At 42.7% G+C, this 288358-nt stretch overlaps 1 protein-coding gene across 1 annotated transcript; it reads left to right on the forward strand.

Moving 5' to 3' along the window:
- Positions 1–17213: 17213 nt before the first annotated feature.
- Positions 17214–146352, forward strand: FNDC1 (fibronectin type III domain containing 1). The gene is made up of 20 exons (XM_030556675.1): positions 17214–17421; positions 65797–66003; positions 71139–71237; positions 73866–73983; positions 77038–77225; positions 77439–77546; positions 81061–81249; positions 83073–86348; positions 88952–89070; positions 91566–91677; positions 95862–96227; positions 106117–106182; positions 109901–110056; positions 115562–115792; positions 119605–119713; positions 134425–134504; positions 137001–137030; positions 139952–140113; positions 142889–143011; positions 144446–146352. Exons 1-20 carry the CDS (start codon positions 17325–17327, stop codon positions 144559–144561), a joined length of 5952 nt encoding a protein of 1983 aa, XP_030412535.1. The 5' UTR covers positions 17214–17324; the 3' UTR covers positions 144562–146352.
- Positions 146353–288358: the final 142006 nt, after the last annotated feature.

Genomic DNA, 288358 nt, shown 5'->3' on the forward strand with positions numbered 1-288358 from the left:
TTTAATAAAAACATACTCTGTAAGATAATCAATCTATATTATCTGCTCCACCTGGTTGTTGCTGCTGGAATTAATACACAGTGGCAATTGTAACATTTGCAGACTACAAATCATGGTCAGGAATCATCAACATTTTCGTGCAAGGTGACAAGTTAACAAAGCATGGCTGAGTGCTGTATAGAAAGACACATTACTGGTGCTCATTGTCAAAATGGTGCCTCAAAGCCTCCCTGATTTGAATAATCTCCAGTTGTGCCCTTCTAATAGCCCTGCCTCTGTGCTTCACCCTGAGGAAAACTTTTCAACATTAGCCTACAAATATTATGGAGTGTACAGCAGGCTTTTATGATTTATCTCTAACCTGCCCAAAGTAATCTGGTGTTGTTTCTTTCCATAGCACAGAGCAGGTTAGGCACCTCTGATTCCTGTTCAGATTGGGTGCTCATGACCATCTGTGATGTGTTCATAACACTGACCACAACAGTAGAGAGCAGTGGAGGATCCATGCTTTCAGGCAGAGATGGCATTGAAAACTGGCACAAAATGCAGTTGGAGACTCATGCAATGATGAGACAGAAAAAACTGCATCATGGGACGTTGAGCCCACACCCATGATGCACTGCAATCCATTCTGCCTTCCCACAACTCCTAGCTGCAGAAGGTGATGAGTAGCACAGTGCAATAGCCACCTACAGTGCACTGCTCTTACTGCTGGAGCACCAAACTGTGGACATACTCCACCAACAGGAGCGTTGAGTGAACATGCACAAGCAATGTAATCATAGTGTTTTCTGATCGTTGGTGTAACTTGCATTAACAAAACTCTGTAGCATAGACAGGGCCTTAGAGGCACTGACAGGTGGTGTTTAGTTTTCCCAGATAATGGGGGGTGAGGGGTGAGGGGGGAAAGCTCAAGCTGGTTATGTTTTATATTGTTAAGAGGAACCCCTTCATGTTGAACCTGGCCCTTGTTGCTGCTGATCATACCTGGCAGAATGATCACACAAGTAAAAGTTTAACAGTCCCGTCTGGGGTGCTACTTGTTTTAGTCTTTCATTCTCTCTTGATTTTCTGGGAATACAAAGTAGGTGTAAGAAAGAGAAGCTATAGCCTAAAACTACCTTTTCCATCTCCATTGTGGTGTGCACATTGTCGCGTTGCACTCCATATGATTTTATGAAAATATGCTTATGAGTGTGAATATAATGTAACTGGAATATGCTTCATGCTAAAGGTCTCTTGTAAGGTATCATTACAAAGCTTATAATCTACTGAGTGTGGTCATCCTATTTGTATGAATGTATCATTCTTGTATCTGAAACTAGAAATATGAAATACAACTCTAACGTCCTATTGTAATTGTACAAAGTGTGGGCCATTATGCTGGTTTGGAATCTTGATGGCTCTCAACCAGGACAATTGAGTGTAGATGGTTCTGTTTACTTGTAATCCTTTCTGTGAGTCAGTCTGGGAAGAATGAAGGCTTGGGGTCTCAAAGGACAAGTGATCATGTCACCTGGTACTGGAATCCATCTTAAACCTGGGGCTTTTCTATTAAGAAGGAGAAATGGGGACCCAAAAAGACAAAGGATTCCTGCCTTGTGCCAAAGCTATATAAAGGGGTGGAACAGAACAAAGGGGGCGGCAGTCATGAGGAATCCCATAGCTACTACCTGAGCTGGAACAAGAACTGTACCAGGGGAAGGGATTGGGCCCAGACTAGAGAGGAGTCTAGTCTGTGAAAGCAGCATATTGGAACATCTCTGAGGGTGAGGTTTACCTGCATTTAGTTTCCTACTGTATTAGGCTTAGACTTGTGTGTTTTTGTTTTATTTTTCCTGGAAATTTACTTTGTTCTGTCCATTACTTGGAACCACTTAAATCCTACTTTTTATGCTTAATAAAATCACTTTTTGCTTATTATTGAAAGCAGAGTAAGTAATTAATTCCTGGGGGAGCAAACAGCTGTGCATATCTCTCTATCAGTATTATAGAGGGTGAACAATTTATGAGTTTACCCTGTATAAGCTTTATACAGAGTAAAACGGATTTATGTGCTGTTTGGATCCCATTGGTAACTTGGTATCTGGGTGCTAGAGACAGAAAAACTTCTTAAGCTGTTTTCAATTAAGTCTGCAGCTTTCAGGGGACAACGTTCAGACTGGGGTCTGTGTTTGCAGCAGGCTAGTGTGTCTGGCTCAGAAAGGCAGGGTTCTGAAGTCCCAAGCTGGCAGGGAAAATGGGCTCAAAGGTAGTGTCAGCACATCAGGTGACAGTCCCAAGGGAGTCTCTGTGACCCAACCTGTCACACATGACCAAATTGATACCTCTATGAGAACAGGTGAGTGGTACAACAGAAATGGATCTGACTATGCATCAAAATATTGCAGGCTTAGTTCCTGCCTGGCTTATAGCTCTGATCTTGGTAGCCTGCCTTTTGAACTCACCTTTATATATTTAAATCAAAGCTTGAGAAGCAAAGCCCAACACTTTGTGGTCTTGAACCAGTTCCTAATAAGCAGCTTGATTCATCTTTGTCTTAGTTCTAAATATGTTTTTTAATTCTCTTTTTGAAAACTCTTTCTTTCCTCTCCTACCATTACTGCCCCTTTGCCAAGTAGCAGGAGATATTGCAGGATTGTAGGTCAGTTTTTTTCCTGAAGTAGAAGTTTGTGGTGTGCAGTTAGTTTCTGAGTTCAATCCTTTTATTTACCAATGACCAGATCTGTAACAGAGGTAGTCACAAACAACATGCAGGCAATCATTCTTTCAAGAATCTCACCCCACACACCAGTGTCTGATTTCCAGGGAGCAACTCTACACCCAGTATTGTCTTTTGTTATCTTAAAAGAGAGAGCAAACTCTCCTGGCATTTGCAACAGCTACCTTGAAAGAAACGGCATCACAAAACTAATGACTATACAGCATTTCTTCAAGACTGCAAAGTGCTTACACTCTTAGAAAAATAACTTTAAAGGCTATGTGTAGCAGCACCATCTGCTGACTCCTGCCATAGCTATACTAACATTGACACATATCTATGTATCATAGATGGCTTTCTGCCTCCCTCCCATCCCAAATTTCAGTTCTGCTGTGGTTGACTTGAGGCAGAAACAATGTGACAGAGGTGAGAAGTGACATTTCAGATCTTATTGTCAGTGATAAGCAGGCCCTTTATGATGATGTCTGGGTAAACCTAGTGGCTGGAGTTTGCATGTCATTGACTTTGCTCTGCTTCAATTTAGAGAAGCCCTGAGTTATGCTGAGTTCTAATGACTCCCTAAGGCCACCACTTCAGCAGGGAGCTGTTGAATGCAGCAGGCTCCAGCCATGTTCCTCCTACCCCATTGACACATTGTCTGTGGTGTGAGGTGGAAGAAAGTGGAATAGATCCAGCTATGCTAGCTTTGGGCCGTTCCATGGTTCCCTCATCCCAGAGATAACCCCACCTGCTCAGTTAGGGCTGCTGTAATCAGAGGCACAAATGGAGCACAGGATCTGGTCCTTTATATGGGAATGAATGGCCTAATATTCTCTGGTGAAAAAGGAAAAAGAAAATCTTAGGTACTATATATATTATCCCTATTTTACTATAAAGTTACACTTTTATGTTACAATCATCTCTATTTGAATTAGCATGTGGTTCATTAATAAAGACAGGTCCTGTATTTGATATCACAGCTGCTCAGAAAAGACACCCTATAAATCAAATAAGGATTAACTTTGGAGCAATCTGTAAACTTATATTACTATTGGCAGTTAGCAAAAGATAATAGCAAAAAATGAGGCAAATCTGCCAAGTTAACCCACTTGCTCAGGAAGTCATCAGGACAGGTCTGCCAGGCAGAGTTCCTTCCAGGCAGCGGAGAATGAATTAAGCCTTGTCTTAGCTGTTAATAATGCCAAATTTATGATGGGGAAAATTGTGTTTAACTTGAAAATCTGAAGAGAATTTGCATCAAAATAATCTTTGAGCTTTCCTAGAAAAGGATCTATTATTCTTTATTTCTATAACCTAGGTGCCAAGTATGTGAAGTATGACAAAATATGCAATTATATCTTTTATTTTCTGTTACTGCACCTAGTTCCCTTCAGGTTGTTCACTTCTTCCCGTGCTCAGAATAGTTCTTGCCAGCACTTTTTGTGGTGGTACTAGTAGTTTATTATGCTAGTGCTCAAAAGGCTCAGTTTGGATTGGGCTCCATTGTGCTGTATGCTGTACAAACACTGAAAAGAGAGTCTCTGCCCCGAAGGGTTTACAATCTAAAGACACAGACAGATTAAAGGTATGGGGATGCCACATACAAGCAAATGAGATTGTTGATGAATTGGCACAGCTTTGGTAGTTACGTACATTGTAGGCTGTTTTTGTTTTTTAAACTAGAGCTAGAGGAAGGAAGCAGGAAAAGGAAAGAATTGGAAGAGGAATACTCAGCTTGTCACCTGTCTAGCCATGATCAGCAGGCTGGGTTTGGTAGGCTTCATGGCAAAGGTGAATCTTAAGGAGGGTAAGGTAGTGGCTGTTATCAGGTATTTTTTCCTGTGCATAAAAGCAGTATGGAGATGTTTACAAGAGAAGCTGACTGGCAAAGTAAAGGCTGGGAAAGGTGGTGAGATAAAGGTGTTGGGGGGAGGTCAACATCATGATAGATCACTCACTAGATCTGCTGTACAGGGTGGGATAAGAAACCTGTATTTGTTGGATTGATGAAAATGAGGCCAGTGGAGGGACTCAAGGAGAAAGTCGATGTGTCAGAGCAACTAGTCAAATAGATGATTTTTGTACAAGTGTTCTGAATAGACTTGAGGGGAGCAAGGTAACAGTGATCCAGGCCAGAAAAGAGAAGGAAATTATTTTTGGACAAGAGTTTGGGCTATGTGGACAGAGAGGAAATGTTGGATTTTTGTCCCTGGTGATAGAGAAAGTAGGGAGAGGGGAGGTCTTGAGAGAGTGGGATATCAAGAGCAATTTGATCTCTGTCTTCTTCTTGAGCTCTTTGTTCTAGGCCATAAATGGAGAGTCCCATCACCTTTGACTGCACAGCAAAAATCAAATGCTTCAGGTGATTCCTTGGACAATGACTGGGAAATTGTTTCTGCTTTGGGCAGCTGTGACTCTCATTGGATTTGGATGAACCCTGGCAGAATTGGTCAGAGCTTTCAGAGGCATTGTCACATAGGCACTTTTCACTTTTCTGTGCTGTTGCTGGCAGCAGTGCTGCCTTCAGAGATGGGTGGCTGGAGAGGGGTGGTTGCTGGCTGGACACCCAGCTCTGAAGGCAGAGCCGCTGCCAGCTGCAGCGCAGAAGTGAAAGTGGCATGGTATGGTGTTGCCACCCTTACTTCTGTGCCCCTGGCGGAGGTGGGCCAGTCATGGCCCCAGGAGTGGCCCATGCAGGGGTAGAGAAGTCCCATCCCTCCACAGCCTGGTTAGGACTAGCAGCTGAAACCCAGTGCACAGTAGGAGCCCTCAGCCAGGGTGCCCCCAGCCCTGCTCCTCCCCAACACTTGGGGTCAAAGCGGCCTTGCGCTGGTTGTATGTGTGCCTCCCTCCCCAACCACAGCACCCTTGGCAGTCGCCCACATGTAAGGCCAGCCCTGCCTGCCCCAAAGTGATGACCCCTGCATGATACCCTCACTTCTGCGCTGCTGCTGGCGTTGGTTCTTCCTTCAGAGTTGGGTGCCCAGCCAGGATCACTGCTCTCCAGCTGCCCAGCTCTGAAGGCAGCACAGAAGTAAGGTTGGCAATACCGCAACCCCCTTAAAATAGCCAGATTTCATGAGGGAAACCAGATTTCATGGTCCATGACACTTTTTTCACTGCCGTAAATTTGGAAGGGCCCTGCTTATGGTAGTTTTGGGGGTTGACAGTTCATGTCAAGGCATTCTCAGTGGAGGGTCCACAGCTCTGGAGCTGTTATCTTTCAGTGGTCCACCAGAGCCCAAGTTTGGCACATTTTAAGGCACATTTTACAATGTATGTTTGATTAAGCTTTTGATTGACATATGGATCAGTTTAATAGCTGGGGTTAGGTTTCATGACATTGTGTCATAGTACAGGGGATTTGGGTCATAAAAAATTGTAAGGTAAAGGCTTATATTCTGCTATTTGATCAATGGCTATTTTTAATGATAGAAGGCACCCCACATTTTGAAACTTATGGCTGCTGGAATACCAGAGCTGCCCAGAGGATTCAGGGGACCTGGGGTCTTCGGCAGCGGGGGGCTCTGCTGCAGAATTGCCGCCGAAGACCCAGCACTTTGGCGGCAGGTCTCAGGGTGGAAGGACCCCCCGCCGCGGGTCTTCAGGGTACTTCAGCGGTGGGTCCTGGAGCAGAAGGAACTCCCTGCCCTCAATTTGCTGCGGAAGACCTGGAGAGGAAGAAGCTCCGGGGGCCCTGGCCCTGCGAGAGTTTTCCGGGGCCCCCAGAGCGAGTGAAGGAGCCCACTCCAGGGGCCACAAAAAACTCTCATGGGGGCCCCTGCGGGGCCTGGGGCAAATTGCCCCACTTGCCCTCCCCCAGGTGGCCCTGTGGAATACTGTATCCAGTTCTGGTGCCCACAATTCAAGAAAGTCATTGATAAATTGGAGAGGAGGGTTCAGAGAAGACCCAAGAGAATGACTTGGAATAGAAAACACATCTTATAGTGACAGACTCAAAGAGCTCAATTTATTTAGCTTAACAAAGAGAAGATTAAGGGGTGATTTTATTACAGTCTATAAATATCTACCTGGGGAACAAATATTTAATAATGGGCTCTACAATCTAGCAGAGAAAGGCATAATACAATCCAATGGCTGGAAATTGAAGCTAGACAAATTCAGACCGGGAATAAGGTGTATTTTTTTAATGGTGAGAGTAATTAACCATTGGAACAATTCACCAAGGGTTGTGGTGGATTCTCCGTCACTGGCAATTTTTAAATAAATATTAAATTCACTCAGCTCTAATACTAACATGTTCTGACTTCTTGTGTCAAGTCCCTTAAGGGGCACTAGTTAGGTTTAAAATTTTAATGTATATTCTTACTTTGTTACTAACTTTTGAATACAACCATTGAAACAACTGTAGAAAAATCTAGATTGCTTTCTATCACTTTGCAGTTAACCAAAGCTTGGAACAGATCATTTAACTTTTGAAAACATGCTAGTAGGGCAAGCCCCCATGAATTTATACTGCACCTTCCTGGGGCTCTAGGGCTGTTACCCTACTACAAATAACAGACTAGAAACTGACTTTAAACAGGAGCGAAACTAAGGTGCCACAAGTACACCTGTTCTTTTTGTGGATACAGACTAACACGGCTGCTACTCTGAAACCTGACAGTTTCAAGTTACTTTCACAGTATTGCCAACCTCAAATGTTCAAAAATCATGAATCAGGCTCACCAAAAATCACGAGATTGGCTTTAAAATCATGAGATTATGTAAAAATAATAGATTCGGTGTTTTTTATTTGCCTTCTGCTTTTTGAACCTTGGGGGTGCACTGGGGTCACATTTTGAAGCTTTCTCCACAGCCACAAGGGCTAGAAACTTATTTTTTATTTAAGAATGAAGACTGAAATCATCACATATCCACTTGACTCCAGGAGCTGGGGCTTTAAGGAAAATAATAATAATTATCGTGAGACTCATGACAAAATCATGGGAGTTGGCAACACTACTCTCACTTAGTTACTTTCCAGAAGGCTCTTAAACACAACACTGCAGTGACTGAGTTGCAGTTTTCAGAGGAGACTATTTAAAACCAAACACCAAAAAAAAAATAAATTAAAATTAAAATAAAAAAATCTACATTTAAAAGTTGAGATAAAATTTGAGACTACTGAGGTATGTCAGGGTCTCTGCAGGCAGGAAAGGAAAATAAAGAGGCACAGGAGCTCTGGGCAGTTCTTCCTCTTGAAAGAAAGTTGGAGGATCAAATCTTCTAGTCCTTAATCAAGTAAAACTTCTATTGCCGTTAGTGCCGCCGCTAATAGATATTAACATCACAGTGAACCTGAGCTCAGTAACTATACACTTCATACTTAAATATCTGAGCCATCTTTATGCAGGGCTACACATCTTGTACACATTGGCTCAGGAACTACATTTTCTGGCATATTCTGAACAGTGCTGAATACATAGATGGTGAATAATACAAGTCATGACAATAATAGTCAACCTCATGGACTCTGTGGATGCAATTTCTGTTCTTTGTTCTGGAATTGGCCTGTGACCCTAAGAAGTTGAGGCATAAACACATCTGATACTTGTATGACACTTCCTCATTCCTTCCTTTTCTCGAACACAGATCAAAAATGACAAAACAAAATAGTTTTCAGTTAAAATCTAGAATTGTGCAGCAGGCATTATTCTACAACCCAGCCTGGGGCAGAATCTGCCACCCCTCAGGAGTTAAATGATCTTCTTTCATCTGATTCTCATTTTCACACTTGCTTTCATCATCCTTCCTGACCTCTCTGTTGCTTTTCATGCTGTCAAACATGACATCCTTCCCAATCACCTGGGACCAACTGCTGGAGTCTCAGAGAACTGGCCGCCTTGGTTTTGCTCCAATCTATGAGCCCCTCTTTTTTGCAACATGCACCAGAGATATAAGCTGGTCTAGTGGATAGGGTGCGAGACCTGGGTTCTACTCCTCCCGTGGACTTCCTGTATGGCCTTAGAGACAGAGTTTCAAAGCCTTTTAGGCACCCAAAGATGCAGCTAGACCTCTAGTGGGGTTAACAAAGCATCTAATCTACTAGGTGCCAATACTTTGAAAATCTGATCCTTAGCCTCTATGCCTCAGAGTTCCATCAGTACAATGGAGATAACAGCACTGCTCTACCTCACTGAGGGGCTGTGAGGAGAAATAGGTTAGACATTGGGAGGCATTCATACAATATGGTGATGGGGCCACATAAGTACCACAGTTAGAGGAGGAACTTCTCTATACCACTTGTCAGGATTCCTCCCCACTCTGAACTCTGGGGTACAGATGTGGGGACCCGCATGAAAGATCCCCTAAGCTTATATTCTACCAGCTTAGGTTAAAAACTTCCCCAAGGCACAAATTTCTTTCCTTGTCCTTGGACGGGATTGTCGCCACCACTAAGTGATTTACACAAATTTCAGGAAAGGGTCACTTGGAGTCCCTATTCCCCCAAAATATCCCCCCAAACCTCTTCACCCCCTTTCCTAGGGAGGCTTGAAAATAATATACCAAGCAATTGCCTTTAATGTAAGTACAAACCAGATCCTTTATCTTTAGGACACTAAAATCAATCAGGTTCTTAAAGGAAGAACTTTATTATAAAGAAAAAAATAAAAGAATCACACCTGCAAAATCAGGATGGAAGGTAACTTTATGGGGTAATAAAAAGATTTAAAACACAGAGGACTCCCCTCTTGACTCAGCTTCACAGTTACAAAAAAACAGGAATAAAACTACCTCTTAGCATAGGGAAAATTCACAAGTTAAAACAAAAGATAATCTAACACATTTCCTTGCCATTACTTACAATTTTTGTAACCTTAGATGGATGATTTCATGTATGTTTTCAGGAGGTGTTTTACCTGCCCGGTCTCTCTCTCTCCATCCAGAGAGGGAACAAACAAAGAGAGTACAAAGAAAACCTCCCCCACCCATGATTGAAAGTATCTTCTTTCCTTATTGGTCCTTTTGGTCAGGTACCAACCAGGTTATTTGAGCTTCTTAACCCCTTACAGGTAAAGATTCAGTATAGCTGCCCAGGAGGGATTTTATGCTACCCTCATCTGTATGTTTATGACACCACTGCTATCCCTTCCCTGGGTTTTGGCCCATTTTTCACCTATCCCCCTCAAATCTCCTTCTTGTTCTGAGGGCTTGGCAGTATTTCTTCTGAGTCCCCTGCATTCTCTCTTCAACATCCCCCACATTCCACAGAGGGATTCCATCTAATGACTTCCATATCCGTAATTTAATTAACAGCCCTTTCTTATCTTAATCACCCTGCCTCTGTTCGTAAACAAAATACTGACTCCCTATCCCAGGGGCACAAGCTGGGAACAGCATCTCTTCTCTGGAGAACTCACCATTCCACACTAATCTTGTGCAGTTAAGAGCTCTGCCTGGGAACACACCTCCTGTATGAAATTTGGGGGGAGGGGTAGGAGCCCCTTCTGTCCCCCTTAAATGGCACCCCCATCTCCTTGCTGGGCTTCTCTCTATAATAGGGCCCACTTCTCCCTGGCCTTTAAAGGAGCAGAGTGCCCTGTTACACTGTTGGTATCTTTCTTGCTGTTGTCTTCTGCTCAAATGACACACTCTCTGGAAATCAAACATGAAGAACCTTACATCCGAAATAGAATGGGCTATTTCATAAGAATGGCTATAGTGGGTCAGACCAATGGTCCATCTAGATCAGTATCCTCTCTTCTGACACTGGCCAGTGTCAGATGCTTCAATGGGAATAAACAGAACAGGCAACCATCAAGTGATCCATCACTTCTTGTCCAGTCCCAGCTTCTGGCATTTGGAAGTGTAGGGACACTCGTAGCATAGAATTGTGTCCTTGACTTTCTTGGCTTATAGACATTGATGCATGAACTTATTGAATTCTTTTTTGAACCAGTCATATTTTTGGCCTTCACAATATCTCCTGGCAATGAGTTCCAGAGGTTGGGTGTGGATTGTGTGAAGAAATACTTCCTTTTTTTGTTTTAAACCTGCTGCCTTTTAATTTCATTGGGTGACCCTTGATTATTGTGTTATGTGAAAGAGTAAATAACACTTCCTTATTCACTTTCTCCACATTATTCATGATTTTACAGACTTCTATCATATTCCCCATAAGTCATCTCTTTCCCAAGCTGAACAGTCCCAGTCTTTATAACCTGTTGTCATATGGAAGCTGTTCCATACCCTTAATCATTTTTGTTGCCATTCTCTGTACTTTTTCCATTTCTAATATATCTGTTTTGAGATGGGGTGACCAGAACTGCATGCAGAATTAAAGGTATAAGCATACCATGGATTAAATATAGTAGCAGTTTGATATTTACACTCTTATTATCTATCCCTTTCCTAATGGTTTCTAACCATCTGTTGGCTTTTGTGACTGCTGCTGCACGTTGAGGATGTTTTCAGGGAACTATTCACAATGATTTCAAGATCTCTTTCTTGAGTGGTAACAGCAAATTTAGACCCCATCATATTGTATGTATAGTTGAGATTATGTTTTCCAACATGCATTACTTTGCAGTTATCAAGATTATTTTTTATCTGCCATTGTGTTGCCTACTCACCCAGTTCTGTGAGATCCCTTTGTTACTCTTCACAGACTGCTTTGGACTTAACTATATTGAGTAATTTTGTATAGTTTTCATACTTTCCCCTCTCATTGTTCACTTCCTTTTCCAGATAATTTATGAATATGCTAAGTCACACAGGCCCCAGTACAGATTCCCGAGGGACCCGTGGGATAGTTATTCTGCTGACATCAAGAATATAAGGGATTAATTGATTTCAGTGAAGCTGTGTCATTTTACACCATCTGAGGATCTACCCCAATGTGTTTTTAGAAATCAAGGAGACATAACCTTTAAAATGTTGCAATATTCTGATCTAGACATTATAGTAGGATTTTGCAACATGTGCTTATTATTTATCTGTCCTCATGTGTGGGGAATTATTTCCATAGACAAAAGAAAGAGTATTAGCAAACCCCAAATGTATATTTTAGGTTGGGCTACATCTTAAACCCAGATATTACACTAATTTGAAATGTATTGTTATATAATTATGGAAAATACCTTGGCAATACAACCTTCCCCCCCAACTGGCATGGGCAAGGTAAAAAAGAAAAACAAATTTCACATTACCATAGAAACAAGTCCATACACATTCAGACATGGCATCCAGGTTGATTTATTGCATATCCACACTCTCTACAGAATTCTTTTTGTCTTTTCAAAAATATTTGCCAAGGCTATGCAGCTTGTAAAGGCGATTAGACTAAACGGTGTTATTAGGGACACATTACTCCATTCCTACTCACTGCAAACCTCTGCCTAGACTGACTACAATTTTCATTGGGTAGGGAATAAAGAAATATTGGAAGAAAAAATAAAACCTTTACATTTTGTAAACTCCACTTGGATTCACTCTTTCTGACATAAACAGATGCCACTCTTTTTCCAATTGGAACGGTGTGTTGTGATGTTTGTCCTTTTGAAAGCTCGTATTTTAAGAGCAGACATGGGGCCTGATTCAGCTGAGAAGCCTCAGCTCCCATGCAATTTAATTACACATTGAAGTCAATTGAAATTAGAATACTTAGGGCCTAATGGTATTTAGGTGACTAAATGGCTTTAAAAATCTGGCCCTTAATGCCTTGCAAGAGACATTCAGCACCTTGCAGGATCAGGCCCGAGGCTATCCAAAGCCTACTCCCATATGTCTTCCAAAACCAACTCAAATGTCACATTTATACATTCCTAACAGAGGAGGGCTAAAGCCACACACTTAAGACAGGCTTTGGATTTCTACCAAGTACTAAGTGTCCTCAGCTCCTGCTGAGCTACACTCATTTAAATGAATTAAAACCCTGGACCCAAATATTGAGATCTATAAATTGGTTTGGGTTTGATCTCTGATAGGGCAGTCTACAGCTTAAGAGCAGTATTACCTCTTGGTCAGTCCTCCCTATCACCTGGCATGGGTCTTTACGAGTTTGGGGTAGTCTGATACGCAAAGCCTGAAAGAATATGAGGAGAGAGGAAAGAGGTCCCAGGAAAAAGTAATATTTAGAAGAGATCCTGTTACAGTATCTTTAAGGGCCTGGAGCCTTGCAGAGAGGGTGGGGCAAGGCTCCCCTCTCACCCAGTCAATTAGGTATGACCTGGGAGAAGAAGCCATCTGATTTGGGCTCATAGGTTTTCTGTTACAGGGATAAAAACAGCAGTGTGGATGTTCCCACTTGGACTGGAGCCTGGCCTCTGAAACTCAATGAGCTGGGATCTGAAAGCACAAGCTCCAGCCCCAGTGGGAATGTCCACACTGCTATTTTTAGCCCCATAGTGTGAGACCTGCAAGCCCGAGTTAGTTGACCTGAACTCTGGGCAGGAGTGCAAGTATGGCGGTACCCTCTGGTACCCCATACCCGCAAGAAATATCTAGCTGGTACAAGGTACCAGAAAGACACGGGGCTTTCAGACAGCCACACACTGGCAGATCTGCCCCACCATAGCGGCATAGCCCCACCTGAGGACACGGTGGGGGGACAGGGCTACACTCTGCTTCTTTCCCTGCTGCCACAGAAGGGAAAGGAGCAGAACGCAGCTAGGGCATTTGATGGGAAGGAAGTGGCTTCCCCAGCAGCACCTGCGAATAAACACATGAACGGCAAGAGGGAGAGTCTCCACCCATTCCCACAAGGGAGATGTGAGTCACACTGGCTCAAGTGTAATCTCCTTGAGGACAGATTCAGTGCCCAAGGAAGCCAATTCACTGCCTGCTCTTATCAAGGAAATTCAGGCAGAGCTGAGCTTTACTGTGGCTGAAACTGAGGCACAGCAGAGGCATGCTGTGTATCACCTTCCATCCAAGAGTGGGGAAACTGAGGCAGTTAATGAGTACGGCCAAATGTATGACACCTATCTGACTGCCCAAGGTAGGAGTAAAGCAGATGCTTGGGAGAATGCTGAGAATGCCTGTAAGCCTGTCACTTGAAAGATGAGCTTTCGTGGGTGAATACCACGAAAGCTCATGCTCCAAAATGTCTGCTAGCCTATAAGGTGCCACAGAACTCTTTGCTGCTTTTACAGATCCAGACTAACACGGCTACCCCCTGATACTTGAAAGATGTTGCACATGGAGAGACTGGGAGAGAGAGAGGGCAATGGGACAGCTCAACCCAGAGCCTTAACAACATTGCTTTAAAATGTTAGAGATGCATATAGTCAGTGAAGAAACATGTTGATTTTATGACTCTGAGATTTCAAATTCTGAGTCAGAAATGCGGCTTCTCACAGTTTTTCTGTGTTGGTCAAACATCTAGAATGTAAGTTCCATGCCATTTCACAATCTGTGGGTCTGCAAAACACTCTAGTGTAAAATAAATGTTATGATAATTATATACAGAAGTAAATCACCAATAAATTAAGTACCTTAAATATTAGAAGAATAATCAAATTACTAGTCATCATCCCAATAATTCATGGGTACACACTAGGGATCCTATCCACTGATGCAGGTCCTGGCAGAAGGCTCCTAACAGCAGAAAATCTAGCTGGGAAGGGGACAGTTGGAAGCGTTGTGACGCAGGTGGTGGGAGGGTTGTAGCAGGGGAGCAGTGCCTCAGTAGCTGGCAGTGGTTACCAGAGAAGAATGACCAATCTGACTAGCAAATGTTAAGAATGAATAGGATTCAGTGGACAGCACAATATATATGCTAACAAACTTAATCAAAGGCACAAACACAAAGGAGGCGCTACTAGTGTGTGAAGGAAAAGTGGGGTGCTTGTCCTTCCTATCCTTCTTTCATTAAAGAAGTTTTCAATTTGGGGTGCTGTTGGATCCTCAATAACATCAGGAACTACATGTGGCACCAAGGGCCCAAAGCATAATTTTACCACTGCATCTGTTTAACAGATTCAGTGGTAAAATTTTAGACAGGTAAGGGGGGTGTCGGAGAGGTGGGGAGAGTATGGGGGCCCTGGGCTGGGGGCAGGGCGGGGAGGAGTCACATGGAGGGTCATGGCAGGGGAGGTCATGTGTCCCCACTTGTGTCCCTCCTCCCATGAGTGCAGAACCAGCAAGAAATGATTTCTACTTGCACCACTGGCTCTGAGACTTGATGCCATGGGGCTTTTTTTGTTTATGGACAACTGAAGAGGTAGGAAATTATTACTCTGTATTTTTTCTAAGTGCTGAGAGTATGCTCAGCAATGTAAAGAACAAGTAGCAGATAAGAGTTTCCAGTCTCAGGGCTCTTCAATGAGATCTTTGCTATTGACTTCAATGGAAGTAGGCCTGGTTCCTAAGAGTGTGAGGTCACCATAAAGATGAATTGTTTGCATAAATAGAAAACATAGAAGGGAACTTTTAATGAGCAATCCTGCTTTTCTAAAATCATTCTCTGAAGTCTCTCAGGAAGAATTTATGGAGAAACTTAAGAAACTCAGGTGAAGTAAATTGTGAAGACCAAAGGTTATTCCCGCCAGACTGTGATGGAAATGAAGTGTGAAGCCCAGTTCTGCAAACCCTTACTCAGACAGGTAGCCTAATTAAACCCACTAGGATTTCTCACATGTATAATTATTGCTGATGTGCACCAGGGTGTGCAGGTTTAAGTTCTCCAATAGCACAGAAACAGTTAAATATTTGCAACGTGCTCTCTTAACCTGGGACTATTACTGAGGACTGCTATATAGCTAACACTCAGTTTATTTCCCACAAAAGGAAAATTAATAGGTGCCACCAGACTCCTCATTGTTTTTGTGGATACAGACTAACATGGCTACTCCTCTGATACTAACTACAGCCCAGTGAGTGTCATCTTCATTTGGGGCCCACTGATGGTCCAATAACCAAAGCCAGAGAAGTGCAACGCCTAGGTAAATCTAGACAAACAATACAGCTAATAAAGTTAGACTGGTAGGGCCAGATTGAGCCATAAGGCTCAGACCTGAGGAAGGGGCAGGGTGTAGTGTAGCTGTGCCACTGCAGCAGGAGTCTTGGGAAGGAAATGTGATGACACCGTTCCTCTGATACTCCCCTTTGTTCCTGAGGGGAAGTAAGTTACAACACACTATACAGGGATGTTTCCCTCCATATCCCTGACCAGCCTGCTAGGGGCAGAGCTTTGGCTCTTACCCATTCCCCACCTACTTCCTTGGAGAGGGAGGAACATGCTGAAACACTGGGGTACACTGAATACCAGGCCCAAGTCCAAGCGCCAGGAGACTGGAGAAGGCTTTGCTCCCTCTGTATCCCTCAACAGCTGTGTAAGACAGAGAGACAGATTAGCCTAATGATTTGGAAGAGAAAGTTGACATTGGGTTGGTGGCGATGGCTGAGGATGACATCTATTTTGGCTGATGAAAAGGGTGGAAGACTCAGAACCCTCATGTCGATGTGGGGATGGAATGTCACAGTATAACACAATATAGATAACATAATACCCATTGGCAACACTACAAACCTCCTACTGTGTAGGTACTGAGCTCTGAATCTGCAGTATCCCTTGACAAAAAAGAGATAGGAGTCATTATGGAAAACTCCCACGATTCCTGTTCACTGTGCAGCAGGAATTAAAGCAAACATGAATCTGACTCACAGGTGCCCTAAAGAGATAGACAATAATACAGATCCTGACCCTGCAAAGACATAAGCACTGCTCAACTTTAGGTACCTCCAGGGACTATCATTGGGACTATTCCTACAGTGTAAAATTTAGCATAGGTAAAGCTTCACAGAATCGATGCCACGGAAAGGATTATAAAGCCATTAAACTGGTTCTGCCCTCTTCAAGGTAACTGTACAATTGTAGTTACTTCATCTGAAAGGAGATCTGTAAAAACAATTAAGGAATATTAATTTTAGAATTTTTTTTGACTGGCCTAAATTCGGTAGAGCAGTCTGCTTTTTAAACTGCCTTTTCATTGTTATTGCTTGTGACAAGGGGCAACCAGTCAGTCACATCATCCAGAGAGGGGGAAGTCACAGATCTGCGGGGGAGGCAGGAATTCTCTGGAGGGTTCAGAAGACCTGGAGACCTTCAGCAAGGCCTGGTGTGCGGAGTTCGGAGGGCGCTAGGGAGATGTCTCCGCGATGAGAAGAGAGATGGAGCCTGTGCGTCTGGACACCGAATAGATTTAACTAATGACAATGCAACCCTCAGGAAAAATAGCAAGGAGGAGGGGAAATAAATTCCTTGGTGTGGAAGTGACTGAACATTGAAGCCACAACGCAGAGGACAGACAATGTTTTGGGCGGAGAGAAGATTCCTCTTCCTTCCCCCTTTGCCAATAACTCAAGGAGCGGTGGGGAAAAAAATCAAAGCAGGTTGCAGGCTCCTTCCCGCCCCCAGCCTCCTGTTGCAATGTCCCTTAACGCCAGGAGGAGGAGACAGAGAGGGGAGGCGCTGGGAAGCGGAGCGGCTCCAGCGGCTCCGTTCGACATGAAGGGAAGTGGCAAGGCTCGAAGGCAGCGGCAGCGGGGCTGAGCAGTGCCATTAGGCTGGGCGGGGAGCTGCGGTGCAGCCGGCTGGCTTCGCGCGGGATTGTTCCAGCGCCTCTTCCGCTCCACGAGACCCCATCGCACGCGCCCCGCCGGGACTGACTCCGGCTCCATGGCTGCTGCCGCCCGGACTCCGCTGCGGCTGCCCTGGGCAGCGCTTTTGCTCCTCGCTGCTGCGCTGCTGCACTCCGGCTCCCCAGCGGCCCCAGGTACCGTCTCCCTCCCCGGCCCCGGGCGCTGTGCGGCTGATCTGGGGGCAGGGAGTGCGCCGTTGCCTTGCGCTTCTTCCCCCGCGGGCAGCCTTCTGGGCAGGCAGGGCGAAGAGGAGGCTCTGGGCTGCACGGAGCACAGGTGTGTTATAGAAGTGGATGGCACCGGTGAAATTAACACAGCCGGGCCCCCAGCCACTACCCCAGGGCGAGGGAGATCAGGCGCTGTCCCGATCAGTGGGGACAGTCTGGATGGAGCAGGTCGGAGGGGTGTGAGGTGGAGACCTACGCGGCAAAATCCCTCACTCCAAAAAAAAAAAAAAAAACTTAACAAAACCCACTTTAAATCGGGGGGGGGGGGGAGGGAGGACCCTACAGCTCACTTGTGCCTTGGAAACCGGGAAAATGTACTCCCCACGCAGGTACGTGGGAGGTCAGCTCTTCATTCGCCTCCTCCTCTTCGCCATGCCAGTGGGAATCCCGCACGCTTTCTGTGATCAAAATTTGCCGGAATGTGTAAACGGTTGATTGCCTCCGCTCCCGACGTTCTCACCCTCCGAAGCCTGTGTGTGTTAGGGATGGCTTCGGTTTGCAGGAGGGGAAGTCGTGGCAGCAGTAAGTGTCTGTACTAGTTGTTTCCAGCTAAGTGGAGGCAGTTTGCAGGCACTCTCGCCCGGGGGCACATATTTGACAACGATATTTAGTGTGTTGATTGTGCCCTGGAGATAATTAAAATGACAAGGTATTAGAAAAAAGTCAGAAAACCCTACTTACTTGGGGATTTGTTTTTTCCGGGATCACTATATTAATTGCAAGATCAAGAACTTGGTTGTGGTTTTAAAAAAAATGCACCTTGGAAGTGAGCAAGGAGTGTCTGTTACAGGTTTACATTTACAAAGGCCTTAAATCATATGTCCGACATTATAAATGTGGCAAGGATATGAACCTTTCTAATGTATTTCAGTCTACTATTGCTCAGAAGCAACTTTGATCTTTTTTGATTCTGTGAAAGGACATTTGTTTTGACTGCAGAAGCTCCCTGTCTTTATGACTAAAACACCTGTAGCTCTCTCTTATTTTCTCCCTTCCACTGTCCTTTCTACGTTCTTCTGGAATCACGTTTATTTGCTGTGGTGGAGTGAGCTCTGTCACATTTCACAGTGCTACCCACCCCGCTTCCCAGTCGCCTTACACACTATAAATCACTCCAGATATGTGGAATGTTTTAGCTGGATCGTTCTCTGGAGCTTCAAACTATGGCTTATCTCCACTACATTAACACAGAATTTACAGCTGAAACGATGGCCAGATCAGAGGGGGCCAAACTAGCACAAATCTATTTGGGGAAATAAATCAAATTAGCTGAAAAATGTTTTATCTCCATGTCCCATGGAAGCTGTCATGGGACTGATGATTTGTTTAATCTGTTCCTTGGAAAACATTTACTGTCTCCAGTAGCAGAACCCATCATTAGGTTTTGAAGATAACATGATGGAGCTGCATTCAGCTGGTGGCAGAGACAGCCAAGGCAATTAAGTGATCTAGCTGAAAGGACATTCATGATCAAAATTAATACTCTGTTAGAACTCTTTCCCTCCTATTGCACTTAATGTCAATGCCTGGTAGTTTTTATTACTGTAGTTATTGGATGCTAACTTATCCATCATACTTTGCAGTGATTTTAAGAGTACTCTTACCTGTCCCAAAGGGAGTTGGGTTTCCTCACATCCCATTCTTGAACATAGAGCTTGATTTTTCTCTCACTTTCATCAGTATAAAGAGGTAAAAGCTCAGCTGAAGGCCATGTGGTCTGGCTGAGCTGTGCTCGGGGCAGGACTGGGAGACTGGGGTGGCAAAGGTGGCTTTGTGCCATGTTTGCAGCTCCTAGGTCCAGGGAGAGCTAGGGTGGGTTTAGCCTACTTTACAGCAGTTTCAGAACCGCTCTAAGTTGTGTGCAGCTGCCTGTGGCACCAATGGACTGTTCTGAGCCTGAGATCACTGGAGTGAAGCAATGCTTGTGCTATTCTCCAGTTCCTCAGCCCCACAGGGACCTTTGCCCTAGCCCCCATCTCAGCTCCATGCTACGCAGAGATTCTCCCTATTCAGGGGAAATCCTCAGTAGGCCAGCAGTTCTTTGGCACCTTCAGAACAGGGCCCAGGAGTCTGACCTAATACTGTAATCATGCTCTAATTTGGGGGTAAGTAAAAATCAGGCACCTGCAGCCTACTCCTGCAGTCTCTGCTCAGACAGGAGTATTTGCCTGAATAAGGACTGCTAGATTGGGCCTCTGTTTGGTAAACAGAATTATTTTCATTACATGTGATCCTTTCACAAATGTTGTACAGAGCGAAAGCGCTGTGATTCTCTGAACGCTGCAGGTGAAACCATCATGCTTTTCTTTTCCTTAGATGTCAGGATCCACTTACTTGCTGCACTTCAGCTTGTCCCCATTGCCCTGAATCTGTCATTACTTTGTTCCCCTTTTGCACCTGTGTCTGCCAGAGGGCTCTGTTTCTAATTAGACAGGTCATAGCCAGTGCACAGACCATGACATCATTTAATATTTGTTTCATATGTGACTTCTTATAACGGCACATCTGACACTTAAATCTACTTCTTAGAGCTCAATAGCACATTAGGTGTCTTAGTTATTAATTTCTCCTGTATGAACAGCTTAGATATTTGATCTGACTTCATATCAGGAAACTCAGTCCTGCACTGCATGAGGGAATGAACTGTTGTTCTTTTTCTCTGGTAGCCTTCAGAGGGCACTAACAGCAATACAGCAGCATGACACATCTTGTCAACCTTCGCATTGTACAGTTAGCTATGGTAGCTACTGTGCTTTCCCTCCCCACGAAGGAACATATAGAGTTTTTACAACAATGGAAAACAGTAGCAATGATGAGTAGCTGCTAGATGGGAGATTTAGGGCTTCCCAGTGTAATTTGAGCTAAGTTTTATTAATTTTGGACTATGATTGCTTGCTTTATTCACAAGGGAGATCTTTTTTTAGCTTCTGTGTCCTAAATAAATAGTAATTTTTGGAGAGAAGTATTAACTCTGGAGGTGCGAGGAATTAAACACTGACTATACCAACACAATTTTGAAGATGAGTTCATTTATTTTTCTCTGCTTATTAGAGTCCCAACGTTGTTGCTTGCCCCTATGTTCATAATCCAAATTTTGGCTATATCCTAGACACTTCTGCAGTTTCTGAAGAGCATTTTGACTTCACTTGCACAGGTTAAGAGATGATGGACTAGTCCTCCAAGGAAGTGAGATGTAGATGTTAAGCCCTTACTTTATGGAGAATCCACTTTAATTCTTTTATACTAAACTAATTTTGAAAACTGTAATAACAAACATGTATTTGGTGTACAGTAGTTAAATATTCAATGGCACTGGCTCAAAACCCATTTCTCTATCCAGTGATGACAATCCCAAGTGTGCAAAAATCATGACTCAGGTCCCCAAAATTATATGATTGGCTTAGAAATATGATTTTTAAAATAACAAATGTTGGATTCTTTTTCTTTACCTTCTGATTTTTGAGCCTTAGTGTTCATGTTTTCATGTTCTCAAGGTAGTCTATAGATTTACTTTTTTAAAATAATTGAAATCTGGGATTTTCCTGCAATCACTTGACTCCAGGAACCAGGGCTTTAAGAAAAACATAAAATATAGAGAGATTTGCAATAGAATCACAGGATTGGAAACCCTGTAGATCAGAATAATTCCTCCTACAATATTATATTTTGTATTTCACTTCTCATTTCTTTGACCCCAATTCAGCAAGTTACTTAAGCATGTATCAGAGGGGTAGCCGTGTTAGTCTGGATCTGTAAAAGCAGCAGAGAGTCCTGTGGCAGCTTATAGACTAATAGACGTTTTGGAGCATGAACTTTCGTGGGTGAATACCCACTTTATCGGATGCATGTAGTGGAAATTTCCAGGGGCAAATATATATATGCGAGCAAGAAGCAGGCTAGAGATAATGAGGTTAGTTCAATCAGGGAGGAGGAGGCCCTGTTCTAGCAGTTGAGGTGTGAAAACCAAGGGAGGAGAAACTGGTTTTGTAGTTAGCAAGCCATTCACAGTCTTTGTTTAATCCTGAGCTGATGGTGTCAAATCTGCAGATGAACTGAAGCTCAGCAGTTTCTCTTTGAAGTCTGGTCCTGAAGTTTTTTTGCTGCAGGATGGCCACCTTAAGATCTGCTATTGTGTGGCCAGAGAGGTTGAAGTGTTCTCATACAGGTTTTTGTATATTGCCATTCCTAATATCTGATTTGTCTCCATTTATCCTTTTCCGTAGAGACTGTCCAGTTTGGCCGATGTACATAGCAGAGATGCATTGCTGGCATATGATGGCGTATATTACATTAGTGGACGTGCGAATGAACCAGTGATGGTGTGGCTGATATGGTTAGGTCCTGTGATGGTGTCGCTGGTGTAGATATGTGGGCAGAGTTGGCATCGAGGTTTGTTGCATGGATTGATTCCTGAGTTAGAGTTACTATGGTGCAGTGTGCAGTTACTGGTGAGAATATGCTTCAGGTTGGCAGGTTGTCTGTGGGCAAGGACTGGCCTGCCACCCAAGGCCTGTGAAAGTAGATCTACAACCCATCCTGGACAATGATCCCTCCCTGATTGAACTAACCTCGTTATCTCTAGCCTGCTTCTTGCTTGCATATATATACCTGCCCGAGGAAATTTCCACTATATGCATCCGATGAAGTGGGTATTCACCAAAATGTCTGTTAGTCTATAAGGTGCCACAGGACTCTTTGCTGCTTTTGCTTAAGCATCTGAGCTCTGAGCGGTCCCATTGAAGTCAATGAGACTACTCAGTTTCTTAAAGTTAGCCATATGATCAAGTCCCTTGCTGAACTGGGATCTTTATTGCTAGAAAATCTGCAGGAAGTCACAATCTCTGATTTTAGGAGAGCACTCACTAATACTGTTCATCACACACTTGAAGCCATGAAACTCTGTTTGGGACATCATAACTTTCTTGCTGTGGGAATAATGATGATGTCAGGTATAGAGGATTATGATATCAAGTGAAGATTAAGTAGCAGAAGCAGATAAACTCTTCACAAATAAAAATTGTGGCCAATATTTTCAAATTTAGGGGCCTAAATTAGGCCCCAAAATTCATATTTATGCACCTAAGTAAAAGTGGCCTGATTTTCAGTAGCCAAATGAATCAAGGTGAGCTATATGTTCTCACCAATCTTGGAAATTAGGCCACTGCTATTTATGTGGTTCAGCATGGATTTAGATGCCTACATTTTAAAATGTTGGCCTATACTTGAAGGAAAATGGCCCGGATCCTAAATATCTTTGAGGAGTTAGATCAATATCCCTAAGTAATAGTGAATTCCTGGGAAAAAACCCAAAACAAAAATATATGGCGCACAAGATGATATAAACAGATTGGTTTTCTTTTAAAAAAAATCATTTAATTATTACAGAGCCAAGAATTAAATTTTAACTATGTTGTAAGAAAATCAATCTAACCTTCTCCCGACACTAATCAGTAGGGAAAAAGAGCCCAGAGGAACTTCCATATAAAACCAAGTATATATTAGAATGTAGTTTGGAGAAGTCCTTTATTTTAAATCACTCCTTTTCTGCTTGAAACTTGATCATCAAAGCCCAGCTCTTCATAAAACAAGGTTTATTACCCTTTCAGGACTCTGGAGCTTGTTCATATTTTGTCATTCCATACAGCTGTTTTACCATTACTCAGTCTTAATGTCTTTTGGTCATCCCACAGTAATCCTTATTCCTATAGTCCAACAGCCCTTTTTGGATCTTGTGTTCTTCTGGAATTAAACAGACTGTTTTTTCAAAGGTTTCTTGGAGGGTGTAAGTGGGCACAGACTCACCGCTGTGGCGCTTCCTGCTGGTCATCTTGGGGAATTAGCTCTTTTCCAGCCTCCTGAGTGCCCTCTGCAGTGTCTGCTTGTAGCTGGCCCCGTGTCCCTCTTAGATCCTGGTGCTCCTTTGCCCTGGGGCTGCCCTCTGGCAATACCCCACCAGTCTCTATGGGTCTCCCCTCTCTGGGAAATCCCCAACCCTCTATCCTCACCTTGCCTCAGTCGTGGGCTACTGCTAGTCATCATCTAGCCTCCGTTCACTGGGGCAGAGTGCAGTGTAAAAGCCACTCATGATAGGCAAGGGTTTTTTTTTGGACCTGCTGCCTCTGCCTATCCGTTGACTGCCCGCTGCAGCCCAAGTACCTAATTGGCCTTCTACTAGGCACACAGAGGATATCCTTCTTGGGGAGAGAACCCCAGTTAATAGGAAGAAAAAGGGAATAGTAATGGGGGATTTGATTTTTAGAAATGTAGATAGCTGGGTTTGTGATGACCAGGAGAACCACATGGTGAACTACCTACTGGGTGTGACATCCAGATAGATTTATGTGCAGTGCAGGGGAGGAACTGGTGGTAGTAGTATATGAAGATACCAGTGACATAGGGAAAGGTAGGAGAGAGGTCCTGGAGGCCAAGTTTAGGCTGTTAGGTAAGAGATTAAAGTCCAGGACCTCCATGGTTGCATTCTCTGAAATGCTTCCAATTCCATGCACAGGCAGGGCCGGTGCAACCACTAGGCGAACTAGGCAGCTGCCTAGGGCGCCAAGTGGTTGGGGGCGTCAAAAAGCATGCTCAGGGGAGATGGTGGAGTGGAGATGAGCTGGGGCAGGGGGGCGCGGGGAGGGCTACCCACAAGCAAGTAACAGGGGGCGTGCAGGGGAACTGCTCCCCGCCCCAGCTCATCTCCGCTCCACCTTCTCCCCGGAGCATGCCTCCCCTGCTCTAATTCTCCTTCCCTCCCAGGCTTGTCATGCCAAACAGCTGATTGGCGCTGCAAGCCTGGGAGGCAGGAGAAGTGGAGTGGCGCTGGCGTGCTCAGGGGAGAAGGCAGAGCGGAAGCGAGCTGGGGCAGGCAGCTGCTGCAGGGGGGGTGCCGCAGGGTGGAGGGGGGGCAGGGAGCTGCCACAGGGCTGGGAGCTGCCGCAGGGGGGGCTCCTCGGGTGGAGGCGGGGTGGGGCGGGGAGCTGCTGTGGGGGGGCACTGCAGGGCTGGGAGTTGCCACCGAGGGGGCTCCCCGGCCCTTCCCCTGGCCCCCGCCGCTGCTCTGCCCCAACCCTGCCTCTTCCTGCCCCTGCTTCACCCCAGCCCTGCCCCGCCCCCACTCCCCCGAAGAGTGCAACCAGGCCCGACCCTGCGCTCACCGCATGGTAAGTGGAGCAAACCTGCCCCAGCCTGGTCTGCTCCCCTGGCTCCCAGCCGCGCCACTGGTGAGTGCTGGGGGGCGGTTTACCCCCCAAGCCTAGAAGCCAGGGGAGCAGAGCAGGCTGGGGGCCCAGGCCTCCACGCAGGGAAGCGGGGCTGGCCTGCGGGAAGTGGAGTGACCCGGCCCCAGCCCCAGCCCCAGCCTGCTCTGCTCCCCTGCCTCCCAGGCTTGGGGGGAGGGGGAACTTCCCCCCCGCACTCACTGGTGGCGCGGCTGGGAGCCAGGAAGGCAGAGCAGGCTGGACCCGGGTCACTCCACTTCCCGTAGGAAGTGGCCAGCCCCCCTCCCCTCCTCTCTCTTCCCCTCTCATCCCCCATGGAGGCCTGGGACCAGCGTTCCCCTCTGGTGGAGGCCTGGGGCGGGGCCCCACAAAGCTCCCCTGAGGGGGGGAGCTGTGTAGGGCACCAAAATAGCTAGGGACGGCCCTGGCTCCCTGGGCCGGAGGTGGGGGCGCAAGGTGGAAGTTTTCCCTAGGGAGCAAAATGTCCTTGCACTGGCCCTGCGCGCAGGGCCACTTAGACAAGCAGAACTGCAGGATCTCAATGCATGGATGAGACAGTGGTATAGGGAGGAGGATTTTAGATTTATGGAACTGGGGAACTTTTGGGGAAAGGGCTAGCCTATACGGAAGAATGGGCTCAACTTAAACCAAAACAGAACCATATTGCTGGCATGTAAAATTAAAAAGTTTGTAGAGTATTTTTTAAACTAAGGGCAGTGGGAAAGCAGACAAGTATAGAGGAACACATGGTTTATGGAATTAATTCATTAAGGAAGGAACTCTATATCCTAGTACGGAGAGTAAGAAAGAAGTTGTCTAAGTACAGGTAGGAGGACTTAGTGGAGAACGGTCAAATGTAAGAGAGTCCCATTTAAATATTACATGTAAAGGCAAGCAAATGAATATTGATGAAATTGTGTACAAGTGCTTGTATACAAGTGCTAGAAGTCTAAAGACTAACATAGGTGAAGCAGAGTGCTGGCTTAAAGAGGCTATTGATATAATAGGCATTGCAGAAGCTTGGTGGAATGATGATAATCAATGGGTCACAGGAATATCAGGGTACAAAATATATATGAATGACAGAGTAGATTGTGCTGGTGGGGGAGTGGCACTATGGGGGAAAGAAAGCGTAGAGTCAAATCAAGTAAACATCCCAAATGAATCAATGGACCATAGAATCTCCATGGATAGAAATTCCATGTTTGAACAGCAAGAGTATAGTAGTAGCAATATCCTGCGGACCACCTGATCAGGATGGTGATAGTGATTGTGAAATTCTCAGAGATTAGAGAGAGGTTTCAAAGGCAGAAAACACAATACTAATGGGGGATTTCAACTATTCCCATACTGACAAGGTACATGTCCCCTCAGAACAGGATGCAGAGATAAAATTTCTAGACAGCATTAATGACTGCTTCTTGGAGCAGCTAGTCCTGGAACCCACAAGGGTTGATTTAGTCCTAAGCGGCACACAGGATCTGGTCCAAGAGGTGAATATAGCAGAACTGCTCAGTAATAGCAACCATAATGTAATTAACATCTTTGTGGAGGAAAAATGCCAAAGAAACCCATTACAGCAGCATTTAACTTTAAAATGGAGGACAACACAAAAATGAGGAAGCTAGTTCAATGGAAATTAAAAGGAACAGTCACAAGGTTGAAATGCTTGCAAACTGCATGGAAACTATTTAAAAACACCATAACAGAGGTTCAAACTAAATATATACCCCAATTCAAAAAACAACAAAGAAGAGCCACCGTGGCTAAACAGCAGAGAAAAAGAGGCAGTTAGAGGCAAAAATTCTGTAAGAAATGGAAGTCAATTCTTAATGAGGAAAATAGAAAGGAGCATAAACTCTGGCAAGTCAAGTGTAAAAGTATAATTAGGCATGCCAAGAAACACTTTGAAGAGCAACTAGTTAAAGGTGCAAAACCAGCAATTTTTTAAAAGTACAACCACAGCAGGAAACCTGCCAAACAGTAAATGTGGGTCACTGGACAACCAAGCTGCTAAAGGAGCACTCAGGGAAGACAAGGCCCTTGCAGAGAAGCTAAATTAATTCTTTGTAGTGGTCTTCACTGCAGAGGATGTGGGGGAGATCCCCACACCCAACCCATTCTTTTTAGGTGACAACTCTGAGGAACTGTCCCAGAGTGAGATGTTAATAGAGAAGATTTTGAAACAAATTGATAAATTAAATAGTAATAAGTCACCAGGACCAGATGGTATTTACCCCAGAGTTCTGAAGGAACTCAAATATGAAATTGCAGAACTACTAAATGGGGTATGTAAACTATCGATTAAATCAGCCTCTGTACCAGATGACTGGAGGATAGCTAACACTTATGTTTTAAAAAAGGCTCCAGAGGAAATCCTGGCAATTATAGGCTGGTAAGCCTAACTTTAATTCCAGGCAAATTGGTTGAAACCATAGCAAATAGCAGAATTATCAGAAACATAGCTAAATGCAATATGTTGGGGAAGAGTCAACATGGCTTTTGTAAAGGAAAATCATGCCTCACCAATCTATTGGGATTCTTTGAGGGTTACAAAGCATGTGGACAAAGGTGATCCAGTGGATATAGTGTACTTGGACTTTCAGTAAGCCTTTGACAAGGTCCCTCACCAAAGTCTCTTAAGCAAAGTAAGCAGTTATGGGATAAGAGGGAAAGTCTTTTCATGGATCAGTAACTGATTAAAAGATTGGAAACAAAGTGTAAGAATAAATGGTCAGTTTTCACTGGGAGAGAGGTAAACAGCGGGGTCCTCCAAGGATCTGTACTGGGACCTGTGCTGTTCAACATACTCGTAAATTATCTGGAAAAAGGGGTGAACAGTTAGGTGTCAAAATTTGTAGAAGATACGAAAGTACTGAAGATAAGTCCAAAGCTGACTGTGAAGCATTACAAAGGGGTCTCACAAAACTGGGTCATTGGGCAAGCAAATGCCAGATGAAATTAATGTTGATAAGTGTGAAGTAATGCACATTGGAAAACATAATCCCGGCTATACATATAGAATGATGGGGTCTAAATTAGCTGTTAGCATTCAAGAAAGAGATCTTGGAGTCATTGTGAATAGTTTCCTGAAAACATTTGCTCAATGTGCAGCAGCAGTCAAAAAAAGTTAACAATGTTAAGAACCAATAGGAAAGGATAGATAATAAGACCATAAATATCAAACTGCTACTATATAAATTCCTAGTATGTCCACACCTTGAATATTGCATGCAGTTCTGGTCACCCATCTTAAAAATACATATTAGAATTTGAAATGGTACAGAGAAGAGAAACAAAAACGATTATAAGTTTGGAATAGCTTCTACACACGGAGAGATTAAAAAATTGAGACTGTTCAGTTTAGAAAATAGATGACTAAAGGTGGATGTGTTAGAAGTCTATACAACCAGGAATTGTGTGGAGAAAGTGAATCGGAAGTATTATTTACCCCTTCTGTGATGCTACACCCCATGTTCTTCATAAAAATATTATTATATGAATATGGCATAACTAAGATGTTTCGTGAAAGATGGGTCATATACGGTATCATTGGATAGGTTATGTTTTACTGAATATGATTATCCTATTTGTATACTTGTATCATTTCTGTATCTGAAGTTAGAAATATTGACTATGTAACAGTTACATGTGGTTACACTGCCCACCAGACAGTATACAATCAGCCTGGATGAGCCAGGAGGAAAGACAATGGGTCTTTGAAGATGTTGATCGCTCCTCTTCCTGGAGTTCCTTCCTGTGGATGTTCCAAAAAAACCTCTTGTCTCATGGTTGCTTTAACACTGCAAGGTCATGTGATAATGTCACTTGGTATGGAGTACCACCTTGGACACTGCTGGTATTTTTCCATTGGAAACAAAGGATTCCCCCTTTATGTAAATCCTATTTAAGGCTGGAAAGTGAGTCAACCAGGGCTCTTCTCCACAGCCTCTCCACCCAAAAAGGAAGACTGCTGAAAACACCTGAAGAAACTAAAAATAACTAAGCTGGAGAAAGGCAAGGGCTGAGCCTAGCCTGAGACAGGGGTCTAGCCTGTGAAGAGAAATAACTAGAACTCTGAACTGCAGAAAGACTGCAACCTGCCTAAAACAACATTTAGGATGAGAAATTACTATTTGTAATCTGTTTCTTTAGTGTATTAACTTTAGTTTGCGTGTTTTGTTTTATTTGCTCAGTTATCTGCTTTGTTCTGTTTGCTATCTCTTATAATCACTTAAAATATACCTTTTGTAGTTAATAAACTTATTTTTTGTTTATTTCAAAACCCAGTTTGTGCAATTCATATATTTTTTGGGGGGAGAGGGGAGAGCTGTGCATATGTCTCTCCACATTGAGTTAGGTGGCAGTTTTTATGACCTTGTGCTGTACAGATCTCTATATACAGCGCAAAACAATATTATTTTGGGTTTACACTCCAAAGGAGTTGTGCATGTGAGTTGTGGGTAAAACCCTGAGCTGAATCCTCCTACACAGAGCTGATTTCAGTCTGGGTCTGCAGCTGGGTGTGGCCTTACCTGCATGTGTGCTAGAGAAGGCTTGAGGGCCTGGCACAGCAAAGGCAGGGTGAGAAAGCCCAAGCTGGTGGACCAGGTGGGTTCAATGGGACCCCAGTATAACAGACACACCGGACGGGGTGGAAGGGCAACCCATCACACCTTCACTAGCAGAAGAACTAGGGGTCACCCAATTAAATTAATAGGCAGCAGGTTTAAAACAGCTATATCGAAGTACTTCTTCACACATTTCATAGTCAGCCTGTGGAACTTGTTGCCAAGGGATGTTGGGAAGATCAGAACTATTAACTGGGTTCAAAAAAGAATTGTAGATGTTAATTGAGGGTCGGTCCATCAATGACTATTGGCCAAGATGGTCAGTGACACAGCCCATGCCCCAGGTGTCCTACACCTCAACTGGCAGAAGCTGGGAGTGGACGACGGGGGATGGATCACTCAAAATTGCCCTATTGTGTTCATTCCCTCTGTTCTGTTCATTGGCCTGTTCTGTTCATTTCCTTGGCAACTGTTAGAAGACAGGACATAGGGCTAGATGGACCACTGGTCTCACTCAGTGTGGTCGTTCTATGTTCCCTTGAATCATATATGGAAGCAATGCCAACTTCAGATGCATATCTGTGGGTTTTTTTACTCGTGAATTCTTTGCAGACAGCACATAAGACTAGGCACTGAGAAGCTGTGGGAATGAAAAGCAGAGAGCTTGCAGGACTAACTGAAGCCACTCAGCTCTTTGCAAGATCAGAGCCATTGTGTCTTTCATGATCAGCATTAAACTCTCTTTGCTATGACCCTTCCTGTTGGGTTTTTGATTTTCTCTTCTCTCGGTTTCATCATGTTTGACCTCTCTAAAGTTACTGCATGAATACAGTAAGTGCTAATGTCTGTGACAAGAAATAACCCTGTGTCTGGTTTCATTTGACTGAGACTTTAACATAGTTTTAAATGTGCTTTGTTTTTTTTAATGTACATATTTGACTAGTATCAAGAGCCCACTTGTGGTTAAGGCACTGGACTAGGACTCAGAAGATCTGCTTCAATCTCTGGCTTGATTACAAACTTCTGGAGTGATGTTGGGCAAACCATCTAATCAATCTTTCTGTGTTTCAGCTCCCCAATTTTTAACATGGGATAAGTAACATTTCCCTCCACACTGGAGTGCGGTGAGGATGAATGCAGTGATGTATGTGAGTCAGTAAGCTAGTACAATGACAAGCACCCTAGAAAAGCCTGCAGTGAATTTACGTGCATCTGACGAAGTGGGTATTCACCCACGAAAGCTCATGCTCCAAAACATCTGTTAGTCTATAAGGTGCCACAGGACTCTTTGCTGCTTTTACAGAGCCAGACTAACACGGCTACCCCTCTGATAAGTGAATTTACTGAGCTACTTACTGTGGGTTTGACCCAAAGTCCATGGGACTCTTTCCATTTGGCTTCCCTGGTTTTTGGATGAGGCCCTGCTTTTGAGGAGGTCAACCATAGCAGTATTTTAAGAACGCCTTTCTCAGTGGCAAAATGAATGTGAGGAATGTTCAAGGATTCCCATCAGAAATATGCAATTAGTGTATGTTGATTTAAAACTTGGTGCATTAAACTGTTAAATAGCTTGCATATTGTAACCATAAACAATAAGCTCCTGTCTAATTATCTAATTCCACTTTATATTTGGCATTTTAACATCCTGATCATTTATCCTGTTATGAACTTCCTCCACCTTCTTTTCATAAAATGCCCCTAAAAGGCAATTCAGCGAAATAGAGTGAGAAATAAAAAACTCAGTTCCCTTTATGGAATTGGATGTTGCACTTACATTAATTCCAAAATAGTCAGTGATAGAATTGGGCTTTAAAGGGATGCTACCAAGTCATTTAGGGTCACAATGTAGATATTGGGCTAGATCAGTGGTTCTCAGCCTATTTACTATTTTGGGTTGCACATCACAGTTGCCAACTTTCACATGGTAAGTGAGCATCCGGACTTCCACAATAAGCCAAAAATCAAGCTAATCCCATGTCAAAACAAGGCCAAAACAAGCCAATCCCTAAGAACGCCAACATTCTATGTGACTAGATTGCCCTGGCGTGCAGTCTGGGACTGTGGTGGGCTCACTGTGCACCCCTGACTCTCTCCCCCGACTTGCCCCTGCTTGCCTGGAGCTAATAAAAAAAAAAAGCAACAAGCTATAACACGCAACAAGCTACAAGCCAAAAACTTGCCAACAAGCAGCTCATAAGCCAGTTAAGTCAAAACCAAACCCAATTTCTGCATTTTTTTCATGGGTTTGGCATGTCTGCTGCATATACATCTCTCTGTGTGTTATGTGGGCTGCATCCACACAATATATGTACTACCTGTATGGCTTTCACATGGTGCATGGGCCGCAGCTGTTTGCTGGTGGGGCCACAAATGGCCCGTGGATTGAGAATCCCTGGGCTAGATCCACAAAGGACACTTAGATGCTTTTGCATTGCAACACCTAACGTTAGGTGTCCTGTTGCTTGCCGGAATTGGCAGCCCTGAGTTAGGTGCTCAACCTCCCTATAGGAGTGCATGGGGAGAGTTAGTGGCGTAAGAATGGAGATCTACACAAGCCAGTGTGTTGGAGCAGGGGGCTGCCTAAGCTAGCCAGTAGGAAATGTTGAACAGAATGGTGTGATCTGAGCCCCAGCACTCAGAGGGAGTTAGATACCTCCCTTCACTTTGGATTCACAGCAATGAAGCCTCTCGTGGAGTTAAGTGCCTAAGCCAAGTTAGCCCTTTCTCAGGAAAAATAGAGATGATCGTGCCCTCCCTCCCATGCCCTCTAGCCCAGTGGTTAGAGCCCTCACTCAGGAAAGAGGTTTAAATACCCACTCTGCCTGACATGGAGTAAGGACTTGAAACCAGGTCTCCTAGCTCCCATACTAATGCCCTAACCACTGGGTTATAGGTTGCTGGGGAATGAGAGCAGGGACTGGAAGCTGGGTCTCCCTTATATGGTTGCCAGGTGTCTGGTTTTTGACTGGAATGTCTGGTCAAAAGGGACCCTGCAGCTCCGGTCAGCACCAACTAGGCTGTTAAAAGTCAGGTTAGTGGTGCAACGGGGCTAAGGCAGGCTCCCTGCCTGCTGTGGCTCCGCAGCTCCCAGAAACAGCAGCATGTCTCCCCACCGGCTCCTACATATGGGGCAGCCAGGGGGTTCTGCATGCTGCCCCAGCCCCAAGCGCTGGCTTTGCAGCTCCCGTTGGCCAGGAACTGTGACCAATAGCAGCTGCAGGGGCAGTGAGCAGAGCTGCCTGGTTGCATCTCCATGTAGGAGCCAGAGGGGAGACATGCGGCTGCTTCTGGGAGCTGCCTGAGGTAAGCACCACCCAGAGCCTGCACCCTTGACCCCCTTCCATGCCCCGACCTCCTTCTATGCCTTAACCCCCTGCCCCAGCCCTGATCCCCATTTCACCCTCCGAACCCTTCGGTCCCAGCCTAGAGCACCCTCCTGCACCCCAAGCTCCTCAGAATATAAAAATCCTACATATGCTAGAGCCTGCATCCCCAGCTGGAGCCCTCACCCTGCTCCCAGACCCCAACCCCTGCTCCAGCCCTGGTCCCCCTCCTGCCCTCTGAACCCCTCAGCCCCAGCCCAGAGCTGCCTCCTACACCCCAAACCCTTAATCCCTGGCCCCACACCAGAGCCCGCATCCCCAGTTGGAGCCCGCATAACCGGCGCACCCCAACCCCGTGCTCCAGCCCGGAGCCCCCTCTTGCACCCTAAACTCCCCATTTCTGGCCCCACCCTGGAGTCTGCACCCTCCCTCCCCCCGCAGCCAGAGCCCTCAGCCCCTCCTGCCCCCCAGCCCCCTGAGCCAGCCTAATGAAAATGAGTGAGTGAGTGAGGGTGGGGAGAGCGAGCGACAGGGAAGGAGGGGATGGAGTGAGGGGGTGCAGGGCCTTGGGGAAGGGGCGGGGCAGGATGCAGGGCAAGGGTGTTTGGTTTTGTGCATGTAGAAAGTTGGCAACATTGAGCAGATGTGTTTTGTGCAGATCCTGTTCTCATAGGTAGTCTCTGAAAATGCTTGCTGAATTGGGATAGGTGAGGGAATGCCTAGGTTGTGAATCCTATCATAAAATCATACAGTCGTAGGACTGAAAGGGACCTTGAGAGGTCATCTAGTCCAGTTCCCTGCACTTATGGCAGGACTAAGTATTATGTAGATCATTCCTGATGGGTGTTTGTCTAACCTGCTCTTAAAAATCTCCAGTGATGGAGATTATACAACCTCCCTAGGCAATTAATTCCAGTGCTTAACCACCCTGACAATTAGGAAGATTTTCTTAATGTCCAACTTAAGCCTCCCTTGCTGCAATATAAGCCCACTGCTTCTTGTCCTGTCCGAGAACAATTTTTCTCCCTCCTTCTTGTAACAACCTTTTATGTACTTGAAAACTATTATCTTGTCCCCTCTCAGTCTTCTCTTTTCCAGACTAAACAAACACAATTTTTATCAGGACTCAGTCAAGAGTCAGGCATCAAGCAACTCAGCAGTGTGAGGACTTAGGTGTTTGCATGCATGCCCGCTAGTACAAATTTAGGTGGCTTGGGGACTTTGCTGGTGAAAATTTCAGTGCCTAGGGAATTTAAGCATCTACAGGGTTATGCTGCAGCTGAGTGAGGTTTTAAGGATCTAAGCTTTAGACTTTGGCACTTAAGGTGACAGTTAGGCATCTAAATCCTCTTGTGTTTTTAAAAAAGTGAGTTTTACTTAACCTAATAATTTTAATTTCTACTTTTTCTTTTTTTCAAATATACTTAAATTCACTAAGCTGTTTGTCATAATCCACAGTTTTCTCATATTTGAAACGTTCCAAAACAAAGTTATATGGTTGAAAGATCACAGAACATAACAAGGCCTTCTATCTTTGTGACGTCATAATACACATTTGTTCCTGCTTGGTGCAAAGCTGTCAGCTCACTTGCATTGGAGGAGAAGAATGGGCTTGGAGTTTATGTACTAAGCTGCACCTCAGGAAATGTGAGGTCCTGTCCTGACTCTTCCATTGACTATACCTAGGTCAAGTCACGAAGGTCATGATTTGGCAAACATTGAAATCAGTGGGGACTACTCATGGTAGCAAATTTAAGTATATATACAGCCTCAACAGATTAAGCCTGCAAACTCCCATGCCTTAATTTCTGTACCTGTCATACAGAAATAGTAAATTTTCTCTGCCATGCTGAGGTGTTGTGAGGATAAATTAATGGTAGTGAGTAGTTCCAGATGCAATGATGACAGAGATCATAGTTACATAGATAGATCTGGAGGGTGTCAATATATAAGTAACTCACCCCTCCCGCTTTCCATTCACTCCAATCCAGTGTGAATTTCAAAGCCTAATTTGGACCATTTAAGTGTAAACATCATTAAGCACAAGTCATTTATGTTTACTATTTATTTAACTTATTTATTTTATGATCGATATAATTGATGATTTATTTATTTATTACATTGCAGTAGCCCAAAGGAGCATCAGCCAGTTTACAGCTGGGTGCTGTACATACATATAACACCCTCCACCCCCCTTTGAGGTAACTAAATGCAAAACACTAAATTAATGCACCTTGGAGACTGCACAGCTAAAATAGCAGAAAGTTAGGAAAGGTAAAATTTATGGTTCAAACAGCAATATTAATATGGTTGCATTGCACAGATAGAGGATTTTTATATTTTTTTCTGGTTAAATATGTAGCTTACTATATCACTGCTTACGTTGTAAAATGTTCAGCATAAAATATATAGGATACGCTGTTGTCAGAACCTCAACTTTTGCATTTTCTGACATTTTGTGATTTTTTTTAAACTATGCAATCTTACTGCTAAATTAGCTGAGGCCCTGATTCTGCAAAGACTTAAGAAAGTGCTTATCTTGAAGTCAGTGAGACCACTCACAATGCATAAAGTATGGAAGTCTTTGCAGGATTGGGGTGATAGGTTTGTTGGTTTTACATTTAATTTGATCCATTTGAGTAATTTGAAACAATAGTAATTCATCTCTACTGCCACTAGATGTCTCAAATAATACATCATCCTATGGCTCTAGAACTCCAGTCAAACCAGCTGTTCTAACAGGAGTTGTTACCCAAATATCAAACATCAAAGAAGTGGCATGGCCCAACAAGCGCTACTCCTAGAGTTCCAAATGTCTCCCTAAATGTAATAGCACTGGGGCATCAAGGCAGCTCATAGTCTCATAGACTCATAGACTTTAAGGTCATAAGGGACCATTTTGATCATCTAGTCTGACCTCCTGCACAATGCAGGCCACAGAATCTCACCCATCCACTTCTATAACAGACCCCTAACCTATGTCTGAGTTATTGAAGTCCTCAAATTGTGATTTGAAGACCTCAAGCTGCAGAGAATCGTCCAGCAAGTGACCCGTGCCCCATGCTGCAGAGGAAGGCGAAAAACCTCCAGGGCCTCTGCCAGTCTGCCCTGGAGGAAAATGCCTTCCCAACCCCAAATATGGTGATTAGTTAAACCCTGAGCATATGGCCAAGACTCACCAGCCGGCACCCAGGAAAGACTTCTCTGTAGTAACTCAGATCCCACCCCATCTAACATCCCATCACAGACCACTGTACATACTTACCTGCTGATAATCAAAGATCAATTGCCAAATTAATTGCCAGAATTAGGCTATCCCATCATACCATCCCCTCCATAAACTTATCAAGCTTAGTCTTAAAGCCAGATATGTCTTTTGCCCTCACTACTCCCCTTGGAAGGCTGTTCCAGAACTTCACTCTTCTAATGGTTAGAAACCTTCGTCTAATTTCAAGTCTAAACTTCCTAGTGTCCAGTTTATATCCATTTGTTCTTGTGTCTACATTAGTACTAAGCTTAAATAATTCCTCTCCCTCCCTAATATTTGTCCCTCTGATATATTTATAAAGAGCAATCATATCCCCCCTCAACCTTCTTTTGGTTAGGCTAAACAAGCCAAGCTCTTTGAGTCTCCTTTCATAAGACAGGTTTTCCATTCCTCGGATCATCCTGTTGAAACAGATAAAAGGAGCACATATAATAAAAGTAAAATGATCAGGGATTGTCAAGGTATACTTAATTCTGCCTCAAGTGAGGGGATGGATAAGATCAGAAGTTCTCAAACTGTGGTCCATGGACCACCAGTGGTCCGCAACCTCCATTCAGGTGGTCTGTGTATAGTTCCCTCTAAGGTGCGTGCTTGGGCAGCTGCACACGAGAGAATGAAGGGCCACCCATTTAATTAGTGGTGCCGCACAGGCATGGCTCCGCTAAGTAGGTGCCTGGACCCTGCAGAAGACAAACATGTAAGGTGAGGTGGTGGCCTTGCAGGTAATAGGGGGTAGGTGGGAGGGGGCAGTGGGGTGAGAAGAGGGGGTGGGGGGAATTTGGGACGTGCAGGGCTGCCGCGGCCAGAGAAAGAGGCGACTTTTCCCAGCTCCAAGATTGCAGCTCCTTCCCAGCCCCAGCTCGGGGGCTGCTGTGATGTGAGAGGGAGGAAGAGACCCCACTCATTCTCAGCCTCAGCTCTGTGTTTGCTGCGGTGGGGGAGAGAGCCCCACTCCTTTCCAGCCCCAGCTCAGGGGCTGCTGCGGTAAGGGAGAAAGGGTGTGTCCATCGCATTAGAAAGGTAAGACTACTGATACTAAAATCTGAGTTGTGTGCTTTTATTTGTAGAACCAAAAAAGTTAATTTTATAAAGTTTTTTTAGTTAGCGCTTTACATAAAAGTTTACAATAGTTAGCTAATGGTACAAATAACATTTGGAAAGATCATTATGTGGTCCACCGAGACCCTCAACAATTTTCAAGTGGTCCATGAAAAAAAACGTTTGAGAACCACTGGATTAGATGATGTCTTGAGGTCCCTTCCAGACCTGAATTTCTATGATTTCACTGAACTGCATATTATTTTACTTTTGTTTTGAAACACATTTCATGAGCAGGCCTGGGAACCCATAATTGATGGGAATCTAATATGGACAGAAATGGATTTCTGATCACTTATTTTAAAAAGTTCAGTGAAAAGGGATGTTTAGTTATTTAAACATTTTCTGACAGAGCTGGAAAACTAAACATGCCAGAAGCAGAAAGAGCATAAATGGGGGTGATGGTGGTGGTGGGGAAATCCAGTTTTTAACATTCTTTTATTTCAGTAATCTAACCATTTTTAACAGTTTAAACTAACCATGTGAGTGGATGGCAGCAAAATCTGTGTAGGCATGTGAGATGAATGGAAGGGGGAATAGCTGTCTCATCCTTTCCATTCCCAATCCTGTGGTGGTAGGTGTTCCAGATCAATAGGAGGCAGACCCAGGGTGGGGTCATGTGAAGAAAGGGAAACTCAGCAAATGAAGCAAATCCAGAAGCAGTAGTAACCTGCTTGGTTTCACCCTCCATGTCATGGATCCCTCTGCCTCAAGGGAGGGAGGGAGCAGAGGGGCAGGGCAGGCAGCAGTGCAGAAGCAAGAGCCTTTGCATGGATGCCCATTGCCTCTGTTAGGTCTGCATGGATCTTAGAGTATCCTTGTTTTCTGAGAGTGGAACCCAGGGCTTCTTCCACAGAGTGCAGACCCCCATCCCCACTGGAACGACAACTCCAGGGATACTCCATAAAATGAAACTTATGGGGGGTGGAAACTGAGCAGTGCTAACCCTCTCAGAAGAGAATGGGGCTCTCTATTTTTATCCTGCAATGTCCATGTGACATAGGGGCCCGAGTCCCCCTACCCCCTCACCCCTGAATTGTGAGGGATCCTAGAGACTGTGGTCGCTAGGCCATTCTACCCCACTCGTGAGGGGGGATTGTATGGACTTTGGCCGCTAGGCTGTGCTATCCTGCTCGTGAAGGGGGGTGATAGAAACTCTGGCTGATAGGCCCTGCTACCCTGCTTGTGAAGGGGGGTGATATGAACTCTGGCCGGTAGGCCGCGCTACCTGCTCGTGATGGGGGATTGTAAGGACTCCGGACACTAGGCTGTGCTACCCTGCTTGTGGGGGGGGGATTGTATAGACTTTGGCTGCTAGGCCGCACTACCCCGCTTGTGAAAGGGGATTGTGTGGACTCAAGCAGCTAGGCCGCGCTACCCCGCCAAACAGTGGTGATAGTAGGGAAGAAGGCCAAGAGGCTGTAACCACCCGCCCACAGAGGGGCGGATGCAAGGACTGGAGAGTGGTGAGGTGACGACATCGCATCCTACCCCTGCCACAAAGGGGTGCTGCGGTGCCAGGCCCATCACAGTCCATTTACTTTTTAACACATCAAAAACAGCTGAATTATTTTTGATTAAAGAAAAAGCATGACTAATTTTTATATCTTGATAGCTTTAGAAAAGCCATCTCAGTTTTGAGTTGTCACAGGACTTCCTGACATATTGTCAGTTGCTTTGCAATAGGATGAATTGAGATTAACTTGGAGCATGCTTGTCCCCTTCTGTGGAAAATCCTGTGAAAACTGAGAAGACCCTAGAGCAGAGCTTGGAATGGTGCCGAAGGGACTAATGCAACTTTTGGGCTAGCTCTTCTCCCTCCATGAGGTTTACCGCTGGTGTACTTATTGAGAGCAATCATATCCATTCTCAGCCTGTTTTGGTTGGCTAAACAAGACAAGTTCCTTTAGAGTCCTCTTGGAATATAGGCACTCTACTAACCTGAGCTGAATTTGAACTGGTGACCTAAAGGTCTGTTTAAATTGTGAACTCTCTGAGTCAGGGACTGTCTGTTATTGTGTTTATACAATGGCTAGCACAATATTGTCCCCAGTCTTACGTGGGGCCTATAGGAGCTATCATAATACAAATAACCATAGAATCGTAGGACTGGAAGGGACCTCAAGAGGCCATCTAGTCCAGTCCCCTGCACTCATGGCAGGACTAATTATTATCTAGCTCATCCCTGACAGGTGTTTGTCTAGGCTGCTCTTAAAAATCTCCAACCTGCTCTTAAAAATCTCCAGTCATATAAATCCATATATCCCATTACTAGTCCCCTGAGCCATTAGTTCCCCGGAAAGAGCGATTTAGTTTTCATTTCTTGTTTTGAGGTTGGCTTTTTCTGTTTGCAATTCCTGGCGTTTTATCCTGTGTTCTCTTTGTGCCTGTGACTGATCCAACTCTGGTCAGAATGCTTGGTCAGCAATACTACCGCTCCTTTGTACTTGGAAAATTAAACCAAAATGCACTTTCCTTTCTGTCTGCCGGAAAACTTGTGAATCCTCAGCTGGATAATTGGTTGAGATTTCCTTTCTGTTTGGTGGCAGAACAAGAATAGATATTAATTGTAAAATATACTGGGATTTGTCTCCCTTTCCAATTTTTTCCTTTCTTGCCCCTTTTCATTTGAAGTCATCTGTCCCAATGTCACACGTAGCTTGTTCCATCTTAGGTATATTGCAAGCTTCTTAGATCTTTATTTATCCATAAATGTCTGTGGTGATCTGTAAGAAAAGAATAACAATTTGTATCAGTGAGCCCTAAAAGCAAACATTAAGTCTATATTCTGCCACACACTCACTCATGCTGATTAGCACCCCTAGGAGCGTGATCATTGAAACGGATGGCTCTGTTTACAGAGTAAGGAACAACATAGCATGAATAAGAGTGGCAGAACCTGGCCCTGAATAACTGTGTTTTCTCTTATCCAGTTAATTGCACACAGCTGTCTGGGAAATCCTCAAATGAGTTAAGCAGCTTTATTATTGACCTGACCTGAATAATTTATAGTTTTTTCTCTACATGATGATGGCTGCTGATATGGGTTACTAATTGAAATGCTTCACTGTTCAGAGAGGGCCCGGTTTGCCATTGCTGTGCACCTTGTGTAGCAAAGGAAGTGCAAAATGCTGCCATTGTGATTTGGTACCCACTTTACACCAATGTACATGACTGGCCATGCACTCATTCACACAAATGCAGGGCAACAGAAAATCAGGCTGAGTGAATGGTCATTTCAAAATGCACCCAGCTGTATGTCCAAATAACTGCGACCTAAAGATCAATGTTTCTTAACTGCACAGTGAGCATGAACAAATGTGAATGCTGCAGCCTGTGAGGCACAGAGGTCCTATCTGAACTATGGCATTGAAGGCTGATAGGCAAAACAGACATGTAAAGGCAATCATGCAACACAGAGCAGCCTGTGTGTTTGGAAAGTGCCTAGCACATGGGGCCACTAACTCAAACTTGGTTATTATACATATAAAAAAATCACACTAACAGGCAATGTCTGTTCTGCCTCCCTGATCAGTGTGGACAGTAATTGGTTTTCTGAGGCCCATGGTAGGCAAATCATACTGTAGATTACTTCACTGGATACAGTGGTCACTATTAGAAAGTCATAATTTGCCATCATTTAGCACGGAGGCACACTAGTATTTTCCTGTTCCTAAAATAGAAAAGAACTGATATCTGTTGGCAAATGTTAACTGATTAATGGTTAGTGTCAAAGACTGTGGAAGACTAGTATCAGTGACCTGCACGTGGGTGGTCTGGCCTGGTGGTTAGCATGGTATTCAGGAACCAAAAGCCAAATCCAGAGTTAGGAGCTAGATATCTGAGCTAAAAGTTAGAGCCAGGCTCAGACAGGAAATGGGAACTGAAGCCAAGGGTCAGCACTCTGTCAGAAGTCAAAAAGCTGTAGCCTAGGTTTGGAGCAGTCAGAAACCAGGGTGACAGGGTTCAGGGACTGGAACAAAGCTGGGGCCAGGAACAGGGCGGGATTGAAGTCAGGAACCGGGAACAAGGCTGGGAGTTGGGTAGCGGATGACACGGTCTGTAGCAGAAGCAAGCCAGGATCCACCTTGTTGCACAGACAACTTCTTGTGTCTCTTTCTGGCTCAAATACTGTACTCAGCCCAGTCAGGTCCCTGTGGGTGGTACCTTTAGGGCTCCTAATTCTCCAGTCACTAGTAGAGCCATTGGGTGAAACTGTGGATGTGGCAGTGGCCCATGGGCCTTTGTTCAGGACCTGCAAATCTCACAGCTCCAGCCTTGGATTCAAAGATAATGGGCCAGACTCTTATTAGGCTCCCACTCTGACAGTGTAAAGGAGCCTTAAAATGGATGGAAGTGTAATTTCCTTCCACTATTAAACCTCTTTACATAGACAAAGTGGTCTAAATTGTAAATTAGAATCTGCCCTCTAGTCTCTACCACAGTTCCTTAACACACACATGGAATCATGTTTTCTTCACATTAGTCATAAAAACAAATTTGTGTTACAACATGGATGCCCCTAGCCACAACAGACAACTGTCCTAGCACATAATTCACTTGTGATGTGGACAGGACCTTCAGTGCAGCACGAGACACTCTCAACATTTCAGCTAAAGCTTGCATCCTCCTTCCTTCCTGTGATTTCTTCTGACCTTCACAAAGATCTTGTTCATATTGAGGTTTTTTTTTAAATCACCCCCCGACCCCATACAACTTGCTGGTCAGTGTGTGTTATGTGTCCCCCCGCCCCCATGTCCAATCCACAGATGATGAGAGTTTGTTACAGAGCTTGGATTATTAGCTCACAGTATATTAGTCTATGCCTTCAGTTCTAGAGATCCCTGGATCCATTCCCAGGTATATCAGCCCAGATGATGGCTATGCATTAGTGATCTCTGGATTAGTTCTCCAGTGCATTAGCCTAGATGATGGCTTAGCATTAGTGCTAGTACAGCTCTTTAAGTTACAATAATCTTAGAAGTTACTTGTACAAATAATAAGCATAAATGCATAGAAAGAGGTGTGGGTTTTTTAAAGTTGACAGTAACCTTTTATGTCACAGTACAACTGTCTGACCCTGAGTTGATCAGATTCTAGACAGGTTGGATAACCCACAGATATGTTGATGTAGAAATCTAGTATTTCACCCTCATGTCTCATGCCTAGATAAAGTGGCATTTTTAGACTATAAAGACTTGGGTAGCTACTCAAAGTGTAACTTTTGACGGAGATGAGCTTAGCAAAGTCATGATTCAGATAACTGCAGAGGCATGTGCTTGTGCACATGCAGTATGTCCACTTCACTTTTAATGAAGAAATGGCTTGGAACCTCACTGCCGAGTATTTCTTTTTTATGGGTGAGAAAATTATTTAGGAATATTGTCCATTACTGACCTGCATCAGGATCTGACTGAGTGTGGAGTTACTGGGACCAGTGATGATAGTGGTCTGAATATTTCCTTGAGTTTGGTTTTATATGATGTCTTTAAGAAGTTCTATTATTAACTTTTTGGAACCTTAAAACTTTCAGTAAATGGCTTTCCTTCCCACAGAACTAATATATACAACGGATAACTTGGAATAAAGCAATTTAAAAGAAGGATGGTTCTATCACAGGAATTGAATTATGAACAGTAATAGCATTACAGCTATAAAGGACAATAACATGCAATGCTTTCAGTTTGCATTTTATAGAAACAGAGAAATGGATTTTGTCTTTGTTATTTTAAGATGTACTTTTTGATATTCCAGTGACTAAGCTTCATCTTTGACAGCTGCTGATAGAGAAGGAAAAATAATACTTAGCTGACATATCCAGTATTTTTGTTCTTAGCAAGTGTGGACTTTTGGGACATCACAATCTTTTTGGATCTATGAGAGGTCCCCAGCATGAAAGGAAAACAGAGATAGTTGATTTTCTTTCTTGAGTTCATGATGAAGATTGAATTCATGCTTTCTGACTTTATGGGTCTTAGAAGTTTTTGGCAGTTTCTGTGGAAAGTTAAACGTGCATTTGAAGTACAGAAGAAATGGAAAGACATAAACATGTGAATCTTTGTTGGATTAAAAAAATCTTTGCTACGTTACAGGATAAAGTAGTCACTTTTGCCTATTTTTGGACTCCAAACTCTCAGATCCAAACATGTGAAAGTTCAGGGACATTAACTTTGGGAGTATTCCTAGCTGTATAGTTGGCTGACAAACCCCCAGGCCACAACATCTCTAATAGTGAGGGAGTGTGGATCCAGACCTATGCTTAACTTCAAAAGTTTCTCACATTCCTTCAACTGTTACTTTTATTTTCTTAACCTGTTATTACCCTGCTTTCTAACGTGTTAGCTTACTAACTAGCTTTTTAACTAGTTGCTAACTAGTTAGCAAGACAGAACAGCTGTAAACCATTCACAGGAATTTGGTGGTTGCTAAAGTCCTACACCTGAGTTCTTCATTAGAGCCCTGACAGAGGGACAACAGGAATGTACAAAAAGTTACTCCCCTGACCTAAAACCAGCATCCAGAGGAGTGAACTCTTGTTTTACCCTGTGAAACTGTGCTACAAGAAATCAAGAGGCCAAGAGTTTGGCAAGATTTGAAAAAGGCCTAACCATTTCTGTGGCTATAAAAATAGGCATATAAATCATCATACTTTAGGGCAGCAGTTTTCAACCTGTGGTCCATGGACTCCTGGGGGCTATCAGTATGGCTACACTTGAAATTTCAAAGCGCTGCCTCGGCAGCACTGTGGAAGCGCTGCCGCGGCAGCGCTTTGAAGTGTGAGTGTGGTCAGAGCGCCAGCGCTGGGAGAGAGCTCTCCCAGCGCTGCACATAAACCACATCCCTTACGGGTGTAGCTTGCAACGCTGGGAGCCGTGCTCCCAGCGCTGCAGCACTGATTACACTGAGGCTTTACAGCGCTGTATCTTGTAGCGTTCAGTGGGGTGTTTTTTCACACCCCTGAGCGCGAAAGTTGCAGCTCTGTAAAGTGCCAGTATAGCCATGGCCTATGACTAAGATTTCCAAGTGGGTCCACACCTCCATTTGAAAAGTTTTAGGATCTGCAAATGAAAAAAGGTTGAAAACCCCTGCTTTAGAGCATAATCTAACCACTAATTGTCAAGGGTTAGAAAGAAACTTGGTACAAGTAGAGATCTGTGCTGAGTACCATAAACTTCCAGAAACCCACTCAGCATGTCCCATCAGATTAATCATATATAAAGTTTTGAACATACAGGGCCTCCTTCTCTACTCAGTGCACAGTTTTACATTCTTAATGCTTTGTTGATTTTAATGGAGTTATAACAGTGTGAAATGAGTGTAATGGAGTAGATAATTAGGCCCCTGTATTGCAATCCAGAAGTTCAGCATAAAGATAGTGTTTCTGTTTAGTTAGCCTTATAAAGAGCCCTACAATCTTAATAGGTGTATTATTATTTATTAATTATTTGTATTACTTTAATACCTAGAAGCCCTAGTCATGGATTAGCGGCTCATTACCAGGCCTAGATGCTGGACAAACAGAACAGAAAGTCAGTCCCTTCTCCAAAAAGCGTATAAGCTAAGTAAAACAAAAGAGGCAATAAATGGATGCAGACAGATCATAACACTGGGAGGAATGTGATAGGCTACTATCCCTATACAGTGTGGCCTAAATTCTGCTCTGACTTACAGCCCACAAAGCCCAGCTTGAGCAGCCATGGTTAGAGGAACTACTGGCAGCATGACTTCTGTACAAGCTGTCTTGACAAGAGGTGGGGGGAGGGCAAGGTGGTGGAGTAGTCAGCTGGCAATCTGGAAGCAAGTTTCCTGTATTTTGAACTAGATTGCCAATGGAGGATTTCTCAAGATCTGTCCTGAGGGAGGGGTATCCATGGATTTAGGGGGCTACACTCCCAGCCGTTTCTATGGTGGGGAGAGGTTAAAGTTAGGTAAACTCTTCCCTCCCCCCCTCCTGTGATTGAAGAACGCATAGGTAACTCAGAGAGTTGACAGTAGGGAAGTCTCTAATACCATGGGTGGGAATAATTTGTGTGGGGAAAAGTGTGGGGAGGGGGCTGAATTTTCAACTGTACCAGATTTTTAGAAAAGGGGTGTGTGTGAGAGAGAGAGAGAGAGAGAGAGAGACACTATATGGGAACTTCTCCCTTAGTGACAGGATCACAAAGGACAACATACAGGGGATGGATTACTTGATGATTACCTGTTCTGTTCATCCCCTCTGGGGCACCTGGCGCTGGCTACTATCAGAAGACAGGATACTGGGCTAGATGGACCCAGTATGGCCCTTCTTATGGTCATTAAAAATGAGGTCAATCTGTACATCTTTTTCTTCATATTTTAAGAGTGAGGTCATGAGTTTTCAACAGAAAGGAACAGTAATAGCAGAAGGTGTCATGTTCTTGGCCTTGAAAGCATATTTTCTGTCATGATGTATCTTTTCATGTGCTTCTGCACCTACAGTACCTAGCCTTCTTTCCCATAGAAATAGTTTGGTAAACTTTAGCACCAATATATCAGCTGTCTGCACATGCTTTGATATATTTTACCAGGGGATAAAAAGCATCACGTGGCACATTTTCTACTGAGTGTTTTTATGTATTCTTTTGCTTCTCATTGTATTGGACAAAACTGCCATTTGTTATACTTCATAGTACTGTTGTCATCATTTCTTCCACAGCCAGGAGAATGTGTGGGATCCAGGGATAGCTTTCAGTAGCCTTACACCTCTAACATTCTTATTTTTCTATATTGTTCTGCTTGTGTTCTTAGAAGTAACAGTTTTGGGGCAAGGAACCTGTTATTTGTTCAGCTAAACTCTCCTGTTGTACTGGTATAGTGCTGTGAATGCTGATTTACACATGTATGAATAATAATAGTGCTTTTCAAACAAATTCATCTTTTCCCCCCCATTATTTATATGATTCATCACACAGGCAAGGGCTACCGAAGAGCATAGGGTACTGTTAAGTTTGTGTACAACAGAGACAGATAAAAAAAAAATTATGAGAGGCAGTAGAGCTTGCTTTTGAAAATGATGTCCTTAATCAATTGAGCTACAGTTCTTGTAGGTTGATGACTTAAAGATGGGAGGATTTTCTCTTATAATGGCATGGTTTCGGGTACTACTTAAATTTAAACTGTCAGAAACATGTGCCTTTACCCATTTTTCTACTGACAACTAGTGGGAAGGCTGTGACTATGAAAAGAACAATTCTGAGATGCTAAGACTAAATTCATGGCCTCAGTCTCTGCTTTACATGCGTTACCTCAAATGTGCTGCTTAGGTTTTTAAAGTTGTTGTGAGTTGACATTTGCACTCTCTATATACTTGAACATCCACTGAAGCCAAGGAATGTGCAATTATTGCCCACTAAGAGGGGTCTGAAAGTCATGTGGGACACACCAAACAAAAACAGCCGGTAGACCTGTGGAACAGTACAACCTGGTCTATGAGGAATCATTGAAAAAGTGTAGGTACATCTGTCACATCCTGAGTTGCAATGCAGATCAGTGAGAAGTTGTGTCACCACCTGCCCCATAATCCTGTGTGCCTCACAATGCTTTTCTGTTATAGTTCCCAGCCTGGGCCATTCACCAACATCCTACCACCATGCCGGTCACCCCGAGTGTCTGTTTATAGCTATTGCCCTGGGCCAGCAGCTCTGATCTCAGCAGCCTGTCAGCAACACTCTAGTCACACGCTAGCTTCCACCAGCCTGGGTTACGACTTGCAGGGTGACCCCAACGTACTCCTAACTTTTCCCAAAAACATGTTCTGCACTGTCCAGCCTTCTCATGGGCAATTCTGATATTAACTACTTTAACTGGAGTTACAAAACAGTTCAGTTTAAACACAGCAGTGGATTAGTTTATATTAAAAATAAAACAAGTTTATGTAACTACAAAGAGAGAGGTTTTAAGTCAGTACAAGTATAAGGTATTAAAGTCAGAAATGGTTAAAGAGAAATAAAGATAATTTTTTTCCTAATAGCTAAAACTTAACAAACTAGACTTAGTTCAAGGTAAAATCCTTACCAATGTTCCCAGCAACATGACTGACCAAATTCTCAGGTCAGGATCTCCACCCAAAGTCAAAGAGATGGTTTCTTTGTTTTCTTAGGTGACAGAGAGAAGAATTGGGGTGTTTTTGCCCCTCACTTTTATAGTCCAGTCACCCTTTGAATGCATTTTCCTTAGATAAAGTTCATTCCAGCTGGGAGAAAGGAGACCTGGAGTCTGGTGATGAAAGAAGTCCCATGCTGTTGTTTGCTAAAATGCTGATCTATCTGTTCCTGCCCAACTTCTTTGCAAATAATGCCCTCTTGACAGGTGATTGCTCCTCAACTTTGACACCTAGCTAGCGGCATCTCCTTGTCCTATGTTTTTGAGAAACTGGTTTACTCTGTCACCAGACTTGTCTGATAAATGCATTTTTATCATAATTTCACCTTATTTTCATAACTTGTAATATGCATTTCATGCCTGCATTACACAAGAATATTAATTATCAGTGGTAGTTTTTTAATGATGTCTCACAAGGCATATTTTGCACAAAGATTATTACAATAATGTGTAGGATGTGAATACAGGGGTGCTTAGAGTCACAACATCACAGTGATTGAGGATAAACGGTCTCTCATTATTGAGGATGTGGGCACATGAAGCAATGGTCATTTTCCAGTCAGACTCAGTGACCTCATCTAATTCATAGATCTGCAGGGCCGTCCAGAGTGGGGGCAAGTGGGGCAATTTGTCCCAGGCCCTGGGCCTCACAGGGGCCCCCATGAGAGTTTTTCGGGGCCCCTGTAATGGGGTCCTTCACTCGCTCCGGGGACCCCAGAAAGCTCTCGCGGGGACCAGGCCCCAAGAGCTTCTTCCGCTCCGGGTCTTCAGCGGCAATTCAGCAGCAGAGGGTCCTTCCACTCTGGGACCCACCGCCGAAGTGCCCCGAAGACCCACGGCGGGGGATCCTTCTGCCCCGGGACCCACCGCCGAAGTGCCAGATCTTTGGTGGCAATTTGGCCGCGGGGGGTTCCCAGGCCCCCTGAATCCTCTGGGTGATCCTGTTGATCTGATCAAATTATTCATGTCCATCATTATAACAGTGTAGCAGGAAAACATTTTTTTTCACCCTCTTTCTTGATATTAAGTGTTTTCTTTGATAATTAATGAACTCCTCTATTTGTTCACTTGTTTGTAACATTCTTTGAGCATCCTGATGCAAAGCACACTGAAGTCAATAGAAAGACTCCCATTGTCATCAGTGTGTTTTGAACTGGGCCGTAAATGCCTTAGAGCAGAGAAACCCTTCCCCATGTTTAAACCTCCAGGAAAGTTTAATCAGAAAACAATGATTGGGAGAATAGGTCTGTCTACAATTTAATCTTTCTCAGGTGTTGCAGATTTGACATGTATCTGTTTCCAGAACCAGTTTAAAAGCTTTGGGCCTAATTCTGCTTCTGCATCTGCACTATTCACCCTGAATTCTTCATTAGGTTCCTGGGGTATAATTAAAGGAAGAATTTGGCCTTTTGTATTCTGTGAATGAAGAGTCCTTACATTTTCAGTAATGTCCTTAGTATTTCCAATTACTATGGTTGAGCTGTGTCACAGAAAATCCCCTTAATAGTGTACCAGAAATAATACTCCTTTCATCCAGAAATGTCATCTTAAACAATTATAGCTGAAGAAGCCTGCTTTAGGAATAAGCAACAAAGTTGTGGTTGAAATAGTCAACAAGTTCTGACTGCGAGCAGGTGGGGAAGGGGAGTCTAGGAGAAGAAAAGGGCTGCAGGAAGAAAGAGTGTTCTCTAGTGATTAAAGGGGCCATCTGGAAGTAAAGACTCTTGGATTCTATTTCTGGCTCTGCCACTGATTCACTTGGGCAAGTATTGTACAACCTTGGGCATGTCACTGTTAATCTTTCTATGCCTTGGTTAACGTATGAAAAAATGGGTACCCACTTATCTCTTGGGGGTATTATGAAGCTCCTTTTGAACTTAAATCCCATTGAATGGGATTTGGGTGCCTAACTCTCTCTGTTCCTTTGAAAATCCCAACCTAAGTAATTAATTTTATAAAAGGGACGAAGGACACTATAGAAGTGCAAAGATTTTCTTTTGTGTCTTTGGAAGAGAGATATGGAGGGAAGGGATCTAACAGACAGGGAGGAGGGGACAAGAAAAGAGATGCTGAGAGAAGGCTAAGTAGGTGTCAACGGGATCAGTCAAAGAGGAAAGGAACCTAGATCAAGAGAGCCCTGGGGACCAGATGAGCTGAGAAAAGACAGTGAGAGGTCTCTGGGACAGAAGTGACAGAATCCTAGGGCCATGGCAGTAGAAATGAGAGAATTGCCCTGAAGTAAAACAGCCGGAAGCAAAAGAACATTAATTAGAGAGCCAATTGTAGGGGATGCATCTAGGCAAGGAAAGGTTTTGGTGAGGGCTTGTGCACAGATTTAAAAGTACATTTGCAATAATATTATTTTAAGTAGTTGGGCTTTTTTAATTATTTTCAAACTTTGGTCTTGCAAAATGTTCATATTTTTCCAATTATTGTTTAGCACAGGGGTAGGTAACCTATGGAACACGTGCCGAAGGCAGCACGCAAGCTGATTTTCAGTGGCACTTACACTGCCCGGGTCCTGGCCACTGGTCCGGGGGGCTCTGCATTTTAATTTAATTTTAAATGAAGGTTCTTAAACATTTTAAAGACTGTATTTACTTTACATGCAACAATAATTTAGTTATATATTACAAACTTATAGAAAGAGACCTTTTAAAAATGTTAAAATGTATTACTGGCATGCGAAACCTTAAATCTGAGTGAATAAATGAAGACGCAGCATGCTGCTTCTGAAAGGTTGCTGACCCCTGGTTTAGCACTTCAGTTTGAGAGTGGAGAATAATTAAAGTATGCATGTCACACACAATACATTCTTCACTACATTTTACTCCATTGTCTCTAGCTAAAGTATATTTCTGTGTGGAAAAGTTAAAGTTATAAAGAACTTTCCTAATTTTTATACTATCGGCTCATCTTTCTCTCTGTTGGAAAACAGTCAGCAGGCTATGGATTGTATCTGATTTCATATTTCATTCTAAGTTAAACTGTTGGTAAATCAAATGGCCTACTATAGCTCCTGGAGACTTGAAACAGTGGCTTGATGTAAACCGTATGTTTTAGAGCTGGGGTAATGTAACCAGAAAAAAGTACAGCAGAGAACCACAGTGGAGTGAACAATCTAGTTTACAGACCTGACGGCCCACCTGGTAAGTTTAGCTGGAATAAAGGGGTGGCTTTTTGCATTCTAATTGGACTTGAAGGGGTAATGCCAGTGATTATGCCTTGCTGTCGTCTTATCTCACACCAGAATGTATGTGGGTTTCAAAGTAAGCCATATGTACCGTGCAGATGGCTGTATTATGTGGTTAGGCTCTAGAGACCAGCTCCATAGCCCACTGAAGAAAATGGAGGGACTTCCAGTGGACTTTGGATGAGACTCTAAATGAAAGACTGAAAATTGATGTTGCAATAGACACTGTGAGTGCTTTCAAGATAAACTGAATGCAGAAGATAACTTAGCCCTCAACTGGTGAACATTAATTAAAAATACATACATGAGCAATTCTGTAAAAATACAGCAAAAAAGTGTTTTTGACTGTTAGCACTGCATATTCTGTAAGTCCAGGACACTTAGCAGACTTCTTCTCAGAAGATAACAGAGTGTAACAATGAAAGATGAGAAGCCAAGCTTCCCTTTTTTCTACCTATAAAGATGCATTTCCCTAATTTAGAAGGTGAATGAATTAAGGCTGATGGCTTTGCCTTTATGGATGCAGGACCATTTAATGGAACCACGACAAGTATTTTTTCTCACTTGATTCATGTATCCAACAAAGCGCAAGCGGCCAAGTGCTTTGTGCTTCTATCACACATGCACTCCTTGACAATCATTTCATTTATATCTCATTGTCAAACTAATCCCATGTGCAACATACAGTACTTTTTTTTTCATTCGATTCATGTCTTTTGCAGCTGCTGTGCTTTATAGAACACTGCAGTATGCCCCATTACTGTGAGCATCAATCAGTCACTGTTACTGTGTGCTTAGGAATGGAGTTGTCTCAGGCTGTGTATTTGTTATTATCCTGATGGTGGTATTGATGTATTCTACTCAAAGATAGTGGTCCAGATGTCTGTACCAATTAAATTAATCAATTTAATTAATTAAAGCCTACCTTCTTGTAGCAACAACAGATAAGACAAACTCATACGACCCACAAAGCAATAGCTTTAAAAGGGAAACGTTCTAATGAAGACTTACTAGAACAGTAGGCTGTGTAACATAATGTACAAAATAGACATTGTCCATCTCCGCTATGTATTTGAATCCATATGAGTGTACTTATTTATGTTGGCATCTGGTGCAGTGCTCATATCAGCCAGCAGTATTATTTTGTTGATGATGAGAAAAATGTTTAGTGGTTTCTTTTTTTATGCTTCGTCTTGTTGTGTCCTCAAATTGCTTCCCACCACATCTGTTCACATGCAATTGCCTGATCTCTGCGCTCCATTGGGTCACTGGAAGAACATTTGCACTCAAGCAGCTGGCATCAGGAGATGCTTCATATTTTGAGGTGCTCTGCTGTAGCCACAAGTATTGGGGCCATTGATGTATCCCCCTTGATCATCATGTTGCTAGACCAGCCAATTCCAACGCAGAGCCTGATAAGGCAACATCACGTAGTCCAGGGCTGGTCTGCACCCGATGTTAAGTGCTCAATTGGTGGGATCCGGAGAAGAACCCTTCACATGGTGGTCCCTGTCAGCCTTAAAGGTTGTGCATCCTACTAAACACCATGTACAACTGCTTTTTTATGTTTAAAACTTTTGAATGTACAAACATACTAGCAGAATTAGTGAGGGTTTTTTTGGGAAAGAGGGGGCATACTGGGGGAGAGGTAAGTACAACATAGCTCAACTGAGCAGCACAACGTAGGATTTTTGTTTGTAGTCAAATTCAGTTTTATGGATATGGCTGACAAGCTGCGAGCAGAACAGTCCCCATTTTAGGTGATGAAAAGGGCATGTGATATTTACAATTTAAAATACATCCAGATGCATTTCTATCAAGTAATATTTTGAGCATATGTGGTATGTTCACGGCAAATGGAGAAGTTAGATTAAAACCATACAATACTCTTCTGGAAGGTTGCAACATGGCATAGTTCTTAAAATTCTGAACCATAACAGACAAGAACCCTAAAAAGAGAGGGAAAGCAGAATGTTTTGTAAGGCAGAGTGGCACAACTCACCCCATCTTTCTCTAGGCTGGCTCTTTGCAGACTAAGTGCTGCTAGATCCATATCACTTTCTTCCCTACAATGCCCCCTAGCTTGCAAGCAGAACCAGGAGAACCCCCGAGAATTTAAAGTGATAGCTTATAATTTTAACAGTTTTCAAAACACCACAGTATGTAGCAATTTTCCTCTGAGAATCTCAAACTACTACATAAGTGTTAATAAATTAGTAAAGCCTCACAATTCCTCTGAGATAGATAAGTATTATTGTAGCCATTTTACAGATGTGTAATAATAGTGTCTCTCCCAACTTTCCAAGTGGTCAAAGTGGAGCAGGCACCATTCTGGTTTGGCCTATCCGGCCCTCCATAGATGGAGACAGAGCCAAATTTGACTAGCATTGTGACCTAGCACACAAGGGCTCAGTGCCACTCAGGTTTGGCTCATCTGCTCCTCCGTAGATTGACATGGAGGGACAGTCGGGCCAAACTTGAGTGGCGCTATGCCTCATGCACCAGTTTGCAGCACCACACAGTTTGGGGGTCCTCTCAAACAGGGAACCTGTGCCAAACTGCCCTTGACCCTGAAGCCCCATGTCCTGGTTGAAGGCAGATGTTCCCACAAAACCTCGGACTGTTGGGAAGTATATAACAGCTACAATACAGTTAAGGACCAAATCCTCTTTCCCCTTTTGCAGATCCCCCAAGGCCTAAAATGCAACAGAATACGTGAATGATTTGCCCCAAATCCCACTAAGGTCGGGTGCTAAGATACTCCAGTGACAATTCTGTGGTAGGTCCAGAATGAGAATGCAGCACCCATGACTTGGAGGCCCCTTGCTGTAAACTACACATGTTCCCTCCCATTCACATAATTGTTCACACATTCCAATAAATTCAATGTGTGTTCTATAAAGTTTGAGGACATTTAGATAAACACACTCACTGTATTTATTTAAAAATTCAATCAGCTCTGGGACCAGTGGTCATGACAGATAAATACATCACTGTGGTCAGGTACCAGTGCATTCCCTGGAGACACCAGTTTGCTTCCACGCTTGTTAGATCACACACTGTGTGACTGCATAGGGCTGGATTCTGCCTCCCTGACTCACACCAAGTAGTACCTTACTCCTCAAGTAGCTCCACTGATTTCATGAGTAAAGGTTGTTTTTTTTTTACACTGTTCCTCTTGTTTAGTTTTTCTCTCTCTCTCATTCATGTACACTTTATACTTCATCTTAAATGTTTTATAAGTATTATATGAGAGTATAAAACTCTAAGGTAAAGTAAGGTTGTAGGTATAGATAATTTTTTTGAGTGTGTACTATTTTTCAAGAATGGTAGAGTTTAAAACACAAACAATAGAAATGGAGGAAGTTCAGGGTTGAATTAGCACTCGGATAGCCAACACAGCTTTAACTCTGCCCCAGGAAAGCAGTGGTGACTCTGTTATGTTCTCAGATTGCACTACAAAGAAAAGTCTGATGCTATTTTTACAGTTCTGCTTAAGGATATGTGTATGCAGTTGGCTGATTGGTGAAGTAAGCAAAGTTGCTTAAGAAAGTGATGGGGAAATTGCTAACTTGATTTATGAACCAACTGTCCAATTCTTTTACAAGAACATCTGGACTGGGAGATTACTTGGAATTGTTTCTGTTGGTAAATACTAATATAACAAAATTATCCATGTTTGTAATTTAGAAAATGTTGGAAGAGGAGGAAAGGCACCATAATCCATTTCCACTGGTCTCTTGATTTATGACTTAGCTAGATTTCTTATGTATTTTAAACTGGATTTAATAATGTAAGCCACTTTAGTACAGTATGCTATTTTAGTAATTTACTAACTTAACTGATTCTGAAATGAGGGAGAATCACCTATTAAACATTTAACTCAGGAAAAAGGAGCAGAACACAGGACTGCTTTGAATTTGAATGTGGCTCTCCCTCTGTGCAGAGCGCCACAATGAGTAAAGCTGGTATTTTAGGAATGGGCATGGAAAGGCACTCTGAGATGGAGTGCATGTGGAAGTAAATTCGTTACAGCTACTCTTCAGGGAGACCTATTCCCAGTGTAGCATTATAGCCCCTTGACTTGCACTTACGGGGAAGTGAAGATTGTCTTCCCTGCTGCTTCTCTGGTGCCACGCATGAGTCCTGCAGAGTGAAGTGGCACTCACTCTGGGCTCCCCACAAGCCTTATAGTGCTCTTCAGCCCCCGACTGCCTCTGTCTCCTGTGACACCTGTGAGGCTCACTGTGTGTGGTGGGGGCAACAAATACCATCACCTGTAAGCTTCAAGAGGCTCATCAGAGTTTCTAACCCCCCTCTTGAAAACCTCACAAGTCTTGTGTGGCCTTGCCATGAGCTCTAGGAGGTTCATGCCCCTTTTATAAGCCTTAGGAGGCTCTAGGGAGACCTCTGGAATCTATCCCACAAGCCATTGGAGGCAATGCTTAGCAGCTTGCCAGCCTCCTACTCTCTGAGCCTTAAGAGGTTCATCAGCTTTAGCAAGCCCCTCACCCCTAATAAGCCCAAACTGGCTCATTGTTCTGAGCATAAATGTATTTTATAATGATTGCTCAGTGCTCTGGATGGACACCTTTACAACTGAGACTAAAGGAAATATTAGCTTCCACTCCCAACCTTTGTAGAGTGTGACAGTACAAAGCATCTGAGGGAGAGCTCACCTTTGGCAGATGAGGATTCAGGCCTCGATCCTGCAAGCTGATCCATGTGGAGTTGGACTGTTGCACCCATTGCAGGATGAAGTTTGTCGTTGTCATGCACTGAGACAGCTCTTTTCATGTTTTTCTGAGAGTACACTTGACATTAGATAGCTACGGGAGATACCCAAAGGGAGAAAGAACAACATTAATAGAAAAAGGCAACAAACACAAAATGGAATAGCAATCTAGATGTTTAGGGCTCAAGCCAAACCCCATTGAAATCAGTGGGAGTCTTTCCATTGACTTAAGTGGACTTTGGGTCTGGCCCTGAGGGTGGGGTTGGAATGTTATTAACCTATCAACAATTCACTCTGTTGTTCCTAAGTAATAATACATGCATTGAGCATATTTCTTCCTTGAGTTTGAAAATGTCCCTGTGCTACTGTACTAAGCACTCACAGGGCTCTTAAAAGAGAGTTTTGCACCATTTTTGAACATGTCTGCAAAGCCTGTCATTTTAACAAATGTATTCTGGATGCCAGGTAACCTCCTCTAAAGATTTATAATGAATGGTTTCACATAAAACAGACATCACTGTTGGCTACTGGTACACTGCCGAAAATTCTTGGCCTGGGCCCGGTGAATTATGGCACACTTTCCATTGTGTTATGCAGACAACTAAAGAATTACATTCTCTATTTGCTACAGACAAGCAGAAGTGCAGACAAACTACTTCTTTAGACATGCTTGCACACAACAGACAAAGGCTTTATAGGGAACGTCCCTCAAACTTCTTAATGATGGATCATGTCCCAAGAGAGGCACTGATACAGAAGCCATATAAATCCATCGGAAAACTTCCATTGGCTTTAAGTGCAAGAGCTGTCCCAGAATCCATGTAAGCAAGTCTTAGAACATTGCTCTTTGAATGGCAAGGAGAAGCTACCTACCTGTTTGGTCAAGTACCAGATCTTGCTCTCTTTGAAGTCAAATTGAATTTTGCCATTGATTTCAATGGGAGCAGGATTAAAGCTTTCTTTGTTATGGCCAGATTCTCATGCCTTTACTCATGTTCAGTAGTACCTTACACCATGAGCAGTCCCACTGATTGCAGTAAGCTAGTTCCTAACTTAAGTAAGGCTTCAGGCTCTTGCCCTTATTTGTGGGTGTAAATAGCACATCTTAGGCCTGGTATTCATTTCCTTTGCATCAGTCAATGGCACAAAACTTGTGGGAGTGAGAGAAGAATCGGGTCCAGTGAAGGCTTAGTCCAGGTACAGTACTGTCAGTAGGGCAATCATAAAAATAAGCTACCAAAGTTAGTGGTCTGTCTGTCTCTGCAGGAATATGTCTTCAGTGCTGCTGCAGCAGCAGAACAAAGGGGATAAAAATAAACAGTGGTGAGGATAAATCTCAGAGGACCACATCACCATTGTTTGAACTGGCACACCTTTTGCAGGAGATGCCTCTGCTCTTGCAACTATGCCCCTGATCCAGCTCTCACTGAAGTCAATGGAAATGCTTCCATTAACTCAATAGGACTTGGATCGTGCAGGCCTTCTGAAAACAACTTTTCTTGGTATTTTATTTCCCGTATGCTGATGTGGCACCGGGCTCATTACAAAGGCTGAGGATGACAGAGCGAGTGCGCACCAGGAGAGTTGTGGTCTAATCGGATCCATTTCCGTGGTCTGGTGGGTCGTTAAGGTGCTGTTTTCTTTTCATTTCTTGGAATAGTGGTAGCCTCCATCCCCCTTTTCTCTGGAATAGCAGATTGATGGCAAACTTTGAGTTGTAAAGATTAATGAAAAGTTTTTATGTGCTTGACTTGGCTGGTCTACTTTCTCCTCTTTCAAATATACTCTGCTTCATAATCTGTACTTTTCACGTTGAATGCAACTTTAAAATGGCATATCAGAATTATACCAGTACTTAAAACAGATGTATGAAATGAATTGCCTCTTGAGAACAGTAGAGAACCAAGTGAAAAATAATAAACACTGCAAGACACATGCTAATGATGAGTTGCCATACTGTATTTGTTATTAACATTTATTATTTAGGATACTAAATACTTAATAGAAAACACTGGGATACTTTCCCCCACCATTACTAGAGACAGCGATAGAGAGCTGCTGTCAGAACACAGGAGTGGGGCATCAGTGGCTTCAGGCGTTTTAATCCTGGTTACGACTTTGAGGTTGAAATCCTGGCCCTATTGATGTCAATGAGAGTTTTACCATTGACTTCAGTGGAGCCAGCATCTCTCCCTGACTCTTTGTGACTGTGGGTAAGTTACTTAACCTCTTTAACCCTGTTCCCCAAGACATAAAATGGGATTATCTACAGGGTTGTTGTAAAGACTGATTGGTTAATGTTGTAACGGACTCTCCAAATGCTAAGTGTTTTAAAGTAAAAGTTTTCAATGGTGAGAGGAGGCCAAGCCAGTAGGTATTAAGATTGTGGATACTTTTAAAAGGGTTTTATCTTGCAATTGGAATTATCTTTAAAACTATCCATAGAAGAATGAGAGAGAAAACTTGGTGGGACTCTTCTTTCATTTACTGATTCATTTTGCTGGGTTAGAACTACTGCATTTCTGATCCTTCTGGTAGTTCAGAAGATCTAATCCACTTTAAGCCTTGCTCTAGAGGGCCGGCCTTGCATCCACCTCCTTTCCAGCAGAAGCAGGTCAGTCATGCCACTCTTTACAAGTTTGGGGGAGGAACTTTTGCAGTGTGGAAACACAATTCCCTACCCTGGCACTGAGTCCTGTGAGCCTCTGCAGCATAGGTAACAAGAGACTGGGATCAGCAGAGAAATCAGGTCTCGTGAATAGTAGTGCAGAACATTGCCACCTATCAAGTGAGCTGACCCAGGTACTTTTTTTTTTTTTAAGTAAATTCACATAAGGAGTGTTTTTTGTTTGTACAGTACTGCGGAGCACACCCATGACTCCACTATTATAGAGGTAGAGTTCATATTTAAGAGAGGTTGGACTCCAGCTAGCACTTGTTGCATTAGTATCCGATTCAACAGAAATATCTTGACTGTTTTGAGATCCCCTCATGCCCTGTGCCCTGTCATGGTAGTTGCAATTGGTTGGAATGCCCTTATTCCCTTGTCTCTAGTGGTGAACTTAGTTGGGCAGGTTGCAGAACATTCTTGGTGGGATTCTCCTCAGCTCTGGATTTTGATCCTTCTTGCAGGCTGCCAATGCATGAATTTGGCAGCTTTTGAGTTGTGGTATAAGCTGCACTTGTGCTGTCTAGTTATTAAACTAGAGGGCAATTGATTGCAGTTAGGAAGCAGAGGAGTGGCTGGTTAAACCAAAAGGAGATTTACTGTGGGAGGGTGGTGAGTGAATCAAGCGGTTTGGTATTAATACCCATATTATTTGGTCTTTCATATTAGTTATTTTAACTTTTGCACAAGTGCCCTGATCCCATGTGATGAGCAGATAATCAATCAATCAACTGATCTTATTTGATAGCTGAAACTTTCTATTTTAATGAACAAATCATCCATTATCTGTACAATATAGACTGCAATGTATTTGTTTTATTTTGCAAGCATAAAAATAACCTCGATAATATTTCAGTTGTCAGCTGATGTTTACAGTCCTTTTTGATGAGTGTTTTCAATCAGTGTGTTGTTATGTGCTCATTATTACTAAATGACAGCAATTGATCTCTACTGGTTTTGTTACTTTGCCCTTCCGCACATGGCAGTGTACTTAGATGCACTGATTTAAAACATGTATAGAAGGAGAGATATTCCAAGAGCTCTCTATCTGTTTCATGTGGATTGCATTCAATTATAGGAATATTTGCCAGAGAACTCTTGCTAACTACCTGAAACTTTTGCAGCAGAATATCCAATTTTCCAGCTCCACAATAATACCACATGGAATGAAAACACAGAAACGTTCTTGCTGACTAAGGAAGGGAAAGGCAAACACTGAATAGTAATTATCTCCTGTTGTGGTGCTAAATTGACAACTCCTGATATTTTTGTGGTATCTGACTATGATGGCTTGTTAATTTAATAGAATGTTTTGATTTGTAGGTTTCCCCCCACCCCCCACACAGCTAGAGTCAGTGCTTCTTTCTGTAGCTGATCATTTTACTTTACTAGAAAACTGATGAGCTTCGCTAAAGAATTTGTGTGATTTGGCAAATAAGACATGCCTCCTTGTGTGGCCATTGGAAGACGTTGTAGGCTGCCTTAGACCTTGTGCTCTGGAGGAAGCTCATTAAATAAAGCTTTATCCCAGACAAAAACTCTGGAAAAATCAATAGGCATTTTGACTGTGAATGGATAAGAGCAGGGCCTAAGTCAGGCCTGAATTCTTGGGGCCAAGATACAGCTTCCTGTACAGGCAGATAATGTGGGGTTTTCTTCTAAAAGAGCGTGTGAGGGAAATAATCTGTAGTGCTACTTGTGACTTAACTTTAATAAATACTTACATTTTTTTAATGGGCAGCTTCTCAGAAGATATCACATTTCTGGATGCGTGCAGCTACTTCGGCTTTGCCACATTAGTAGTGCCCAACTACATGTCCAGAAAATGGTAGCAGTATTTAAAAGGCACAAAGGAAAGGAAAAAGGGGAGAGAGAGACTCAATCCCTCGCTCTACCAAGCAGCTCACCTAGGGTAGCCACTAGCACCAAAATTTTGAAAAAAAAAAAAATTATTGGGCATGAGAGGGGGTTCATAATTATGACTCCTTCTGATTTAGGACCTGATCCAAGCAGACTGAAGTCAATGAGTCTTTGATTGCTTTGTTGAAGGCCTGTTTCAAAGCCCAGTGGGAACCATGCAGCTGAAACCCGTCTAAAATGTAAGATTAGATTTCTGTGGAAGAGTAGTGAACACGGAAACATCTCAGGTGGAATAAAAACGGCGGGCTCTGCAGTTTTCACATTGCTCTGACATGTTTTGTCTTTGGCAGTTCCAGTGTCATAGGGGGAAGTCATCTGGGAGAAGGAGACTGATAGCAGAAAGCATTGGCAACACCCCTCCACTCCAGGGCCCCACTGAGGTCAGCAATGCCCCAAAAGTGTGTAGTGTCATGGTTCATTTCAGGCCAGCCAGGGTGGTGGGGCGCATTGATTCAGCACATGGAATACCTAGCTGTGACTTAAAGCTCCTGCCCTTCCTTATGGAGAATCCAGTCCTGAGAAGGGAGGTGTTGTTTGCATCTCTTTGCATCACCTTTACTGAATCTGGCTTCTAATGTGTATTTCAGCGATCACCAGGCTGTCTTTTATTAGCTTCTCTTATTAATCTGCTCTCAGGAGCAGAGTGGATTTTTGCAAGCCCCAATTTGTAATGGATGAAACTCAAAATGCTCCATTTTGTTAGGTGTACAAAAAATTATTCCAGCTTTGTTTTGTCTTTTTCCATCCTTCATTTCCTGCCCTGCTCCTGTTCTTCTCTTTGCTTTTTCCCATCTCCACCACTTCTTTCACCCTTCCTCTGAACCAGATTCTCCACCTGCTTTCCCATTTTCATCTCACCGTAGTGTAAACATTTTCTGGTAAACTTCCTCTTCCTCTGTTTCAGTCTGTCACCTTCCCTCTGCCAAACAGAGAATTTTTTCCTTCCCTGGCCCACCCTCCTCTCTTCAGAACCCAAATTCTGCTGAGCTCTAAAGATGCTTTTGTGGAATGCTGCCTACACCAGTATTCCACAAAAATCTAACCTGTGGTCTCATTAGCAGCTCCAGCAGTCACTGTTGTGCTAGGCTGGCTTTCAGATCTTGCTAGCTCCAGGGTTTCGTTGGCATCAGGGGCACACAGTGTATTTTGGGGTCAGGAAGTTCTTGGAATGTGTTCTCTTTGAAATCTGTAACTGAATCAATAGCTGTGGTGGGATGGCTTGTTGGTTTTGGAGGCTTGAGTGATTTTTAAAATATTGAGTTCCTCGTCTCTCCTATCCCCAGATACAACTGAATAGCTGAGCTGAATTCAGGATCTCGCTCAAATAGTGAGCTGTGCAATGACTTTGGTCCTGGAGAGTTACAGAGCCCCACAAGACTCCAGCTTTAATCCTGTCATAGGGAGTTTAGCTTCTCGTGACCAGGACTCATGTGCAGTTCAGTCCTGAGGCGTTCTGGCCCTTGGAGCTGCAAAGCCAACTAGCCTAGGAGAATCCAGCCTGCTCTCTATAAATAAGCAGGTTTAGCAGGATTGGTGCTCAGGATTCCTAGCCTTGAGTGCAGATACAAAAGCCAGCTGGGCTGGCATCTACAATTATCTGAACCCCTGTCTGTTCAAAAATGTTCGGTGTCCTTGACACCTTCAGATAATTGGGGTTGAACTGTGGCAACAAGAAATAGGTTATTAGTAAAATGGGGCAGACAGGCCGAAATCCCTGGAACTAGCATGAGGAATATCTTTTAAAGCTTGCAATGTCCTATTTTTAAAATCTCAATGAATGTCCTTCATTTAACATTAGAGCAGATACACTTCTTTTTGCCTAAAGCAACATTTGTTTTAAATAGAATACTTTCCATATGGCTTTCTGGCTGGCTTGGTTTCTTTTATACCCTTTGTCCCCTGGAACTCCTTATAGTAATTCCAGTTGGAAAGCTATGACACTAACTGGTGAAGAAAAAAATGATCCACTGTAGATTCCCTTCCTGCCACACTCAGCCAACAAGCTTCTCAAAGGTTTAATTACATTATTTAGCTAGTGTAAGCTCTTCTTAGTTGATTCAGTGAAGAAAAGCTTCAGCAATAATGTACATTTATTACAAAATAAAGGGGAAGAGGAGATTCAGGACTTGAATTTGCTAGATTTATAGTTCTGTATGACAGGACTATAAATTAGCACTGGATAGTATATGCAGTCTGTAAATAATTTACCTTTGAAAATGGGTTATATGGTAAAACCTGTATTAAGTGACAAAGGAACAAGAAAAAGTGGTTGCTTGAGCAGGTAGCCTTTTAATGAGAGTGACTGAAAATGTTATTTGAAAAGTGAAAGGGAATCCCATAAATTAAATACTTATTTAATATAAAATTTGTTATTTTTTTATGTAACACTTAGGACCAGATCCACTGCTATGCTCTGACCCATTTGCATTGTGCCAGCTTCTCAAAGCAGCTGTAAAGCTGGCTTAATTTGCTGGTTAATCTGGGTTTATATCTGCTTTGTGTTGAATGACTGGTGTAAAGAAGCCAGAATGTAGAGATGAATCTGGCCACACAAGTAAAAATATTTTAAAACTTTAACTTTATAAAATAATTGAACTATAAATACTTAAGAAAAACAGATTAAAAATGTCATCTGTACATATATGGCTGAACCATTGAACAGTTGGTCAGTTATATAATAGTTACGTCAAATCAAAAGGCGTTTCATCATAAAAACTAAAAGCAATACACAGAACTCTGCAAAGTGCACAGTGCCTTGTGCCCTGAAGCCGTGTCCGTCATCTAGCATGTGCTTTAGGAGCACTGAAATCCAAACCTTTTCAGGTGGTCTGCTAGGAGAGCTCTGTGACCAGGTCTAGGCAGTCTCTGGTCGCACTGGAAAAGTGATCCCTTGCAAGTGATAATTTAACTTTGGGAAATGATTGAGATACCTTAGGTGGTTGCTTAGGCCAGATGATTGCTTAATAAAGATTCCCAGAGGGAATGAACAGAACAGGTAATCATCAAGTGATCCATTCCTTGTCGCCCATTCCGAGCTTCTAGCAAACAGGTTGGGGATGCCATCCCTGCCCATCTTGGCTAATAGCCATTGATGGATCTGTCCTCCATGAATTTATCTAGTTCTTTTTTTTGAACTCTGTTATAATCTTGGCCTTCACAATATTCTCTGGCAAAGAATTCCACAGGCTGGCTGTGTGTTGTGCGAAAAAATACTTCCTTTTGTTTATTTTAAACCTGCTGCCTATTAATTTCATTTGGTGATCCCTAGTTCTTGTGTTATGAGAAGGAATAAATAACACTTCCTTATTTACTTTCTCCACACTCTGTCATGATTTTATAGACCTCTATCATATCCTCCGTTAGTTGTCTCTTTTCCAAGCTGAAAAGTCTGAGTCTTATTAATTTCTCTTCATACGGAAATCGTTCCATCCCCCTAACCATTTTTGTTGCCCTTTTCTGAACCTTTTCCAATTCCAATATATCTTTTTCGAGATAGGACGACTACATCTGCGTGCAGTATTCAAGATGTGGGTGTACCATGGATTTATATAGAGGCAATATGATGTTTTCTGTCTTATTATCTATCCCTTTCTTAATAATTCCCAACATTCTGTTCACTTTTTTGACTGCCACTGCACGTTGAGTGGATGTTTTCAAAGAACTATTCACAGTGACTCCAAGATCTCTTTCCTGAGTGGTAACAGCTAATTTAAACCCCATCGTTTTATATGTATAGTTGGGATTATGTTTTCCAATGTGTATTACTTTGCATTTATCAACACTGAATTTCATCTGCCATTTTGTTGCCCAGTCACCCAGTTTTGAGAGATCCTTTTGTAGCTCTTCTCAGTCTGCTTAGGACTTAACCATGTTGAGTAGTTTTGTATCAACTGCAAATTTTACCACCTCTCTGTTTAAAACTTTTTCCAGATCATTTATTAATATGTTGAATAGGACTGGTCCCAGTACAGACCCCTGGGGGACACTACTATTTATCTCTCTCCATTCTGAAAACTGACCATTTATTCCTAACCTTTGTTTCCTATCTTTTAACCAGTTACCAATCCATGAGAGAATCTTCCCTTTTATCCCATGACAGCTTATTTTGCTTAAGAGTCTTTGGTGAGGGACCTTGTCAAAGGCTTTCTGAAAATCTAAGTACACTATATCCACTGGATCCTCCTTGTCCACATGCTTGTTGACCCCCTCAAAGAATTCTAGTAGATTGGTGAGGCACGATTTCCCTTTACAAAAACCATGTTGACTCTTTCCCAACAAATTATGCTAATCTATGTGTCTGACAATTTTGTTCTTTACTATAGTTTCAACCAGTTTGTCAGGTACTGAAGTCAGGCTTACTAGCCTGTAATTGCTGGGATCACCTCTGAAGCCCTTTTAAAAAATTGGTGTCATATTACCTATCCTCCATTCATTTGGTACAGAAGCTGATTTAAATGATAGGTTACAGACTACAGTTAGTAATCATTCATAGTTGACCCTTGGATATGTGAATAGCAACTCTGAGGCCCTGATTCAGGAAAGCATTTAAGCATGTTACTTAACTTTAAGCAGTATTTAAGTCCTATTAGTTCCAATTTGACTTAGGTACATGCTTAAAGTTAAGTATGTGCTTACATGCATCCCTGCATAGGGATATTTTCTTGAAGTGGTGCCAAAAGTAGGCATGCTTAGTCCCTCCAGCTGGGGACATTTGGATCCAGATAGACAAATTCTCTTTGCTGTTGCCTCAACCCTGAGCTCAGTGAAGTTTTGCAGGTGTAATTGAAAGGAAAGTTGTGCCTATGGCCTAGAGTGAAAGCAAAATTAAGGAGAAAACTTGCTTTATCTGCAGGGTGTCTGTTACATACTCTCTAGTCTTTAATGATTGATTGATATTTTTCAAATTTAGTTTTTGCATTGCAGTAGCATCAAGGAGTCCCAGTCAGCATCTGAATCAGAACTGGAGCCTCATGGTGCTGGTGCAATCGCATCAGCTAAAGTTTTACACATCTTTCTTCTTTCGGTATTTTTTTTACCTTGCAACTTTCTAACTTTTAGCAAAATGCCGAAAGCCACAGGAGCGTGATGACCCAGAGCCCAGAAAAGACAGTCTAATCCTCTTCTGAAACTTTATGTAGGCAGTGGCATTTCCTTTAGAATAACTTGATCTCACAGAGGAAATGTGCCATCTAATGAGTGTACCTGCTCTCTGAATGGTGCTAGCAGGGATTAAAATAAAGGGAAATGGGAGGGAACACAGATCCATCTTCTCTCCCTGGTTTGGGTAAGCAGCACTCCTTCCTGGCTGGTGCAGTGAGAGAAACAGTAGGGGGAGCTATCTACTTTTACCATTGCGTACTTGTTAGCATGATACCATGTATATTTAAATTGGGAACTGGCACAAAAAAAGAAGGTAATGCCATTGGAATGAGTGACTTAGTTGCTCAAGCAGTAGTCATATAAATATGGTTTCTTAAGAGAAAAGTTTCTGACTTATTAGAAATATCAACTACAAATGATTTTTATAAAGTACCAGTTGTGGTGTTAGCTGCATGAGTGATCATATAAAGTAAGTTTGTAATTTTGAACTTTAGAAGTCAAGAGTTAAGGCACATGTAAGAAAGCACGGTTAAGAAGCTGTAGGTGACCAGAGTTACAACTGATTGTACTGGAGAGCAGAAACTGCTTTCAGTGCACATAGTTTTCTATAGGAAAGTTATAAATAGTGTCATATTTCTGTACTATATTTTATATTGACCTGTAATATTTGCCAGAAAATAATGTACTTATGTGCCTGAAGCCATAGGGGGGTGGAAGGGGAAGGGAAAAGATGAAACAAGATTTGTCAGACATCCAAGATTTTTGGCAGGAATACTTGCAATATGATATATTTTCATTTTGGATGTCTTACACCATTTTGTCTGAAGTGTCTGGGAAAAATGTATTGTGTTGTACTCCACTCTTGGAGAACATGTTTCTATTGGGGTTGGATTTATCACAAAATTAAAAAGAGCTATAAACAGATTTTGATGTTATTTTATCGCTAAACAGACAACAGACAACAACTACTGCCATATACTACAAACAGACAACAACTACTGCCATATACAACAAATGCATAATAGTAATATGGTGTTTTTGTGTGTTTTCTTGCTTGTTTTTTGAAGAGAAGGAAGTGCCAAACAAACCTTTGAGAGTGCGTGTCCGATCTCCAGGCAACAAGTTATCTGTCCGATGGAAGCTACCCCAGGCCTCAGGCCTCAGGAATCCACGCAGACCTCACGGCTACCTCTTGGGCTATGGGGAAAGCAGCCGGAAGATGAGTTATGTTCCTCTGCAAAAACGTGAACGAAGCCAGGAAGCTAAGAAACTAGGTGAGCTGAATTTCCGTGCTATGGGTCTAGCTTAGTTGGGGCAAGGCTAGCCTGGGGCATCAGCTCATCAGTTTGGTTTCTGTTCCTTTTGTTGCATATACAGTACTGTAGTGTGCTGTTCTGTTCAGATGTACCTTACAGTGATACTCAAGGAGATCAATCTATTTAGTTTAACAAGAGAAGGTTAAGGGGCGACTTGATCACAGTCTATAAATACTTACAAGGTGATAATGGGCTCTGCAATCTAACAGGCAAAGGTATAATGAGATCCAGTGACTGGAAGATGAAGCTAGACAAATACAGACTGGAAATGTGTATATTTTTAACAGTGCTCAAGGATCAGAGGCCATACCTTCGTAGTTTAAATGACAATGCCAAACATGCTGATGCACACTGTTAGGGATGGACGCTGCACAATGTGGAATGTGCACATGTAAGCACAAGGTAAAAGATGATGGCCAGGACAGAAAATGCAGCAGAACCCGATACTGCATTAAAGAGAGCAGTTCATGCAGGTAGTCATCAAGTTATTCCTGCCTAGTAAAAGTAAGGCCAAAGAAGAGAGTGCATAGTTAAGTCTCTCTTTTGCATTCTGAGGACCACTTAAACCCATACTTCCTCATTCTCTGCTTACACCCCTATACTCATCAGAGGAATTGGGTGGGTGCTCAGTGGGGATGAGACATGTTTTCCCCCCATTGTAGGTGACTATGCCAAGTGCCTAATGTTGCTGGGCTCATATATGGCCTCCACTTCTGGCAGCACTAGAGCACAACAACCTTGTGCTTCCTGCTGCACTTTGCTCAAGCACTTGAAGGCTCGAGACCATTTGAATCAATGAAGTACGAGCAGGCTGTTAATTTCAGAGCTACTGTATTTAATATAACAACAAATGAATTATTAAGACATGCTAGGGGTGACAAGGTGTCTGGTTTTTGATTGGAATACCTGGTTGAAAAGGGACCCTGGTGGCTCCGGTAAGCATCCCCGACCGGGCCGTTAAAAGTCTGGTTGGCAGTGCTGCAAGGCTAAGGCAGGCTAGTCCCTACCTGTCCTGGTACTGCGCTGCGCCCCAGATGTGGCCAGCAGGTCTGGCTCCTACGCGGGAGGACCACGGGGCTCCGTGCGCTGTCCCTGCCCCCAGCATCAGCTCTGCACTCCCCTTGGCTGGGAACCTGCCAATGGGAGCTGGGGGCGATGCCTGCGGGTGAGAGCAGAGAGTGGAGCCTCCTGCTCCCCCCATGCCTAGGCACTGGACCTGCTGGCTGCTTCTGGGGTGCATGCAACATGGTGTGCCAGGACAGGCAGGCAGCCTGCCTTAGCCCCACTGTGCTGCTGACCAGGAGCATCACAAGGTAAGCCCATGCCCCAACCCCGAGCCCCAACCCCCTGTCGTAGCCCTGAGCCCCCCCAAACCTGGAGCCCCCTCTCACACCCCAAACCCCCTATACCTGACCCCACTCCAGGGCCCACACCCCAGCCCAGAACCCTCACCTCCTCCTGCACCCCAACCCCCAGCCCCAGCCAGAAACCCCTCCCACACCCTGAACCCTCCATTCCCAGCTCCACCCCAGAGCCCTCAATCCCTTCTGCACCCCAGCCCCACCCCAGAGCCAGCACCCCCAGCCCAAACCCTCACCTCCTTTCACACCCCAACCCCCTGCCTCAACCCACAGTCCCCTCCCACACTCCAAATCCCTTGGCCTCACCCCCGCAGCCTGGAGCCCCCTCCCACGCCCCAAACCCCTCATCCTCGGCCCCACTCCAGAGCCCACACCCCCAGTTGGAGCCCTCACCCCTTCCTGCACCCCAACTCTCTGCCTCAGCCCAGTGAGAGTGAGTGATGGTGTGGGAAAGCGAGCCACCTAGGAAGAGGGAATGTAGTGAGTGGTGGGCGGGGCCTTGGGGAAGGTGCAGGTTGGTAGGCAGGGCCTCGGGGAAGGGGTGGTGCTAGGGTGTTCTGTTTTGTGCAGTTAGAAAGTTGGCAACTCTAAGACACACTTATTGACTTCCAACATGGGGCAAGTGATCCACATCGTAGCACAGAACTGCTTAAACATCAAGGGATGAGTTTTAGGTCCAGATTCAGCAAGATTCTTAAGAATGTGTCTAACTTTAACCCTGTGAGTAACCCCACTGAAGTCAGACTTAAAGTTAGGCATGACCTCAAGTACCTTGCTGAATCAAGACATTAATTAGTAGGTAATATTTATCATGGAAGGCAAGATCCTTCTTACTATACTGAGTCAACAAGGGAATGGAGCAGGGCTGACTGTGTGGAAGTTTCCTGAGTCATCCTGCTGGCATAGGCCAAATAATTCAGAGAGGTAAGGAGTACACTCCACAGCAAACTTTACTGCTTACTGCATCAGAGGACTCAAAGTTGCTAACACTAAACTAAACTGGCTCTTTATGAAGAGAACTATTTGCAGGGCCATTGCGATTCTAGCTAGCATTCTAGCCATGTGCACACACAGTGACTTCCTTATGCTTCCTCCAAACTCTTCCCTCCTGCACCTGTGCTCCTCCCTCCAAGTTCTGTGCAAGTCCCTCCTGAAGCCCAGCAAGCTGGTTTGGAATCCTGTGGAGCTGCTGCTGGGATGAGATGTGTGTGGGAGGAGCTCCCTGTGCTCTCTATCTCTATCACACATCAATATAACTAAGGGTAAATATCATCCTGCATTGTTCAGGGGCAATATCAACTGAAGTCGTTGGGATTTTTTTCATTAACTCAGTGAGCACTGGATCAGGCAGTAAATAATGATGAAAAATGCTATGCAGTGTTTTAAATTGCAGCATTTGTCTTTCACTGCCTTTATTCTACAAGACAGCTGCCATTGAGAGAGAGAATGAGCAAATAATATTTTTAAAGTAATTGGAAATTTTTCAGGAGAAAGTAAAAAACAAACAAATTTCAGATTGTGGGATTTATGCTACACTGTTTCATGTTATAGATAGTGTACTTGCCTCTAAAATGCCGTCATTGTGCATATGAAAACCTCTAGATGTAAATGCTAGCGATTTCCAAGTTACCTCTGTCATAAACAGATAGCTAAGGGTTAATGTCTCTTTCACCTGAAACACCTGACCAGAGAACCAATCAGGAAACCGGATTTTTTCAACTTTGGGTGGAGGGAATTGTGTGTCTGAGTCTTTGTTTTCAGTCTGCCTGCCTGCTTTCTCTGAGCTTTGGAGAAGTAGTTCTATTTTCTAGTCTTCTGTTTCTAAGTGTAAGGACAAAGAGATCAGATAGTAAGTTCTATGGTTTCTTTTCTTTGGTATTTGCATGAATATAAGTGCTGGAGTGCTTTGATTTGTATTCTTTTTGAATAAGGCTGTTTATTCAATATTCTTTTAAGAAATTGCCCGGTATTGTGTCATCTGAATACAGAGAGACTATTTGTATTTTTTCTTTCTTTTTGGTGTTTTTCCATGTCTCGGCGGTGGGCCGCCTCTTCTTCTTCTTGCTTCCTTCTGTGGGCCAACTCATCTTCTGCTTGTTTCCTTCGGTAGGCTACCTCTTCTTCTTCTAGTTTTCTTTTGTGTGCTGCCTCTTGGGCTGCCTGTTCTCTTTGGAAGGCTGCCAGTTTGATGCTTTCTTCCTTTTCTTTTATCTCCATCTCTTTTTGTTTTATTTCCAGTTGTCGCCTGTGTTCAGCTTCTTTTAATTGGTCTTCAGCCTCCATTTTTGTCCTGGTAGACATGGTTCCTGTTTTCTTGTGTTGGGGTGCCCTCCGGTGTTTCTCTTTTGAACTGCAGGCTCTGTTGCCTCCTGAAGTCTGCCTAGCAACAGTGCTTTTTTCCCTTTCTCTCTGTAGCTAATGTTCAATGAAGGGAAACCAGAAAAACCACTTTATTTGCATGCATATAAGTGCTGGTACTTGCCTCCTAATGGGAGGGCTATTGTATGACAAAAGACTGGTAATAGTCCTTAACGACTTCTTGCTTAACATGCAAGGCACAAACGGCCAGAGAGAGAGCAGAAAAAAAAAATTCTCTCTGGTTCCCTTTTAAAACCAAACTGTTTCTCTCTGCTAAAAAGCCCTTAGCAGAGAAAAGAAAAATATAATATTCCTACTGGCTTCTGGATTCTGTCTATATCCCGCCGCTGCCACCATGTTATAACCTTAGTCCCAGATTTGGACCTTAGCGTCCAAAATATGGGGGTTAGCATGAAAACCTCCAAGCTTAGTTACCAGCTTGGACCTGGTACCTGCTGCCACCACCCAAAAAATTAGAGTGTTTTGGGGCACTCTGGTCCCCCTGAAAAACCTTCCCTGGGGACCCCAAGACCCAAATCCCTTGAGTCTCACAACAAAGGGAAATAATCCTGATTCCCTTCCCCCCTCCAGGTGCTCCTGGAGAGATACACAGACACAAGCTCTGTGAAACTACGCAGAGTGATTCCCCCTCTCTGTTCCCAATCCTGGAACAAAAGCCCTTTCCTCTTCACCCAGAGGAAATGCAAAATCAGGCTAGCAATCCAACACACAGCTCTCCCCTTGATTTCTTCCTCCCACCAATTCCCTGGTGAGTACAGACTTAATTTCCCTGAAGTAAAGAAAAACTCCAACAGGTCTTAAAAGAAAACTTTATATAAAAAAGTAAGAAAAAATACAAATAGTCTCTCTGTATTCAGATGACACAATACCGGGCAATTTCTTAAAAGAATATTGAATAAACAGCCTTATTCAAAAAGAATACAAATCAAAGCACTCCAGCACTTATATTCATGCAAATACCAAAGAAAAGAAACCATAGAACTTACTATCTGATCTCTTTGTCCTTACACTTAGAAACAGAAGACTAGAAAATAGAACTACTTCTCCAAAGCTCAGAGAAAGCAGGCAGGCAGACTGAAAACAAAGACTCAGACACACAATTCCCTCCACCCAAAGTTGAAAAAATCCGGTTTCCTGATTGGTTCTCTGGTCAGGTGTTTCAGGTGAAAGAGACATTAACCCTTAGCTATCTGTTTATGACAAACTCTCAAGGAAACTGATTTTCCCTCCTCTAGAGATAGAATTTCCCTAATAAAAATGTGACAAGATGTCTGCTTGACAATATTGAAACATTGTTTACTATTGCTGTGGAAAAGATTATAGAAAAGTCTCTGTGCTTTTTCTCACATGTAGCATCTGAATCGGTTTATGTGGTTTCACTGCAATCAAGGAATTCCCAAGGACAGAGTCAGCCAGTCTATAGTGCAGCTTTAACCAAGAGAAAGGTCTCAGGTATGTTGTTTTCATATTTACAGGCAAGTTGTGGAGCCATGTGTATAAAAAGTGAAATATATGCTGCTTTGTGACTATAGACTGGGACAAGAGCTGTCTCTTACTAGATTTTTTGTACAGTACCTAACACACTGGGGCACTGATCCTGGCTGATGTCTCTGGTTGCTCCTGTAATTCAATTAGTAAAAAATTACAGTAGAATAGATTTGTTCATAATGGACTCAATAGATTTGTGCCTAAAGGAGTGCAGCCAGTGGCAAAGCTCCTAGTGACTATAAGAGAAAGAGGGGTGGGCCCATTGAGGATCCAGGCCCACATTTTCAGGCTTGAGTGCCTGAATGTAAACATCTCTGTTAGTTCCCTGATTTTGAGAGGGGGTAGGTATCTGCAGCTTCCCCGTCTTCCCTGGAAATGAGGTAGTGCACACCTGTGTACTGTAACTGAGGTTAGAAATGAACTCGTGGCTTTAAGTCATCAACATGGCCGGGCATTTTTCTCACCACATCATAGCACAGTTAGAGTATGCTGGGGGTAGACCATTTTAGATGTTTTAACTGGGTGATGAAATTAACTGTTCCTGATCTGGACACTATGTTATATTGGTGTCATGGCTCAGACTTCTCCTTGGAAGGTCACATCATCAATCTGTCATGCTAATTTTTTCCATTTTAAAATCACACCTTGTAGAGAAATTACATGGTTTTCATTAGTCATTCTGTATCTTGTTTCAATATGATGCTTCCGTTAAACAGAGATGGCTGAAAATCCACTTACTAATGGGAAAAAAAAATTCTTGCTTCTTTTAAATAGTGGTTGTTAGGCTTGGAAAAACCCTATTGTCCTGAGCAACCAAAATTTGCTCTTGATAAGTAAAATATAATTACTTATTGTCTACAGACAAGCCATTGTTTTACACTGGCACTAAGCATGTTAACCATAACACACAGGGTTAGAGTTTCATCCAAAGCCCGTTGAAGATATTGGAAGTTTTTCAGTGGATTTCAATGGGCTTTGACTCAGGCCCTTGGTGCACGTTCCTCCCTGAGGCTAGCCTCAATAATTGTAATACTCTTCTACTCACAGTACAAGGAGTTCTCCTGCTCAGAAGCAGGAGCTTGTACTTTTGGTGTTGAAGGGCCTAGCTTCAATCCCCATGGAAAGTGGGGTGTGTGTCTGCATAGATGTGGCCATGATTTGTTACTGACTGATTGGCGCATCATGCTGAGACTGAAAAGTGGTTCCCTGTTTCAGGTTTGTTGTTAATGAAACTGAACACACAAGACAGCCAGATGTATCCTACATTGAACTTAAGGGAGAGTGCACAGTGCAAATGAGTAGGCCGTCTCTGAAATGCAGTGGGAAGTACAACTGCTACTCAGTGGCATTTACAAGGAAATTGAAGCTGATGGCCATTTTTCAGTTCTGACCCTCAGAATGGCTGACATTATAAAGGCAGTTCTGAACAGATTGGCCTTCCTGTCCATAAGGGAGGAAACTGTGGATCAGTTGAATTTAAAAAAAATAAAACTCATTTTAGCTGCAAAGCTTTACAAAGTGAGGCAGTGTGCTCTAGCAGATAGCACACTGAGCCAGGAAACCTGGGTTCAGTTCCTACTCTGTTGCTGCCCTGCAGGGTAACATTGGGCAAAATATTTCTCCTGCATATGCCTCAATTTCCCGATCGATATAATGGTGGGTGATGATACTGCTCTCCTTTGTAAAAACACTTGGAGATCTACTGATGAAAAGTGCTATATAAAAGCTAGATACTATCATATTGGGATAATCATATTTTCATTTTGGATAACCAAATTTGAGATCTCGCTGGTCCTTGGATAAGATATTTAAACAAACAAACACACAACCAGCCTAGCTAGTCAGAAATACCAGCGTAGCAGTGAAGTGTTATTGAAAAAGTACACCGTAAAATATGAAGCGGGGGTGAGAAATCCAATTTTACTGCATTAATGTTTGTATTCACACTGATATTAATAAAGGATTAAATCCTAGTCCCAGTTCACAGCCAAAATCACTAGAATGCGCACTTGGGATTTCTGTGGGGCCTGGCCTGGAGAGGAATCCTTTTCCTTCACTCCTTGACTGAAGCAACAGTAGAGCTCCTCTCTGGCCAATACTACAACCTCAGGACTGCACTAAGCCCTGTAGCTGGATCACTTTCCCCTTTGCAGAGTGACTGTGGCTCTGCATGGTCAAAGATTTACTGGTCCCAGCCCTCCTCAGACCTGAACAACTTCCAAATTTTACCTTCTGCAGAGCCCAGGGGGCGTGAACCTTGCGCTTCATTTGTTCTGTGCCCTGGGAATATCTGGAGAATGATTGTTATTGTAATTTTGTTATTTATCTGCTATAAATAACTGGTTAGAATTGTCTAAACACTTATAGAATTCTGCACAACAGAACCGCACTTTATTCTTGTACAAAGACATGTAGCAGGGAGAATCATATTGCTGTGGGGTTCTCCCTGTTCTCAGTGTATCCTGTGCCATCATCTGTGTTAGTCATTTATCAGTACAGTATATTTATGGTAATGTCATTGCGGCAGAATTACTGCTGCATTGAGATCTCCAAAGTTCTCCTTATTGACTCACTGTGTTACTGTTATTTCAGAGGAGGATGAGCTAGAGGAGGCAAAAGACATAAGCGTTCGTGTTATGTCCTCTCAATCTGTGCTTGTTACGTGGATGGATCCCATATATGAAAAACCGAAGAAGGTTGACCCAACTAGGTACTTTACTTTGTGGTGATGTTGTTTTCAAGATGTATACTAAAGATTTCAATGTTTACAGCTTTGTTTGCCATTTAAATAATAAAGTGTAGTTACAAGCATAGCTTGACTGAAGTCAGAATATGAACATAGGAATTGCCATATTGGATCAAGGGTTGTCATAAACAGATAGTAGGAGTTAATAGAACAGAAGTACTTTATATCTCTTTTGCCTGTAAAGGGTTAACAAGTTCAGTAAGCCTGGCTGTCACCTGACCAGAGGACCAATCGGGGGACAGGATACTTTCAAATCTTGAGGGAGGGAAGTTTGTGTGTGTGCTGTTAGATTTTGGTTGTTGTTCACTCTGGGGGCTCAGAGGGACCAGACGTGCAACCAGGTTTCTCTCCAATCTCTCTGATACAGTCTCTTATATGTCCAGAATAGTGAGTACTAGGTAGATAAAGCCAGTTAGGCTTATGTTTGTTTTCTTTATTTGCAAATGTGTATTTGGTTGGAAGGAGTTCAAATTTGTATTTTGCTGAAAGGATTTTAATTTGTACTTGTATACTTAGGCTGGGAGGGTATTCCCAGTGTATATAGCTGAAAGACCCTGTAACATATTCCATCTTAAATTTACAAAGATAATTTTTACTCTTTTTTCTTTCTTTAATTAAAAGCTTTTCTTGTTTAAGAACCTGATTGTTTTTTTATTCTGGTGAGACCCCAGGAACTGGGTCTGGATCCACGAGGGAATTGGTGGGGAGAAAGGAGGGAAGGGGGAGAGAAAGGTTATTTTCTCTCTGTGTTAGGATTACTTTCTCTCTCAGGGAGAGTCTGGGAGGGGGGGAGAAAGAAGAAGGGGGGGGAGGTGCATTTTCCTCTCTGTTTAAGATTCAAGGAGTTTGAATCACAGTGATCTTCCAGGGTAACCCAGGGAGGGGAAGCCTGGGAGAGGCAACGGTGAGGGAAAAGGTTTACTTTCTTTGTGTTAAGATCCAGAGGGACTGGGTCTTGGGGTTCCCTGAGCAAGGTCTTGGGGGGTACCAGAGTGTACCAGGCACCTGGTGGCAGCACTACAAGTTCTAAGCTGGTAATTAAGCTTAGAAGAATTCATGCTGGTACCCCATCTTTTGGACGCTAAGGTTCAGAGTGGGAAATTATACCATGACAAGGGTCTATATACATCAATATCCTGTCTCTGACAGTGGCCAGCACCAGATGCTTCAGAGGACAGAGTAAGAACCCTGAAGCAGGTAGATGTAGGAAAATGTGTTCCCACATCAGGGGTCATCTAGTTCTTTAATAGTTAGAGATTGGCTTAAATTCTGAAGCATGAAGATTTAATATCCCTTCCAAAATTTTGTTAGCATTAGCTATTATAACCTGGGATATTCTTGTTAACTGTATAAAGGTCTCACTGCACTCTCTTTCCCCTCTACTTTAACAGTCCTGGCAGCCTTAATTTGTTCCACTATGTGTGTCATATACTAGATAAACTGGAGATTTTAGTTTATGGGGAAAGCTTTCCCTGGCCTGATAGAGCATCTGACAGGGAGATACAAGGCCTCAAACTAGAAGGGTCGTAAACCTCTGCTGGTCAATTTTCAATCCAAGATTTATGAGTTTCTCCTCTTAACTAAAATAGTTGATAGAAAGACAAAATCCCATATCTAGAAACATCTAAATTTGGGGACAGTTCAGATCCAAATTTTGGGGCTTAGGACGCATTTCAGGGTTTAAAAAGACTGAAGAAAGTAATTGAGCAAGAATATCATGACTGATTGAGTCCAACCTCACGGATAAATCGAAACTCATAAACTCTACCTGAAGCCACCAGCTCTCAGCCCTTTCTGGCTGGAACTCAATCTTTCCTGTCTCTCTCAACCAGTCACCCCTCTGCAGCGTCCTACTGCCTTTAAGTTAGAGAACCTGATTCGCTTCAGGTGAGGCTCATTTTGGAATCAGGGTTGGCTTAGCCCCAGGCTCTCCAGCCCAAGGGCAAGCCACCCTGTTATAAGAAAGGAGCCATAAAGACTAAAAAGGCACCTGGCTTAATGTGATTGACTCAACTAAAGAAACCGAAAAATGTGTGCTTAAAAGATGCTAAGGAACATTTTTAGTATTACTCTTCATTTGTATTTCAGTAACTTCTAGTGGCCCCGATCAGGATCAGACACCATTCTGTGCTGTACACGTGTCACGAAAAGAAGGCCCTTGCTTCAAAGGCTTGCAATCTAAGTATATGACAACGGGATATATTAACTTCAGAGTGCTTGGCCTCTAGTGATATAAAATCCCACTTGGATGGGGATTATGGTGGTGGATGGTGCCTGGAATCCTTGATCCACTGGGGGAACCTACAGCCAAAAGATCCTGGCTCAGGAGAGTGCAACCCTGAGATAGGCTGATATAGCTCATCCCACAGACAGACTCCACTGGCAGAGCTCCTAGTAATTCCAGCCTCCAAAGTAAGGCTCTCCTCTCTGTCACAGCCCCTGTTGGAGGACAGCCATGCAAACGCTACCTGATTTCCCCTAGAGTGAGTTCCTCCCAGGGCGCAATCAGCTTCCATCTCATTCACCTTAGCATTGGGGGGAACCTAGATACTACAGTGATCAGTACGGTGACACAATGTCTACACTACAGAGTTCTGCCAGCACAGCTACATTGGTCAGGCATGTGAAGAGCTGTGCTCCCTGACTGACATAGCTGTGCTGGCAGAAATCTGTTGTGTAGATGCAGTTATACCAGCAAAACTGCACTTTTATTCATGTTGCTCGTTTCATTCCAAGGTAGTGGAATAAGCTATACTGATAAAAGAGCAGTTTTGCCAGTGTAAGCTGCGTCCATTTGAGGAGCACTTTGCTGGTATAATTTACCTCTATCCCTATCCTGGTGACGTGCTCCTCATGTAGACATGTTCTAAAAGAGATTATTTAGCTCATGGTTGCTCACTCTTCCCCTATCACTGACTTTTTTTTTAGCCAAGCACATTAGTAGAAAAAGGCTTGAACTGTGTTTGATTCTAATGACTTCATTTGCTGAATTTTTGGCTCTCACATTTCCATTCCCAGGCGATACGCTGTTCGTTATCGAGAGAAAGGGGAATCAGCAAGGTGGGATTACAAACAAGTGCCTAACAGACGGGTGTTAGTGGACATGCTGATACCAGACACCGTGTATGAGTTTGCAGTGCAAATTTCAGAGGGGGAGAAGGAAGGCAAATGGAGTGCTTCCGTTTACCAACGAACCCCAGAAGCTGGTATGTATCAAAATTATCTACAACTTGACATATCTTTTGAAAATTAGATCTGCTGCAGCTACATTGATCTATATTTTAGCAATGCTTTTCATGTTTTGTCTTTGAAATAGTTGCACAGAAGGTGTTGGGATGCAAACATGGGGCAAAAAATATGCCACTGTGTATAACCATTACTTCTGACCTTAATTTCCATTCTTGTGTATTATTTCACAGCTCCTGCAAGTGCACCTGAAAATTTAGATGTTTGGCCAATAAAAGGCAAAACAACCTCTGTCACTGCATCTTGGGACCCTCTTGCAGAGAGTGAAGGGAAAGTAAAAGGTAGGTAATTTCTGCCACTTAATAGATTGAGAGAGAAAATAAAGACAAAATGACCTGCAGAAATCACACTATACTAATAAAGGTAAACTGACACTGCTGCTGTATGTAATGTACAACTGTAGGGAGCTCAAGTTCTTCAAGATGGGACTTCCACTCTGTGGTGAGCTGAAATAAAGGAATTTCATGCAAATAGCAGCTGACCATACCAGTAATCTTCTCTTATTAACAGTTCTTGCATGTGCGGGAGAGTTTTCTCCTTTCCAGCTCTGCTTCAGCTTTTGCCATGTACTTCAGTGAAGCCATTGTGCTTTGCCTGGATGTCACAAAGCCTTTGCCATCAAAATGATTGTGATGTCACAAATACAAACATATGATTTAACTCCTGTAGCAAGAACTGGGGGAAAGTTGTTTACAGAGGCAATACAATGACCTTCTGATGGTTAAAAAAAGGAGCATGGGTAGTAGGATAATCATCAGAATGGGTGGAATTATGTTTCATGATTTTTTAAAGTTTACGATAATGTGAAAGTCCCTCTTAAAGAAACAAGCATAAAACACTGATGTTTGGATATTTCATACAGAAGCAACAGTTACCACAGTAGGAGTGTATTCCAATCAGTAGTAATTTAATTGGATGGGATTTGAACAACCTTCCAGCATTTTTTCCCCCCATTTCCCCTCAAACTCGATATGCAGGTAATCAGGCTACTTCCACTCACCCATGACTGAAGGAACCATTAGCTTTTTTCTCCATCCCTTTGGAACATTATACAGCTGTCACAGGAGTCACCAAGCCAATGGCAGAGGGAGAAAGAGCGGGCATATATCATATCAGCACAAAAGACTTGCATAGTGTGCACTCCAGGGGTGAAATCTGTCTCCACTAAAATCAACAGGAGTTTTGCCAGGCACTTCAGTGGAGGCGAAGTTTCACCCTAGAGCTTAAACCCTCCCCCCCCCCCCCCAAAGGACCTGCTCAGTGATGCATGGATGTGATGTGAAATTTTAAAAACGTGCCCTGAGTTTTGAGGAATCCTGAAATTTTGCTGAAATTTTCAAATGTGGTCAGTGATTTGGGTGACTCTATTTCTGAATGCTCAACTTGATGCCCCTTTTTACAGGGGCCTGGTTTTCAGAGGCTGAGTGCTTAACTCTTGAAAACCAGGCCCCTTTAAGCTGCCACAGTTTGGGGATTGAAAAATTGGTCACCCCAAATCACTTAGGAAAATGAAGGCCAAAATGTTTTCTTTTGATGTGATGTACCATAGGAGAGGGATTTTTTATGAACCTGATTAAATTATATAGGTACAGTGAAAATGAAATCATGGAATAGGTCTCTTGTGATCATTGTTTACTCCAAACACTAGCTTTATTTCACACACCTTGTAAGCTTTTTTGTTTGTTTTCCATTTTGATCACCTTTCATATCTCACTAATGGAGTGCCCTCTAGCAGCCAAACAAAAGGGCCAGAAATAACAATTGTTGTAGAGTTTTCCTGGGTAGTGCCGCTATGTCATTCCTGTATATCATATGTTTCTTACCTCCAGTATGGATATTCTTTACTACCAGAAAGGAAGAATATTTCCCAGGCCTTCTAGTGATTAGCAGCCTTTGCACTGATAAGTAAAATTCATTCATGTCTGAGAGTGTGAATGATGCATTTTTAATCTGTTTTTATGAGTTGTTCCAGGTCTTACAGTCATCACATTTCTTATTGCAACCATTATAGATTCGTTTTTAGAGGGGAAAATAAGTTCCTTAATTTTTTTAATGGAGTGTTGTGGGCTATAGTTTTCCTTGGGCTCTGCCCTGGAGCACTTCTCCATAGTCCTAGAAAAGAGTTTCCAAAGTTCTCTTTTATGGCTAATAATAAGATTTTTAAAATTATAGAGAGATGAAAAAGGCATCTTGCAGGTTACTATACAAAAAATGCTACTCTCTGAATCAAGGCCTTATGAGAGTGTAAAGGGCAAAACTATAGGTTATATGTTCCCCTTCATGCATAAATTATTCCCATTAGGGAGAAGTTTACCCAAGTGCAGATGGCCAATGCCAGGCCTCAGCACCACTTCAGTCTTATTTTGAGAGATGCTGTTTTCAGAGGGATTTAAATAGTGCCTAGACCTTGTGCTGGTCCACTGCACAGGGTGAACATCTCCCATTACAGTTAATGAATGTTGTGTGTCAGTGAGGGGGAAATATGTATTTAACTGTGTTGGACGGAGCATGTGTGTTGTTACTACCGTCTGTCCATCATTAGGTTAAGGTATTTCTTTTAGATAAGATCTCAACTTATCAAGGCAAGAATTTAATATACTGTATAGTTGCCCTGTATGGACAACTTTACTAATCAAGACCCTAATCCACAAAAGCATTTAAGCATGTGCTTAACTTTTAAACATGTGAGTAGTCTCCCTGGCTGCCATGGGACTACTCATGGGCTTCAAATTAAGCTCCTGCTTAAATGCTGTGTTAGTAGGGAACCTAAGGTCCCAGTATTGCCAAGGATCTAGTGATTAGACCTCTGCATCTGGTGGAGTCCCACAAAAACTATGGGACTCTATGTGGTAGTGGGGATTCTTCTGCCGGATTGGGGCCTTAAAGTGCAAAGTGATTACAGAGTGATTATAGAGTCCTGCTTATTCTTCTATCATTTATTTGCTATAGAGTCCTGTGTCAGGACTCTATAGCAAATAAATGATAGAAGAATAAGCAGCACTAATCAAAGTATTTCATCTGCTTTTAATATTGCATGTCTTAAAGGTTAGTTGGGTACTACACTGTTTTGTATCAAACATTTTTATAATTTCGGCTAGAATTAAAAGGTTTGAACCTGCTGACTAACTGTCAAGAGTATTTACAATCAGTACCACCCTATTTTACTAACATAAATAACTCTGTAATAGCAATACAGAACAGTTATTGGTTGCATCAGACTTTATTGCCAGTAGCTATAAGGCAATTAAAAACTGGTTAGAATGTTACTGTTTCATTATGTTCACCAAATTTTCTAACTATCATTAGATTCAATCCATTAAGTTTGTATTAGAATAAATGCTGAGTGTAGAATTTTTTGACTCTTCAGTGTTCACAAGTAAAAATTGTGATAGCAATAGCTAGACCACCCACTATTTGACATTGTAACTATTATCTTTTTCCACTTGCTTTCCATTTGGGATGCATAGCTCCCACCGCAATTATTGGTTGGTATAACGATCAATAATTAAGGTTGTTGCTTAAATATTCTGTAGGATTTATCTCCTGTATTCTGTATACTTAATCAGCTAACTTACTATATATATAAATATATATTCTTGTCCAATACTTTGAAAGAATGTTTATTTAGCTTACTGTATATCATGTCTTTATACTCCAGCTGTTGACTCGACGTGCATTGCTAATGTATTAATTTTAGTAATGCACGTTCTAATTCATCCTACCCATACAGTCTGTCCACTGGAAACAGGACTGTTTTCAGTTTCCTCCTTCCAACCGTCTGCCAAATCATTTCAGAATACATTCTTTCATACGCCCCGGCTCTCAAACCATTCGGAGCAAAGTCCATCACCTACCGTGGAGGTACTACTTCTGCCATAATAGATGGTCTGCAGCCTGGGGAACGCTATATTTTCAAAATTCGTGCAGCAAACAGGAGGGGACAAGGTCCTCAGTCTAAAGCCTTCAGTGTCATTATGCCAACAGGTAAGTATTGTGTGTCTATGACTCAGTCTATACATTCTTGCCATTGACTTGTTTGTGTAACTTTTTATTGCAGTCATTGGCTTTTTATTCCACTAAACTGCAGAGTTTCATAACACTGTTTCATTTCAGAGGTTCTTTAATAGCCAGCTTGTTATAAGCTTTAAAACTTAGATCTGTCATGGCAATACTGATTCAGTCAGTCATCACCTTCATAGCACATACAGTATAAAGAGAAACAAATATTTTAAGTAAACATATATATCTGGCTGTTTCATTACCTGCTGCATGAAAATATATATTCCTTTTGCTTTACAATTTTCGGTGAAATCTATACTGTATTTTGTTTGCTTGTACTCTTCCTTACAATATTTGCAACTTATAAAAACTAAATTTTAAATGTTAATCCACCAAGTTCTGCAAAACTTACTAAGGCAAAACTCCAAAATATTTGCTTTTTACTTTGAATATATTGTTATATAGACAAAAACATGATCTGTTGTCTATTATTAATGTAGCATTAAGGGTCAGATCCTCAGCTGGTATACTTCAGCATAGCTGCATTGAAAGCTGAAGCTAGACAATTTCAGACTGGAAATAAGGCTTATGTTTTTAATGGTGAGAGTAATTAACCAGTGGAACAATTTACCAAGAGTCATGATGGATTTCTTCTCCAGCACTGACAATTTTTAAACCAAGACAGGATGGTTTTCTAACAGATATGCTCTAGGAATTATTTTGGGGAAGTTCTATGGCCGGTGCTATACAGGAGATCAGACTAGATCAGTATGTTTTTCTGGGGACCCAGTTGAAGAAAATTGTTGATGCCCATGATCCCATGGAGCTGGAGATGAGGGGTTTGGGATGTTGGAGGGGGCTTTGGGCTGGGACAGGGGGTTGGGGTGCAGGAGTGGGTCAGGACTCTGGGCTGGGGATGCAGGCTCTGGGCTGGGACTGGGAATGAGGAGTTTGGGGTGCAGGAAGGGGTTCTGGGTTTGTGGAGGGATCAGGGCTGGGGCAGGGGTTGGAGTGTGAGGTTGGGTCAGCGGTGCAGCCGGGGTGCAAAGGCAGGCTTCCCAGCTGTCCTGGCACTGCGGGCTGCACTGTGCCCCAGAAGCATCCAGCAGTAGGTCTGGTTCCTAGGCGGAGGCACACAAATGGCTTTGCGTGACTCTCACCTGCAGGCACCGCCCCCCACCCCAGTTCCCATTGGCTGGTTCCTGGCCAATGGGAGTGCAGAGCCGGTGCTTGGGGTGGGGGCAGTGTATGGAGCTCCAGGGCCCCCCTGCCTAGAGGCTGGACCCGCTGCTGGCCGCTTCCGGGGTGCAGCGTGGTGTCGAAACAGGTAGGCATTAACCTGCCTTAGCTGGGCAGCATTGCCGATGGGACTTTTAATGTCCTGGTCAGTGATGCTGACTAGAGCAACCCAGTATCTGACATACCGTGACCCAGTACTGGGTCATGACCCAAACTTTGAAAAACGCTAGACTAGATCAAAATGGTTCCTTCTGCCCTTAGAATCTATTAATCTGTTAAATCAATAAAGCTATGCTGAAGATCTGGCTCCAATTATTTGTATTGCATTGCCTTCTCTCACCTGACTTATTATTTATTTTTATTATATTAAGTTTTCCCCAATTGATAATGTAGTGATATTTGTATTTCCCAGTAGATTAACTAACATTGAATTAAGTATTGTCCAATGTTCTAAAGCATGATCTGGATCTTGTTGGCTGATTCATTTTTCTTAGGCAGTTTTTATGCTGTTTTTACATATACTGTATCATTGTGAATTTTTAAAAAAATCTATTTTTTTTCTTTTGCAGCCAGTAGGGATGATTCAAATGTTCATCAACAAACAAACATTCAAGATAATATGGAGTCTAAAAAACCTGGTGATGATGTGCCTTCATCCCCATCTCGAACCTTTTCTGTTCCTTCTCGGAAAATCCAACCATCAGCTTCCTCTAAGCATACTGCTGTTCATTCATCTAGTTCTCCTAGTGGTGGAGATACAAAAAGTCCTCTTTCTGAGTTTAAGAATAAACTGTTGACTGGTAGTGGGGTGCTGAATAAATCACAGCTATTCTCTAAAAAGACATCAGAGCGAGAACCTGATCCCCAATTCACTGAAGTCACAGATGATCAAGATTCCTCCATTGAAATGCCAACAGCATTGCCTAAAACCCAAGATCAGAGAAGAAACATTGGGCCCTACTCTCCTAGCCGGCCGTTTCCCTCTGTCCTTTCTTCAGGTAGAACACCAGTCAGGCCACGCACTCCAGTAAGGACAAGACAAATGAGCACAAATAAACATGGCTCCTCTTCATCTTCCTTGTCCCAACGCTCCTCATCCTCTGCATTTTCTCCCATTTCTAAGTACACAGATAATGAAACAAAGCGTCAGAGACAAGGGAACTCTAATATTCCTTCTTCCCCTAAAATCCCTTTAGATAATCTGCCTGCTGAAAATGTACCTCATGATATTGCAGATAGTGTGGAGGAAAAGCAAGTAAGTCTAGATTCTGTGCCATTAAAAAAAGCAGGGTCCAGTCAAGTATCTCCTAAAACTCCAGAACACACTCGCTTGGCTTTACCATTGAATCGGCAGTCTTCTGTGTCTCGCAAGGTGGTCCAGAGCCATCAGACTAAGCCACACATCTCTTCTGTGCCAGTTAAATTACCTACATCATCAACAGTTACAAACTCTCAAAGTCATTCACGCTATCCCTCTTCTAAATTAGTTCATTCTGATACCCTGGATAATTATGACAATTATGATGGCAAAGAGGCAGATAGTAGAAATGATAGGTCAAGTTCCAGTTCTTCTCATGATGCAGATTCACTTCCGTCACTGCAAACGAAACTTCACTCAGGTTCTAATCCTCACATGTTGAAGGATCCAAAATTAGCCACGGCCGCTGCATCATCACAGTCTGCTGTTTCTGCTTCTGCTAGTCATACTTTGACTAACTCACGCACTCCATCTTCTGCTAAACGCAAGTATGATGGAAGGGATGTTGATGATGGTAATTATAGTGAGGACACAGAAACAGAAGGGGAAGAGAAAAGACAAGACTTTTCCTCGTCTAGGTTTAATTCTAGGTCTTTTTTAGGACAGACTGCCTCTGAACATTTTAATTTGCTCAAGCACAAGTCATCTCATACAATCAATAAGTTTCCAAACAAGATCAGTAGTAGTCAAGAATCTAAGCTACCACCCTCTAAACCCCCGTATTCTGCTGTCTCCTCAAAGGTTCACGCTCAGACTAATGCACGCCTAACCTCAGCTAGTGCCACTAGGTCTAGTTCCAATATTGAGAGAGATACTAGAGAACGGGAGGGTGAAGATGAGAAACCTTTACCCTCAACTATTGCACATGACCATTCATCTTCCTCTTCTAGACAGTCATCTTCAGCAGCAGTCTATTCTAGAAGAAGAAGTCCTTCAGTAGAGTCTAGTGTTCACCGTAGAGAGCCAGTCAAACAAAAATCACAGCTCCCTGGTTCAGAAGATGAACTTCTTATTACAGAAATAGAGGAAACTCCCACAAAATCAGGCTCTTTGCTTACAGTCCGCCGATCTTCTTCATTGCCCTCAATATCTGGGAGATCTCCCTTGTCTACCAAAACTAACCACCACTCTAGTCCTAGTGTTTCTCACCAGGTAACAAATGGTCAGTATGCAAGGTCAAGAGCTTTATCAGGCTCGTCATCTTCCACTGGGTCTTCATCAGTGGCTACTGCAGAAAAGTATTCTCGTGTACAATCTTCTACTTCCAAGCAACAACCTGATGATCAGGACAGTAAGGAGGTGAAGGAAGCCTTTGCGAAATCAAAACAAAGTATACCTTTGTCTAAAAAAACATTAACTGGAGGCTCTCATTTTTCATCTAAAAAACCTCTCCATTCAGAACCAAGCTCTTCTCAAAAGGCACATGCGGGTCAGTCTCAACTTCCATTCTCCTTATTAAATTCTAGAGGCTGGCTTCCTTCTCAGATCTCCCACAAAAGTAATGAAAAATTGCAGGAGGATGAGGATGTGGCTAAGGAGGAGGAAGCAGATGACAAAATAAATGCCCATTCTGCATTTCCTAAAGATGTCTCTTCTTCTAGGAGAATATCTACCTCTTTGTCTCAGGGAAGTTCTAGCTCATCTCTTTCAAAGCTCCAGCAGTCAGTTTCTCAAATTAGTAAAGTTGATGAAAAACACAAAAGTAGTCATGACTCTCTAACTTCTTCCAGAGGATCAAGTTCATCTTTGCCAGCAGGCAGACATGTTGGATCCAGGGTAGCCACTTCAAATGGACAGGTGTCAGATTCGTATAAACAATCTTCATCTTCCTATCAGTCAGAACCCTCTCAGCCAGGCTCTAGCTCCATCACTGACACAGCAAAGGACAATCAGAATAGCAGGGATACTTCTTTATCTTCAAAGTCATCCTCCACTTCTTTAAGACAAACTCATCCTTCAGTTCCTAATTACCATTCAGGTTCCAGAGTCCCTACTAGAATAGCATTCAAAAGTGAGAAAAAATATGGACCATTCCAGTCACAACCATCAAAAGTGGAACCTTCTCCAAAAGCTCCTTTCTCCTCTATATCTAAATCTCGCCAGTCAGGTTCAAAAGATGATGATGATGGTGAGGGAGAAGTGGAGGAGAAACCCACATTATCTTCAGCAGCAAGATGGTCATCTTCCTCCAATTCTAGAGGCAGTACAAATATGAATGGCAATGGTGCCAGGGATAAAAGGAAACCCATGGGCTCTCGTCTAATACACAAAGTAAACTCTGCAGAAGAAAAAGAGGAGGAAGAACCTCCCACTTCAAAACAATCTCTTCCTGCCTCACAAGGCAGGTCATTTTCTTCTGTAGTCTCAAGAATTTCTCAGACCCCTAACAAACCACATAGATCTTCTAAGCCAAGACTGGACTGGCCTGGCTCCTCTGCATCCATATCTGTGCCTTCTCAGCTGTATCCCACACGCTCTGCTTCTCCAACTCTTACTTCATCTTCATCCCCTGTCGTGCCCCATCAACGACTACAAAGGCAACGAAACCTTTCTCAGCGGCAATTTGTCAGACCTCCATATAGACAAGGTAATATGTTTTAAATTACTTTATGAATTTTACTGTCTTGAATGTTCCTCTCCACTTATTAGTTGTTAGATGAAAGCTATATTGTTTCATCAGGATACAAGTTAAAATATATAATTCAGTGTAAAGTATTATTCATATTTTGGTAGTATCCAGAAAGCCCCATCAGAGTTGGGTCCCCATTGTGCTGTGCATGGTACAAACACAGAGGGTGATATGGGAAGAGATCACAGTCAGAAGACTTTATCCTACAATCTGACCTGATGCATATACCTTTGGGATGTCCTGCAAAATCAGTGAGGCTCAGGGTGTTCTCAAGGGGATCAGATGACAGAGTCAGGGACTATGTATGGAAACTGGGCAATGCTAGGGTTGTCAATTTTGGTTGGATCTATTCCTGGAGGTTTCATCACATGACATAATCTTTAATTAAAGATTCATCTTTAATTTCTGGAGACTCCAGGACAATCCTGGATGAGAGATAGAGTGTAGAGTCTGATTTTCCAGAGGGGCTGGGCACCCACAACTCCAGTAGACTGAAATGGTACCCGTGGGTGATCTAAAAATCAAGCCCTTCAGATTTTTAGATCTGCCAGTTACCTCTGTCTGTGTGGAGCTGGAATACCACCTCCTCAGCAGGAACAGAACTTGAAAGCTACCAGCAAAGGGAGTGTACATTGACTGAGCATCGCATATGTTTGATGGGGGCAGGATTCTAAAATTGCTCTCCATCCCATGGTTGAGTGCCTGTAGATGAAGCTAATGCTGTTCTAGCTCTGAGCTAAATTATATTATACAAAGCTGTGTGAGATGAGGTTTGTTCTTTCAGTGTTTTCTTCTAGAGCAGAGGAGAACTGTTATAGAGGCATTTCCACCCCCGCACCCCTTTTGGGTTCTTTGCAAAAGGTCAGTATAGGGTTTGATTAAAAAAATGATTCCATATTGTGATGGACTTTTTAAAAATGCTTATGAAGTTCAAGAATGTTTTTAGTGACTAAAGATCTATTTGGAAATTGTGCGTCTGTTTTGTTTAAAATCCAACAGGGATCAGAGCAGACAGGCCAAACATGTTAGAAAGAAAACAAGTGTTGTCCTCTTCCGAACAAATCAGTGTGGAATGCTGTTTTCCGCTACACAGATATGAAAGTGTTCCAACAGTGCATCCCAACAGAAATGTAAATGCCTACTTTTAAAAATAACGGGCCAGATTGTATATCAAAAGTCACTCTCCAGTGGAGTGTCTCCTGATTTACTATGATATAACTGAGAGGAGAATCAGGCCCAGACACTTTGTATGTTTTTCTTTGTTCTTTCCACTTCTTATACTTATATGAAAACTAAGGTTTTGATCCAGGCTTCTTGAGTCAATAGCAAACCTCCCATTAACTTCCATGGGAGCAAGACTGGGTCTGCTATGTATATCTAAAACAAACCCCTAATTTTCTAGTCTGAACCAATGGAAGGCTAAAAACTCCAGAATGAAAATACATTCTTAATGTGAAACCCGCTGAGCTGACATATTGCAACATATTTGGTCCTTTCTTTAGCAGGGCGTTCATGTGGCTGCTATTTATTTCAGAGACACTTTCCCCGTTACAGCATTAGCTGAAGCATTCCTGCCAAAAGCAGTCAGTCCGTAGGGTAAAAATTGCAAGTGTGGTGCCAAGGTGTTCTCGGGGTTTTTGAATTTGTTCCCACCAGAAAATCATCAAGAGCCAAGCTAGACCTTTCTTACAGTGTGATGCAAGATGAGATCCCCTAACAATAGATACTGGAATCCTTCAGCAGATAGTTCCATGGCTGGTAATCCCTTTGTTCTAAACTTTTCAGGTAAATTGGTCTGGGTGCTGTAGGTTCACTGAGGATATACACTCTCTAATTTGAGTGCTATGTAATTTCTTGATCTACTGTAAATTATGGAGAAGGCATACAAGCACTGTGGTGATGGGTGCCTTATAAATGTCTGTAATCATTATAATGGTTTGGGTTTCAGCTTTAATTTTGAATTTCCTAGTTTTAATCGGTTCTGGGCCTGGTTTACTGATACTGAAATGGTGCAAGGCAGTCATAACATGACACAAAGCAGCCATAAATCCGGTTTAAGCAGCCAGTTAGGCCAGGTTTACATCTTCTTTGCATCAACAGAGCAGTGCACAGTAGCCAGAGTGTAGTGGTGAATCAAACCCTTTATATTTAGTTTATTTTAAACCCAGCTTTATTTACTGGAATCAGTACATAAATTGATTCCATCATCAGCATAGCAATAAGATGGACACCTGAAGGCAAGTGAAAACAAGGCTGACCGAAAATAACATGGCAAAGAGCTGTGGAAACCAAGCTGAAAAACCTGGGGCAGAGCTGGGGAACCATTGAAAGAGTTGCGAGAAACAGACAGGAGTAGAAGAGCTTTGTCACTGCCCTAAACGCCAGAGGTGTAATAGGAACGTGATGATGATGATTGATTATGTACTGGACATATCCCTTTATGTGTAAATAATTAAGCACAGTTTGTAATGACCATTGTATTTGTTCATGTTGTAAAGTGTGGTTTGGTTCTGTGCACATGCTTGTTAAGAATACTGAATATATTGTTTTCTCTATTTCAGGTAGTAATGGTAGGCCCAATCTTACAACAAAAACAAATATGAATGGGAAAATACTACCTGGTAATAATGGAAAACTAAGTGGACAAAGAATAATCAATGGTCCTCAAGGAACAAAGTGGGTAGGGTGACCTTCTTTGCAAATTCAAGATGCTTTGACTTATTTTTTTAAAAAAGGAATGGTGCTCTTCACCAAAAAGAATATAAAATGAGATCAGACTGAGGATCCCTTCTGGCCTTAAAATTGATGACTCTATGAATAAAAATAATGTATTTATTGTTGTGTGATTTAAATAGCTGATTTAGGGCTTAAGGAGTTGAATTTTCAAAAGCACTTATGTAATTTAGCAGCATAAACTCCACTGACTTCAATTAAGTGCTTTTCAGTTATGTCAAACTTAGCTCTTCTTTACATGGGGAAATTGACCAGCACAGCTATTCTGAAATAACTATTCCGTAACAGCTATTCCATTATAGCTGCCTATGTGGACATTCTTATTCCAGAATAAGAGTATCCACACAGGCAGTTACTGCAGAATAGCTGCTATAGTGCTTTAAACTCAAACTCTATCTTATTGTGGAATAGCATTCCTATGCAGACAAGCCCTCAGCACCAGATTTTTAAAGGTATTCGGGCACATAAAGATAGACATCTTGTAGGTTTTTAAGAAGCACTTAGGTATCTAATTTCCATTGATTTCAATGGGAGTTAAGTGCCAAGGCATTTTTGAAAATTCCGCTAGGTGTCTCTTTCAATATAAGAATGTAAGAGCTGCCATACTGGGTCAGACCATGGTCCATCTTGCTCAGTATTCTGTCTCCGACAGTGGCCTGAACTAGAGCTTCAGGAGGAGTGTACAGTACAGAGCAATTATCGAGTGATCCATCCCTGTCTTTCATTCCCAGCTTCCGGTAGTAGGAGGTTTAGGATCGCCCCAAGCTTGGGGTTGCCTTCCATACCATCTTGGCCAATAGCTGTTGATGGACCTGTAAAAAGCGACAGAGTCCTGTAGCACCTTATAGCACGCTCCAATACTTCGGTTAGTCTATAAGGTGCCGCAGGACTCTTTGTCACTTTTTAGATCCAGACTAACATGGCTATCCCTCTGATAATTGATGGACCTATCCTCCAGGAACTTATCCAGTTCTTTTTTGAACCCAGTTATAGTTTTGGTCTTCACACCATCCCATGAAAATAAGCTCCACTGGTTAGTTACGTATTTTACGAAAAAGTACTTATTTGTATTAAGCATGCTGCCTATTAATTTCATCAGGTGGCCCCTGGTTTTTGTACTGTGTGAAAAGGTAAATAACACTCCTCTAGTCACTTCTCCCACACCATTCATGATTTTATAACCTCTATTATATTCCCCTTCCCTCCCCACCCCCCAGTCATCTCTTTCCCAAGCTGAATAACCCTAATCTCTCCTCATATGGAAGCCATTCCATAGCCTTGATCATCTTTGTTGCCCTTCTCTGAACCATTTCCAGTTCTCTATATCCTTTTTGAGATGGAGGCAACCAGAACTGGACACAGTATTGAAGGGGTGGACGTTATAATATTTTCTGTCTTGCTTTCGATCCCTTTCCTCATAGTTCCCAACATACTATTAGTCATCTTTATGTGCCTAAATTCCTTCTAAAATCTGCTGTTCAGGGCAAATCCCACCTACCATGTTGATAACCAGCCTATGTATGGAAGGAATTTTTATTTCTGGCCCACACTGATTCGTGCCTCACTCCTCAAATAGTCCCATTGCAATCAATGGGGATGCTCAAAGAGTAAGGTACCCTGCAACCTGAATAACAGCACAGAATAAATAAATATCATATGGCATTTTAGCATTCTTAGTGTGTATTAGATGAACATATTCAAATGCCTGTTGAGGAAGACATTTTCAAGATAGTGTGAAAAACATGCACACGGGCATTTAAAAAATTTAAACTATTTTGATCTGACACTTAGCACCCGTCTTCCATAATGTCTGGCTTGTTGCATCTAAACCTTTTTCCTTTTGTAAACATATGAAATCATTTTTGGAAACAATTAAAATTAAAGGGTGAGTAAAATTTTTAAAAGTGCCTACAGCCTGGGTTTTTAAAGGTCTTTAGGGCATTGTTGCACTCAGCATTTCAATGTCTAAGTGATTTAGAAGCCTAACACTTGTTTTCAAAGGTGATTTATGCACTTAGGAATCTAACTACCATTGATTGTCTATGGGATTTTGGCTTCAAAGGGCCTAAAGTCCCTTTGAAAATGCTATTTAGGCTCCTAAATTATTTATGCATTACAATGCTGAGCTAAGCAACACCTAAATACCTTTATAAACTTGGGCCCAAGTCACTTACAAGCCTAAATACCATTTTCAAAAGTGCTTCAATAATTTTGGAGACCTATGGACTTCGGCTCCTAACGAGGTGATTTTCAAAGGCACAATTAATAGTTAGGGACTTAACTGCCATTTGTTCTTTTGAAAATCTCTCCCTAAGTGATTCAGGCACTTCTGAAAATGTAACTCCAAACTTCTCTCTTTCCTGCTGTTACTAATATGGTAAAATTTAATTTCACATTTTTTCATGTCAGGTGAGTTTCAGTATTTCTATCGCTGCTTTTTAGATTGTAGATCTCGACAGAGGGCTAGTGTTAAATGCTGAAGGAAGATACCTCCAAGATTCCCAAGGAAACCCCCTCCGAGTGAAACTAGGAGGAGATGGACGCACTATTGTTGGTAAGGACAGACTTTCTTCCTAAAGAAATATAGTTTTCATATCCATGGTGCAAAATTCTAGCAAATATGGCAGAAGTGGCATATTGATTTTATTTAGGGACGGATTGTAGCCCAGTTTAATATGGCAGCACAAGGCAATAAGGGGAATATCCTCTTCGCTGCATGAGTGTGAAGAGGCCATGGTATTACACCCAGTGGTGTCTTCCTCCCCCAAGTAGGTGGGCAGGGAGAGTTTACTCTCAACCTGATCAGAGCTGAGCCAGTATGAGAGGAAGTAACCTGAGCCCCAAAAAGGCCTGCATTAAGTTAATTCCTACACGGAGCAGCAAGGAAGATGATAATTCCTAGTCCAGGCTCTTCCAGGAGGAGCTCAGCTACACACCACCCTTCCTCATACAGGGCATTGAACATAAGTTCAGTGGGGACCTTAATATTTATATTATAATCATTCCCAGGGACTTTGACCAGGATTAGGGCCCTGTTTTAACAGATACTGGACAAACACAAAGATAGGTGCAGTCCTTGCCCTGAAGAGCTTACAATTATATTCTTGTCAATCTATAATTAGGGATGAGTGTGAAATATACTGTACACACAGTGTTAACCTGCTCCTCTGTTCAGCCGGAGAGCAACCTCCTGGCACAGCTGTTCCTGCTGGGAACAGGGATAATTTGCATGGGTGGTTTTGTATAGGAACAATTGCTCGTTGGGGGCTGTCACTCATGACTATACAGCAAACCAAGGCTGCTTTCCCTGTGGCCACATCCCCCTTTATCTCTTTGTAATTGCACCTGTAAATGTGCAATAGAATGGGGTTCTGTGACATCTTGGAGGAGGCGAAATTGGATACAAGATGAGTGGAATCTGCATCTCTGCTCCTGGGCCTGAGGCAGAGAATCAGAGAGCCATGACTCACTACTTGACAACCCATTTAGGGTGACCAGATAGGAAGTGTGAAAAATCGGGACGGGGTGGGGAGTAATAGGAGCCTATATAAGAAAAAAACCCAAATATCAGGACATCCAGTCACCCTAAACCCATCCCTTCTGCTTCCCTGATTGGTTGCCAGCCACAGCAGCAGAGGATTTAGCCCTCTGGCTTCATGTTGCCAGACAAAATTTGGCCCATGAAATGCATCAGCTTATGATCTAGCCACAAAACTAACTCCGAGATGGACATTTGAAATGATTGCTGACTTCTTCCGTGAAGTGGATATTTTAAAGTGGTAGGTCATTTGCTAAAGGGACACTTAGTCTTCCTGTGGCTGACATTTACTGGGGGAAGAAAAATCCCAGCTTTCTGCCAGTAATAATGTGTGGATTCTTAAAAATACATCAATCATGACAGCATCCCCTTTGAACAGAGCTGAGAATAAAACAAAGAAATGTAGAGGTTTGCAATATTGGATAAGACCCAAAGGTGCATCTAGTCCAGTGTCCTGTCTTTGACAACAATCAGCACCAGACACTTCAGAGATAAATGTGGGATAATCTGCTCCACCCCCAATTAGCTCTCATCCTGATTTCTAATAGTTGGAGATCATTTTAAACCCTGAAACACAAGGTTTAATATATTTAATTTTTAATTTTTGATCCCATTATCTATGACAACTCTGAATGTTCTTGTTATACATATAAATGTCCAGTCCTTTTTTGCATCTTATTAAGATTTTTTGCCTCAACAACTTCATGTAGCAATGAGTTCCACAGTTCAGACCCCTCAAATATACTTCCCTGTGGCCGTAGTAGTTTTTTTTTAAACCAAAAATCTGTTCACTGGGATGTCGAGTATTTTAAGGGTGTTTCCTTATAAGGCTTCAACTTGTCATTTTTGTGTAATTTTTAAAAATATTGTTTTAACTTTTGCTCAGAGCTAGAAGCACTGTAAAAATGTGTGTCTCTTCAGTTTCTGTAGTTCTCTTCAATAGAGCCGGACAAACTATTTGTAGTGAACAGTTTATCCAGGGAGTTTAGCCCTTATTTTTGTTTGGGAATTATCCATGAATAAATTTTGATTTTAGCTAATGTAGTTATTATTCCTAATTGTTTGATGAAGACTTTTTGCAAATACACCTCTACCCCAATATAATGTGACCCGATATAACATGAATTTGGATATAACGTGGTAAAGCAGCGCTCCGGGGGGAGGCGAGGCTGCACGCTCTGGCAGATCAAAGCAAGTTCAATATAATGCAGTTTCACCTATAACATGGTAAGATATTTTGGCTCCTGAGGACAGCGTTATATCGGGGTAGAGGTGTATATTCCATCCCATGGGTTGCTTTATCTATGTCTTTGGCTCTTGGTTGTTGTACTGTTTGATATTCGTGATGAGTGATTGGTCCTTTAAGTCACATTGTATTATGACGGATGTGAGGACTTTCTACATGAAGGATGAGCCTTCCAGGATATGAATACGAATACTGGAGTTCACCTGGAGTGAAGTTAACAAGGAGGCCTTAAGTAATGCAAGGCCTTGTGCTGACCTCTCTGTACAGGGGTGGCTATCATCCTTGGTGAACAACTTTCCCAGAAACTCCATTGCTCAAATGTTCATGGAGCAGCAAAATCTAATAATAATACGTAACCCTCATCTTGCACTTTTCATCAGTAAATCTCTAGCATATGGCTATATATCTTCAAACTAAGCAAGCTACTTGGAATCTGCATGAATGACTTTGAATACTATTCTGCAGTATTCTCCTTCCTCTGCTCTCCAGTTTGCTCACATTGCTAATTTTCACACTTGAGAAGGATTCCATGGTATGGCTTCTTGTTAGAAATGGAGAGGAAGAAAATCTTAGCAGTAGGATCCTATCTTGGATTTGGATTTGCTTTTAGATTATAGTTTGAAATGAGAGAGGCTGGATCCAAATCTATGTGTCAGCAGGTATTCTCCCCTTTTACTCACAGATCCTCCATGCTGAAATGTCATTTCTGTTAATATGGCATATGAGCAGGTGGTATTGCTGGAAACAGCAATCAGAACAGATAGAGGGACATGGCATCTCCTTAGGGAAATCAGAAGCGTGAGCAGAAAAAAAATGCCCTCCTCATGAGGTGACATGTACCTCATGTATGGACGTACCCAGATCTTTGAGGGGGGCATCCAGAGCATCTGTACCAACACATGTATTTACAGAAAGTCAAGGCATACTTCTTACATGGAGTCCTCAATGACCATGAAGTAATTAGAAGTTGAGGGCATCTGGCACCACCAGGAAGCATTTAATATCTCACAGAATCAGGCCGATATGCACTTAGGCCCAGATTCTTAAGGTATTTAGGACCTAACTCCCATTGAAATCAACCTTTGAGGATCTGGTCCTTAGAAACTAATCCTGCATTCCTATGCAGTCCAAATGCGCATGAAGTCAGTTCAGTCATGTCTATGTGGACTGTGTGAATAGCCAGTACAATGTATGATATATGTGGATATCTTGCTGTTTATGTACATAGATATAAATAACTATTTTCCCTCAATTTATCCACAGCATAGTTTGTGGCTTTCTCTTTAAAATTAATAGGAAATAATAAAAAATAACTGGGGGATATATGTGAAATAACTAGTGATTACATATGACTCCATCTAAATAAGTCTCATGGACTCATATGTAGTACACGCAGATGAAACACAGTTACAGAGAACATCTGTTGTATCCATAACTTAAGACAGGCCTTTTCTCTCTCTTTGCAGCATCCTAACAGAGTATCTTTTTTTTTTTTAACCTTGCATCTAGTGTATAACATTAGGGATCAGGGTATGAATCCTTTTACATGTATGTTTTCACCTACCTAAGATGAAAAGTAAATGTAATCTTTGCACATGAATGAAATGGATATATGAAACCCCTTCTGTGTGCTGTTATGTGCTGCTGAATCAGTCACGGAAAGGGATGTATCCTCAGCATTCCAGCCAGCAGGATTTACCTATTTTAAGTCAGGATTTACTATACCTCTCTTCACTAGTTCTGATACACTCTTGGGAATCCAGCTGTTCAGAGAACAGCTAATAAAAATAGATGACACTGTGGTTTGCATGAGGTCCTCCTGCATCATTTCTCTATTTCCTTAGGGTATGGGACTTTTGGGTTCCTAAATGGAAATCTGCTGATGCTAAATACCATGATTTAAAAACACAGAGAATCTGCAATTAGATATTTTTGTTTTGTTCTTCTCTTGTAGATGCTGGTGGTGCTCCAGTAGTGAGTCCTGATGGATTACCCTTGTTTGGACATGGGCGATTTAGTAAACCTCTAGCAAGTGCACAAGATAAACCAGTAGTAAGCCTTGGAGGGAAACCACTGATTGGTCTTGAAATGATTAAAAAAACAACAACTTCTTCAACAACTATGACCACAATTCCCCCAACAACCACAACTGCAACTACAACCACAACTACCATCACAACCACCACTCCTGAACCAACGACTACTGAGCTTCCGACAGAGAAACCACTACCTACATGTCCCCCAGGCACTGATGCTCAGTATGATGAGGAGGGCAAGCTGGTAATAGGGCCTGGTGGCCTGCTTGAATGCACTGCAGAAGGTAACAATAATATAAGCTCAAATAGTAGGTATGATGTTTCCTGGGGTAGCCAAGATTGTGAGACACTTTGTTACCACCTGTCCATAGTGTGACCAAGTCCTGTGTGTGCCTGCCATGGGTCATCTCCCCAACTCCTCCAGCCATGGGCAACACAAGCACTTCCTTCAAGGCGTCACAGACCCCGCTGTCTCTCTACAGCTTAGCAGCAAGCACACTCCAACTCCTGAGCCCTCCAAGAGTCTCCCTGGAGTGTCCAGCCCCTGGTCTGCTGGACACTCATCATGTTCACAGATTTGCTGCTTCCAAAGCTTACCAGTTGAGGCACCTTACCAGTTCTACCCCAGATCATCAGTCATCTTAACACACAGCACTGAGATGTTTATAGTGAAATCAAATATACATTTATTTGGCATAGGACAGAGATTTAAGTTGTAGCAAGTAGAATTACTGGAAACAAATGTTTGCATGTTTTGATTTTATTTTATATGTATTTTACAGCCTAGCCATAATTCACAAGATACTCTCCTGCTTTGTAGAGTATTGCTCACCTCAGATCCTTGCAGTGTTTTACAGCCAGGCTTAGCTTTGGCCCTCCTTTCATGAGAGACACATGCTGCTAGATTTCCTCCTATGCAAAGATATGCCTTCCATCCCAAGATATGCCAGAGCAATTCTTTATTTGTTGTTCAGAAACATAATGCCCCCAGCCCCTGGTGTTAGTTTCATCTTGTAAATTTCCTCTCTTGTAGATTTTGCCATCTATTATTTAGCCCCTGGCTAAGTATGCAAATAGGCCTACATTGTGAAGCATACCATACACAGAACACATATGACCAGACAGGAAGATAGGTGTCTGCTACCTCCTACCTGAAAGGAACATTTCTGAGATATGTCACCTCCTGGTGACCTGCTTTAACACCAAGACCTTAAGAATATAATTTTCGGTATAGACACATAACTCCTTAAATATTGTCCATACATACATTTTCCAATGACTATGATGACCAGTGGGTTACTGGCTCTTGGTAGAGATATCACATGCCATCCTTTATTGAACTGTGATGGATAAATCTGACCCAGGGGATCCCTATAAAACCCTATGTAACTCTTGTGCCCTCTGCCAGTTGGCATCCTTGTTACTCCCTGTCACTGAGTCACAGTATGTGTGGCTGTACAGCACAGTTACAAAAATTTAAAACAAAACCTTTGTTTTTTAAAAACGATCTTCCGAGCTTGCCAGTGACAATTGATTGTGGAAGAGAAAACTTGAGGTGTTTGCCATCTGACAAAGGCAAGAGGAATGTTTCAGTATTTCACTGCGCTCTGAAACAGCACATACTTGTAAAGAATCTCCAAGGCTTATCACATCACAAATCATTATTGAGCTCTCATAAAAATGAATACTTGTTATCAGCTAGCTACTGGGGCCTGATCCCATTGACTTCCTTGGGCTTTGACTCACAGCCTTGATTTAGTTCCATGGAGCTGCCCCCTTTCCAGATGGCTGTGCGGCGCTGTATAAGTTAAAGTAACTAAACAGTCACTCTTCTGGCCAATATCTTAGGTCTTTGGCTTCTGAACAAACAGCTTCATCTTTAAAGGCTGAAAGAGTAGTGCTCTGAGCTTTAAAGTACTGTCCTCACCAGAAAAGAGATTGCAGGGCTGTGATTTTATTCTCTCTCAGGGCTGGTCCAGACTAGGGGGGGAAATCAATCTTAGATACGCAACTTCAGCTACGTGAATAACGTAGCTGAAGTCGAATATCTAAGATCGGATTACTCACCCGTCCAGATGGCACGGGATCGATGTTTGCGGCTCTCTGTGTCGATTCTGGAACTCCGTTGGGGTTGATGGAGTTCCGAAATCGATATAAGTGAGCTCGGGGATCGATATATCGCGTCTAGATTAGACGTGATATATCGATCCCCGAGCAATCGATTTTAACCCGCCGATACGGCGGGTAGTCTGGACGTGGCCTCAGTCATTTCCATATCACATGTGCTCAGGTTACAAGCTAATGGCCAACCTTGCAAGCTCAGGCCCCAATTCAGTGAAGAACCTAACCTCATGACTAGCCTTAGGCATGTGAGAACTTTGATTTTCAATGGAACTCGTTATGTGCTAAAAGTTAGGCATATGTAACATTGCTCTGCTGAATTGGTTGAGGCCTCAATTTGGGATACGAAAGTCAGTCTGGGTTCTTTCTGCTCCTGGCCTCATCATAAGCTATCAACTAATATTCTGTGTTTATGGCCTGCTTCATCTTCCACTCAAGTAAATGACACAAAATTCCATTGACCTCAGTAGGCATAGCACTGAGTCCTTAGAAGTTAGCTGACAATTTTGTTGCTAGTTCATGGAGCAGAATATAAACCATCTGGCTTTTCTGTAGCTGTATTTCCTCTGCATTGTCCTGCCAGTAGGAATAAAAACTTGTTTTTCTCACTAAAGTGGCAGATGTGCTTGAAAGCAGCAATGGGGGCAGAACTATTGAGCAAATAGGTGGCCTTTTTATATTGTCACTGTTCCTACTATAATCTTTAGCACTTTAATCCATATGAACCTATTATCTTGGTTTCCCTAGACTATGTGCCCAATGACATGCCTTATCACTTGAGTTGCAACTGTTCTGTAGATGACCCCTCTTCAGTTGATTATACATAATATGTATAAATTCCCTCTTTAACATGATTAGCTTGTCTAACTCTTCAATCACGTCTCTCAGTGCTATGGTGGAAGGATGCAGATATTCGCGATGAACACTGCACTGTGCCAACAGATGTTGGGGGTTGCTTACCGTTTCCACACTACACATTAATTTTGTATATCTATCAGTTACCGTCATCTGTCCATGGGAAGCAAGTGCTTTATGGAGTCTAGACTATAAAATCTGCAGGCTAGATTCCCAGCTGGTGTGAATCAGTGTGACTCCATTGACTTCTGTCACTGTGTCACATTGCTTTACCAATTGCAGGCTGCTGGGTCCATCTGTAAATAGCAGAGATGGATCTTAGCTGCAAAGTGCAGATCTGGACTCAACCTTTTTCTTGCTCTGAGCGGAGTTTGAGAGCTTGGCCCATCTCTTGGCCCAGCTCTTATATAGTGCTTTACAGCCATAGGTTTCAAAGTGCTTTACAAAGGAGATCAGTATACATATCACCATTTTACAGATGGGGAAATCAAGGCCCAGAGAGCTGACATCATTTCCTCAAGATCACCCAGCAGGTCAGTGGAAGAACCAGAAACAGAACCCAGGTCTTTTGGGTCCCAGTCTAGAGCTGTATCCACTAATCAACAGTGCCTCTCATAGCTGTTAGTTCTCGCTTGCTCTCTTTTGTCATTTTTTTGAATATGAGTGTATTGTAAACAGAGATCGAAACCGTCTCACTCCTTATAGCTCTGTTGCCTCTGCAGTGTTCTAACCATAGTAAAATTTTGTTTTTGTCAGTAAAGTAGGAAGATATAACTGGAAGACACACAAGGAGCAGATATAGATTGTCAAGCAAGAAAAATAGCATGTTACTCCTAGGAGCTGGAGAAAGATCGACCTGGCTCTAAGTGAATAAAGTACAGGGCCATACAGAACTTTTTTTTCCCCGCATTAAATATAAAGCAATGATCTTGCTTGTCATTGTATCTCTGTTTTAGCAATACAAGCTAATGACATTGCCAAATTTAGATCTGAAGTAAGCAAGAACAAATTCACCAAAGTCAATTTTGTTGAGCTTGCATATGCCAGGTCTAAATTCAATCCACTCATCGTTTGAAGGCAGCATCAGAAAACAGCTCCTTATATTTAAAAACTGGGCCTGGATGCGCCTACTGGATTGTCCTACAGCCCCCCATTTATAGAAGTCTGTAACTGGATTTAGAAACAGACAATGTAAATGGTATCTGGGGAGCTGCACTATCAGTTTAGAAAGCACAGAAAAGATGGAAAGAAGAAACATGGGCAGCTGACGATGAGCTGAGAGATGGACACAAACGTCTTCTACAAAAAGTGCCATGAGCAGAAGATTGAAGATTCTTCAATCAGCTGTACTGGGTGAGTAATCTGTCTGCGAGATTTTATTGCCTTGTAAAGGCAGAATTGTCATTGTTTATATTCTTAGTATTCATTAGTTAGAAGGTAATTTTGTGTAACTACTTTTGACTATGTATATATAGAGAGAGACACAGAGCCAAAGAAATATTAACTATAATCTTTGTTAGACAGTAACACAAGTAGGACTTTGCTGTAGGTGCCCTTAAGTCTTGCCACTGACTGCATTTATTTTTATTTACTGCACCTATTGATTTGCAGTGTTCCTTATATTTAGAATGGGGAATTATTACAGCAATCCCTGTCCCACTTGTTCAGGCTTTAGCATGAGAAGGCTTTGAATTTCAATTGGATTTAGGCACCTAACTCCCTTAGACTGCTTTGAAAATCCCAGCCTCAACTCTTCAGTGTGTCTTTAAGAGTACCACATGGGTGTGGTGTGGATTGATACCCATGTGAAAAACTGCAGACATATGCACCTTTGACTGCCTCGCCTGCTCTCTGCCTAGCAGTCCATCTCTGCTACCCATTCTAACATCCCAGACTGTTAGCAGCTTCTAAAAATCACTGGCTGTTTATTTTAAATCAAGACTGAACAAAAAGAATTCTCCTTCTTTCTCCTTATTACACTGCCTGAGACCCAGGATGGACAGTGTTCAGTCTGGGACCAGTGACAGATCTGAAGTTCGATATCTCACGGTCCATAAGGGTCAGAAACAGGACCTTTATAACCTTGGCAATGTGAGATTTGCAGCTTTCCAGTAGAGAAACTTAGGCTATGCCTACCCTGCACAGTTAACCCAGGCTCTTACCTGTGTTTTAGCCTTAACCCATCTACCATCCATGCAGAAAAGTCTCTGTCTGGGTATAGGTAAGGGTCCAAGATCTGCTTTAACTCAGACTGGAACCCACCCACTTTGCAGTGAAGATGCAGGCAAAATCATGCAAGTGCTGATAGTCTTCCAGTGCCCTTCCCACAGTTCCCCTTTTCCTCCAGGGTAGATAAATTCTGTACAATTGACTAGGGAAGAATCCAGGGGACCGTAACAGCTAGGGCTTTGATGAGAAGATGCTCATACCTGGGCTAGCCTATCCAAGTGCCAGTCATCTAGATGTAGACAGTGTAGACATAGCCTAAGAGGCTTGCCCAAGGTCACATAGAAAGTCTGTGGCAGAGTAGAGAAATGAATGTGCATCTTCCAAGCACCAGGCTAGCACCCTGCTCACTGGGACATCCCTCTTCTCTGTCATCAGATGAAGCCTTTAAAATCGTGACTTTATAATATATGGAGAAGCTATTTGGGATCATTTTATAGGTTTCTAAACTCTTTATTAGTTCGGACCCCTTATTGTCTGTGCAATTTGACTCTTGATAATGGAAACACAGGTGGAAGTTTACGATATAGTGTGTAATACCAGTAAAACGTTCAGAAACTCTGAACCCTGCAAACAGATGCATTAGTGCAGGGCTCTGTGCCTGTAAGGAATCCTATTGATAGGGCCTAAAACATATGTGTGACATACTAAGTACATGACCATCATGTGGTATTTGTTGTTGGCACTCATTTGGGATGAGCAGTATAACCCTTTTGTAGCTTTATCGCTAGTGAGTAGTGCAGCCAAACCAAATTCATGCTGAGAAAACCACGATACTTCACCCATAGCATCAAGAATTCCCTCTCTATCTTTCTTTTCTTTTAGCTATTTTTAGAAAAGAATTTTTGCGTGGCCATTTGTTCACAGTGGGAGCTTGAGGGCTGGATTAAAACGGCTGGCAGGCTGAATGCGGCCCACAGGCCATAGTTTGCCCATACTTGCTTCATGCTGTCATCGAAATACTTTGTTTTCCAGTATTGGTAACTATTTTTGACTGTAATTATTTTTTTACAGCTGTTCTTTACAAGGGACTGAGGCGGAGACAGATATTATCTCTATTGTTTTTAGTATTATTACTGCTAACTGAGGCCAACTCCCTTTTTGGCACTTTTTTCATTATTTTTTAGTTCCCTTTTTGTGATCCAGTTTACTTTTGTTAAGATTTTTCCTGGGCTTAACTGACTTTCATTATGGCAGCAAGTGGTTTTGGAAGGGACCCAGTTTAAGAAAAATCAAATGAGAGCCGTTGACACTTTTCTTGGTGTGTTTTTTCCCCCTATAGTTCTGAGTTTAATATAGAAATCCTTTATATGTTCCCTGTTACGTTTGTCTATTTTCCTTATTCTCCACCTCTGGCAATTCAAGATGAATCTAATTTCTTAGGCAGCTTGGGAGTTTTATAGTGTCTATGTATGTTTATACAATCCCCAGTACCAGAGCAGCTCAGCGTCTTACAGTCTTTTAATATGCTTATCCTCATATCAACCAGATGAGGTAGGAATTATCCCTGTTGTAAAGATGAGGAACTGAGGCACAGAGAAGATAAGGAACTTGCCCAAGGTCACGCAAGATGTCAGTGTCACAGTAATGACTTAGGTCTTCCAAGTGCTAGATTAGTGCTCTAACCACCGGCCTGTTCTTCCTCTCTAGTATGAATCTCTGATATAGGAACCTCTTTAAAAATAACAGGGCAGCTTTTTTTGAGCCATTTTGACCATATCATTGACCATATCTCCATGAAAATAGCTGAGGGCCAAATTCTAATCGCCTTTATATTAGGCAGTATCTTATTCCACAAGCAGACACATTGACTTCAGTGGGACTGTTCATGGAGTAAGTCTGCCTTGAATCTCATCAAGGCTTTCAAAATCTGGCCCTAAAAATATTTTACAGGATTATTTTTAATAAAGGCATTGGCTGATTTTTCTCTGAAGTTTAAAGAACCTTTTAAATACTAATATTTCTTTCCTTTCCAGTGTCCAGTTTGCCAGAAGCTCTGGCCTATGTTTCGTTCTTTGCAAAAGGGGCATTATATCATCCACGGATCAACCCAAATCTATAGAGAGCCTTATTGCATGGTGCTGAAAAAACAGCTGTTCCTCTTTCAAAGTACAGCATGTCAAGAACGTCTCTGCCAATGCATCAGATTGGAAGTGTGAAAGGACAGGACATTTCCTGGATCCTGCAACATGACATAGGTTGAGAAATATTAATCCCCACTTCAGAGTTATGAGGATTTCTATGGGGAATAAATGTTTGCTTCTCTCTCCATAACATTTCGGTAACCTCAGCTTGGCTGCCTAGTCCAACGTTTGACACATGCAATAAAACAGCCTGCCCTGTCTGGGTGAACATTCTTGAGATGAAAGCTCCTCCAAGGTGCCTATTTAACTGCTACGTTATGTTTGAAGGAGGATAACCAGTTCCTATATAGGGCTACCAACATGCCCCAAACTTTAGCTGCTGCTCTGTCCTGAATGTTTCCAAAGGGAGTTTTTGCACTGTCTATCTCCTCTGTCTGGGTCTTTAGTAGAACAATTATTCTTCCAGAGCCTGATATTTTGTCACCATTAGTACTTGGCTTCCCAACAGACTTGCACTGTAAGTGCCAAAAATGCCACCACATGTTATACTAATTCTTTGGCAAAGTCTGTTAATATTTGGCAGAATACTTGCTTGTCCCAGCACAATTTATTGTCAACATTTTCACTAGATTCAGCAACATTTAACAGAAAAGGGTTTGGCACCCCAAGCATATATTTCTCAGACAACTCAACCCTGGATGTGGCCAGACTCAGAGAAAAGGTAGCCGTTTTTTGTGTGTGTTGGTTGACTTGTGGTGAATGTGGAAACATTCTAGTGAAGGCAAGGAAGTTTGTAGTTCTCACGTGGTAGCAACTCGAAGTAAACGCTACTGGGGAGCCAAGGGAGCTACAACCAATGTAGGAGGAGCTAACTAAGGAACTACAGTCAACGTGAACATGAAAACACACAAACCAGAAAGTTATGGGGGGATTTTGTTTGTTTTGCAACAACTCTGCCATTTCTGTGCCACAGCTCTGCTGAGGAAATACAGCCCTGTAAACTGGAGAACTTGATGAAACACAAAAGAAAACACAATTTCTCTGTATAATCGGACTGTTGTCTTGACAAGAGGTAAATAAGCTAGGAAGAATTAAGGAGTGAAATCTGCCCATTAACACTTTTAAAGCTTCCTGTATATCTGATACTCAATAATTTATCTGGCAGTATTCAAAAAGGAGGGTGTACATTATAACTAGTGATCAATACCAGCTGCCTATGTTGGGAAGATTCACTGACTTCATCAAAAAACACACTGTGTCATATGCTGGCAGATGTCCAGTAGACATTCACTGCTTTGTATGATTGCCTGTCGGTTAGCTGCACAAGTTTACCACGAGAAAATGTCAGTCTTTTGTTCTGTTAAAGTCTGATAAGAATTAGCCAATTTCCTGTATTTTCAAAATTTGTTCTGGCACTAAAATTATTGCCGTATTATACAAGCTAGTGTCTGAGGTTTCTTTGTTTGTTTGTTTGAATGTAATAGCAAGAACTAGAAAATGAAGGTTTATATGTTTGTTGTTCTCTAATAAAAAATAAATGAGACATGCTGATATGATTCAGATTTTATTTTTAATTCTTTAATACTGGAAATTGAAATTGTTCAATACACATCTTAATACCTTTAATATAACTAACATTTTCTATCTTATTAAGAGCTACAGTGGGAAGGTTACATGTCTTTAGAAAGTATCCTGTACAGAACAATGTTAAGGTATGAAATGTGTCAAATAGTTGAATACATTAATATAATTTATACTGGTGTGTGCAGCTAGATTACTTGAAAGATAGAGTGTGCTCATGTGTATGTGTATATGCAAGTATGTGTGTGCCTCTGTGCATGTGTTTTGTGTACATATATGCACAATATCTTTAATATAGCTGCCTATAGTTTTATATATATATATAACCAGCTTTGCATTCTACTTGAAATGAGGTCTTTTGGTTTTGGGTTTCTTTGGAAAGGCAAATAAGCCTATAGAGCAGAAGTGAGAGAAAGACTTCAAAAGGTTGATGCAAGCCTCCCAGAATTCAGATATGTATCTAAACCTTCTGAGGTCTTACTCCTTCTCTTATGCATGTACTGTCCTACATCCCAGGCACATCTTCCTCCTGAAGCCAAGCTCTTCATTTATGATGGCCTCTAACGTGACCCTGCCTTTAATGGAATCCATCAGGATGCTCCTATTTTCTCAGTACTGTTGTGGATGGCTAGTCTAGGTCTTGTGCTCTGTGGCTTACCTGAGCCACAGGCACTGCAAAATGCATTTCTCTGACTGCAAGGAAAGCCCCAAACTCACAAGATAGCAATTGATCCAGGAGAGAATCCATGAACCACAGAGGTGCTGAAGTGACTTACAGGGGAGGAAGGAAGTCTATTACACACAGGGGTAAACATCTCAATTGTCTGGCATCTAAAATATTTTGAGCAGAAGTTCCCTGTCGTTCTCATTTCATCTGAGCTGCTTCACCCATTCTTGCTTATAAATGTCATGGGTTCTTGCCATGAAACCAAAGAAAGGGCTAAATCCTGACCTGGCTGTTACAGGAATGCTAGGCAAAGCATCCTTTGCTCCAAGAATCCTGTGGGCCCCCCAGGGCAGAATTCTTGGAGAATGCACTACTGGGTATTTTGTATAGCAGCTCTGCAAGAAGCAGCCTCCTGGCTATCTTGTGCTGCCACATGTTCATCTACTCTAGATGTTCATAGTGCACCTATTATCATGGGATCTGGCCAGAGATCAACGGTCAGGAACCATTGCTGTTGTTGTCTCATTATTATACAGATTAAATAGCTTTCAGCTTGTATTTTAAAATGTGTTCAGAGAGTAATTGCAGGAGGCAAATATCATGTAATCATTGTGCTATCTTTTCTTCCTCCTTCAATAGATACATTCTCAGGGCTGGATATGGATGTGACACCAACTCCAGAGGCATATGTGATCTATGACGAAGGTACTGGTTGATTAGGAAAGTCCTTTGCAAGTGCTGTGTGGTCTTTTCCCCCCTCCTCCTTCAACATTGCACTGTAAAGAATACATCTGCATCATGCTGAGTGGGAACTTAGGCAGGCTATCACCAGGATCATGAGCTGGAACCATGCCCCTTGGTTTCAAAGCTGCCCTGTGGTGGCTGTGAAGAATAGAGGCTTTCAAGGGATTTAAAGTGGAAGTAACTCTCAGCCAGAGCAGTGTAAAGGAAACCTAGGCCCAGGATTCTCAAATCATTGAAGCATTTTCAGCAAATGCGACAATGGGTGTGTCTACACTGCAGTGAAAGGTGTGATTGCAGCACATGCAGACATATGCAAGCTAACTTTTATCTAGCTAGCTCAAATAACAATAGGAGTGCTGCAGCAGGATGACTAGTAGCACAGGCTGGAGGGCCCCACCTGGGAACCTGGGTAGCCTCTGCTGCCTTGAATTCACTATTGTTATTTGAGCTACAGTCACACCTTTGACTGCAAGGTAAACCTATGGAATGTTTGAACAAAGGTGATCTCCAAAATAGAGTGTCACAAGTGGTCTGGTTGAGAACTGATTCTCTGTTACTCCATTAATGTGCTTGGATGGATTATATCAGTGGTTCTCAAATTTTTGTGCTGGTGACCCCTTTCACACAGCAAGCCTCTGAGTATGACCGCCCCCCCCTTATAAATTAAAAACACTTTTTTTTATATTTAACATCATTATAAAAGCTTGAGGCAAAACGGGGTTTGAGGTGCAGGTAACAGCTCATGACCCCCCCAAGTAATAACCTCGTGACCCCCTGAGGGATCCCGACCCCAAGTTTGACAACCCCTGGATTACATTAATGTACATCAGTGGGGGATCAGGAGTAGTGGATCTCCATGCCACCCTGCCCCTGCCCCACCCCACAGCCAACTTCCCCTTACATCAGTGATGGAGCTGGCTTAGTGGATAGCAATACTGCCTCCTCCAGCATCCAACCAATGGAGATTCCCCTTTGACTTTGTGCCACATAATATTGCATATAAGCAGCATAATGTCAATTTAACAGATGGAAGAAAATGGCCCAGAAAGAGCTTGAATTTCTGTTATTTTAGAATCTGCCTGCTTATGACTCAACTCATGACCAAAAAAGGCATTTTTCAAAGTTACACTTATAAAGGCAGAATTGAAGCAGTGCCCTTTAGCTTTTCTGTTACAGAATCCAGGCCAAACCAAAAATCAGCAAAGTTGCTGAATTAATCTAAAATAGAAAATAAAGCTGCTTTGCACGCACTAGGAAGTTGCAGTAGTGCTACCGATTTTCCAGCTCTCTACAGCATTGCAAATATGTTCTGCATTCGTCCTTTTTACACCTATTCTGTATTTAGAATATGTGTGCACACAGTGAATGAGATCAAATACACCTTGAACGATTAATCTGCAGAATCCACAAGAAATTCAGACTAAGATGCATAAAAAGAGAAAAAAGAGGCAGAGAGAGAGATTTTTATAGAGCTATCCCAGTACATTGTTCAGGCCTTTTGATTTAATAAATCTAAAACTTCAGCTGAAGAGGAAATATCCACTGTCAATATTTAAATGATCAGTATTCTCAAGGAATGTCCTATTCTAGATGGCTAGAAATGCCTTTGTCCTCTGCTGCTCTGCCCCTTACAATTCTCGTATTTGCTTACTCTCCCCATGCATTAACCTAGCTAAGACAGACTTTAGTTAAACCCAAAGCTTTTTAGTAATAACTTTGTGGCAGTATTTATAGCTGTACGCTAATAAAATTGTACTTGGTGAATGCAACCCAGGGATTTTAAACCATACCAGAAAAACATTTAAGAGACTCAGGGAAAGAAGAGGGAAACATTTGAGAAAAATACTTATTAGGAACTGAGCACAAATGTCTTTGGTGAAGTTTTGTTCTCATAGATTGACCAAGACATGTAGGATAAAATCCACCCTGGGGAAGAAAGGCCAGCATGAGGCCTAGCCACTACCTCAATCCTATGTAATTAGGGTTTAAGTGGGACTTCCAGGGTAAACAGGCCTTTTTCTGGCCCTCTGCACAGGGGTGACTTTCACCCATCGAGTACAGAGAAACTATACCATGAGAAACTGATAGATTCATCTGGTCAGATCTTTCACTGTGTCAGGGCCGTTTCATTTCATTCCAGTGGTGCAAGCTACACTAGCGCTCCTGTCCCAGCTGCAGAATGATCCCCCCTGTGTAGGGAGGCTCCTCAAGCAGTGGAGAGCTCCTGTAGTGATTTTCATGCCACCTCCTTCCTGCAGTTGGAATAGTGGGGAATGGCTGGGGAGGAAATGGCACAGGGCCAGATTCTTTTGCTGTCAGTGTCCCCTGGCGGTCATTGGCAGTCAGTCCAAGCCTTTGGGTAGCTCTAACCTTCACCAGGTTACCAGACCAGTGGAAAGCTGTCCCAGGATTGTGAAATGGATGGTGCAAAGGTGGCTTGTAGCAGCCCCCCCCCCCCGTCCCCACCCTCTGCTGCTGAGGATCTGGCCTCAGTTTCTGAGCTGGTTTATCCTCATGTTTGCAGAGAATGAATGTCAGCTCAGAATCTTGCCATACAAATGTGTTCATTTATCATGGTAAATGTTACCTGATGAGTTTGCAATGAATTCAGCTGGTGATCTTCTATGTTTCCTTATTCCCTGCTCTTCACCCCTAGGAGACAGCAGGATGACTATAGACCTCAGGACTTTTAGAGCAAAAAGAAAAAACATCCACTTCCTTGATCTAGACTTCCCGTAATAACACCACCAAAAAAGCACAAAAATAACCAGTTCCAATGGCTGCTCACTGGAGGGTATGGAGACACACACAGAGAGAGATATTAATGTATAGATTTATAATTTGGGGGCATTCTGATAGCATGGCAAAAACAGTTATATAAGAACCATGATGAATAGACTAGATCAAACCTTTCTGAAAAGCAAGCACCGTTCTCTTGTGAATAAGACCCTTGATGCCAAATAAGTGCAGTGAGTCAGCCTTCTCTTTGAATTTCTGTCAGTTTGGATTTCAAATTAAAGTTTTTTGTTTTCCTATCTACTTGATTCTTTATTTTCTGATGTCCTCTTACTCCTCTCTTGCAAAAGTATTATTTTCCCCATGAAGTGGTGCATATATTTATTGTATCTGACACATATGCATATCTCCTGTTGCATGTCCCACTCTGTTTAATATCGTTAGGTGTTCCATTAAAGTCAGTGTCAGTTTTGCTGTTAACTTTAATGAGAGCAGATTGAGTTCAGTGGATGACTTGTATATGTTATCAATATACACATATTTTTTAAAATGCATGTTAATTGCTTGACAGAACAGACTCACTTCTTCCCTCTTAGTTCCTTTTAAATCAGACTTAAATCCCTTCTTGCACTATTATTTTTACAGTTAGTAAAGTGAACTGAAGAAAATGGAGGCTTTCCTCATCCTTATTTTGGTGCAAAGACTGTCTTTGTTTTGTTCAGTTTGTTGTAAGCCCTGGGAAGAAGAGCAAAGCATGCTCTCCTCTGATTTAAAAATCAATAAGGAGTGTGTGAACCCTGTGATGTGAAGTCTGCTGGTGAATGTTGCATTAGTTTTCTCATCATAGTTTGTAAAGAGGGAAACTACAAGTTCCCTTTCAAGTTTAAGCCAGTTTAACATGGAACAAGCTAATGTTGTCAACTCTTCTTTGTGTTTTCTGAAGACTTTGAGTTTTTTGAGAGCACTTTGCCTCCAACCACTACCATGATCACTACTACTACTCCAGAAGCAGTGCCTGAGACAGACTATCCAGAGATCAGTGTTGCCGGCTCCGATCCTATGTCAGAATTTGACTTAGCCGGGAAGAAACGATTTACTGGTGAGCTCAGTACTTGTTATATTTTTGCTAAATAATAAGATAAATGGTCCATGTTCTAGCTGCATTGTCCTGTCTGGTGCGAAGACTGTGCACAAATCTGGCTAACAAATCACAACTCTTCTTGATACGGTACAGTGCTTTGAGAGATTATCACAAGATAAAAACCAGTAGCAGCACTCGGAAGTGTATCTTGATCTCAGAAACAAATTAAGCCAGTTTAGTTAAACCAGAGCAAACCCCTTGTAGACACGTTTTATTTCAGTTTAAGAGGGCTGTACTTCAGAATTGCTTAAATCTGTTTCCAACTGATTTAACCAAAATAAGGCCAGGTCTATAGTAAAAAAAAAAATTAAGTTAATCCAGCTATTTCGCTCAGGGGTGTGAAAAATCCACACCCCTGAGTGACATAGTTAAAGTAACCTAAGCCCTGGGACACACAGTGCTAGGTTGTGGGAAGAATTCTTCTGTTGACCTAGCTACCACCTTTCAAGGAGGAGGATTAACAACAGTGAGGGGAGAACCCCTCTTGTCCCTGTGATGATTGTCTACACTGCAGCAATGCAGCTGTGCTGCTGTAATGGTTTTTGGGATTTGCTCCACTTAAGCTAAATCAGTTTAAATTCAAAGCTTAAGTAAAACTCATGCAGCTCTCCTTGTAGACAAGCCCTCCAATGGGAAACCAGGGCACCGTTCTCTTCTGTTACACCAGTGGAACCCCACTGAGATCAGTGGCATTGTACACTGATGTATCTCAGAGGAGAATTTGTCTTGTCAGGATATTTCATTTGGAATGTATAGTGTGGGAGAATAAGTAAATGGAACAACGTCTTAAATTGAAACCTCTTTGATAATTAAGAGTGCTAATATGTTTTACATGTTCATAAACATCTTGCTTTATTTTGTAATTGTAGAAAGAAACAATAAGAGATGGAGCTGAGCTAAAAAGTTTGGATCTGCATATACAGGCCAGATTCTCAGCTGGTGTAAATCAGCAGGGCTTCAGTGACTTCACTGTAACTATTGTTATTTATACCAGCAGAGGATGCTGTTCTGAGACCTCATCGAAGTCTTGGGGGTACACAATAAAGGTCAGCAGAACTTGGACCGAGGGTCAGTTCATCAGCAGGACTAGGAGAGCAGGAAAGGTGACTTAGGGCTTGTCTACATCAGAAAGTTGCAGCGCTGGTGAGGGAGTTACAGCGCTGCAACTTAGGAGGTGTACACATCTGCAGGGCACCACCAGCGCTGCAACTTCCTGTTTGCAGCGCTGGCCGTACTCCCGTTTTGTCTCGGGTGTAGAGGATCCAGCGCTGGTGATCCAGCGCTGGTAATCAAGTATAGACACTTACCAGCGCTTTTCTTGACCTCCGTGGAATAAGCAGGTATCCCAGCATACCTGAGGAAGCCTCTGGTAATCAAGCTGGTCTCCTTCCCCGGCTTGCTCTCGCGTTCCCTGAACCCCGAGCAAGCAGGTCTCCTTCCCCGCGGTTTGCAGGGTGGTTCGGGGAACGCGAGAGCAAACCGCGGCGAAGCTGGTCTCCTTTCCCGGTTTGCTCTCTCGTTCCCCGAACCAGCAGGTCTCCTTCCCTGCGGTTTGCAGGGTGGTTTGGGGAACGCGAGAGCAAACCGCGGCGAAGCTGGTCTCCTTTCCCGGTTTGCTCTCGCGTTCCCCGAACCAGCAGGTCTCCTTCCCTGCGGTTTGCAGGGTGGTTCGGGGAACGCGAGAGCAAACCGCGGCGAAGCTGGTCTCCTTTCCCGGTTTGCTCTCTCGTTCCCCGAACCCCGAGCAAGCAGGTCTCCTTCCCTGAGGTTTGCTGGGTGGTTCGGGGAACGCGAGAGCAAACCGCAGCAAAGCTGGTCTCCTTTCCCGGTTTGCTCTCTCGTTCCCCGAGCAAGCAGGTCTCCTTCCCTGCGGTTTGCAGGGTGGTTTGGGGAACGCGAGAGCAAACCGCGGCGAAGCTGGTCTCCTTTCCCGGTTTGCTCTCGCGTTCCCCGAGCAAGCAGGTCTCCTTCCCTGCGGTTTGCAGGGTGGTTTGGGGAACGCGAGAGCAAACCGCGGCGAAGCTGGTCTCCTTTCCCGGTTTGCTCTCGCGTTCCCCGAACCAGCAGGTCTCCTTCCCTGCGGTTTGCAGGGTGGTTCGGGGAACGCGAGAGCAAACCGCGGCGAAGCTGATCTCCTTTCCCGGTTTGCTCTCTCGTTCCCCGAACCCCCCTTGAAGCCGCCCAACAGCGCTGCAGTGTGGCCACATCTAACACCACTTGCAGCGCTGGTTGCTGTAAGTGTGGCCACTCTGCAGCGCTGGCCCTTTACAGCTGTACTAATACAGCTGTAACAACCAGCGCTGCAAAATTTTAGATGTAGACATGGCCTTAGAGCCATCTTTGATTCATGTCATCCTCCCAACATACCCACCAGCTATGTGGAGTTCCGCTCTGGAGCAGCTTAGGATTGAGCTCTTGTTTACCATGGTTTGGGGAGTAAAATACTTTTCATAAACAAAAACTTTTTCAAATGAGTCTTCAATGCCTCCCTGTCAAAACCTGATGGTATGTTCCCGTTCTTTTAGCGATCATGCATCTCAGTCTGTTTAGATTAGAAAGCTTTGTGGTGGATAAAATGAAGTAGATTACAAGATCTGGGCAGACTCCCTGTGAGGCAGGAAATCCAATAAGATAAACTAAGAACATTTTTTTATGAACACCTCAGGACAGTAGGGGGGAAAATACTATCCTCCCAGGGAACTGTATTATTGTAACTAAATAAACATTTCCAAAGGCGAGCATTAGAACTCAAACTGTTTCTTTAAATGTTACAATAACTGTGGATATTGTGCCTCTGGCTCCATGTCCCCTGTAGCCTTCAGGTGTGACACTGCAGGTGATCCCTTCCTTAGTTTCCCTCGATCTGTATATAGATAAGTCCAAAACAGACCTTCTGTGCATGAAAGAACACCCTCTTCAGAGGATTTAATTTACTAACAACAAAGATTAGCATAAGCACAAGCATGACCTCGTTCAGGTGCTCCCCAGGAAATCTGCAGTATCACAGTGAGTTCAACTAACTTCTTTCTCCTTTAGCCATGGGGCATTCTAGACCAAGCACATCCTCTGGACCCAGGACTTCTAAGTTGCGGCTGCTCCCTTCCCTTGGAGAGCAGCCTCCGATTCCTTTTTTCAGGACGGCTCTGTTCTCTTCACCTCGAGAACAGTCTCTGGTTCCGTCTCTCAGCTTACTCTGGTAGTCTTCACCCAAGGAACTATCTCTGTCTCTCTGGAGTCCTCCCAGTTCCTTCTCCTAGGCTACACTTGTTCCTTCCCTGGGAAGGCTGACCGTCCTTTCAGAGCCACCTTCCTCTCTGGTTCTCTGAAATCAGGCAGCCCTGTGGTAAGGTTGCAGATGCTTTTCTACTAATTGACCATTAAACAGCCACCTGGGGGCACCCAGTTAATCCCAGGTGTGTCTTCAGAGGGCTGTCATGGGCAGGCCAGGTCCTGATTCCCCTTAATGGTTCAATTGCCCCATGACAATGACCTTTAATGCAATAAAATTACCATTAAGTACAGGTAGGTCTTGTCACTATAAAGCATAAGTGTAAAAGTTACCAGTTACTAAACCAATACCTGTACATTTCCATAGTCCAAGAAAGTTGGGAATTAGGGGTTGATTTTAATGTTAGCAACCAGCTCTCAGTATGAAATAACCATAGTGGGAGAGAACCATGCTACATTGGTTTCACTGCTAAATATCAGTAATTTGTTTCCGTGATCTTTAGCACGCCTCCCTAATGGACCTCACTACCACATAGAGACAAGTAACTGCTTACGCTAGTCCGAAGATATCCAGTTTCCAAAGCAAGGGCTCTGCCATGAGATAAAAGGACCAAAACTCTGTTACTTAAATGACATTCATTAGAGTGACCAGACATCCTGTTTTGGTTGGGACAGTCCCCTTTTTAAGCCCTGTTCTTGACATCCCAGCCTTTTTGGCAAAGCTGGGCATTTGTCCCATTTGCTTTTACCAGCTGATCATCAGCTGGCAAGAGCAATGGGACAAGTTGCCCAGTTTTCAAACTGGGGTACGGAGGAACATTTGGGTTGGGGGGTGCCCAGTGACACCAGGCAGCTTGGGCCAGTCCTGCGCGGTGTCCTGTTTTTTGCTTTAGGGACATTTGGTCACCCTATCACTAGAAGAACAAGAATCAGTATTTTACTTCCTTAGGCAAAACTTCAGTGGGGTTCTCAGGGCAAGAACCTGGTTGTGGGTATGTAGGAGAGGGAAGAGGATAAAGAGAGGGGATCCATGCAGGAGACAACTAGAACGGGGCAGGCTGCAACTCCAGGGCCAGCTCCTCAGCTGTTGTACATTGATGTAGTCCCATTGAAGTCAAGCTGAGGATCTGGCCCTCAAAATGCAAGGGGGAGGTGGGGGCAGCCTTAGCAGGGGTTCCAGGGTTCAGTTCCACCAACAGAAATCAGGAAACTGTGGGTGCAAAGACATGCTGCTGGGGGAGAAAATACATTCACTCCTTTGCACAAGAAACTCTGTGGCTCCACAGCCTGGGTCTGGCATCATAGTGATGCTGCTCCCGGCCACATCACTGCACGATGTTGTCTGAGTTGCACACCACTACAGAAGCCCAAAAGGCAAAATCTGCCAGAAGGAGCACTGAGGGGGTAATACCCCTGTGTGTCCCTGTCTCTAGGCACCAAGGAGATGGGGGCGTGGTGCTGGACTCATGGTGGGGCCTTGCCTTGCTCTGAGAAGCCAGGTCCAGATGCTGAGCCACTGCCCCCCAGGTGGGGTCTCTCTTGCTGCCATGAGTGCACACACTGAATCAGAAGGCTACATCTGCCACCGGAGGAAAGGGACTATCTAGGGCAGCCAGAGGAGCTCCAAACCCAAAGTGGGAAGGTTGTGACATGGGAAGGACCCTGCCTCTACACTGTGGGCCCTTCTGCCACACATCTACGTGTGCGCACGCACACACACACACACACTAAACTTTGGCCACCAAAGACAGGTTGTAAGCCTTAATTTTAGAGCAACAACACTGAGTTAATCAAGAGCCGCCCTCCTGATCCTTTATAACATAGACTGAAATGCACCAGACACGGTTATTCCCCATCTGCTGAAATCCTTAAAATAACGTAGTTCCCAGTGAATATTTGTCATGCTTACAGTTTCCATGGTGCTCTATTTATATGAAGAATAATAGCACTCCAACAAGTTTCCAGATAGTTTACAAATTTCAAAGCGTCAGTGAAATGGTAGGAAAATATACAAGATGTACAAGCTGGAAGGTCAGGAAATGAATGTCTAATTTATTTTATTTTAAAAAATAAAATAAAGCCATTTCTGCAAGTGCCCCCCGTTTTGGCCGGGTGTGAGGAATATAAGAAAAAAAATTAACCTTGTGTTTTCTCTACAGGAAATTGTCCTTAGCTGTAATAATCTGCCTGTCTGTACAGACTTAAATAAATGCTGCTTATCACTGTCTCTTCCAGCTCCTTATGTGAGTTATCTCAACAAAGATCCTGCAGCCCCCTGCTCCTTGACAGAGGCATTGGAGCACTTCCAAGTGGAAAGCCTGGATGAAATCATACCCTATAATCTAAAAGAGGGAGAGCTGCGTCCCCGGACAGTCCCTTACAATATCACAGTGGTGGCAGTGGAAGGCTGCCACTCCTTTGTCATTGTGGACTGGACCAAACCCCGACAAGGAGATCTGATAACAGGTATGGTAACAGAACTTTCCAGCCCTGGCTGTCACCCTGGGGATTTTGTTATCCTGGGTGGGGTTCAGGAAATCTATGCAGAAGCCAAATGGGAAGGTTTTTACCTTAAGCTGAGCTAATTATTATTGATAACTTTTCAACAATGTTAAGTCTCCATTACCATACAGCTCCCTCAGAAGGAGGTATTAATTGCCTTCTAGTCAGTGAGAAAGAGCTTCTATGTCATCTGTCAACACTGTACCGATGCCACTGATAAGTCGTGGTCTTTGAAAGGGCTTCACCTTGCCTCTGTTTTTGTGCCTGCGGTTTTGAAATGCAAATACTTGTGGGTTTATTTTGTAGCATGTAGACTCTAACACTCAGCTTGGCAGAAGCACTCAAGGAGTTAGAAGGTTTCAGACCTATAAAATTTCCCACCCCCGCAATATGGGAAGCTGCATTTCAAAATCAGTCTCTTTATTTTCTAGCACCGCCCTCTTCTAAATCTCTGAAATCAGTAGTCACTTTCTCAAGAAGACTAAATGGGTGGTGGAGGGGGGAAGGAGGATGGAAAGTTATGGAAAAATGCAGAACAGTTTTTCTTGTGGTTTGTGGATACTGCATGCCACAATAGCAATATTAATGATCCAGGCCAGAATAAAACTGTTTCTGAATACAAAGAAATATTGTGAAGCTTAGTAGCTGAGTGAAAAGAGAAATTTAAGCTTTTTATATAAATAAAGACGGTTAGACTGAAATGGAGCTGGCTAACTCCTGTGGAACACATAACCCAAACTATGTTGACTTTATTAGAGTTAAAGTTTGTTCAAATGCCAATCAGACATACTACGGTTGGTGGTTAAACAAATACATTAAACTGGATCTTTTCCACTGTCTTTAGAGCACATTATAGCGCCCCCCCCAAAAAAAAGTAAATTGAAATACAAATCTCAAACCTTGCTAAAAAAAATTGGTGAGACATGTAGATAACAAAAGTATTTGAGATGATGCAAAACCCACTTGACAGCAGGTCAGATGATTTGGAGTCAGAAACTGACTGCGCTGTTGTATTGGTTTTCACGTTGTTGCTGTTGTTGCTGAATCTCGACCAACTCTTTTGCTGGCAGCCCCTCTGCAGAGGGGCCAAGAAGTGAATGGTCACGAAAACTATGCTAGCCTTATATCGCTGATGCGCCATGGTGGGGGAAAGCAGGGAAGCTTCCACTGCCAATGCTGTGCCCAGTCAGTGGATAAATAAAGGATTTCATTTTTCAGTGTTTTCTGAACACTGTTCACTTAAAAAATCACCCACAGTGTCACTAATTATGTTAATTTCAGAGCAATATGTCACATAAGTAATGTTTGACCATGTCCGATACATCTTTTTGCCTTTCCCATGTTTCATGAAGCACTTGCATCTTGGCACCCTTTTTTCTGAAATGACCTGCTGTCTTCCTTTTTACTCTTCTCGCAGCCATGCTTCATATTGTTCATTTCTGTAATATAGCTTGTCATAATGTCTTGGTCTGGTACTCTGAGATTGTTAAAGGCACACTTCAAAGGACTTCTGAATAATAAAGCTTATGCTCCCTTTCCCTCTTTCTGATGAATAAAGAGGGCATGAAAGATTTTTCTGGCTTTTACTCATGAATTTTTGCTGCATACTTTTTAACCAACCTCTTTCATTTGGGATAGAATGAAAAACACATTTTTCTTTATGACTCAGGAAATTTACTCAAGGGGGGAGAGAAATTCTAGATGTTCAAAATCTTTGTTCATGACCCCAAAGTTACTAGTCATATTTTTTTTAACAAGTCCACATAGGCTCTCGCTTTCCCTTTTTTTTCTCCTTCAGCTGGGAGTTGACTGAGCTAGTTCAGTAGAGGATTAATTTTTTCCCCCTCTCACCCAGCTTGATCAAAATTTCAGAAGAACCCACAGGTGTGCTGGCTTGAAGCCAGAGAGAAAACTATGTAATATCGATACAGAACAGAATGTAAACAGTGTTCAAGGTTGATTAATGTCACTTGAATCAATGGAGAGAGAAAGCGGAGCTGTGTCACTTTAAAACTGAAAATGTCAGAAATGGATATGCTGAGTGCTTCTCAGACACTTTGCACGTGCTGGTAGCCTGGAACTTGAGTGAGAAGTTGTCTGGTACAGTACCTATGAATTGCAGATCGACTTAAAGGAATGTTGCTTCTCAATATGTGTGCAGCATGATATCTACGTATAGTATACTTCCATTTATCTGAAACCCTGTTAGCTAAACCCCTTCTTTGCTGCCCGTGTATTTCATGCTGGGAGGGATTCAGATAACGTGGAGGTTAGCATGACAGAGCAAAGACTGTGAGAAGGAGGAGGATGGTGTCAGCCTGCAGCAGTGCAAGGAGCCATCTTTACTCCTGCTGTCACTGGAGTGAGTGAAAAGGGCAGAGCAGAGACCCTCAACCAGAACTGCAAGGAAGAGGAGGATGAGCCCTCAACCACAGGGGAGGCCACCCAGCTGCTGAATGCCTGAATGGCCCCTGCCCTCTTGTTTATCCAGAGTCCGTATCCCCCATGCTGTTCAGATAATCAGGAATATACTGTATTGGCTAATGGGGATGTTCGGAAATGTTAGTGACTTTAGCCTGGGATTTTCACAGGAGCCCAGGGGAGTTAGGTGGCTGATTCCCAATGAAATTCAATGGGAGTTGAGGCCCTGACTCCCTGAGGCTCCTTTGAAAATGGCAGCCTTGAAGAGGACATCATGGACCTGATTGTATTGCTCCACTTTTACACAGTGTAACTCCATTGATTTCAAGAGAGTCACACTAGCATGAAACTGGAGTCATGCCAAGGAGAATCAGGCCCAGCAGCTGACAGAGTTGAATTATTCTATTTCTGCTGTTTTTCTTAGAGTTTTTTCTTTTTCTGTTTAAAAGCCTGATGCATATTAAATACCAATGCAGGAAACTGTTCTTATTCAAATATAGGGCAAAATCTTACTGTCTGATCTGCACTCTGGATCTCTATGGCTTATATTTGCACTTGATCCTCATGCAAAACTCATTGACCTTAATGGGATTTCCATGCAATGTTCTAATGCGGAATGTTCAGTCTGCCCAGTGCAGAGCTGAGATTAGCATTTGCTCCAGAATGAGTGAGCATGAAGCATATAACAGTATTACCTTGTAGAGTGAGTAATAAGTGTGCTCTTGCTCCCATTAAAGTTAATGGGAGTTTTACCATTGACATCGGGAAATAATAGTGGGGAAACAGATTGGTCTCCCTCTGTATAAAATGTTTTCACTGGAGTAATTACCAGCAAGATGTTGGAGCTATACCAAGACTGAGTTTGACACCTCAGGGCAAATGTACTACATCCACTGAAGTTAATGGAGCTATACAAATGTACACCAGCTGAGAATCTTCTTCCTCATTTTAAAATACAACACATTTTAAAGTAAAATAGTGGAGGAAGAAGTTTCAGCCTCACCTTCTACATTATTTTATACTAGTAAATTTGGGTCACAATTGAAGTGTTATTTAAACACAATGGTCCAGTTCATCCCTGGTTTAACTCCATTGACTTCAATGTAGTTACACCGAAGATGAAAGTGGCTTAGTGCAAGCTATGGCTCTGAAAAGAAACAACCAATTTCCTTGGAAAAGTCAACAACTGTATAATTTCAAATAGCACTTTTAAAGAATGCAGAGACATAGAGGGACTGAGAGAATAAAGGGTAGGTTTTGTATAGAATTTGTCAAAGTAGCTAAGCTTCAAAGTATCATTGATTGAAACGTAGAACCCTCATTGGCTGATCTGCTTTTCTCTCTTCCATTTGCAGGTTACTTGGTTTACAGTGCATCTTATGATGACTTTATAAGGAACAAGTGGTCAACCAAGACTGCAGGGGCTACTCATTTACCTATTGAGAACCTGAAGCCAAATACAAGGTAATAGTTTGGTGTATTCTTCTTGAATACTGTTGTTAATTTAAAATAATTTTCCCTAGTTTTTAGTCATTTTGGTGGTCGTAGTAGAATTGCACAAATCTGCCAGCAAATCTAGACCAAACAGAACTAATCAAGCATCTACTTATAAGTACATAAGACATCACATTGTCCTTGGATTGATGAGCAATACATATTAACTATACTGATATGTTCGTCAATATTGGCATAAAAAGACTTGGCCCAGAAATGAACGTGCAGGTTATATACATAATCCAAGCTCCCTGTTCAGGGGGAAAAAAATGAAAGACAGGAGCCTTGCTTGCATCATGCTACACATTGGCTGTATTGGACAAATGGGAGAAGTGAATTATAAAGTCAAGGGCACATATGCAAGCTTCAGAACATACATGTGAAATATGGTAGGGTTGTGGGTGAGTGTATATTGCTGCCTTATTCACGCCTGGCTGTAGTTCAAGGATTTGCGATAATCTATAAAGCTCTATGGGAGGAATTTTCAAAAATGCCTAAGGGTGCTAGGCGCCCAACTTCCACTGAAGCTCACTGGGAGTTGAACATCCAACTCCCTTAGGAAGTTTTGAAAATCTCACCCTACATGATTGGGATTTCATTAGCTGAAAGACCATCTCTCTGTTTGGGGGGCTTGAGCTCATAGGCCCTAGATTTAGCCACCTGGGGGTTGGTGGCAGGGTGTTCAACTCTAGAATTCACTTTCCCTGTCTGTTCACAGTACAAGGCCCCTCTGTTTTCTCAAAGGAGTGACTTGAGATGAAATGGTGCCGCAGTAGCGGCACCAGACTAAAAGATGTGTTACAGAGTTCACTTTAACAGGAACATTAAACCTGTATTTTGTAAAGATCTCATTGAAATGGCAAAAACCAAAGCATAGCCTATAAACATGGAGTACTATCTGAACATTTCATGGTGGTTTGAAAAAAAGTGAATTGATAGAGAGAAAATAATAAGTGTTCAGAATTATCTACACTGACAGTTTCCCAGTGGCTAATCTCACTTACTTTATATCCCTGAAGCACCCTGGGACTTGTCCTTTGGCCATATTGTTGCTCTCTGTGTGCTGATTTCTAGAGTATCAGTTAGGCTCAGGCTACACTTAAAAATTAGGTTGATCTAAGTACATCTCAGTGCTGTTTAAAATTTCATGCCCTGTATGCCATGGTTGGATCAACCACACCCCAGGTTTAGCTGCAGCTAGATTGACAGAAGAATTCTTCCATTGACCTAGCTACCACCTCTCACAGAGGTGGATCAACTGCATCCAATGGAAAAAAAAACTCATCTGTTGATATGGAAAATGTCTATAATGCTACAGCAACATAGCTGCAGCGCTGCACTGTGCGACTGTAGCGCTTGTAGCATAGACAGAACCTTATACATCAGTAGTGTTGGTCTATAATGCATTTTATAACATTGTAGCCATAATGGAAAATATGTGTTCCCAGGTAATCCCACTGAATTTGGTGACAAATCTGTAATGGCACAAATATAATTACTCTCTCCAAGGCTGAGTAGATGGGATGGGGAGAGAAAGAGATAGAATGGCTCTCTCATCAATGCCCTTGTAATCCAAGGAAAAGTTTTCTGAGCTGTGAAAGAGGAGGCCAGGCATTCAATTCTCACCTCTTTTAACTGATGTTTTAATTCACTGCCTTTATTAATGACTAAGACCATGAACCTCAACCTAGGAGATGGTTAATGAAGAGCTGTTGAACACTCTCCATCCCCATCCATTATTTGAAATAAGTTATCAGACTTAATTATGAGTTTATGTGAGGTCACTGAAGGACTCTAATCCAACAGCTCCAGATTGTATTGACTGCATTACACTGCCTTTCAGAGTGACAAAACCAGTTTTGATTATCCTATTTTTAACCACTATAAACCACACTCCTCTCCCAGCACTAGGAATAGATGGCAGGATTTCTGATCACTGGTATTCTACTGCTGATTAGGAAATAGTATGTAACGTCCTTGGGAAAGTGTATGTCAAGTCGTACTCCAGCTAGTGCTCTACTAAAGGGCTAACAGTTATTCCTCTAGCTAAACTAGGAAGTGTCTAAACTAGTAATCTAAAATTCATGGGATTCACACCCTGCTCGCAACCTATTTTGGAGGCATGGTACAGTTGTATGTGATTCATGCAGCAAGAAGACCTCTTTAAAACAGATTTTATACTACGATCATCTGTAAATTGAATCACCAAAATACACATTTCAGTCCCTTGTCGCACACTTTACTTGAGTAACCCCCACTAGTCAGTGTCCATTGTGCAACCCCCACAGAGCTTCATCCATAGACGATGTAAATCCGTGACAGCTCGCAATTTGCAAACCTGCCTCTTTAGCACAGGCAGGAAAGAGTGATGTTTTTAGTTCTTAAGGACAATGATTCAATCCCTAGTGTTGGTCACGATGGTGGTGGTTGTACATGTAATTTACTTAGTTTGGCATCTTTGTAGGTTAAGATGTACACTTCATATGGGAAAGGATGGGAGTCCCAGAGGAAAGGGGTGTGCAATAGACAGGCTTGCTGGTATAACGCAGATATGCGCACCCCACTGCTGCAGCTGCTCCTGGCTGTATCCAATTGCCAGAAGTCCATGAAAGGCTACAGAATGTTCTTCATGGAAGTTCCCTCTGGCTGCCAGGTTATGTCATCACTGCTCAACGTGGAGTGCTGCTCTTGGTGTGCTTACTGTCAGTAACTTTTAAACAAAGCTAAACTGTTGTAGACATAAAGAACATCTCAGCCTCTCACGCTCTTCAGATGGAATCAGCGTTGTCAGGAGCCGCTTCAGTAGCACAGTTTCTCCCTGATTCCCAGGCCGGTGCAACTCAGGGAGTTATCCAGTGAAGTATCCCAAACCTGTATAAAAAAACTAGGAAATCAGCAAAAAAAAACTTCACTTGGCAGCAATGAAGGTTGCAGAAGCACACACCATCCACTCAAACCCTTAAAAGAATACAAATAAGACATTAATGGGAAAGACTTGTGCGTTCCTTTCCACTTTCATACTGCCTGCAATGTTGTCGATGACCCACACTGTAAGGCTTTCACTTCCATCTCCCAACAGGCACCAAAAAGTAGTATGTACCCCATCTTCATAAACCTGAGCTCTAATGCAAAACATTAATAGTGACTTCAGCAGTTATAAGGCAGCATAACTTCCCACATGCATGACATATATGACCGCCAGATGTGCCAATCTGTTGAGAGAATAGATATAAAAAGTCTGTGAGATGACTGTGTGGTTTTAGAGGGAGGTAAGGCACATGTTATATCAGTGGATTTCACAGCTGTTTGCTAGACAGAAGTGGAATGTTGAGACTAAGGAATCCTGGGTTCTAGTCCAAGGTTCTGAGGGACGTATACTCTAGTGGTTACAGACCCTTCTGCCCCAACTCCTGTCAACCTAGATCCCTTCTGCTTCTAGCTCCTCAAGCCTGTCCTTTTCCCACTACCATCTTCCCTCAGCTCCCAGTCTTCAGTCTCCCCATCCTCAGCTCCACATTCTAGTCCCCTTCCAGTTCTTTGTCCCAGTCCCCTTCTTCCCACTTGGCTCCACATCCCAGACCTAGTGCTCCAACTTCCTCTGGCTCCTCATTTCATTATGGCCTTACCTTGGCCCCTTTGTCTCCCCACTCTCTACCTTCCACGCCTAGCTCCTCACCCTTCTACATTCACATAAAGCTGCTTCCTTCTCCTCCTCCTCCACACTGCCTGGGCACTAGCAGGATGAACCCTGAAAGCATCGGAGAGACCATTTTCCTGCTCTCAGTTCCAGTGCCCAGCATCAGAGTGGCTCCTGGCTGTCAAGAGCAGCCATTGCAAGGAGAATTTTGCTGAGATGCTGAAGCACTGAGTTGGAGCATGCTCTGTACAGTTGGAATCTTCAGAAGCTCATCCCGTGGCCAAATTTGGACAGTTTTTCACAAGAACAATAAAAGTCCCATCCTAGACACCAGGGCAAAATCAAGTGCCTTGCAGTGTATATTTCCATAACACTATTCTGAGGCATGGCCTCCATTATGCACTTTTCCGAGGAACTTTGTTTTAACAGATGCATCTAGCGCTTGTAGGTGTGGCAAAGGGATCCTTTTCTATAAAAAAAATTGTCTGCCTCAGCCAATATCATTTACATACTCCAAATTCACAAACTGAATTGACTACATATTTTTATGTCTTAAAAATATCTCCAAAATTGCTGCGTAGGAAGTACCTATTTGAGAAAACATGAACTGGAGGAAGAAATTAGACTGGAACCTATGTCTTCACATTAGTGTGTGACTTTTATGAGAAATCTCTAATTAAGTAATATATACTGTACACCAATGTTGATACCAGTGCTCAGAATTCCATATGAGAGGCTGTCACATTATGCAAACTAGGGCATGTATAGCATATGAATCCGGGATCAACTTCAGACCAAGATTTAAAGCTGTTGTCACACTCTGGGTACCATGGTTGGGAGAACCTTAAACAGCTCAAAATTCTACAGTATCTTAGAAATTTTCAACTTGTTCTCCCATCATCTTAGTGGGAGCAGGATCAGGCTCCATGTGACGTGAACAAATAAATCTTAAAACTATATCGGAAGCACAGCCCACCTGTCTTGACTGCTCCTCTTCCTTCTGACTGCCCGTCAGCCTTTCACAAAAGATGCTGGGACAAGTCAGTTTTTAGCAGAGTGCTTTCCACTCCAACTCCCTTTCTGCACTAAAGCACTTTTCTCTGCCTCTGTGATGTCTAGCTCAGTGCACCTAGAACTGTGAGTTGTGTTACTGCTCAGCTCCCTGACACACCAGCTTGTCTGCTTTGCCAGCATACTCTTCAGGACTCTGCCAGTGCAAACCTGCCTTGCAGGTAACGACCAGTGAACCCCAACTCCTGAGTTCCCCAGAGGTGTCCTTCTCAGTGTCCAGTCCCTCTTACTGGATGCTCACAGAAGTTAAGTTTGTTTCATCCAAGGACACAGAGCACACAGCAGCCTGTTAGCTTAGCTGAAGACTATCACTTATTGCAATATAACAGCAGTGAGATGTAATAAAACAAGAAATAAGTTTAAGTGCTTTCAAGTGAGAGTGAAAGAGATATGAAAGGGTACAAACAAAAACTCACTTTCTAGTGACTGCAACTTAACTTTAGTAAGTTACAGTCTTTGTCTGTGCAGGTTTCTCACCTACAGGCAGTTCCCAGAGACTTCAGTCCCCTGGGTCGAAGGATCCAACTTTCTCAGATTTCAAGTGCTCTGTCCTCTTGGGTCCCTTGAGTGATAGATGCCAAAATGGTTTTATTTCTGCTTATTTTTCCTCAAGTTCCATTGTCTCTGTTTCTAGAGCCAGTGAGCCTTCCTGGGAATACAGCTTCCATCCCCCATGGCGTGATCATTAAGTGGATGTCTCCCACTTGCTAGTTTGATGGCTTTGTTTACCTTGTATGTACATGTATTTCCATTGTTTCTGGCCTCGCCTTGCTCAATTTACAGTGGAGACAGGCAAGCTGACGAAACAACATTCCTTTATCTAGGACAGACTGGGCTTATCACTGCATGCCAAACACCTTTTGAGATCATACATATCTCACACAACGTTAATGATCAGCATGTTACCAGTTCGCATATGACACCTTACATGACACCTTTTAAATACCGGTTATGACAACCGTGAGTTGGAGCAATGTCAGAGCTGATTTGAGTTATGATATGCCTCTGCCAGTTGGCACTGAGGGACTCCCAGGGTCACAGCCTCCAGGTCCTGTATCACCTCCCCTTGTTCCTCTTTTTCCTCAAGGCTAATCTTTCTGATCCCAGACCCTCTGCTACAAATTCCAGCCCGTATTCATACTTGGTCTTTTGTAGGAGAATCTCAAAGCACTTTATAAACATAAGTTAAGCCTCAGCACCTATGAAGCAGCTAAATATTATCCCCATTTTATGGATGGGTAAACCTAGGCACAGAGGTTTAGATTCACAAAGAATCTAATTTTTAGGGGCCTAGAAAATCCCTGGGATTCACAAAGCCTGAGTTCGGCACCTAGGCTCCCAGTCCCCATACAATGAATGGGGGCTGGGGGGAGAGACACCTCAGAATGGGATTCATAGAAGCCAGCACACTAGGAGGCTCCTTGCCTAAACTAGCTAATGGGAGTTGCCAAGCCTAGGGTATGTGCTAAGCCCTGCCTCTCTCAGAGATAGGGTGGCAGCTCCCTCTGCTTGGAATTCTCAGAAACAAATGCTCCCTTGGGAACTGGCACTCATGCTGTATTTACAGGAGGCAGGGTGGGAAGAAGAGGAGGAGATGAAGAAAATTTGCCTCATCGCTTTTAGCCCAGTGGCTAGGGTACTCACCTGGGAGATGTGAGAACCCTCCCCCCAACCAGTTCAAGTCCCCAGTCTGTCCAAGGGGGAGAAGAGATTTGAACACCTCTCAAATGAGTGCTCTAGCCAGCAGACTATGGGGTATTCTGATGGGGGCTCCCTCAGACTCTCTTGCTGAAGTTGTGGCTAACTAATTAAAAAAGTCATTGAAGCAGGGGGACTGTATCCCCCACATTAGCAGGGGTGGCTCCAGGCCCCAGCACGCCAAGTGCGTGCTTGGGGCAGCAAGCCGCGGGGGTGCTCTGCCAGCGCCCCAAGCACGGCAGGCAGGCTGCCTCCGGCGGTTTGCCTGTGGTGGGTCCGCTGGTCCAATGACTTCGGTCGACCTCCCACAGGTGTGCCCAGTGGACCCTCCACAGGCAAACCGCCGGAGGCAGCCTGGCTGCCGTGCTTGGGGCGGCAAAATCCCTACAGCCGCCCCTGCACATTAGTGCACTGATCACCAGGCTGCAGAGTCAGTCCCTTGCTTGCTCTCTGGCCCACTGTTGAAGCTGTTGCATTCTGGATAACTAGTGAAAGAATCCCATTGAAGTCATTTGAAGGATCCATTAGCTTCAGTGGGATTCAGATCAGGCCCCAAGCCTTTAAGGCTCCCTCTGCCCTCCTATTTATATGATGTGTGTATGTGTCTGAGATCACTCCATGTGCTCTAGAAGTATAAAATAGAACTGAAACACTGGTGATGTGTTAGTTTCATAACCCTGCAGAGAGTCATGGTAAGGCATTTCCTTTGGGAGTAACTTCAGCAGTTGCCCTTGAACACATCACTTGTTTTGCATTATTCTGTGATGACGTATTTCCATGAGGAAATTAATTTTTTACCACGTGTATATTCATAGTCAAACATGACCTTGCCTTTCCATCTTGCCTATCCCGGGCAGTGCTCTGAGAGGGTCCTCTCACGGCCTTTCCCCCCAATCAATCCATCGATGAGGAGAGGGGTGGAGCCAGCATGTATTGATGCTCCCCTGAAATCTGCAGGAGTCCAGGCCCCTCTAGCTGCAGATCCTGTGTCCTCACACTGGTTCTGGGATCCCCTGCACCTCCTGTCCCCCAGCAGAAACAGATCTGCTCCCCTAGGCCATGCTGCCATCAAAAGGAAGGTTTCACAGGAAGCTGCAGAGGAGATACTGCAGCCTCCAGTTACAGTCATGTTTTTGTTGACTTTTGGGGGGTGATGGGACATGCCCCCATTCTACTGGTAGAAAGGCTAACGATCACCCCTGCACTCAGGCAGGGTTTGGGGGGTGATGGGACATGCCCCCATTCTACTGGTAGAAAGGCTAACGAGCACCCCTGCACTCAGGCAGTGCCAGTCAGGTGAACCTGCAGCACATGCTTCACCTGGAGAAAGGGAGCTTAAAAATATAAATCTTGCCACAGGAAAAGGGGAAAGTTTGTCCAGGAGGAGAGGTGACTAGGGAGTGTCAGTGAGCACCAGTAGCAAGAGATACCAGCCTTGGGTAGTGGCTCGCCTCCCCTCCCCTCCCCTGTTTTGGAGGCAGACCGTCATTGCAAGAGGCCCTGTAAGAGGGCCCCAGCCAACAGTCTGTGGTGGGATCTGGAGAGCACTGCCAGGGACCAGAAGTAATGGGACACAAAACGGATCCTGAACTCCTGCTGGGAATAGGAGTGGGGGCTCCTGTAGGGGATCCAGGGGCAAGAAACTGAAAGAGACTATGGGCACGCCCAGGCTGAGGGTTGGCTGGCTGCATGGTTGAGGAACTGCACACCTCCTTTGATGCCATCCCCCCACAAACTCTTCTATTCCCTTCCCACCTGCAGATCTTCAGCCCAAGGGAGGGCCCTTTGGGGGGTCTGGGACAGTGTCAAGCACCCCTGGCGCATTGGAAAATCTGTGCCTGTGGGAGAGGGACTGTAGTCTTGTTGACAGGGAGTCAGGAAATCTGGGTTTTGTGCTCAGCTCTGCTACAGACATAGACCCTGATACAAAGCCTGCTGAAGTAAATAAGAATCATTCCATTGATTCCAACAGGGTTTGGATCAGGCGTTTGCTATGTGACTTGGGGCAGTTCACTTAGCTGCTGTGGCCTCCGTTTTCCATCTGTGAGTTGAAGATTTACTACACCCCACTTCACAGTCTTTATTCAAGCCTAATTTAATGGTGTCCAGTTTGCAAATTAATTCTAGTTCTGCAGTTTCTCATGGGAGTCTGTTTTTAAAGTTTTTTTGTTGAATAATTGTGACCTTTAGGTCTGTAATTGAGTGACCAGGGAGGTTGAAGTGTTCTCCGACTGGTTTTTTAATGTTATAATTCTTGAGGTCTGATTTGTGTCCATTTATTCTTTTGTGCAGAGACTGTCCGGTTTGGCCAATGTACATGGCAGAGGGGCATTGCTGGCACATGATGGCATATATCACATTGGTAAATGTGCAGGTGAATAAGCCCCTGATCGTATGGCAGATATGCTTAGGTCCTATGATGGTGTCCCCTGAATAGATATGTGGACAGAGTTGGCAACAGGCTTTGTTGCAAGGATAGGTTCCTGGGTTAGTGTTTTTTTCAGTGGTGTATGGTTTCTGGTGAGTATTTGCTTCAGGTTGGGGGGCTGTCTGTAAGTGAAGACAGGTCTGTCTCCCAAGATCTGTGAGAGTGAGGGATCCTCCTTCAGGATAGGTTGTAGATCCTTGATGATGTGCTGGAAAGGTTTTAGATGGGAGCTGAAGGTGACAGCTAGTGGTGTTCTGTTACTTTCTTTGTTGGGCCTGTCCTGGAGTAGGTGACTTCTGTTAGCCCATGTCCAGACTAACCCGCGGCATCGGCGGGTTAAAATCGATTGTTCGGGGATCGATATATCGCGTCTAGTCTGGACGCGATGTATCGATCCCCGAGTGCGCTTACATCGATTCCGGAACTCCATCAACCCGAACGGAGTTCCGGAATCGACATGGAGAGCCACGGACATCGATGCCGCGCCGTCTGGACGGGTGAGTACCTCGATTTTAGAAATTTGACTTCAGCTACATTATTCACGTAGCTGAAGTTGCGTATCTAAAATCGATTTTAATACCCTAGTCTGGACGTGGCCTTAGTCTAGAAGGTGCCACAAGTACTCCTAGATTCTCATAGTTCTTCTTTACCCTGGGAACCAAGCTGGAATCCCAGGATTAAAGGAACACATATCAAACTTGTTTTCAGTGTAGTGATAGCCTGAGCTTTAACTCATGTTTTGCCTCAACCTGATTCCCTCATCACATATACAAATTGTAAATGTGCTTTCAGCTCAAGCTAATTGGCTCCTCAGGGGATGTGGATTGACTCTTGAGTACTGCTGATGCTGGAATTAGTAATACAGTGGGGATGCAGCAGCTGAATTATAATGACTCATCAACTGTTAATCTAATTGCTCTGTGTAACTCCGGTGCTGTTTCATGTTGTAGTCCCTCTCATTTGAGTGGAGTAACTTGAGTGTACTAACTTGAGCTAACTCTTGCAGTAAATACAAGTCCCCTGGGTGCCCTTGTACCCCCACCCACACCCTCTCAGCTGTGCTGAACACTCCTAGGCCACAGTCAGGAAGTGAGGCCTATATTTAAATCACTGGCAAATATTTCCACAATTAAAGGCTTGGGTTAGGAATGAGGAGAAAGCACAGCTTTCCTAAATTCCAGCCTTTCATGTGGCTTTCTTTGCCACAATGTGAATTGCATTTGTGGACATCATGTAGCCATTAATTACATTCAGAACTGTTTGCAGAAAACAAGAGTGGACCAAAAATTGCTGGTTTCTGACCACAGCGAAAGAAAAGAGTCAGATGCAGAAAAGATATAGGGCAGATCCTCCTCTGGTGCAAACTGTCGTAGATAGGGCAGCTGTGAGACTTTATACCAGCTGAGGATCTGCCCCTTGGAGTAGAGAAACCCTTGAAGTCTTCAACATGGATGCAGCATGCTGGTGTGAAGATAACTGAGAACGTGTCAACTTTTGTTAAACTTAGACCTTCCCTTCTTGCTTATAAGGAGAGAAACATGTTTCATACCATAAGCATGACTAGTGGAGGGGAGAATTGGCATATGATACACTAAATTATCACAAAGGGCTCATGTTAGGCTGAAGAATGGCTTTTTAATCAAGTCATGATTTCTCTTGTTTCAGCCTCATTTATCTTCCTCCTTCTGCTTGTTGGAATGCTCACAGATTTCACAATATGTAACCAGAGATCACATGGGTGATGCACAGTGATACAGGGTATTGGTATGCTCACACTTCCTCCACCTTCATGAGTCTGCTATTTCTTTGCCGTTTGGGGGTAGGGATTAGATGGGATTCTCTTTCCTTACAAGTCCAGTCAGAGGATGTTTATTGGAAGAGAGGTGTGACGGGACTTGGAGATGAGAGGGGGGCTCCTGTACATAAATGAGAGAAGTGTTGTAGGAGAGAGGACAAGGAAACATATGTTGTTCTTTGGAATCACACCCAGGCTGCATTCTGAGTTTACTATGTGACCCTTTGTATTGTGCAGGCAATGGAAAAGTAGGGAAACTACCCAGCTCTCCTCTGCTGGGGACTCCTGAGTGTGGGGGCATCTCCAACGGGTGTAGCAATGGTATAGCCAGTCCCTGTACCATATCCCTTACCAGCCCCAGTAAAGGGCTGTGTTTGGAGTGAAGAAGGGGTGTAACCAAAGTGCACTGAATTCTCTTGAAAGCTGCTGTCAGATGTCATAGATTATAATCCAAAAATGGATCTTGACTGCAGGAATCTGGCCCCCTTTTCCCATTTCTGTCCATAAATAGGACAATAAACCTTGTGAATCAAGAGCAAAACATGGGTTAATTTTGTGTAAGTGCCCCATACCGCCTGTCCTTCTCTGCCAACACGCTCTAAAGGAAATTAACATAGTCCAGCTGCATGGCCTCTTTTATTATAATGTCACTACATTTTGACCATTTGCACTTTCCTGTGCCACAAGATGCATCTGTTACTCTTAGGCTTTTATATGTGTTAGGGTATAAGTTGAAATTCCTCTCAGCAGCCAATTGGATCAGAAGAGTTAGCTAAACAGTTATGAAATGGTCATCACTGATGAGCTGGAGGGGCCTGTGGGAACCAGGCTTTGGGTCTGGTAAAGGAGAAACTCTCTTCACTTTTTCAAAACATTAAGTCTCTTGCCCTGCTCCTTGCAAAGGCAGGCCTTAATGTAAGCCCATCTAAACTGAAGCAAACTGATCACTGTGGTCAGACTGAAGGAAAATGGGATCCACTTCCTCAGCAGGAGGCTGGCAGAGGGAGCGGGAGAAAGGGAGAGTTTTGAGGTAAAACACGGCAGTTATCTTTGGTGTGTATCCCAAAGAATCTCCTCGTTAACCCTCCCTAAAATCCTTCGGATGGCCTAATGTGTGATAAACATAAAAACTAGTTACTTTCAAGGAGTCGGGGGTTAACAACCCACCCCTAAAGGCCAAGGCCAGTTGTATTTATGTTCAGCCCATGCTGGATACTTCCACTATTGTTGTGAGCCTCATAGTTCCTGCAAGGGGAACTCCCTTCCTTCTTGCCTGCCCCACTAAGTGATCATAGAGGGATGTAACATATAGTCCCCACAACCCAACATCCCACCCAGGGAAACTAAAGAACAAGTTTAGAGGTGAGGAGAGGGGAAGTGACTCTCAGGGAAGAGGGTGGGAGAGAAGGGTACAGAAGGTGAGCATGGGTTTGTCAAGGATGAGAAGAGGGGCTGGGGAACTGGAAAGTAGAGATCATGGTAGGATGGAGCAGGCTGGGAGCCTAGGGAAGGGATTCAGCAAAGTTGGGAAGGGGGGAAGAGATCAACATAGACTGCCGATTTCCACAGAAGATAATTGATTCACAAGTTCCTATGGATTTTTTCCCATGTTGACGTGTCTTGGCACTGCTGTCACCACTTTGGAAATTAGGGGTAGAATTCTGTTTTCATAGTGAGTTGGCTTAATACAACAAGAAAAAGGCTGTGGCCACCAGTCAGAGCATGTGACGCAGTGATTTTGTAAGATTTTACAAGCTAAGGAGCAATTGGCCTGCTGCTTGGATGGGAGATTATCGAGGGAAATAATCCAGGGGGTTGGTGGCATTCTTCCCTCAGAGCAAGTGCTGACCCAGTTATGTTGGTCATAGATGGTTTTAGGAGGCACTATGCTTCTGGAGATACTTGCTTTTGGATGAGATGCAAAACAAGATGCAAATATTTATGGTCATTAAAGATGCCGGGTATCATTATTATTTATTTATTTATTTATTTTGCAAGAGTGGAATCAAGCAAGCAGCAAGGAAAGAAGAAGCTTAACATAAGTATTTATGAAAAATCATGCATTTTAAGCTAGAATTTTTGCCAAGTAACCGACTTAAATTGCCTCTTGCTTTTTGCAATATTGCTTCTGAAGAGCAGACATTCACTTTCATTTCAGCAACAGAAACTTAGTATTTGCAAACATCTGGTCTTGTAGTTCTGGCAGTAGCAGCCCTGTGATTAGCATCCTGTATAAGTGCCTGTCAGCATTGCCATTACAAACCCTAACCTCTGAGCAGAGGATGTGGGGTTCCCCACTTCCACTGAATAGCTGGTCACAGGTGGGACCCAGCCAAAAATGTGATGGGTCCACATGCCTCAGCAACGACTTTTGCCTCAGCAATGACTCTGGCCCACAGAGTGCCCCCAGATTTGTGGCAGTGTGGAGGCATTGGCTTGCATTGGAGTTGCACTGCTCCAAGGGTGGGGACTCCACGGAAAAGAAAAAGTAGCCCAAAAGGAGAGCTAGTCAGACAATGGTAAGTGTGTTCCATGAAAACTTTTGAACCATTTTCGTTTTTGCAAAACTTTTCATGAAAAAATTAAAAATTTCTTATTAATGTTAAAAATGTTTTTTAATTCCCCCCCTTCTGTCTCTTTTAAACTCCTTCTCCCTTTTCTAGTGGCGGAATGGATAAAAAGAAAAAAGGGAGAGAAAGTGGGGAGAAAACAAAGACCCATAAAACTGAACACCAAAAAGGGCAGTTGGTTGTTTTTTTTAACCAAAACATTGTAAAATTTTTAAATGAAATGAAAAATGCTTAAGCATGTGCTTAATTTTAAGCAGCTGAATAGTCGAGTTTCTATCCAGCAAAGCATTTGAGTTTTACTGGGACTTCTCACTTAAAGTTAAGCACTTACTTAAGTACCTTGCTGAATCAAGGCTTCGATAACAAACTAATAACTCAACATATGTAACTTTTCTAAGATTATTCACTTACTTCTAATCTCGAAATGCTACCACTTCTAAAGAAATGTAAAAATTCAGAATTTCATCTCAGATATGCTATTTTAAATCTAGACTTAATGCTATTGACATCTTTGGAGTTAGTCTGGATTTACATTGCCGCAACTGAGATCACGACATATCTTGTGACTTTTCTATCTTTTATTCCATTCCTGTTGGCAAGTGCTCCCTTCAAACATGCTATTTGATGCAAACTGGCTATAATTGCCTGGATTATTTATTTTTCTTCAACAAACGGATATTTTCACTACTGTGAAAATGTATGTAACAAAGGGACAGCTGCTTAACTGGTATAAATTGCTATAGCTCCATTAAACTTACTGGTGCCTTTTGCCCAATGGAGCTACACCTGTTTACATTAGCTGCAATTCTGGATTCATCTTTATAGTCTTTATAGCTGAGTTGTTACTGAGTTCAGAAAAGGGCAACTAAAATGATTAGGGTTTTGGAGAGGGTCCCATATGAAGAAAGATTAAAGAGGCTAGGACTCTTCAACTAGGAAAAGAGGAGACTAAGGGGGGATATGATAGAGGTATATAAAATAATGAGTGATGTGGAGAAAGTGGATAAGGAGAAGTTATTTCCTTATTCCCATAATACGAGAACTATGGGTCACCAAATGAAATTAATAGGCAGCAGGTTTAAAACAAATAAAAGGAAGTTCTTCTTCACGCAGCGCACAGTCAGCTTGTGGAACTCCTTACCTGAGGAGGTTGTGAAGGTTAGGACTATAACAGCGTTTAAAAGAAAACTGGATAAATTCATGGTGGTTAAGTCCATAAATGGCTATTAGCCAGGATGGATAAGGAATGGTGTCCCTAGCCTCTGTTTGTCAGAGGGTGGAGATGGATGGCAGGAGAGAAATCACTTGATCATTGCCTGTTAGCTTCAACCCCTCTGGGGCACCTGGCATTGGTCACTGTCGGTAGACAGATACTGGGCTAGATGGACCTTTGGTCTGACCCAGTACGGACGTTCTTATGTTCTTATGCTCAGGGAATCAATACTATTTTTAATGTTTGCTTTATTCCTCTTTTTATTGTAGATACTATTTTAAAGTCCAAGCAAAGAATCCCTATGGTTATGGGCCTATTAGCTCTTCAGTCTCATTTGTCACAGAATCTGGTAAGTGTTGCTTATTTCTTCATTTAAAGCTGAGATCTTAATAACAGGTACGATCGGACCAGGGCCAAAGCCATGGTGATGACTATGATGTTCAACTTTTCTGCTTAAAAAGTCTCATTAAACCATTTGTTTTCAAGAAAATCAAGAAAATGTATGTACTCTTTCATGTCACTGAAGAGGTGGGAAGTTTTAATGAAACTTTAGAGGGAATGAAAAGTTAAATTTAAAATAGAAAAGATAGCTCATACTCAGTGGTGTGGAGGCAATAGGAAGTTAAATACATCTTTGATAGGTTGTCCAGATACTTAATAAACTAGCTTTCTAATTGTGAACAGCTGAAGGGCTGGAAGTACTCATTTCTGGGAGGGATATAGGAAACAATTGTTCCACCCAACAGGCAAATTTCAGTTCTCTTTTCTTTCTTTGATGAAGTCTGCTCCAATTTCTTAGTGCCAATAGAATGTTGGAGGATAATATACTCTATAAAAATAGTGTACTCAATAGGCTATTTTTATCTACTTTTATTTCTTCTACTGAGCTGCAGGCCAGTCATACTATTGACTAACAAGGGGTCAAACTCTGCAGAGTTTATTTGAGCAAAATATCCATTGGCTTCAAGGGTCACCGGTTTTGGCCCTACGACAACAAGGATATATATTGCTTCTATGTGCGCCCATTTAACCTGATCCTCCAGTCTCTGCCTCAGAACTTCCATTAAAATCAGTGGAAGTTCTGTTTATAGAAACAAAACAAAAACTGCGCAATAAAGTAAATGCTCTTATGAAATGAATTCAGATATTTTAAAGGCCTATTGCATGGTCAGCTGTAAATTAAGCAGAATTTTTAGCATTAACTTCAATGGGACAGTAAAGAGCTCCACAGCTTTTCGTAAGTTCTTTGCAGAATGGACTGAGAACAGTGGGTTGCTTTCTATTTCATCAAATAATGAAAGTTCCCTGGAATTTTGCCAAACAATAGATAATCATGTACCTTGTCTTCAAGAATCTTACACCGAAGAAAGGCCAATTCAAGAAACAATATAAATCACAATGATGGATACAAAGAATTGCTCCTGTTGTTTTATCCACTACTAAGGCCTAGATGCACAAAAGGACGTAAGCATGGTAACGCTCAGCATTGTGACAGCTAATTTTTAGACACCGTGAAAAACTGCAGGACCAGCACTGAGTTGGGAGCCTAGGCTCTCTATGCAGTGAATGGGGAGAGATAGGCACCTTAGACTGTGATCCATAAAAGCCAGCACTCTAAGTGTGGAGTTGCCTCTGCTAGCCAATGGGAAATGCCAGTGAGAGGGGGTGTGTGGTAAGCCTTCCTCTCACAGAGATACATGTGCCTAAGTCTGGGCTGCAGGAAGGTGCCTATCAGTGCTTGTGGCTCTCAGCTCTGTACCCTCTCCAGGAGAGCATTCACCCAGGACATGAGAGACCCAGGATCCAGCTCTCTGCTCCCATTACTCTTTTAATTAGCCAGAGTGGAACAGTTTCAACAGGAGAAACTGAGGGAACCCCACAGGAGACTATCCCGGATCCCGATGGTTAGAGTAAGGATCTGAGAGGTGGCGGATCCCTTGTCCCCCTCAGGCAGAGGAGGGACTTGAATCAGGGGTTTGCCACATACCGAGTGCGCTAACCACTAGGCTAAAAGTTATGAGGGATGTCTTCTCCTCCCCTGGCTTTTTTTTGTATGTGCTCGCCTGCAGGACCCAATCCACTAAGCATACTCAGGTTGGGCCCTGCAGGTAAGTTAGGCTGCTGATTGCTATCTTCCCCCAATTCATGCATCACTCTGAGTCTTAGGCAGGAGATAGGCATCTGGATGCCTAGAGGGAAGCATCAGTGCACATACCCAGAGGCAGAAATGTAGGTGCCTTAGGAACCTTTGAGGGTGAAAACTTAGGCTCCAGAGGGATTTAACTACCTAAAGGGTTGGGAGGGTGGAGGCATGTGCATCACAGTGGTCCCAAAACTGGTACATAGGCACCTAAATGAGGGATTTAGCAAAATGACCTGCCAGTATAGAAGGCTGGTGCTGACTGATCTATGAGGTAGAATAATTGAGAAGAAAAACACAGTATACCTTTAAAAGATTGCATGTTTAAACTGGTTCTGATTGGCTGAAGTAAAGAAGTCTGTTCTTAAAAGCTAACAGAATAAAGGGTTTTTTGTGTTTTTTTTTACTAATTTTAACAAAAAAACCAGTAGCAGTTTAAACATCCATCAGAATAAAAGATATAATCCAAATGCAGGTGCATGCCATCAAATGTGAAAAACATTGGTGTAACTTAAACACCATTTGTTTTGAAAAGAAACAGAAACCCATGTCTTCAGTGTTCTTAAGACAGCTAGAGACAATTATTTTTTTTAAACGGATATTTCTTTCTTGCATGATAGCTGGTACACTGTAACATTAGGCAACACTAGTCTTTGAGAGAAAACACCAAAATATTTGTTTCTTTTGTTTGTTTCATTCTTACAGATAATCCACTGCTTATTGTCAGACCACCTGGTAAGTCTCACTACTGATATTTTCTTGATATTGTCTATAAAACTTGTGAAACAAATCTGGGCATTGTAAAAATTAGACACTATGACACACTACTTACCATTAGAGTTTGAGGGAGGAGTGTGATATAAATTTATGTGTTAATTCCCAGCTCCTGATTCACCTCAAGAATCTGTGTTCCAGTCTCATCAGGCTTTTGAAGCCAATTACCTCTTAAAAGAAGTATTGTAAATGAAGTGTATTATGTTAGGCTAAAATCAAGTGTAGAATCTGTTTTATATTTGGTATACCGTTTATTGGGAGACTATATCCTGCACTTTCATGAGGCTAGATTGAATTATTTAAGCATTCCTTTCCATCTCTAACTACTATGTTGAGTTGAGACTTGCTGGGTAGAGGTAGGTTGTTCCAGGATCTTGATGAAGGTGGAAGTTATGGACTCCCAAGACATCAGACACCAGTCCATGGGAGACTGTATGGGAACAACTTACTGGCACTGAGACCAAGTTTGGAGAATGCCTCTACATGACCAGTAAATGATTTCACTTAGGGGGGGTTTACTCGTAAGTAATAAAGTTTGAGTTTATTAACCAAATCTGGAGTGGAGCTATGATGACTGGTGGTAAGAACCTGGGATATAATTGTATTTTGAATGATAATTCTCCCAAAGTGGTCTGGTGTTTTAATATGAAGATAATTTTCCAGAGGCATTCTGATTATATTCTGAAAACCAAATGGCCTATTTTAGAGCAGCTGTTGCAAGGATTCTCTTGAGCACTGTTGATGGTGGCCAGGAAGTTGACGAATAAAAATATTAACATTAATCGCAGTCTTTTCATGATATTTTGTTCTTGAAATGAACGTTTCACTGCTTTATTTGTATAGAGAAGTTTTACGGCCCCAATCCTGCAAACACACATTTGAGTAACTTTACATACCTAAGTAGTGTCGTTAAGGTCAATTCAGTTGAATCCGTGTTCATTTCAGTTGAGTTCAATGAGTTACTCATGTGTGTAAAAGTTACTCACATGCAAGTGTTTGCAAGATTGGGCCCTATGTTTGTGCTTTGTAAAAAGGAAGAAAGACAAATTGACATTTTTAAAAACACACTTCTCATTCTTAACAGTTGCCAATAAAACAATAAAAAAACCAAAGAGGACTCTAGGAAATAACATGAAAGAAAATTAACATTCTCACATTGTAAGCTTGTATCTATTTTATCTTGCATACATATTGGTACAAAGACATTCTAGAAGGAAGGTGGATTCCATTATTTAATATAAAGGAACAACCAATTATTTGTAATATTGATCATGTGCAACATAATTATTAACCACTTATAACCACTGCAACATAGTGAAGAAAAAACTAGTTCATTTGAGACTCAGCAAAAGATCTTTATTTATTTTTTTTGCTGGTGTCAAATCTGTTTTGATTTAACTTGAGCTTCTGTGGTGAAAGCCAGATTTTCCACCCAGAACACACACACACACACATCAAGAGAGAGAGAGAGAGAGAGAGAGAGAGAGAGAGAGAGAGCCCTCTAGGTTTCATATCTCATCTTTTTAACACAACACCAACAGATTTTACTCCATGCTGAAGCCTGTTACCTGTTGCAGATTTTTTCCACAACATCTGTTCTTTAGTGATGAAACTTACTTTTTTGGGGGGGTGAGGGGATGTAATGTTAAACCACAAGACACCGCATTCAGATAGCGCTGAATGAGTGTAGGATCTGACCTACACTCATATAGCCTCCATTTCAGTAAGGTACTTAGGCTTATACTTAATTTTAGGTTTAGAAGTCATCCAATTGAAGGCAATGAGACTGTTCATTGTTTAAAATTAGATCTGTGCTTAAGTATCTTGCTGAACTGGGGACAAAATCAAGGGAAATAAGAACTAAGGCTGATATTCCAGGGTAAACTGTGCCCTTAGTCACATCCATACAACCTCATTGACTTCAGCGGGACTGCATGAATGGAACTGGGGGCACACCCACTGCATCTAAGTATTGCAGCAGCGGTCAATGGTATTGTATATAGGCCCCCCCATTGTTTGAAGATGCCCATTCCTCCACACCCCAATTCTAGGTGCACTAAAATGAATTGGGTATGGGACTGTTAAATAGAATCTCTTACTGTTCAACATACATTTTGTGGTTCAATTTTATCTTTTCACATTTGTGGTTTGAATTAAAACAGACAGAGAGCGAGTGCTCCTGTAAGTCTGTGATAGCTAATATGCTACCTGAATGGTCGCTTTTGTGGTACATCTTGTCAGATGGGATCCTTGCAGAGAGGATGGATTTGATGATTGGATAGGAATTGTCCATCTCTGACATGATTTGCATGGGGAATAAATATTTAATAATGAGCTCTTCAATCTGGCAGAGAAAGGTATAATGTGATCTGTAGCTCAAAGTTGAAGCTAAACAAATTGAAACTGAAAATAAGGTGCATGTTCTTAACAGTGAGGGGAATTTACCGAGAGTCAGAGTAGATTTGCCATCACTGTCAATTTTTAAATCAAGATTGGATGTATTTTCTAGAAGATCTTCTCTAGGAATTATTTTGGGGAAGTTCTATGGCCTGTGTTATACAGGACATCACACTAGGTGATCACAATGGTCCCTTCTGGCCTAGGAATCTATGATCCACATAAATATGCTATATGTAAGCATATTTTGCACCATTTTAATAATACATTAATGACAAATGTCTGGAAGGGGCTTGACTAAGACATCAATTTTATTTCATTTGAGACTTAAATATGATTTTTGAACTCAGCTGTTTCAAAGTAAAAAGGTAGTTTATTAACCTGCCACAGAATCTTCTGGTATCAGGACATTCATCTTGATAAAATGCTGAAATATAAGACTGACCGTCTAGGCTTCTCCTTTTATTTTATTTTGTTTTTTTAAGGTGGTGAGCCCATCTGGATCCCTTTCACTTTTAAATATGATCCCACCTACTCAGACTGCAGTGGAAAGCAGTATGTGAAACGCACTTGGTACCGAAAATTTGTGGGAGTGGTTCTTTGCAACTCTTTGAGGTACAAGATTTACCTCAGTGATGACCTGAAAGGTATGTTTTGGGATTATTCTTACAGTGCTGTCACCCCTTCACTTACTGTATTCATCACTTGTTGACCCTATCAAAGGAGTACATGGCTAAACTGATGGCACAATTTGGATACACATATGGCAGCATTTAGCTCTTAAGGATGGGAACCTAAACAGTTTCCACAGTGAAAGCAAAGTTGTACTCTCTAATCATAATAGAGCTCTCTCTGAAATGTTCTGTACTCATTACTCATGCAGAACTTCTGACATCGTAATGGGAAGTCCACACATGGATTAATTGCAGACTACACAAGAGAGAACCACAGAATGGATAAAAGAGGGGACTTGTACTCTGAACAGGTTAGATACATGGTAGTGCAGCAATTGTTCGAGCAAATCCAGAAGCTGTAGATGTTCAACAAGGGCTGTCATATAATTGTAGCCATAATAATAGGTTGTATTGAGAGGAAATGTTGAGTGGGGTTATCCCCGAAGCTTTTCAAAGTGTTTTAATGGGGTTTTTAGCAAAATATTTGTATTGTTTAAAGAACATGTATAAATGAGTATTTGTGAGGACTTGTGGTCTGATGCCCATCTCTGCGGGTTCCAGGCAGTCCTCAGACTGCAGCCACCACCTGGCAGCTTGCTGGTACCAGCAGGGAGTGTAGGCTGATGGTCCATAGCTCACCAGAGAAACCGCCCACAAAGCTACTGATTTGGAGGAGACATCTAGCCTCTCCAATTGGCTCAGACGTGCTATGTAAGCCAGAAGAAAGAACAGGAAGTTGTCTGAGGAACTAAGTGGATCCTAGGCTGGCTGCAACATAGCACCCTGCCTTGTTCCAGATCCTTGCTTCTACACTCCACCTCTGGCTACTGGCTCCAGCTCTGACCCTTGGCTTGACTCGGGACTCTGATTCTAGCTCTGGTTCCTGACTCCTGCTCTAACCACTAGATGTGACTGGCTACATCAGGGATTGTCAACTTTGGCACACGGCCCACCAGAGCGAGCACCTTGGCAGGTCGGTCCGGTTTGTTTACCTGCCACGTCTGTAGGTTCGGCCAATCTCGGCTTCCATTGGCTGCAGTTCACCACTCCAGGCCAATGGGAGCAGCTGGAAGCAGCACAGGCCAAGGGATGTGTTGGCCACCGCTTCCCGCAGCCCCCATTGACCTGGATCGGTAAACTGCAGCCATGTGCCAAAGTTTGCCGATTCCTGGGCTACATCCTGGTCCATGACAGTAATATGCAAACAACCAGAACAGTAAAGCTCCTGTATATGAGACCTATCATCACAGTTTTTGGCTTAAATTTGAGAGTACTGTCAACCTAGCAATACTGGTGTCTGGGGCTATTTTTACTTCCTCATAACACATTAAAATAATGGGTCTTGTTGAAATTTCGTCTGCTATAATCTGTACTGTAATTCTGATAAATTACTTATTCCAGGGACTTTAGTAAGGCTTTTGATACTGCCTCACATGACCTTTTCATAAACAAACTAGAGAAATACAACCTAGATGGAGCTACTATAAGATGGATGCATAACAGATTGGAAAACTGTTCCCAGAGAATAGTTGTCAGTGATTCACAGTCAAACTGAAAGGGCATATTGAGTAGGGTCCTGCAGGGATTAGCTCTGGGTCCAGTTCTGTTTAGTTTCTTCATCAGTGATTTAATGGCACCAAGAGTACAATTATAAAGTTTGTGGGTGATACCAAGCTGGGAGGGGTTGCAAGTGCTTTGGAGGATAGGATTAAAATTCAAAATGATCTGGACAAACTGGAGAAATGGACTGAAGTAAATAGGATGAAATTCAGTAAGGACAAATGCAAAGTACTCCACTTAGGAAGGAACAATCAGTTGCTCCCATACAAAATGGGAAGTGACTGCTTTAGAAAGAGTACTTCGGAAAGCGATCTGGGGGTCATGGTGGATCACAAGCTAAATATGAGTGAACAGTGTAACACTGCTGCAAAAAAGCAAACATCATTCTGGGACGTATTAACAAGGGTGTTGTAAACAAGACACAAGAGGTAATTCTTCTGCACTACTCCACACTAATTAGGCCTCAGCTGGAGTATTGTGTCCAGTTCTGGGTACCACATTTCAGGAAAGATATGGACAAATTGGAGAAAGTCCAGAGAAAAGCAACAAAAAATGATTAATGGTCTAAAAAACATGACCTATGAGGGAAGATTGAAAAAAATGGGTTTGTTCAGTCTGCAGAAGAGAAGACTGAGAGGGGACATGCTAACAGTAAAAGGTTGTTACAAGGAGGAAAGAGAAAAATTATTCTCGTTAAGGAAAGAAGCAATGGGCTTAAATTGCAGCAAGGGCGGTCTAGGTTGGACATTAGGAAAACCTTCCTAACTGTCAGGGCAGTTAAGCCCTGGAATAAATTGCCTAGGGAGTTTGTGGAATCTCCATTTTTAAGAGCAGGTTGGACATACACCTGCAAGGGATGGTCTAGATAAAATTAGTCCTGCAATGAGTGCAGGCAACTGGACTAGATGACTTCTTGAAGTCCCTTCCAGTCCTACTATTCTATGATTCTAGCATAGGGAATGTTCCTAATGAAACTACAAAGTTTTTTCTCTCTCTTAATTCCCATTGGCAAATGTAGCATTCATCACCTCTTATATTTTTATTTACTGGTGTATTGCTGCTCATCACTATAGTATTTCATTTTCTCCCATCTTTATTTTTCTGAAAACAGGAAAGCATCATTGGCTGAGATAAGGCCATTTGAAACAACAGTATGTGTCGGTTCTAATCTTATATGTCACCTTTCAGATACATTCTATGGCATTGGAGATAGCTGGGGGAGAGGTGAGGACCACTGCCAGTTTGTAGATTCACACATGGATGGAAGAACAGGGCCTCAGTCATATGTAGAAGCCTTGCCCACCATTCAAGGTAAAAAAAAAAAAAAAGGAAAGCTGAAATGAAAGCTGAGGCATTGCACTTCACCCAGTATATAGAATTAAGAGGTTTTCTGCCTCCCTGTCTACATTTATATCACTTTTATTAGGAACCAGAGTGATACCACAGTTTGAGAGACTGTATTGCGTGATGTTCTGGTATAATAATTTGCAAACCACAACAGTTTGTGAAAGTTCAAACAAAGAGAATGAGTCTGCAAATAAATTATTGGAATAAGACAGAAAATAGAAAAAACCCTTAGGGTATGTCTACACTGCCAAAAAAACCAAAACAACTTGCAGCAGCGAGTCTCAGAGCCTGGGTCTACAGACTGCTGTTAATCATTCACTCAGCATTACTGCTTTTCATCTTACACTGTTTGATGTTGTTTTTTAAGGGTTGGGGTCCCATGAAGAAACTGAAGTATTCGCTTACATGTAGATGTCATAGAATCATACTGCACTTCTCTATTTAAAATAAGGATTGTTAATCCAGCTGTACATTACTGTCTCTAAGAAGCAGAGATGTAGAACACACAAATTATACAACTGGCACAGGAATCAACATTTCAGATGTTCCACTGTACAAAATATGCAGAAAGAATGTTGAAAGTCTTTAATGCTTTGAGCTGTCACATTCTTTATACAGATGAGGGAAAGGGGCTATCGGTTTAAAAAAAGGAGGAGGGTTTAACTCTATATTTGCTGCATGTAATTTTGCCTCCTTGTTTTGTTATAAAAAGTAATATTTGTGAATCCCATCTTGCACCCTTTAAGATACAATAATTCCTTTTATTTTTATTTGCAGTTTGATTGTAGCTGTGTTGGTCCCAGGAGATGAAGGACACAAGGTGGATGAGGTAATAACTTTTATTGGACCAACTTCTGTTGAGGGGTGGTTCAAACTTTCAAGCTGCACAGAACTCTGAAGACGAGCTCTGTGTAGCTTGAAAGTTTGAACCCTCCACCAATAAAAGGTAGTCCAATAAAAGATAGTACCTCATCTAGCTAGTCTTTTAACATTTCTATGGCATGTTCACTCCAAAGTGCTTCATGAGCTTGAATTGATATGCAAATTTTATCTAGAGGGATAACTTCACCTGTTACTGAAATTCAGACACCTTTTGGAATGAAATGCAAAAGCTCGTTAACAGCGCAATAGTTAGGTATTTAGAACAGTAAAACCAAACCAAAATGTATGTAGGGAGAGTGCAATCATTCAGAATTGAAGCAGGCTAGAGCATCGGCGTTAACAATCCTACTTCTCATGAAGTTTGGGGATTAACAAGTGGCTCCTATGCCTTAGTTTTTGTTGTGGTAACTACTATATGTTCTATATACTATATATCATATATTCTGTACTGCAAAGACGTCATTTGTCAAGTTACTTTGCCTTTGGCTTGAACCGCTGCTGTTTTTTCACCAACAGGGTATTATCGCCAGTATCGCCAGGAACCCGTGTCATTTGGGCGCATTGGTTACACAACACCTTACTACTACGTCAGCTGGTATGAGTGTGGCGTGCCAATTCCAGGGAAATGGTAACCATGTAGCAGTCCACCTGCAGATCGTATGGAGAGTGCACCAACCATGCCTTTCAAATGACTTGTACTGGAAGACTCTGACAAGTTGTTTAGGAAAAGAATAAAACATGAAAGAAACCAGCTAAGACCAGTTGCTCAAGAGACCCCAACCAAATCAAATACTGTACACATTTTCTCAGCTGAAATCTGTGGTGCTGTTTGATCACTCGGCTTGGGACAGCATTTGAATTTGGTGCCCTACTTTCCTTCTCTGGGTCTTAAAAGGCATAGATATGTGGTTTTAATGGGTGCAACCAGTGCTCAGTGAAACCTAAAACTTTACTGTTCACAAAAACTTGGAAGGTGCGTGTATCCTGCAGGAATGACCTAAGCATGCTATGCTTGCTTAATGGAATTTTAAACACTTTTCATTGTTATTAATGGAATGCTCCATCACTTACAACTTGTGGAGTTCCATGCTTCTGAGTTTTACTATACAATCATGCCAAGTTGCTAGACATTCACCAAAGGGAATATATTATACTTTAAACTTCTCTGGTGGGTTTGCCCATTGCTGGACTAAACACCAGGTCACAATGTAAATTCGCTTTTTTTATATATATAATACAGTACTCTATGTCCAAAGTACTACATAGAGAAGCTGAGTTTTTCTCGTTCACTAGATAAATATGGCTGGGATTTTTATGTAAAAGGTGCTGTTAATTAATAGGTCTTCTGATTTTTAGTCCATGAAACATTTCACTATGCACAATATATTAACCATGAAAAGAACTTTGTTCTTCTTATTAGTGAGCAAAGGTCTGTGACAGCTTCCTAGCAAACCAAAGGACTGGATATTTAATGGGAGTAAATCTTTTTACCTATACTAAAATTGCATTATAAACCAGCATAGATGCCGTACCAGCAGAGTGTCAACATTTAAGTTAAACTTTCTGTCCAGTACTGTTTAAAAGGCTGAGTTCAGTTTTTGTTTGATTCATTTTCATCATCTTTGTGTATTATTTATTCCTTGTGAGTTTATTAAGTCTCACTGTGTGAATGGAGGCACAGTGAGATAACACAGGACTTGCAGACAAGTTTTAACTTATTTTCTAAACAAAACAGACACCTCTAGGATGCTTGAGCAGCACGAAACTCCTCTGACTCCGATCCATCATGTGAATGAGGTGTGAAAGTCCTCATTCTTTCTCTAAAGCACATCAGAAAGGCAAACCACACAGCATGTCTTCCATCAAAGGTGGAGAAGCAAAAGCTGGTGTGTCTGGGAGGTGCACTCCTAATTTTTAGCCAGGAATACAAACCTTATTTGGGAAGCGGGCAGTAACATAGAATTTCAATATGCATCAGAAGCAATTTCTCCTGCCATATTACTCTTTCTCTTAATGTAGCATTAAGTTTACTCTGACCCCAAGGGATTTAGCCTTTGTGGCCATACTGTTTCGCTGTTACATCTTGTAAGCCTTTGCTCACGTCAAAAAAGACTCCAGCATTCTGACGGCCTGGGAAAATAGCAATATACCTGGGGGACAAATTCAACCTCTTGATCATCTGTCACTCTCATTCCAGTTTACATACCATATAGGACTAATATCTTATAAGCTGCTTTTGTAGTTATTGTAAATGTATGGGGAGAAAAGTAACTAAAGTGATTATTAAAAGAGCTTTTTATTTTCACAGTGGTGCTGGGATTGAACACTGAATTGTTTTCGCATTTTGTTTTGCTTCAATGCAGTGCCAAATATATGATCTTTAAATATAGCTTCTTTCCCTAATAAACGTACGATATATTGTTCCATTTTTTTTAATTGCATCCCTTTTGGTTGTCTGCACCAGGTAGTCTGACATGAAGGATCAAGCTGCATAATGCCCCAAACACACACTTGGAACAGTAGAAGATGCCACTTTGTATTAAGGCAGGAAGTGTATGTGAGTGCAAACTTGCCCAGGATTTCACATAGTGTTACTGGGGGGGGGATGTTCCATAACAAAATAGATTTTCTCTTGTATTAAATCTGTATGATGTACATCCACATCATGGGCCATATCCCCAGCTGGTGTAAAAGGGCATAACACTATTGAATTTAAAGGAACTATGTTCAGTTTCCCTAGCTGAGAATCTGGCCCCCTGTCTATGGATGGGTAGTCCGCTACCCCCACAACCAAAGGGTGCTATAGTTTGCACATTCATAGACTTCAGCACTTGTGAAATGTGATTTCAGATCATTCAAACACATGGGGCGGGCTTTCTGCCCCAATCTGCTCCCTTCAGTCATCTGATGGAGATACACCTGGAGTCAGAGAGTCCCAAGTGGATGCAGAGAAAACTTGATCATTGCCTCTCTGCAGCCCCCAGTTTAGTGGGCAGTCAGGGTTGTATTGGAAGTATGGGGAGAAAGACTGGCCAGAGTGCCCTGCACTCTAGCAATTCTCAGCTGATGAATGATCCCCTAGAGACCAAAGCCATTTGGGGCAAGATAGAGCAGCTTCTGGGCTCCTCTAACTTGGGGTAGAGAATTAGAGGGTCATAACTGGCCACCTACCACTTCCCCTGCTCTGCTGCACTCAGCAGAAGTTGGACCACAGCAGAGAGTTCACCCCATAAAATGCCATAGCAGGTTGTATGTTCTGTTCTATTTTATATAGGGTCTTATACCACCCTCATCACTATAGTATGAGTTCCTTTGTCTCTTGCATTATGCAATGTGAATGTTATGTGTGGTTAGTTCTTTCTTTCATCCTCTCCGCAGGGGTGAATGGTGTGTAGTGTAGGGTTTTGTTTTGGTTTTGTTTTTTAATGTACATGTTGCTCTGTGTTTGTTAAAGAAGGCAGGTCAAAGTGCACCTGCTTGTGGAGCAGAAGATGGTGGATTTGTGAGGGTCGGTAGATCCTTGGAGAGTTTGTTCCACCGGCCTGTTGCCTTCATCTGAACACCCCATCCACAAAGCCTTTGCTTAGCTGCCCAAATTTCAAGGAGATAACTCTTTGAATGTAGAGTAGTTCGTAATCTTTCTTTCAATCCTTCCATTCTGAATAACGAGATCTGCCATTCATAAAGTTACGATGACAGTTACGAACAGTTTTATGCTTGTGCCCATCATTGCAGTGTTGGAACACCTTCCATGCCAAATACATTGGCAATGTGAAGTGGACCCTAGTGGACTCATGGAGTCTCTAGCTCATCACCATTCAAGTTGTGAAAGCCCTGCTTGGAGTATAGGGTCTTTTATTTTTGTGGCGAGCAATTGATCCTGTACATGTTGTTCTTATTATGCTGGGAAAGCTTTATCAAATAGGAAGGTTTTGCAATGTTTCCTAAAGGTGAGTAGACTCTGGACTTGCCTGATCTCCTTTGGAAGTTCATCCAAAGCTGGGATCCCTTGACTAACAATGCTTTGTCCCTGGCTTTCATGTCCTTCAGCTGGGCTCTGAGAGCTGGATTGTCCTAGTGAAGCATAAATGCTATGGTAGTTGTAGATGCAATCTCTAATGGAACTGGAACTTTGTCCATGAATTACTTTGAAGATTGGCACCAAGGCCTTAAACTGGCAGCAGGAGCAGACTAGAAACCAGCAGAGCACAGGCTTATGGATTCACAGTCACCCAAACCATGGAGAAGGTGGGCAGACCTCATCCTGTTCCAGCTGGAGCTTATACATATATGCATAGGACAAATGTGTGGATTACTATGGCCAGTGCCTGGTCTAAGGGGAAAAGGTAAAGTTTCCTACTGAGCTGGAGGTGAAAGAAGACATTTTTAGACATTGTTACTATGTGGTCATCCATAAGAGCATAAGAATGGCCATACGGGGTCAGATCAATGATCTATCTAGCCTGGTATCCTGTCTTCCAATAGTGGCCAGTGCCAGAAGCTTCAGAGAGAATGAACAAAATAGGGTAATTATCGAGTGATCCATCCTCTGTTGTCCAGTCCCAGCTTCTAGCAGTTAGAGGTGTAGGGACACCCAGAGTATGGAGTTGTCTCCCTGACAATCTTAGCCATTGATGGACCTATCCTCCATGAACTTATCTAATTATTTTTTTAACCCAATTGTACTTTTGGCATCCACAACATCCCCTGGCAGCAAGTTCCACAGGTTGACCGTGTGTTGCATGAAAAAATACGTCCTTTTGTTTGTTTTAAACCTGATGCCTATTAATTTCATTGGGTGACCCCTAGTTCTTGTGTTATGTGAAGGGGTAAATAACACTATCTCCACAGCATTCATAATTGTATAGACCTCTATCATAACCACCACTTAGTTGTCTCTTTTCTAAGATGAACAGTCCAAGTCTTCTTAATCTCTCTTTCATACCCCCAATAATTTTTGTTGTTCTTTGCTATACCTTTTCCAATTCTAATTAACTTTTTGGAGATGGGCAATCAGAACTGCACACAGAATTCAAAGTGTGGGCATACCAAGGAATTATAGGTGGCATTGTGATATTGTCTGTTTTATTATCTATCCCTTTCCTAATGGTTCTTAACATTCTGTTAGCTTTTTTGACTGCCACTGCACATTGAGCAGATATTTTCAGAGAACGATCCGTGATGACTCCAAGATCTTTCTTGAGTGGTAACAGCTAATTTAGACCATATCATTTTGTATATATAGTTGAGATTATTTTTTCCAATGTGCATTACTTTACACTTATCAACATTGAATTTCGTCTGCCATTTGCCTGCCCAGTCACTCATTTTAGTGAGATCCATTTGTAACTCACAGTCTGTGTAATTCAGTTTTGGAGTTAACTATCTTGAGTCATTTTGTATCATCTGCAGACTTTGCCACTTCACTGTTTATCCCTTTTTCCATTTGTGAATATGTTGAATAGCACAGGTCCCAGTACAGATTCTTCGGGGACCCTGCTAGTTACCTCTCTTCATTGTGAAAACAGACCATTTATTCCTTCCCTTTGTTTCCTATCTTTTAACCAGTGTGACAAAGTTCCTCTTCTACCTTGGTGGGTCCTGCTCTTATTTGGCAGATTTGCTCACCTCAGTGATCTTCCCCACAGTCTGGGTCAACTTCTGTGTCTGATCAGGAATTGGGAGGTTTGGGGGGAACCCGGGCCCACCCTCTACTCCGGGTTCCAACCCAGGGCCCTGTGGATCGCAGTTGTCTATAGTGCCTCCTGTAACAGTTGCATGACAGCTACAACTCCCTGGGCTACTTCCCCAATGGCCTCCTCCAAACACCTTCTTTATCCTCATCACAGGACCTTCCTCCTGGTGTCTGATAATGCTTGTACTCCTTAGTCCTCCAGCAGCACACCCTCTCACTCTCAGCTCCTTGCACCTCTTGCTCCCAGCTACTCACACACACTTCCTCTCCTCTGGCTCCCCCCAGCCTGACTGAAGTGAGCTCCTTTTTAAACCCAGGTGCCCTGATTAGCCTGCCTTGATTGGCTGCAGGTGTTCTAATCAGCCTGTCTACCTTAATTGGTTCTACCAGGTTCCTGATTATTCTAGTGCAGCACCTGCTCTGGTCACTCTGGGAACAGAAAACTACTCATCCAGTGACCAGTATATTTGCCCTCTACCAGACTCCTGTACCCCACTGGCCTGGGTCTGTTACACCAATTATTGATGCATTATCCCATGACTGCTTACTTTGCTTAACAGCTTTTGGTGAGTGACCTTGTCAAAGGCTTTCTGAACGTCCAAGTACGCTATATTCACTGGATCACCCTTGTCCATATTGTTGACTCCCTCGGATCATTCTAATAGATTGGTGAGGTATGATTTCCCTTTTCCAAAGCCATGTTGACTCTTCCCAAACATATCATGTTCATCTATGTATCTGAGAATTCTCTTCCAAATTCAGTGAAATTAACAGAACGTTGAGGCTTTGAACCACTTTGACAAACAGAGGTTGTGTGCATTCAGTATTGGTGGGGAAGTGTGCCACAGCTAGTCCTTTAAAGCATTTCCTCCTATTTACCGGCATCACTGGGTCTTGTTTGGGTTGAGGTTGCACCAAATGCTTTTAATCCAGCTGCCTTTTTATATACTTTTAGGCACAGATTCAATAACATGTTGCTGTTTCTAGACTCAAACTCAGGTCTTGGGCAGCCGGTGTCCTAGTAGATGCATTTGCTACTGAATCAGGCACTTGGCTGCACAGTATAATTAAACTGCCTCTCCTTGCGAGGGCTGTTTTTATAATACTGAGGAAATGCCAAAGAGGCTCAACACTCTTTCTAAATCCAGGGTGGGTTTTTTTAAGAGGATAGTGCTCTGTGTTAACATGCAAAGAGTGGGGATAATCCTCCATCTAAGATAGATGGACAGACAGACACACACAAAATTAGGAGAGATAGTTTCCATCCAACAGTAAAATCTCTGGGAAAGTTCTAAAAGACCTCTAATCTATCTATAGTACTGTTATCCCCTCCCCCACCCCTGTATCCCCTCTCATCTTACCATAGCATCTGAATATCTCACAAACTCTAATGTATTTTTCCTTCATAGCACCCTTGGGACGTAGGGAAATCCCAGTTTTACAGATAGGGAACTGAGGCACAGGCTTCAGGCTTGTCTACGTAAACACTTAGTTTGCGGTGAGCTGGGGTGTAATCTGCTGTACACTCAGTGTCTACGTGAATCCCGCTGTTCTGCACTAAAAGTTCCCTAATGCACTTTAATCGACTCCCATTTCAAAGCAATGTTGATCAAAGCCTTTTTAGTGCGCAGCAGCAGGGTCAACACGGACACATGGTTCATGGCAGGCTAGTATAAGGTAGATTTACACCCCAGTTTACCAGAAACTAAGGGTTTATATAGACAAGCCAAAAGTCTGTGCCTCTGTTCCCCATCTGTAAAACTAGAAGCTTTGAAACAGAAGTAGATTAAACCACACTAGGGAACTTTTAGTGTAGGACAGCGGAGTCTACACAGACAGCGCATGGCAGATTTACACTCCAGCTGGCTGCAAGCTAAAAGTTTGCGTAAACAAGCCCTAAGTAACTTGCCAAGCTCCTACAAGAGGTCTGTGGTAGAGCAGCAAGTTGGACCCAGGTCTACTGTGTCCTAAGTTAGTGCCCTAAGCTGTTGGACCATCCTTCTCTCTCTGCTATCCTTCTCACAGAGTGTTCCTTACATTGTTCCACTGGAGAGGCAGGTCATGCCCCCTCAATGGAAAGATGTATGTGTCTGCTTTCCAAACCCTCCATTCCAGGTCTGGGTTCCCAGCGTAATCCCTCCAGTTCCATTGGTGCTGCCGCCCTTCCCAAACAGCCCACGTATCATAGCATAAAACAGAACAAGAAGAGCTATGAAGCATGACAGAAAGCGTAATGGAAATATCACTCAGACAAAGCAAAAATACCAATTAGTTTGCACCAGTGATTTAGTTGTATTAGGAATCCAGGGAAATCCTCATCACTTTGCACCTCTCCCACTTTCTCAGCAATCTGTTTCCTGGGTTGAAATGTTCCATAACTCCCTAGCCAGGAAATATATCCTCCCTGCCCCTATATACTTTTTATAGTCTCATTTAAATATAGTATAACTTGCTATTTAGCTGAGGCTGCATCTGGGAGACCTCGTGTGGCTTCCCTGAGCTCTAATGATTTCACAAATAAAGTGCTGAGTGCCGCAGTCTCTTGGAGTGGCCTGCTTAGGATGGCAGTCAACATCCTTGTGGCTAATGCTGATCACTGTTTCCTCTCTTGAGTCAGCCATTCTTCTCTTCCTATTCTCCAGCCTCAATGGGATTAGGGTGAACCGTACTTCTCTCTTCCCTTCTCATCTCAGGAAAGCGCATCCTGCCTGGGAACAGCAGGAAGCAGTGCCAGCTCCTAACAGCAGAGCTGCCATTTGGGCTGATCAGCACATTTTCATTTAAAAACATTATGAAACTCCTGGCAACAGATGGGATACGCTGACCACTCTTAACTCTATAACCCTGCTTGATTTGATGTTTCTCACACAGCTCTATCCTTGGCATTCGGTAGATCTTAATCTCTAGACAAGCTGTGATTAGGTGTCAGATAATTGTACTGAACACTGTCAAAGATTTGGAGAGAACATTCCTGGATATTAAAAAAAATGGGATCCTTTACATCAGAGGCCCCTTACTGTTCCTGATTCTTCACTTCCTTGCGCCTTGTGCAATTTACACCTATGCAAAATGAATGTAAAATACTACTACTTGACAAGTTTTTTAAGTACAATCACAGCAAATGATGAATAACACCATTCTGAGATGTTTGTAGAAAACCATTCACTGGCACTCAGGTAGACAGCACCTTGTAAGCTTCCAGAGGCTCTTCTCTATGCTGCATTCAATTTCTGAATCCAGAACTATTATTAAAAAGGAGCTGGTTGCAATTTTTTCAATGAAATTTGGTGCAACGTGGTTCACAGATGAAAGAGCAAACATTTTTGAGGGTATGGGGGTGGAGGAGACGAGAGGGAAGAAAAGGAGATGGGCTCCTAGTCTCCTCCCCAAATTTCTGATCTTTGCCTTTGCTGTGAATGGTGTCTACACATGCTTCCCAAATGTGGACTATGCAAACTCTCTACTGCCTCTCAATTCTGGATCACGCATTAACACCGAAGAGGACCTCAAGTTTTTATATATTTAGCCTCTAGATGGCAGGACGTTCTAGTTGGCCAAATCTTGTAGAAAGTCTCTACAGCAAAAGATGTGTTATGCTAGTGCAGTGAATATGCGTTCAGTGGTGCAGATGCATGCCTCAAAGTGTTTGCTTTTAATGAGAGCAGCTCCATCATTTATCAATGAATCTGTTCTTAGTACTTACAAATAAACTCTGGGAAATATGCTGCATCTCAACACGACGTAAAACTCAACTTTGCTGGTGTATATGGCATAGGAGAGTAATGAGTAAAATAGACAAATGAGAAATTGCAAATATAGGACTAAAATCCTGCAGTCTTTTCTCAGGCAAAACTTTTCTTATTAGTGCAGGGTCATCGTGAGTTTTTCTTGACTAAGCACTAGGGACTGCAAGACTCACCCTATAATGAAGTTGGCTGTAGAGCAATATTAGATAATCTATTCACGATGAGAGTTGTAATTTCACCCACGGAATAACATAATCTCATTGGCAATGGTGTTTGTGTGTGTCTAACTGATTCCCATGTTTCCTCCTCTTTGAGTTCTTGGTCCTTTTTTAGAGCTGCAATCTTTTCATCTCTGGCAACAACACAGATCATTTTTATCCAAGCTGGTAACGAAATCTGAGAAAGCTTTCTCTGATTATTCATAATTAACTTCAAGGCAGGGTTATTAAACCACACCCTCTCATTTTTTTTTCCCTTGAGCTTCTTCCATCTACAATCTGAAATTCCTTTTTGCGGGTCAGTGAAAGAATGTTCCCTGAATATATGTTCCTATTTGGCTCCGAAACTGTTTGAGTGGGACATTCAAACAGATTATGGGTGGAGTCTCCCCTTTTCAGCATCAAAGGAAAAGAATCTATTAGACCCTGTCAGTGCATCCCCTCCATACATTGCCCTGTATTACCTTGCTGAGTAAAAAGAGAAGGAAATTAACACAAGAATTCTGTGGCTCCCCTGAAAACACAATCGTAGCATCTTTAACCCTTGCTTTGTGGGACTGGTGGCTGTGAACTGGCTGAGGGACAGGGCCTAGAATGACAATGGACTTCCGGGAGTCCATGGCTCCCGGGCCCATCAATTCTGGCTGCAGTTACAACAAGAAAGAATAATGTACTGATCTTCAAAGGGAGATTAAAACTAAAAAGTTGTTTTAAAATATTTTATTCAATTATTTTTATCTGTCATTATAGTCGGATCAGTAGTGACAGGGTCAAGTCCACTAAAAACCTATAGAGTTCAGCCAATTTACACCAGCTGAGGACTTGGCCTATAATTTTTAGACTCTTGAGTTCTGGACAGTCAGCTTCATAATGGAAAAGATCTTGAGTATTAGTTTAGAGAAAAAGATACGCCACTCAGCTATGAAAAGACAACTAGAATTTCGTCTGGTTGGCGAGTAAACTGCATGCATTTAAAATCCTTTATAGAAGCATACTAGATGTCATTAAATAAAGGATTTATAGTAGATCTTAATAAATAGGAGGTATACTGGTGATAGTTATCACAGGTAGTGGATTTTAAGCGTATGTTTTGGGGATATCATGTTGCATGGGCATCTTGCAGAAGACTATGGTTGTATCATAGGAGATAATGCTGCCATGGCTGTTCTGCATTTCTGTTTGCTGAAAGACCTCTCGGGTATACAGAATGTTTCTGAAGACATTACAAAAAACTGGAACAGCTTATAAAAGACAACAGCAGAAAAAAAACCTGTTTAGACAATGGAAAGATGTGCTACGTGCCAAGAATAAGAGAATGAGTTACTACACATACAGAGAGACACCTGCTTCTTTTGAGAAACCAATCCACAAATTTCAAGCACTAGGAAAATCTGAAAACATTTGGAAATCTTTCACTCACTCATGTGACTCAGCAATCTCAAGAGGTTATTCAATATCTCTTGTAGGTGATCCTGAACAGCTTGGAAATTTGGGTTCAGTTCAGATAACCAACCAAAATGTTACATCTTTCTCCAACACTCCTTTAATTTATCCAGACTATTGAGATTTCCCACACTCCCCCGCCTCATATCACCTCAGTCCCCAGGAGACACCATCCTTTTCCTGAAAAATGAAGGATGGACACAAATGTTCAAGGATGTTGGCCCAGGGGTCTTTGCTGGATTAGCATTGGCAGGAAAGTCCAGAGCCAGATCTCAACTTTTCCTAAGTTGAGGGGGGTTCCGATATTTCCCGTGTCTAAGCAGAGTCCTTTTTTTCTGCTATTATTATCCAGTTTTTGTTGTATCTTTGGAAGAAACCTGCACATCTGAGGGGTCATCCACAAACATAAAGCCAGAGTGGCCATGACAGCATCATCACTGGAGATAGTGCCTCTGTCTTGTGCAAAGTGTTTTCCTGAAATGCCCATATAAAGATTTGGTTGGAGTCTGTCTCTGATGAAAATAACATGATATTTTAAAAATCTCATTTGATCATGCCCAGAAAAATGATTGCAGTGTAAATTAATCCTGGCTCTTCATTTGGGTCACCTGCTCACAGACAATCCTAGGGTGCTGGGGGGTTTATGGGTGAGCAAGACTATCCTTTCCCTTAGCTCTATTATTGTGAGTGTGAACCCTCTCTGTTGTAAATCTGATATTTTTCATGGCAATGACTGTATGTCAGGCATGGATATTGTGTTTTTCAAATGAAAAACAAAAGTTAAAATGATGCACAGGTTTTCCCTAAGTTTCTCACTCATCTCACTATGATTGTAAAACATATCTGCTGGACATGGATACCCTTTAGCTGTCCTCACTTGTGAAATGCTGCAGTTTGCAAATATACTGGCAATTCCTTCAAAGACAGTACACAAGAACAAGTGGTACTTCAGTCCCCCTGGATCCCAAACTGACAGATAATTCCAAGAACAAAAGATTTTGCTTTCTGCCCATAATTAGTCCCAAGAGAGAAGAAAGGAGCGTAGAAAAAGATCTATCAAAAAGCAAGTGGCAAATATTTCCAAGGAGCTAGTCCTGCTTTAGCAGTGCCATGCGCTGTCTAATAGCCCTGTTACAATTCAAACAGATGGTCATTCAGTATAGTAGATATTGCCACAGTTACCAACTTTTGGTATTTTGTCTATGCAAATTGCCTTTAAAGATGGGTACTTTATGACTGTAAGGATTTACACAAAAGACATTAGGTCAATATGGAATTATGTCATAGAATCATGGAGGAAAGAAAAAGAAACAATCTATTGGGTAGAACTGATCAAAATTTTTTGAATGCAAAACATATTTAGTCAAAAAATGGTCATTTTTAGAAAAACAAAGCCTTCACAGAGTTCATTTTTCAAAATTTTCTTTTTTAAAAATGGAAAACCAAAAAACAATTTTCGGTTTACATTTTTCAGTTTCATTTTTCCCCTTTTATTGGTGATAAAAGGTGAGAAATGAGGAAAAAGAGGGAACATCAGAAATTGACTAGTATGGTAAAAAAAAATTGTGACTATTTTCATGAGTTGTTTTCTAAAACTTCACATGCAAACCTTTTGAAATGTTTGACTACGTTCATCATTTGTTTATTTAGTCATTCATTTTTCAAGCAGCTCCACTATTGCCTCATCTAGTCCCTCCTCCTGTTAGTGTAGGATGCTTCCTCCAAGCATATCGTCTAGTGCTTTGTCCAGTCTCATTCAACAGTGGTGACAAGCATCTTCCAAATAAAAAAGGTGAGAGAGAGATTGGTGATGAGGCCGCCACCAGTTCCCTTGGATGTCCATGCTACAGCCTAATACAGCTCACATTTAGTCAAGCTGATACCATTTTGCTCAGTGTCATTCCATTTTTGTTGGTTATATCTGTTTGCACTGATCTCAGTAAGTCCACACCTGTCATGGTATAATTCCCCACTCTGAACCTTAGCGTCCAAAATATGGGGTACCAGCATGAATTCCTCTAAGCTTGATTACCAGCTTAGGACCTGTAGCGCTGCCACCAACCAGGAATTCCAGTGCCTAGTACACTCTGGTCCCCCCCAAACCTTGCCCGGGGAACCCCAAGACCCAGACCCTCTGGATCTTAACACAAGGAAAGAAAACCCTTTACCTCACCGTTGCCTCTCCCAGGCTTCCCCTCCTGGGTTACCCTGGAAGATCACTGTGATTCAAACTCCTTGAATCTTAAACAGAGAGGAAAATCCACCTTTCCCCCTCCTTCTCTCTCCCCCTCCCAGACTCTTCCTGAGAGAGAAAGTAATCCTAACACAGAGAGAAAATTAACCTTTCTCTCCCCCTTCCCTCCTTTCTCCCCACCAATTCCCTGGTGTATCCAGACCCAGTCCCCTGGGGTCTCAGCAGAATAAAAAAACAATCAGGTTCTTAAACAAGAAAAGCTTTTAATTAAAGAAAGAAAAAACAGTAAAAATTATCTTTGTAAATTTAAGATGGAATATGTTAAAGGGTCTTTTAGCTATAGACACTGGGAATACCATCCCAGCCTAAGTATACAAGTACAAAGTAAAATTCTTTCAGCAAAATACAAATTTGAACTCTTTCCAGCCAAATACACATTTGAACTCCTCCCAGCCAAATACACATTTGCAAATAAAGAAAACAAGCATAAGCCTAACTTGCTTTATCTACCTAGTACTCGCTATTTTGAATCTATAAGAACCTGTATCAGGGAGATTGGAGAGAAACCTGGTTGCATGTCTGGTCCCTCTGAGCCCCCAGAGTGAACAACAACCAAAAAACTCCGAACACACACAAAACTTCCCTCCCTTAAGATTTGAAAGTATCCTGTCCTCTGATTAGTCCTTTGGTCAGGTGACAGCCAGGCTCACTGTTCTTGTTAACCCTTTCCAGGCAAAAGAGATATGAAGCACTTTTGTTTTATTAACTCTTACTTATCTGTTTATGACACCCTTTGAGTACTTGAAGCTGTTTATCATTACCCACACTTCGTAGTTTGAACAAACTATACATTACTATTGTTTTCTTTTTAAACAGTGCCATCCAATGGTACTCTGGGCCCGGTTCAAAGACTCAAATCTGAGTCTCCTTTCCCCCTGCTGCAAGCCCAAACCTCCATCACCACAAAATACTTTACAAAAGGACCTTCCTAGCGTTCTCTGAAACAATCTCATTTCTTAGCTCATCCCAGTCTACCCACCTTGCTTCCGAGTTCTCAGTAGAAATAATGGCCACACCACTTACCCTTTCCTGCCCCAGGTACATTCTTAGGCACCTCTCGATTCATTTGAGCTTGCTGAAACTCCTTTCATTATCAGCCCAGTTACAGGAAGACAGCACAAAAATATGCAGTGCTGTTACTGTATTAGGAACACTTGTGTCTAAAGACCTTTTGTGAAGTAGCTAAGAAGATCAATGGGTGCCTTTGTTCCAAGTCATCCTTAAAGATTCACTTGCAAAAACTGGTGAAGAACTCATTCTCATCCTCAAAATCTCAGAGTTTAATGTCAGGGTAGCTATTTGCTAAGTTTTGAGGGTGTCTCTTTAGGTCCTCAGTGTTGAGGTTTTTCAGTTTCTTGACTGTCAGAGAAGAAAACCTTCCTGTGACTCATCATATTTATGCATCCTATTGTTCAATTGAGTTAATATTGTGTGTAAAATAGGACTGAAAACCTTGCATTCAAAAACATTTTCGGGATCTGATGACTTTTGGTCCTTTGCAAGTTCATCTGGCATTACTTTCCTTCTCTGAGACTGTTTCTCTTTGAACTGTGTGCATATTCCTAATGTTTCAGCCTGTGAAACAGCAGCTTCCTTACATGCAAGCAACCTAGAAGATCTTAATTGTGAGAAAACATCTCAAAGGCCACTGTGTAAACTGTAAGCCATTTGAATATCAAGATCTGGACTCCACAAATTTTTGCTCACAACATTCATTTTTAATATGCAAGTATACCATATCTTGGCCAAAACAAGAAATGAAAACTCTGAAATGTATGTTTGCAAGCTATCCACTTCCAACGTAAGTTTGGGTGAAAGATTGTGTGAAGCCTTGATCTTGTCTGAAATGCAAGAGCACTCTGAACCTGATTTAATGATGAATGGGTTGCTTCTGTCCTTTCTCACCAACTTGTTGTGGTTTGGCATTTTAATGTAATGCTAATATGCTTTTTCAACACATCCCAATAACTAGTTGAAGCAGAAAACAGGATATACAATTTTGAACAATTCCAAAAAATAGAACAACTTGGGGAACAATAATTGCAGCAGCTTCTCCCACTGGATTCAGGGAGTGGATCGCACATGCGATGAAAAAAGCAAACTGCTTTAGCTGCTGAATTTCATTTTTACTCCTTTATTTGCTGCAGCCATGTTAGCTCTATTATCATAGCTTTGTCCCCTGCAGTCAGCCATATCTAAGCCATCTTTTTTCAGCTTCTCTAAAACAACCTCCATAATACCCTCCCCTGTTTTGCTGAGGATATCAGTGAAATCTACAAAGCTCTCCACAACCTTTATTCCGTCTTCCAAAACCTCCATATACTTTAACACCTCAGACATTTGTTTCATTTGGGAGAGGTCTGGAGTGCAAACATAACAGAGAAATATCTAACTTTTCTAACTATCAAAAACAGTTGGCTGCACTTTTCTTGCGATGCTAATAATAAATTCATTTTGAATTTGGTTTGATAAGTATGTCCTCTTTGTGGTTCCTGCCTTAATAGCTTCCATATAATCTTCTAATATACTATCATACCTTGCAAGCAATTCAAGTAAACCCTAAAAATGACCATTATGAGCTTTGTCTAACTTTCCAGCTGAACCTCTTAAAGCTAAACACCTCTCATCTCATCTAGGTACAGCAAAGAGATAACAGAAAATATTGTGCCTCAAATTTCTGCATTTGATTTCAGGTTTGAATACTATTATTTATCAACTGTACAACCCTCTTCCAACCCTCTTCCAACCATTCTTCAAGTTCTATCCAGCCAGCGATTGCCTCCGCGTGTTTCCTTGAATGCTAATGTTGGCTCCCTAAAGTGGAAAAAGTTCATGAACCCAGTTTTACGGTTCGCAAAGGAAGATGAGGAATTTGGCTGCAAAAGCAAATAAGTGAAACAGAATAAGGAGGCAAGAGTCAAACTCTGCATCAACCAAGATTGCTGGCATAACCCCATTAGGAGTTTTGGCAAAAAAACTTCCCACAATTTTAATACTTGCCTTCCTTTGTGTTTGCTAGGCAAAAGGTCTTGTTCTAAATAGCCAATGGGACCATTTTTTACCAAAAAATGGTGAACAGAATCCATTACTGGTGGCCAAGTAGCCAGAACTACCTTGTCAAAGACAAAAGTCGGCCTCACATTTTCAATAATCAAACCACTTTCAACATCTATGTCTATGACAGTTGCACTAGCAACCAACAGGCAGCCTTTTGTTCTGGAATCAGAGACTCTGGCACCCAACAAACTGATACACCCAAATCAACATCCTCAACATCTGAGGAAGACTCAGAAGTACAAGAAGCAGAACTGTCCACAGACTGTTGACCAGGACCATGGTAGAACTTTGCACATTTTAAAAAGCTCCGTAGACCATTCGCACTTCTCTAATCTTCTTTTTCATGGACCTGCTGCCTTTGAACACCACTTTTGTGCTTGTAGCTAATCATGGTTAACTGTAAGAATTTATCCACCAAGCTCTTCACAAGTGAATTACTAGCTTTGCAATGACTGTTTTAGTGGGTGAAAGATCTAACTAATATATCTGTGAAACTCTGAGAGAAATCAGGTGAAAGGTCATAATATTTCTGTGAAACTCAGCTATATCAGGGGGAAACTAATGAGCCAGAGCTCAGGAATGCTGATAAGGTCAACTGAGGTCCAGTGAAGGGAGCAATTACAGAGAAGGCTAGTGTCTCATGAGGGAAGAAAAGAGTGAAAGTTTAAAAAAAAAGTAGATCTCAAAGCACTTTACAACAGATGAAATACACTGCATCAGGCCTCGGTCGTACTATTATGTATTTTCCAAATGTTGCACATCTGAATGCTTCAAAAATGTGTCCTCCTTGGTCACAGAAAATGTCTGCATTTTTGCGCCTCCTTTATAGTAAACAATATAGCGTGCTAAATTATGCCAATTGGTTTGCTTAAGGTGGATCTGAGGGATCTAAGTCCATGATGTAACTGGGAAGGAATATGTTTTTGTCTCAGTCTCTGCTCCTATCTCTTCATCAAAGCAGTATCTAGCATGGGAGTGAGCAGAAATGGCTCACAAGTGTGATAATGCATTGCCCATATTCCTTTGCAGGGTGTTCACAAAGAGCCAGATTGTACAGCCCTGAGGCATGTTGGTGAGCATTTACTCCCATGAGTAGCTCCTTGGACATGCAAAAGGGCTGCACAACCCAGGAAGAAGCATCTCTCGAGTTACGATCTCTCACTGCTATATTTGAGCTGATGGATTTAGGTTTGAATAGGCATTTGATCACCGAGCCTTCTGCAGCTGATGGCTCTATTGCTGAAAAGTGACAGACCGTATGACATTTGCAGGAAGTCAGTGAAAAGTTGCAGATGACTTCACTGTTCATTACAGGGCCCATAGGCCACATGCAGCCTTGGGCTATGTTTTCTGTGGGCCCTATTCTGCTCATTGAATTTTGCACTTAATAGCCCCTACACGGTCCAAGGGAAGTGTTCCCCAGCCTGTCCCCTTATGTGATATGAGTGCTCACCAGGCAAAATGTCACGCCAGAGGGGCATTCCAGGGGAATTCTTGAAACAGTAAATAGAACAGGAGTACTCGTGGCACCTTAGAGACTAAAAAATTTATTTAAGCATAAGCTTTTATGGGCTACAGCCCACTGAGAGTGAGAGACAAGCACAGAGCCTGCGGTGGGGAGAGGATATGCCAAGGAGACACATGGGGGATGCCAGGGGCAAATATTAGGGGTCAGATCCTTGGTTCTGCTGGAGTAATGTAAAAGGGCTGCCAGCTGGCTGGATCTCTTTCTCTTCCCCATCCCCAGGAAATATCTCAAGCACAAATGGGATCTCCTTAGTGATACAGAAGGTGCGCCAGGAATGAGGAGAGCCAGAAAAAGGGCAGGAGGGGGTATGGCCAAACATGTTGCACTCCAGTTAGCAGAAAGCAGCCCTGGAACAGCCTTAGGGGTGGCCAGGCCCCAGGATTTTTGAGGCAGGAATAACTTTTGCCCTATCCCCTTTCTTTTTCCTGAGCCTGCTGCAAGAAAGGAATATCAGACTCTGGCTTAAGGTGGGGGGAAGCTGGTTGGTATGTGTATGGGAGTGGAAGGCAAAAGGGTTAATTGTTTGAGGGTGGTGGGGAGGAACCTCTCAGTGGGAGGTTTTACTTATTTTACGGCATGTGCCCCAGGCAGAGCACTTTTTATAGGTCTCCCAGGAATTAGCTAAGCTGGCTATAGTCCTCCAGGGCTGGATGGAAGACAAAACTATAGGGAACTGGAGATGAGTAAAAAATATTTAATCAGACTTCTATTTACTCCTGTTGTAATGGCACGTTATTCCTGCAAAGAAATTGAAAAATGCCATGTCTCCAGAGTTTCAAACGGTTTTATTTTTTATTTAAATTTCTGAACCCTCCAATTTCACCTGGGTTTGAGACCAGCAGAGTCTAGTGGCAGGGTTCCCTCAGGAAATTAAAAGTCCTGTGCTTGGTTCAATGTTTCAATGGTTTTGGAATTAAGCACACAACTTTTAGTAACTCTCATAGTAAATGCCATTCATTTTCCTATATTTTAAAAAGGGTCTTAAGAATATAAAATTAAAATAGATGGTAGGGCAAAGGAATGCAAAGCCTAAAAGATGAATAGAATCTGAGTATTAGCACTCCAGGACCTCACAGGGATCAAATGCTAGTGTTTTCCCCAGTGCAGTCCCACACTGTTGTACTGTAACTTGACTATGGAGACAATTTTCCAGTGAAACCTTCACACCTGCATCCGATGCAGTGATCCAGATTGTGGCTAGTTAGGATGGGTTTACAGTAGCTTTGCACTTGCAGAGTGGCACAGAGAAGCTGGAGCATACCTTCTGAATTTAGCCCTCCTGTACTTTTTGAGAGCAATCACTTTCTTTTGCAGATTAGACCTTGTGAGCCTGATCTCACAATACTGTAAATCAGGAGTATCTTTCTGGAAGCCAATGATGCTGATATGGAACATCTTATTGTTTAGTAGGTGTGATAAAGTAACTTGTTAAGTATCAGAAAAAGAATCTATTATAAAACCACACTGGTTAAAATGACCTAGGTGGTATAGTCCAAGTACTTTTGAGTTTTACATGTGAGTGCTTAGTCTCACAGTTGAGAACCCACATCTACGGGAAAGCTTATCTCAGAACTCGTCATCTGAAAAAAGAAGTCATTTTAAAATGGTTTCTTTCCATTAAAAGGTGTTGGACTCTCAGGATAAGGGTATATATTTAAATAGTGACATGTTTCCTTTGAAGTGTTTGTATAGTTCTCTTTGGTAGTAGTGTGACACCAGAAGCATCATATGATAACATTATGCCCCTAGTGGTTTCATGGCAGTTTTGCTTCTTTCTATGATGTAATGTTGAAACCTTTTTTATAAATTTTCAATACTGAATTATACTAACGTTTTAAAACTTCTGTCACAGAGTCCCTGGGCGATGCTCTGGAACTGCTCCCCACAAAGCCAGTCAGGACTTTGGGGAGCCTCCTCTTCCTTGGAGCAGACTGTCTTCAGGGCAAGAAGCTCACACGGCTTCACCTTCCTGTGTCTGACCTTGGAACATTCAGCATCCTTTGCCCCTCCATGCGCTTCCCACAGCGAGTCCACCCAGGCGGGGTCCTGGGGAAGCCAGAGGGTCCTGCACCCCCACTTCACAGTCAGAAGTGACTCTTAGCCAGCTACTAAAACAGAGGTTTATTAGATGACAGGAACACGGTCTAAAACAGAGCTTGTGGGTACAGAGAATGGGACTCCTCAGCTGGGTCCATTCTGGGGCCCAGCAAGCCAGACAACCCTTCTGCCCTCACTTCCCATCCCCAGCCAGCTCCCAGCTGAAACCCTCTCCAGCCCCTCCTTTCTGGCTTTTGTCTCTTTCCTGGGCCAGGAGGCCACCTGATCTGTTTGTTCACCTTTAGCCATCCCCTTGCAGAGGGGAAGGGCCCCAGCATTTTGTTGCCATGAGACCGAGTGTCAGCCATTTATGCACGCTGGAGACTTAAGAAATGCATAAGGGAAACTGAGGCACCCACATAGTATTCAGAGGAAACATTAAGAACAATTCCACTTTCTCACAACTTTTTTTTTGGGGGGGGGGTCAGAGGAAGACAAATGTTTTCTCTGCTCTATAGAGGTTGTCAATCTCAAAGCTCCCATTACACTGCACTAATCCTTGGGGAAGAGGAGCTATGTATACAGGAGGCGATCACAGAAGAGGCTGCATCTGGAATAGCAGGAAAACAATATCAATAGAATGGATTGTGTGTGCGCAAATCTTAAAAGACTCATTTGAGCCATTCATTTTCTGTATGGAGAAATTCTCCAGAATGCCCATAGCCTTCCATATGAGATCGTATGGCGGGCTGCCCGAACAGATGCACCTGGTTCCCTCCAGGGCACATCAGCACAGTTACCAATGCTTGTGACAAGCGGCATTTCTCTTAAAACCTCAGCTCTTTGAGCCATGTCATTACATGAAAAGCTCAGCTTTTGTTAAACAAAAAGACCAAAAAAAAAACTAGCACGTTTCTAGCCCTCTTGATTGCAGCAAAAAGTTTGAAAAAAAGGCTCAAAAAACAGAAGGCAAATAAAAATAATCCAGTGGTATTTTTTTAGACATCATGATTTTTTAAGGCCTGACTCATGCCCCAGTGAGGCATTCCTTCTCCCAAGTGATAGTAGCACCACGTCCTACAGCTACCAAGGAATGAGCCTGAGAACTGAGCTCAGATTGCCAGCATAGTAATGCAGTGTATCTACTGCCATGAACCATGGGTTCCACTGGTCAGAACAGACCACAGCTTGCTCCTACCACACAGTTCATACCCAAGACAACCCTAAAATGCTTTATACAGCAAGAAGCAACAAACTGGCATTTGTGTAGGAAACTTCTGCATCTAGTGTTGGTTTTTTTCCCCTACACAGAAATGAAAGCTGTTCTTTTGGTTTGTCCCCCCGTAGGATCTCTCATTGTGGCAGAGAGAGCGCTTTTTTTTTTTTTCTGGCGTGTGCTGTTTCCAACTTTGTGTCTCAAGTGCCCGAGATCCTGGAAACAGCACACTACTGCTAACAGAATAGCTGCCTGCATGTTCTTGCATACATTGGAATGATAATCCACATGGCAAAAATTGTCCCAAGAAAAGAGCTGGCTTCCTGTAATTGGCTGAAAAATGTCAGTCTGAAACCTCTGTGTCTAACCACAATTTAAGATTCTCACCAAATCTCTGCCAGCTGTTAATCTCCACTGTAATTTTTTTTAATATATGTGCAATTCCATTGTTTTTTGTCATATTTCTATATCTTACTCCACTTAATCTTTGTACCTACTTCCCTTGCCGTGCCAGCAGTACTGGGAGGTTAGCCCAATGTGCCTGATAGGCATTATTAGAATTTTTGAAAATTATCAAAGGAGATACTAAGAGTATTTCAACTAAAGGGAAAGTAGCCAGATTAGAGAGGCATAATCAAGTGCTATTAGTGTTTTCCTTTTCTTCCAGTACATAAACTCTGCCAACATAACTAATTCACTGCACCAAGGAGGGTCAAAAATAGACCAGAGTTGCTATATTAATCACATGGAGTCTAACAAATGAATTTGTCTGGGTTAAAAACATTTAATGTTGTATTTTTAATATTAACAAGTGCTGGACCACCGACACATCTCTTTTCATCTAGAACATCTCTGCTTCTCTAATGCCTTTCAAAACAAAATGTTCATTTGAAGTATATCTTCAGAAATGTTAACTAAGGATTCCTAGAATTATTATTATTATTATTATTTGTGTTAAAATAGTGCCTGAGGCAGAAAAGGAATGGAGCTCTGTTGCGCTAGGGGCTGTACAAAGACAAAACAAAACTATGGTCCCAGCCCTAAAGAGCTTACAGTCTAAAGTAATGTGTTCATTGGTCCCTACAGGTGTGTCTACATTGCAGAGTAAAGCCCCGGCTCAGACTCAGACTCAGACTTAAGCCTAACCACTCTTCTACCTAGACACAAATTGCGCTAATCTAAGTCTTGTACCCACAGTCCGAGGACCCTTCTGGGGTGGAGGATCCAAGCCTGAGTCAAAGTGAGACCCAGCATTCAAGCCCTATTTCTTAGCAGTGTGGATGCAGCCTCACTTGACTCCGGATCCTGGGATTCCGCCAAAAGTATCCCACAATCCCATAGGCCAACTTCCTTTGTCCTCTTTATCCCAAGAAAGTCCAGTCAACTCAAGTGAAAACAGAAGCAACCCACCATGGCGTATAGCAGTAGCTCAGTGACCCTTTCAGAATCTTCTGCCCACTGAGCTGCAAACACACCAGTAGAGAGCCTCCTGCATTTGAAATGGCTCCTGAACAGAAGATGCCTTTTGCAAAACCTGTTGCTTCATGGCCATGGGAGCACAGCCAGATTTTGGAGACTCTCTGGTGAGAGGCCAGTAAAACTGTATACTTTATTGAGAATACCAGGAATCACCATGCATACCACTGGCAGGTTTGCAAATTTACTGGACTGGTGACAGAGCAGGGAGCAGATTATGTGGTTCAAGAGTAAGTACCAGAAAACCAGGGACCAGCACTGGCCTTTGGGCAACTTGCTGACATTGTGCCTGTTTTATGAGGAGTTTGACCTGATGCTGGGCGCTGCACCTAGCACAGAGCCAGCTATGGTGCATGATGACTTGGTCAGCCAGGCTGGTACCCTGCTGGCCCAGAATCCATCATGGGGATTGATGGAAGCCAGCAGCAGATAGTGAGTGAGGACAATGAAGTCCCTCTGTTGCTGAAACTGGTTCCCCAGCTGGCTTTGGAATAGGAGCAGCAGCAGATTATGGCTCCATACTCGGAGGAGCTGTTTGATGCACTCCTGAGGAACAGTCTGCTGCAAAGCCTGCTTCAGACACAAAAGGGACAGAAGCCACCCCGGAGGCTGATAAGTTTCTGGATCCATTATCAAGTTTGTTAATACAACAATGGGAGGGGTTTCTACTCTATAAACCACTGCAACAGTTAGGAGAAGTCCTGGCTAGCAGCACGTATCTGCTAATGGCAGATTGTGTCCCAGCACCTTGGCTCTCCACCTTTTCTCCTTTCCCTCCCTCATCCCCACCTCGTGGAGTTCAAAGTGGTGACAGGGAAATGCAAATAGTAAAGAGCACTTTTAAAGTCTCTTTTTACTGGAAAAGCGCAATGTGACAGTATAACCCATAAGGCTTTATGGGGTGGGTGTGCTCATAAATGTATGTATGATATAACTGGAATAGAGCTTTGCTACATATGCCATGTAACATATCTATGTAAAGGTTATGTTCATCCTAGTTGTATGCAGGCACCATTTGTGTGTTCAAAATTATGAACATTGGCAGTATAATTGCTTGATTTCTAAGTAGCCTTAGTTAGAACATTTGGTCACTTCCTGGGAAAGGAATGTGCTCAATCAAGAAGCATTTAACAGACAAAAGAGATTGGAAGACTCCAATCCACATAAGAAGTCTATCTGAGGACATTCAAGGTAGTGTGTGGGTAATGACTGCTGCCTGCAAGTCCTGAGTCATGCATGGGCATGTGACTTGCCCATGTGATTCCAAATCTCCATTTTGTGACTGAATTCTACACAGGGTGAGGAGGGGATCTCCACCCACTAGAGAGAGTCTATTTAAACCCCTGGGAGACCCTCCATTTTGTCTTCAGCTGGCTAAAGAAGGAGCCTCTCCACCCCCCCCTCCCGGAACAAAGGACAGTAACTACAGTGGGTGCGTGGACCCAGGCTAAAAGGAGATTAGCCTGTAAAAGGGAGCATTCTGGAACTGGTGAGGATCCTATCTGTATTTAGTTTGATTAGACATAGATTTGAGCATTTTATTTTATTTTGCTTGGTGACTTACTTTGTTCTATCTGTTACTACTTGGAACTACTTAAATCCTACTTTCTGTATTTAATAAAATCACTTTTTATTTATTCGTTAACTCAGAGTATGTATTAATACCTGGGGGAGCGAACAACTGTGCATATCTCTCTATCAGTGTTATGGAGGGCGAACAATTTATGAGTTTACTCTGCATAAGCTTTATACAGGGTAGAAAGGATTTATTTGGGTTTAGACCCCATTGGGAGTTGGGCATCTGGGTGGTAAAGACAAGCACACTTTTGTGAGCTGTTTCCAGGTAAACCTGCAGCTTTGGGGCAGGTAATTCAGACTCGGGTCTTTGTTGAAGTAAACAAGAGTGTCTGGCTCAACGAGACAGGGTGCTGAAGTCCTGAGCTGGCAGGGAAAACAGGATCAGAGGTAATCTTGACACATTGGTTGGCAGCTCCCAAGGGGGTTTCTGTGATCCAACCTGTCACACGCAGATTTTTGCTAGGGCCATTCCTGTTTCTTAAAAATGATAACCCTAGGCCTGGTCTACACTATGCGTTTATACCGATTTTAGCAGCGTTAAATCGATTTAACGCTGCACCAGTCCACACAACGAGTCCCTTTATAGCGATATAAAGGGCTCTTTAAACCGGTTTCTGTACTCCTCCCCGACGAGAGGAGTAGTGCTGAAATCGGTATTAGCATATCGGATTAGGGTTAGTGTGGCCGCAAATCGACGGTATTGGCCTCCGGGCGGTATCCCACAGTGCACCACTGTGACCGCTCTGGAAAGCAATCTGAACTTTGATGCACTGGCCAGGTAGACAGGAAAGCCCCATGAACTTTTGAATTGCATTTCCTGTTTGCCCAGCGTGGAGCTCTGATCAACACGGGTGTCGATGCAGTCCCAAATCCAAAAAGAACTCCAGCATGGATCATACGGGAGATACTGGATCTGATCGGTGTATGAGGAGACAAATCTGTTCTATCAGAGCTCTGTTACAGAAGACGAAATGCCAAAGCATTTGAAAAAAATCTCCAGGCTATGATACAGAGTCCACAGCACAGTGTGATGTGACAAGCGTAATGGAAAGCCAAAGAAACAAATGGACACTCGTGGAGGAAGGGAGGGGGGACTAAGGACTCCAGCTATCCCACAGTCCCCGCAGTCTCCGAAAAGCATTTGCATTCTTGGCTGAGCTCCCAATGCCTGTAGGGTCAAACACAGTGTCCGGGGTGGTTCAGGGTATATCTCGTCAATTTACTCCCGCTCCCCCCCGTGAAAGAAAAGGGAAAAAAATTGTTTCTTGACTTTTTTCAATGTCACCGTATGTCTACTGCCTGCTACTGGTAGACACGGTGCTGGGGCAATGAACAGCAGCATCCTCTCCCCTCCCTTCTCTGGTGGCAGATGGTACAGTGCAGTAGGACTGGTAGCCATCCTCATCATCAGCCCGTGAGTGCTCCTGGCTGGCCTCAAGTGAGGTCGGCCGGGGCGCCTGGGTAAAATTAGGAATGACTCCCGGTTATTCCCGGCAGATGGTACAGAATGGCTGGTAACCATTCTCATCATTGCAACTGGGGGCTGAACTCCATTAGCCCCCCTCCTTTCATGTCTAAAGAAAAGAGTCTGTACTGCCTGGACTATCATAGCAGCGGGATGCTGTACTCCTTTCCCCTCCACCGTTTAATGTCCTGCCTGGACTATCATAGCAGCTGGAGGCTGCCTCCTCCTCATTTTATCTCACTAAAAAGTCAGTGTTTCTTATTCCTGCATTCTTTATTACTTCATCACACAAATGGGGGGACCCTGCAATGGTAGCCCAGAAGGATTGGGGGAGGAGGGAAGCAACGGGTGGGGTTGTTGCACGGGCACCCCCCGTGAATGGCATGCAGCTCATCATTTCTGTGGGATCTGACCCGGAATGGCTGTGTTCTCTGGTTCTCTGATACACTGGTTCTCTAGTACACTTGCCCCATATTCTAGGCAGGACTGACTCTACTTTTAGATACAACATAAAGCAGGGAATGATCTGAGGGGTCATTCCCATTTTTGTCTTTGCACCGCTAGTTAACCTCAGCGAAGGTCAGCCAGGAGCACCCATAACAGCAGCAGACGGTACAGAATGACTGATAACCGTCATCTCATCTACAATTTACAATAGCATAGCAGACGGTACGGAACAACTGGTAACCGTCTCTGCTACCTTGCAAAGGCAAATGAATGCTGCTGTGTAGCGCTGCAGTACTGCCTCTGTTAGAGGCATCCAGTACACATATGGTGATAGTGACACAAGGCAAAACAGGCTCCATGGTTTCCATGCTATGGCATCTGCCAGTGCAATCCAGGGAAAAAGGGTGCAAAATGATTGTCTGCCGTTGCTTTCACGGAGGAAGGAATGAGTGATGACATTTACCCAGAATCACCCGCGACACTGTTTTTGCACCATCATGCATTGGGATCTCAACCCAGAATTCCAATGGGTGGGGGAGACTGCAGGGAACTATGGGATAGCTACAGGTTAGCTACCTACAGTGCAACGCTCCAGAAATCGACACTAGCTTCGGTACATGGACACACACCACCAAATGATTGTGCTTTGTGTGGCCGTGTGCACTCGACTTTATACAATCTGTTTTACAAACCCGATTTATGTAAAATCGGAATAATCCTGTAGTGTAGACGTACCCCTATATTGCCACGCCTTGATGTTTGCTGCTCTGTAGCCACTCAACGGTGTATCGAGCCACCTTGAAAGAGTGAACTCTGCGGAGGGATGTCAAAATATGTTCCATTCATAAATCTTGTCCATTTCAGTCAGAGGTAGTCCACGCAGTCCATAGGTGACAAAATCATTTGTCCCAGATATGATTGTGGTTTGAAATTTTGTCCAGAAATGTGCTGGGGGTGGAGAGGAGGAAGGCTGTCAGAACAGGCCAAGTCAAGTGGAAGCTAACGCGGCATCCTGTTGATTCCCTCATGAATTCTGACCCAATCCTGAGTGCTGATGACTGCACACTTTTCCTGAGGCAGGAACTCCAGCTGGGTAGTCAGATTGTGGGGAAGAGTGGATTTTTTCTAGGGTTCCCTTGATGGCTGACCAGCCTACTCCAGTCATAGATGTGCTGTTCAGTCTCTATGCATTTGAATACTTTTGTAAAGTAACATTTTATGCCCTTGAAATTCCACCAGAATTATTCCTGTGCTCCTGCACTGAGCTATTTGAGTCTATAACCATCTGTCCCTTGTCTTATTTCAGGCTCCTTGACCTCTACTGGCTGCAATACCTTTACAGCTCACTCACAGTGTGATACAAGCCCAGTCCAATGTACCTTCATGGGCCATTCCAAGCGGAAGTGTTTCCATGATGAACTAATTGTTGGTGTTGTGGACAGAGCTAACGAGCAGATTCAATACCAGAAATGGAGTGACTTATGGCTACAGAAAAGGCTGAGCTGGCTACACAGCTTGAAGACAGGGTTTCAGTGTAGGAACAGGCACTTGCTTCACAGTTCCTAGAACAGGAATGGTGGCTAAGGAAAAAGGACAGAGCTCAGCAGGCAGATCTGTTTGGGTGGCTCATATTCATTATGGGTCCAAAATTACTGGCTCCTGCTGCCTCTGCAACACCGTGGACTGAGTTTCCTGCTGTGTACTTTCAGTCCAGAAACAGCTTGAATGTTCCCTGACTGAGTGGCCCATGCAATCAGACCCCATGATTGAGCAGCTGGGCAGGGCAACTTAGCCCCATTCAGTCTTTCATCTTGCTCCCCTCTCCTATGGATTCCTCACCCATGCCCCCCCGCAAACTCATGCCAAGGGTGCAGAAAATGGGGAAAGAAGGGAAAGGAGAATGGGGGACCAGCGGACATGACCTGGTGGGAGTTTCTGTTGTATGCTTCCGCTGTTTTCACTTGTTCATGTACTTTTTTTTTATTTTGGAAAGGTTCTGTTGTAACTGGTGTTTGGGTGTGGGAATGGCAGCAGGTGAACATTGTACTGCTGTAATACACATTTATAAATAAAGCTTTTTATGTCATCAAGACAGTTTATTGCTATCACTGAATCTCATACAATCTGTATTTGAAATAGTAACAGTAAACACATGATCAGGAACGAATGGAAATTAGTTAGCAAATTGATTTACAGTGAGGTACAGCAATCCACACTTCAGTCACTTCCTTATATGAACTCAAACTGTGAGTCATTCCCCACACACACACATACTGTCATGTTATCATGTCATTCACAAGTACATGGTAATCAGGCCCCCCCACCTTCCCCCAGCACTGAACCTCCCCCCAAATCACTTATCCCATGTCCCCCACAAGCACATTCATAGAGGTACTAGTCCCTTTCTTCCACTGGGCTATGCAAGGCCACAATGTGGGAGCACAAAGAGTCCCTGACTTCTGTTGCTCGGGTGCGTCCAGCTCCAGCTGTGGTAGGTGCACTTGCAGGCTGAGCGTATTGATTCAGCCACCCCTCGCTGAAATGGCTTCACAAAGAGCACCACAAGCCACAGTAATGCCGACAGCATTGATGATACTGGCAGCCACATGGGTCTGTAGTCATCTCAAGGGGATGTCAATCTGCCAAAAGCACATTCAACAACCATTCTGCACCAGCTTAGAGTGTAATTAAGCCAGCTCTCGACAGGGCCTCTGAAATCAGGGTCTGGTTTCATAAGTCAAAGCAAAAAGAGAGACACGGGGTCCCCCAGAATAATGGTTGGGACAGTAACTCCATTTATGACCATGTCATTTGGTGGGAATAGTGTCCCAGCCTGTCTGTGAATGCAGATTAAGATCAAGTGTGCTGGGACAATTTGTATAGTGGTGGTGCTGAGAGCCATTGACCAAACTGTAAACCCTGTATCTGATGGAAACCACTTCAAGCCAGGGGGTGCTGCAGCACCCCTAGCACCCGGAGTTCCAGCACCAATGTTCATAACTGGTGAAAAATCCTGACATCATGCACTTTAGCAGTGCAGCCCACGTTACCGTTCATAAAGCTATGGTCCACAAGGACCTGCATAACAATGGAGTAGCACCCTTTTTTGGGTTTTGTACTCATGTGCTCTATGAGGCTGGCAATCTATGGGCACACAAGTCTCATCAATGGCCCTGGCACAGTTTAGAAATCCCTTCTTTCAATTCCAGCAGTTACCCCAAGAATAGCTTTCCTGCCTGCCTCCTTTGGTCAAACCACACACTTGATTGCCTCAGAAACCACCACCCCAAATTGCCTTTCCTAGGCCAGCTTCCAGACTGTTATAGCAACCTGCTTTTGGATGGGCAGGGGTTCCCTAATGCATGTGTCTCTGTGCTGGAGGGTTGGGATAAGCTGCTCACAAAACTCCAGAAATGTAGCCTTCTTCCTGTGAACATTCTGGCCCCACTGCTGGTCATTTCAGGTCCATATGATGATCTGATCTCACAAGTCTGTGCTTGTGACCCTGCACCAGAAGCACCGGTCTGTGTAGGTGGCACCAGCGGCTATGCCAAGTGTACTGAGTAGCATTCCCATGTAAGTCTGCTATGCCAGTTACTCCCCCTCTGTCTCCTCCTCCTCTATCATACGCTCTGTCAGGTGCCTTTGGTGGTCAGAAAACACCACCAAAATGTTGCCCAGTTTTGGAAAGACCTATTGATGGATGAACCACAAGAGATTCAGAGCTCAGATTTGGCTTGGATTGTTGCTTGCACTATCAATCCTGTCCAACTGGCAAAATGAAGCTGAGATGTCACAACTGTTCTGGGAATTCATGCTTCCTTTTGGCACAGATGACACATATGATGGCCCAGTCTCTGCTTTCAAGTTAAATGATTCCAGGGATTTACTCCAACATAGCTGAGAGTGAAATTGACCCATTTAGAATAGCATTTCTCACAGGATTTTGCTACTTCTGCTTTCTTGCCCAACATGAACCAAGATATAAAAGACCATCTGAAAAAATGAAAACAAAAAAAATGACCAAAAGGCATTGAACCATAAATGATGAATTATTTTGTCAATGGATTCAGCATAGACGAAGCTTGGAGGTGATGGTGGAAGGATATTCTTGTTTTTATCTGAAGCACTCAACCAAGAATAGCTTCTTAGTCCCCAGTCCTGCACTGAGAGCCCCAGGGGCAGGCCCATGCAGCACCCCACTGAAGCCCATCGTGCACGGGGCCTAAATCTTTAACCCCTTCCCCACCTTCCTGCACCCATGCTGACTGTGTATGATGCTAAAGAGACACAAAAATACAAAGACAGGCAGTGAAATCCTGGCCCCCGTTGAAGTCAATGGGAATTTTGCCATTGACTTCAATGAGGCCAGGGTATCACCCATAGTGGCTCATATGCAACCATAAGAATAGCACATAGTCACAGGCCTCCTGACCAGAAACTGAAAGTCACTGTTTCCATAATTTGCACTCATGTAAGAACATACTCTGTGTAAGGTTTGCATGAGATCCAAGCCTGATGACTTCTTAAAGAGCAGGCCAGTGGGACTTCCATACTTAGAAAGCAAGAGTTAAACAGTGTGTTGCTGTGTTCTGTGACCAGGGGCCGTGTCATACAGCCATTCAGCCTAGATTAAGACCCAGCTGTCAGTAGAAGATTCAGGAAAGAGATCTAGAAGTGGCAGAAAAGGATGTGAAGGGGCAGCTCAGTTCAGATAAAATCAGAAGAGCCTTGAACTTTCAACCTAAGCAAACCTTTAGTGAAGTTTGAAAAAATGGGTTAATTCCCCCATCGCACCCCAGAGTTTTTCATTTCCAAGCTACTCTATGTTTCTGGGTTCTGACTAGTAATGGAAGTGCCGAAATACTTCTTTTTGCTGATTTATTTGAAGCCCTGTTTTGCAGCTCCAATAGGGTTGTATAAGTTCCAATAAGCATCCAAATCTCCACACTATTAAGTGAACCTTATCAGATTGGTTCACCACTATTGAAGAGGCCGTTCTAGAGACCCAATCCTGCAATTACTTATGTACATGAGTAACTAATGGGATTATTCACCAGAGTAAAGTTACTCATATACATAAGCATTTGCAGGATCAGGTCATGAAATATTTGTTTTCAGGTTAACTTGGCTCACATGTAGGGGCAGGTCTTATGCCTCTAGGGATAAGAACCCACAGCAGTTTTATTTTTCACTACAGGTGAATTTTATAAACTCTCTTGGGAGTAAAATTCATCCCTGTAAAAGAAGCTAGCAGAAGAGTGATATTGACCTGCATGAGAAAGGGACTCATACAAGAGCTTGTGCAGTCAGTTCCAATGAAGGAGGTGTACTAACAAAGGTTCCCGTCCCACAGCCTGCTCTGCACAACAATTGCCGCCCCCCAAGCATTCAAAACTCACAAGCTTGGCTTAAAAACCATGAGATGTTTTAAAATGAATATACCTGGGGTTCTTCTGAGGTTGGAGCATTTAGGGATCATATTTTCCACAACTATAGGGGGTAGTAACTTCATTTTTTCTTTCAATGAAAGCTGGGATTTTCAGGTAACAGCTGATCTCAGGGGTCGGGGCTCTAAGGAAAACACCAAACACTGCAAGACTTGTGATAATATTGTGAGAATTGGTAACACAGTATGGACAGACCTCTGTGCTCACAGGGAGCAGTTTACATGATCAGAGTCCAAGGACTTTCTCCTGTTTCTACTTATGTCATGAAAATATCCCCCACTGATTTCACTGGGAGCAGTCTTGGGCCTTAAATATTATAGAGGATGAGAAAATGAAGTGCTTTCAAGACAAGTGCATGCCTCTCCAAGCAGGAGTAATATGTGATTGAAGGTAAAAATAATCCTGAGCTGAGTCCTGTTGCATTTGATCCAGTGATTAGGCAATTTTTGTATTTAAAGGCTAGAAGAACAGTCAAAAGTGGAACTCAGGAGGAGTTATTTATTATTCAAATAGGCAGCTGTCAGCACCTGGGTTCAAAGCTAGCTGGAGCATTTCAGAACAGCTGGTTACCACGAGCTAGACTTTGCGTGAGACATAAAATGTGTGAGAGAATGTAAGCTCTTCATCTCTTCCTTTCTCAACAATGTGAGCCCAAAGTTTAACCCTTTATTAATTGGATAGTTCTACATGCTAATTTCCATATACACCTCTACCCAAATATAACGTGGCCCGATATAACACAAATTTGGATATAATGCAGTAAAGCAGAGCTCGGGGGCGGGGCGAGGCTGCGCACTCTAGTGGATCAAAGCAAGTTCGATATAACGCAGTTTCACCTATAATGCAGTAAGATTTTTTGGTTCCCAAGGACAGCGTTATATCGGGGTAGAGGTGTACTCTGAATTGGTAGGATCATTATGTTTAGATGTACACGGGAACACCACCACCTCCTCCTTCAGTGGGTTTTGTTTGTTTGTTTGTTTGGTAAATGGCTGACATGACATAACTTCAGGAGCAGGTTCACAACCTTGAATCCCAAGTGAAAATGGGTGCCTCCCTACAGTTCAGATTTAGGTGCCAACTCCCTTTGAGAAGAGTTTAGACCTCACCCCTCTCCTCAATATTTCCTACTGACTCACTAAGGTGGCTCCCTGTTCATCTTGCTGACTTCTGTGAAGCCCATTTTTTGGTGACTAACTCTCCCCATGTGTTGTATAGGGATCCTGGTTGCCTAACTGTGGGTTGTGAATTCTACTAGGTGGCAGGGTGCCTAAAAGTTAAGCTTCTCAGTACTCAGCATTGCAATGCCTGTTTTCTGTGTTACTATGTCCCATGTGTCTTTGAGGCAGTCATGTCACTTCTAAGTGCCTCCATTTTCCCCAGCTGTTAACAAGATATACTAATAATTACCTGTGGCAGTGTTCTGAGGCTTAAGCAACAAACGTTATAAAGTTCTTTGTGATCCTCTGTTAAAAATGTACCATTGAAATTCAAAGAATTATTTTGCAGAATTTATTTTATTTTATTTAAGTTAATGACCAAAATAAAATACTGTGGTAAATTTTTTTATATTAGCCAAAGAAAGAAAAATTATTAGCCTCTATTTCTTAAATCATCTGGACCAGAGCAGTCAGTGTTTTATCTTTATATGTATTACTAGAGCTGGGTTGGAAACAGTTTTCCTAACCCTCAGATATTTTTGAGAGTTAAATTTTTCCCTTTCTTGAATTGAGACATGGTAAAAAATCTTGAAAATAACTGGAGAAACAAAAAATATTTTGGCTTGAGTCAATCAAAATGTTTTGTTTCAATCATTTCCAAACGTGACTTTGGACCTTTTTTCTTTCACCTCTTTCTTTTGTGGAGAGCGTCTAATTAAATTTCTAAAGGAAAAATCATTCTGAATTGAGAAACCAGACTGTTTTGTTTTTAAAATGTGAAAACAAAATGTTTCAACAATTTAAAACAATTGATTATCATCTAAAAGCTCATGATTTTTTAAGCCAATCTCATGAATTTTAGGGCCTGAGTCATGATTTTTGAAGCTGTAGGGTTGGCAGCAGTAGATACCCCACCATGCTACGTGCATTTGAGGAAAGGTGGCAGATTTCCAATGCCTGCTCTAAGAACTGGATAACTCCCTCTCAGAAACTCTACCAGTGCAAATAAGCTAGAAAACAATAGCTCTGAGACTCTTATGCGAAAAGTTCCCACATGGCAGCACAGCCTCCTTGCAGGGAGCAATAAACTGGGAATTTGGAAACCTTCCCCATAATGGGACTAAGCTGATGTATTTGTTATGACTTTGTTTTATTAAGACCTTAGATGCATGGTGAAAATAAACATAGCAGATGTGGGCCAGCATTTGCTGATAGCAACTTGAGTCAAACCCAAAATCGTACTCTAGTTTTGGTTTTTACCCTATCCTTTTACAGGGCCATAAGGAGGCATCAGTCGATACCTTGGAAACCCCTGCTCTCCAATAGATCACTTTTGTGATAGAGGTACCTTAAAAAAAAACTGAGGAAACCATGCATATTAAGACCAAAAGACAAAATACAGTATGGCCATCAGACATACAGTAACTCCTTTGTTTCAGAGTCCAGATGTCTTAAGGTTTATTACCAATTGTAGACTGAATTCTTTTATTATTTCTTAACTGGGAAGGAATGATGAAAAACAAGAAATCAGTAATAATGTTCTACATGTGTTTGGCAAATGCTTCCGTTACTCTTTCTTTTTACTACTTTAACCATGGAACAGAGCTTTTCTAAATATATAGTAGATCTCTATTGATTTGCAGTTGTAAAGTTGTTTAATAATGAACAAAGGTAAATATTTTGAATTCTAAATAATTGTACAAAATTAATAAAGGCCTAGTTCTGGTGTAAAACTAACGTGAGTTAATTTTTATTTATATTCCTATCGTGCAGTGGTTCTGGATCTTTTTATCATTGTGGGCCACTATGCAGCTCTCTATGTGTTATGTGGACCGTATCTACACAATATATATACTACCTGTACATCTACAAAAAAAATCAGGGTTAGTATTTGTTATATGACAATAATACAACTCAAACTGATGTAGTACCTTTCATTTCAACACTGGCAAATGTCTACAAAGAGCAGTTTAATTTAGCAAAATAAGTCAAAACATTAACTGTTAAAATTAATTCACTTACTTCATGGCATAGTGTATTGCCACCCTCACTTTCATGCTGCTGCTGGGCTGAGCACCTGGAGAGCATGGCTGTGGAGCCTGCCTGCAAAGATGGTGAGCCCTGCCTGGTGTGGGGTGCCCTCTGAGCCAGGGACTGCCCCCCAGCCACTCCCCACACTGTTCCCACAGTCAGGGAGTGTCCTCCTCAGCACCAACCCGCCCCGGGACTGTCCCCCCAGCATCCAGAGCTCCCCCGCAACACTGGTTGAGCACATGTGCCTGCCTGCAGCAACAGGGTGCCTTGTCCCAAGCAGAAAGGCCCCCTCAGGGTCTGCCCCCTCCAGCATCCAATCCTCCACCAGGGATTGCCCCCATGCACCCAGTCCCCACCTAGGTACTGCCCTCCAGCATTGAACCCTCCCATCCAGGGACCGTGCCTCAGTATCTAGCCCCCCCATTCAGGGACTACTCCCAGCTACCAGCTTCCCCATCTAGAATCTGTCCCCATGCACTGACAGCACTATGGCCCTAGCCCCTTGTACTCCCTTGCCCCAGACCCCTTCACCTCTCTTCCTGCACTCCCCTCAGCCCTAGTCCCCTGTACCTCCCCACGCTTGCTGGTCTCTTATCTCAGCCCTGCAGCCCACCTGCCACTGTGGTGCTAGGGCTGGGAAGCCTGCTCCAGCCAGGATCACTGGACCCATGATTCTGTAAGGTGGGGGGGTGCCGAGCACCCTGCCCTCTTGCTGATGCTGCTGGGCCCGATCCTGCTAGGGGAAAGCTGACACCGCTGGGCCCAATCCTGTGCTGCCCCATTTTTGAACCCCCTCTGCTCCTGGGGCAGGTACTCCTTCGGCCCCGTCCTAGTTACAGCCCTGAGGATGCCACATGGGCCGCAGCTGAGTGCTGATTAGGCCATGGGTTGAGAACCACCGCTTTAGTGTCTAGATAAGGGATCAGGGCCCCATGGTGCTAGGCATTGTACAAACATCTAAGAAAAAGATAGTTCCTGTCCTGAAGAGTTTACAACCTAGAGGAGAATCAGGTCCAAACAGAGTGCATAATATATGGCATTAATCATATACAACAAGGAATAAGTTCAGAGCCCACAGAGAGGAGAGTGGGATCATTCATTTGAAATGATCATATCATGAGAAATATTGTAAAATAGTGGAAGCACCCTTCCAAAGCAATTTCCTTCATCACTGTGAATACTAGCCTTGGTTAGCCAAATATTTTTACGCTCTGGTGTTTTCCTGTTCATAACCAAATGGCTCAATTAATTTAAAGTCAAAGGGTCCAGTTCTACCCTGAATGATGTATGCACAGCAGAGCTGGGTGGGAAACGGTTTTCCCATTCTACAAGAGTTTTTGAGATTTCAAAGTTTATTCCCATCCAGAAATTTTTGTGAACTGATCATCTGAAAAAACTTAAGTTTGTGGTTGGTCTTTATCAATAATTTCAAACAGTTTCAGTTTGATCCCGACCTTCTTTATATTGTTAACCTTGTTTTAGTACAAATTAATTAAAATTGTTAATTGAAAAGCTGTTGTAAGTGGAACAGCAAAATTTGTGTGAACAATTTCAAAACTTTCCCCCCAGAAATATTTTGAATCAGGAGGTGCGTCAAACCAGCCCTTTCCCACTAACAGTTCTGTTTTTGACAGATTATTCCCCCCCCCCGCAAAAAAACCCCCATCCAGAAAATTCCCAGCTAGTTCTAACACACAGCTCTCACTGGGAGACATGTGTGTGTGTGTGTATTCACCTGATTTAGCCCCAAATCCCTATAGGCTCAGTTGTGTACCCATACGCCTTATATAGGCTACCCACGTGACCAGATCCTTCATGGGCTGGGGAGAGAACGGCCACCCCTGAGCTGCTACGCTGCACATCAGTGGTTCTTCATCACCCTAATGTGCCGCCTGGTGCAGAAGGGCTATCAGAAAACATGGTGTGACTCTGACAACTCCAGTCTGCTTCCTGCCCTCCTTCTGGGACAGTGCAGTTACTCACTGTCCTTTATTCATCTGGGTTACAATCTAATCTTTTATGAATTGATGAGAGGATGGGGTTCTTTGTGTTTCCAATGCTGGGTGAAATTGCTGTCCAAACAAAACCAAAATAATATAAACAGGTTTCTCATGTGTGTATATCAATCTCTCTCTCTATATATATCATAAAGTATAATGCATTATTTAAATGATATCCTAAACCACAGATTCTCCAGCTTTCACTCTGTAGCCCAGTTTGTGAGAATGACAGATCCTCTTATAACCACTTCATTCTCCCAGTATCTCAAACCTTTCCCTTTCCACCCCACGCCGCCCATAGCTTGATTTCCGAAACGTTTCTGGCAGAGGACCTCCAAGAAGAGTACCACGGACCAGTAGATCTCAGCTGCTCCTTGGGCTCTAATGTAGCTGGGAGTTTTGCCATTGTTTTCACAGGAAGAAGGATCAAGCATTAACACAGCAAATAAAATGTTCATTTTGATGGAGTTTTATGGATGTCATGCTAGTTTTGGGAAGCTGTCAATGAGCTAATTCAGTAAACAGGAAGAAACCCCCCTGTCTGCAGGTAAGCAGAAGGTTCACAGTCTTTTCTGATTTGGCTCCACTGCTCTCAAGTGAAAAGGTCAACAACAGTACAAGGAGTTTTACAAAGTGCTGCTGGCTTGAAGATACTTGTTCCTATTTTTCTTTTTTAAACAACCAAACAAATGAGATCCTCTAGGACCGCAGACACTCATTTCCATGCCAGCATTACTAAATTTATCCTTATAGTTGCTGTGAGAAGCGCAAATCATCCAAAACAAGGAGTGAGCCCATACAGTAACAGACAATGGCCTAATTTCAAAAGAGATCATTCACGCATTAGATTATAAGCACATTTCACTTATTAATCCAATTCATTTGCTTCTATATTTCCCCACCTAAATGTTTCCATCCTTCTGTCTTTGTGCCATAGCTGTATGTACACAAAGCCACATCTCAACTGGAAATGATGCCTTTTCTTCTTAATCCTGAGGGCACTGGACATCCTCCATGCACTTCTTTTTCTTTCAAAATGCCGTGTTATGATCGAGGAGTGCCAGAAATCCTGGCTTCACAGGAGTCAATGGCAAAATTCCCATTGACTTCAATAGGGCTAGGATTTCATGCCAGGGGCTTAGATTGCAAGCTCTTTGGGGCTCTTGGTTATATATGTTTGCACAAAGGTTAGAACAGTAGGGCTAGAGCATTCAGGGGCTCCCAGATTACATATAATTAGCAACAATAATAGTAGTATGTGGCTGGGTGCACCACCTCTTTAGTGGAGAGCCTAGAGCTTCAGCCAAAGCAGCCTGGGTGCAATCAGGGAGCACTGTGCCCTACCCTTGGGGCTGGGCTATATAAACAGGAAAAGGAACTGAGCAAGGGGGAGGTGATTAGAAGTCATGTTGGCTGCTACAGGTTGCAGGTATTAGGTCACCAGCCTGATCTGGACTATTTTTCTGACTATAAGTTTGGTTGCATGGACTCAAGGCTCTGAGGTAAGGGCCTTATGAACTGGGTTAAATGGCTTCTCCCCTGACCTGATGTCTAAGGGAAAGAGAGAATACCCACCTGCCTGCTAGAATGATAAGAGAACTAGGAATTCTGGGAGCTGGGGTTGGTTTGGTGGTCTTCTTAAAGGGACCCCTGGGTTTTTTTGTAAGTATGGTTTTAGCTTCCTCCTTCTTGGATCCTGTACATGATACAACATAAGTTGTGACCCATTATTCTATCCCAGTTTTTTAAGTAAACAGACTATAGGGGCAGATCCTGAGTTGGTGTAAATTGCCATAGCTCCACTGAAGTCATTGGAACTATGACAATTTACACCCAAGCTTTTCTCCTTCAGTGAGTTGACAATTGTCTTTATGGTTTTACACCATGATGCTGAATAAAGGAGAAACCTCATGTTCTCCATGAAATAACACCCATCTTACCCCATTTCTCCTCTTTAGGTGAAATGCTGACGGCGTGTCTTCACTTACATCACTGCAGCAGCGTTGCTGCACCAGTGCCACTGCGCTGCTGGAGCACTTTAATGAAGAAGCTCCTATGCTGATAGGAGAAGCTCTCCCATTGGCATAGTTAATCCACTTCCCCAAGAGGCGGTAGCTATGTCAACAGGAAATGCTCATCCACCGACACAGCACTGTCTACACTGGGGGTAAGGTTGGTATAACTACATTGCTCAGTATGGAAAAATCCACACCCCTGAGTGATGTAGTTATACTGATATAGGTCTGTAGTGTAGACCTGGTCTCAGGGAAAGGGAACTGCAGGAGGTGGGAGACAGAAGGTCAGATGGGAAATGAATAAGTGTCACGGGGAGAAAATAAAAGAGGTCAAGAGGAAGATAAGTGCAGAGGTGAGAAGTGACAAGATAGGAGAACATGGGACAGCGAGAGCAGGAGACGTGATGAGGAGAGATAGTAAACAGAGAAAGGAAAATGTAGACAATCAGGGCCTGATTCAAAGGCCATTGAAACCATCATTTACTTCAGTGGCCTTTGGACTGGGCCCCAAATAAGCAGTGAGGCAGTTAAAGTGGCTAAACCAGAGAGAGTAATCAAGGACAATAAGGCATTTGGGCAGATAAACAGTGAGCAATTAGTAGGCAATGAGGCACTTAGGCCCCACCAGGAGCAGAAGATGGTCCCTAAAAGTATGGGTGGCCCCATTCCCCCAACTGCTCTTTCCCCCTGAAGCCCCACCCCTGCCCTGCACCTTCTCCCCTGCTCCCACGCTGCCTCTTCCCCGAGGCCCCACTCTTGCACCACCTCTCCCCCACAAGACCCTGTCCCTGCTCGCTCTTCTTGGCCCCCTCCCTCCTATCACTCACCCTTAGAGCTGGTAAAAAGTAGGAAGGCATAGTCCTCCAACTTTTAAAAGTGGGCAGCCATGCCCTCCTGACCTCGGACCCCCTGCCTCGTTCTAGAGCCCCTGGGCCCCAATGCTGCAAAGGACTCTCCATGACCACACACTGATTGACTAAAATGGGGTTTCACCCACACAGATCTGCTTGCAGGATCAGGGCCTGAGTGACAATTAGTGGTGAAAATCTGTGAAATTGCAGTCCAGATGTGGTGATGGAAAACTCCTGGTGCCCTGGGGGTGCTAATGAGTAGCAGATGGAGAGGCCCCTTTGCAGCAAAGTAAAAGATTGATTGTCAGAAGAGAAGATTTAAATTCTGCACATTGATGGGACACCTGCAGCAGGCACGCATGTGCTTTCCAGATGGCTAGATCCTTCCCCCCACCTGCTGTCTGTCAGAGCTAGACAACATATGCTGTTCTCTGATACATTTCAGGGCAGTGGATACATCCCAGCTAGACTTAATGTAAATGTCCAGGAAGCTTTACAGACATCATACTGAATATTTTGACAATAATCCTGCAGTGATTCAGCAAAGTAGGGAAAAATTTATAGCAATGGTCCTTGTGTGTTCAGTAAATTAACCTTTTATGCTTTGCTAACTCCCTGTTCTTGGACTTAAAACAAAAAATGAGAGTGTGAGAGACAGACAGAAATGAGGCTTTCAAGATTTCAATAACATACTGAAGTCTGCAAATGTTTAGTATCCTGGACTCAATTATGGCATCAATGAGAGTTGTATGCACACAGGTGGCAGGATAATCAGGCCTTCCTGGACTGTGTGACTGTCTTAGCCTGTTCAAAGATTCATAGATCCCAAAGCCAGAAGGGATCAATGTGATTGATCATCTAATCTGATCTCCTGTGTACCACAGGCCATAGAGCAGGGGTGGCCAACCTGAGTCTGAAAAGGACTCAGAATTTACCAATGTACATTGCCAAAGAGCCACAGTAATATGTCAGCAGCCCCTACATCAGCTCCCCCACACCGCCGCCGCTCCCAGCACCTCCTGCCCACTGGCAGCCCCGCCAATCAGCACCTCCTCCTCCCTCCCCCCACCTTGTGATCAGCTGTTTTGTGGCATGCAGGAGGCTCACTGGAGGGGGCAGGAACGGGTGAAGTGGGGGCAGGGCCTGTGACAGAGCCAGGGTTGAGCAGTGAGCACCCCCCACCACACTGGAAAGTTGGCATTTGTAGCTCCAGCCCCAGAGTTGGTGCTTATACAAGGAGCCACATATTAACATATGAAGAGCTGCATGTGGCTCCAGAGCCACAGGTTGGCCATCCCTGCCAAAGAGCTTCCCTAAAATAATTGGATCACTAATTAGTATTACCCTAGAGTTCAGAACTTCCTGCATCTCTTCCTGATGCTAAGTGGTTATCTCCTTCCCTTGACGGCTTGATGGGCCTGTTTACCTTTTATGAAAATTGCATTCGCATTGCTCTTAATGCACCGTGGAAGTACTTTCAAGGTGGTAGAACCACATTTATTTGTCTAGAGTGGGGTAACATCAGCCCCTCCTGGCAGGCATATTTTAAGAACGTAATTCCCAGCACATTTGTAAGCCTGAATTTGTCCTCTATCCATACACCACACAAAAATATTAATGATCAGTATGTTTTTAGCTTTCTATTGATATCTTACATGGAGGCCTTTTAGATACAGTTGATGACATTAGTGAGCTGGAGTACATAACCGGTCAGGCTGGCTGAAACTCACTACCAGATACCAGTGAGCCCCTGGCCCTTTTGCACTGGGATGCAGTTAGGGTCACACTCCACTTCTTTTTAATAATTAGACAACAATATAACTGATAATACACACTCCTTATGTAGAGCTTTAAGTATTCAAAGTGCTTTATAAACTGGGAGCCAGCTCAACAGCTGAGGCTGTGAAACTGAGTAATAGTTACCCTAGAAAAAAATGAAGGTAGATAGATAACAAATATTCTGGTCATGCTATTTCTCTGTGTCTATCATCTCTTCATCGAGTCTTCCACTAGTCTGCCTTGCTTCCTTCCCTCCCTCCATGGCTGCTGTTCAAGAGCAGTAACAATAACATTTTGCCTTTACATAGCACATTCCAGCTAAAAGTACTTCACAAACATGAATACATTCTGCACCCTGTGAAGCAGGAAAGTGTTTTTATCTCGCTTTTACAGATGTAGCCACAGACACATGGGGGCCACGTTGTCTGTTGCTCTACACCTTGTGCAGCCATTTATACCAGGGCAAAGTGGGGTAAAATGCCACAGTGTATCATTTTGAATGCACTTTGCACTGGTATAAATGACCTAGATAAAGTTGTGGGAGAACAGAGAATGAGGCCCATGACGTGCCCAAGCCCAAGGCCATACAAAACTCAAGCCTCTTATTCCTGTGCCTAACCCACAAGACTTCACTCAGTCCCAGTCCCCTGATCCTACACAGGCCCAAAACGGCAAAGCATATTGCAGAGGGAAGGTGTACATGACAAGGATGTCCCTCTACCCTATCAATTCCTGGATGCCAGAACAGCCCTTTGGTGCTATAGGCTTCCAAGCATAAATTAGAGCAGCCTGGATGCTACTATCGGGAGAGCACAAAAGTGATGTAATGCTACTTTTACCCACTCCCCATTCTTACAGTGAGCACAGATCTGCTGGACTAGAAGGTTTGGGACACAATGTACAAGCCCTAGGAATCTGTGATGGGTTTGAATAAATTCAAAGGAAACACTGGTGTGACCTCAGCTTCAAATTGCTGCCCAAAATTCTGGTTAAAATCCCACACCTCATCAGCTGCCATATGCAGGAGCTGGTGTAGATCCCTGGGCCAGATTAGGAGCTGGAATTCAGTGCAATTCACCCTAGCTACCTGCAGCTGGTGTGTGTCTGTGTTTGTAATATAGCGTAAGTGTCTGTGTGTGTGTGTGTGTGTGTGTGTGTGTGTGTGTGTGTGTGTGTGATATATCTATTGAGATTCACACTTATAAACCAAAAATATTATCAGTTCAATTTTTAAACTGTGCATAAATTAGACTGATTTTCATTTAGTGAGTTCAGCACAGCAGATGGGTATCTCCAGAAAGAACTGAGCACAGACAATTAAAGCTAAGACCATGTCTCCTCAGGAAGGAGAACACTGTTGGCAAATGGAGTTTCCCAGATTTTGTGCCATTTATGTCCTTGCCCATTCAGGATAACCTCCTTTGCTTTTGGACTGTGCTTGGAACATGTCTAATCATTTTCACTTTACTTAGTATACAACTAGCAGTCAATAGCATGAGGTCACATTTGCATGTACAACATGAGGAGAAAACAAACTGCTAATGGATTTGGAGACCCATCCGAGCTAGAGTTGTTTTGACATTTTCTTCTTGCCATCAGTTCAACAGAACATTACAAGCTTGTCTATGCACTTCATTTATCGTAAGTCCATAAAACAGACAAACTGAACCAATTGCCCAAAAGCAGCAGTCTGGCTGTTAAAGCCAATGTGATTTGCTGCTGCAATTAAATACATTGTATCAAATAATTAGCTGCAGCAGTGCTGCACTTGGCAGAACTGAGGAACAGGGTGGGTGCAAAAGTGGTTTTAAACCATCTGTTCTGGCCTCCAGAGTAGCACCACACACAATCCTTCCCAAATGGGATTGACAATGTATGGAGCAACTGGAGCTGTAGTTCTACATGCTCAAGAGCATTACCATTAGAGCATTCTGATTGGTTCATTGGGCTTTTTTGATGTCATAGCTGTGCACTAAATATTCCATTTACAGCTGAGACCTCATCAACAAAATAAACACAATCTCTACCCCTTTTGGGTCAGATTCATCCCTCAGTAATAGTGCCATCACACCAGGGATGTATTTCACTCACTGTGTTAAATGGATGAAGAAAAAATAATGTGGGAAATCCTGGCTCCACTGAAGTCACTGGGAGTTTTGCCAGTGGGGCCAAGATTTAATCCAACCTTCTCATTCTTTCCCCCCACCTTGTCTAGTCAGTCCCGTTGTCCACTTCCTCTTTGACTTCTCTCTGTCTTTACCAGTTGCTCCATCTTCTGTCTCTAGGGTGGGGCACAATATTTCAGCACCTTTCCTTTTTAAAGAAAGCAAATTAGGCCACTGAGCTCAACAGAAGTCTTTCTATTGACTTCAGTGGGTCCACTGTCTTTATCTGCCTTAACTAGAAGTTGCAACACTTCTGTAAATGACCAGAAAGCCTGGAGAGTGCAGAGACACTCACTTGGAACCAGCCAAGAGAAGAGTTCTGCACTTAGACTTTCTCCTGTGTCTACAGTGACTCATTGGCAATCAATTAAAGAATTCTGTGGGGAAATTGCAGTATCCTCTTAGCAAATATCACCATCCTGTATGTCACATGAAGCAGGCTGAACTGTTTCAGTACCTCGCATTTCTGTCTCCAAAGCTGGCATATGACCTTTCTCAGAAGTCATTATGGGTTAGGAGTCTCCTTATTTGCCTGTTGTTTGTTGAACCTTTAGGGCTCAACTGTTCAAACGTCCTCTGCAATCATGAGGGCTAGAAACTCACTTGCTATTCTTCAGTGAAAGCTGAGATTCTCATAATCACATGACTCTAGCTGGGGCTTTAGGAGAAACAGCAAATACTGTTCAAGTCTCATTAAAATAAAGAGACCTGACAAATCTGAGATTGTCCATCATGTTGCAATGCAGCACCCTCTGACGTGACACAATGCTGGTATAAGCTGTAGCCTGAAGCTGTAGAGGGGAAGAAGTTCTCTGCTCCTCTCAGCTGGTAAACAGGCCAAAGTCAGCTACAGAGAGAGCTTCATTTGCATAAGCTTTTTCCACAGATTTTCTCCAAGGACATTGTGGGAGCCACCAGCTCTGCCACAAACTCAGAACTGGTTGGGTAGAACTAAGAGAGAGGAGCTGTTTCTCTTACCTTGTGCAAGGATTCTGTTCCAAGTCCTATATGCTCTTAGTTCCCCTCCTATGTTAGTGACAGGGTTTCACAGCAAGATACAATGTAATCGAAGGCCTTCACTGTGAGAGTTATTGAGGAGGAGCACTTTGCAATCGGTGACTTTGAGGAGCTGATGTTGCATAAGGGGCAGAGAGTGACTCCTCTGCAGAGGCAGTGCAGAGAAGGCTCTTCACTGACACAGTGGAGGCCAGCAGGAGAGCTGAGGAAAGTGCTGAAAGCTCAGGCAGAATAAGGACTTCCTAAAGGAGACAGACCTATCCAAGGGCTCCTCAGGACTCTGGGACTGCATGCCCCATTGACATCAAACTGCAGGTTAGCAGATGGAGAAAGGGGCAGTGTGGTGGTAAAGAGACACTTGCCTACTGGACATTTACACCATTTCTATCTAGACATTGTTGCAGCATTTCCCCTGAGTTGATGCTGTGCTCCCTCGTCCCCTAATAAAGTTTTCCTTGTTTCATACACAGACTCAGTGCTTGGAAGGGGGTTGGGAAGTGTTGCCTAGTCAGGCCACCTAGAGAAGGTATTTAGCGATCCCAGAAATTCTAGGTTGGAGCTGGATCCAGAGCTGTTTCTTCATTTTAAGACTGACTCCATGCTGCTTAAATCCAACCCGTATTGCTGCCAGCAACACCTGGCACAAGGGTCACATTGGGACCCCCCTCACACAAAGCACAAATGGAGATCTATGCTCCATGTGCTTACTTAATCAGGCCCTGGACCTATGTCAGTAAGAGAGGAAGCATCAGTTCAATGGGGGAACAGTTGACTCTGCCAACAGTAACTATTGAAGAATCATTTTAAAGAATAAAAATTCATGTCAGCATGGGAAACTGCCAAAGCCAGCAGCAGGATCCCCACTTCCAGCACTGTCCCAGGCCTGGAGAGTGACATCCATTAGCAAAGAATCAACTTTTTCTAGTGTCATCTCTAGACTAGCTCTGCAGCATTCACAGCTGTTTCCTAATGTCTCTTCTTACCTGAGTACAGGACTCTAGTTACCCAGCAAAATGCACTCTAGGGCCATGGCTACACTGGTGCTTTACAGCGCTGCAACTTTCTCACTCAGGAGTGTGAAAAAACACCCCCCTGAGTGCTGCAAGATCCAGCGCTGTAAAGTGTCAGTGTAAACAGTGCGGCTCCCAGCGCTGCAAGCTAAACCCCATGAGGATGTGGAGTACGTGCTCTCTCCCAGCGCTGGTGCTGCGACCACACTGGCACTGCAAAGTGCTGCCAAGGCATCGCTCCGGCGGCAGCGCTTTGAAGTTTCGAGTGTAGCCAAGCCCTCAGTGTGTTCAGGTTAGACTGCCTTAAACATTTTCCGTTCAGCCTTCTTTGATGGAAAATTGATATTTTTTTCTAAACAAAAAATTGGTTTCATTTAAAATGTGATGGTTTTTAGTGAAAAAAATCCTGAATATCTTTTTTTTAAACCAAAACCTGAAATATAGGGGGTGTTTGAAAGTGGGAAAATAGTCAATTTTTTGTTTTTCATTGAAAAGCCAAAACATTTTTTGCTGGAATTTTTGTTTTTTTAAACATTTCCCATGAAAAACTATTGGCATTGTTTGATCAGCTCTAGTGTTCATATTTCCATCTAATCACAGATGCTTACAGAGGGCGAAAGCCCTGCTGCTGCTACTAGTTAGACTGCCCTTAAGCCTAAGAGCAAGAGCTCTGGCTTTTGCAGGGCTGAAGGGCCATCATTCTAGACATAGCCAGGCAGATGTGTGTTAAATGTGTTAGAATCTGGCCTATAATCGATACAATTCATACTTTGCTCTTTAATTAGTTCCACTGGAGTCCAAGAGACTTTAAAAGGCGTAAGATACTATTCAGTGTGAGTAAGGGTACAGAACCTGGCCCTATGTATGTCAGCTGAAGCACCTGAATTCATTACAGCATGAATTGTGCTGTAGTCTTAGATAAATCTGCGCTCTTCTTTTATTCCTTTCCCCACACTGATTGTTTTTTTTTGCTAACCTCTTCTAATGCTGCCACTCACTTTTCATCAATCCCACCCAGTCATTCTCATAATGTAAACTTTCAATTCATTGGACTGATAAAATCTTTGCTGTGATCATGCTGTCTGCAGAAGAAAAAACAAGAAGAGAAAAAGTACCAGTGTGACCATGAAAATGAGGAGGGCTAAGTAAAGCAGAGGGATGTATCCTGGTATTCTAAAACCCTTTCTTATACCTCAGGGTGGAATTATGGGAACATATTATGCTTGATAATTGATCAAGATGTTAAAAATAACAGAAAAAAGCAGAACATTGACTAGTCTAAGGCCCTGCACAATGAAAAACACTTACTTAAGTGCTGACAAATAATATTTTAATCCTATATAAAAATGTGGCAGGTGAAAAAGGAAATTGATATTGGATGCCCTCCACAGTAAAACAGAATTTCTTTCTTTCTTTCTTTCTTTCTTTGAAATATCCTCTCTGAATAGCTGCTGAAACTAAAGGAAGATGAAAGCCTCTTGGGGACTAATGAAACGGTATCTATGATCCAGGTAGCTTCTCACATGGAATGGAAGCAGAAAACTAACTCTGGAAAAACATCATAAAATATCAGACTGGCTGGGCTTTTGCGATCCTTTTAAATCCTTCAAAGGCTTGGAGGAGGAGGTAGCCGTGAGCGGGGTGAACGAGCCATCTCTCAGTAAGTGACTACTATTCTAGAATTTACAAGCAAAATGAAGCCTTGTCGAACATTGTGAAAGGAGAGAAATTTCTTCTTCTTTGTTTTAGTTGAATTTTTAAATATGTCACAGAACTATATATAATCTGGGAGAAAATTTCAGCACAATCTTAACCTGTCTCCCAATTTTGTGCTTGCAAATCTATTGTTTAGGTATCTTTAGGGTATATCTATAATGCAAGTGATTGTAGCAAAGGAAGGCCTATCCATTCTAGCGTTAATTTAGCTAGCACTAGTAACAATGGGAAAGAAGATGTGGCAGCCACAGTGGGTCACTCCAAAAAATAATTTTCCCTCTGTTGATACTCACCCCTTCTTGTCAACTGTTGGGAATGGGCCAGGTGCACCCTAATTGAATTGGCTCGTTAGCACTGATCCCCCACATGGTAAGGCAACTCCTATCTTTTCATGTGCTGTATATTTATACCTGTCTACTGTATTTTCCACTCCATGCATCTGATGAAGTGGGTTATTGTCCACGAAAGCTTATCCTCAAATAAATGTGTTAGTCTCTAAGGTGCCACAAGGACTCCTCGCTGTTCATACAGCTAGATTTCATTGCCACTCAAGCTTGTCTTGTGGGTCATCACTACTTCCCCCTTGCTCACAAAGAAGAGATTGGAAATAGAACAGTGCTGTAGTTGGCAAGATCTTTTTGTGCTGAGACAATTAAAAATGTCACCATACAGGATAGTTCATGCATTGTGTATGCTTTAAAATAAACCCCAGACTGCTGTCATTTAGAAAATTCCTTCCTGTGCTGCTCACCACATCTTTTGCTTGCCAGTGCTTTGTGGCTTGTTAGTCCCGTCTGGACATTGTGAATCTTCCATTGTCAGGCATGAAGCTGGAACTGTAGCTGACTGTACACAGCCTGACGTAGCCTGCTGGCAACATTTCCTCTTTCTATTGTGTGGCCAGCGTGTGAAGTCATGCAATTGTTCACAGCTCAAAGGAATGTGAAATACCAGCCTAAATCCAGTCTATAAACACATTTGTCTTCATGCTGCAGTCTCCAACATGATTAAAGTGGAAAAAATAGAGAGACGTGATGTGTCTATGGAAGAGTAACTCAGGGAAAAACAGACTTTAACAGACTCTAGTCCAGTCTAGTGGACCACAATACAACACGAGTCATTACTGTGCACTTCTTTTGGATGCAAATTCTGTTCACTTATGTGGAACTTTATTCACTTTTATAGGTCAGACCCTAGGGATGCATTAATTCAACACCCCTCCCAGGTGACCTCTGCCAGCAGACCTTCTATGGAGCCCTGACTAAAAGTTAAATGTTGCTATCCCTCATTCATCCCAACAACTCTAGTTATCAGCTGGGGTTAAAGAAGCCGATGGTGTGTCAGCACACTACCATGGTGAAACAAACTTGCTTCCTCATCACTGATAACCTACTGTACTTAGAAACCAGACTTTCCAACCAATTTCCTCAACCAGTCTTGCCTTTGCCATAGAACTATGGCACACCTCGAAATACCTCAGTGGAATTTAAAACCCACAATACATGCTGTGAGTGCATTTCAAAACCCTTTGAGTCATAGAGCACTGGAATTTCTTCACATGAAGACACACACATTCCTTTCAATATCTAGCTGCAACATGGCAAGAGAGAATCTCTCAGTCACAACTTTTCAGACCATTAACAGAATCTGACCTGGTGCATGCATGTCCTAGCAAGAGTCACTCAAGACTTTTAGTACAACTGAAAGTGATATGCTAGGTTCATAGGATATGTCTACACTGCAATAAAACACCTTCAGCATTTATGAAGCAGCTACAGATGGTGAAGCCCCACTTCTGGGCAAGAGAAATAAGCATTGACTGGTGGGATCACATTGCAATGCAGGTTTGAGATGATGAGCGGTGGCTGCAGAGCTTTTGGATGTGGAAGGCCACATTTCTGGATTTGTGTGTTCAGTTCTTTCCAGCCCTCCAGTGTAGGGTCAGCAGAATGAGAGCTGAAGTGAGTGGTAATTGGATTGTGGAATCTTGCAATGCTAATTTGCTACTGGCCAGTGGGAAATCATTTTCGAGTTGGAAAATCCACAGTAGAGGCCATTGTCATGCAAGTGTGCAGGGACATTAATTATCTGCTGCTATGCAGGACTGTGACTCTCAATGTGCATGACGTAGGGGGTGGATTTGAAGGAATGGAGCTCCCAAACTGTAATGGGGTGATAGATGGCACACATATCCTTTTTTTGGCACGAGCTCACCTTGCCACAGAGTATATCAACAGAAAGGACTACTTTTCTATGGCTATGGAAGCACTGGTGGCTCACTGGGGATGCTTCACCAACATGAATGTTGGCTGGTCAGGGAAGGTGCCTGACTTTAAGAACACCGCACTGTTCAGAAAGCTGCAATCAGATTTACCACTGGGGATACTGAAATGCCATAGTGATCCTGGGGGACCAACCCGCCCCTTGCTGTCATGACTCATGAAACTGTACACTGGCCACCTCACGAACACCAAGGAAAGATTCTACTACTGGTTCAGCAGCTACAGAATGACAGTTGAATGTGCTTTTGGTAGCTTGAAGGGACGTTGGTGGAGTTTACTCACTTGATCAGATCTCAGTGAGAAAAATATCCCAATAGTTACAGATGCCTGTTTACTGCATAATTTCTGTGAGGTAAAGTTTGCCACCAGCACAGTGAGCAGAGGTGGAACAGCTTTCTGCTGAGTTTGAAAAGCCCCTGATAGACAGGATATTAGAAGAGCTCAATGCAGAGCTAAGCAGCTGAGGGAGGCCATGAAAGAACACTTTAACAGTCAGCCACAGCGATGTAGTGTGGTGGGCTGAACTTTACCTGGCTCTGAAGTCTTGGGTCCTGTTAGGAATTGTGTGATTCTTAGTGTACGTCTATGAATATAATACTGTTAATGCACCTACTCAGTGTGTGGCACTTGATATACATGTATAATTATTGCATTGTGTGTTGTCACTGATCCCATAAATTCTGTTGCCCTGAAGAATAACAAGCAGTGGGTGATTGGCATGCTGAAGTAATAAAGATGAATTAATTAAAAAAAAGAATGTTATTGCATACTAAACAAGTGCAAAAAAACCCTATGTGTAATTACAAAACAAATACAATAAAAACTTTTGAAATAGATTGATGGAACAGAATATAACAAGAAGAACATTCATGTCCATTCCAGTCCATTTTGGCTTCACATACACTGACCTGTGAAAACCACAGTTGGCGTATGTGAAGCTGTGGTTGTCCTTACTGTCCCCTGGCCAGGGGCGGCTCCAGGCACCAGGGCACCAAGCACGTGCCGGGGCGGCAAGCCACAGGGGGCACCGTGCCAGTCACCATGAGGGCGGCAGTCAGTCTGCCTTCGGCGGTGTGCCTGCGGGAGGTCCACTGGTCCTGCTGCTTCAGCAGCAATTAGGCGGCGGGTAAGCTGAAGGCGCAGGACTGGCGGACCTCCTGCAGGCATGCTGCCAAAAGCCGCCTGACTTGGGGAGGCAAAATACATAGAGCCGCCCCAGACCCTGGCAATGGAGTGTCTGGGGTAGGGATGTAGCCCCTGCTGCCATGTTGAATGCTAGTGGTCTAGGGAGGTGCTAAAATGGAGTTCTCCAGAGACTCCAAAGAGAGGCGAGCCTGAGCTTGTTGAATCTGTAGGTCAACCAGAGTCTGCAGCACCTGTTTTCTGCTGAAGAAGGCCCATTATATCCTCTGGCATCTTCCTCTCCTCATCCTGCTGGGACTTCTGGCCCTTTCTCCTGTCTGTTCTTTCCTTTTCCATGCTGTCTGACATATGCACTCTCCAGGCCCTCTGTTCATGGTCCAGTGCAGCACTGGTTTGCAGGATCTTGCTGAATAGGTCCTCCTGAGCCCTCTTCTTCCTCCTTCTCACAATAAAGGTCAGGTGTTCACCGGGTGTGGAGGGGACACCCTTCAAGGCTGCAACAGCAGCTGTTACAGATAAAACACACAGAGATATTGCGTTTATAGTCACAACGGAAAATAAAAGTTAACATTCAGGACTCCCTTCCCTTACTTCCCTAAAAGTTTTGAACAGGACATGCTCATTGATGCTTCAGCCTTGGAGCATCTCTGTACAGCACCACTCTCCAGTCCCAGCCATGGTGAGTATGGCCCTCCAGGGATAGAAGGGGGAGTGGAGGGGGGAAATGAACTGGAAGTACTTCAATTGCATGAAACAATAACATGCTGGCTCCTGTTTGCATGGGCATGAGTACAGGGCAAGGTTACTGAGTCCTGGCAGTATTTTCCCACAGACAGTGCTAATTTTAGCTGATATCTGACTCCTGAGGGCAACCAAGGCACAGAAATCCCAGCTGCTGCTAGCGTCATGAAACTGCCCAGGCCAGTAAGCCACTAGTCTGTTTTCTGCAATGCTGCCTGCTAAGTCATATCAGACTAGTGTGAGAAAGTGTCCTGCTGAGGAAGAAATATGGCTGTTCTCCCTAGAAACCTTCAGGAGAGGATTGCAGATACGTCTGCTAAAGTTTCATGGAGATCTCTATGGAGAATTCAAGGGACATCCTTTTGTATGTAAACAAACTGCTCCACACAGCCCTTCCCTGGCCTAACTGTACAGGAGAATGAAAAGCAGATAACTCTACCTCTGCGTTGTATCGCTCTCTCTTTTAGTATGAGTAAAACAATGAAAACTCAATAGCTGTGCCCTGTTAAATCAGGGTCAGGCACCGTCTGCACATTTAAACATTGTAATGGGAAACTCATTCACGCACTTATCCAAGGTTCCTTCCCCTGCGTTGACCTTGCCCGTGCTCAACTGCTGGGACTGACTGAACTGCAAAGGGATCTCAAACAGGTCTTGGCTTTCAGCACAGCTAAACCCACCCCCTACCCTATTGCATATGTCCCATCCTCCTGCGCCTCGCTGTTCGTGGCAGGGCTCTGTGTCTCAGGCTTCTCTTCTTTTGTGTGGCAATAGTGGAACAGTGAAAACAATGATGAGACTAGAGTTGGATCTTAAGGTTTCTTATCCAGTCCAGAACAGAGTGGGTAGCCATGGGAATGGCTAATATTCCTCCAAGAGAGCATGGATTGGGCAATCATCCGTGATGTGTCCAACAGCTTGCACCATTGCACAGTCGCAGTTCGGTGATTCCCCACTTTCCATCTATGGAGTATATGTATCTTCCATGTCAGGTGTGGATACAGTTTACAGCTGTCCCTATGTGCTGTGGAGAAAAGCCCGGCACTTGCACAGTTGGGTCGTTGATTAGATTTTTCTTTGGTGCACTGGCAGCCACCCAGGCTCCAGACCATCATCTGTGAATGTCCTTATCTTCCACAAGGAATGCTGTGGCATGAGACCAGAAGGGTTTTCTTGATTTTGGTCAGTGGTAAGGGGACTGTTCTAGGTCACAGTGGAGCGGTAGTGTGGTATTTGTCATGATCTTTATGTACTCCTTAACTGTCTCAGCATCTCCTCGGATATTTGCTGGCGCAATGTTAGCCAGTACTGCTAGCCATGGAGGTGATGTTCATGTGAGTGTGCCACTAACTATGCAAAGAGCAGCATTAATTTCATGTCCACTTCCACTCCAAATTGGGGCACAGTATTCCTCTATGGAATGGCCCAGGGCTAGCATTGATATTCAGAGTGTGTGGCTATCATTTCCCCAAAATGTTCCTGCAAGCTTCTGAATAAAGTTGACCGTGGCCTTTGTTTTCCTTTTGGTTTGTTCAGGACGGAGCTGGGAGCTGGGTGACTTATGAATTATTTCTGTTTAATACATAGTATTTTCCTGAGGCATTTGCTTTTAAAGACATTTTAAAGACCTGTAGATGTCGATGTGATTTCCAGCTTTCACATCCAGATGTTACGTAGATAACATTTGAATTGAAGATGCTTAGTTTGGTCTATAAGTCGTAGATTTTCAGCTACCAAATCTTGTTAAAGCTGCTGAAGGCAGCTGCTGCCTTGCCAATTCATGATAATATTTCCTTCTGGACATCCCCACTGGCTTGCACCTTACTGCCAAGATGTATGAATTGACTCACTTCTGGTATTCCTTTGTCTCACAGTGCAATGCTTGAATTGGGAGTTGCTGGGATTCTCAATAGATTTGCTTTTTCATAATTAATTTCTAGTGATGAGCCCTCTCCTGTGATGTTAGACAATCTTTGGAACCTTACTTGCATGTTGGTTGAACTGTCGGTTAGAAGAGCTATGTCCTCAGCGAAATCTACACCTTCTAGTGTACAGTTGTTAAGTCAAGCAATGTCTATGTTGTAGCCCTCTACACCTTTTCTCATACTAAGGTCAATGGCAATGCCAAACAACAGAGGTGAGAGACTGCATCCTTGGCTATGGTCTGCCTTATGAGTGAGGGGTGTGACTCCCCTGCTTGCATTCACATACTTACATTAGCACTCAGCAACCTACTACTAGCATAAGTAGCTCTGTAGCTGTGGTGGATTGAGTAGCAACAGCAGAAGCACGGGTGAGTCATGCCAAGTATGTACCCACTGGTTTCAGGTGGGTTTGTACTTGGCTTACTTCAGTTGTGCCTTCTCTACCAGTGTTACTGCAGCTACACTGCTACTTAAACTCATGCTAGCTTGATGAGCAAGCAGGGAAATCACACCCTTAGCACGTAGTCTAGACATGGCCCTTGTTTGACACCAAAATCCATGTTAAGCCATTTGCTTATGTCTGTATTTACTTTAACTGTGCAAGATGCACTTTAATATAAAGCTCTATTGGTGTTAATTATTTTTGCTGGCAGGCCACTGCACTTTAAGATGTGCTTCCCGATGGAGGCTATGAAATGCTTTCTTGAAATCTTTGAAATTTATGATCAGTGGTTTTGCCATTTGGTGCTCTCTTGAATGATAATATATAGGATGAAAATCTGGTTGACACATGATCTTCCATATCAAAATCCAACCTGCTCTTCCCTTTGCCTTGCCTCAACTGCTTCCTTTATTCTGCTTAAACTACTGCAGGAGACTGCCTGTCACTGAAGGGAGCGTGACGCTTTACCAATATTGCAGTCACAGGTCACTGTTCTTCGGTATTGTGACTAAAATGCCATTTTTCTATTGTGCTCCTTGCTTTTTCTGGTCCCAAATTTTGTTGAAAAGTTTGATTTTTAATATAAATGGTCTCACTGATAAAATTACAAAATACTAAACTAAAATTACTAACACATTAAACAGTGAGCTCTAACCAGTGTTGAATAGCAGCTAGTAGACCAGAGGTTGGCAAACTATGGCCCGCAGGCCACATCCGGCCCACGGGACCCTCCTTCCCGGCTCCAGAGCCCCTGGCCCAGGAGGCTAGCCCCCGGCCCCTCCCCTGCTGTTCCCCCTTCCCCACAGCCTTAGCTCACTGTGCCGCCCGTACAATGCTCTGGGAGGCGGGGCAGCAAGCTCCTGGGGCAGCTGTAACACCGCCAGCCACCGGTGCTCCAGGCAGTGTGGTAAGGGTGGTGGTGGTCAGGAGGTGGGGTTGTGAATAGGGATCGAGGCTGTCAGAGGGCAGGGAACAGGGGAGTTGAATGGGAGCAGGGATCCCGGGGGGGCAGTCAGGAAGGAGGGGGGATTGGACAGGGTGGCGGGGGGAGGTCAGGGGCAGGGGTTCCGTGGGAAGTCAGGGGACAGAGAAGGACTGGTGGATGGGACAGGGGTCCCAGGGCAGAGCAGTCAGGAATGAGAGGAGGGGTTGGATGGGACAGGAGTCCCGGGGAGGCTGTCAGGGGGTGAGCAGCAGGGGGAGTTGGATGGAGGCAGGGTCAGCTCCAGGCACCAGCAAACCAAGCACGTGCCTGGGGCGGCAAGCCGCAGGGGGTGCTCTGCCCGTCCCCGCAAGGGCGGCAGGCAGGTTGCCTTCGGCGGCAGGCCTACAGAGGGTTCGCTGGTCCCACGGCTTCAGTGGACCTCCCACAGGCATGCCGCTGAATCCATGGGACCAGAGACCTCCCGCAGGCAAGCCGCCAAAGGCAGCCTGCCTGCCATGCTTGGGGCAGCAAAATACCTAGAGCCGCCCCTGGATGGGGTGCGGGGGCAGGGCCATGTCTGGCTGTTTGGGGAGGAACAGCCTCCCCTAATTGACCCTCAATACAATTTTGGAAACCCAATGCAGCCCACAGGCTAAAAAGTTTGCCCTCCCCTGTAATAGATAGTCCTGAATGGCATGCTGACTAGAGGCCTCCAGCTTCATTCAAACCGCATTTTCATTCATTCATTCATTCTGGGTTTGCAGTCTTCTGTACTGTACAGTTGGTGAACTAAGAAAATTGATTGTGGAGGGGCAGGGGTGTTATTCTTCAAAGTTTGAGTGCCTGACAAACAGCTCATACCACAGCTCTTGTCTGGAGCCTTTTAAGGGGAATGGATTCTCAGAGGTTGTGACACAGAGAGTGACTACTCTTGTCAGATGAAGACTTAATCACACTTAAAACTTTGGAACTCCAGGGAAGAGAGACAAATTGAGAGAAGGAGGCAGAGAAAGGGCAAGTTTGCTGTGCTGTGTGACAAGCTATTTTATGGACGGTGTCATTTGTAATACCAGGCAGTACAAGATAGCCAGGCTGTCATTGCTATCACAAACAGAACCTTACACAGAAGATATCATACTATTTTTAAAGTGTGTCATTGGTAGTATGTTCCCAATGGACTCTCAGTACTGTCACTATTGCTAAGGTGCAGCCACTTCTGTCAAGTGAGTGGTGTTATCTAGCAGAATGGTAATGGATCATTCTCAGGCTGAGAATAACCCCCTCAATTCTGAGAACTGTGCCTCTACATCTTGCAAGTTCTGCTTCAGCATGAAATATAAGCTGAGAGTTGATGTATGAACATCATTTTCTGTTCTTCAGGCTCCAAACCATCATGCTGAGAACTGCAGCTACCATAGAGCAAGGTAGATCACAACAAACTTCTGAGCACTCACGTTACTCATTGCCAGCAACAAAGGAAATTCAGTACAAACATCTATATTAAACTAGTGCCCTATCTAAACACTCAAAGGATGGAGATATAATTGTTCTCTGTCAGGACAGCTCAACAAGGAGGATCTTACTCCAGCTTTAACTAATCTAAAGAAATGCAGATACCGTACATCTATATTGTGTTTTTAACTGCAGACCCAGCACCAAGTGACTTCATGGTAGCAATGTGACTTGAAAGTCTGCTAGTGCTTCCAGCACTTAATAGGATTGATGATCTTGAAAGCCTAGCTCTGTCAGGTATATTCACAGCTCTCCGTTCACAGCAGCTGACAAAACCAGTGACTACAGTTCTTTTACAATTTTTCCCAACAACTCCACAAGTTTGCATTGTCCACATGCGATTCCCAGTAAGACAGTTCAGAAACACTTTTATTTATTTCTGATTTTTAATTTGCTGTCAAACGCATTGCTGTTCTTTAGCAGGATTTGTTCAGAAAAGATGTGAGGAAAAGGCATCCACTCAGAATGGTTGTCATTGAAGAGGAAATAGAACTGCTTAAAGAGATTGATTCTGCTTTCTGTTATACCAGCTTTACACTGTGTAATGCCATGGACATCAGTGGCATTCATCGCTGGTAGCACAACAGAGAATCAGGTTTGGTCTGCATAAATATTTCATGTTAATTCATCAAATGGTGCCAGAGTGGAGTGGTGTGATTTAGTCCAATCTCTCATACAACATTTGTTTATCAGTTGCTGGTCATGTCTGATTATGGACCGCTAATTATCTCAGCAATATACTCAGAGAGTCAGTGATGCAGTAGTCACATTCCTTGACATCAGACAAAGCCCACTGGTTTTCACAGAGATGGTTTCAATAAATGGAGTGAGTGATATCCATCCTGTAACACTGAGGGATTGCTGGTTTCTGGGCAAGCGAGGGTTTTCTTCTATACTGTACTTTCACAACTCCCCAGCGGTCAGGAATGTTTGGATTCCAGGGCTGGATTATTTTACAGTTTGGAGATAAATGAGTTTCTATAGACACATGACACTGTATCCTAGCCTAATTTATTTCTAAGTATGTATGCTCTTCAGCAGGGATAGCTGGTCTTTAACAAAAAGCACTCTACGGATAAAACAATTTCTTATTAAAAATGCTAGTAGAAATTGCTTTCAAAGCAATAAAGCACGCACATTTGTCAATTTCTGGTCCTTAACATTATGGTTGTGCTAATCCCATCTGTTTCAGTTGGAGACAAGAGTTCAAATGAAGCAACAGCAAGCAAGCAGTGTTGGTCCCAGGATGTTAGAGAAATGAGGTTGGCGAGGTAATATGTTGTATTGGACCAACTTCTATTGCTGAAAAAGGCAAGTTTTTGAGTTTACACTGAGCCAGACCTAGAGAAGAGCTCTGTGTAAGCTCAAAAGCTTGTCTCTTTCACCAACAGAAGTTGGTCCAATAAGAGATGTTACCTCACCCACCTTGTCCATCAAGGAAGCATTGGGTCAATTTCAGAGATTTAATAAATATCACTGCCATGCAACCTGTCATCCGTTTAACAGTGTGAATCCAGAATACTTGTGCCAAAGCTTTTGAAGACTTGGAATAGCCATGCAAGGGAGTGGAAATGTTGGCGTTAAGCATTAATAACTTTCTGCTGTTTGCTGATATCCTGTTGGACTTGCTGCACTGAGACCTTCACTTCAAGGTATTTCTCAAAAAGTTGGCTGATGCAAAACAAGAAGATGGATTACCTGATATGGAATCAATGTTTTCTCACGGTTGCTGGTGTTATATAATACAACTTGGAACTCTGCTGCATACACATGCTTTCTTTCAAGGTGAAGAAAATGAGCTGGAGTTTCTCAAGACTCCAGAAGCATACAGTTTCTGGTCTATTCACCATGGCTGAAAGGGAGGTATTTGCCTCCATAAATACCCTATGTAGCTGAAAGGGATTGGGTCAAATGTGATGCAATTCATGTTTGTTCTGAGAATTCCTTCCGTCTGCTACTAATTCCAGAGATTGAGTCAAGATAAAGCTAAACATTTCTTTCTTTCTCTTTGTTGCTTGGTTCCCCTTCATGAATGTAAAGATTTTTTTCTGTCAAGAAGAGAGGCCTGAGGAGAATGTGGTTTAGCAGTCTGAGCTCTAATATTGGATTGATTCTCTCTGTGGCCATTGGCGCATGTTTTAACCTCTCTCTGTTGATTTTCACGTATGTAAAATGGGATAATAGGAAATAGTTTATACCTCGTGAAGGTTTTATGAGGATTAAGCTATATGGTACTTTGAAGATAAGTTCTAAGACTGAAGAAAAATCCCTCACAAAATTTAAATCTGTTGTAATTTGGTGTACCAGCCTTGTAAAGGTAAGGCTGCACTTACAGCAGTGGCTAGCGTACATTAACTGTACACCCAGGAAGCATGGGTATAAACAGCAGTATAGACAGTGAGGCACATCTCAGGGAGTAGAGCGCTCTATACACCTAAACCCTAGTGTGTGCACCCTGCATTGCTTTCTATACAGCCAAGCAGTGCTTCCCTGTCTACACTACTATTCTTAGTAGTCTAGTTGTCCCGCCACTGAAGTCTTTCTCCACTGCGGTGAAAGACTCCAAAGGCTGGGAAAGACTCCAGGAGCAGGGAAAGGCTCTGCAAGCTCCCCACTGCCTCTCCACTACCAGAGACTTTCCCCACTGCCTGCCTTCTGCCAGAACTTTTCAATGAGGCACGTAGCTACATGTTTAATAGCTGTAGTCTACATGCTGCTGTAAGTGTGGATACAGCCTAAGTCTAGTGAGGGGATCCTTTTATGTCCCCACTCCCCTGTTCCAGGTTTTTCACCTTATGATAGATCTGTGGAGGTGGGGACACAGGGAGAGGAAGTGGCCTTGGTATTTAGGGTATGGTGAAAAACCCATACAGCTGACTCTGGCTTTAAGGCCCAAGACCAGAGTTCTGTCTGGGGTGGGTTGGAACTCCCCTCAGGAAGGAGGGATCACCCTGGCCAGCCTTTCTATTATCAGAAGCAAATGAGTTAGACCAATTCGGGAAAGTAGTCCTAACTTGGGCAAGGCACGCTGGGATAAGAGAAGTATAAAGGCCCTGAACTTTTCCACAGTCATGGAGAGACCTGGAGGGAGCTAGAATACACTTTTGGTCTCTCCAGGAAGGTCTAGAGCTATGAGTTGTATTAATTGTAGGTTTACATTAGTTTGGCCTTTTTTTTTAAAAAAAAAGACATGCTACATTTACACTAGGAAGGAGTGGGGAAGGCAGAGACTGTGTTATTACAAGCTTCCATTCCTTTTTTTGTGAGTTTTACCTACCATAATGGGGGGTCAACAACCCTTTCCCTCCCCACCCCCAATTGACCCCACCCCTCAAAGAAGAAGCAAATATTTGTTTTTGGTTTTATACATGCTCTAGAGGCATGCTTGTTTGTTTGACTGCTCGCACATGTGTAATGCAGATTGTTACAATCAGCTCTGAATCCCTTGCTCCCCATTTAAAAGTTTGATTGTTACAACCTAATCAATAAATATTTGCAAATGTGCATTGTAAACTATATTATGAAAAACCCACCATATCTTTTCAATTATCAATGCCTTAAATAAACTAAGGGGATGCTTTTCATGATCCAAATGTTAAGATAAAAGCTGTACAATAAAGTGTGCTATAAAAGTAATGTAAATTGAATACTTTTTTTTCAGAATTTGGAATGGACTTAAACAAAATGCACATGATTGAAAATACTTGGAGATATTTGAGTGAGTGTGCTAATGCCCGCCATGCTAGAAGTATTGGTAAATTCATCTTGCTCAGCACAAAGACTGTGGGTTGGCGTAATAAAGATTTTTTTTCTTTCTGTCTCCAAACTAAACAATGTTTGGTCATATTGTAAACTGAGCTTTTCACCAAATGGGAACTCACAAGTCTGAAATAATAACATTTCTTGAAGAGTAAAGAATGCCGCTGGGCATAGAGAAATGGAGCATATGTTTGCCATACAGTTACCACACACTTCCATTTCTATCGCAATGACTAAGCAAACAAAATGCATAGTGGGATCTTCAGCCAAAGATTAACTCAACTGGAGAATAAAAAATTAGGGAGAAAACAACTTTCCATGGGGATGAGGGGAAAAAAATTCCAAATTATTGCTGTTTATCCTTAAGTAACCTAAAGTATTTGAAATCTCACAGAGATCAGTACTAATGCCACTTCTCAAGTTTTCTGAGTTTCAAACAGAAGTCTTAGTAGACTAGAGTCTAGACTTTGTTGCATAACAATATGTGTCATGTTACTAGCATGTGAGTTGCACTTCAGCAACTCATTTCTATCATAAGCATGGGACCAATTTATGCTAATATTGATGTTAAGCCTCTGAGCTTATAAAGTGTGAATTAGCTGCTTGATTCTTCACTATGTTACTCTAATTTTACACCAGTGTAATTCTGTTAATTTCAATAGCAAGAAGTAAAATGTTATTTTGGGTCTGCTCTGCCACCTGAAAACTTTTCAGTAGACTGCAGCTGTTTTGACACTCGTGCACATCAAGTATCTCAGTGATGAGTTTTCAGGCTGCAGAGCTCAACCAAATATTTTACTACTTGGTGCCAATGACTGATACACTTAGTGGCTTCATTCATCATTTAAGTATGTCTACACTGCAATTAGCCACTCACAGCTGGCTTGCGGGGTTGTTTCCTTGCAATGTATACATCTGGGCACAGAGCTGGACCCTCCCACCATGCAGGGTCCTAGATCCCGGGCTCCAGCCCAAGCCCGGAAGTCTACACTGCAATGAAACAGCCCCCCAGCCCACGCCCCATGAGCCAAAGTCAGTTGTTGTAGGCCAGTTGCAGGTTTTTCATTGCACTGTAGACATACTGTAAGTGAGTGGGTGTGTTTGTGCTAGGGTGGGAAGAGAGGTATGTTTAATGGGAATTAAATGTTTAATAGGTCTGAATTCAGTTTTGGCTCATGTCTAAAAGCAAGGCAGCAGAGATTTGTTCTGGTAACTAACATTCATTGTAAACTGCCTGTCATATTGTGTAATCAGCCAGACAGTGTCACTACCACTGAAGTGTAACAGAGTGAGCTAAGCTACAGTAGGCCTTGATTCTGATCTCACACTGGTGAAAAACCAGAGTAGTTCCACTGACATCAATATTGCTACAATTGTTCAGAGCTAGTGTAAGTGAGACCGGAATGGGTTCTAACTGATCCCAATCCTTTAGGAGGGGGATTAAAAACCAGTTTCCCTTTTTTTGTCTCTATTGTTTATATCTTTCCACTTTTTACCATGACAGATTTCTCTTCCTGGGGCTTATGTCTAGATAAAACACAATGGGTTATTATAGGTATAAAGATAGCAGCTATCACAGCACAGGAGTGAAGAACTGGCTTAAGCTGTGACTAAATCACAGTGCTACATTGTGTCTTGTTGATCATAGCCATGAGACACATTTTAAGCTTAATATGAGCTCACTGTGGCTGAGATGATGTATGTTTTTCCTTCTGGAAACAAGTAATAACTCTTTAATGTGTGCACTCCTCAGGGAAGGCATCATGCTGTAGTGTTGAACTTGGGTTATTTATGACTTTTTGAGAAGTAAGTGGCCCCCAGTGAGAAGATAATCTCAGTTTGTAAGTTAAGGTCAGCATTTGGGAAAACTAATAATACTTTCCACTTATGGAATGACTGTTATACAGGTGGCCTACTGCACTTTACAGACATGAGCACGTTCATTAAAGGGACCCAATCTGGTAGAAATCTGGCCCAAAATGTAAGTTTCCAAAAACGAATAGCTGTATCCTCAGGAATCAGAGGGGTAGCTGTGTTAGTCTGGATCTGTAAAAGCAGCAAAAAGTCCTATGGCACCTAATAGGCTAACAGATGTATTGGAGCATAAGCTTTTGTGAATGAATACCCACTTCGTCAGATGTATCCTCAGCTGCATCAAAATCCTCCTCAGTACACAGAGGGGGAGTGGTGACATTATGCCACCTTTCTGCTCCCTCCCATATTTCAGGAGGCCCAAGGCCAGTTTGGCCCTTGGTGCAAGTTAGAGAAGCCAGAGAGCTATATAAGTGCTATGTATTATTGTAAAAGGCCTGGGAGTCTTCAAGTTGTAGGACGTTAGTGAAACTTTGTAGGATGGTTGGCAATTGTATCCTATTCCCTGCTCTTCTGGTCATTCTCTTTTGCCTTCTGTGTTCCAGTACTGACTCAGTGACTACAATGGAAATAGGCCATCTACTCTTATTTGAACATTGGAACATTACTTACCTGTCAAGTTTAAAGAGCTGCTGAAACCTCTTACCCCATTAAACCCCCTTTGCCGATTCAGAAACACCAACACTCTTGTTCATCTCGAGTAACTCACTGCCTTAAATTGCAGCTATCAGCCTCTTGTACATACAGAACCACAGCAGTGGAGTGCCCAGTGGGGAAAATGCTGCAACAAGCTCCAATACGCTTTCTAACCAAGCCCATGTGTGTTTCATTCACTTGAGAAGTGCCATCTCATATCAGCGCAATGACTTTTACAAACACCTCATGGCTTCAGCACTTCACAGTTGTCAGGACTTTCTCCCCTTGTGGTACAAATGTGGTAGTTCCCCCTCTAATCCACCTTCTCCAATCCCCTAAAGTAGACCTCTCCTATAGATCTCCAATAATCCTGCTCCTCTTGCTAGGAAACAGAGAATAGAAACAATTCTTTCATGTCTTTTGTTTGGTAGGTACCATCAGGTTCTGATTAGCACCAACCTCCACAGGCTTCCCCTTTCTAAGTCACTCTGGTGTTTATATGCAAAGCTGAGCACCAACCAAGCTGGTAAAGTTTTTATGAAAAGGCCCAGAGAGATCAACAGGCAAATGTTTGTATTTCACAGCCCGCAGGCTCTATAAACATCCCCTTAATTATGAGTGGTGGTGCTCAGCTATCTTGAAGGTTTGTCACTCCTCTCAGGCAATTCCACATTTCAGCCTTCAATTTTTCATTAACACACATCTGTTTTCAAATTGCATTTCTGTGGGGAAATGATAGGGCTTTAATTAAGCCAGTGAAAGGTCAAAAAAACCCCTTTCTTATTAAATGCACCCTTGGGCATTCATTTGGAAATAATACTCTTCATTTTTGTTTCTCTGTCTGTCTGCCAGTGCTGAGCCAGATAACAGCCCACTAAAATAAACTATCTTAGTGTGCCAGGTTCTGAGCAGAATCATCTCTAAACCTTTCCATTTGTTAACATCAGAAATATCCCAAATAGGAAGACAAAGGGGGGAGGAGAGGGGCGGAGAGAGAGAGAGCTGTTGCTGCTGTAGCCAGAGGGGTGGAGTATAAAGATGTATAGTTAAAATATTAGAAATATTATTTTTGATAGAAAAACTCCTGTAATCAGCATGCTAATAGCCACAGAATGAAAGGAAATCCTAAGTGCTAACCACTTTGAAGACTGTTTTCTATCTACCCGTACACAAAGAGTACAACCTTCCCGCTACACATCTGTTAATAGAGATGTCGTCTCACAGAAATCAGTAGCAATAATGAGACAGACACACAGGAGAACTTAAAAAGTAAATTTAGAGCTCATGAAAAGTGTTAGATTTCAAAAACTGAAGACTAGTCAGAACCCTGATTCAAGGCGCCACTTAAATTTCCAGGTGCAGATGAAGATCTACCAATAATAGACTGTGACTCACTTGAACAAAGGATAGACAAAGTCCTCAAAGACAGGTATACTGTCAAACCATTCCTTCCATCTCCTGAAACTTCCTTCTCCTAGACCCTAACTACCAGTTCCATCTTGTTCTGATTAAACCTAGGCCAGCTCGCTCAGCTCAGCCCCGGGGGCAGTTATGCACTGGGATACCATGTATCTGGATATGATGGAAAGAAGTCATGGAGCTATGTGTCATCTATTGACAAACATCATCAATCCTCTGAGCCATTCAGGCACTTGCAGACAAGGTGTTGGGATGTCCCCTTTCATTGACAGTTTCTTTTCTCTTTCTGATAAGCAAGAGCAGAAAATAAATGCCGCCTAAACTGGGAAAATCAGTTAATTTTCAGATAAAGCCAAGCTGCTAGTCGATTAAAAAAGCTCAGATTTGAACAAGAAATGTAGCTTAAGTCACAGGAATGGATGCGATGGAAAATGTAACTGGAGTTTTTCAGAATTTCCTGTTTCTAGAATTTAGAAATGTTTTTCAGGTTTAAATTCTGGTATGGTACAGTCTTTAATTCAGTTTGCCTTCAATTTTTAAACTCCAGTGGGAGTTCTGCAAATATATAGGAAGGTAGGGGAGGGTTAACAGTGAAGGGATTCTGGATACATAAAATTATTTGGCATCAGTAAAGCTTTTATTGTTCATCGGACCAACTGTAGGAATGTACAGTACTTCAAAAGCCTTTTTTACTCGTGCTATAAACTTAAAAAGCGCTTTGCATGCTGTCTCCATTGCCCCCACATACAGTGACTTAACTGCTTCATTTTTATGAGATCTTATACCCTGACACTTTCAGAAATGTGGGATTAGTTTCCACAGTAATGACTAAAGCAGCAAAATTACACAAATTCATATTCCAAAATTCTAGTTATAGTTTGCTCAGGCTTGTAGGGTAGGGATCACTTAAGGAAGAAACATATTTATTCAGTTCTATACTGTAAGAACTTAAAACTTCAATGGTGACTGTGCTCTATAGTTAATCTTCTTTCCTGTTCCTCTCTCCCCTCAGGGCGCCAACTGCTGAAAAGGCTCAGACAGTATAACTTTCCCTTTATTTCTCCCTAGTCAGCTACTCTTCCCTAGCTTTATATTCTTCCCTCAAAATCCCCTTCTTTAATTCTTGGGCTTTGCACAGATCTAAACCCTACTGGCAAGTGAAAGTTGTGAAACTGAATGAAGCAGTGTCTTGGCATTTTACAGTACATAGATGGTATTCATATAATAACTTGACACTTCATAACATAAGAGGGACAAGGTGCATGTGGTAATGTCTTTTATTGGACCAACACCAATTGACATTGGTCCAATAAAAGATATTACCACACGCACCTTGTCACTGTCATATCCTGGGACCAACACAGCTACAACGCCACTGTATAACATGCCATTCATGACACCACGTGGTGGACAAGGAATTCTTCAAAAAATAACGTGTTACTCCTTATTTACCATTGCAGGCTATCCACAACTTTTGTGAAACAAGCCCTCCCATTTGGGTTCTCTGGTTAGCAGAAACTGTACATTACATACAGTACATTGGACTCTGCATGAGGGGATATATGCTGTCTGACTTCTACAACTTGGTGAGATATTGAATACTTAGTTATCATCCATTCTAATCCAGCTCTAAGGATGTTTCCTGAAGGGAGCCCCAGGGAGGAAGAAGAATGAATACCTCTCTTGGTTCTTCTTCAAATACTAATCATAATTAATTAGCTCTAAGAATTGATAAGAAAGGCTATGCTTTTGAGGAGTTCCTATGATAATACAAGTGTGAGCTTGAGTAGCAAAGGCCTGCCTTTAACGTTAAGCAAAGTTGAGCATGGATTGCCAGTCAATATGAAGGCCTAGAATTAGAAATATTACATTCGTCAGTATAATTGAGCTGTAGTGTCTGTGAAAGAGTTAATGGTGCTGCATCTTCAAGAGAGAGATGTATCCCACCGGAATCATGTGACCCGAAACAGCTCTGTTAAAGTTAGCCCCCTATCTGCATCACCCAAGCAAGTATAGCGGCTTCTGATCCTGCATATACCTTGCATGGCACCTTAATCCTTAGCACAAGCTAGCTTCATAGCCAACATGCCAGCTAAGGTTTATGGGGTTTTACAGCCCAAAAAACAGCAGCAGTGGGATTGGGAGTGTTTTCTTTGCTCTTGCTTCTTGACCTATCCAAAGGCCCTTTAGGATTTAGGTGGCAATGGTCTTCACCGAGCCCCCAATTCCCCATCCCGAAAGAACAGCTGGAGCTAATGGGCTTCTGGCAGTCCTGAAAATCCAAAGGTGATTTCAAACAGGGTTCACACTCTTTTTTTTCCATTCTGTCTCAGTAACTGAAATTCTGCATCTGAAGCATGAAAGGGACTTGTATCTTTTTTAAGAAGAGTAACGTGTGCATTGCTAAAGAGGCCATACTTCCTTTGATAGTCTCCTTCATTGAAACAAGCCACAAACTATATTTTGTCAGGTGTACCTCTACCTCTCCAAGATCCCATGTATGTGGGGGAACAGGCACAGGATATATGCCACTGGATAATTTTTTCATACCCTAAAAGGCATTTGAAAAAGGACTAATAAAGTCTCATCCAAAAGTACCCCTAGCGATTTCCACAACATCAAGGCCTCATTTAGAAGGGAAAAATGCAATAACAAACTAATGAACTGTGTCGGTCTTTTCACAGCTTCGCTCTTTAGCCATTGATGAATAATGAATTCAGTTATGGCTCCTTTCACTCTGGTGTAGGGTTCTGTGGTAATGGAGAAGAAAGAAGAAGGTCCGCAACTTCACACGCCCTAGAAAAATCATTCTTCAACAGCTTTTGAGAAGACTAAGGAAAGACCTTGTCATGAGTCTCTCTCCCCTAGCTGATTGTCAAAGCTCATACTTCCTATTTATGCTGTAAGCATGGCATATCGCCAAGATGGTGGACTGAGGCTTTCACAAAGATTAGGAAGGTATAATTTTCATTGTGCAAAAAGAAAAATGGCCACCTTTTGTCTCTTCTGTGATTGTTGGCATCTGGGGAATCAATGGTTATGGATATCATGCTGGAAAAAGAGGATGACTGAACCATTAGAAGGGAAGGTGACCATTTGCCTATTGCTGTTCTCATTAATGAGGGTGATCGGATTGCTCCTGGGTTCAGGTGAAAGGTGTTCATAAAAGAATGGGACAAAACAGTGTGTGGGATCAGGTGTTCTTGCCCAGCTCTGGAGAACTAACAAAGCCCAGCGATTGCCTGCTTCATCACTTTAACACAGGCTCATGACTGAAATGGAGTGCAGAGTAGAATAATATAATTTTGTACAACATCCAAGATTTATCTAAAGCATCCTTCTGACCACAAACCTTTCCACAGAAGAATGTCAGTTTTAACAGTGTCTCACTGTGCTTACCAGGTCCATCATTGAAAGCTTTCTGTTTCTGTACTGACACATGCAGAAGACCAGGATGGGCTTCTGAGGAACAGAGAGGATCAGTTTTTAAAAAAGCCACTGGATATTGAGGAACAGGTCTGTAAGAGAATTAGTCCATAAGATTGGTGCTTAATTTCTGTCTGATCTTAGAAAGAGAGACAGAGGACTATGTAATAACTGAGCCTACAAAATGTTCCCTAATTGTAAGCTCAACTGTGGGAAAGTGGATAAAAGCTCACAAAATGTCACAATAACCTATAACAATAAATGGTGATGGGAAAAGGTACAAGAGGGAGACCAATTAAATTTGTCTAAGCAAATAGTCCTACAGATATAAACTCAAGGAGTGTGTTAAAATCGTGCCTGGTAATCAAGAGAGCTGTAGGACCGGAAATCAATGGACCAAAAATTGTGTTTTGGAAATTAGGACTAATTCATGGACAAAATAAGAAGCAGATGGGCTATTTCACCCATCACTCTGTTTTTGGGAAGCTCAAAAAGAAACATGGGGGGAAAATTAGCAGAAGTTGGATGTCTGAAAGATGGGAGAACAAGAAGGAGTAAGCTTCACCATCATGGCTTCCACTCCCACTGTCTCCTGGGGCCTGTTATGCCATTGGGAGTTCGTCATCTTGATCTTGAAAGATGTCCTGACCAGACTGGGCTACAGATAGATACCTAGGTGATCCCACCACCTCCACTGGCCTGGTGTGTGAGACTGGGTTATTCCTGTTCCTCAAGTGTTCTTTTCTTTCCACACCTTGTTTCTTCTCTTTTCTATTCCTTTCCACTTGCCTTCTGTTTAATCAGCATTTGGCTTCACTGGCCAAGACTATCTTTTTGCAACACTGCTGCAAGCCTGTGATCAGAAAGAGGCAGATAAAAGCAATGCCCTAAGTAACCCAGTGCTGGCACAAGTTTGCCAGGTATTGGAGTGCCTAATAAGACTGTGCACCACACCTGTGTTCTTCCAGCAGTGAGATTGCCATGGAAAGTCAGTGATAAAAGCCGCATTTTCTATCTTTGCTCTTCTTTTCTCTTCCCTCTTGTGTGTGTTTGACTTGATTGGTCTGCAAGAAAACTAGATTGGACATTAACAACAACAGCTCCAGGCCATCTCAATTAACTTCCCTCCACACCCCCAAAAAAGGATAGTTATTATCATCTTTAACACTATCTAAAAGACTGCCAGTCAAGGGGGTTTTCTTTTTAAAAATTCTGTACAGCTAAAGGGAAAAGGAAGAAGGGATATGGGCAAAATGAAGGTCTTATTTAAAACTGTACATTTCAGATTTTTTCAACTGTCTTTCCTTCTTTTCTGTATCTTTAATAAAAAGATGAAAATATTTTAATGGTGTGTTTGCCTTGGTACAAAGCAAACCAAGGTATCTGTACTCCAAACCTCAAGCCTTGTTTAAATGTCTAATATTGGACAATGACAGGGTCATGCTAACACCTTTGACTTTTTGATCCCACTTAGTCCACTGAAATTAATACAACAGGACTTTCTCCTTAAGACCAGAAAGAATGATACAGTGGCCATTATGTACCCATGCACTCACAGCAAACCTCAGTGTCTGCTGCTGAAATTAGCAGCATGAGTATGTCCACTTGGAGATCCTATAAATATGTGATTAATCATCCATGCACATGAGAGATACCAGGAAGTCTATGGAAGTTTATCTGCTCCACAGAACTAAAGAGGTTTTTGGTTCTGGTGACGCTCCATACTCATGTGTAGTTTACAAACTCCACAGGCTCCCTTCCCTCAATGTATGGTCTGTTCCTCTGTAGCTCTCAGAACTTCCAACGAATGTACTGCCCTCATGGCTCACTGGTCCTGCAAAGCTGTACAAAGACCAAAGCCTGTGTGGCTGTCTGTTTCCGGTGGAGTTTATAGACTCCACTTACAACCTGGTAGAGTTTTCAGAGGTTCATACATAAATCAATTTAATAACTTCACAGTTAACAATCCAGACTTCCCCAAGTACTAAAGAGTACATGCCACCATCAGGAAAAGAAACAAAAGAATAAACCATATAAGGAATCTGTAGGTAAAATAAAGTGCCAGATTCTGCTCTTGATTACACTGACAATCATAATGCCATGTAGTGACATCTCCCCCCCCATCTTTCTGAGATGCATTTTACAAACAATTAGAGAAACTTAAGAAGTGAAATACCTCTAATTTTTCAAATGCTTCTATTTTACAAATATTCAATCCAGTATGGTTTGGTTCTGAAAAATTAGAAACTAAGGCTCAAAAACTGAGTTTATATTTGGAGCTATTTACAATCTTAACTTTGGCATTGCTGCAGCAACTCTACAATAAATCAAATTTCAGACTTTACTCAAATTCAGAATTTACTGGTTCCAATGCAACTTTAAATCGAACACACCTAGAAATTGCTAAGGTTACAGGGCAAGTTTGATCTTATTGTTCTTCAGAAAATAATGCATAAAATATATAACCGGGTTTTTTTCCTGGAGCAGTTTTTATCAACTATTTAGATTCTGGGTCAAGCTGTTAGTTACACCCATTCTGTCCCATTAATGGGTTTGAAAGGTGTAACTAAGAGCACTGTTTGGCTCTCCATTATTAAATAAAACTTTGCCGCTTTAAGAATAGCAGAATTTCAAATGTCTAAAGCATGATCCACTGTGTCTGTGGTATGGACAAAATTCTAGGAAGTCAAAAAAAAAGAGATCCAAGAAAAGCAGAGGAAATTATGGCTCACTAAAACACACAATAACATTGTGTATATGGCTCAACGATTCCATACATATATTTAAAAACATTTCTAAAGTATATTTTCTTAATATTTTTTGGAACAAATACTTTTAACAGCCACACTGACAAGAGTTTGGGAGAGCAGAGATTAAAAAAGCATATAAACACCTTCGAAGGAAATGTTTAACGATGAAGAATTCAACAGGCTGTTTTATCATTTACAGTTGTTAATGTAGTGAAATTTGAATATATTATAATTTTTGATTCATGAAATTACCAAAAGCTGATCTGCATTTGTGGAAAAGTGATAGCTAGGGCCCCTGGAAATACCACCATAGAAGGTCTGGGTGGGATTTTCAAAAACATGTAGTATTGGCTTAACTTTGCTCCCACAAGAATTACAGTGAACTTCAAGAAAAGCAGAATTGGCCAGTACTGAATGATTTTGAAAAATCCCTTAATCTATTCATTGGCACTGGGTTTTGGGAGTGTTCTGCTGTATTTAAGCTTGCATCAAAACAGACAAACAAAAACATAGCAGTAAAAACTCAACCTCGTGATTGAAAAGGAAATAGTTAATTTGTGATTCAAGTTTATCTTACTGAAAATAGTAGCTGACTTGTCCCTCCCACCACATGGGAAGGTTGGAGATCTACACTGAGGGGCTCCTTTGCACAAACAAATGTAAGAATTTTATTAAAGCTAATGTTAAAAAATTATATAATACATAGGTTGAGAAAAGAGTGTCTGCACATCTGGGTATAGTGTTAGATTATCCACAAATACTAAGTTTGTTTTTAAGAGTCATATGACACATAGAGTACATAACCAGCAATAATCCAAATTTAGGTGAATAGATTTAACAATATAGATTAGATATTGGAATCCAAATACTTGAATACATCACTCATGAAAAGTGGTGCAGAGATTTGATTGTGGAAAGCAAAATATATCAATGAGTGGAGATTGTCCCTCAGTAACTGAGAATTAGGTAGGTTGTCCATTTAGAAAATACAGTTCATGAGGGAAGTATTTCAGTTACTTTTTGACTGCACTTCTCATCAGCACTCCAGCTTATCCTCATAGTATTGCTGATGTCTGGTGATGTGTTCTATGTAGATATCCCTTGATCACCTTATGGCATCCGAGATCATGAGTTGCTGCATCAGCCGAGCGTAGCATTGACCAATTCCGCATTCACTCAGTTCTCAGCACTCACTCATTACTGGGATCCCATGAGCCAAAAGCTCTGATGATCAGTTTGTGTCTGAACCTGGTAGCCCTTAACTCTCAAGGTTTCGGTCAGAGGGGTGTATTTCTCCATCTTTCAAGCTCAGGCATCATGGAAGGCTAAGGTCCTGTTCTTGAAGGGCACTGTGGTGTCCACCATGATGCTCTTCTTCCAGTCCTCGCTGGTGATGATGAGTTTTGGTTGCAGTTGGCTGTCGGTTTCAGGTATGGCAGAGTTTATGCGGTGGAGGGATGGCTCTGGCCAGGCAATCTTGGATGAGGTTGTGTCCCAGCTTCCAGGCTCTGGAATGGAGCTTGCAGTTACACAGGATGTGGGGTAGTGTCTCATTGATGTAGCTGCACTTCCTGCATCACTTGTCCTGATTCCTGTGGCAGACAGCTCCATTCAGCAGGATGCAGTTGAGCTGGGCCGGGTAGATGAACCTCCAGTCAGCAAACCAGGTGATGCTGCCCCCTGGGAGGAAGTAGTTGCGGCCATCCCACTTGAACATCACCTTGAATGCCTTGCCCTGGTCTGGCTTCCATTTCAGGTTTTCCACGTATTGGCAGCAGATGGTATCCTTCAGGGTCCTCTCCAGCATGGTTCTAGCTCTCCAAGTGATGATAGCATGATCTGTATTCTTCACCTGTGGCACTAGGACTCCTAGCTCCTGGCGTTCCTCACACCACATCCAGTGGCTTCTCCGGTCATCGCGTAGCAGATGGGCACAAGTCTAGAGTGAAGCAAAGTCTCCCCCAGCTCTTCCAAATTCACCTTCCAGCGAGCCGCTTAGCTGGGTGGCAACATATTGGTTGGAGGGGGGCCTGGCCATTTGCTTCTTGGTGACATCCTGCAGAGCACATTCCATGATGTTGCTCACTGTGGCACATGAAAATCTTGCCCCATAGTTTTAGCATAATTCCTAAAACACAATTGGTTCCTATCTATACAGCAAAATGGAACTGTATTTAGCTCATATCAGTTCCCACACAGTGGTGGATTAGCCACTGGGCCAATGGGGCCCATGCTCAGGGGCCCTGATCAGTTGGAGGGGGGCAGAAAAATGAGTGTCCCCATGCCCTGACCCATTCCTCCTGCCTGCCAGGGGTAGGAGTGCCAGGCAGGCGGGAGAGCAGGGAAAGCCCACACACGGTGACCCCATTCCCTGGCAAGAGCACCAGGGGTGGGGGTCTACAGGTGGAAGAGGTGGGGAGGGGCCCCTACTTTCTCTGGCTCAGGGGCCCACAAAAGCTTAATTCACCTCTGCTCCCACAACACACTTTTATTCAGTGAAAAGAGGACCTAGGAAGGGAACACTGTATTCCTGATTAGACTCTTCATAATAAGGCAGAGTAATGTCCCATTGCTGAAAAATAGATTTAGAATAAGAAAGGTCATGTGAAGTATAAGACTTATGTGAAGACTGATGAGGAGCCTAATGAAAAATCTAAAGGGGGTCATGGAAGCTTATTCAATTGAACATTAAAAAAGGAAAAAATATGTTCAAGAAGCGCTCTACGCCAAGCAGCGGGAAAATTGTGGTGAAAAGTTCCAATCTATTACACAGGGAAAGAAATCCAAGTCAATTATCTGAAATATTTTTACAACAGAGTGGGGGGAAAGGCAAACAGACCATGTGAACTTTAAATGTGGACTGCATGTTTCATGTGAGAACAGCTTGAGAGGCCCATAGGTCCGTTTTTCAGGGAAGTAATCAGTGCTCTGTTACGTGACCACCTGCACCATATCAAGATGGCAAGGGTTTTCCATGCAGGCATCTCGGTTCCTGACACTATCGCCCCCACTCCATCTCTCAAACAGAGCAGAATTCTGAAGATCTGGCCTGGGCAGGGGGGTCCCTGCCCCACTAGGAAGAATACCTTGGGATTCTTTTTGTAGCCCCTATGAAACGTATGACAATATTACTGAGGAAGTGGGAATAAGGCTCCAGTTAAAGATCTCTCGGCAGGTTCATTAAAAGTCCTGATTTTCAGTGGTTTATAACACAGCCGTTTCAAATCTTATGGAGTGGAAACTTGTTTAACAAGTTATCAGCCTAGATAGGGATTTGGGGGATATTATAAAATGTAAAGAATGTTGGCAGCCTTTTTTTTAACACAGTGAATCATTACAAATACTGTGAATGAAAAACAGTTTCAGATGTTTTAGAAGAAAATTCAGAAGCAGACAAAATAAACAGATTTAGTCATGACCCATTGGCATTTTCATAGTTTTGTTTTTGTTGTGTTTTATCATTCATATTCTCAGTAGGCAACATGGTATATTTTTAATGGTCCATTTCTAATTCTTGTTTTTTGGGGGTTATTTATGCCATTTTGAAGCATTTTAGTTTGAAACTAGATCTGAAATAGGCAGAAACTAGAGTTGAGTGATTACTTCTGTAAATATTGTGGCCTATTCTAAATCAGATCTGATTTTATTACGTTTGCCAATTTTTTGATCCACTCTCCGCACAGATTCTTGTAAGTGAGTATTAATTTATTTATGTTCCCGCAAGTGTCCATTGGAAGAAAGAGACATGAATAAATGTATCAATATGTATTTGCACAAAGATTTGTGCCAGAACTGCTCATGTGGCCATCTTGATTAGAGCTGAATAATCATTTTTTTCCATTCAGTAGCTGAACTGAAAATTTAAAAGAAAAATGCTTGAGATTGAACAAAATGAATATTGTTTAATTTTCAAGGTTTTTTTGTTTTTATTTTACCTTTTTCATTTTTTAATAAAATTGAAGTAGAATTCACACAAAAAGTCATTTTGAACTGGAAAGTGAAAACATTTCATTTTGACTTTCTTGGAATTGTTTTGTTTTGTTTTCTGACTGAAACAATTTTGTGAATTCCCTGCAAATCTGTGAAATGCTTGTTAACCCAAATCTGCATTTTTCTTTGGTGGAAAAAGGGTTTGTCTGAAAAATTTCGAAAAAAGAAACAATATCACATGCCTTTAGACAACTAAACATGTGGTTCAAAATATCAAATCATAGATATTTGAAGGAATACATGTGGCAGACAATTTGCAAACCAGCCATAGACAGAACTTGTTTGCACAAAAAATATAATTAACTTCAAATAGCAAGTAATTTTATAAAAATCACAGTCTGTTCAAAGGCAATTTCTGATATGCAAAAGAGGGTTACATTCATCAAATAAAATATTAATTTTGAATTAATTGCCAGCTCTAGCTGAAACCATGCAAAAGTTCTTAGTCTTCTAGTATTTTTATACAAAAACTTTAATCCATAAGTTTATTGCTGATGAATCAATAATTGTGCGTGAGGCTGTACAATTTGATACAGACACATGTGTGTGCAGTGTTGTTGTAGCTGTGTGGGTCAGAAGATATCATAGAGACAAGGTGGGTGAGGTAATATCTTTTGCTGGATCAACTTCTGTTGGTGAGAGAGACAATATAGGTGTGGTAAGAATGTTACTTTTGTTGCTCTAACTTTCTGTCCTTGCTGACAGCTTTTTGGTGAAGACTCTAATCCTCCCATTTAAAAACAGAGGAAATTAAGCAATACAGGAAATTACAGTATATTCAAAGAATGCTAACGTTTGAGCCTAAGCTCATCAAAGTAAGGAAGTTCACAGTTGGGAACAAAGTGGTTCCCTGTCAGATGTGCTTTGGACCAAGGGATGAATTTAATCTGTTCTAACTAACCCTGTTGCATTTACATGTTGGATGATTCAGTTTAGAGATTGAAGGAGGGGAATTATGTAGATAATCAAATTTTTCCTCAGCCCTGTTGTTGCTAACTGACAGATCCTTAGGCTGGGACCGACTTGGCAAGGGAGACCCTATTTCCCCTGACATCACCACCTGCACACTGCAAGGCCCGTGTCTTGTTCTAAAGTGGGATTTTCAAAAATGTGTAGCACTGGCTTAGATCTGCTCCCCCTGAAGTCACTGAATGGGAGTTTTATCACTGACTTCAAGCGGACCAGAGCTAGGCCAGTGCTAAGTGCTTCTGAAATCCCAGCCTTCTTCTTTCCCCAGGAGGCTGTGGGTGAGAGCAATGGGGCGTGCATTCTGGAAGGCTCGTTCTGTGGACATTGGCCCGGCAGTGGTGTGGTGCGTACAAGACATGTACTTGCGCAAAGAGCACTAGATGGGCACATTTTTAAACCGTGAAATGTACATACAAAGCTACTGCATGTCCCTTCATATCCTTTTACTTCAAAAAGCCAATTCATTCAGAACTGGACTCTTCAATAGGCCTCTTTGCCAAGGCTCATGCAGCCTCCCCCCGTTCTTTACTTCCCTCTCTCTCCCGGGTACTTTACTCCAACCTCTCTGCTGCTGGTGCTGGATGGGGAGGATGAGCCCATGTCTCCTGTAACCACTTGGCAGGGATAGGTTGCAGCCACCATCCCATGGCTGTTTGGGTGCCAAGGGTCTGATACAAAGCACGTTGCCATCAATGTTGGTCTTTCAGTTAATGTCAGTGGGCTTTGGATCACACCCTAAATGCAGAAGGCAATGTGCTTTCAATGTTCCTGTCCACTCTACAACATGAGAAGCCCTTGGAGAGGTCTGGACATGGGATCATTATGTTTTTTTCCAAGAGTCAGTTCAGATATGGGCTAAGCCTATAGCCAGGGCCAGAGGAAAGTGACCAGAGCAGTAATTACTGCTGTCATTGTCAGACAGGCGAAAGGTTGGCAAAGTAACCACCACCATACGTTCCCCAGTGGTGAATCCTTCTTAAGGACAGCACTCAATCACAGTATGCATTTCCCCGCACCAGCAAGTTGAACTGAGTCCCAAGTATTTACTGGGCACAAAAATATCTAGACATCTTGCAGATTGCCCTTCCTAACTGCCATTGCAAGGTTGCCAGGGCTGTTACTTGTGTGAGCCACATTAAATAAAGGATCCACTTTGATCCTACTGACTGTCTGTCAAGATGCAACAAGAGGGGCTACTGTGAAGGTCACAGTATTCCCTCACGTCAGTAAAGCACACAACACAATAGTGACTGGCAGCCAAATCCCACAGCAAGCTGCCTGCTCATCATGATCTGAAGCACTGCTACTTTGGGGTGGTTTTGTTCCCTGTCCCCAAAACCCAACCATCACATTATGCAAATGTATTGTAGTTTGAATAATTACAGTAGCCCAGGACAATGAATGCTGAATAAAAACGTAAACTAGAGGGTTAGCTACATTTAATTGTGACTATGGACACAATTTCTACAGAATACACTAAAATGGTTTACAGTCAGAGCATAATACAGTAAGTATCTGTATGCTAGACAGTTAGCCTGGGCTCTTACCTGGGTTTTAACCCTAACCCCTTCCTGTCCACACTGAATCTCTGATGCAAGTTTGGCTGTGCTTTAAGCCCAGATGGCTTACTCAGATAGGAAGGTGAATTACAACCCAGGTTATGCTTTAATTTAAGCTGGAACCCACCCAACTTTTCAATAAGGATGCAGGCTAAATCATTTGAGTGCTAACAGCCTCCAGTGCCCTTCCCACAATTTCCCCTGAAGGACAAGCATATTCTCCTTCAGTTGACACACCTGCCTGAGACAGAACCCTGGAAGTCTCAGCACAAAGAAGCATGGGATATGCTCCCAGACACACATGGGTGAGTGCAGGAACAGTGAAGACACAGTAACACAGGTAGGACTTTGGAGTGGGGATGCTCATACCCAGGCTAGACTATCCCAGGTGCCAACACCTGCCTTTTCTGTGCAGTGTAGACATAGCCATAGTGTGAGGCTGAATCTCAATTACTGTTTTGGTTTACTTAGTATTACAAACTGGGAAGGAGAAAAGTGGGGATATCAAAAGTAAATGTAGCCGTCTAATCTATTTTCCTCTCAGAGCACACACAGCAAGGGGCCTGTGCTTCTCAGTTCTGCTCCATCGCTGTGTGAAGAGGATCTATTTTTCAGTCAGTAGAAAAGGATGGTCCAGTGGTTAGAGTCCCAAGTTCAGTCGCCTCCTTGGCCACAGATTCCATGTGACCTTCAGTTCTCGGTGCCTCAGTTCCCCACCTGCAAAATGGGGCTAATAGCACTGCTCTATCTCACAAGGCTGTTGTGAGGATAACAGTGTTACAGATTGTGAAATGCTCAAACAGCCTGGCACTGGGGGGAGGGGGCGCACATTTAACAACCATGTGGGTTTGTTTGGTGTTGGCACTCATGATGAGTTCTGCACTTTCCAGACATACATGAATGGATGGCCTTTGCTGCAAGGAGCTACCATTTTTGTTTTGAAACAATTCCATCAGCCATTCTGCATCTGTAGTAGAAATGGGATGCACTACCATTTGGTTTTACTGGTGGTCTTAGCAACAGGGGAAATAAATTCAGAATGCTCTGCTGCTAAATATCAAAGTCACGGTTCCTTTCTAATCAAAATTATTGTTTCAAGTGTATCTTATACTGGAGTGAGCAAGGCATTTGAAAATTGCCACATTTAATTGCAGCTTATATATGCACAATCTTTGGAAAACATTAACACTAAAAAAAAAATCCAAATGTTTAAAGTTTAAATGCATATAAAACCATAGAGTCAGTGACTGGAGCCAAGCTAGAAAAATAGCATTTCCACTACAAGAGGATTAAACTCATTTGGGAATCTGGGGTGTTGACCAGACAGTACAGAGCACTGGAACATTAAAGTTTGATGTGTTTTTGTATAGCCGTGAACACTCTAACTACTTATACAATAAAAATTAATTGGTGTTCTCTTTGTGGGTAAATTTATTACTGAAATGTTGGAAACTACTTCATCTTTCACTTTAATAGAGGAAACAACACACAGTGAATTAAGGAGATTTGCCTGGACATAGACTTTGCTATGACCTAGACTAAGGAACACACTGTGTGTGAACTTTATTCAGAGTTTCTGTTGCACTAATGAAAAAAATATGAGAGCCTTCTAGTGGCCAGAATAACACACATAAATTCCTACAGACAATTCCCTCTGCTTCACAGAGTGAAGTAGCAGAGATCAAACCTAGTGCTACTAACTCACTTGACTTTATCACGAGTCTTGCAATATTTGATGTCATTTCCTAAATACCCAGCCCCTGAAGTCCTGTGACGAGGTGAGAATTTTAGCTTTTTTTAAAAAGTTTTTAGCTGTCCTGGATGTGGAGAAGATTTGAAAACATGAGCCCTAAAGGCTCCAGAAGGCAAATAAAGTGAACCCAACATTTATTGTTTTAACAATCTCGTGACTGCATAAAGTAATCTGATTTATGATTTTTGAACACTTGGGTTTGGAACAAGAACTATGAACTGTGAAAAGCCTCAGATTATTTGTGGAAGGGGAGAAAAATCAAACGCCTGGTTCAGTCAAATCCATTTGCTGTCAATGGGTGTCACCATGAGTGCAGCTGAGCTGGTGCTGACTACAGTGCAAATGAAGGAGGAAGATTGTGTCTGTTCCTTATTGTTCCTGAATCTGCGGGAAGCTCAGTGGAAGTTGTAGCTCTGCGAGTTCAGGTAAATATGGCTGGGTGGAGAGTAGGGTTGGCCTTTCCATGCAGTGGCACAGCAGTATAGAATTTTCATGGGAAAATCCTGCAAGAGTCTGTCAGTATTAACATCATGGGGATAGGTCATGGCAGGAATAAATGGAGCCCATGCAGACTTCTGCTCCAATCCAGCAATGAGATACAGGCAGGTAACATCCTGCACCCACACAGAGCCCCAGGGAATCTCATTGCAGGATTGGGGTCCCATAAGCATATTAACCAGACATCAACATCATATCTATGTATTGGTTCGTATAGCCATCAGAATAATAAGGTGACACGAGAGCTAGAGGTGTAATTTCCAGCTTGGGTAGACATACCTGTGCTAGCTTTGATCGAACTAGTGTGCTAAAAATAGTAGTGTAGCTGCAGCTGTATGGGCAGCAGGATGGGTTAGCCTCCCTGAGTACAATCCCATCTGAGCCCCGACATAGATACGCAGGGTAGCTAGCCCACCTTGCCACCTGTGCAGCTGCAGCTATGCTGGTATTTATAGCACACTAGCTCAATCAGCCCCAGTGTGGATATTTCTCCTCAAGCTGGAACTTGCACCTCCAGCATAGACATCCCCATATACAGATGGTATGACTTAGTCCATTGGAAAGCCATTCCAGGGGAGGCAGGTCACAGCTAGGAATGAAACATCAGCACTTGGAAAACAGATTAACATTTTTCAGTCCATCCACAAGCCTCTGCAACAAAAACTCCCCAGTCACAATTACGAAGAACGATATCGTCTAAAAGATACAAAATAATTGAGAGAATGAAGACCTCTGCCAAAAGTGTAGTTGCACAGAGCTGTTTCCCAGACAGTTGGAATAGTGTGTGCGCGTATGTTATATGCCTTCATCCTCTCTACAGCCCAGCTCCTGCTTCCTTCTCGCTGTCTGTCGGGAGAAGAGGAAAGGAGTGAGCTGCACTAAGTGTACATTCCGTACCCTGAAAGGGATGTACAGCAACTGTACATTCCAGGGGGGAGTGTTCATAAACGCAGCACGTCCTATGTGCTCTCCCATCTGGCACAAACGTTCTTCATTAGTTTGAGTGACATGGGCTACACTGCCAAAAGGAGATTGTTTAATTATTCTCCTCCACAAAATGGCTATGAAGCTGCCCATTGCAGTTGCTGAAACGAAGCCATCCCAAGAAACTGAGTGACTTAAATATTAAAGACACTTATTTACTTAGGCATCAGCCCCACTATGCTCTCTTCAGGCATATTTTCACAGCTATGAAGTCAGCAAGGATTTATGTACATACTTGGGAGAAAGTGAGTAAAACGATTATTCAGATCATTTTTGTACTGTCTGTCTGAACCCTGTCAAATCTTTATTCTATCTCAGACTCCCCACTTTTTTCAGTTGATATATCCAGAATGCCAAGTAAAATCCAAAACAAAACCACTGGGACAGGTTCAAATCAAGGGACTGGAAGGCAAATCTTCCTAAAATAGGAAGACATTTAAATTCAAAGTTCTGATTTTTGCACATTTCTAATGTAGCAACCTACATGGAACTTGGAGGGAGGGGCACAGATTGCAGTAGGGAAGAGCTTGGAGGAGTCACTAGGAAGTCAATCTGCATGCATATAGCTAGAATGCTAGCAGTTAGACCTCTTTCCATTTGTTCCTGAGGCTGAGAGTTCATGTACAGGTGGCTGCGTGGAGAGGAGGGTGTGGCCTTTCTATGCAGCAGCAATGTATAATTTATAATAGCAGCATCTCTAAAGAGTTCTCTTAATAAAGGGACAGTTTAGTTTTACAAGCTTGACGTCCTTTCATGTTCTTAGCCAGAAAATGTTACATGAAATGCCTAATATTATATTTATTATAGCTGGAGCTTTCAATGCCTGCAATATGGCTTGATACAAAGCTTATTGAAATCCAAGTTAAGACACATTGAATTAGTTAAGGTTCTCTAAGCTTTTTCCATTCTAATGAGCCTTTTTCAGTTTCTTTTAATTTTCTCTTTTGTCTTACAGCATGAGAACTTGCAGGTCTGCCCTCTGACAAAAAGTGTGAATTTTTGGGACATGTTTGAGCAAAACTAGGCCAACCATTTTTGAGGACTCAGGAAGTGAAAAAAGGGCATTTTCACTGCTATAAAAGCACTTAGAGGCTGTTTTTGAGCAGGTGTGGCATCTGAGTGGGAAGGAGTAGATTCTTGAAATTTGTCAAGAAGGTAGGCCTCAAGTCAGACATGTGCCTTTTGGAGCTCTAGTGAAAATCCATTTTTATTTGGCCAAATTATAATGCACATATGTCCTTATTTTTAATAACTTTGAGGGTGGTTTTATTTTAAATTTTAATTTTCCCAGATTCCAATAGCATGGTGCATAGGTGTGTAAGTACTACATTGCTCAAAGCATCTTTTGGAAATCTTGTTTCTATTCCATTCCATTCTAGTCCATTCCTGGAGTCAGCTGAGCGCATATGTGGTTAAAATTGTGACTGTTACATTTCAAGTTTGTACTGTGACCAAGCAAGTTGCGTGCAGTTTAATTACAAACAGTTCATGCAGTTTAGTTCCTACTCTTGGTGGATCCTAGATAGAAACATTAGAAAGAGTTCGTGAACTTCATGTGGAGCATGTTTCGACACTTATCTATAACAAGGAATAGAACCATTTTGTCTGATTTGTCTCTGAAGAGCTTCTGCACATAACTGAACTGTGCCTTATGTTAAAAGATTACAGAGAGTGTTCAAAATTATCAGAATCTCTGAGCCCAGACACTTTTTTCCAGAAAGAGCAGCACTCACAAGGAGTTCAAATAAAAACTGTTTTCACTTAAAGAAGAAGAAACTGGTGCAACAGTTGAGAAAATGGATGGTTGGATGAAATCAAACTTTGGAAAGAGAAAAGAGAGAGAGAACACAGAGTAGCTCTTGTCTCCTGTTCTATAAGGGTCATGCTGATTTGACTATGCCAGAAGTTACAATGCTGGAGACATCAGCGGCCTGATATGATACCAACTGAAATCAGTGGAAAGATCTCATGGATTTCAGTGGTTTGAATCAGGCCTCATGCAAAATATAAGAATTCATTCACATTTCTCTCCTTATCTGAGCACCAGTTACAGGTGTAATCTGATTCATTATTGTTAAAGTCTGATTCATTCCCACGTGCTTACATTTTTTAATCCTCTTAGAAAATTACAAATTGATCTGTTTGTTTTAGGTTTATTAAAAATTTGTCTAAAAATAAGGCCTAAAAATTTTGATCAATGTGTATCCTGCATATCCTTATGGAACTTTTGCCTTCAGAGCTTTTACAACCGAAATTCCTAGATCTTTCTGGGGAAAATAAGTCAGTACAGGTCTCCTTACTTTTGGTGAATGAATAGTAGGTCAGATGATCCCTCCCACTTTAAAAATAGGAGGCTTACTGGGAGGAAATCCCAAATGAGTCCCTCTTCACAGAACACCCTCCAGCAACACCACCACCACCATATGTCTGTCAATACCCAGAGGAGCAGGTTTGACCCTCTACACAAGGGTATGGGGCCCATTTCCATACTTGATGGCTCCCCTATGAGCTACAGAAAGCATTGTGCAAGCCTTGTGCCTCCATATTGGCTATGGCCTCAGGTAAGGCTTCTCCCATTATGAGAGCTCCATATCAAAAGTGGAATGTGTAAGTATGTGGGTGTGTAGCTAATAAGGATGTACAAAGAGCATTGTCTACTGGCAAATAAGAGAGGGGTACCTTCCATAAAGTTATGGTTTCTTAGCTGAACAGTTCTTACCATCCCCCAGCTCCCTAGCTGTGCAGTGCCACTGTGCCTCCGCCAATTCTCTGTTCTGCCTGGCTTATAACAGTAGCAGATAGGAGAGATACTGATGTACTGTACAAATGTTGGGTCATTTTCAAGTTTTCATAAGGTGCTTTATGACTGCTACACACTGAATGAACAAATCTGTTAGTCAAGAAGGCAGGACCAAAATGGAGACCAGTACTGAACGGCATGGCACACACAAAGAGAAAGAGTATTCCAGGCATGGGGCTGGTGCGGGGAAAGGTGCTGAATCACCTATGGGACAAGAAGACTGAGCCACAATACAGTACACCCAGTTGGCAGAGTATAGGACACAAGATGAGGAGGCAAAAAGTCTTGTTTTGAGGCCACTGGACTAGGCCTCAGGAAATTTGGGTTCTATTCCTGGCTCTGCCAGACTTGCTATGGGACTTTGGTCAAATCACTTTGGGTATGTCTGCACTGCAATGTAAGGCCAGGGCCTCTCTCCTTGCTCCTCCCCCCAACCCCTCCCCAAACTCAACACCTGGAAAGTTGTCTGGACTTACAAAGGCTCTGAACTGGGGAGTTTGGTCCTGGGCTCAAAAGTGGTCCTGTCTGTGTATTGAAGAACTGTAAGCTGCTTGTACCATCCGTTGAGGTGAGAAAAGCTGTTCGATTCAACTCTTGCTTAGTATAAAAGTTTAGGATTTAGCATGCATGTTTACTTTTTATTTTCGTAAGGTAACTATCTCTGACCTTTATGCCTACACTTATAATAACTTAAAAATCTATCTTTCTGTAGTTAATAATTTATCCTTAATAGACTCATAGACTCATAGGTCAGAAGGGACCAATCTGATCATCTAGTCTGACCTCCTGCACAAGGCAGGCCACAGAACCCCACCCATCCAATTTTATAACAACCCCTATCCCAGGACCGAGTTATTGAAATCCTCAAAATTGGTTTGAAGACCTCAAGCTGCAGAGAAACCACCAGCAAGCGACCCATGCCCCACGCTGCAGGGGAAGGCGAAAATAGTGTGCTTTGGTTGAAGTGCTTGGGAAATCTCAGCTCAGGCTACAAAGGCTGGTGCATATCCAGTTTCCTATGAAGCACTGGCAAACTAAGTGATGAGCTTACACTGGCCAGGCTTCTGACCAGTGCAAGGTGATACAGTTCTGGGGTGAAAGACTGGGGAGCTGGGGGAATTGGCTGGAGCCAATCTATTGATGGTTCATGAGTGGCTAGAGACCATGCAGGTAACATGGTTGGGTGTATCCCTGCCTGTGGGTGTCTGTGTAAGTGCAGTGCCTGTCAGAGGTTTCTAGCTTGACATCAGCATCACAGAGAGGGAAGCAGTCCATGTTGGTGAGACAAAGGCGCAGCAGTCCCACAATCCAGGTTGCATCCCAGGGACGCTGTCACAGTGATATACCCCCATGCTTTCCATGCCTCAGTTCCAAGAAGAAACACAAGAGTTCCTAACAGCTTTATCAGCATTTGATTCTTAGGCTGAACCCACAAAAATCTTGTGATTTGAGTCCTGTGAGGCTCTAAGTGTCCCATCTCCAGTAGGAAGTGAAAGACACAACATTTTAAGGAATTGAGCCCTTCTAGGTAGCATATAGAAATAGGGTAGTATCACTTTAAATAGTTTGTGAGCCTGCTAGTGGCACTCACTGCATTCTATGATTTAGAAGCCTCTCAGAGCAGTTGTGTATATATGTACATAGGAGAAAACACAATAATGTGGAAACCATTGTGTGACGAAGTGGGATTGTCCTTAATATTTCCTCTGAATACTGTGTGGGTGCCTCAGTTTCTGGCTGACACTCTGTCTTCTGGAAACTAATGGCTTGGGCCCTTCCCCCGTGCAAAGGGATGCTAAAGCTGTGGGAGAACAAATTGGTCAGGTGACCTCCTGGCCCGGGAAAGGAACTCAGCAGAGAAGGAGGGGCTGGAGGGGGTTTCAGTTTGGACCTGGCTGGGGATTTGGAGTGAGTGCAGACGTGCTTGTCTGGCTTGCTGCCCCCTAGGATGGATCCAGCTGTGGGATCCCGTTCTTTGTACCTACAAGCTCTGTTTTAGACCATGTTCCTGTCATCTAATAAACCTGTTTTACTGGCTGGCTAAGAGTCACGTCTGACTGCGAAGTAGGGGTGCGTGCAGGACCCTCTGGCTTCCCCAGGACCCTGCCGGGGTGGACTAGCTGTGGGAAGCACACGGAGGGGCATATGCTGAATGCTCCAAGGTCAGACACACGAAGGTGAAGCCATGTGAGCTTCTTGCCCTGAAGACAGTCTGCTCCAAGGGAGAGGAGGCTCCCCAAAGCCCTGACTGGCTTTGTGAGGAGGAGTTCAAAAGTATCAGCCGGGGACTCCGTGACACATTATATTTATGTGGTTTCTACATATTACTTTGTTGTGTAAAGTGCAAATTATATCACACAGAAAATTCCAGTTTTATTTAGTTTATTAGACAAGCACTTCTAATCCAATGGGTATGAAGAAAAACATTGGTTTAGGATTCCATCACTGACGGGCAGCAACTTTCAGCCTAGCCTGTAATTCCTTGATATTTGATAATGTGAGTTAGGCAATGATTTTTTTAGATGACTTCACTCAGTTAAAATGAAAACATTTATGGAAGGGTGGTTGTTGGTTTTGGTAACATAATCCGTCTCTTGATAAAAGGAAGCTCCACTTAATGCTCTTGCCTCATTACTTTCAAATAATCATGCCCCTAGATAGCCAGCAAAGTACAAAATGGGTTCAGTACAATAATCAGCATACAAGTCACATACTATGCTACAGTCTATCACTAACTCCATAGTACTGTTAACTTAAAAAGCAGATGGGAAGCCATCTCTTTGAAGCCAGTGTGTGCATAAAAGAGGTGTGCTGAATGAGAGATCTGAGCTTCTCCCGCTTATAAACTATGATGTGTTACTAATTATTTGGGGCTTCTTTGTTTTTCACTTCTTTGTGACAAAACAAAGCATGATGAGACTTGGAGACCATGCACAATTAGTCCCACTGGGGAAGAAAGACATTTAAGTGCATCATTTGTCAATGATTTAGTGAAGGAACCTTTTGTGTAGTGATGAAGTATGCAGAACAGCACATCAGCTTCCCACCTCCTGTCCCCAGACATACCCATGTAGCTCTTCCCCCAGATGTGTCTCAAGCCTCCTTCTTGGTACTTGCTACTTGAAGTGGCTTGTCCCTTCTCCTCACGTGGGTTGGGTTCTAGGTTCCTTTCTTGTGATGCCTGGTGTTTCCACCCTTGATGCAGGGGGCACTGTCCCTTGGAAAATTGACTAATACCACTGCTGACTAGAAGAATGAAACCTAATACACAAGAAATAATAAAATGCATCAACACAAAGAAGTGGCATCCAAATTATAACGATATAACAAAGGGGAACTTTATTGGGAGCAGGAAAATAGGAGCTCGGGAAGGAAAGGGTTAGGGTTAATTAATAAGTATTAATGCAGCAACACATTTTCCACATCCCAACACTTACAATTTATACCAGCTCCCTCCCTTGCACCTTCCCAGGCAGGCGGTACACTACGGATGAATCCAGAGACATGTGCTGGGAATGTTGGCCAGCTTAAACAAAATGGAGTCCTCTTACAGCTTCTTCATAGATTCTGCCCTGGAGTCCTGTGGGAGGTCTTGTTTGTCTCTCAGTTGCCAGCCCCAGATTGGGTCTCTGGGCGCTGACCTCTATAAGGCTGGCGCTGCCTCTGACCTGTGCACTGGATCCCACAGCAATTGAAAGTCTCCCTTTGGGGGCAGCGGGTGGAGTTAATCAGAGAGTCCCTAAGCTGTTCTGCTTCTCTGTCAGCTCCCTCACTGAGTCTCTTTGTCTCCGAATCAGGCTGTCTCCTCCCTCTGAGGAGCTAAGCCCAGTCCTGGCTCATCAGTGGCCCAGCAAACTGCCTGTCCTTATGACCCCATGCAGAAGCCTCCCTACTGGCCTCATGTGGGGTTTCTAGTCCATTCTGTCCCCACTGCTGGCTCCAAGCATACTGGGAAGTGGTGTCAAAGTGGGCTCTGGTAGCCATTATTGTTACAGTCCCCCTGCAACAGAGGGCTGGGTAACAACAGCTCAGCCAGCCCTCTGGTCACTGCAGAACAGACCTTGTTAAGAAGAGCTGTGCCTAACTGAGGGATGGAGGAGAGCTGGGAGGCTAATTAAGCCATTAGGCAGAGGATACAAGAGGCACGGGGAGGAAGTGAGGAAGCAGAGAGAGGTTGTGATTGCTCTTCCCTCAGGAGCTGTGGGCTCCCTAAAACAATAAGAGTAAGGCTGTATGGTGTGCAAGGGTGGTGGGAACCAACACTGTAAATAAACTGCACCAGGTGTTTTACCAGCATAAAGGTATCTGAGCTGTCTGTAGACTTAAGCAGAGGCAGGAGCGAGTGGGCCCTGGCACTCCCACCCCGCCATCAAGGCTCAGTCCAGAGCAAAGGCACTGACTCTGTGGGTGTTCCAGCCCTAGAGCACACAGAGAAAAAAATTAGCAAGTGCTTAGCACCCACTGGCAGCCAAGCTCCCTCCTCCCCCCATTCCCTACCTCCAGCACTTCCTGCCCACTGGCAGCCCCGACAATCAGTTCCTTCCTATCACCTCCTGCCTGCCATGAATCAGCTGTTCCATGGCAGGCAGGAGGTGCTGGGAGGGAGGTGGAGAAGTGGGGAGAGGGCATGCTCAGGGGAGGGGTGAAAAGAGGTGGAGTGGGAGTGGAGTGGGGTGGGTGGGGCTTTGAGGGGAAGGGGTGGAGTGAGGGAGGGGCCAGAGGCAGAGTGGGGTGGGAAGAGATGGGAGTGAGTGCTTGGGGGAAGGGGTGGAATAGGGTGCTAGGGCCTGAGGCTGAGCGGGGATTGATCACCCCCAGAGAAAAATGGAAGCCAGAGCTTGTGGTCCAGAGTTCCAGGAGCTGGCAAACTCTGAATGGGAATCTTTCACACATTATGAAATATGGGTTTTTTAAGGTGTTATGTGTATAATGAATGATCCTGTCGCCTGGTGCAGTTACAGAATTACAACAAATGAGAACAGGCCATGTCAGTGAAAAAGTATTTGCTACTCTACTACTCTAGTAGAAGTCAGTGGAACTAGTTACAGTGTGTAAGTGGGACCCCAGGTCCATATTTAAGCATCTAAATAAGGAACTCTACCCACGTGGTGGTATAAATCCTAGCAGAAAACCAGCTTGCTTTGATGTAGCTTATCGCTATGCTCAGAGAAAAAAGTCAGAACCTTAATTGCATTTCTTATCAGCTAGACTAGCTGGAGTATAATGTTGGCTCCCAAGAGGGAAGAACAAAAACACATTTTTTTTTAACTCCATGGACATACTATCCTTTTAATTAGGAAACAAATGGTTTGCATCCTGTTAGTTATCCCATGGCAGTGCTATGCTTGTGTATTTGAAGGCAATGGAAAGCAGCCAGGAAGAATAAAACAGTGAAATTAATAAATACATATATGAAATTAACTGCCATTGCTTTGAATCTGTTTTATGTTACGTCCCTTTTCAGAGGAGATCAATTATCAATGATAATATTTTGAGCTGAGATGGGCCAGTTTGTGAGAGACTGTTTTTTAACTCTCTAAGGCTAGGGTGCAGGGATTGAGTCTGAGGTTGAAATAGGCCTACTGCTCTGCACTGAAATCACATCAGATTGGGTTGTGACCGCTTTAGCCCAAAATAAAGAAATTGCACAAGGTGAGAGACAAACATTGACAGCTCATCTAAAAACTGGAGTTTTCTCCAGAGACTTCCTCCATTTTGCTTTGAAATCTCACCAGAGAAGCTGCTGTTTTGAGATTTCAGCTGCATCTGAGCCAGAACGGAGGATCAGGCTTCTTTTGATTTTAGATCCAACCTGAATCCAGAACTGAAGGGGTAGGGTTGGATCTGGGGATGTGAATATGACCTCCACAGACCACGAATACGGTTTCAGAATGGAAACCCATTTTAGTCCATCTTTAGTCTTGTAGTGTTTGCTTCGGACCAGGCATACTCTAATTTTGGCATTGCCGGCTATTCTCTGTAACCTGTATCTGTAGTGCTTGGGCTATGTGATATGCAAACCTTGCTCTTTCTACACCAGTCACAGTATTCCAATTCCTAACAAATAGCTTGTCTGTAATAAAGTACTGCAGTATCTCCCTCTGCTTTACCCCAGGATCACAGAAAATCGTGCTCCTTTCTCCTTATTTTTAATTCAAACATTTCCAGTTTTGCAAATTGCGACTAAAATTGCGCCACTAGCAAAAGCTTCGACTCCTGTCAGAACACGTGGCTGCTCTGACCACACTATCCATCTTGGCTGCTATATATGGGAAAACAAGGCTACTCAAGACAGGTACAAATTGGGGGTTCAAATCTGGCCCTATTGAAGTCAATGGGAATTTTGCCATTAACTTCAGTGGGGCCAGGATTTCACCCAGCTACTCCGTGCAGCCTCCCTGACTTCAGTGGAACAGCAGGAGATGTAAATTAGAACAGAATATAGCCCTTGTTTTCTGAATAGACGTGTAATCTTTGTGCAAGATGCCAGGTTTGCAATATCCCATCACAGCGGGAACTGTTAATATGTTCTTTAAGTATATTTACAAGTCAATTCTAAACTCTAACACTACATTTTCAGCTGGAACTACAATTGTTTGGGGGTAGTGTCCAGTTAGGATGATCAGACAGCCAGTGTGAAAAATTGGGACAGGGGGTAGGGGGTAATAGATGCCTATATAAAAAAAGCCCCAAAAATCGGGATTGTCCGTATAAAATTGGGACATCTGGTCACCCTATGTCCAGTATCAATTTTATGCCAGACAACGGTTACCATCAGGGCTATGTGAAGTGTGCTGGATTTAGTGGGCAGCTGGCCAATTGCAAATGTAATAGCCTCTACTAACATACTTATTTAATTTTTACATCTATAAACATCTTCCCCAAATATTTACTGTTGTGTTCTTACAAAATGTGGTTTTAAATAATAATTAATCCCCAAGTCCATTTCACTCATAGTACAGTTCATCTAGCTATTTGTTTTCATGAAAAGCACATAGGCAACAGGCACAAATGCTTTGTTCAATCAAACAAGGCTTACCACTGTGAGAACCTTTTGTGTGCAATGACCAATGGCTGAAAACCAGGCACTTACAGATGCTTCTGATTGAAAGCAAAGAAGGAAAAGAGACCAAGTCATGTGCCAGGGTCTATTAGACCTCTGTTAACTTTATAATTTGGCTGTTGGAAACTAGACACAAACTGAGGAACGTAGTTCACAACACATATAATCCTCTCATTTTCAGGAAACTGCATCTACTTATAGAAAGTAGTAAATACAGCAGGAGTTCCCTCTAGTAAATTAAGGTCCAGTAAGCTTTTAGGTAGAAGTTATAGATCTTGAATTCTTCTGTACAGCATATTTGCAAACTATCTTGTACCTGAAATGACATTGTTTGGTTTTCCATTCTTCTATGTTTATGAATCTGAGATTTTAAAAAGGCTGAGAATAACACAGGGCAGGCTGTATGTATGTTGCAGTTGGCGGTGGGACCAGCGGGGGGCGTTTGCACACTTACAGAAACATGGTGGGTTTGCACTTGTTTAAAATGGTTACAGTTTTTTGCATGTTATGATGAAGGGCCCTGTAACATGCAGCACTTTAAGTCTAAAATATGCATTAGGGGCCCTGAGTAATGAAGCAGCGCTGCACTGAATTCTGTGGCAGACTGAAACTAGTGTGGCAATGAAAAATACTTACAAAACCTTCAGCCAAAGTTTTCAAAAATGGGTGCTAAAAGTTTGCTCCTGAGGCCCCAGTCCTGCAAAGACATACACATGCGCTTCAGCACTCAGGAGTAGTAGAAGTCAGTGGAACTATTTACAGTGCGTAAGAGAGACCCAAATCCAGATTTAAGCATCTAAATAAGGGACCTCATTTTCCTAAGTGCTGAGTATCCCGCAGTTCCTGTTGTACTCACTATGGGTCCCTCCATTTACTTCAGTGATGCAGGACTTATGGGAACATAGGACTGGATCACTGAGTCCAGTCCCCTGCTATTGCAGGCAACCCCATCCCATAATGCTGTTCATGAGCTTATCAAGCTGCATCTTAAAACCAGTTAGGTTATCTGTCCCCACTACTCCTATTGGGAGGCTGTTCCAGAACTTCACTTCTCTAATAGTTAGAAACCTTCTAGTTTCCAGGCTAAAGGTATTCATGGCCAGTTTGTTCTAGGGTCAGGTGGAAGAGGGAAGAATGTTGCAGAGGTGGAGTTCCCTACTTGTACAGACACAGACATGGAGGACAGCATGAGGCCATTAATAATTCTGTTGGGCACAGGAAGCAGATACTACAATTAATTTTGTTTGCCAAATTCCATTCAAATCTCATTTCCTTTACTCAGAACTTTCTCAAACAAATTCCTTTGAGATGAAATTTTCCATCGTTGGCTTGGCCCAGAGAGAGGTAATTTCTCCTGAATAGTTTGAGCAAAATTGCTGGAGCTGATTTTGAGTAATGCATGCATGAAAAGAAACAGTCTTCCTCCAATGTTGCAATCAAGAGATTTGCACATTGATAACTGAAAAACTTTTAGGGAAAGGTAAAAGAACCATCTTATTTGGCTAGTGTTGTATATCTCATTGAGATTAAGAAATGAACCAAGTCTGGAGAATATAGGCTCAAAAAATTAAAGCTATGAATGTTCAAAACAGATATTTTCTAGCAGGTAGAAAAAATGTTGCTCTAGCTTGAGGACACAAGTCATACAAGTCTGAATAGCCTCTATATCTATCTGGTTAAGACAATAAATTCCGGACTCGTGCAACACAAATAAAATATAGTTATTCTGAGCCTTAATGAGGACTAAAGAACTAGATAGGCCAAAACCAGAACAATTTATCTGAAGCCCACCCCCTCAAAAATAACTTTAGTGGTTAAGATACATATTGAACCACAACTAGCTTTGAATTTGCAGAACTAAAATCTGATAAGGCTTGGCAAACCAAAAATCCAAACCACCCTGACTTGATCACTGTAGATATAGGACAAAAACCAAAACCTTTTATCTACCCCCCTGAATTTTGGTGTTTCTGATTAATTGGAACCTGCAGCCAAATCACCTTCAAGCTGGATTTTGCAAAGCCAAAGTATAATTAAGGTTTTGCAAAACCATCGCCATTGGTCTATCTTACAGTTTAGGGTTGAGCTGTAGCTTTTGCCTTTCTCTCTGTGGGCACCTTTTTCAACAGACAGGAGTATACCTGCACTTCACTCAAAGTGGAATCCAGCGATTTATCCCATTTGTAGACTGGATCACCAGCCTACAGCACCCTCTGCTTACCAACAGTATCATCTCAGCAGGTCCCATTGTATTTCAGCCCTGCTATAGACTTCTCTCTGGGATCTTGTGACCAGGGTAAAAAATACAGTGACTCAGGACAGCTTTTTCAAAACAAGTTAGCTATTTGTCCACAGGAACATGAAGAGAGAAAGGTTAAAATAACAAAAGCTTACATATATTGTCTTACCTAAACTTAGCCTTTCCTTAATAGTTTAAATAGGTTCCCAGGAATCCCTGGCATTGGAAGATTTGGAGAGACAAGGTTGCACCCCTACAGCTGCTGCTTTTCTGACCACTCCTGTCAATGTGTGTCAGAGTCCCTCATGATGCAAACAATCTTATTTCAAAGTTCCTTTGTTCAAGAGTTCCCAACAAAAGACCCCCCTGAGCTTTCAAGTGGGGCTTCTACATCTGGGCAAAGTGGTTTACGCATCCCTCCAGGTAGATATGAGGCAAGCTTTCAGCAGAGGATTCATTGTATAGTCCATTTGAGAACCAGGCAATTGAATTCAAGTCTATGCTGTGTTTCTGGGGAGAGCTGCAGCTGGAATTAACCCTTCAGGTTCCATTGAACCAACTACACCACAATAACCAAGTCCACAGTTAACATTTTTTAACAGTAATACATATATCTGCAAGGGGTGGTGTTATAATTCTCCCAGATTACTGGGTGGGGACTTGAGATAGTTCTGTTGTGTAATGTTAAGAGGAATGCCTAGATATTGAACCTGGCCCCTCTTGCTGCCAACTGTACTTGACAGAAGAGTCAAATTTTGGAGAGCTTGTCATAACAATCTTTTATTGATGTATGCTACTGTCTGTAGTATTTTAACCAGGGATGACCTACTGCTTGGACAAGCAAGGAAAAGTGATATGTTGCTCCCTCACCTACCCACGTGTTCCACCCAACAGGCAGTGCTGAGTGTAGGGGTACAACATAATCGCATTAGGCCCTATCTAGTTAGCACTTAAGTATGTGCTTATTGGTATCCACATGGGAGTCAGTGGGACCATTCCCTTGCTTAAAAGTAAGAATGTGCTTAAGTGCTTTGCTGGACCCAAGCCTTATACTCCTCCCATCCTCTAATTTAAGCATGGGGATGACTACAGAGAGTTGCAGTGATCAACAGCTGTTGTACTCTGCTGAGAGTATTAGCTTTATAAACAGATAATCCCCTTTGGAGGTGCAGTTGGGTTCAATCTCTAGAATAAATGCATCTTGCCTGGTTAAGAGGATGTTGCATTGCCACTGTGCATCCAGAACCATTTGTTAGGATGCTCAGTGAAATTTTCTTTGAGAATAACATTCACTGTGGAACACTCATTATTTCTTTGACTTCCTTTAATTCATGCAGTTACTTTGATGCTTGGGGCACACCCCATTGCAATATCACCGCATGTCTTTGCAATAAAACTGTACATGTGACCTAACCCACTGCGGCGTTTGCCTTTGTTCACCTTCTTTTAATGAAAAGCCAAACACATAGGTTCACTGGGACTGAAAGCCTCTTTCAGTCTTCTATTATTTAGTAATATAATGATAAAGGCAGAAATGAATTGCTTTTTATTCCATACAAAGCACTTTGTACTGTTACTTTGCAGAAAAGCCAAATTCATCACAGTGATCTCATTGTTACCGATAGCACCCTTCTGGGGCCTTTCACTTGGATTGATAGCTATTATCCTACATAAATATGCAGTAGTTCGGCAAACTTAATGAATATCTTAACATGTCTGGAAAGAATTGGGGAAATGTAAAAGACACAGAGATCATTCATTGAAAGACACACACACAACCTAATCAGTCAGACTAAGCAAATCAAAATGACACCAGATATGTCAAAAATGCAAGGGATAACTAAAATATCTTTAGACTTTTGTTAGTAAAATGTTCTGTGGATGCCCATAAAAGAAATGGATGCATTCTTATGTCAGTCCTTATTTGCAGAATACCAGTTCCAATGCCCTTCATCAAAGGGTCAAGCTGTTGGGAGACACTCATGACCGTTAGTGCCAACCTCAGGGCCAACTGTTACAAACCAGGGCACAAACCCCACATTGGTTGTGTGTTCTATAATTAGATTTCATCAACCAAGTATCAAGTGTGAACCACTCAAGCATTATAACAGCATTAACATGGAGTCACAGACAGTCCCCTTGGGTACTCTGGTCTACTTGCCACCCAGGCAAGCCTGCCTTTGTGTTAGATGGTCCCTTACTCCAAAAATCACAGCAATATTCAGGTTACTCCCAGTCCCAAAGCACTGGTTGTTTACCCCAGGTCAAATGCACCTAGGGTGACCAGATAGCAAGTGTGAAAAATTGGGACTGGGGTGGGGGGGTAATAGATGCCTATATAAGAAGAAGCCCCAAATATTGGGACTGTCCCTATAAAATCAGGACATCTGGACACCCACATTGCACCTCAGCTCACACACCAAAGACAGTGCTTGCAGCCAGTCCTGTAATAAACCAACTAAAGATTTATTAATTAAGAAAAGGAAACAAGAGTTAGGTATAAGGTTAAAGCAGGTGAACATAAACACAAGTAATAGAGGGGTAGCCATGTTAGTCTGTATCCTTTATGCCTAAATAAATCTGTTAGTCTTTAAGGTGCCACTGGACTCCTAGTGGTTTTTATAAACACACAAATGAGTTACAGTTTTAGGTTCCAAAAAGTAATAGAAGCTGCTGTAATGTGCAAGCTCTATATGTCCTTTAGGGCTAACCCAACCTAAGTAGCTTGCTTATGCTTAGAAATATTGTCCTCTCCAAACTCCAAGCAGCATAATGATACAGTTCCTTCTAGCCAAGGATTTTTATTCCCTTCCCCCAGACTGCAAGCTGTGATGGGATGAGCCTCTGTGCACTTCCTCTCTTCAGAGGTTTGGGGAAAACAATCAAGAAAGTCTTTCATCTACTTATGTTCCAGAATGGTTTGTCTGGTGTTTATAGGCCTTTTTTGGCTGAACGGCAGATAACATCTCTTGTGGTAAACTAGTAGCTCACATTTGGGTAATGCTTTTCTCCTGACCGTGGGGGTTTATAGTACCATGGCAAACACTTTTATAGTTACAGAACAAACGCTTAAATATTACCTTATAACATGAGAGAAATATTATAAGTGAGATGAATGCATACAGCAACTCACAAGCATTTCATAAAGTCCAAATACTGACCATATCTCTATAAATCTAATACCTGTTTTAAAATCACCAACACTCAGGTGAGCCAGACTAGTTTCCAATTGTGCATTTTTCTGTGTACAGTGAGGCCGAGGGGCCTTGAAATGAGCTGGCATCTAGTCTGCCAGTGTCACAAATATATTTAGGCTTTTGTTAGTAAAAATGTTCCATGGATACCTATCAAGGAGATGGAGTAGATGTAGGCAATCTTACGTCAGTTCTTATTTCCAGGACACCTATTCTAATGCCTTTCTCTAAAAACAGATTGTGTTTGTCAGACTGGTATGTGCAGAATCAAAGCCAAAGATGGGTGAGAGAGGGATTGTTTCAGGGAGAAGAGGAGGAGGGAGCTGTTTGAATGCAGTGATGTAAGTTGGCGCAGAGTAGGAATAAGCAAACCTGTTTAGAAAAAAAAATAGAGCCCTTCAGGCCTCAGAGACTTCACCCAAGTTCAGTCAACCCTTTCATGTGTACTGATCTTTGATAAAGTAAATATTGGGCTAGATCTTTAGCTGACATAAATCAGAGTGGCTCCATAGACTTCATCAGAGCAACACAGATTTACATTAGCTGAGGATCTGGCCCTCAATATCTAAGCCAATGCTCTGCAGGCACATAGCAGGTACAACAGAGATCATTGTATTAAATAACACAAAAATCCTAAAATAAACTTCAGCAGCTAAAAGTTTAAAGGGGAGTTCAAATGGGTTTTTTTCCATGATAATTCAGAACTATTTTTTCTATATCAAAGTTAAAGAAAGCTAATTCCATTCTCCCAATTCACCAGTAACTGTTAGAGGTGATTCACGTGCTTACACACTGGAACAACTCACATTTTTGAGACACTGAAGGGCTTTAATCCCAAAAACAGAGAGATAACTCAGAGAAATAAATCTGTGTATGTCAGACTGCCATACATGAAGACACTTTCTCTGGGGCCCATCCATAGTTGCATGATATTTAACTTACACATTTAGTAAGCGGATGTGAGCATAAGTGCCAAACTCAGAAGTAAGGTGTAAACTCCCTTATGCCCACTCAGACCTACTTGTATTCAGTTTACTAAGTTATAAGGGAGCCAAGTTGTTATAACCCACATACAATGAGGATATAATAAGGTGAAAGTCATATACTGACTTAGACTCACAGCAAAATTTGTCCCAAAGTATCTTATAATGTCCATTTAAATTGTTGTACACGAACTGAGGACCTGCTCCAAAACGATTTGCACTTATACAGCACTTCTATCTGAGAACCTTAAAGGACATGGCAAACCTGAATGTAATAAGCTGTGAGGTAGATGTTATCCTCTTTTTACTAATGAGACTGTGACGTACCCAAAATCATACATGAAGTCTATGTCAGACCCTGGAACAGGAAAATAAATCTATCTCCTTCTCCACCCTTACCCCCATGGATGGTTGATACTAGTCTATGCAATGTTTGGCCCAGCTGTTTGTACATTAAAGGCACATCTAGTTTATCTCAATTAGTTTATATTCTCTGTCCTTGGTCTTATATTCTCTGTCTCCTTTTTTTCTCCCTCTTCCTACTTTTCTCTCTTTCTTTTTTTTTCTCTTTCTATTTTGCTTCTGAAAAAAAATGAAAACCAGAAAAAAAATGGAGTTTAATTTTTCTTTGAAAAAATCAGAAATCTTCAAAACTGTCATGAAAATTAAAAACAAAACATAACATATTCAACTAGATCTATCATTAATAAAACATTTACATAGCTATGAAGTGTTACTTTTATTTTTTATTTAATAAGGTTCAGTTATAAAGGGAGCCTACTCACATTTTCTCTGTTTTTGGCATGTGGCAAATTACACCAGATGATTGTATTAATAGAGCAGATGATAAGAACTGTATGTATCAACTGACTTTAATGCTCACTCCGTCTGGGTCAGTTCAGCTTTTTTAAATAAGGAGCTATATATGAAGAAGAGGAGTAAGGTGATGGTTTCCTCAGGGTGCAGTTATTTGACAATGCCCCCCATTACCTCGCACAAAAGTCATTGGACACACATATAAACTTTGGGTCAGTTTTATAAAATGTGTCTCAAATACTGTTCTGTCCAGGGCATACCGCAGGACATCCAATTTAACCCAGTCAAAAGCCTTTTTAGCAGCTAGTGTGCTTAGTATGCTCACAACCGGACTGAATGGAGCAAACTATCCCACTGTGTAGGAAAGATAGGAAGTATGGCATGAGACCATCCTGGCTTAACAGGAGATCTTCAATGATCTGAAACTCAAAAAAAAGGAGCCTAGTAAAAGTTGAGATTAGCTCAAATTACAAAGGATTAATACAAACAAATAACACAAGTATGTAAGGCCAAAATTAGAAAGGCCAAGGCATGAAACGAGATCAAACTAGCTAGAGACATAAAGGGTAACAAGAAAACATTCTACAACTACATTAGAAGCAAGAGGAAGACCAAGGACAGGGTAAGCTCATTACTCAATTGGGGGGGGGGAAATAACAGAAAATGTGAAAATGGCAGAGGTGCTTAATGACTTCTTTGTTTTGGTTTTCACTGAGAAGGTTGGTGGTGATCGGATGTCTAACATAGTGAATGTCAGTGAAAATGAAGTAAGATCAAAAGCTAAAATAGGAAAAGAACAAGTTAAAAATTACTTAGTCACCAGGGCCTGATGAAATACACTGTAGAATACTCAAGGAGCTGACTGAGGAGTTAACTGAGCCATTAGCGATTATCTTTGAAAAGTCATGGAAAACAGGAGACATTCCAGAAGACTGGAAGAGAGCAAATATACTGCCAATCTATAAAAAGGGAAATAGGCAACCCAGGGAATTACAGACCAGTCACCTTGACTTCTGTACCTGGAAAGATAATGGAGCAAATGATTAAGCAATCAATTTGCAAACATCTAGAAGATAATAAGGTGATAAGTAACAGTCAGCATGGATTTGTCAAGAACAAATTGTGTCAAACCAAACTGATAGCTTTCTTTGACAGGGTAACAAGCCTTGTAGATGGGGAGAAGCGGTAGGCGTGGTATATCTTGACTTTAGTAAAACTTTTTATACTGTCTCACCTGACCCTCTCATAAACAAACTAGGAAAATGCAACCTAGATGGAGCTACTATAAGGTGGGTGTAAAACTGGTTAGAAAATCATTCCCAGAGAGCAGTTATCAGTGGTTCATAGTCATGCTGGAAGGGCATAATGAGTGAGGTCCCTCAGGGATCAGTTCTGGGTCCAGTTCTATTTAATATTTTCATCAATGATTTAGATAATGGCATAGAGAGTACACTTACAAAGTTTGCGGATGACAACAAGCTGGGAGGGGTTGCAAGTGCTTTGGAGGATAGGATTAAAATTCAAAATGATCTGGACAAACTGGAGAAATGGACTGAAGTAAATAGGATGAAATTCAATAAGGACAAATGCAAAGTACTCCACTTAGGAAAGAACAATCAGTTGCACACATACAAAATGGAAAATGACTGCCTAGGAAGAAGTACTGCAGAAAGTGACCTGGAAAGTGGACCACAAGCTAAATATGAGTCAACAGTGTAACACTGTTGCAAAAAAAGTGAACGTTATTCTGGGATGTATTAGCAAGACTGTCGTAGGCAAGACATGAGAAGTAATTCTTCTGCTCTATTCCGCGCTGATTAGGCCTCAACTGGAGTATTGTGTCCAGTTCTGAGTGCCACATTTCAGGAAAGAGGTGGAAAAATTGGAAGAAGTCCAGAGAAGGGCAACAAAAATGATTAAAGGTCTAGAAAACATGACCAATGAGGGAAGATTGAAAAAATTGGGTTTGTTTAGTCTGGAGAAGAGAAAACTGAGAGGGGACATGATAATAGTTTTCAAGTACATAAAAGGCTGTTACAAGGAGGAGGGAAAAGAATAGTTCTCCTTAACCTCTGAGGATAGGACAAGAAGCAATGGGCTTAAATTGAAGCAAGAGAGGTTTAGGTTGGATATTAGGAAAAACTTCTTCACTGTCAGGGTGGTTAAGCACTGGAATAAATTGTCTAAGGAGGTTGTGGAATCTCCATCACTGGAGATTTTTAAGAGCAGGTTGAACAAACACCTGTCAGAGATGGTCTAGATTGGGGTCGGCAACCTTTCAGAAGTGGTGTGCCGAATCTTCATTTAGTTACTCTAATCTAAGGTTTCTTGTGCCAGTAATACATTTTAACACTTTTAGAAGGTCTCTTTTTATCAGTCTATAATATATAACTAAACTATTGTTGTATGTAAAGTAAATAAGATTTTAAAAATGTTTAAGAAGCTTCATTTAAAATTAAATTAAAATGCAGAGCCCCCCAGACTGGTGGCCAGGAACCAGGTAGTGTGAGTGCCACTGAAAATCAGCTCGCGAGCGGCCTTCAGCACCCATGCCATAGGTTGCCTACTCCTGGTCTAATTAATACTTAGTGCTGCCATGAGTGCAGGGGACTGGATTAGACGACCTCTCTAGGTCCCTTCCAGTCTTATGATTCTATCCCCAGACCCTTCTTTACAAAATCTGAGTTCTAACAATTATATCAGAATGATCTAACTGGATTATATTTAATGTTATATGTTTTTAGCTATTTAGGCCCAGATCTACAAATGTACTTAGGCAGCTAAATCCCTGTTTTAGGCTCCACTATGATCCACAAATTCTTGCCAAACCCTGTAGGTGCCTAAACTCACCTGGCACCTAAATTTTCAGGGTAAAATTTCCCTTGGTGCCTAAACATCTGCCTCTGGGCATGTACCTTGCTGCCTCACTCTATGCATCTAGCTGCCTATCTCTTGCCTAAGCCCCAGAGCAATTCACAAACCAGAGATGAAAGGCATTTGTTTGCCTAAGTCATCAGTGATACCTGTAGCCAGCCTCTGAGCACACCCAATGGATCAAACTCCATTTAAAATCTGGCCACAGGAAGAGATAATGGTGGTGGTGCCCATCTTATACTTTCAGCTTAGTGGTTAGAGTACTCACCAGATATGTGGGTGGCCTAGCCACAAGACCTCAAAGTCCTTCTCTTTCTCTTTCTGATCCAATGACTTAATTTTATATACACAGTGGAATAGCTTCAAATACTTTGTCACTGGACCAGAGAGAGAGGAAATGATTCTGTAACATTTATGGTTGTAACAAACAAAAGTTGTTTGTTTAATTTGCCTATTGTACTGCAGCTCTTTCCATGTCTAAGATTTAGAGTAATTGTTGATCTATGATTATATGAAGGATAGAACCGACTGCTGTGCAATCAAGCAATAAGTGAGAGCTAACGTGATACTAAATGGTAACTCTCTGAAGATCCCATAAATAACAGAAATGTAGACCTGGAAGGGATCTCAAGAAGTCATCAAATCCAACCCCCTGCGCTGTCGCATGACCAAGTAAACCTACACCATCTCTGACAAGTGTTTGTCCAATCTGTTTTTAAAAACCTTCAATGATGGGATTTCACAACCTCCCTTGGAAGCATATTCCAGAACTTAACTACCCTTATGGATAGAAAGTTTTTTCCTAACTTAAATTGTCCTTGCTGAAGATTAAGCCCATTCTTTCGTGTCCTACCTTTAGTGGGCATGAAGAACAATTGGTCACCATCCTCTTTATAACAGCCCTTAGTAGATTTGAAGACCGTTATCTGATCCCCCTTCACTCTTCTTTTCTGAGGACTAAATATACCCGGTTTTTTTTAACATTTCCTCATAGGTCAGGTTTTCTACAATGTTTATCCTTTCTGTTGCACCTCTTCTAGATTCTCTCCGATTTGTCCACATCTTTCCTAAAGTGTGGCACCCAGAACTGGATATAGTACTCCAGCTGAGTCCTTCCCAGTGCTGAGCAGAGCAGTAGTTACCTACAATATCTTATATATGATAGTCCTATTAATACATCTCAGAAGATTTGCCATTTCACAGCTGCATCGCATTGTTTACTCTGTTCAATCTGTGATCCACTATACCCTCCAGACCCCTTTTCATCAGTACTTCTGCCTACCCAGTTATTCACCATTTTGTAGATGTGCATTTGATTTTTCCTTCCTAAGTGAAGTACTTTGCACTTGTCTTTACTGAATTTCATCTTGTTTAGTTCAGATCAATTCTCTAATTTATCAACGTTGTTTTTGAATTCTAATCCTCTCCTCCAAAATGCTTGCAACTGCTCCCAGTTTGGTGTCATCTGCATATTTTTTAAGCACAAGCTCAACTCCATTATCCAACTCAGTAATGAAAACAGCGAATAGTACCAGGCCCAGGACAGACCCTGCCTTCCCAGTATGACAGTGAATCATTGATAATTACTTTCCAAGTACAGGCTTTCAACCAGTTGTGCACCCAATTTATAGTAATTTCATCTGCTAGGTAGCCCTAGTATGATGAATTTTAGAGATTCTAGTAATAGACAGGACAGCTTCAACAGGTATTATTCAAACAGTGCAGGGTGTTTTTAAATAGATATATTTTCTCAACTCCGTATCTTAATTTTGATGAATTGCTCCAGGTATTATGGCTTTGAGAGTCATTGATCTTCTCTTGGTTTAAAAATAAGTAGGTAATAGACCCCCAAAATACAGTAATTGCTACTCATTAAATGCAGTTTACACACAATAAAGTTAACTGATTCTTGAATTTAAAATATTGTTTCACCTTTATCTACACATTTTCATTTACTGATGATAAATTTATTATGAAAGTGTTCACACATAGGTCTCATCTGCTGCCCAGTAGGGCCAGGCTTATACAGAACTGATGGTCTCTCAGTTAATTCGTCTGTTGATAAACCTCCAAGTCAACATCCCTTTGGCAGCTTGATGCATCTTTTTGTTCCTGTTGCACCCCATGGTCATGTCAACATGAAAGGGTCAAGGGAAACATTCGAAAAGCATCCAAACCACTTAGCAAGAAGGTGAGTTTCACACTTAGCGATTACCATTTGTTTTTGTCTTGGAAAGATACTATGCCCTGTGCAAGAACAGTGGCCTATTTTAAAATTGGCTTTTAGAGAGAATAAAAATGACAATGTCAGCAGCAGCTCTGGACTTGAAAGTTACAGTGCAGGAGGTCACTTTTCAATTTGCTTTTAAACATGTGCTATGGGAGCTTTCAGTAGGGACGCTATAACCTTTGTCACTCTGCATTGGTTCCCAATAGTACAGATTCACTTGCCATTAAGTTAGAGTTTTGTCTCACTTGGGATGAAACTTCGGCAGGAGAAATTTTGATTACAAAATAGTTAATGCTGAAATTAAGCTTGTCGTGCCACACAAATAATAAATGCTTTTCTCCTTGCGTATACTTGAGGAGATGTGGGGGCTGGGAGTGGGACATGTACCATTTTAGAGTAGCAGTGCCTCCTTAAATCAAAGTGAAACTTCTATTGAGATCTGCCTGGACTGTAATTGTCCAGTCAGCTAATATGATGAATCTCAGGCAATCCGTTAAGGAGACAATATCATCACAATGTGCTTGAGGTAACGTATGTTATTATGGGACGTCACACTAGAGAAATCTGACAACATTTTTAAGGAATAGGCCAATGAAGAGAAGCAAAGTACAATATAAATTAAATCTCTATATAGAGGAACAGTGAAAACCATATGGATTTAGTTGTTAGTGCAGCAGATGTAGACTTCTCATAACTGGACCCAACAATACAGGGTGGCCTCTGTTCCCTTTTCCTTTGTAAAGCCCTGTTTTTCAGGGGTTCATATCTGATTATATCACTTTAAAAAGTCCACTCAGAAGTGAATGTTGATTTGACTATTTATAAATGATGGGAGATAAAATATTGGCTGGCCTCTATTTAGGCAAAACTTTTATTGGCTTCACTGGGGGTCTTGCCTCACTGAGGGTTGAGTCTACAGGAAATGGCCACTTTGAAAGAGACTGTGTGTGAGGGTAAGAACTTGAGGGGAAGGTGGAATTGAATAATCTGTTCCCATTGGCTAAACCCAGAGTTTCCCCCATTAGAAGCATGGAATGCTGGTGCTCGTTTTTAAGGAAGGAATGAGGTAGGAGTTTGGGAGTTTACCTTTGCCATGGGAAGATGAAGGCTGTTTGAAAACTATTTTTCACAGCTGCTGACGAGAGTTCTGAAATGCAAGGAAATATCACAATCATTCCTTATTTCAGGTGCCATCTCTGGAAACAGAGCACACTCTGTGCTCTGAATAAGTGAGCCCAGCATTGTCTTTTTGTGAGAGTCAATATGGTCTTGAGCAACCATAGTGGCAGAATTTGTGAAGACTAGAAAATCAAATTATAGTTTGAGAAGAGAAATCCTGCAGAGTCAATGCATAGTGACATTCCCCACCACCACCACGACCATAGAGCTAGGAGATATGGTCTACAGCACGCAGGAGGGGTCTGTAAGTCAGAACACAACTTGTGCAAGTCCCTGCTTTGCCCCTGACTTGTGTGACCTGGGACACGTCATGTCATTTCTCTTGGTTGGAATATATTTGTCAGTAAAATGGAGATGATAATGTGGCAATGTACACCATATTAACTGGTAATAAATAATATTTACTTCACAGGGGAATTGTATGGCTTAAATACTAACCCTTGTAAGACATATTGAGATCCTTAAATGAAAGATACTATATATACACATTCTACATGAAAAATAATCATAATGTCACTATAGCTAAGGGCTTGCACTAACTGGAACTGAAGTCTTCACATTGCAATCAACTGAAAATGTTTGAGACTTTTTATTCCACTATAAACAGATCTTCACCATAAAAGTTGATTAGAAGGGAGTTCCACTCTGGATCTATGAATCAGCACAACCAAGAAGCTTTACTCTTTAGAGAAGGCTCAAACTCTAACATTCAACTGATTGTAAAAATCTCATGTGCCAAAGGTTTTTCTGAATTCTCTGCTCTGTCTTAATAAAGAATGTAGCAGTGGTTGTGCCAGTAGGTAATAGCACTGGGAAATGCTACAGTTAAACAGTCATAAAGAGTTCAGATTCCTCCGAAGGTCAGCACACAGGTGTTTAATGTTACTACACATGGGTACACAAGTTATGCACACATGAGTAGAACAGACCTGTGTAATGGGGAGCTATGCTCCATTATTAATGCCTCCCACCTACTCTACTAAGAGGCTGTGTAGCTGCTTGAAAGCTTCATGCTGACAGTCAGCAAGTGACAGCTTCTTTTTCTTCAGCTGGAATTCTGCTTAACAGATCCAAAGGGTCCTTCTCTCCTCTTGTGAGCAGATTTGCGATTCCTGGGTATTTATTTTTTCTTTCCTGTTTTCATAAAGGAGCTGATCCAAAAAATTGTCAGTGAATTTTCTCATTAATTTACTACCTCTCATGTCTACTATTGAAGTCAGTGGGGAGCTTTTCCATTGATTTCAAGGGATTTTGGATCGGGCCCTCTAAGAGGTATGAGCTGCAATGCTGGCTATGAAACCTTAACAATGGCCTTTGGAAGGCTGGCCTTACTCTTAGCTGGCAAGTGACCATTTCAGCAGAGAGTGACCTGGTTCTCTCATATAGGGCTCAGCTGCACTAGAACATGACAAACCAACCTAGTGCACTTAAAATACTGGGGCAAGTTCTGGCCCTACCTGTTTCTGGGATAGAGCCTATAAACAGCAAAGCTGCCAGTATCTGAAGAAGCCTAAGCAAATCCTGAAGGAAGCAAATCTTTCTGAAGCAGCCATGTATATTGAATGTGGCCTCTGGAGCCTCTGACTTCATTCCTGTCTTACATGGGTTGCCTGGGAAGTGGAGGATGAAATCATTGCCCTCTCAAGCACTGTGTCCAAAGGTCCTCGAGATCAGGCTCCCTGGTACACGTCAGTGAGGGATTGCAGAACTCCTTACACTACATAACACAAAAGTGAGGACTTGGCCCTCGGTATGCAATTATTCCTGCCTGCTGCTTAAAGAAACTACAACGCTTTTGTTACAAAAACGCTTTGAAACTAGGGCTGTCAGTTAATCACGATTAACACGTGATTATCTCATAACAAATTTACCTGCTTTTCTTTTAAATGAGCATTAATCACATATGAGGATGCTGTGCTCTGGGGGGCACCACTGTGTGCCTCTGGGGAGAGGCTACCTCCAGGCCTTCCACAAGGTTTTTACCTCCATCCCCTCTACAAATTACACGAACTGAGCACTGTACTACACCATCAATTTACTCCATATATTTTTCATAAACAAAGTATAAATGTTTGCATTAATATACATAGGTTTGCCAAGTGAGATTGACTCCCCTTCTTGCTTATTGTTATGAGTTTTAAAAGCATTTCTGCTATAATGAAAAAAATTAACAGGTGACCCAATCACTCATGCTCCCTGTAATCCTGACTCAAACAATTCCTATTCAGCAAAACACATGTGCATGTGCTTAACTTTAAACGAATGTTTAAATACCATTAAAGACAATGGAACTTAGGATATGTGATCAACGTTAAGACTATGTGTCAGTGCTTTGCTGAATAGAGTCCTGTGAGCACACAGGCCCACGTTGTCATCACAGGTTAAGGAGGAAATTTTTATGAGTCTTTGTTCAAATATTGAAAACACATCACTGGAACAAGGAGGAAGAGTGAGAGCAGATAAGAACCAATCATAATGGTCATAATTATTTGCTTTCATTTGCTCAGCAATCAAATAAATAAGGATATTTACAGTTCTATTCCCCAAAGTTCAGAAAAAGAAAAAATGGAATAATGGCAGAATGGAAATAGTCTTAATTTTTAAGCATGCAACAATATCCCTTCAGTGTTAGCAGCAGTGAACTTTTCCATTTCTCATTTGCTTGTGTTCAGTTTCATTCCTACTGTAGTGCAGCATGGAAAAACTGGGATCATAAAATTCTTTTTTTTTCTGAACTAATTTGTTTCGCTTTTCACTCATGAAAGAAATATTTCCGTTTCTACAGTATGTTCATTTCCAGTGGCTTGTTTTCCTTAACAAAAAACCTCCAAAACCCTAGAGTTTTTTTTCTGCAGGCCTAATATCTGAATCACACTCATGAATAGTTTGCAGTATACTTCACATCAGGACTGTATCTTATTCCAAATGGCATTAATATAAATTCAGTGCAGACAGTTTTCTTTCTGGGCTAGTCCAGGGGAACGAAGATGTCAATTAAAAGACAAAAACCATCTACCTTTGTGTTCTACACACAGCTGCAACCTCAACCTCCAGACCAATTTACCATCAGACTTCTCATTTGTAAAGAAGATGCTGTACTTAAGAGTAAATCTATGGTAGTTAATTATTTGTTATAAAAAATATGCTTTGTTAATTTAGACCTTTTGATTCATGAAAGCATGGCTATTCTGGACAGCAGTGAAGCTGGGATTTAAGTGGAAGATTAATGATAATAAGCCTGTATTAAGTGCTTTTCATGGAGCCTCATTTTTTTAGGGTTATTTTTTTCCTATTCCTGAGCTATCATTCTTGAATAAAAATTGATTTTCGCAAATCCCTATGTATTTATTCAAACACTTTCAAATGTCAAGCTACTGATTACCACAAACTGATCACTTCAGCTATTTATTAGCATGATCATTTTTTGTATTACAAGCAGGGCCGGCTCCAGGGATTTTGCCACCTCAAGCAGCCGCCTTCCAAAAAAAGCCACGATCACAATCTGCCACATTTCAGTAGGAGGTCATTTGCTCCGACTGGGAGTGAGGGACCCTCCGCCAAATTGCTGCTGAATAGCTGGACCTGCTGCCCCTCTCCGGAGTAGCTGCCCCAAGCACCTGCTTGCTAAGCTGGTGCCTGGAGCTGGCCCGGATTACAAGAGCAACTACAGTTTTCAGCAGAGATTGGAGCCCCAGTGTTTTAGGCACTGGGTGAACATTTTGTGGGAAATAGGCTGTTCCCCAAAATGCAGATACAGGTTGTCCAATTGTGCAGTCTTGCCATGTCAATCTCAAAGGACCTGGGGTGACCAGACAGCAAGTGTGAAAAATCAGGATAGGGGGTGGGAGGTAATAGGAGCCTATATAAGAAAAAGACCCAAAAATTGGGACTGTCCCTATAAAATCAGGACATCTGGTTACCCTAAAATGACCTAATCAAAGATGATCATTCATTATGGAGCAGTTTGTAAAGAACTCTGCACTAGCTCCGAAGGACCACCAGGATGCAGGACAACAGCCAAGCAGAACATATGCAATAGGTCTCTCTGGTAGAAGAAAAGGAGAAGGAACATGATTTTCCTGTCACCAATTCCAAGTTGTAGTCCTGCTGTCCCATTTCTCCAGCAGTCCCATCCTCGCCCATGTGCTCCTCTATACTCCTCAGACATGGTCGAGAATACCATAGCTGAAGTCGACGTATCTTATTTCGACTTACCTCCCATCCTCACAGTGTGGGATCGACGGCCGCGGCTCTCCCATCGACTCCGCTTCTGCCTCTCACCTTGGTGGAGTTCCGGAGTTGACGGGGAGCATGTTCGGGGATCGATTTATCGCATCTATATGAGTCTATATGAGACGTGATAAATCAATCACCGATAGATTGACCGCTACCTGCTGATCCGGCAGGTAGTGTGGAAGTACCCAAAAAGAGCCGTGGGATTTCTCAGTGACATATAGGTCTTGAGAACATTATCCAAGTAGTTTTAAAATCTGTATTTTCCTGATTTCTTCTTCTTCTCCTTGTCGTATTTCATCTGACTTCTAGATGAATATTTTTACTTGCTCCACAAATTCACCCTGTAGTTTCAATTGGAAAATTTATTCTCTGAAAACTGATCTGTTTTCTAGTGCTGCTGTGTGCTGTTCAATGGATGCTATGTTCCAGTCAAGAAGCTACTATTGTAGAGTGGATAAATTGCTCCTTATATATGCAGCAGTCTGTACGTCACTTTGGGTTCATTTAGAATGAAAGTTGGTGTACTAAATGTAAATGATATTTTAATCATGTACAATTAATTTGGTTTGCCTTCACCTAGACCCAGTCTGTTTACCCAAGAGAAACATATAACATCCAGCTTCATTCCATATATTTTTCCTCTGTGGGAGTTTTACTTTCACTAGTTAATAATAAATATAGGTGTAGAGTATCCTTTAAAATGCTTAGTGGCACTTCACAAAGAGACAGACATGCTGAAATTTCATAAACAAGTTTGAGTTTCATAAAAAGTGACGTCCTCTTAAGTTGTTACGCATTGTTAACATTTTGAATGCCTAAACAACAAACAGTCCTCTCAAAAGTATGCAAATAGCACACTGATCTACAGAGTCAGTGCATCTGCTGGGTAAACAGAGCCTAAGACCACACAGTGTCTTAGAAATCAAACAAATTAAAATGATTTCTACATCATCAGTCATTACGATACCCAACTGAAGTAATGTGATCTGAATGTCTAATCTGGGAGTTGAGCTAGTTTATATGATGACCTGAATGAGTACTAAGTGAAGCCTTGCAAGTAGCCCTGCAGAAAGACTCAACTGGATGAGACAAACAAGATCTTGGCATCAGGAAACAACATGAGCAAATAATGGCAATGTTTGCATAATAGGATCTAAATTGGCTAGTTTGACTAAATAATGCATTGTGGTAAAAGGGCAAGTCACACAGCTGCCAGTGAGACCTTTCCCACTCTAAGTGGAAGGTATATTTCTTTAACCCATCCTTCACTAATTTAAAAAAAATACCACATAGCACAACGTATAAGGCATTTTGTAATTCTTTTTAAACCTCCAGATCCCCTAATTTTCCCCTTGGAAGAGGAAGGGACAAAGAAGTAAAGAACTGAATGTGATTGGTGCACGTCATATCGCTTAAAGGACTTCTAGAAGTGACTCAGGGCATGTCTCCATGGTGGAATAATGTCACTCTGGGGATCGGGGCGGGGGTGATTTCTAAAGCGTACTAACATGTTGTGCATTAATTGGCAGGCATAGCCCCTGCTGGTTCACACTAGAGGTTCCCTAGAGCAGTGGTTCTCAACCAGGGGTACACGTACCCCTGGGGGTATGCAGAGGTCTTCCAGGGGGTACATCAACTCATCTAGATATTTGCCTAGTTTTACAACAGGCTACATAAAAATCATTAGCAAAGTCAGCACAGACTAAAATTTCATACAGACAATGACTTGTTTACACTGTTCTATATACTGTACACTGAACTGTAAGTACAATATTAATATTCTGATTGATTTATAATTATATGGTAAAAATGAGAAGTAAGCAATTGTTCAGTAATAGTGTGCTGTGACACTTTGTATTTTTATATCTGATTTTGTAAGCAAGTAGTTTTTAAGTGAGGAGAAAGTGGGGTACTCAAGAAAAATCAGATTCCTGAAAGGGGTACAGTAGTCTGGAAAGGTTAAGAGCCACTGCCCTAGAGTATTTTAAAATAATTCTGTTTCAAACAGCACTATTTTAAAGTGCACCGGCAGGGTCTACCTGGACCAATTAGTGAGCAATACATTAGTGTGCTTTAGAAATCATACCTGTGTAGAGCACATTACCCCACCATATACACAATCTCTCAGGTATCATGGTAGTGGTTGCGGCATAAGAATGTGAACAGAATCAAAGCATAGATTTCAACTTCCAGTGCTATACTGATGTCGATTTTGAGTAAAGTAATTACAGTAAATAGGAGGGGAGTGAGTTGGCTAGCATGTGTGCATCCCAGTGCACTGTCTTGGATAGAGCTGGAGCTCTTTACTGGTAGCATTGACTATAGCATTGACTATAGCTATAGCTCAGATGGGAGGGCTTGTGCTCTTGTGGCCAAAGGAACTGAATGTTATCCCTTCTAGTTTTGTGAAATTCCAAGTGGCCATGATCGGCTGAACCTGCGGATGCGGCAGGTAAACAAATTGGCCCAGCCAGCCAGGGGCTTTCCCTACACGAGCAGCGAGCCCAGATTGAGAAACACTGTTTTAGTACATTTATTGGAAAAAAAAACAGAATCATAGACATGTAGGGCTGGAAAGGACCTTAAGAGGTCATTTAGTCTGGACTTCCATGCTGAGGCAGGACCAAGTATACCTAGACCATCCCATCAGCCCTACACTTCTATGATTCATCTCTGACAGGTGTTTGTCTAACCTGTTCTTAAGAAGTGATGGGGTGTCACATTATGGGATGTAACCCAGACCAGTGAGAGATTGTTTCACCACTTGTCCTGTCACCCTGAATGCCTTAAAATGCTCTGCTGCTGTAACTTCCTGTCTGGATGCTCACAGCCAGCATATAAGCATGTACTAAGCATCTGTGTGATAAGCAGGCCTGGTTCAGGAACTGTGACTACAGCAACCTGAATGTTACACCACAGCCACTCTCTGGTCTCCACCAGCCTAGGTTACTGCTAGCCAACTGACCCTAATACACCCTCAGTCCTAAATTTCCCTAAATCCATGTTCCCTGAAATGTCCAACCCTTTCCTTGATCACTCAAAAAAATAATAAGGTTTGTTTGCTCCTTCAAAGAATCAGTACCGAGCAGCTTGCCTTATTAACTGCACTTAGTAATTATTCAATTCAAACACTGCACTGGGGTGGTTTAGATTAAAAATAAAGCAATTTTTATTAACAATAGGACATAGGTTAAGTCTTACTAAGTAACAGAAATAGAAGTATAGATGGTTATAAGCAAATAAAAGTGAAAAGATGCATCAGAAAGTCTAAAACTAAATCTAGTAAGGAACAGTTATTTAAGATGGCTCGTCTTACTAATATTCTTTGTCCAGCAGGGCTGACATTCTCTCGGTCAGGACCTTCCACCGAACTATGGAGGTGCTGGTTTCTCTAGTCTTCTTAAATGCAAGATGGAGTCTCTCTGTCCCTTATATTCCCAAAGAATTGTCTTTGTTCTCCAAGTTAGAAAGGCCTCCTGGGGATTCAGTCTCCTGCATATCTCTGGGGTGTAGGAACAAAGTCAATTCTCTGTCTCTGTTCTGTCTCAAGACAAACCCTGCTGGTTTGCCTGATAGCTTCATTTATGGTTAATATGAAAACTGATGTAAACCCTCATTCCTGTGTCTGGGACAGACCTGTTTATCATCTTTACCTAGGCTAGGCCATCCTTTTAAACAGGTCCTAGTGACATTGGACAGAGGGAATTCATATTGTAAAATGAATGTTATCCTTCTATTAACAACCAGCATGCTATTACTTTTCAAATGTTCTCTTACAAGACATATTTTGTACAAACATTGCAGTGGTATGGGGGATATGAATACAGGGGTGTTTAGTGTCATATGGGGATTCCACATCCTCCCCTAGAAGCCTATTTCAGTACTTACCTATCTTTGTAGTTAGAAAGGTTTTCCTAATATCTAACCTAGATTTTCCATGGCAGATTTCTGGAGGTCAAAATAAATATAAATATAAATATTTAGCCCAGGCTTCAATAGATTCAACTCATCCATTGATTTCAATGGGTGTAGCACATGATTATACCAAGGTTGGATTTAGTCCAATCTCTCTACAGTCCCACCAATGATAAGATTATCTATCCAGGTGGATATATTGCCTTATGTTTCAAAAGCACTCAGTATATATATATATATATTTTTTAAAAATATATATAATCAAAAAGTTACCTATTTAAAAAAAATCCATGAAAAGTTCCATGTTTATTCCCCACCCAAAAAAATCATAAAAACATTACTAGCAAACAGTTTCATTTCTGATTAGTGAAAAGCACTGAATTTCAATAGTGTCTATGATAAAAATGTTGAAAAAGCTCTAAGAAGCGAGTCAGCTTTGAAAGAAACACCCATTAAATTTTTCTGCTAAAATAGTTTTTCGCTTTTCAATTTGCTTGACAAAGGGGTTTAAATGGAGATGGGCTGAAGGGCTCAATGCTGCAAACACTTATGACGGAGCCCTTTTTGTTCAACGAGCAAAACATATGCAGCATAAAGTCTCATGTTTGTGAAATTTTGCATGCATGTGGATTGGGAACATTCTTTCTTTGAATTTTACACTCTGCACGTTGAGTCTTTCCTTGTAGTACTGAATATGTCATTAATGAGAAAAAATATGAGAGCCCTAAAAGTGAACAAACTCGTACCATTAAACTCCAGGGATGCCAACAAAAGACTGTAGCCTGCTGGATAAATGTCTGCACCATAGTTCCAAGGCTGTTTGTTCATAGCCTGTTAGGGTTGTGTTTTTGTTTAACTCTTCTCCTTGTTACCACCGCTGCTCCTTGCACCTCTCAGCCAAGTTGCAAAAGCTTGACTAGAAGCAGAGATCAGTGAGTGAGCTCTCATTTAAACTGCTCCTTGCACAGGTTTAAACAGACCTAAACTTCAGAAGGTCTGGTTTTATCAGGAAACATCAGCATCCAAGACATTTAACATGAGTTTTAAATTCCTCAAAGAATATTCCTATCACCTCTGGGATACTGCACTGTAATTTGCCATCAGACACACAAACCAACCAGCATTTCAAAAGCTGGTCAAATGCAAATTTAGTCTGTTAGAGAGTCACAGCTGTTTAGCCCTTTGCAACAAATATCTCCAGTTTCTGTTATTATTGCAGTAGTGTCTTGAGGCCCCAATCAGTACTGGGACCCATTGTGTAGGGTGTACATTGTGTACAAATATCTAGTTAATGACAGTCCCTGTCCTGAAGAAATCTATACAATCTATATGAAATAAATAATACAGTTGCCCCTTTGCCAAGGAGTAGCAGAATTTGGGGCCTTGCAAGCCAGCTTCCTGTTTGGAGCAGAAGTCAGTGACACAGGGTTAGGTATTTTCTTACTGTCATTTGCTTATTTACAAAACATACAAGTCCTGCTCCTTAAAACAGAGGTGCCAACAGACTGCCTACAGGCAACTCCCTGCTCAGGTCAGGCACCACTACCCTTCCCACAGAAGCAGCTGTCTTGTTAGGAGCCTAACAAGTCTCACAGCTTAACACCAGTGTTGTCCTTTCATGCCCCAGTCCTGAGTTTTTCAGATTGGAAACCTGTAGTCCAAGACTGCTCATGGAGATCGCGCAGCCTGGAAAGGTGAACCTGGGCATCTCTCTCATTTCGTACTGCAGAGCTTCTGAACAAAAGGAACCTCACAGCTTTAACTATCAAACCAAGGAAAGCATTTAAACCTACACAATAATGACTCTGGCTTTGATTACTGCATGGAGACTTCAACACTTTTTATAGAAAGTTTTATCCCAGGTACTTATAGATCAACAAACCCTCATAGGCAAGTCATAACGATAATAATACTTTTTGTTGCTATAGTGCCTTCCGTCTAAGCATTTAAAGTGCTTTACAAACATTACGGTTTGCAAACGTTCCAACAAACTTTATTCATTGTGGAATATAGGACTTAATTTTTAAATATGGACACAATACTAAGATCCATCCTTCTGAAATAAGTTAGATTAGATCGATCTTCTCTGTTTCCTTTGGAGACCAGATTGTGCCCAAACTGGAGTCCTGCCTACTGGAGACATATAAGGTAGGGTTTTAATAGGAAAAGCCTGCCACCTGCAGGGAAAAACTCTGGAAGAATGTAGCATAACAATAGATGGACATTACTCTGCAACATTAAGGCCCACTTACCCTTCTGGAGTGATGTAAAGGGGTATTAGTGTAAATGAGAATCAGAGCTAAAATAGACCCGCCTTTCCAAAGAACTTTTTTAATTTACCAGAATTGTTTAATTTAATGTAAGCTCTGTGGCCTAAAGCTTCAGTGGATAAGAGCTTTCTGCCCCCATTTGTTGATGAATGTGGGGGAAATGGCATCACTGCTGCTTCATCTGCCTGTGGTTTCTACCCAGAATTCCTCCAGGGACACTGTGGGAGTCTGCATAACTTTATGCAAACACAGAATTGATTGAGTAGCGGAACGAAAGAAGGGAAAAGGTGAAGAATTCCTAGTTTTTGGCAAAGCATGCATCTTTGGTGGCATTGACTCTGCCTGAAGGTCTTGTAGGCTGCAAGTTCCCTTCCACTAATGATCTACTCATGGAAGGACTATTTGAGAGGAGATGATTCAGAGAAGGCTCTTTAATGGGATGCAATATAGAGATGGCTGTTATCTCTGCTGCTATGCCCTACAGCTTCAGCTGTGTGTGAAATCTGGTGAGGCTCCTTCTAGCCACAAATTAAATAAAGCTGAAGTCATCCTAACTGGCTTAGGCAGTGGAGCGTCAAGACAGGACCAAGAAGCACTTCCCAAGAGACTGGAGACATGCCTATCCAAGGACTCTGCATAGCTCAGCATTCTGGGAGTACAATACCGACTGACACCAATTGTGAGTGGGGCTCAACAAAGGGGAAAGTGACATGGTAAAAGGATATATCTCTACTGGACATTCACATTGGTGAGTGTGGAACGAAGTTAACAGACAATTGCTGAAGTTACTATGGGAGAGTATTTTATTTATCATTGTATCAGAGGGGTAGCTGTGTTAGTCTGGATCTGTAAAAGCAGCAAAGAGTCCTGTGGCACCTTATAGACTAACAGACGTATTGGGGCATGAGCTTTCATGGGTGAATACCCACTTTGTCGGTATCATTATTATAGGTAGATTGTTGCTGCAGTCTCCCAAGTTGATGCGGTGTTCCTTTTCCCCTCAGAAAATTTTCATACAGACTTAGTGCTCACAAGTGGGCAATTAGTAAGGGCACTCAGGTTTAGTGATCCCAGAAATTCTGGGTGGTGGCTCAAGCCAATGGTGTTTGTTGTACAAGAACCCTTAGGTATTTGAACTGGCCACGTGTTGCTGCTATCAATACCCAGCATACAAGTTACATTAAAAAAAAATCCTATTCTAGTAGTGAAAGCTGGTCTGTTGGTACTAGCCTGAGACTTGAGAGATCTGAGTTCTATTCCCTGCTCTACCACAGACTTCTTGTGTGACTATGGGCAAGGCATTTAGCCTCTCTGTGCTTCAGCTCCCCCTATGTAAAATGGTGACAACAGCACTGCCCAACCTCACAGTGGTGTTGGGAGGATAAATACATTGGCATTTGTGAAGCACTCAGGTAATGGGAGCCACAAAAGTGCCTTAGGCAGATAGAAAAGAGGACTGCCATACACAATATGCTGATATTACTACATACTACTGTGAAAGGATCAACTCACCAATGGCATCTCCTCAATAGTAGCTGTGGCATAGCAGCTGTCTCAGCCCTGGGGTCTGCTGCTGTTGAGTGCTCCACATCTGCAGTGGCCTGCCTCTTCCTGTAACTCAGCCCACTGGCCATGTCACTTCAAAACCGGGGGAGGGAGGGGGGAAATGCCTCCCTCTCAGGGCATATCAGGATCTGGCCTTCAGGCAGGACTTATCAGCGAAGCGCTTGCCTTCAACCAGCCCTCTCCTCAGGAACTGAGGGTTGAAAATCTGTTCTCTTCCCTGGTCTGCCCACAAGTGAGCTGCTCTGCTTCCCTTTTAAATTTCTCCTCCAGCCTTCCCCTTGTTGTGCAGGGTGGGAGGTGTTTGCCCCATCACAGTGACACATTCTGTCTGTGGGTTAAATATTCTCACCTTTTGCAGGGCCCGAATAAATGGACTTTGTGCATGGAGAGTTTTGTTGGGGTTTGATTAATGGAATCATCTCCCCCACAGGCAATGGAGCAGCCATGGTAACCCATGAGATGAAGTAGTAGCTCCAGAAGGCCACTTATATCCTCCATCCCAGTTGGGAGTTGGCCAGGGGATCTGCATGGATTCATGAGCCCACTAGTGCTGTTGATTTTAGTCTCCATCAAGCAGTACATCACCGCATGCAGATAATGCCAGCATCTCCCCTGCAAATCATCCCCACACTTACCTGGCAAAACAACATCAAATCTGCTGTCCTTCAAGTCCCATGCACCCACCAGTAGTGAGCAAGATTGGATCCAATAGGAAGTTACTGTGTCTGTGGTATGTGGATTCGGACCCCAGTATGTGGTCCAAGTGTCAGTGTGCTGTCTCCCATACAGAGGGATACAGAACCAGCACAGGCAGCTCAGCAAAGCTATAGAGAGCAACACACAATATTTTGAAATACAAAATATTAAGAGATTTAAGTTTAAACTTATATTAATAGCTGCTGTCTTTTTCTACACATTACACATATGGCAGTAACTTTTGTATTATCCCAAGGTAAAAGCTGGACGAATATTGAGAAAACAGAACAGCAGCATATTGTTATTACACTTATTTTCCAGCCTGTGAGCACATACCAAGCCCAGTTACAAAATGCTATGCAGGCCTGTACAATAGGAAACACTTTATTACAGAGATTGCATTTTAAATAATACATTTATGTTTCATAATAACAGTGAGGTACAACCACCAGTGTTTTCTCAAGATTTGAATAGTTTCCCCAGGGTGGATCTGGATAACATGTAGGAATCATGACATGAACTTTTGAAATTTACACAGATGCTAATAATGCAAAACTGATGGCTCCATCACTTTCCACCCCAGAAGGTCCCTGCCTAGTGAGAAAGGAATAATCAACCATACCAGGATGTTTGGGAAGACCTGCAATGCTCTAGGAATCATCTCCTATCCTTTAACATTTGCTGTGTCTCCACAGTCTTACTTGGAAAACTGTAAACAGTATTTCATCAGTAGCCCACTTAACTGTTATATTCTGTGCCTGCATTTCTTTCTCAGCCATGGCAGAGTGCCCACACATTTGTGTATCAGTAGAAACATCTCAGGCCAGATTCACTTTCAGGTCTGTGCTGGCTTCTGATGGCCGACCCAGATGCACAGCCCCAATGGGGGACCACTGGGAGTTAAGACTGTGGTGGCCAAAAGAAACTGCAACCTCTCTTCCCCCAGGGGTTCATGTGTGGTCTATTCTACCCAAAAAATGAGTGGCACTGGCTAGGGGAGTGTGGCTAGGACATCTGGGGAATGATGGCATCTAGTGCATCCCTGGTGCAACATCCACCAATGGGGCTTTAGTGGAGCCTTTACCTGAAAGGAAAGCTGCTTTCCCTAGAAGAACTCCTGATGGAGCCTGGCAGTGGGTTGTGAGAGGAAGGTAAAGGGGGATGGAGAATGAGGGGCAGGGAGGTTGAGAAGGGAAGGAGAGAGCACAGGGGACAAGGCTGAAAAGCACAATGGGCAGGGGCAGTGATGATGTGGGGCTTGGGAATTGCAGTGGAAGGAGATGGGCAGGGTTAAGGGGGACTGGCAAACAATGGCAATAGCACAAATGAGAAAAAAAATCCAACATGTATGTTTCAGAGCTGAGTGAATGATGAGGCCAGCCAGGCCCTCCTCCCCAGCTGCTACTGCTGTTCCCTTCCTGGAGAGGGAGATGAAAGGCTTCTGGCTTATCCTTTGGGCTGGAAAGCTGTGATTTGCTGCCTGTGGCATCTGCTGTAGTGATGCCGTGTGGAAGGAGCCCTAAATACATGGATGTTTTTCTGGTCCATCTCTGCAAGCTTTTTCCAACTGTTGATGGTTTCCATGTGGAGGGGGCAGGGAGGCAGACCCATGGGCTTAGTGCCCCGAACAATCTCAGTGTGGCAGAAAGGTGAGTATATCCCTTGCACTTTCGGCTGTAGCTGATGCTGGCTGCTCACAACTTGCAGTAGCAGTGGGATAGTGTTCTGGACCAATGACTTAGATGCTGTTGCATTTTTTTTAAAGGCAGGTGCCTCCAAGTCTTAGCTGGAATAGTGTGTGCCACTGGAGCACAGCCCTGCTGTGCTATTGATCTAAATGAATGCTCTGTGTTACTGTCCAGACACATGCAGCACCGAAGCCTTTAATGCACTGAATGCACTTTATACACAAGTTCCATCAAGCAGCACTTGTCCAGTTATATGCTGGATACTCCCTCTATGTTTCTGTGTTGAAAATAATGGGACTTCATCAATGAGAGCCCTGGGAATATGCTGGAGGCTGGACTGTGGCCATGACAGTGTTAATGTTTTGTTTATTCCTGCTCACGACCCTGTATTTGGAAGAAGTCAAATGTGTTAAAGAAGGGCTATTGTTACCATTCATAGTTAGTGTTTTGTGCTTTAAAAATGAGCCCATAAGCCAATCCCTCAGTGCTCCGGATGCTCTGGCTGCCCAGCTCCTCCTCCTCCTCCTCCAGAGAAAAACACCCAAGAACAACGCTCTCATTCATACTGGGCTCCATTTCCTGCCTTGTGCATCCTCCCTCAAGATGCCCTGACTTCCCCGTATGACAAATGAGTCTTTGCCAGGAGAGTAAAGTCTTCCCCTCTATAGGGCTGTGAAAAACGTACACACTGACTTCCCCAACCAAGCATGGTTGGCCTAGCTTCAGCATGAACCCAAAACTTACTGAGATTCAGCAAATCTCCGAGAAGATGTGCATTTTCCCTTCCATCCCAGGAAACCCCTCTTTGGTTAGATTGGCATCAGGGAGTAGTCAAGCCTCTCTCCTCTCATGCTACATTCAAGAGGCATCTGACTGGCTACTTTCCACATCTTCAGCTGGAGGCTCGATGGCTTGTTCCTATCATCTTCAGTCTTTGGGGCAAGCAAGGTCAGGCTACTCTCCCCCGATCTAAAGGCAATATTTTCAGGGTATTGTCCAGTCTACCCAGGACCCATTCATCAGCAGAAGTGAAGCTGGGAAATGGTCTTTTGTTCTCACTGTGGGTGTTCTAAGGGCCTATTTACCTCATCCTGGGCTTGAGGAACCCAGAATGTACCACACTAAAAGGGACTCTCCAGCCTAGAGAACAAACGTATGATATTTACATCAGTACAGAAAGGCTGTAGTGCCAGGACAGTGGCCCAGAAGTCTCCAGGGTTCTCCTGTATATTTTCATACCCAAATCAAAGTCAAGAGGAAGTTGTTTTCAAACCAGTCACTTTCCTCAAGAACATACTCCTGCTGCTATGGATCTTCACATCTAGGGGCTTCGTCCTGCTACCATTGGAGTTAATGGCAAAGTTCCTGTTGACTTCAATAGTGCAAAATCACACCCTCTGTGTAATTACAAAGGCATTATGATTGGCACTGTTTGGTTCATTGTGAGTGCTGCACAGAAGACTAGGTCTAAAACAGCCTTTTCCCTTTGCAAAGTGAAGGAGAACCAGCTTCTTTAACAAGATCAGATGTTTTTTCCAAATCTCATCTAGACTTCTGAGTCTAGAAAGGTGAACTGGAAATCTTGCAAGATCAGGAACTGCCTGCTCTCAGTGAGGCCAGAAGTGACACTAAGCCTTGAGACAGAGGGAAATGTCATTTCCCCCTCCTGCTTTTACAGATGGAGAAATTAAGGCACAGAGATGTTAAGTGATTTGTACAGGGTACACGGCATGTCAAGGACAGATGTGAGACTAGAACCCACAACCCCAGGTCCCAGTCATATGTCTTAAATACTAGATGTTACTTTGCTCTCATTTTTATATTTTTTCTGGTTTAAATTAGGGTAGATACTAGGTGTCAACTCGAAAATCTGTGCACTATCCCATTTTTGAAAGTGGAAATGCAGATAGAGTCAGTGGCACAATCAGTCATTCTTTACACATTGTTTCCTGCCTGTATTTATTTGCAGTTTGGCGATTTATTACTACACTCACTCATAAATGGGCATTTCTGAAGAAAATAAAGCTGAGTGCACACTGATCTTTTCTTGTGCCTCATATTAACACAATATAAGAAATCAATTGTTTTTCTTTTCTGCCTGTTTCTTTTTCTCTAGTCCATAAATTAGCTCAGTTGAGACCAAATTATATTGTGCTTCCTCTTTATACCATAGCCCCAAAGGGCAGTATTGGAACACGAAACGGACATTCAAACTATTTTCCCACCCAAATTTCAATACTTTGGCTCATACACGTGTATGTGCGTGTGCATGCGCACACACACACATACACACACACGCTCATAAGGATTTAATATGCTTTTTTCTGCTTTTGAAATGGAGTTTGATTGCCTCATGTTTCTCAGCAAGAGAAAAGCTACGTATCTTAAGAGAGCTAGATCATGGGGTTTACAGTAATGAATTCAGATGCAGTTTTGAAACAAGTCTTCAACATCGACCAATAGGACTTCTTGGACTTCAGCATCTATCTGTAATAAAGCATTTTTAGTTAGCATAAATCACAGGCCAGTAAGCCAAAGTTAGAAAAGCAAAGATGGTGGAACTAAAAATTCCTTTCCTGAAAAAAATGTATGAAAACATAACCCCAAAATAGATCTAGCTTCTGCATCTCCAGTAGTGCAACAGACAACTCTATCTCTAGTACATCTAGAATCCTGTCCTGTCTATTTTAACTCAGATGACATGCATGATAGTGATATGTTCACTTCTAACATTTATTACAGTGAAAATGCCTTTCCAAAATTAAGTTAAACCTCTAAGAGTACGTCTACACAGCTTTTAGAAGCAAATCACCCAGCCCAGGTGGACAAACATGGGTTAGCGGGGCTCATGATAGAACTCTCAAAATAGCTATATGGACAGTGCTTTGAAGTTGCAGCTGAGGCTCTGAAGCCTAGAGAGTAGGATAGGGAGACTGAGCTCCAGCCTGAGCTGAGACTTTTAAAACAGCCCTATAGATAGCACTTTGGAGTATTTGCATGAGCCCCACTAGCCCGTGTCCATTGACCTGGTCTGGGAGGCTAATTTCAGAATGCTTTGCAGACATAGCCTAGAGCCGTATATCCCATTCTGTCAGAGACACCACTTTTATGGATAGCAGCAGAGCAGAGAGGGAACCTTTCAGAGCCTTTATTACTGCTGATGTAACTCTGTTCATGCTGTGCTGTACATCCAGAAGCATCAAGGAGTTAAAAAGCAAAATCTCATGTCTTGAGTTTGGAGGCCAAAAATTACTTCACATTCTTGGGAGTAAACTCATCACCAGATGCACAGATGAGTAGATCCATGTGTAAAAACAAAGCACACAAAAAATTCCTAACTAGTGAAGGGTGATCACAAAATCAAAACACCCATTTTTCCTGAGGGTTCCTGCAGGACCTACTAACATACCCAAGGGATGCAGATTACCCAGCCTGCTTGGTAGGAATTGTGCTTTGGACTCTGTTTATATACAAATTTATCCCAACATAAGACCCCTGACCCCTATCCACATCCCAAATTCCCCTGCCCTCTATCAATCCACCCCCCGCTCCCTGCCCCCTTACCGCACTGTCTGGTGCACCAGTGGCTGGAGGCGCTACAGCCGCGTCACCCAGCTGGATCCAGCCATGCCACCGTGCAGCACAGAGCACCGGGTCAGGCCGGGCTCTGCAACTGTGCCAGCGGCGCAGTGCACTGAGGCTGCGGGGGAAGAGAAACAGTGGGGGAAGGGCCAGTGGCTAGCCTCCTGGGCCAGGAGCTCAGGGGCTGGGCAGGAGGGTCCCACGGGCCAGATGTGGTCTACAGGCCATAGTTTGCCCATCTCTGCCCTAGATATAGCCCCTCATATGAGCTTTATACAGGAGTGAAAGTAACTTAAAAGACTTACTAGTACACTGGAGTCCTGAGTGGGGGGCGGGGCCTCAACCGGAAAGGCCATGGCCTCAACCGGAAGAGGTGGGCCTTTAAATCCCGGGCCCTTTAAATCAATATTTAAAGGGCCCAGGCTTGATTTAAAGGGCCTGGGCCTCCGGCTGCGGTGGCAGTGGCTGGGAGCACCGTGCCCTTTATATCACCGCCGGAGCTACCAGCTTCGGACAGCTGGGAGCCCCAGGGCTCAGGGGCAATTTAAAGAGCCTGGGCCTCTGGCCGCCACTACCACAGTGGAGCCCCGGGCCCTCTAAATTGCCACCCTGTCATGGTATAATTCCCTACTCTGAACCTTAGCGTCCAAAAGATGGGGTACCAGCATGAATTCTTCTAAGCTCAATTACCAGCTTAGGACTTGTAGCGCTGCCACTAACCAGGAATTCCAGTGCCTGGTACACTCTGGTCCCCCCAAAACCTGGCCCAGGGATCCCCAAGACCCAGTCCCTCTGGATCTTAACACAAGGAAAATAAACCCTTTCCCTCACTGTTGCCTCTCCCAGGCTTCCCCTCCCTGGGTTAACCTGGAAGATTACTGTGATTCAAACTCCTTGAATCTCAAAACAGAGAGGAAAATTCACCTCCCCTCCTCCTTCTCTCTCCCCTTCCCAGACTCTCCCTGAGAGAGAAAGTAATCCTAACACAGAGAGAAAATTAACCTTTCTCTCCCCCTTCCCTCCTTTCTCCCCACCATTCCCTGGTGGATCCAGACCCCGTCCCCTGGGGTCTCACCAGAATAAAAAAATAATCAGGTTCTTAAACAAGAAAAGCTTTTAATTAAAGGGAGAAAAACAGTAAAAATTATCTTTGTAAATTTAAAATGGAATATGTTACAGGGTCTTTCAGCTATAGACACTGGGAATACCCTGCCAGCCTAAGCATACAAGTACAAATTAAAATCCTTTCAGCAAAATACAAATTTGAACTCCTTCCAGCCAAATACACATTTGCAAATAAAGAAAACAAACATAAGCCTAACTCGCCTTATCACCTAGTACTTACTATTTTGAATCTATAAGAACCTGTATCAGGGAGATTGGAGAGAAACCTGGTTGCATGTCTGGTCACTCTCAGAACCCAGAAAGAACAACAACCAAAAACTAACAGCACACACAAAAACTTCCCTCCCTCAAGATTTGAAAGTATCCTGTCCTCTGATTGGTCCTCTGGTCAGGTGACAGCCAGGCTCACTGATCTTGTTAACCCTTTACAGGCAAAAGAGATATGAAGTACTTCTGTTCTATTAATTCTTACTTATCTGTTTATGACACACCCAGTCCCTGCTGTCTGAGCCCCTGGTGTAGCAGCAGCAGCCAGGGCTCCAGCAGTGATTTAAAGGGCTAAGCGCTCCAAGCTGCCGCCACTACCTCAGGGCTCTGGCAGAGATTTAAAGGGCCCAGGACTCCAGTGCAGTAGTGGCAGCCAGGAGACCCTGGCCCTTTAAATCACCACCAGAGCCCCAGGCCACCGCCGCTACTCCGGGGGCTCCATCAGTGGGGATTGGGTGGCAATTTAAAGGGCCCAGCTGCTGTGGAGAGCCCCGGGTCCTTTAAATCGCCACTGGATCCCTGCTGCTAGAGCCTCGGGGTAGCCGCGATAGCTGGGTGCTCTGGTGGCGATTTAAAGGGCTCCGCTGCAGTAGTGGTGGCTGGAGCCATGGACTGCTGCCACTACCCCAGGGCTCCGGCAGCAGAGCCTGGGGTTCCTGGCCACCGCTACTGCAATGGAGTCCTGGGCCCTTTAAATCACCGCATGAGCCCCAGGGCTCCTGGCTGCGTCCGCTACCCGGGGGCTACGGCAGCAGGGCTCTGGCAGCAATTTAAAGGGCCCAGGGCTCTGGCCACTGCCAGGAGCTCCAGGCCATTTAAATCGCCAGCCTGGGGAAGCCGGTCTGGGATGGCACACTTGCTCTTGCTGGTACACCGTGCCGGCTCGTACCAGCTTACTTTCACCTCTGGCTTTTTGCTTGATGGCTGAGTGGATTCTACAACTTCAGCTAGAGCTCATGCAGTATTCCAGATGTGGGCGTACCATGGATTTATATAGAGGCAATATGGTATTTTCTGTCTTATTATCTATCCCTTTCTTAATGATTCCCCACATTCTGTTTGCTTTTTTGACTGCCGCTGCATAGTGAGTGGATGTTTTCAGAGAACTATCCACAATGACTCAAAGATCTCTTTCTTGAGTGGTAGCAGCTAATTTAGATCCCATCATTTTATATGTATAGTTGGGATTATGTTTTCCAATGGGAATTACATTGCATTTATCAGCATTGAATTTAATTTGCCATTTTATTGCCCAGTAGCCCAGTTTTGTGAGATCCTTTTGTAGCTTTTCACAGTCTGCCTGGGCCTTAACTATCTTGAGTAGTTTTGTATCATCTGCAAATTTTGCCATCTCACTGTTTTACCCCTTTTTCCAGATCATTTCTGTTGAATATGTTGAATGGACTGGGCCCAGTACGGACCCTTGGGGAACACCACTATTTACCTCTCTCCATTCTGAAAACTGACCATTTAGTCCTACCCTTTGTTTCCTGTCTTTTAACCATCAGAGGGGTAGCCATGTTAGTCTGGATCTGCAAAAGCAGCAAAGAATCCTGCAGCACCTTATAGACTAACAGATGTTTTGGAGCATGAGCTTTCTTGGGTGAATACCCACTTCGTCAGATGCATGTAGTGGAAATTTCCAGAGGCAGGTATATATATGTAAGAAAGCTAGAGATAACAAGGTTAGTTCAATCAGGGAGGATGAGGCCCTGTTCTAGCAGTTGAGGTACGAAAGCCAAGGGAGGAGAAACTGGTTTTGTAGCTGGCAAGCCATTCACAGTCTTTGTTTAATCCTGAGCTGATGGTGTCAATTTTGCAGATGAATTGAAGCTCAGCAGTTTCTCTTTGAAGTCTGGTCCTAAAGTTTTTTTGCTGCAGGACAGCCACCTTAAGATCTGCTATAGCGTGGCCAGGGAGGTTGAAGTGTTCTCCTACAGGTTTTTGTATATTGTGTCCACAAATCAGATATTAGGAATGGCAGTATACAAAAACCTTATAGTAATGTAAGTGGTTTATTTCACAGTTACACTGATGTGAGTGAACTTCGAGGTGGAGCACAATTACGTTATTTTAACTTATGCCAGGGCTGAAGCAGATGTGGCTTGTGATTCAGGAAGCCTTAACCACTCCCTGATGAGAAGATCTCAGTTCAGGAGAGAATCATGTCCAATAGAGAGAATAGGAGTTAAGAATAAAGTCAAGAAGAAATATGTGGCTGACCTTTCTTTGGTTGTGTTACATTAAAAGTAATCTGATAACGATCTTATTTTGCCATATAGTATGGATATAGTTTCAGCGAGAGAAGAATGGGTTCTCTCTCAATCAACTGTAATTGTCATATATTTGTTAGCCTTGGGATCACTAATGCAAAAAGGGCCATTATTAACATCCTTAGCAAAAGGAAACAGGTTCATGCTGTATGTGCATGTGGACATATTACTGAGCCCATATGGTTCAGTATAAGCTTTCAGTGATGCATTTGAAGGGAATGTAGTGCATCTTCCATGTGGAATTGTTAAATGTCATGTGGTTAGTATTATGTATTCCGAGTCTCGGAACAGTTTCGGCATGAGTGACCATTTAAAATAAACTCTGTACATCCTCTTATACAGATTGTCCCACAAACTAGATGTCATTTCAAAGAAATGAAGCCAACTGTGTTTGATTTAGCACTCTGGGGTCTACCTTAGTGTTATGGCACTTCCAACTGTTTCCTGCGGAGGAAATGGGTGGGCAAATTCATGTCAACTTCATGAATAGTTTTGGGTTGACTGTAACTGCATTTTTCAAAGAATAAACTATTCACCCAGAACATTTCTAAACAGGACACTGAGGAGTAGTTGAGGAGTACTGAAGCCTCATGGAACAAACATGTACAGTCATTAAAATAATACCCCATTATAATTTGGGTGGAAAAAGAAACCAGGACATGAACAGATTTGTACATTACAGTGGACACCTCCTCTGGACTTGTCAACACTTACAGAGCTGCAGCTGTACTGCTGTAGTGTTTAGTGAAGATGCTACCTGTGCTGACTGGAGAGCTTCTCCCCTGAGAGGGAGTAGCTATGTTGACAGGAGAAGCCCTCGTATTGAAACAGCACTGTAGGCAGTATAATTATGTCACTCGGCATGTGGATTTTCCCTGCCCCTGAGTGACGTAGTTATACTGACATAAATTCCTAGTATGGACCAAGCCTACATGCGTAAATTGCATGCACCTGTCTCATCTGCTCAATGGAAATAATCATCTGTCCTTGAAACATCCCATGTAAGAGAGAAAAAGGCTGTTTTCCTTCACACTGATTTTTCCCCCTAGTGCTGATATAGCACAATCTCTGCTCTCACGGGCAGCATGTGAACCCCCTGCACAGGAAGGCTAGCCGCCTGCCCCATCCCTCTGCTTGAACTCCTGCCCTTACCCCCACTTCACCACCACCCTCCACTCTCACCAAAGAAGCCCTGGCCTGTCTGCCCAAGCCACCCTGGCTGGCTGGCTAGCCTCCTCCAACCTCCATTATGCATCGCCTATGTCTGCTTCATCAGTTAGTTAAAAACAGTACAAGGGAGACATTTGAAATACTCTAATAAGCCATGGCTCAGATCCATGGATGCTACCTTGCCCATCATTGCCAACACCACTGTTTGCCTTTAGCTAAAATGTTAGTAACTACAGCATGAACAATGAACACACTTCATATCACATCCAGTTCATTGCAGCCATTTCATATGTAATAGAAAAACAAATTCTTCACTCTAACAGAGCAGCTCCTCTGGTCAAGGGGATTGTGTAAGCCAGGCCCACTAGATGAGGTACTCTGTTGCCTTGTAGTGGTGGCTAGGCCAGAGAGAGGCTGAAGAGCCTGTTACAGCCTTGGCTAAAAGAAGTGGGTCTTTTAGCTCAGTCGGTAGAGGCTTAGAGGTACTGTTGACAGCTCATGCAGGGTTATCAGTGCTACATACTTCAAGCCTGAAAAGGTGAATATCAGTCAGCAAAGGGCATTCATTATATGAGAACTTCAGAGATGAGGAAGTCTCAAGCTGAAAAAACATTAATAATTTCTAGGTCTGTCAAGAGATTTAAAAAATTAATCATGATTAATCATGTTGTTAAACAATGGAATACTATTTATTTAAATATTTTAGATGTTTTCTACATTTTCAAATATATTGATTTCTATTACTACACAGAATACAAAGTGTACAGTACTCACTTTTTATTATTATTTTTATTACACATTTTGCACTGTAAAAAACAAAAGAAATAGTATTTTTCAATTCATCTAATACAAGTACTGCAGTGCAATCTCTTTATCATGAAAGTTGAACTTACAAATGTAGAATTATATTAAAAAAAACCTGCATTCAGAAATAGAACAATGTAAAACTTTTGAGCCTACAAGTCCTCTCAGTCCTACTTCTTGTTCAGCCAGTCACTCAGAACACGTTTGATTATAATTTGCAGGAAGTAATGCTGCCCGCTTCTTGTTTACAATGTCACCTGAAAGTGAGAACAGGCATTCGCATGGCACTGTTGTAACTGGCATCACAAGATATTTACGTGCCAGATGTGGTAAAAATTCATATGCCCCTTCATGCTTCAACCATTATTCCTGAGGATATATGTCCATTCTAATGGCAGATTCTGCTCGATAATGATCCAAAGCAGAATGGACTGACTCATGTTCATTTTCATCATTGGAGTCAGATGTCACCAGCAGAAAGTTGATTTTATTTTTTGGTGGTTTGGGTTCTGTAGTTTCCATATCGGAGGGTTGCTCTTTTAAGACTTCTGAAGCATGTTCCACACCTTGTCCCTTAGATTCTGGAAGGCACTTCCAATTCTTAAACTTTGGGTTGAGTCCTGTAGCTATTTTTAGAAATCTCACATTGGTATCTTCTTTGCATTTTGTCAAATCTGCTATGAAAATGTTCTTAAAACAAACACGTGTTGGGTCATCATCCCAGACTGCTATAACATGAAAATATATGGCAGAATGTGGGTAAAACAGAACAGGAGACAAACAATTCTCCCCTAAGGAGTTCAGTCACAAATGTAATTAACACATTTTTTTAACAAGCATCATCAGCATGGAAGTATGTCCTCTGGAATGGTGGCCAAAGCATGAAGGGGCATGTGAATGTTTAGCATATCTGGCACATAAATACCTTGCAATACCAGCTACAAAAGTGCCATGTGAATACCTGTTCTCACTTTCAGGTGACATTGTAAATAAGAAGCAGGCAGCAGTATCTCCCATAAATGTAAACAAATTTGTTTGTCTTAGCGACTGGCTGAACAAGAAGTAAGACTGAGTGGACTTGTAGGCTCTAAAGTATTGAGCACAGTTATGTAACAAAAAAAATCTACATTTTAAAGTTATACTTTCACAATAAAGAGATTGCACTACAGTACTTGTATGAGGTGAACTGAAAAATACAATTTCTTTTGTTTTACAGTGCGAATATTTGTAATAAAAATAATATAAAGTGAGCACTCTACATTTTGTATTCTCTGTTGTAATATAAATCAATATAGTTTAAAACATCCAAAAATATTTAATAAATTTCAGTTTGTATTCTATGGTTTAACAGTGCAATTAATCATGATTAATTTTTTTAATCGCAACTAATTTTTTTTAGTTAATTGTGTGAGTTAACTATAGCCATAGTAATTTCCCATAAGATTCGTCTAGTTTTTTTGTGAACATGACACGAGTGGCTAGGAGTTAGAGTGTGTTTTGTGACAGACTGAACTGTCACACAAGGGCAGGAGAAAACCAAGCAGCTGTAGGTGGTCCAGTTGGCTTTAATCAACCAAAATCTCCTCAGACTGGGGAGGAGTGGTCTGGGGCCTCTATAAGGAAGACTCATCTTATTCCAAAGGGGATAGAAGGATATTTCTGCTTCTAGAAGGGTGCTGTTGTTGTTTTCTGAAGAATGGCCTGGTGAAAGCTGTGTGGGTGGAGCCTGGCCAGTAAATGAGGAAGTCTAGAAAGGAGTCCAGGAGCAGGGCAGACCCTTGGAAAGGAAGGTACTGACAAAGGGAGAATTTGGGCGCATACTGGACCTGCCTCCCTTTAACAACTTGAACTTTGGGTTCCTGGAAGGAAAAAAGACTCTAATGGCACTTGAGAAACATGGAGCTTGCAGATCTTATATAATCTGGGACTAAAAGTAGAATGAGTGTAAAATCATGGTAAAATAAATACCGATGCACCTGCATTTTCAGAACTGCTGCATTCTCTGACTTCCATTTGTCGTTTACCCTCAATTCTGTGGAGGTCAAGTCATCTTGGCCCATGAGGCAATAACCTCTTGATAATATTCTACAACATTGCCCCCCTACATTCTGCAGCAGAATGTGCACAGCTGGCAGCAGCAAAAGCCTATGTGACTGACATGGGGACCATGATATAAGGAGCCACAAATATGTCCAATGGTGGAGAAATTTCACAGACCCTCCATCCCCTGCACTGTAACTTCCTGCAACTCCTGGCCATCTAAGCAAACACTTGTGAAAGGCTCATTCACACTGTACCTGAAATTTGCCAGCTATTTGGCAAAACCAAACCATCTGAACTCTCTTCTACTTACTCAGGGAATGCAAGCACCAGGGCTGACATCTGGAAAACAAAACCATCTGTATTATCTTAACACTGACAACACAAAGGCAGTTAGTGAGGCATCTTCTGGGAGATATAAAATAACTTCTTTTATTATTCCAGAATAAGTCTTTTTTCTTTTTTAATTCACCTCTTTTCCCATTCCACCTTGCATGAATTCCAGCTGCTTGATTAACGAAGCCCCAAAGTGAATAGCTATGTGAATAAAATGCATAAAGAGAAATTATGAAATGGTCAGGTGCCTAGCATTGCCTGAGAATGGCTACAGAATTCTCTATGTCACATTTTACTAAGTCATTACAATTTTTGAATTTGGCTTTCAAATCAGAGTGAGATTTAAGAGACCAACAGACTGCTGTTGGATTTAACATTCAAAATACTCACTAAAGCCCACTTTTTAAAAGAAATTACCTTGTTATCAGAAGATATTTACTATAGAAGTAGTAGCCCTTATAGCCTGGCTAAATTCTAACTCAGGCACTTGTATTCTACCTTCCTAACTCACGACCCCTATGTGACTTGAGTTTGGGTACTTCCTTCTCTTTCAATCTGAAAACACACCATTGGGCAGTGCGCCTGGTACCAATCAGCCGCCACCCCACCCCACCCCTGCAGTGGGTGTAAAATAGGGTTGAGTGTAGTTACATCACATTTCAGTGGAGTTACAGCAGCATAAAGCTGGTGTAGCAGCACAGAGAATCTGGCCCTCTGTCTGTAAAACATGGTGTATAAAGGGGCCCTGCTAGCTTTACAAATCCCCAGCTTCTTGGGAAATTTCCACCATGCATCTGTTCATGCCAGTGCTGAGTGTAATGAAAATTGTTGTAAACAAGATAAAGAGCTCATCAAGGAAAGGTATCACTGCAGCTGAACACTAGGACTATATTTCAATGTCCTCCAGCCCTTGGCCTCACAACAACTCTTCTCCACCTGGGCTGCTCTGCTCCTTGATCCTGCTCCCCTTCAGAAAAGGAGCATAGTGGTGTCACAGCTGTGCTCCTTTCTCCCCTCCTGTTAAAGGAAAAGGAGGATATGTGCTATTCTGTTCCCATCTTCTCCCCCAAAGTTGCAGTGATGCTTAGGCTGCCACTTCCCATCATGGAAACACCTATCAAGCACAGCTGGTCATGATTTTTTTGACAAACTGTTTTTTGTTTTTTGGGGGGTTTTTTGGTTTGGCCAAAAATACTGATTTGGTCAAAACCAAAACTGTTCACAAAACAGGGCCAGTTGCAATGACTACATCTCCAGACTAAAAAAATTCTTTCAGGGTTGGGGGAGGGAGATGGGTGGAGTGTGTCAGAATGGGGGAAATGCCTTGCTCAACATTTTCAGAACAAAGTTTCTGTATTTTCTGACTCAATAATTTTTAGTTTGAAAGCATTAGTAAATTTAGACTTCACAAAAGATTAAAGATGGTCAAAATTAAAACAAAACACTTCAAAATGATCAGAGCAAAAATGTTTTGACTGATTCAAACCAAAAATTTTTTTGGAATTTTTGGTGAGCAAAAAATTAAGCTTTTACTATTCATTCCAATTCAGGATTTTTTTTTTAATGTATCAGTATTTTCATGGGACAAGAAAACAGTTTCCCACCCAGTTCTACCAGCAAAGCCTCAGCCTCTCTGCTGCTATCTTTCCTTTTCCCTCCAGGTAAGGGGTCCATGGTTCCCTAGCTCCAATGTTACAAAGCTGTGATCCCTAAAGGAATTACTCATTCTGTGTTTTTGTTTGTGATCAGCATAACAAACGTTAGGATTTACTTCCAGTTAATGTAATAGGGGTAGTTTGGGCATCTACGGATTTGATTCTGCTCTCACAGTGGTGTACATTAGGAGTAATCCCACTGAAGTCAATGAAAAGCCAGTGTGACTTCAGAACTAGCCCTTAAGAATGTGCATGTCTAATATCTTAATCATAGAACTGAAAGGGACCTCGAGATGTCATCTAGTCCAATCCCCTTCACTCCTAGCAGGACAATATTTATGTCATAGAGTTCTGGGCTGTGAAAGCGCCACTCTGCCCTTCCCATCACCTGTTCCTGACTCAGTTAAAGTTACCATCTTTGGTTGGACAAATTCCTGGAGGTTTCATCACATGACATTATCTTTAATTAAAGATTAATCTTTAATTCATGGAGACTCCAAGACAATCCTGGATGGTTGGCAACCCTAGAAACTCAGCTACCCCACCATCCTACAAAACAGCTCTCAGAGTTTGGAATTGCTGACATCACTAGGGCCTCCAAGGCTGTGAAGGCACTGTCCAAAACACTACTTGCTGTGGGGAGAGGCACATAGCCCTAAAATCCTAGCTTTACAGAATTTGGGAGCAGGAAACACTTGGCTAGTCAGCCCCATTCTCCTCCCACAGCTGAGAGCTGCCACTACTTGATCTATCCATTGTGGAGGACACCGAGGCCTTCTTGAATGGACACTCCCAATTAGGAAATCCCCTGGTGGGTTCGAGCCCACAAGATGCTCTTGGGCAAGAGTAGGAGGGGCTACTGCGTTAAACAAATTACAGGTCCTTTAGAGCAATCATTGAAAAGCCTGTGATTCTAGTAAGACATTCATTAGACTCTGGAAGCAGGGGCTGTTTATAAACAGAAATACATCATAGTTCTCAATGTCTGCTGAGAGATGCTTGGAGAGAGACCCCCATCTCACCACAGCGCTGACATAATCCAAAATACAACAGATGCTCTGTCTCTAGCTTAGTGTAAACAAGGTGAAATGATTTATGTCCCTTTACTAATGTTGGCAATAACTGGAACCGTAGGCAGGAGACAGAGCTGTGTGATGTGTTTACAAGTTGTATACAGATAACAAAATTTCCAGTGTTACATTTTGAACAGTGCACCCAGCTCCAGCTGTGACTATTTTTTTCCTCCATTGCATAACATGTAATTGAGTGAGTTCAGTAAAAAACAGCACCATAATCTGTACAATTCACAAGGAACTACAAACTCAGCCCCTGCCCATTAAGCATCCTTTTGCCAGGGTTTGCGCTACTTAGACGTATGTTTGTAGAGTTGCTTAATAGCCTGTGAACACCCTATGTATGGAGTTTATCAAGGAAATGCAAAAGATCTGTACCTCACTCTGGATGGAACAAAAGGAGGAGGCTCCTGAATAAAATAATGCCCATAATCCATAACACTTAAAGTTTTTGTTTTGATATGTCTGACATTTGATGGAAAAGGAATAATTTTATTTGTATAAAAATAAGATTATATGTCCTCACCAGCTTGTGAAAATTCACTGCTTTTGAAGGGTGTGTGATGCTGAAAAACCAGGTGCTAGTTTATGCCAAGGTTCCCCATGCCTCATTTGGATACTGACAAACACATAGCTCAGGGGTTCCCAAATTCAGTTCACCGTTCCCAGTCAATGGGACATGTGCAAAGTGGTGGCCGGGCTTGCGCTGCTTCCTGCAGCTCCCATTGGCCTGGAATGGCGAACTGCGGCCATACCTGTGGACACTCAGGTAAACAAAGCATCTTGCGGCCCACCAGGAGCTTACCCTGAACAAGCTGTGAACCAAGTTTGGGAACCCCTGACATAGCGGAATCAGTCTGGTTCACCTGTGTGTTAGTATTGGTAAAACAGGTTTTAGAGTTATAAAAATGTGCTTAGTGTTTAGGCATTACTGAATGCTTGTAAGTTACTGCATGCATTAATCTCAGTTATAACATCTGTATCCCATATTGCAAGGTAATATTTGAGCATTTGCATTGTAAGCCTCTGTAACTATGTAAATCACCAGACAGAGAAGAAGCATTAACAAATGTGAAATACTAGTTATGTCCTGCCCAACAAAGAAGGCCCATCAACACCAGATGAACGTTGTGGAATATCAGAGGGGCAAGGATTACTGAGCATAATCAAAAGATTCCCAGTGCTTAGCCTGGGTTAGCCCTGGTGATAAATGATTTGGGCGGGGGGGGGGGGGGGGAGGAGTAGCTCTCTTTGATGGACACCCAGCCAGCCAGTTAGCTGTAAAATCCCTCTTGGTCTGTTCTCTGCTTGCTTGGGCAGACCAAGAGAGATTTTACATCTCACTGGCTGGCTGTGTGTCAATCAAAGGGAGCTACTCCTCCCCCTACCCCATGTATTACAGTCCTAAAAGACATATAGAGCTTACTTATCATAGAAGCTTCTACTACTTTTTGAAACTTAAGATTGGAACTCCTTTCTGTGTATATACGTCTACCTTTAACTTTGTAAATAACTCGTTTCCTTTTCCTATAAAATAAATCTTTAGATAGTTTATTATAGGATTGGCTGCAAGTGTTGTCTTTGGTTTGAAATCTAAGATGCAGTTGACCTGGGGTAAGTGACTAGTCCTTTGGGACTGCGAGTAACCTGAACATTGCTGAGATCTTTGGTATAAGGGACCATCAATCACAAAGGCAAGCTTGGGTGGCAAGACAGACTGGAGTACCAATATGGGGACTGTCTGTGACTCCATGTTAAGAATATTATAGTACGTGAGGCGTTCATATTTGATGGTTGGTTGGTGAAATCTAAATATAGAAGTCACAACCAATTTGGGGTTTGTGCCTTGTTTCCTAACTGTCTGCCCTGAGATTGGTACCTAGGCTCTTGTGTCACAGCAGGCCAGCTTGACAGGATGTATTACCCTCTCCATGTTACATAGCAGAGAGATAGATAGACAGAGCAAATTGCAGTCCCTTATATACACAGAAGTTGCTACCGAAACAACCCATGAGTTTGGAAATGTTTGTGGGGAGGAGAGTTTGGATTTGGCATTTCAATTCTCAGCCTTTGCCAAAAGGCAAAGTAAATCTACATGAAATTTTGCAACCAAAAAATTCAGCAACTGAGAATAGCTCTTCATCAGAGCTGTATTTACTGTATTTCTTCCATTACTGCTGTAGCAATACCAAAATGATGGCAAAATAGCTCTTTAAGATCCCTAACATTTGCTGAACATCTTGTATTTTTAGATTTCCTATTAGAGCAGTAATAGTATTTTTACATATTTACATGGCCACCTTGAACTTCATAGTTGCGCTTAAGCTGAACTTCCCAGCCACTTGGAACATTACTGTAGCAGCAGTATAGAAGTCAGATTCCCCTGCATGTATGTCCCAGAGGGTGCAGTTTAGAAGTGACTGCCTCAATCATCATGCACCATGCAGCAACTTTGCTCCCATAGTTTTGCTCTCAGGGACACAGCTTCCACAAGTGAGAGAAAATGGCTGCTTGGGGCAGGCCAAATAACCAAATACCCAAATGACTGGACAGACTCTCCATATTATTAATAACCATGTTTAATAACCATGCCTGAGGGCCAACCAAGAGCTGGGCCCCAGAGTGCTAGGCACTATACAAGCAGTAGTAGATGGTCCCTGCCCTCAGAAGCATACAATCTAAATATACAAGACAGACCCAGAGTGTGGGGGAGGGGAAGGGGACGGGGAACACACAAACAGAGTGAACAATGTGGTGGCCACAAACGGCACGTTAGTCCCATGATTTATTTCTGGGAGATGGGTTTAGTTAGGAGGGAATTAGCTAAATGGAAAGAGAAGGGAGGGGGTGAAGGGGGCAGGGAAGAAGGGTGAAGACAGGCAGGTGCAGCATGAAGCAGAGGGGAAGACACTGAGGGAAGGGAAGGGAAAGGAAGGGAAGGGAAGGGTTGGCACAAACAGCCAGCCAATCAGCCCAGGACATAGAAAGTCCAGTCAGAACTGTAGAAAGTTCTCTGAATATACAGAGCTCCCTGGTTTGGCTGCTTCTGTCCCTACCAGCTGCGGTCTCTGACTGGCTCCTCTCTGCAGCTTTCTCCTGAGTCTGCAAGGGTGGAGAGACACCACATGGGTCCTAGTGCCTCCCAAGTCAGGGGTCTCCACTGCACAGTTTTTGGTTGGGGGGAGCTGTCCTGGAGGAAGGGGTGGTTCTGACTGGGCACCATTGTATCCCTTCCCTCCTCACCACCCCAGTGTGTACTCAAAGGATCTCAAAGTTTTCTAAAGTAGGGAAGGCCAAATCCTAGTTTAAACCTAAATCAAAATCTATTTCAAAGACGGTTGTGTCACTAAAGATTTCATAAAAGTGTTTAGGAATATTTTTTCCTAGTGAAGTCCTAGTAATAACTTGATTCCCATTGGCTTCACTGGGCTTTGGACCAGGCTCTGTATGTCTAGCTCTGTTACTTATTATTATGTGTATTACCATAGCACCTAGGAGACCTAGTTATGGACCAAGGTCTCACTGTGCTAGGTGCTGTACAAACACAAAACAAAAAGACAGTCCCTGCCTCAAACAGCTCAGAATCTAAATACACATTTACGTTACACTGTCTCCCACATGACTTTATCAGTTAGTGTTTTGCATTATGAGACAATTTTCCCAAGTATCAAAATGCTTAAGGGCCAATTTCTGCCATTAGATACATGTACACAATTCCCTGTGACATCAGTGAGGGTTTTGGATACAAATCTGAGGGTTGAATTTACCCAGAGGTATTTTATAAATGAATACATATATAAAAACAATTAGACCAGGGTTAGGCAACCTATGGCACCCGTACCACCTTCGGCACGCTAGCTGATTTTCAGTGGCACTCACACTGCCACCGGTGTGGGGGACTCTGCATTTTAATTTTATTTTAAATGAAGCTTCTTAAACATTCTGAAACCTTATATACAATCATAGTTTAGATATATATTATAGACTTATAGAAAGAGACCTTCTATAAAGGTTAAAATGTATTATTGGCACTTGAAACCTTAAACTAGAGTGAATAAATGAAGACTCAGCACACCACTTCAGAAAGGTTGCTGACCTCTGAATTAGACACTACCAAAAGAAACATCCCCCTAAGTCCCCACTAAAAAAAATTTTCATTTGTAGAATTTTAATCTAAGACAATAGAAGCTATCTCATGTCCGTGTTGACCCTATTGGTATGGAAGTATGACTGCTGTTGCATGTCTTCAGCATCACTCTCTGTGTGGTTGTGAGATTTCCACTCTAGTTGGTCAGCTCTCTTTTTGTGAGAGCAACCTATCCTGAAGGACAATCCCTCACTCACAGACCTTGGGAGACAGGCCAGTCCTTGTTTACAGAGGGCACCCCAACCTGAAGCAAACACTCACCAGCAACCACACACCACATAACAAAAATACTAACCCAGGAACCTATCTTTGCAACAAAGCCCGATGCCAACTCTGTCCACATATCTATTCGGGGACACCATCATAGAACCTAAGCACATCAGCCACACTATCAGAGTCTCGTTCACCTGCACATTTACCAATGTGATATATGCCATCATGTGCAATGCTAAAGCAGACAGTCTCTATGAAAAAGAATAAATGGACACAAATCAGATGTCAAGAATTATAGCATTCAAAAACCAGTCGGAGAACACTTCAACCTCCCTGATCACTCAATTACAGACCTAAAAGTCGCAATACTCCAACAAAAAAACTTCAGAAACAGACTCCAATGAGAAACTGCAGAATTGGAATTAATTTGAAAACTGGACACCATTAAATTAGGCTTGAATAAAGACTGGGGGTGGATGGGTCATTACACAAAGTAAAACCTATTTCCCCATGCTAATTTTTCCCCTACTGTTACTCACACCTTCCAGCGCCCCAGTCAGTTTGTTTCCAATAAGATTTTGTAACTCATGGTAACTCTGAGGCTGCAGCCAAAGAGATTTCACTGATGGGAATTGAATTAAGTTAGAATGATTGTTCAACATAAATAAAATATGTTTATATAAACTAGTTTAGATGTAGCAGACACATAAGAGTATCAAAGCCTTTGAAAATGACTTCAGGTATGTCTACACAGCATTTTGGACCAAGTGGGAGTCTCCCAGCCCTGATCCACAGACTTGGGCTAGCAGAGCTTGTACTAGTGCTCTAAAAATAACTGTATAAACAGCCCTTTAAGCTGTGGCTTAAGTGGGAGTTTGGCCTCCAGGGCCTAGGGTAGGGGCTGGGCTGGGCTTTGCTTCAATGCTCGAGTTCTAGATGAAGCTGCAATTTCAAAGCGCTGTCTATACAGCTGTTTTTAGAGTGCGAGAATGAGCCCTGCTAGCCCAAGCCCAAGCCTGTTGACCTGGCCTCTGGGCTGGGAGGCTTGGTCCTACTTGCTCCAAAATGCTGTATACACACATATGCTTAAAGGGCTACAGTAACAAAATCCATGTAAGAAAAGCCAACCCATTCTTATGAGATTAAAATGAGCTGTCCCCACCTGGCAAAGCTAGAGCTCAGACTCATGAAAGCCTAGGGATGAGCGTGAGTTCAGGAGGAAAGCGACTGAGCAACCAAAAACCAGCAAAAGGCTCAAGAAGAGTAAATACAGAAAAGAGGCTCATAGGCTTAGCCTAGAGATGGTCATGGGGTCCGTGAATCTTTAGACATATGACTCACGCCTAAAAGGATATTGGAACCATGAAGAGTCATCCAATAGAAGAATAAAATTATCTGTCTGCCTCTCTCCCTCCTGCAACAAAAAAAACGGCCTTGAGTTTTTCCTCAAATTTAAATTAAGACATCAGCTTGAAAGCTGGAAGTGGGAGGAACAGGTGGTTTCTAGTTTATAATAGTTTATTTTAAAAGAAGGATCACAAGGCCCTTGTAACGGAGTGGCAGGATTCTACTGATGCCTCACCTTGTTAGCAGATGCTAGATCTCTGTAGGGAGCTGAAAGGTAATAGCAGCTGACCCACCCAGTGCAAGGTGTGGCTCATTAGTCTCCACACAGGGTAAATGAAAGGGGAAGGGGTAGTCCACAACCAAAGAGAGATTGTTAGAGTTTTGCATAGGTATATCCAAATCAAAGGAATGCTAGGAGCAGCCCAGCTAAGGGAAAAGGCTTAGGGTGGGGTTGCTATTGCTTTAGAGTTGCCCTTTTTGTTCATAAAACCAAAATCACAGAAGAGGGTGACTTTTTGGGAATGTCTACCCTGCAATTAAACACCTGTGGCTGGCCCATGTCAGCTGACTCAGACCCACAGGGCTGTAAAATGGTGGTGTAGATGCTTGGGCTGGAGCCTGGACCCTATGTCCCTCCCCTCTTGTGGGGTCCCAGAGCTTGGGCCTGAGCCCAAATGTCTTCACAGAATGTTTTACAGCCCCCAGAACCCAAGTCAGCTGATAGAGGCCAGCCTCTAGTATTTAATTGCAGTGTAGACATATACCAATGTGTAATTAGCTAACCCCCCAGTGTAATTACTCAAATCACACAATGTAATCGGGCCTATTCCCTGGAACAGATTCTCAGCAGGGACAAATTGATGTAGCTGCCTTGACCTAATAGAGCAATGCCAACTTACTCTAGCTCATGATCTCAGCCACTGTCTGAAATCTCTTAACACTGCAAGAAAAATTGTCCACAATCTTATTAAACTGAAGACATAAATGTCTACCACCCACCATTGCAGCCTTTCAAGGGGCCTGTTTTCCAGCCCCTTTAGGCATGTCCAGTTTTTTCTGGTGCACCAACAAGATGAATGAACCCACATAACCCAAAGAGTGTTTTTTTCCCCTCTGCTTCCTCCCCAGCATTACTGTGTGATGTCTTGGACAGGTTCCAAGAAATCACTTATTGTCAAAAGACAATAAGGAAAATTTTTAAAACTAACTTTTTTCCAGAATGTTTTTGGCATCATTCCAACATTCTACCTTTGTGCGGAGGGCATTCATCATCAGCTAACAAAGCAGAGAGCTTGCTTTCTGAAACCCAGCATGGAAAGCAAAGACTGAGATCCTTGCTTGAACACAAACTGCAGCTTTGATTTGCAAGTCTGTGTAATCATTAAACAAACATCTCACATCCTTTGGAGGTCAGCTTTGTTTTTATTAACTAGAATAAACCTTCTAATCTGTAATTAGCAAGCTGGAACATTCACCACTGTGAAAGTCTGGGATTCTTTCTGAAAACAAGTACTATACATGGAGGGATTATTGAGCACATCAGCAGAGGTGGCCATCCACAGAACAGTTATATTGAAAATCCCCAAATTACTGTAGAAGTTATAGATCAAATCCAAGGAAAATTAACTTTCTAATGATGGATATAACAATCAGCTCCTAATATGCCAACAGTAGTTTGCAGTCAACTATTAATACATACTAGGAGCAACAGGCCATATCAAAAGAAGCTGTGAGAATAGACTCAACCTAAATATGACACATTTATTTAAAGGAAATATGTATCAAATGACTCAGTTGATAGTCACTATGTGCTGAGGATGTGGTACAAGTGCAGAAGCTCTAACAACAGAGACATTGTGCAGAGAAAGTCTGATACAAAACCCACGGAAGCCAATGAGAGTCTTTCCAGTCACTTAAATAGGCTCTGGATCAGGTCCTTACTTACTCCAGCACTTAGAGGGGAGCTGGTGCATTGTTTGCTGAATGCCAAGCCTTAATATTACCGCGTCTCCTTAATTCAGTCCCTTACAGCTGCTTTCCTTCTGCTCACAGAATACATTGATTCAGAGACGGACCCGTACCTGCCGACAGTGGGGGCCAGAGTGATGGCAGCAGCTTCAGCAAATGTTACTGAGCATGCTTAGTTAGTGAGAGTGTGCTCAATATAAGCTAAGCAGCAACTCTGGGAGGGCACATGCGCCTCTCCCCCTGCATCACCTCTGATTCAATCCATCTCAAAGCTACATCAAGATGTTTTGATACAGATTAGACATAGGATACCTCCTCTTTCATTAAGCTCACTTAAGCTAAAGACCTCATGCTCCCACCTAAGCTAGTGGAAATTCAGCCGCTGACTTCAGTGGAAAAAGGATGAGGCCATATGCTTGCTTACTTTTCCTTTTGCAGAATATGAACTTCCACTCCACCACAATTATTTCTTTGACTACTCAGTGAGAATGTCACACAGTTGAATGGTGGTGGTTTACTAGTCTATTCTTCCAGACAAGTGATATCACATCCACAGTAACACCAGTTTAAGCAATGTTGGTTTGGGGGTTTTGGACAGTGGATTTCTCTTTTGTTTTAAGGGTTAATTCTGGCCCAAGGTGCCACAGTGTCAAATTTGAAGGATGAAGTTCTTTGTTTATCCCATATCAGAGGGGTAGCTGTATTAGTCTGGATCTGTAAAAGCAGCAAAAAGTGCTGTGGCACCTTATAGATGGATGCATCCAACGAAGTGGGTATTCACCCACGAAAGCTCATGCTCCAAAACATCTGTTGGTCTGTAAGGTGCCACAGGACTCTTTGCTGCTTTTGTTTATCCCCAGGACAGACAAGAAAGGGCCGCAGCAGTGCAATCTTCCTCATCCCTGGTCCAACAATGTGGCTCAAATTACTTGCAGGGACAGCCTCTAATGTGGAGGGAACAGATCAATTTCTATGCTAGTTGAAAGCTTGGAATCAAGCTGCAGTTGAGCTATGGACATCTGTACACTAGAAATATGACTAATCACTAATTTTGGCTACTAAATAAGCATCAGGATGCAGTGGCTTTTGGTCATTTCCAACCAATCTGTAACAAATTTGAAGTAGCTGCCTGTGTGTGGAAAGACATTTGTGATGAGTTCGGCCACAAAGACCCCCTTGAGGCTGTCATCTGATGTGCTAGAACTACCTCTGAGACCGTTTTCCACTGCCAGCTTGGGACTCCAGAATCCTGCCTTGTTGAGCCAGAAATGCTAGTCTGCTGCAACACAGGCTCAGGTCTGGTCCGTGCCGCCAAAACTGCAGACTTTAACCAAAAACTACTCAGCAAGTCACCTATCTCCAGCTCCCAATGGGATCCAAACCACAAATAAATCCGTTTTACTCTGTATAATGCTTATACAGGGTAAACTCATAAATTGTCCACCCTCTATAACACAGATAGAGAGATATGCACAGCTGTTTGCTCCCCCAGGTATTAATCACTTACCCTGGGTTTACTAATAAACCAGAGTGATTTTATTAAGAATAAGAAGTAGGATTTAAGTGGTTTCAAGTAATAACAGACAGAACAAAGTAAGTTACCAAGCAAAACAAAACAAAACACGCAAGTCTACGCCTAATATATTAAGAAACTGAATAAAGGTAAAAATCTCACCCTCAGAGATGGTCTAATAAGCTTCTTTCACAGACTAGACTTCTTCCTGGTCTGGGCCCAATCCTTTCCCTGGTATAGTTCTTGTTAGTTCCAGCTCAAGTGGTAACTAGGGGTCTTCTCATGACTGCAGCCCCCTTTGTTCTGTTCCACCCCCTTTTATGGCTTTGGAACAAGATGAGAATTTTTTGTCTCTCTGGGTCCCCACCCCTCCTTCTAAATGGAAAAGCACCAGGTTTAAGATGGATTCCAGAACCAGGTGACATGGTCACATGTCCTGTGAGACCCCCAAGCCTTCATTCTTTCCAGCCTGACTCACATGAATACGGTAATGCTTACAAGTAAACAGAGCCATTTACAACCAATTGTCCTGGTTAATGGGAGCATCAAGATTCTAAATCACCATTAATGGCCCACGCTTTGCATAGTTACAATAGGACTTCAGTTATACTTCGTATTTCTAGCTTCAGATACAGGAATGATACATTCATACAAATAGGATGAACACAGTACATGAGCTTTGTAATGATACCTTACAAGATACCCTTTGCATGAAGCGTATTCCAGTTACATTATATTTATACTCATAAACATATGGAGTGCAACGTCACATTGTTTTTAGTCTCTGAGCAATCTAGCCCTGCATTTCATATTGCTTGGGACTGGCATTTTACTCTGTGTGCATATGAGGATGTTGTTACCATATACATTTACTAGCATTAGTAGTGTATTTCTGACAGATTTCTATCTGCTACATACAGTTAAACAGATGATTGAGAAGAACAAAATAGATGAATTTACAAGGCTTTTGCAGACATTAAAGCCAAAGATGTCCCAAAAAAATATTGGTCTGTGAGTACCCATTTACCTTAGAATCACTAGTTAGACAAGCACACTTTCCCACTGCTGTATGCTACAATTGTAAGATGCCAAAACAGATGTTTTATGTTATATATATTCAGTTCCAAAGTTTTATTCTATGTTGATCACAGACAAATAATCTTTGCAAAGCTGTCTCGGATCAATATACAACATATTTGCAATTGCAGGTGAAAATATTTCAGGTCATTCATGCAAAAGTAAACCTTTTGAACAACATTTTCTAAATGGTTGGGACAGATTTTCTTCCCGGTATCACCTCCATGCCATCATTTTCTGTTTGATACATTTCCTACCTTAGACAATTCTAGGATAGGCCTCTGCTGTCTGGCCTTCTATGTCAAAGCTCCTTTTAACTAGTAAACACAGTGTTTGGTGTTTAGCAGACATAACAAATCATAAACAGTGAGGGGCATGAGCTTCAAAATTCTCTATCCTGATATGAGTTTATTCAAAGATGGTGGTTGGTTGGCTCTAAGGCTTTTGTCCAGTCTCATAGTATGAAGAGGAACTAACCCAGAGGTCGGCAACCTATGGCACCGTGCCAAAGGTGGCACGCGAGCCGATTTTTGATGGCACATGTGGCGGGCTGAGCCGCTTAGCCCGCCACATCTCTAGGGTTCCCGCTGCTGGCCCCTTGCCTGCTGGGCTCCCACCGCAGATACCACTCAGCGCCCGCTGCCGGCCTGGGGGAAGGAACCCCAGGCTGGCAGCGGGCTGTGAGCCCAGCTGACAGGAGCTGGCAGGCGAAACCCCAGAGCGTCGCCGTTCTAGGGTTTCCACCGCCGGCTCCTACCAGCTGAGCTCCCACCACTGGTTCCACTCAGAGCCCGCTGCCGGCCTGGGGTTCCTTCCCCCAGGCTGCCAGCGGGCTGAGACCCCGTTTGGCAGGAGCCGGTGGCTGAAACCCCAGAGCAGGGGCGGGCTCAGCTGCTCAGACCACCGCCGCTCTGGGGTTCCTGCTGCTGGCCTCTTGCCAGCCGGGGTCCTACTCAGCACCTGCTGCTGGCCTGGGGGAAGGAATCCCAGGCTGGCAGTAGGCTGAGACCCTAGCTGGCAGGAGCCAACAGCTGAAACTCCAGAGAGGGGCTGGCAGAGATGCTCAGCCCACTGCCGCTCTGGGGTTCCTGCTGCTGGCCCCTTACCAGCTGGAGTCCCCTCTGCAGCCCCACTCACCTTGCTTCCAGCGCAGGCCCCCTGCCAGACAGGGTCCAGGCTTCTAGCCCTGCTCAGTCCTACCAGCCGCCAGCTCCACTCACCTCAGATGCCGATCTGGGGTTCCAGCCGCTGACCTCCTGCCAGCCAGTTATCAATTTATAACTCAGAAGCCTGTGTGCAGCTTAAAGTATCTAGATAGGTGCCACCAGACATTGGAAAACTCAGCAAGGGCAAGGATCACACTAAACTAATAAGATCTGCATTTTAATTTAATTTTAAATAAAGCTTCTGAAACATTTTGAAAACTTTGTTTACTTTACATATAACAATAGTTTTGTTATATATTATAGACTTACAGAGAGACCTTCTAAAAAACGTTAATGTATTACCGGTACGCAAAGCCTTAAATTAGAGTGTATACATGAAGACTTGGCACACCACTGCTGAAAGGCTGCCGACCCCTGCACTAACCTCTCTGTAGTTAAGATTGCAACCAGCTTTTCTTATCAAGATCTTTCTGACTTCCATCTCTCTCCAGTTTGACCTGAGAATTGCAACACTTACTCTGAAGTAGGGTGACCAGATGTCCTAATTTTATAGGGACAGTCCCAATAATTGGGCATTTTTCTTATATAGAGACCTATTACCCCCCACCCCCCTGTCCCAAGGTGAAGGAGAATGAAGAAAAATAAGCAAAATCTGCAGAAAAATCTGTTTTTGAGTCACAGGTCATTGGAAAACCAATGTACCCGGCTTTGAAATTTATGACCTTTCAGTTTCATGTATGTGTGCACACATCAGGGACTGATAGAGCAGAGGAAAAAATTGAAGGAGGAGGAATCCTGAGGACTCTGAAAGGGACACAGAAAACAGCTTCTATGGGAAATAAAGACTGTAGTTCTTTATACATTAAATAGCTTTTGATTGTGGGAGGTTCTGTGTAACTATAACTGCAATCATCATTTAATGCTAGGTCCATTTGATCTTCAGGTTCCTGTCCAATGTTTGGACATCACTCTCCCCACTCAA

The sequence above is a fragment of the Gopherus evgoodei genome, chromosome 3, assembly GCF_007399415.2.
Source record: "Gopherus evgoodei ecotype Sinaloan lineage chromosome 3, rGopEvg1_v1.p, whole genome shotgun sequence".
Lineage (NCBI taxonomy): Eukaryota > Metazoa > Chordata > Testudines > Testudinidae > Gopherus > Gopherus evgoodei.

Excerpts from the sequence above, each read along its gene's own strand:
- FNDC1 (XM_030556675.1), top strand. The coding sequence starts at position 17,325 with ATGGCTGCTGCCGCCCGGACTCCGCTGCGGCTGCCCTGGGCAGCGCTT. Across the intron at positions 110,057-115,561 it reads CGGGAAGAAACGATTTACTG|CTCCTTATGTGAGTTATCTC; the intron begins GTGAGCTCAGTA and ends TGTCTCTTCCAG. Across the intron at positions 119,714-134,424 it reads AACCTGAAGCCAAATACAAG|ATACTATTTTAAAGTCCAAG; the intron begins GTAATAGTTTGG and ends TTTTTATTGTAG.